This window comes from Taudactylus pleione, unplaced genomic scaffold (assembly GCF_031769625.1).
Source record: "Taudactylus pleione unplaced genomic scaffold, aTauple2 ptg000439l, whole genome shotgun sequence".
Taxonomy (NCBI): Eukaryota; Metazoa; Chordata; class Amphibia; order Anura; family Myobatrachidae; genus Taudactylus; species Taudactylus pleione.
The window spans coordinates 881,719-1,170,076 of NW_028284841.1; the positions used below are offsets into that span (position 1 = coordinate 881,719).

Here is a 288,358-nt window from a genome sequence, read left to right on the forward strand (position 1 = left end):
TTTTCATCCCACGGACAACAACTGTCTCCCCCGGAGCCTGATTTAAACAAACCACATCACCATCAGAATCCTCCTCGCCAACTTCCTCCTCAGCGCCAGCTACACCAGTATCCTCATCCTGTTGTACTTCAACAGTGACATCTTCAATTTGCATATCAGCAAGTGGACTGTGGGTGCTCCTTTCAGCACTTGCAGGGGGCGTGCAAATGGTGGAAAGAGCCACCTCTTCCCGTCCAGTGCTGGGAAGGTCAGGCATCGCAACCACCACCACACTTGGACTCTCCTTGGGGATTTGTGATATCTTCTTAGAAAGCACAGTTCTTCGCTGTGCTTTTGCCAGCTTAACTCTTTTGATTTTTTTAGTGGGAGGAGGGCTTCCATCGTCATGTGAAGCTGAACCACTAGTCATGAACATACTAGGGATCGACCTTAGCCGTTCCTTGCCACTCCGTGTCGTAAATGGCATATTGGCAAGTTTACGTTTCTCTTCAGCTGATTTAAATGTCTTTTTCAAGGTCATTTTCCTGAACTTTGCCATTTGGGATTGTATGTGCCCTCTACTATGACATTGGGCATCGGCCTTGGCAGACGACGTTGATGGCATGTTATCGTCTATGTCATGACTAGTGGCAGCAGCTTCAGCACTAGGAGGAAGTGGTTCTTGATCTTTCTCTATTTTATTTTTATCGGAGAAAGTTTGGTCCTCCATTTATGTTATATCGATTTGATATATACGTGCGGCTAAACACAGAAAATAATTTTTTTTTTGGTTTGGACTGGAGTGTACTTTGTGGGTTACAGCACCCTTTAACGGTCAAGCCAGCCGGCCCTTTACTTATGACACAGGCGCACGCTTGGCACTACTTTGTTGATGCACGTGCGGCTACTGCGCACACAATTCACAAACACAGAAAATAATTTTTTTTTGGTTTGGACTGGAGTGTACTTTCGGGGGTTACAGCACCCTTTAACGGTCAAGCCAGCCGGCCCTTTACTTATGACACAGGCGCACGCTTGGCACTACTTTGTTGATGCACGTGCGGCTACTGCGCACACAATTCACAAACAGAAAATAATTTTTTTTTGGTTTGGACTGGAGTGTACTTTCGGGGGTTACAGCACCCTTAACGGTCAAGCCAGCCGGCCCTTTACTTATGACACAGGCGCACGCTTGGCACTACTTTGTTGATGCACGTGCGGCTACTGCGCACACAATTCACAAACACAGAAAATAATTTTTTTTTGGTTTGGACTGGAGTGTACTTTCGGGGGTTACAGCACCCTTTAACGGTCAAGCCAGCCGGCCCTTTACTTAGGACACAGGCGCACGCTTGGCACTACTTTGTTGATGCACGTGCGGCTACTGCGCACACAATTCACAAACACAGAAAATAATTTTTTTTTGGTTTGGACTGGAGTGTACTTTCGGGGGTTACAGCACCCTTTAACGGTCAAGCCAGCCGGCCCTTTACTTATGACACAGGCGCACGCTTGGCACTACTTTGTTGATGCACGTGCGGCTACTGCGCACACAATTCACAAACACAGAAAATAATTTTTTTTTGGTTTGGACTGGAGTGTACTTTCGGGGGTTACAGCACCCTTAACGGTCAAGCCAGCCGGCCCTTTACTTATGACACAGGCGCACGCTTGGCACTACTTTGTTGATGCACGTGCGGCTACTGCGCACACAATTCACAAACACAGAAAATAATTTTTTTTTGGTTTGGACTGGAGTGTACTTTCGGGGGTTACAGCACCCTTTAACGGTCAAGCCAGCCGGCCCTTTACTTATGACACAGGCGCACGCTTGGCACTACTTTGTTGATGCACGTGCGGCTACTGCGCACACAATTCACAAACACAGAAAATAATTTTTTTTTGGTTTGGACTGGAGTGTACTTTGGGGGTTACAGCACCCTTTAACGGTCAAGCCAGCCGGCCCTTTACTTATGACACAGGCGCACGCTTGGCACTACTTTGTTGATGCACGTGCGGCTACTGCGCACACAATTCACAAACACAGAAAATAATTTTTTTTTTGGTTTGGACTGGAGTGTACTTTCGGGGGTTACAGCACCCTTAACGGTCAAGCCAGCCGGCCCTTTACTTATGACACAGGTGCACGCTTGGCACTACTTTGTTGATGCACGTGCGGCTACTGCGCACACAATTCACAAACACAGAAAATAATTTTTTTTTTGGTTTGGACTGGAGTGTACTTTCGGGGGTTACAGCACCCTTAACGGTCAAGCCAGCCGGCCCTTTACTTATGACACAGGCGCACGCTTGGCACTACTTTGTTGATGCACGTGCGGCTACTGCGCACACAATTCACAAACACAGAAAATAATTTTTTTTTTGGTTTGGACTGGAGTGTACTTTCGGGGGTTACAGCACCCTTAACGGTCAAGCCAGCCGGCCCTTTACTTATGACACAGGTGCACGCTTGGCACTACTTTGTTGATGCACGTGCGGCTACTGCGCACACAATTCACAAACACAGAAAATAATTTTTTTTGGTTTGGACTGGAGTGTACTTTCGGGGGTTACAGCACCCTTTAACGGTCAAGCCAGCCGGCCCTTTACTTATGACACAGGCGCACGCTTGGCACTACTTTGTTGATGCACGTGCGGCTACTGCGCACACAATTCACAAACACAGAAAATAATTTTTTTTTTGGTTTGGACTGGAGTGTACTTTGGGGGTTACAGCACCCTTTAACGGTCAAGCCAGCCGGCCCTTTACTTATGACACAGGCGCATGCTTGGCACTACTTTGTTGATGCACGTGCGGCTACTGCGCACACAATTCACAAACACAGAAAATAATTTTTTTTTTGGTTTGGACTGGAGTGTACTTTCGGGGGTTACAGCACCCTTAACGGTCAAGCCAGCCGGCCCTTTACTTATGACACAGGTGCACGCTTGGCACTACTTTGTTGATGCACGTGCGGCTACTGCGCACACAATTCACAAACACAGAAAATAATTTTTTTTTTGGTTTGGACTGGAGTGTACTTTCGGGGGTTACAGCACCCTTAACGGTCAAGCCAGCCGGCCCTTTACTTATGACACAGGCGCACGCTTGGCACTACTTTGTTGATGCACGTGCGGCTACTGCGCACACAATTCACAAACACAGAAAATAATTTTTTTTTTGGTTTGGACTGGAGTGTACTTTCGGGGGTTACAGCACCCTTAACGGTCAAGCCAGCCGGCCCTTTACTTATGACACAGGCGCACGCTTGGCACTACTTTGTTGATGCACGTGCGGCTACTGCGCACACAATTCACAAACACAGAAAATAATTTTTTTTTGGTTTGGACTGGAGTGTACTTTGGGGGTTACAGCACCCTTTAACGGTCAAGCCAGCCGGCCCTTTACTTATGACACAGGCGCACGCTTGGCACTACTTTGTTGATGCACGTGCGGCTACTGCGCACACAATTCACAAACACAGAAAATATATTATTTTTTTAGCACTTGGGGGGAGCACCCCTGATGGACAGAGCACCCCCTGGACAACACTACAGCACTCCTTTAGGACTGGGACACTGCACAGGACTTTGGAGTGGACACAGCCCCTATGGAGAACTGACTGCACAACACAGTCCAGCCAGCCCCTATGGACTTTGAAGTAGTGGACACAGCCCCTATTAACAACAGCAGCACAGCACAACACAGCCAGCCCCTATGGACTTTGAAGTAGTGGACAACAGCAGCACTACACTACACTACACTACACTACACTACACAGCCCTAACTCCCACCCTCCCTCTTCACTGTCCACAGCCGAGTGAGAAAATGGCGCCGACGCGGGTACCTTATATAGGATCCAAAACCCGCGAGACTCGGAAGGCGGGATGATGACGTTTTGCCTCGATTTCAGATCCGAGTCAGGCGGGAAAAGTCGAGCCTGACTCGGATCGGACTCGGATCGGGGGGGCTCGGGGGGGTTCGGATTTCAGAAATCCGAACCCGCTCACCCCTAATTTAAACCTGCGCAAATCATGGCAATTTACAGCGAGGGGGCGGTGTTTAATGACACAGACCTTGCCACCCAGCTGTTTCTCCTCCCCAGAGTTCTCCCGGGGAGGAGAAAAAAATTGTCGGCAAGTATGACCAAAATGGCTGCTATGCAAATGATATTATAATTACCCAGAAGCCTGTTTCCTTAAGGCGCATATCCACTGCACGATATAAATGATAGATTGAAGGACATCTTTATCGTTCATTAATCGAGCAGTGAATATGCCGGCAACGACCAGCGATGCGCGCTCCCGCTGGTTGCTGTCGGCAATTGTCACCACCTGTACCTGCAGGCCATACGGTATCGTCAGGTTGTGCAGGTTCGGGAATGAGGGAGGGCACATTATCCACTGCACAATATAAGGAACGATTGAATGATAACAATGTCGTTATTGTTCAATAGTCGTGTAGTGGATATGCGGCGTTAGATTGGAGGGGCTTATTTACATATTGCTCATAGGTAGCATCTTACATTGCTCACTGCCTTTGCTTATACCGGAGATATAACAGAGATCACCACATGGAATAAAGAGATGCTGACGTTTATAACCTCGCGCCTTCCTGCCACTAGAAGACACTGCGACATTAACCTGCCGCAGGTCACCTGATCCATAGGACGGTATAAATTATCTGCGAGCCCTGAGCTGGCGGGCCTGACACCCGGCCCCCTCTCCCTGATTAAGATGCCAGTCGTGAGTTAAAGCGAGCATTAACATTTGATGAGGAATTGATCGGGGGCATGAAGCAGGATCTGCAGCTGGACACGGTGCTCAGATCGGCTCCTAAAGTGTCCCTAACCGTATCCGTAGTAACCGTCCCATGTAACCCCTCACTCACTGGCAAGTAGGATTTTTTTTTTCTTTCTGTGCGAATTAATTTGTATTGATAAAACATTTTCTGTGTATAAAGAGTCTATACCCTGTCATGCAGGCGATGACCGGGTAACGTAGGTGCACTCACGGCATGCTCGCTGACTATCTGAATGTAGGGGGGGGATCCTGGAGGGGACGTCCAGGACCAAACTCACCACAAGTAGTTGGAGCAGCAAGCCCTGGATCTTCATGGATCAAATAGACTCAAGATGTATGTATTGTATTGTACATACTTCATTCACTGTCGCTCTGGCTCTCATCCTTAGTGCTTCAGCCCAGCGGCCTGTTCCCACAGAGCGCTTCTCATCGTGGATCGCTACCTGCTCTCCCGGAATTTTCGGGAGACTCCTGAACTTTGGGCCTGATTCAGACCCGGTCGCAAGCGCTGAGCGCTCGCAACCGGGTCGATGGTGGCCCAGAGCGCATGCGCATGATGGAGCTGGTTCCGTCGTGGGTATGCGCGAGACCCGGATAGCGTACCTCCCAACATGATCCTCTCCAGGAGGGACACAGTGCTCTGGTCCTGGACTTCCCTGGTAAGAGGTGGGGCTGTAGCGCAGTTCAAAATCCAAATAGGGGAGTCACACCAACTGTCATTTCACACACTGCCCAACATCACTGGCTGGGACTCACTGGCAGTTGGTGTGACTCCCCTATGTGAATTTTGTACTGTGCTGCAGCCCCACCTCTGGAGCCACCACCAATCATACATTACCAGGGAAGTCCAGGACCAGAGCACTGTGTCCCTCCTGGAGAGGGTCATGTTGGGAGGTATGGGATAGCGACGGGCAATCCGTCGCTCCGGGTCTCGCACCAAAGGGGGCGTGCTGTCGATGTTGAGTGACAGCACGCCCCCTTTGGTGGGCGGGCCGGGGGGGGGGGGTGGCAGCCCAGACGGAGGCGTTCCCATGAGACTTTGCCCTTCTGCTCCACGGGAGGTTTCTGTCCTCCCTGAGCTCACAAGTGATGTCAGTGGAGAGATTCCGGCTCTGTTTGAGCCGAAAGCTCTCTGGGGCTTGCAGCCACGAGACCCTACCACAAGGGTCTCGTCGCAAGCCCGATGGTCGCGATGGTCTTGACCATCGCGACCATCATTCTGGCCGCTCGCATTAGCTGTGGGTTGCCAGGAGGCCGCTCCATAAAAAAAAAAAAAGACGCCCTGATTCAGAGCGAGCGCTCTGTCATAGCGTCCGGCTCTGAATCAGGGCCTTTGTGTGTTTCCCCTTTACTCCCGAGAGCAAGAAGGGTTATTTACATAGGGGCCTATTCATCATAAGGGAGGACGGACGCCCCCCCAGTACTTAAGTATTCACTCGACGATACTTAAGTACCAGAGCAATTCAAAATTGCTCCAGTGCGGGAACAGCTGCTCCAAAAAGCGTCTGTCCCCATAATAAGAAACACTGCTACAGAAGTAAGTCACGCACGGACACTGCCATTGGTCGCGCAGTGAGGAGGTGGTGGAAGGATCAGCTCGGATGCCTCTGCGCAACACATAGGAAGGTGCGGGGATCCGGTAACAAATGCCATCAGTCCCTAATAATGAACAGGCCGTTACATAAATATGTGGAAACTAGTGTATCCAGTGATGATGAATAGGCCCCTTAGTGAGCCTGGTGCATTGTGAAGCTCTAGTTCTACTGTAAATAAATACAATTTTACAATTTTTACAAGATGACATCAGTATCTGGATAGCGATAGCAGTGGCTGGTAATAAAAAAATTATTTAATTAAATTTTTTAAAAATTCCATTTAAAATTATTTTGAAATAATTATTTAACTTTTTTTGAGCGCGACATGTGAGGGAGCTCAGGCGCAGACCTGGCGCTTGATTTGTGCCCACGTGGGACCCCACTGAATCAATGTTTACAAGAATGAGACCCGGGCCCCTCTCGGCCCTGTGCGGGGCAGATGTTAAATCAAAGCAGCCCACTTTTAGCGCTTTATCAAACCTTTATAAGATCAGTAAATGAGATTACGCCTGGCAGTACAAAAGGTCAAAACAAATCAATTTGCTAATTAATTGAAACTAAGCTCGAAACATCTTCATCTAAGGAAGAATTGAACAGACTTCCTGCACTTGTAAGATAAAGACGACAGCATCACTAACTGCACTAAATAATGGCTCCCTGTCGCCCATATCAATCAGTGTAATACGTATTATTATTACATACTCACAGAGATAAACCACATGCTCAATACATTAACAGCTCATGGTTAACTGGATATTCCATGTACTGTAAATAAATCCACAAATGACATTGTACAGGAGAATAGCACAGAATATGTATTATTTTATATGTATTATTTTATGACATATAACCGGAAGCCCTTATACTCTCTGTATTGGACTGCGCCTAATAATAATTAGAATTATTATCTCCGTAATCTATATACATAGTGGGAACAACATTATATATAGAATCAGACAATGAAACGCAATTCCGCTCTGCAGGTGGATCTCGCGTTATTTTTAGCAGCCGAGGTCCGTCTGATTTCAGGCAGGTCTCATGCAACAAGGTAAGGGCTGACGCAAATGCGCTGTTAATGGCTGCAATGATGCGCTTTCACACGGGGATGAAGCGGACTCTGAGTACAGGCGAATATTCGCATTTCAGAGCGTGGAAAGTTAGGGCCGGTGCTAGGTGTCTTGGTACTTAGCGACGTCCCGTGCTCCCCCTCTGATCCTTCCCTCACTGCGCCCTCCCCCTGTGCATAAAATAATGATGGTAGCCGATGGGTGGAGGGCGGGGAACTTCTCCAGCCGGACCTTGGCGCCCCTGTGCGGCCGCACACAAGGAACGTGCCTGGAGCCGGCCCTGCGGAAAGTGGAGGAAATTATGGATGATTTGCTTGCGATTGCACTAAATGACGGCTCTCTGTCACTCGTATCAATCAGTGTAACACCCTTGAAAATGTGATGAATACTGGTGTTTCGTCCCGGTGAAGATGGCGTTACCCAATAGAAGCCTTCTTTTCGAGATGTTTCCCCTGAGAGGGATCCAACATGGTGCACGTCCTTCTACACAAGGGCAGAAGGATGCCAGAGGGACTTCTAGCTGTAAAACCCGTTAGTCCCTCTATCCGGAGGCATAGTACAGCACTTATCGGGAGAGATGTCCTTTGCAATGTAAATCATATTTCTAAGTTCTTACCGCGGGAATAAACCGGGGTATGTACCCGATTAGAGGCGGGATGTACTGCATCACAGATGCGATGCTCTGTACATCCCGCCCTCACAGAGATAAACTACATACTCTGGCCCTGATTCAGAGCCGGACGCTCTGACAGAGCTCTCGCTCTGAATCAGGGCCGTCCCTCCTCCTTTTTGGAGCGGCCTCCTGGCCGCTCGCATTGCTGTGGGTGACCACCCACAGTTATAGCGAGCGGCCAAAATGATGGTCGCAATAGTCAAGACCATCGTGACCATCGGGCTTGCGACAAGACCCTTGCGTTAGGGTCTCGCTGCCGCAAGCCCTGGAGTGCTTTTGGCTCTATCAGAGCCAAAAGCACTCCCACTGACATCACTAGTGATGTCAGTGGAGCCGGCCCCAGACGGTAGGCGTTCCCATGGGAACGCCTCCGCCTGGGCAGCCACGCCCCCGGCACGCCCACCAAAGGGGGCGTGCTGTCAATCACCATCGACAGCACGCCCCCTTTGGTGCGAGTCCCATAATGACGGTTTGGCCATCGTTATTCGGGTCTCACACATGCGCACGACAGAGCCGCCTCCATGCGCACTTGGGCAACATCGACCTGCTTGCGAGCGTTCAGCGCTCGTGAGCGGGTCTGAATTAGGCCCTCTGTACATTAACAGCTGGATATTGCACATACACCAAGGTAATAGCAGGATCCCTCTCCGGCAAGGCAGTCGCATTGCGGGTCATCTCAAGATGAAGTTATCCCACGCAGGCTGACTTGTTAAATACCGGAGGTTAACTTGCTAAATAACGTACGCCCATGCAGGATCTTGTTAAATACCGTACCGATCCGGCGGACAGTAAGCGGGCGATATCTTCGATACTGTATGTCCTGCTTTCCTAATTGGTACATCTAAGGGATACTTAATTCTGCCCGTAAACATGCAGAATCAGCAGTTTCCGCATATTTTAAGGAAAGAATAGATTAATTAACAGGCTCCATAGAGAGAAGGACCTGTTCACTAGAGCTTGCAATCTAAAGGCTGTCGGGGGGATTGAAACACAAGGCTAAGACAAGTACGATTTTATTTTCACCAGCGAGTCATGGTTTCCTGAACTCACATAAAGGGACAGGAGCTCAGGGATGCTGGGTATGTATCATACACTGAGTTTCGGAGCATTAGGCAGGAGATATTGCAGGACAATGTAACAGGAGCAGAGGGAGCGGTAGCAGTGACAGTGAGAGGCAGATAGTTGGATTTCCTATTACTCCAGGGGAACTAAAACTCTTTACGGAAGATAAATATTTTTCAGACACAAAATGCATCGGGACTAATCAGAAGAAGCCTGCCAGGCGCGCATCATTAGCATATGTGCCAGGTTTACACCAGGAGTACGTCATGTGCACTCACAGCTCATAGTTTTTTAACATTTGTTATAATAGGGAAATAATAATCCGCATTCAAAAATATTTTATGAAAGAAAACATATTAAAAAGTCTTCTTATGTGCACTTTAAAAAAGAAATCTTGGTAATAAAGCACGCATAATCATATAATATATGCCCGGTCAATGAAGAGAGCCCCTATTGGCTTCAGTGGTGCGCCTGCAATCAGCCAATCAGAAGCAGCGTGCATTTGTACCAGCCCTCAGCCACCCCCAAATGATATGGACAGGTGTAAAAGTATCTCCCCTTACTTTACCCTACTTGGTCTATGGAAAGGGGGGAGGGTAATGGATACAGATTACCTTGGCCTCTATGGGGGAATGCGTATGGGATGCCGGCACTTGGTATCCTTGTGGTCAGAATCCCAATGCCGGCATCCGAAGAGGGTTAGGATGCCGACACCTGTCGGTTTGTATCATAACCCACCCCCTCTCCCTAACCTAATCCTCTATCCCCGATGCCTGAACTTCAAATCCCCACCTAGTGCCTAACCCTCCCCCTAGTGCCTAACCCTAACCCTTCCTTAGTGCCTAACCCTCCCCTAGTGCCTAACCCTAAACCTCCCCTAGTGCCTAACCCTAACCCTCCCCTAGTGCCTAACCCTCCCCCTAGTACCTAACCTTCCCCTTAGTGCCTAACCCTAACCCTGCCCTAGTGCCTAACCATAAACCTCCCCTAGTTCCTAACCCTCCCCCTAGTGCCTAACCCTAACCCTCCCCTAGTGCCTAACCCTAACTCTCCCCTAGTGCCTAACCCTAACCTTCCCCCTAGTACCTAACCCTAACCCTCTCCCTAGTGCCTAACCCTAACCCTCCCCTAGTGCCTAACCCTCCCCTAGTGCCTAACCCTCCCCCTAGTGCCTAACCCTCCCCCTAGTGCCTACCCTAACCCTAGTGCCTAACCCTAACCCTCCCCTAGTGCCTAACCCTCCCCCTAGTGCCTAACCCTCCCCTAGTGCCTAACCCTCCCCCTAGTGCCTAACCCTAACTCTCCCCTAGTGCCTAACCCTAACCCTCCCTCTAGTACCTAACCTTAACTCTCCCCTAGTGCCTAACCCTAACCCTCCCCCTAGCGTCTAACTCTAACTCTCCCCTAGTGCCTAACCCTAACTCTCCCCTAGTGCCTAACCTTCCCCCTAGTGCCTAACCCTAACTCTCCCCTAGTGCCTAACCCTTCCCCTAGTGCCTAACGTTAACCCTCCCCCTAACCCCACTACTTACCTTCGGTCAGGATATTGACCACACATGGGTCCCGATGTAGCGGCACGCACCGTAGTAATATATACAACCAATAGGCTTATAGGCGTTGAAGGCATGTGCAAAACCAATGTGCCTATTTTACACTATGTCAAGAAGTATAAGCCCAAAACCGCATCAGTCTCACTGTACTGCGGCCCGACTTGTATGAATGCAACTCAACGGGTTCCGCATTACTCAATAAAGCCAAACTACTGCAATCTCCATGTACCGCTAAACTGACTGCGTTTTAGGCTACTTTAAAGATATTTTTTCTTTAAAATATTGTTATTGACACCAGTGAGATACGCTACATATTCTGTTTCTAGTTATTTGCAATTGTAACTCAGCTGCTGTGAGGTCTTTTGAGAGAGAACAAATTTTTAAAAAACGGTAACAGGGGCCCACATTAAGCTGAATGCAGAGGAGAGGCCAGATACTGGCGGAGAGAGGGCCACATATGACCGCCAAAACAGCTCTGTCACATGTCAGTGCCCAGACTACAATTCCCATCATCCGCTGATGTCCTCGGTGCTTCTCCTCAGGATAGATCTCTTCATCCATTCTTCAGCTGCAAGTTCAGCTCCTCCAACGACCCTACTGTACAGACATGAGATCTGGGGAGTAATTGTTATGAAGACAAGAATGTAATCGCTGTGTTCGCACCTCTCTTCACGTTAATTAGACCCCCCTCGGCGATACTCTTATTAACCCATGGTGTGGAGAGATCAGCAATAAATCACAGAGGTGAGGTAACAGCTTCCTCTGACACCAGCCCAGGAGTTAGAGGACTGCTTTGGATCCAGGTATTGTTAGCGTGTCATGGATGGAGATAAATGTGTCATCGCTCCGGGCGGCTCCGCGCTGGAGAATGCATCGGTATCGCTGTGTTCCCGACAATGGCGGCCCGCTCTATGGTGGTGCGTTCTCCGTTCCAAAGATCTCTTCCAGGTTCACGTTTTGTCTTTAGAAGTTTCAAACATGTTTATTAAAGTTTTAACATTTTCAGTTATTACATGAAAAGATAGAAATATATATATATAGGTATAGATATATATATAATGTATGCAGTACTGCTGCAGGAGGATTAGCCGATTAATGGCTTATAATGCTCCTGCAACAGATGGAGTCGGGAAGTCGCATCTTATGTGCTATTTAATATTTCTTGCTCCGACCACAGATCCCATAGAAGCATGTGTACACTGAGCTTTGTGGTGCCAGCGTGTACGGGGCTACAGGCAGCTAACAGGGGATCACACTGGGGACACACTGCTTGACTGATAGGGTGCATTTAGCCTGATGAGCTGCAGATCGAAAAGGTGTGGATAGAAAAGCTTAACACCAGCCGCTGATTGAAAAAGCTAAATACCAAAGCTTCAGCAGATAAAGTCAGTAAACCAGGGATAAACACCAACCAGTCGCATGTCCATCACTGGAGTTACAATGGTAGGTGATTGTAAAGAAGTATAGACTACTGTACATACAGTATATTTTCATGTGATGCACAATGTACCTGTACTGCACTGTACTTTATGGATGATGGTTTCCTGTGCACTGATAAATTCTCAGTTTGGTAGTTAGCTGGAAATATCAAATCAAGAGCTCCAAGGATAATCAAATATCTACACAGACAGAGATATGTTCTTGTTTTTATGGGCTTTAAAAAGGAAAGAACAGATTTTTTTCCCTGTTTTTTCTGGCAAGAAGCTGAAATGAATCTCCAGGTTCTCCAAACTGTAAGGATACAATCTTCATTCTTTGAACCATGTACAACATTAGTAAAATAAGAATGAATCCTGGTAAAAACCAAGGGCCATTGATTGGTGATCATTAACTTTGCATACTACCTTCCAGGTTTATATGATCAGTAAACTTGCTTTGTGTCCCCTTTAGTAAGTGTTGTCAGTTTTTGAGAGCCAATTTTAAAGCTAATAGCTGCCTGTCTTCAATGACGTAATTCGTCTGTAATGATATATCTTGGTTCTCTTGATAAAATGCCCAATGAATCATTATCATCTTTATTCTCTTTCTTTTGCACAGAATGGCCCCTACCTGAGGCATCTGCCTCTATGGTGAATGGGTTGTAGATTTGGGATGTGCCAAGAACAAGCCATAAGTAATGGAATATTTCATAGACTGGAAATTCTGTTGGGAGAAATAGAAGACCAATAGGTTGGAACCTCTTTGCAAGTGAGAATTGTGGGCCTGATTCATTACAGATCACAACTGCGAATGCAATAGCAATTACGCACGCAGTTACACTGCGATAGAATGCTAATCCATTGCGATTGCTATGCCGCCGCAGCACTACATAAGGACGCCCACTTTACCTTACACACATCTGTAGCAAGACTGCGAAACCATGGGTAACATCGAGTCCCATCGCAGCCTCATGCACACTTGCACAAGGTCTGACCTTACTCAGAAATTGCTAACTTCAGCACATGCTATGAGTACTCAAGCTGCATACGGCATCGCAGTGGATAATTTCTGCACGTCCATGCAACGGTGTTCAAACAAACTGACACCCCTGCGTTTCCCCGACCCCCCCTCGTCTCCAACCACAAACGTCACTTCCTGTCAATCACTCTGCGATGGGTCTGCGTAGTCACTGTGATCACAGCCCCATTTGCAGCGCCCGGTTTGTGCATGCGCACTGCAATGAATACGCATTGGCAGAACGCAACAATTGGCCGATTGCGTGTGTATTAGCAGATGCGATCCTTGCTGAATCAGGCCATGTGAGAGAAGTAATCATTTATTTGACAATCCTCAAATAACACAATAATAATAATGAACCACACAAAATGTTGAGCTCCCTTGACATCCTGCAATGGAGTACAATTGTCTATGTCTTCAGTCGTAGTTGAATCCATCTGTAAGCATGTGCCCCAGAAACGAAGAAATTGTAACTTCAAAGATTCACTTCTCAGACTGGCAAACTAGTTGTAGTGTCTTCAGAGCTGGATTTAGACCTTATATGGCCCTAGTCAAGATACCGGTTTTGGGCCTCTCCCTCAAAAGAGCCATAGCACTATATTTTCATCCCTGATTCATGTCCCTATACAGCACCCTAAAGAAAAGGTCCACCGCGGCCTTGCACACTGACCTCCATCCCAGCTCACATATTGCATCTCCATAGCACACGAGACCCCCACAGCACACACACTAACCTATTTACTGCCCACCTTATAGCACCACATACTGCCCCTTCACTGTCCCCTCACAGCACCACATACTGCCCCCTTCAATGCCTGTCTCACAGCACCACATACTGCCCCCTTCAATATCTGTCTCACAGCACAGAACACAACTCCTCTCACAGCACAGAACCCTTCTCTCCTCACAGCACAGCCCCCCCCTCCCCTCACAACACAGACTCCCCTCCCATCTCCTCACAGCACCTTTCTCCCCTTACACCTACTGGCATTAGCAGCACATAGCTAGGCAGCATAAGTAGAGGAATGCAAGTGAGAAAGGATAATTGCTCCCAGATACACTGACATCATTCTCAGGGGCGGATTGGGATGGTAAACCAGCCTTGAAATTTTTTGAAAGCAGCCCTAATTGGGGAGAGTTTGTTGAGGGGGCGGGATATTCCCTCCACATAGGGCCTAATTCTGAGTTGGAGGCAGCAGCGACCTTCCTTGCGTCTTTTGCTGCAGTTGCATCTGACTTTATGCTAATGCAGCTGCAAAACTGGCATAATAGGATATTAGGGAATAGGTTCTAAACATGCATAAGCGTTCCACCATCGGTGGCTTGTGTAGATCTCTGAATGACCCCCAAGTACTTTGCTATTCTCTAGATATCTCCTAACTTTCCAACCCACAGTACAAAGGGACAGGAGTGTGGGAAAAAAGACAGTACAGTAGGGACAGGACAGAGGTGACAGGATCAGGACAGGAGTGACAAGGACATGACAGTGGGAACAGGACCGAGGTGACAGGATCAAAACAGAGGTTGCAGGGACAGGACAGTGGGAACAGGGCAGTAAAGAGGTGACAGGAAAGAGAGCAGGGCGGGACAAAGGTGACAGGACAAAGGTGACAGTGACAGGAAAGAGGCCAATCACATGGCGAGGACAGAGGTGACAATGGGGGCAGGGGAGACAGGACCAGGACAGACCAGAGGGACAGGAGAGAGGGGTGCAGGAACAGGACAGAGGTGACAAGCCCAGGACAGAGGTGACAGGTCAAGGACAGCAATGACAGGGATAGGATAGAGGTGACAGGGACAAGACAGTGGGGTATGACAGAGGTGACAGGACAAAGGTGACAAGGATTGGGCCAGGACAGAGGTGACAGAAATAGGACAGAGGGGACATGGAAAGGATGGGGGTGTTAGGGCCAGATCAGAACAGAAGGGACAGGAGATAGGGGTGACAGGGCGAGGAAAGAGGTAACAGAGCCAGGACAGAAATGACAGGGCCACGACAGAGGGGACAGTGAAAGGACAGGGGTGACAGAGCCATGACAGAACAGATAGTAAAACTGCTAGCCCACTGACCTTACTCCTATCCTTGCTGTCGTGGGTCACATGGTTGTGACATCAGAAGTCCTTCAAAACAGCTAGTGCACTTCAATATCTTTGACATCTCCTAGCCTCTAGGGAACTAAATATATGCCACCCACTCTCCTCTTAATCTGGCCCAGCAATTACCATGGTAAATAGATACAACAGTAATAGAGTACTGGATATAGTACTCTGTTATTGTATGTGATTCCTGTACAGAGGGCATGCATGAGCCTTTGAGACTTCCCCAGAAGGTGCACACACCTTCCGTGCCAGCCCAGCAGCACCCTGTGCAGCAGCAGCCTCACTTACCATGCTCAGGATCTCCCCGATGGAAGCAGCTAGATTACTCACCTTGATGCTCCTCTTCCGCAGCTCCTCTCCGACAGTCTCTGTATGGCGCGTGCCATCATGATGTCACATGCGCTGTACCAACATACCAAAAAAAACCTTTATTGCAGCGAGCGGCTAATGGATGACACAGAGGGCTCCTCCAAACACCGAACAATTGTGGTACCTGGCCCGGTAGTGTGAGCCAAATCTACTCATACCCTGCCCTGGCCTGTAAATCTGCCTCCTCCTCCCCGCCTCCTCCCTCCTCCTCGCCTGTGCTGCTGCTACTATACTCTGCCTGCGGCTTGTGTGTGCAGTGTGAAACACAGTACAGCAGGGCCAGGTTTTCTCCAGGGCCGGTTTTCAGGGAGGGCCCAGCTACAGGCCCCTTGGGACCTGCTGGACCCTAGGAAGCCGCTTAGGTTGCCTAGCGGTAAATCCGCCCCTGAGTGTATTATATAACTTAGTGGTCTATGTACTAAGGGAAGAAAAGGGGCAAAACGGTAAAGGCAGAGAAAATCCCTGTACATACCTCTTCTCAGTATGTACTGAAGGAACTTTCTCTGTTTGCAGCCTGCCAGCAGTAAGTGCAGGCTACAAAATTGTGCTGCACCTGCAGCGCCAAGTGTCCCAGCTGTTAAGAGGAGAGATCACTTAACTTTGGGTGTTTTCTCCTGTGCTGGTATCGCCAGCTGTAGCTGTTATTATCCTACCCTCCAACATGATCCCTTACATCAGGTACAAAATGTTCTGCTCCTGGACTTCCCACAAAATGCTCTGCTCCTGGACTTCCCACAAAATGCTCTGCTCCTGGACTTCCCACATTATCATAGCTCATCTACCTCTACATTGTTTTTCCTGCTTCTGTTTTATCTCATTGTCATATTTTAATGCCTTTGTTTGTCACACCTCTTCATAACACTTCTCTCCCCTTCCCACTCCCCCCTAAACTTAATACAACATCCCAAATCTCCCTGTCAATCGCCTCACTGTTCCATCGGATACCACTGCCTACTACCAGACCTGATACTGCTACTACCCCCACCTACTTCACTCCAACTTCTCATCATAATCTTTCCTGTACCTTTTGTTTCTTCACTTCCGAGGCTTTATCTTCCATTGTTCTGTTCCCTGCACCATAATCCCGGCTTTGCCTTCCATTATCTTTTCTGCTCCCCCTCCCACACATTCCTGACCATCTCTTCCAAACCCTCCTTCACATGGCTGCTGATGTTATCAGTCCAAACCTTAAGCACAGGTCCATCTCCATTATCTGCTGTCGCTCATTCTTCTGTCAATGAACATCCCACCCAACATTCACCTCCAATCCCTCTAACCACACCCACTGCTCTTACCAACACTTCTCCTGAGCATTATGGAATACCAGAGTCATCTGCAACAAGCTTACTCTCTCATCCATGACCCGTTCCTCTCTTACTCCTGCAGTCCTCAGTCCCTACTGTCATCTGAACCTCTCCCTCAGACAGTGCTTCTTCTTTACCTTCTAAGTCATCACTGGTAACTAGGATGCAAACTGTGATCTTGATTGTGACAGCTGCTCAAATGAGAGCTAGCATGTGACACTCATTGTAGCTCTGTAGTAGGTATACTCTTTCACAAAGTGATACCACAAGTAAGAAACATAATTAGAGAAGTCAGACAGCATTTTAAGGGCTAAGACAATATTTATGAGAATGTAGCTTGTAAATATACTACAAAACAAAGACATCACAGAGAATGAATGAAGATTCATGGGAATGCAACCTTTCCATCAGTAAGCTGCATTTGTCAGTGATTAACTTGCTCTAGGCACCAGAGTAAAGTGGGCAGAAGAAGGCCAGTTACTGAGTGCCCATGACAGGATAGTCATCTGTGTCAAGACTATTCAGATGTGTCCTCACTCCTCATACACCGCTACTTATTGTGCCATACGCATGCTCAACTTAGATGCTCTACCACTGGTAGCAATTCCAGGACTTTTGTAGTTATCTCTCAATTTAACATCTTTGGGTCTGATTCTGAGACACTACATGTGCAAGTTGAAAAATGACAGTTAGGAGCTGATTGGTTGGTACTTTATCTCTCTCCACATTAACTCTCTCTTAAGGCTTCGTACATATACCCCTTAGTGATTAGTGCTACTCTTATGGAAGACTCTTTGTCATATCCAAACTAGGGATGTGCAGGCTCGGATAGGTTCGAGTTTGCACGTGGAGTTCGGATTTTTCCCTCCAAAAAAACGGAACTCAGAACGAGGCAAAACGTCATCTTACATGGACGAACATCATCATTCCTGGTCTTTTGTCCAGGAATGATGATGTTCGTCCATGTAAGATGACGTTTTGCCTCGTTCTGAGTTCCGTTTTTTTGGAGGGAAAAATCCGAACTCCACGTGCAAACTCGAACCTATCCGAGCCTGCACATCCCTAATCCAAACAGAAAAAGAAAGAGATTTCCTGATGTACTGAAGATGCCTATGGATTTTAAAAATAATTGTGGAGGAGTTTACTGTTCCCTCCTTAAGAAAAGACTTCTAGAAGAAGAGTACTCAGGACATACTGTAAAAGTTAGTCTCCATTTGCCTGGAACATTAATTGGCCCAGCATGGAAGGTAGCACTTCTGAGGTGTCACTACACAACCCAAAACCTCAAAAAAAGAGTGTCAGGCTATGGAGACCCAGAAGACCCAGCTCTCTTCAGCCTCTTGGAATCAAAATATGATGGTTACTGGGCTCATTAGATGACTGGGGTCAATATTTAATTTCAGGGTACGTACTGTAGTTATTATGTCAATATTCAGGATTTTGACATACTGAATGTTGACACCAAAATGTTGACATGGTCTCAATGTCGATATGGTTGAAATGTGAAATGTCGACAGTCACAATGTTGACAGTACATATCAGTGTTAGGTTTAGGATTAGGGATTAATACTGTAACAACGTGTGAAAATGACGACTGTTGACATAATAACCATGTTGACATGATGACCATCTCGTCTTTAGGACCATGTCGCATGTCAACATAATGTCCATGTCAACATTCTGAATGTCAACATTTCATACCAACCCCTCTTTGAGACTGCTAATTTTTATTTTACTGATTTTAATTTGAAAATCTGTGAGAATGACGACATATATCTTGTCTAAGAGAATCAACAATCACTTTAGAAAGAATATGTTGAGAGCTTCTGTCAAGTCACTGTGTCAAAAACGTAGGAACTCTTGATTGTTCTTGCTTTGAATAAAATGATTGGTCCCCTATGACTGTGGCATATTATTGTCAGGAGAAAAGCCTCTGCATGGAACCCCTCTTATATTGCACATCAGGTCAGTGAGGTGTCATACTGTTATAACACTCTTAGAAATATACACAACCTGGAATGTTTCGTATGAGTGATGGTATGTGCTAATACTTTGTTGCAATCGAGATATTCATTGACCCCTAAGTTGATGGGTTTAGCGTTCAGCAGGGGAGATCTGTGCTCAGACAGACATATACCCAGGAAGCCTATTCAGTCATGAGACATATTGACTTTACAGTCACTAAATATTCTGCAGGAGAACATCTGAAGAAGCCAACTTCCTATTTTCAAGGACAACATTTTATTAGCATACAGAATATGTTCTTCAAGCTTTTTTGTGGTGTTAGATACAGTGTCACAATAATATCTAGGATAGCGAGGATAGCTCCAGGGAAGTCACAGAGTTTAATTTTTTGGAGTTTGATAAATATGTGATGCCCATATTGGGCTCCTAATAATTAATTGGCCAGTTACTTAAGTTAAAACATGCGAAAATTTGTATTTTTGCATATGTAATGGGCACCTAAGTGATGATGAATAAGCCCCTATATCATTCACTCGCACAGGAATTACCTCACACCAAGCAATGATAAACAGTTGTTATGGAGCTCCTTTGTTCTTTTCTTCTTTAGATATGAAACAGGTGTAAGTGGTGCAAGTGAGTCTTTACATCAACATAAATGGTAAAAAGGAGAGCAGGACGAACTCGCAAAAGTCTCATTGGTTAGAAACCTCACTTGTGAATCACAGTGAAATTTTATAGGATAACATAGCTACTCCTCACACACTGCAGGTCAGACTCCCACTCCTGCTCCTCAGAAACAGTGATATAGAACCTGAAGACTTATTGTTTAGCCCTCAGAGCTAACCTCCCTCTATCCTTAACTATAAACCCTAATTTTTTATTTTTTATATGGCCAGTGTTACTTACCTACTTTTATCTCCACTGCAAAACACTTTGCTGGTTGTCCTATCCAGGGAATATTGTAGTTGCAGCCCAATACATCCCAAATGGTAACTTCTGACTCCAGCTCCTGTTGGGATGGGTACTGATTTCCATGGGACCTTGTCTCTCTCTGATGAAGTTCCTCCAGGAAAAAACTCTCTCTTCCCCTCCCTCTCTCTCCCCCTCTCTCTCTCTGTCTCCCTCCCTCCCTCCTCTCTATCTCTTTCCCTTCCTGGGCTTGCTCTAGTTCTGCCCCCTCATTATATTCCACTCATTTTTCCCTTCAGCCAGTTGTTGCATGATCTGTGGTGCTGCACCTGCATCACATCAGTAATATGAATAGATTTGATATTATATAATATAGCTGCTATGCAAATACTTAATCATTAACTAATGAGGAACTACTCAGCTGAAGGGGTCAATATGCAATCAGCCAATCGAAAGCAGTTAGATAGCGGTACTTTCAGTCATCCCCATTATTGCATATGGTTGCACCAGTACACAAGAGATGTGCCTAATGAAAGATATATCAACATCCACATCTAATTGTGGAGTCTATGTACTAAGCCTTGGATATAGATAAAGTGGATGGAGATAAAGTGCCAACCAATCAGCTCCTAACTGTCATTTTTCAAATAGTTATGTGAATGCACCATTTGGTATTCAGCCTAGACTTACTCATCTTGGACCACCCCTATGCAGTGTAAACCAACGAGATGCAATAATCTCTGTGTATGTTGGTGGGTGGTATTCTCAGTATGGGAAAAGTCATCTTACACAAAACAAATGACATTGTCAACTCTAAATGAGATCCATTGTGTGTAAGTGACAGATACACCTTAGAGTGGTCAAGCCCTCAATAAACATTGTAGTGATGAAAGGAGTTTTAAGACATGAGGGGGCCCATGTCCAAATTTTTGTGGAACCCCGCTTCCCACTGAAAATATAGGCCCTCATTCAGACCCACTCGCAAGCGGGCGCACGTACGTTAGGCGTACGTACAAAAATATTTAAATTCAATGGCTCGCTCGTCTTTTCGTTCGCATCTAAAATTCCTCCCTAAACTCTGACGACCCCTCCTCTAACTAACGAGCGTACGAAATAGCGAGCGTACATCCCCGAAATGGCTTGAAAGGAACGCACGCACAAGTATAAACAGGAAGTGGCCTTGTCAGATGTCGATTACCTGCTACTTTATTCTGCCTACCTCCATCAATCGTATCATGCAATCAATGTATCAATTAGCTTAATTGTTTGTTTTTTTTCAACACAATGCAAGAAACTTTACTCTTGTCCGTGTTTGTGTTTACCCGCAGAATACGTACGGATGAAACATTCGCTTTTATTGTTCAAAAAACATGTGAACCACAATTAAACAATTGTTCTATTGCTGTGGATCCCCGCATATTTCTCTGGGTTCATTTCTTTATTTAAATTTGCTTACGCATGTCACTGCATCAAGCCTATCATAACTCTCCAGAGATTTCTGGCCCTGTCGAACACATGACTCATACACTAACCAATAAAATTGCTCCTGTTAATTTCCAAAATACATTAGCCAATCAGTAAATTTTTACACACTTTATCAAAAATGTTTTTTAAGAAAAACACCATTGCCATCATGAGAGCCTCCGCATTCACCAGGCGCGAGCTGCTGGTGCTTACGGAGGTCATGGATCGCCGGATCACCAGCCAACCTCAACCCATGACCAACCGGCAGAAGCGCTCCGCGTATGCGGAGGCACGGTCCCGCCTGCGGTCCTTCGGCTCACGCCGCAACATCGGGCAGCTGGAGCGCAGGTGGTCCGACCTGCAACGGCGAACGCCCCGCTTGCTGGCATGCTTTCGCATGCAGATCCTGGAAAGTAAGTGTTATGTATTGTGGTTTTAATGTTTGTGTTTGTGGGGCAAACTGCGTGTGCATGTTTTCCTGTCTGTCCTATTTCTTATTTGTACTCATATCTGCGTGTGCATGTTTTCCTGTCTGTCCTATTTCTTATTTGTACTCATATCTGCGTGTGCATGTTTTCCTGTCTGTCCTATTTCTTATTTGTACTCATATCTGCGTGTGCATGTTTTCCTGTCTGTCCTATTTCTTATTTGTACTCATATCTGCGTGTGCATGTTTTCCTGTCTGTCCTATTTCTTATTTGTACTCATATCTGCGTGTGCATGTTTTCCTGTCTGTCCTATTTATTATTTGTACTCATATCTGCGTGTGCATGTTTTCCTGTCTGTCCTATTTCTTATTTGTACTCATATCTGCGTGTGCATGTTTTCCTGTCTGTCCTATTTCTTATTTGTACTCATATCTGCGTGTGCATGTTTTCCCTCTCTTTCTGATTTATTAATTCTACTCCTATTTGGCTTATTTTTTGGTTTTTTTTTTTTTTTAGTTTTGGTCCCCGGATTTGTCCATAAACTAACCGCAATTTCGTTGACATATTTTAGGGGGACAGCCAAGACTCCGCCGTCACCGTCCGTCCAGACGGCGTTCCCGGCCACTATCCCCAACCCCCAGCCAACACTCCACCCCAAATCTTTCCCCTATTCCCCACTCCTCCCCATCCTTCCCAGACCCTCTCCCGGAAATGTCGGGCCTCCTTCCCCTCCGTCCCACTTCCCCCTCTCCTCCACCCACCCCTCTTCCAATTACCCCCTCCCCGGAGTCCATCATAACTCCTCCCCATTCTTTGGGGAATGACGGATCCTCCGAGGAGGATCATGGAGGCATTTCCGGAGCTCCCGTTTTGGCTCCCGGTATGTTTTTATTTTGTTTTTTTTTAAAGCACAAACTGTTTGTATGTAATCATGTGTCGTGCCTTTCTTCGTGTTTTTGTGGCTTGACTTTTGGTGATTTTGCAGTTTGCCTTTACCTCTTCCTGGTGATTTCAACATACACATATCACACCTGTGGGAATTTGTACATAGGCCTTGTATTTTTGGCAGCCCCCCTTTTTTTTTTTGTTTTTTTTAGGTTTAGGAGTGATTTTTTTTTTTTTTTTTTTTTTTAATGTGGATTCCCTATTGTTGTATTAACCCACACACTTTTCTCACCCACAGAGGAACAGAGGCGTCGGCAAGAGGTGGCGGATTGTGTGGGCCAGATGCGCCAACATGTAATTGGCATTCTGGTGGGCCTCGACCGGCTGTCTGGCCTCCTTCGGCAGTAGTTTTTTTATTTTTGTTAACGTTTCCAAATAAATTTTTTCAGACAAATATACGTTCTGGCTCATTTTTTACATCCAAAACCAAGATAGTTTAGCATGACATAAGTAGACTGTTCCTGCAAGGATTTCCCTTTTTTAAAAGTTAGATTGTGTTTTGTCTTTGTATGTCAAACAGACACAAGAAACACATAACAGTAACAATGTCATTTCCCTATTTGGGTGTAGTGTCAATTACATATTTCTACATTTTACAGGTTCCTAGTTGGTGCGCAAGCTGCTTAGGCCAATCTTACAAATCCCAAGGTTGGGCCAGGCTTCCTTTTGGTGTGGGTTGGTAAGCTGAAAACATATTTCAGTTTAGCTCAACTGGCGTCAGTACTGGATTACCCCTTAGTCAAATGTAACTTGTGTTAACCTGGTTACACTTGCTGTTAACGTCCCAAAAAAGGAAGACCATTTCACTCTCCAAACATTTATTCACAACATAACAGAGAAAACAAAGTGGTCACTCCCAAAAAAATAACACAGTGATAAATTCAAATACAACACATACCAAGAAATAATTAAATAAAAACTAAAAATCAAGAACTGGTTGATGAAGGACCATGGCAACATGATTCCACAAACATGGCGTTGCGATATGGGTTCCAGAATATATGCCCAAAAGGACCAGATCCAGGTTTGGTAAGGGTAGCAGGAAGTAGTGAGCGTTGGAGTGCCAAAGATTATGTGAACAAACAGAAGATGGTGAGAAAAAAAACACAAAATTAGATGTTCGCAAACAAACACAAACACATTAGGTATAAACACTGTAGTTTTGTTACAACTTACCTAAAAAATCGGGCCACCACATCATCGCGTATGGCCCCCCCACATACTGACCTCCGACCAACCTCGGGGGGGCCATCCTCAGGTAAGGCATCCTCTGGCTGCATTGGGACACCACTCCTTATGGCGATGTTGTGAAATATCCCACACAGGACCACAATTTTAGACACCATATCCGGCACATACATGAGCTCGCCACCAGAGCGGTGGAGGCATCTGAATCGGCCTTTTAAAAGCCCGATACAGCGCTCCACCACTTGCCTGGTGGCTGTAAGTGCGGAATTATATGCACTTTGTGGCCCTGGTGTGGGAGCCAAATAAGGAGTGAGCAGCCAGGACATGCAAGGGTATCCACTGTCTCCTGTGAAAAAAAATAGACAACATCAGGAACACTGTGTATCAAGCTTAACATTGTTATGTACTAAAGGTCTCCACTTACCCAGAAGCCACGCATCACCAGCTTGTAGGTTGGTTAATTTCTGCCATATCCCTGATTGCCGGATGACGAAGGAGTCATGAGCACTTCCTGGTAATTTAGCATTCAGGGACAGGATCTGGAGGGAGGCATCACATACCACCATTACATTCAGGGAGTGATAGTGTTTCCTGTTTCTAAATATTGCCTCCAGCCGTGCTGGAGGCTGAAGTGGTATGTGAGTACCATCCACAACCCCTATGATGTGTGGGAAGCCAGCTATTTGGTAAAAATTGGCCTTGGCCACACTAAGGGCACCCATATCCAAAGGCATTTTAATAAAATGATGGAGGTGCTTGAAAAGTGCCTCCATCACTGCCCTCAGGATCCGGGAAAAGGAGGATTGGGAGATGCCCGCCACTATTCCCACCGTTGTTTGAAACGATCCTGAGGCACAGAAATGTAACACCGCCATAAATTGCGTCAGTGGTGGTATTGCTGTTGGACTGTCAATTTGCCACTCCAGATCACTTTCTATTAATGAGAGAGTGTCTATGATGATTTTGGGAGGTAGACGGTAGCGTCTTAAAACCTCATCATCGGGCATTCCAAAAAGGGTGACACGTGTTCGAAATATCTGGGGCCTTGCATGCCTACGATGCCTACGCCTGGGACGAGTTTGAGGTTGGTCGTCTTCCGGGAGCAGGGCCAGAACAATTCGCCCCAGATCTACCTGAAATTCAAAGTTTACAATGTAAGGCTTTTGAGCCACCCCAAAAGTAACATAAAACAACTTAGCTTTATGATACCATCCATAGCTGCTTACATGCCGGGGTATTGTCATGATACGTATAGACTGTAAAAAAGCCAAAAATGAGACATCAAAAATTTAGAGGGTGATTTTATGTTTGTCAAATTGGTGCAAGCCAACACATAAAATAGGCGAAACACACATTTGGCCATCGATGAAAACGACATTGCACACCGTACGTCAAATAGGGGTCAAATGGACCCCAAAAATGGAAAAGGGAAAAGCAAAACTGGTTTACATGATGAATAAGCCTCGAAAAATGCGTTAATTAGTTCGCAAATGCAAGTCACTACACCAACAGTCAAAAATGCGTTAATTAGTTCGCAAATGCAAGTCACTACACCAACAGTCAAAAATGCGTTAATTAGTTCGCAAATGCAAGTCACTACACCAACAGTCAAAAATGCGTTAATTAGTTCGCAAATGCAAGTCACTACACCAACAGTCAAAAATGCGTTAATTAGTTCGCAAATGCAAGTCACTACACCAACAGTCAAAAATGCGTTAATTAGTTCGCAAATGCAAGTCACTACACCAACAGTCAAAAATGCGTTAATTAGTTCGCAAATGCAAGTCACTACACCAACAGTCAAAAATGCGTTAATTAGTTCGCAAATGCAAGAAAAATAATGGACTTACCAAACTCGAATATATAAGATTTCCAACAAAAAGGTCTTTGGGTCCGAAAGCCAAAACAAACTAAAATAGATGAAATTAGTGTAAAAAAAAATATATAAAACCAAAAACCAGAAGTAGACACCAATTGGCCACAAATTAGACTGCACAAAACTTACCAAATCAGGAAACGATGGAAAAAAAAAACCCAAAAAAATGCGAACGGAAAACCAAAACAACTGTAGCAAAACAAAAAAAAAACGAACTCCGCCAAATCCTCCAACCGCAAACAACCAAATCCAACCAACTTAACCGCCAACAATCCAACAACGCAACCTCGACTCCACACACACCAAGCCATAAATAGTGTTTATTTTCCCGCACAAATTAAGGATGAATCATAGGGACGCACAATCAATGATGCGGCCGCAAACTAAGGACGCATGTATAAATACGTCACGAAATCACATTTAATTTCTGGTTGATTTCATTCTGGAAGCAGAGACATGGCTTCAGACCAGGGAAACAATGGCCAAAAATCCGGCGGTAAGGCCTTCATGCATTTTGTCTCAATGATTCTTTTAAAACATAATATTGTGCAAGTTGTGAAGTGCCTAAATCTGCATATTTACCCAAATAGGTGAGGAGGATGACATGGAACAGACTGCTGGCCCCAGTCAACCCGCCAAAGCTGCCCCCAAAAAAAGGCAGCCACATTTCACAAGCAAGGAGATGGAGGTTTTGATCCAGAAGTGCGTTGACATCCTGCCCCAGGCAGCCAGGAATATGAGCCAAAGCCAGAAGTGGAGAATGTGGGAGGAGGTCGCCGTTGCTGTCAATAGGGTGGGTGATTATGTCCGTCTAGCCCGGGATGTCAAACGGCGGTAAGTAAACACTTTCCCATCCTATAAACAAACCCCATTGTAAAAAAAAGGATAATGGTTCCAATTTCATTCCACAGATGGGCAGACTTCAAATATCGTCTCAAGCAAAAACTTGCCGACAGGGCTAGGCATGCAAGGGGGACAGGTGGGGGTCCCACCCCTGTGTCATTGGAGTTGACAGACTTAGAAGAGCTGGCACAGGGGTGTGTGCAGGCTGTGGAGGTGTTTGGCGTGTCCAACATGGATACGGACATGCCAGACTTTGCGGCTCCTCATGTTGGCCAAGGTAAGTCTTGTGATGTCACCAACTCTGAAATGCTATTGTGCCAATATGTAGATTCTAATGTGAGTCTTTGCGCATTTTTCCTAACAGAGACAGAGGCGGATGAGTCTGCTCCAGAGGGGAGCCTTGGCCGCAGAATTTCTGCTGGCTCTGCAGGGGAGGAACCAGTACATCCGGCTGAGGACCCTGCAGAAGCCAGTCCAGGGCGTGCCCCCTCGCAGGCAGTGGGCCTCCTCACAGAACTCAATTTTAAATCGGATTTCCATACGGAGATTCTGCAGAGGATGGACGCCAGTCTGATACGGGTGGCTGAGGCCCTGGAGCAAAATGCTGCGGCCAACGTGACCATTGCTCAGGCCCTGGCGGAAAATACCAGGGCCAACATCCGCATCGCCGATGCCCTGGAGCAGCTCGTTCGCCAGCACATGGTGGAGCCGACCTCCCTTCCTGCCGGAACATCCGGATCCTCCACCTCTGGCACAACATCAGCCAATCCTCCAAATGTGCCTAGCCCTGTGCCTAGTCCAGAGGCCACAACATCTGCCTCTGGACAGGCCAGCCCGATGGCATCCCGGACCCGGTCTGGCGCCCACCCTCACCCAGCCAAACGGGCGAGAAAACGGTGACAGCAATGGCGACTTTTACCACACTCCTTCTGTGCTTGGCTCATATTCCTTTCTGGTCAAAACTTCCCTCTCCTTTCTTGTGAAATTTTTTAAAATTTGGTATTTACGTTTATGTTACCAGTTATGGCTTTTTTTATTTTTTTAACAAATATCTTTGCCACAAAAAAAAGGCCAAAAAATATTAGGCCAATTTGTTTGTGTTTAAACAATAAATTTAAAACCAAAAACTGAGATTGTATTGTGACATTATTGTACAAATGGGTTACATTTAATCCTGGCCCTAAAGGCAAAAACTGACCCTCTTAAAAAAAAAAAAAGGCCTCTTTAAGGAACGTTTAAAAAATCACATAGCGATGCAAATTCCACAGTAAACCAAAAAAAAGGGGAGCTAATTAAAACATGATGACATTATTGTTACAATAGGCCATAACCAACAAATTGTGGCCAAAATAAAACACCAAAAATGTACGCTAATTGATTGTGTAATCATGACATTAGCAGCTCTGATTTCCACCTGCGTACGCTTTTGTGCTATCCCAATAAACTGCTTTCCAAACACATACCAAGCCGGTTTTCAATCCAACACTAATTACTTTACTGACCAGCCGCGATTAATCGCAGCACCATCGTTGAGTCCCGGGACGGAGGAGAAGGCCATCGCCAATGTGGTCGAGTAATCCTGACCCTAAGCTGTGCGAGCATTTTGAAGGGAAAGCGGATGTTCCAGTGACGTATGAGACGGTCCGAACACATTTGACGTTCGCATCTGCTAATGTATGTACGCCCCAAAAACGCCTCGCCACGCCTGCGTTTTTTCATCTCCACCCCCGTCAACACCCAAAAACGCCCTGTTCTGTCAATCACATTTGACATGTCACTTCCTGTACGCTATTTTAGGAACGAGAGAAAAAAAAAACGCAATCTGCCGTACGCACATGCGCAGTGTAACACCGACGCATGCGCGGTTAGTCAACATCGGAACGCAACGAGCGTACTGTTGTTAACGTGCGGCTCTGAATGAGGGCCATAGTGCGGCCATATATGCATAAGATAACAAAGACTCTGGCATAATGTAATACCTTTGGATATATGGCACCAAATTTCAGAGGAAATCATCAGAAAAAGGTGTAATTGGAGCAGGGTCTGCAGTGCGGGCCCCTCTCCTCTCAGGGGCCCATGTGCACCCATTATAGATATGATGCTGATTCTGCAAACTTGGATTATATAATGTTCTTTACTTCATTGAAGAATATGTTTTTTTGTATGTATACAGCTACTATTTGAAGTTTGACCCTATAAACCTTTCCTAAAAAAAGCTGATTTGTTCTGACAAAGGTATAGCTCTCACTGACATCTGGCTAGAGTACATCGTCTGGAAAAATATCATTTACGTTTCTAAAAAAAAGCATCACAAACTGATTCGGGCTGTGATTTCAATGTTACAGCCAAATGCGCCAGAGCATAATAATAAAAACCCTGTAATGATTAACGGTTGCTGTATCACATAGCATTGCACTTCAGCTCAATTTCATGTCGGAAAAGATAAAATGCACCTTCTTGAACAATAGATAAATGTTCTGTTACCCCTTATAAATTCACCTTTTGTCATTTTTTTAGATACTAGATGCTACTTCAGTACGCCTTGTACTTCAGTTACTCATCTGTTTCTTATTTGTTGCTTTAGCCTATTCCATCACTTTGTTGTGATGTAATAAAAGTTCTCTAACACGTATTGGTTTACATACAGTAATATTTGCATTGGTTTTTCAAGTTATAAATTTATAACAATATAACACATGCATTTTAAGAAATGAGGGGGCCGGAATGCAAATGTATTGTGAATGCCCCCTTCCCATTGACAATATGTAACTGATGTCTGCACAGAAGATATTAAAGGCTCTGCATAGTGCCAGTGGCGTATCTATAATGGGTGCAGGGTGTGCGGTGCACAAGGGGATCCACGTCGACACATCCTGCACCCATTTCTTCAATACTTACCTTTCCCGGAGTACCTTTTCCGGTTTTCTCCCAGCATATTGCACTTGCGCAGTAGGGAAGTCGCCAGGAAAATGGTTGTCGTGCCACTTCCCCAGAGACCTGCGCATGCGCAGTAGACACTGGCACAGCGCTAGTCTACTATTCCCTAGAGTCTACTGCTGCACTCAGGGCCTGATTCAGACCTGGTCACAAGCGCTGAGCGCTCGCAACCGGGTCGATGGTGGCCCAGAGCGCATGTGCATGACGGAGCCGGCCCCGTCGTGTGCATGCGCGAGACCCGGATAGCGACGGCCAAGCCATCGCTCCTGGTCTCGTACCAAAGGGGGTGTGCTGTCGATGTTGAGTGACAGCATGCCCCCTTTGGTGGACGCCTCCGTTTGGGGCCTGCCCCACTGACATCATGAGTGATGCCAGTGGGAGAGATTTCGGCTCTGTTAGAGCCGAAATCTCTCTGGGGTTTGCGGCAACGAGACCCTACCACAAGGGTCTCATTGCAAGCCCGATGGTCATGATGGTCTTGACCATCGCGGCCATCATCATGGCCGCTCGCTGTAGCTGTGGGTGGTCACCCACAGCTATGCGAGCGGCGAGGAGGTCGATCTAAAAAAAAAAAAGACCGGCCCTGATTCAGAGCGAGCACTCTGTCAGAGCGTCCGGCTCTGAATCAGGGCTTCAGTGCGCTGCGGCCGCCAGGTACAGATGAAGGGGGGCCCAGGATGGAGACTGCATATGGGCCCCCTCCTCTCTTAATATGCCCCTGCATAGTGCAAGTGTCTTTGCTATCTTGCCTGCTCCATATTCCAGGTGATGTCTTCTGAAGTATGGCACAAGCACCATACTACCTGCCAATTCTTTGGAAATATTGAACTGATACCATGTTTCCGAAGTCAACAAAAAATGTCTTTGTTTCAGGAACAGGGATTGTAGCACAGATGCCCCTTGGATCTGGGTCATATGTACAGCACACACCCTGCACCGATTATAGATTCGCCACTGGGTCATATTGTGAATTTGGGTAATTATTTATGGGAAATGTTTAAGTTTTTTTTTTCAGATACACTACAAATTATCAAGAAAGTAGGTAGCGATATTTGTTTATAAATATGTTGATGACCAGTTATAATTGCCAAACAAGACTCCAGTGGATAAGTGGAGTTGTTTAACTATACCACAGTGGGTAATCAGTGTCTTATATATTTCTTTCTTTAACGCAAAATTTATGTAATAATTTTATTATGTACAAAAGGAACTTTGTAACACTGTAATTCTTTGAATTTGTATCAATAAATAAAAAAACTTTATACCAAAAAAAAAAAAAGTGTTTAGCTTAGTAGTAGTAGTAATCTTTTTTATTATTATTTGCATTAAAGTCTATTTTAATATTGTACAGTACATGTGTCTATTTTTTACTCTGTTGGTATAAAGGGCTGGAGTCCAATATATTTGGACAAAAGGTGTAGCAAAACTGCCACTCCAGATATCCCGATCTTGTTAATTACCATCACCCTTCATCTCTTGGTGGGAGATCCAGCACTTGTGTTTGGTAACCTCTGCTTACGCCCCTAACCACCCTCTCTCACTTATTTTCATTATTGGAGAGAGAATCCCCACCTTCATGGTTGTCCTGTTTTAATGGAAACCAGTTAAGGCTTACTATCACTGAAGATGGTTGAGAATTTGGGAGGGGGTGCATTTTTTCAATTATTTATTTTTATTTCACAAAGTGCACTGTACCTGGACACAGCTATATTACATATGGTAATTTTGTTTGATGAATAACACAACAATCACCTGAATACCAATGACACCCAAATGTATTTCTCTTCCCCTGAAACTTCTGTCCTCTCCCATGTTACCTGTCATATATCTTTCTGGATGACCCAGCTTTCCTTAAACTCAAAAACATGGGGGCAGATTCAATTAGCCACGTGGGTTGTCCCCGTGACCAATTTGCGTCCAAAATCCCCACGGCGCGGGGAAAAGCTATTCAATTAAATAGCCTTTTCCCCGCGCCATAAAATCGGGCCTCATGCACGTAAAAACATTGATTCCATGTAAACTGCAGAATAAATGTGTTTTTCCCCGCGCGCGAGGCCGAATAACGTGGTTTTTACCTTGCACCACCAGGTGCGGCGAGGTAATGTCCGACTGCGGGGAATTACGCGCCGGATCTTGGGGACACCTGCGTGAGGAACCCCTGGCAATTGAATAGGACCGCCGCGGGGACAACCCCGCTGCTAATTGAATCTGCCCCATATTGTCTTTGCCCCCATCAAGTACACCACTTTTCCCCCTTTCTGTTGACTCTTTTGACTTTCTGTTGTCCCTCTCTCCTCTGGTTACAAAGTCTGCTGTGTGGATGTCATCCTCAATTTTGTGTCCTCATTTTCCTCCCACTTTCAGTCCCTCTCCCAATCCTGGCACTTCTCTTGCATTAGATCTAGAGGATCAGGTGCTTCATTTCCCTGAAATATACTAAAATTTTTATTCCTATCATTTATCACCTAAACTACAGTAATCTACTCCACATTGGCCTTCTGTACTACCGCCTCACCCTTCTCCAAGCTATCCATAACACCGCTGACTAATTTTCTTCTCTTATAGCTCCACCTCTGATGCCCACCACTGCCAGTAGCTCCACAGGCTCTCTGTCCGATACAGAATCAAGTTCAACACCGCTCGCTCACCGCACTCTGCAAATGACTTCTGCTTCACCTCTTCCCTGATCACCTCCTCTCATTCCCATCTCCAAGATTTCTTTGAGGCCCTGGAACGCCCTTCCTAATTTTTACTTCAATATACTGTGTGATTCCTTATGCTGGGTGTAGGGGTTATCTCTCCATAGGTTTCTCTCAGCGTTACCTACGTTTTTGAATTCTAGCTCCCACACCTGATGGAAAAGCTGAACCTAAAGCTCTCTTCTTCCCAGAGTCGGTGCATGTTCTCTGTTCTCTATTACATTCCTCTATATTTCTACCCTCCCTCTTGAACAATAGAGAACACAAGAACTTGATTAAACTTAACTTAAACTTACATAGTATTTTCTTTCAATATGTGCAGAAAAGTACTGCATATTGAAGAGATTATCATGGGTGTTCCCAATTAGAAAATACTTACATTGTACAACTGTTCTACATTATATCAGTGTATAGTGATCTACATATATATAAATATGTGCAAACCTTGAGACGTCCACTTTCAATGCACGTGGACTGTATAACTCCACGAAAAGGTTTGAACACTCCACCCTTGGCGCATCACCGCGTCCACCATCGACACTTGCAACAACCTATAGAAACATAGAATTTGACGGCAGATAAGAACCACTTGGCCCATCTAGTCTGCTCCATTTTTAAACATATTGTTACCTCAAGCCTTATTGATCCTTACATTTTCTGAAGGATATCCTTATGTCTATCCCATGCATGTTTAAATTGCTCTACTGTCTTAGCCTCTACCACCTCTGGTGGGAGGCTATTCCACTTGTCCATTACCCTTTCTGTGAAGTAATTTGTCCTCAAATTTCCCCTGAACCTACCACCCTCCAGTTTCAGAACATGTCCTCTTGTTCTAATACTTCTTTTTCTTTGAAGAATGTCTCTTTCCTTTACCTTGTTAAAACGCTTTATATATTTGAACGTTTCTATCATGTCCCCCCTTTCCCTTCTCTGCTCCAAACTATACATATTAAGATCTTTTAGTCTTTCCTGGTACGTTTTGTGGTGTAGACCTTGCACCATTTTAGTTGCCCTTTTTTGTACAGTCTCTAATGTATTAATATCCTTCTGGAGATATGGCCTCCAGAACTGAACACAATATTCGAGATGAGGACGTACCAATGACCTATATGTGGTATTATCACTTCTTTCTTTCTGCTACTGATTCCTCTCCCTATGCAACCAAGCATCTGAGTGGCCTTCCTCATTGCTTTATTACAATGTTTGCTTGCCTTTAAGTCACCTGAAATAGTGACTCCTAGATCCCTTTCCTCTTCAGTAGTTTCCAGTATAGAGCCATTAATACTATATTTAGCCTTTGGATTTTTGAGACCCAAGTGCATGATCTTGCATTTTTTGGCATTAAACTGTAGTTACCACGTTCTTGACCTTTCCTCTAGTCTACCTAGATCATCAATCATTTGCTTTACCCCTCCTGGTGTGTCTACCCTGTTGCAAACCTTTGTGTCATCTGCAAAAAGGCCTACTTTCCCTTCAATACCATTTGCGATGTCACAAATAAAGATATTAAAAAGCACTGCTCCAAGTATAGATCCCTGAGGTACTCCACTGGTAACATTTCCCTCTTGAGACTGCACTCTGTTTACTACAACTCTCTCCTTCTGAACTTCGGCTAAACATGGCCTTTGTGGCTGCGGCTCAGTGTAACTTTCCTACAACATGCCCATGGGTCTGTCGTTGTTTGTGCTAATTTTTTAATGTCTTTTTGCAGATTTTGGAGGTCTCCCAGACCACAAAAGAAGCACTGCTAACCATGATCCTCCTGTCCCCTTATCCTCGTAAGGAAGAGCAGCACAACAACCAATTGAGCCAATGCTAAAATATAGAAGGTCCATTGTTACATGTCACACTTCCCGGACATGCCCCTAAGAGCCACCATATAGAGAGTGTATGCAACCAAACAGACTAGTGGGTGGGTGATCCCATTACCAGAAAAGTACCAGAATTTAACCCTACTCTTTTCATATGTATCAGACCCTCCAACATCACCCCTTCCATCAGGTACAAAATGTTTTGCTCCTGGACTTTCCATTTAATTTATGATTGTAGTCATCTGTGTTGGAAAAAATTAATTGATGAGAAGAGTGTTCAAACACAGACTACTGCAATCGTAAATTAGGTGGGAAGTCTAGGGGCAGTGCATTTTGTGCCTGGTGGAAGGGGTTATGTTGGCAGGTATGACATATATGTGAAAACAGTATACATACATTTAAACAGTTACGATTTTAATATGTCTTGTGCATATTTTTAAGTAATGACTTTAGTCACAACATAAAGATGGAATCCTATTAGATTTTAGACTTGTGATTTAAACAGTGCAGTTTAGAAAAATAAGACTGAGATGAAGAAAATGGATAGGATGGTGACTAACTTCAACGTCTTGGCTCTGTCTGTAACTTGTAGTGGAACTTATATTCTCACAAGCTGTTATTATTGGCTAACATTTCATGACACTGATGTGCCCAGCCAATAACAGCAGAGCCTTGTGAGTTGTAAGACTGGTAGTGCCTGAGACATTGCAGATAGGAACGGCTGCTTGTTTCAGTTCAGTGAGTCTGAGTGTAAAAATCAGGGTAGAGGCACTATCCTGACAACAAACAAGTAGGCAACACCCTTGGCTAAAGACAGTGCCCCCTTCAGACAGGAACCCTACCATCATAACATACCTGAAAAAGACCCAGGAGTGGTCCCTAAAGTACTCCACTGATAAGTACTCATACATCTGAACTTACACATCGATTACAACACTCCCTTTGGCCATTTAGCCAAACCTTTATCTATTCCACTATCTTTGAGTCATATCCAAAGTTTCTGAATTGATTTACTGTGGAATGTCATATCAAATGTCTTCCTGATATCTAAATAAGTATATGCACTGATCCACCCTCACGTATTACTGTAGTCACTGAGACATAATATGCCTAGGATTGTATTACTGGTCTCTCTGCAGTAAACCCATGCTGCCATGGAGATTATCAATTGTTTGTCTCTAAATATTCAACAATTATTTAATTTTTTATCATTTAAGTGAATGCATTGATTTCCCTGCTATTGCTATGAAACGCCCATGTCTACAGTTATCATATTCTACCCAACTGCCTTTTTAGTATTACGGAGCAACCTGGCTATTCCTATAAAGGTTTTTATAGTTATCTACTCTTAGTTCTTTTATTACAGCTGGACTCATTGGGGTATATTTACTAAAGTGTGTGTTTTTAGATGTGGAGATTTTGCCCATAGCAACCAATCAAATTCTACTTAACATTTATTTAGCACCTTCTAGAAGATAATAGCCAGAATCTGATTGGTTGCTATGGGCAACATCTCCACTTCTAAAAATCCGCACTTTAGTAAATAGACCCCATTGGCTTAACTACTTTATTTTTAAGAGTCCAAGTAACTTCTCTTCTGTAGTAAGTTATTGCCTGTAGAACAATATGGTATACATTTACCTGCTAGTATAGATGATACCTTTGAATTTTCAACATTAATCCAAAGTAAAAATATTTATTTAGACAGTTTGAAAATTCTTTGCTTTCTTAAACATACTACATTGGACCTTATGTAATAGCCAGCGAGATGCAGGCACAAGTGTGAATCCGGTGAGTCTGCCCATGGTTTTAAAGCAGCAATAATTTGAAAGGCAAAACCAGATTGATTTGACCTTTTAAATGATTGCCACTTTAAAAATATGGATACATTTGCCGAAGTTGCACTTGTGCCTGCGTCTCACAAGCTATTACATAAGGCCCCTGGTCCCCTTCAGTTTTCTCTCTATCCCTAGAGTATTTAAAGAACATTTTGTCTCTTTGTTTTTACTGACTGTACAATCATTTCTTCTGTTTTTTGCTTTATCACATTTTATTGTGTGTTCTGTGTCATTAGACTAACTTTATATGGTCTTTTTATCCTCCTCTGCTATCACCAGCTGTTTTATTTTATATGGCTTTTTAAGTGAAGTGTCAGGATTGTTGCACTGTACATTTAATCTTTACAATGTAAGTACTTTGAGTCTGTGTAAGGGCATGCCAAGCAGATGCTGCAACATGATGATCAGCAATGTTCTCTAGCACAGAGTACCTCACACAGCTGTGCCATACTAAAGAGCTGCTAAATGTGCACATTATTTCTATTATAAAGACATTTGCCTTTTTGTGTCATGAAATTTAAAGGAGCCCTAACCTCTAAAGCACATACTGTACAATGTGTTGTAATAAATAGACCCTTATGTCCCTATTGCACAATCCAGACACATTTTGACTTCTGAATATCAGGAAAAATGGATGCTATGTAGTTGGCCATGATGTTTTATATTTTACCTTGATGACTGGTGTGGCAATTCCCATTATTTTAAAAATATACTGTAGTAAATACCTCTTGGCATTTAGAAAAGTAAAGTCAGGACAAATTAAAATGTAACCCTGAATTGCCCATTGGTTCTCAAACTTTTTTGAATCATGGTGCCCTAGAGTCTCAGCATTTTTTTTTTACCTCTAGTACAAAAGTTTCTTTTTGAGAAATTCAGAAGAAAATATTAAATTAAGTAAATGATGCTTATATGTCATCCTTAGGTTCGGTTATGTGGTGGAGGGCAGGGTTGCACTTTTGTTTGTCCACATGGGATGTAGCTATGGTCACAATCCTGACTGCAGAATGCCGGCAAAGGATTTATGATAGGCGACGGAATCCAGGACAAGGCATGCCCAAATGAGGTAAGCCCGGGGTGCCCATCCTGTTAGCTACGGGGGGGGGGGGGAGTTAGGTTTAGGGCAGTTAGTGGGGTTAACAGTAGGTTTTGGGGGGTGGGAGGTTATTGTTAGGTACCCCCCCCGGGAGGGGTAGGTTTAGGGAGTGCTAAGGGAGGGTTAGGCATCCCGGGGGGAGGTTAGGGTTAGGCACCACCCCAGGAGTTTACTGTTAGGAACCCCTTAGAGAGGGATAGGGGGGGGAGGGGGAGGGTTAGATCACTTACCGGCCGCTGTCGGGATTTCCTGCTGTCGGGCTCACGCTGTTGGGATTTGAACCAGCAGCTAAACAGCCGCCGGCATTTCAATCCCATTCCGTCCAAATATGTTTTGATTGGTAGCCACTAGCACTGGTTTTGCCTATCATATGGACCATACATAATCTAATTTTCTCCTGGGCCACCAACCTATGGAACCCCTGCAAGCACCCCGCAGTAGCCAATTTGGGAACCACTGGCTTATATAAATATAAATTCTGTATGTAACAAAAATTGCAATGCTATGTTTGCAGCATTTCTTACACCCATATATTTTCTTCCTCTTTAATGATACTGGCTGTTGTGGATTGGTAAATAGGTGCAGATAGCATGAGTAATGGTTTTCGGCATTGTGTGAAAACTGTGGCCATCCAGCTGTTTCCCATAATGTATACGGTTAGCAAGCAGATTGCTATAAAATGGCTTTCAGATGTGAATCACTGTTTTTTATATATAGACTAAAATGAAAGAGGGGCACTATATTGTACTCATTATTTTATATCTAAATATATGCTGTCTGTCACTAGCTCGGCACATGTAAAAACAAACAACAAAGTAAACTGATGTAAAAGCTATTATTCGAAACTGTAAAAAAAAATACAACACAATTTTTTTCAATAATATATTGCTATGCTGTTTTCTGTGACCCTTTCGTGAACTCGTCTTTATTAATATCCGCTAAGTACTTCGATATGGATCACGATGATCAATCGATAGAACAGCAGGAGCAACAACTAAGTACTAGCGCTGCAGCTGCTGTCACTCAGGGCATCGAAATAAAAACAATATTTTACATTGCTGAAAAAAACATCACGCCTGCAGAAAAACATAAAATTGCCAACACGCCATACACCACACGCAGTGGCAAGGAAAAGCTCAGGCAGTGACTTTTATTTGAGAGTGGTGGTTCTGCAACTGCTGTCAGTCAGGCATCTTCTTGTGCCTCACATGACAATGCAAAACCTTTTCACTCAGAGTCTAGAAGAGGTGTCAAAAATTGAAACAGGAAAATCAGTGCTGAAAAACACTATGGCAGAAGTACAAACTGTGTGTTCAGAAATGTCACAAATCCTGAGAAGAGTCTAAGGGTGTCCATGAGCGCTATGTGATAGCGTGACCTTTCTAAACAGGATACAAGTAAAGATGCCGACACAGAAATTGAGGATGCTACTGAGGAAGTGTAACAGGATGGGGAGATATTTGTGTAGCTGATGCCGTTAATGATTGTGAATGTTGATGATGAGGATGTTGTTTGTGTAAGTCAGGCAGCAGTGGAAGCAATTTTTGACTGTGATAAGAAGAAGGCCATTTTAATGCCTGAGTATAAGACCAAAAAATCCACCTCTTATGTGTGGAATTATTTTTTCTCAAATCCTGACAACAGTAATAACAACGCAGTCCAGCATCAGTTAGCTCCCATCTCTCAGCTAGATCCCAAAAACTGTAATCTCCACCACCAACACCTTCATCTTCAATCTCCTCATTAATGGTCGGAGATAGTCCTGCATCCAATTTGCCAAGGCTAACTGTGTCCTTCCCTATTCAGGATTCCTCTAAAGAATCCTTGAGTGCTAGGCCGCTGCGACTGCTGGGGTTGGATCTTCACCCCAGAAGGGGACCTAGAATACTAGTAGTAGTTTCAAAAAACAATTGACTGTTAAACAATCCTTTGATAGAGGAAGGAAGTATGACAGTGGTCACCTAGTTGCACAGCAGACCACTGAAGCCATGACAGCTATAAGATCGGCATCCAATATCTGCCATTAATGCATCTGGTTTTAGACAGTTCATTGAGGTCCTGAGCCCCTGCTACCAAGTTGCATCTCGGTTCTGAAAATGTGGAAAAGATGATGTTCATTAAAATTAACTATAAATTCCATGAGTAAGGTTTTTACCGCCAATTACGTCAAAGTACAGAGACTTCTGTAATGGTGGATTCCAGCGAGGATTAATTAACATTATGTGAAGATGATGTCAACTGATGAGGATGATAATGATAATGTTAGGATCTGCAGTTAAGCAGATCATATTGTTTGCAGTTTTCAGCCTTAGTTGCTACTGAGACACTGCACAAATTACTGCCTGTCTGTGTACAGTATCCGGTGCACACTAATTGATTCTCCTGTCTGTGCACAGCCCAGCTGCACACTAGTCTGTCATTAAGGGAGTCTTGCTCTGGTTGGGCCCTGTTTATGTTAAATTCCAGCATGCCTTTCACTCCATGCCAGTGATAGAGTTACTCGTGCTTCCAGTTGTGTCAGTCTCCTGTTCTACAGTCGAGTTCCAGAGCTCAGTCTGTTGTGTTATTGCTGTGCCGTTTGCTCCATCCAGGCGGCACGCTTTGCATTTCATCTGCCGTGTGCAGCTTGTGTCATCGAGGCAGCATGGTGTGCACTCCAGCCACATCTGCGTGTTTTATCTCAGTGGTTAGGAGTGCACTACCATCCCGGGTGCAGGTCAGTGTCAGGCGGCTTGTGTCAACCCGGTGACACTGGTCGCATCCCTGTGTCTCTACTGCACAATCCAGTGCATCAACACCAGTGTCAGTCCGGCCGCGCTGGTAGCAACTCAGCATCCAAAGTGCATCACGCTGCACACCACCGCCAGTGTCTACCCGGCGACACTGGTAAATCTTGTCAAGTCAGTGTGCACACTCCATCGGGAACTAACCAACCCTCAAGGCTGCTTCACCAACCCAAAGGCTGCATCTCACATTTGGCCCCCACGCCACAACTAGTAAAGGCCAATCAGCTCTCAAGGCTGCTTCACCAGCCCAAAGGCTGCATCTTATCTTTGGACCCAGGCCACTAGCCAAGGCCAATTATCCCTCAAGGCTGCTTCACCAGCCCAAAGGCTGCATCTCATCTTTGGCCCCAGGTCACAACTAGCCAAGGCCAATCAGCCCTCAAGGCTGCTTCACCAACCCAAAGCCTACATCTCTTCCTCGGCCCTCAGGCCTCAGCTAACCAGCCCTCAAGGCTGCCACAGAGCGCAAAGGCTGCAACTCACCCTCAGACCTCAGGACGCAGCTGGCCAAGGCATTCCAGGTTGCTACACAGCCCAAAGGCTACATCTAAAACTTTCCCCACAGGCCACCACTAGTCCAGGCGAATCAGCCCTCAAGGTCATCACCAGACTCTTTCCAGACTTAATTACCCTCACTTTCCTAACAGATAATGACATCTTGCCACTGTAGAGATCATTGACAGCACTGATAGCTTAGCTGCTTTAAGCCCTTCAATAACAACAACACTGTGAGCTGCCTTAAGCCCATAATTAACAACATTGTTAGCTTTCCATTAGTAGCTTGTTTTGTGGGGCCCAACAAAGCAATCACTTCAGCCACAACAGTGGCAGTCCCTGTCGCTGAAGTGATTGGTTTGTTAAACTGTGCATGTCCTTTTTAACATTCAACATAAGGGTGGCTGGGAGGGCCCCAGGACAATTCCATCTTGCACCTCTTTTCTTTGTATTATGCGCTGCTTGGGGCATTGGTGATTGTCTTTTTGCATAGACGACAAACATTATAGTTTATTAAACTGCCATCTTGTCTGCCACTGCTGTGTGGCAATGTTTCACAGATGTCCTATATTCTTTTAAGCATTTGTGCTGCTGCTCTGTTATTTCGTTTAGCCAGGCACATCACTGCAGTGTTTGGCCAAATTGGTGAAAAGTGAAATAAAATATTTTGACCTGTCAGGTGGTCAAAATTGACTGGAAATGAATGATATTGAGGTAAATATTACTGTAGGAACAAAAACAGGCCAACATTATATGAATTTAGCTGTATTTATAAATTTTGGAAAAAAACACAGATCCAAAACCAAAAGCAAAACTAAAACACAGAACCAAAGCACGAGGGTCGGTGCACATCTTTATTATTTGTATTAGAATTGTTATTTAGTTTTGCTTACTAGAGTTGCTTTTGCCAACGCTCAAGTAACTTTGGGCCTGATTCAGCAAGGATCGCACGGATGCAGACGCACGCTATTGGTCGATGGTTTTGTTCTGCGCATGCATATGCATCGCAGTGCGCATGCGCTAACCGGTCAGTGCGATGGAGTATGCGTATGCAGGGAGTCTGCAGCCCCAGAGACAAGTGATTGACAGGAAGTGCCATATGTGGGTGGTGACAGGGGAGTGGTCAGGCAAATGCAGACGTGCCTTTGCATTTGGACAGCATTTCAGGGGCTATCATAATTAAGCCCTTGCGACGGCGGACGCAGCCTGAGGTCTAGTTGCATACAGAAAGCCTCGCTATGTCTGCGGGAGGGTCAAGTAAACCACTCTTGTGCATATGGGTCCGATGGTTCTCGATGTTACAGCTGTCTTGCCAGGTATAGAGGACGCAATTAAAGGGAAGTGGGTGGTATTTTGTAATGCTGGGTGTCTGCTTATTCTGCTGCGATTGCTGTGCGTATGCATTCATTAGCATATTCACGCAGTGGCCGGGTGCGAGCGTCTGCATCCGTGCGTTCCTTGCTGAATCAGGCCCTTTGTCAAATGTTCACAGTACATCAGGGGTATACTGTAACGAGGTATTTGAAGGTCCCAGAGCAAAAGTTTATAAGGGCCCCTTTGTACCACCCAATAGTGAAATATTTATATAACACATTGAACTTTAACAAGGAAGATGGGCCCCCCTCAGCTCTGGGCCCCATAGCAGCTGCACCTTTTGCACCTATGGTAGTTACGCCCATGGGTTAGACATCAAAGTAGCTGTTAGTACAGTATGCTGCCGAGACCAGTACAAAAATGGTAAACCCAGGAAACATAGCAGTTGGGGTGAGAGAGACACCCCATCTGGTCATCTGCGTTTGAAAGATCGGCGGGTGCAGTCCCTTGCTCCTCTTCACAGGGGTGCCTCTGCCTCTTATATGTAGTGAAGCATTGAAGGGGACTTTATGGTGCATATGCTGCCTGCAGGCAAGGATCCCAGCACCAGTCCTGAACCCTGTGGTGGAGTCATCAGCCACTGGCAGATACCAGTGGAAATTATATACAGGTAACTTTATATCTGCTTCTTAATAAATGGATCTATATATTTACACAGCAAATCAAATTGGTGGCCTGGTGTGACACTTACTTATAAGGCAACAAATGCATCCATATGTAAGAAAGAGATGATAGCTGTCACGTTGTGTAGAGCCCTGTCAGAGCAATGCCTGCAGCCAGGGCCGGATTAAGGCCCACATGGGCCTGGAGCTGAAAATGTTCAAGGGCCTATACTGAGAAGGGGAAGAACTGTAATTGGTGCTGTGTGGGTGTGGCCAAAGTCACCTTGGTGTGTACACCCCCTACACTATGAGACACAATGTCTCCCTAATTACATCGAAATAGAAAAATTGTATAATTTTTTTGGGGGGGGAAAACTAGAAAAACTATTTAAGGCCAGTTAGGCAGCTGGTAATCATGATGTCATGTTGATGGGCCTATTTTTATGTGGAGGCCTGGAGCTGGAGCTCCATCCGCCCCATTGTTAATCTGGCCCTGCCTGCAGCTCATCACTGCACTTTTCTAATGTACAATTTTTTTTATCATCTGATGATTTTATACCCTGAGGAACGGAGTGGTTATTGTTATTTTAAAAGCTTACTAATTTCCCATAACCACAGACCTGCTTTCTCTAATTCTCCAAGGATAAACATTAAAATAAGAACAAGAAACATTAGGGTAAAAAACTACTGTACAGCCATGGCCAAAAGTTTTGAGAATGACACTAGTATTGTTTTTCACAAAGTTTGCTGCTTCAGTGTTTTTAGACCTTTTTGTCAGATGTTACTATGGTATACTGAAGTAACATTACATGCATTTCATAAGTGTCAGGTTTTTATGACAATTACATTAAGCAAAGAGTCAATATTTGCTATGTTGCCTCTTCTTTTTCAAGACCTCTGCAATTCGCCCTGGCATGCTGCCAATTAACTTCTGGGCTACATACTGACTGATGGCCGCCCATTCTTGCCTAATCAATGCTTGGAGCCACTTCTCCTCGGGAACGCCTCCGTTTGAGCAGCCACACCCCCGGCCCGCCCACCAAACGGGGCGAGCTGTCACTCAACATCGACAGCTCGCCCCCTTTGGTGCGAGACCCGGAACGACGGATTGGTCTTCGCTAGCCGGGTCTTGCGCAGCGCACGATGGAGCCGGCTCTGTCGTGCGCATGCGTTCGGGGCCACCATCGACCCTGTTGCGAGCGCTCAGCGCTTGCGACCGGGTCTGGATCAGGCCCTCTGTGCGACAGAATTGTGAACGCCCAAATGTTACATTCCTGCGTGTTCTCGTTTTGATAATCTAACAAAACAGAAGCTGGGAATATATTTTGCTGCAGGAAGTCAAGCGCAGGTCAGACACTTAAGTCTCAAGTCTTCTGTTACTGTTCTGGAACAAAACAAAATCTCTTAGGGGTAAGTTTACTATGCATTTGTTTTGTTGGGGTTTTGAAACCAATGCACATCACTGGCAAAAAGAAGCAGCAAACCTTAGGATTTGTATCAGCAGTTTTCATAGGGTCTTGTAAACCATGGTCGATGTCCACCTGCTTTACAGCGATATTGTGGTGGTTTTTATAATGGGAATTATTTGCCTCTTTACTCAATAAATAATACAGTAATAGCCCTCATTATAAATGTATTGTGATTTCTCAGCGTTGGATCGGCCATCATGCTTTTTCAGATCATTATTTTGTGTGGTTTCTAAAGTCGCTTCTTACATAAAATGAAGAATACCTGAATATAGAGGGCAAAACTGTGCTTTTTTCTCTGTAGAGCAGCAGCAGAAGAAATGCTCCTTAACCATTTACCTGGCTGATATTTTCTCCAAAAAACGCTCAGAATTTTTTTTTTTTTTTTATGATTGAATTAGGTCCAGAACATCTATTTATAACAATACAATTTTATTAAATAAACATTTTTCTGTCATTGATATATCACACTATTGATGATCGGACTATTGTGACATTACAACCTTGCATTTCTCTCTGCAGCCGCTGGGTATACACTGGGGGGCTGAGGCTGCTGGATTTACATTTCCCCACTGGCTGCTTTTCTCTGCAGCCGCTGGGTAGGGGGAACTGTTGTGCTGCCTGATCAGCAGTGATCCGCAGCACTGCAGACATTGGGGGAGGGTGCAGGGATGCAGAGGGGCCAAGAGGTCCCATTGCCATTGGCGGCCGCTGGAAGAATACCTTCTGGCGGCCGCCCAGAGAGCGTTTATGACTGGTCGCATTGCTTGCTACCATGTCAGGTAAGACACTGCCTGGCATGATTGTAAATGATGCAGCCACGCCAGACAAGTGGTTAAGCATCAGGTTTGCATTTGAAATAAATTGCATATTGCTGACATGGGTCGTGCTGGCAGCCATAATATTGGCGGTTGGCTGTCTGTGTACAAGTTAGAGCTCAGGGCCTGAATCAGACCCGCTCGCGAGCGCTGAGCGCTCGCAAGCGGGTCGATGTTGGCCCAGTGCACAAGCCGTCGCTCTGGGTCTCGCACCAAAGGGGGCGTGCTGTCGATGGTGAGTGACAGCATGCCCCCTTTGGTGGTGGGCGTGCCGGGGGCGTGGCTGCCCAGAGGAGGGTATGGGAATGCCTACCATCTGGGGCCGGCCCCACTGACACCACAAGTGATGTCAGTGGGAGTGTTTTCAGCTCTGATAGAGCCAAAAGCACTCCACGGCTTGCGGCCACGAGACCGCGACCATCTTCCTGGCCGCTCGCTATAGCTGTGGGTGGTTACCCACAGCTATACGAGCGGCCAGGAGGCCGCTCTAAAAATTAAAGAGGACGGCCCTGATTGAGAGCGAGCGCTCTGTCAGAGCGTCCAGCTCTGAATCAGGGCCTCAGATCCTACTGTGACAAAAGATTACTTTGATTTCTGCAGCCTTTATTACTTTCACTTGCATTCCGCTCATATCTTGGAAAGTTTATGTTCTGTCTATGGATCTATGAAGACAGTGTGCACATCAGCATGTTATAAGAGTGGATGAGAAAAATAGCTTTAATTTCAAACCAACTGAAGAGATTTTGCTTTTAACCCTCCTAGTTTGCTTTCCACGTGGGGATTGAACTTTCCTTGTGACCATTTTGCCATAGAAATATCTCTAATTAACAAGTGTACAGCCATTAGTGAGCCTGCAGTATGTAGTATGTGCACCTTCACCAGCCCTTGAACTAAATCACCATGACTGGACTGAGCCATTGCCAATACTATGGTATATATGGATGGGGTGCTGATGGAATTATCAAATACAATAAGGGGCGGATTCTGAGCCTCAGGCTGCTGTGGCCACTTTAGCGTCTATTGCCGCAATCGTGTCTGCGACTTTATGCTAATGGTAGTATCAGCCTTTCCGCTGGTGTACAAGCATCTGGATGTGCAAGGACTGGGACGTCCTTTTCCAGTGTCTTTAGACATGAAGTATCGCTTGGTGTGTCCATTGCTTGCACCATTGAAATTTGCACCATGCTCCATGCAAGGTGCAGATTCTCCATTAGCATGCCCTCCAATGTGAGAGATTAAGTGTTTGAGTTCGCAACCAGTTCAGTAACACGCCTGCAACACTCGCATAACAAGCCCATAAGACAGACCATCTTCATGCATCTGAATCGTCACCTCCCAAGAACATCCAGCACATTTCTAATACACATCAGATAATGTGCATTTCAGTCGCAACTGTACCTCCACAGTCTCTGGAAACATTTAAAAGAGTTTAGCAAACAATCTGGAACAGTTCATCCAAAAATCAACTATATTTAAGCAAACGGGTGCAAAGGTTAGGACTGGGGGAAAAAGAGAAATTGCCAGTGATAGAGATGGAATGGTAGGTAGCATTAGTCAGCAAAAAAGATTAAAGGCAGTGCTGATATCAATAAAAAAAAATTTCAGTGGCACCAGTATCTGCTCAACTAATCAAAGCCAATCATCAACTTTGATACAATACTGGCATTGAACAAAGAAAAAAGAGAGTACTGAAGATCCCTATTGGATTCATGTCACATTTTTTTTTATTGATATCAAGACTACGACCCTGATTCAGAGCCGGACGCTCTGACCAGAGCGCTCGCTCTGAATCAGGGCCCACCTCCATAATTATGGAGCGTCCTCCTGGACGCTCGTATAGCTGTGGGTCACCACCCACAGCATATACGAGCGTGCAGGATGATGGTTGCGATGGTCTTGACCATCGTGACCATCGCCACTGCGAGCAGAAGCCTGCGGTTGAGTTTCTCAACCGCAGGGCCAGGAGTGATTTTGGCTCTATCAGAACCAAAATCACTCCCACTGACATCACTAGTGATGTCAGTGGGGCCGGCTTCTGACGGTAGGCGTTCCCTTGGGAACGCCTCCGTCTCACAGGCACGCCCCCGGCACACCCACCAAAGGGGGCGTGCTGTCAATCAACATCGACAGCACGCCCCCTTTGATCAGACACTACGAGCGAAGGAAAGTCCTTCGCTCGTCGCGTCTCGTGCATGCGCACGACGGAGCTCCCTCCATCGTGCGCATGCGCAGTGCAGACCATCGACCCACTTGCGAGCAGACAGCCGCTCACGAGTGGGTCTGAATCAGGCCCTACATCGGCTACTGATCGTGATCTGGCTACCCTACAGGACCCCAGGCAAAGCAGCTACAGAATGGAGGAGACTTCTTTCTTCTGAAAGGAGACTTGGGCAATATTTTAGGAGCATTTGACCGCCTGCAGTTCTGCCGACCTCCTGCCGGACCCTGAGGGTGCTCTGTAGTCCCGAAGCGACCGAGGCCTACACCACTTCCAGAAGCCCCGGTCTCGATCTTGGAGCTTCGCGGACCAGAGCAGTCGCGGTAATCATGGCTACTGCTGGACGGAGCCGCAGCCCCTCTGTACCCTCTGGACCCTCGCAGTCTGCTGGGACTCAGGGTGAGGCCACTCATATCCCCAAGGCACCCCCACACACACCCGCAAATGGACTAGCGAATCGCGGTAGGCTGCCATCTTGCAGCAATCTCCCCGGCCTTGTCACCCTCACTGCAGCTACCTCCCTCCACAGCGCTGACAGAGGACCCAGAAGCCAGCAAGGCATACTTAGATAATTATTAGCCTTGTGTAAAGGCCAGCCTACGCTCCAGGATACACTGGCCTTCTATTACCTGTGCTGGCTGCCTCCCTCCTGCTGGATTTGGTCCTCCGCTGATGGGCTACTCTCTCTGCTGTGGCTGAAACTTTGTTGCTGCTCACAAAGAGGATTCTATAACTTACCAGCAATTGGGCCCCTTGACGCCCCTGCAAATTTCCCTGCATGGGACATCCCTCATGTCATCTAAGCGGCACCCATCACACCAGCTGTTGTTCTTTCTCTCGATGCTGAAAAAGCATTCGATAGGATCTCCTGGACCTTTATGTCCCAAACCCTACAATCATTTGGGATATCGGGAGACTTCCTGACTGGTGTCATGGCCCTCTATTCCACTCCCTCTGCTACTGTTTCCATCAACGGAATCCCCTCCAACCGTTTCAGTATTAATAAACACATATTCTGAGGTAATATGTGTACATACTACATGGGTTGACAAATTTTACATATGACATAAATGTATAGTTGTATATTGAGGTAAAACATGACTAATGTATTCAATCTTTAAGAAATAGCCTTTAGTGAAGGATATGTATATACAGTTTATGAAAAGAGCATTTATGTTTCATGTATTTATATGAGTTTTTGTGGTACTCTTTTCTCTGAGGTAAAAGTATGCCCCAGTGTATGGGATACATATGCATTGTAGAAGAAGGGGTGGAGTGATGTGGTTGACAGTGATTTGGTTCCTGTCAGGAAAAGAGGGTCCAGTTGGAGAGAGGTATATAGCAGCTGGCAGTTAGTCTTGTGTTCCCTTCCTTGGGTGCTCAATCCCCCTGTGCCTGTCAGGCACAAGGGGGTGGAACCGGAGCGGGAGCTGTGTGACAGCAACTGCAGCTGACAAGCGGTCAGCATCTCTCAGGGAAGAAGTTAGCAGCAGTGGCTTCTAGAAGCTTTCCCTGGGGCGAGTGAGCGGCAGCTGGCAGTAAGCATCAGCATGCGCTGATTGGTCAGCACTAGAAGGCAGGAAATGAATTGGAGACAGTGGCGCTGAACAGTATAAGTGTGACGAGCCTTCAAACAATTATCTAGCTGCACAACACATATCTATCCCAGTATAGAGACCTTATTATGCAGCATACGGCTGCACATACAGTATATCTATATGAAGTAAGGAGTCACAGAGGCAGATCCCCTCCTATGTTTAGAACAGCATCACTTATTTTTAAGAGGTCTGAAAGGAGGAAATTGATCCGTAGATTAGGACAGGCACTACACTACTATATTGGGATTTGCAGTGGCATTTATACAGACATTATTTAAGCCTTCGCACTAAGCTGCCCGGAGACTATAGTGCTACCATTGAAACCCTCTAACTATATGCCAGTCCTACAAAGTACTGAGCTCTGGTGGATACAGTATCACTAAAGAAAGGACAGTATCTGTGCATATTGCAGTTTATCCAATATTTGTAGCGGAAAGGAGAAAAGAAATATATCTAATGGATACAAATCATCTCTCTGGTGGAGCAGGATTAAGAAAACTAAGCTAAGCTAAGGATGTTCTAATCTTACAGCAATATACTCTACAGATGGCACTATAGATGTACTGATAACCACCTTTTTAATAAAGGTTACAATATACCTTCTATACATATACTTCTGCATGCCATACAACAAAATAAGTATAATATGGAGAAACAACTAACCCTGTAACATTGGCCCTCATTCAGAGCCGTACGCTCTGAGCAGAGCGCACGCTCTGCATGAGGGCCGGGCTCCTTTTTCATGGAGCGTCCTCCTGGACGCTCGTATAGCTGTGGGTCACCACCCACAGGCTATACGAGCGTGCATTTTGATGGCCGCGATGGTCGTGACCATCGCGACCATCGAAATTGCGAGCCGGAGCCTGCGGTTGAGGTTTTCAACCGCAAGCTCCGGAGTGATTTTGGCTCTATCAGAGCCAAAATCACTCCCACTGACATCACTAGTGATGTCAGTGGGCCGGCTTCTGACGGGAGGCGTTCCCGTGGGCACGCCCCCGTCAGGGAGGCACGCCCCCGGCACGCCCACCAAAGGGGGCGTGCTGTCAATCAACATTGACAGCACGCCCCCTTTGATCGGACACAACGAGCGAAGGAAAGTCCTTCGCTCGTCGTGTCTGGCGCATGCGCACGACGGAGCTCCCTCCGTCGTGCGCATGCTCAGTGCAGACCATCGACCCACTTGCGAGCGTACAGCCGCTCGCGAGTGGGTCTGAATCAGGCCCCTTGGTCCCTTAAAAACACTGCAGTATGTTGGTTCAGGCTGGGGCCCTTATAGCTGATCAATTGTAAAAGACTTTGAATTGGCTAGTTGACTTTGGGGTCTATTTACTAAGCAGTGTTAAGAGACAGAGTGAAAAGTGATAAGGTGCCAGCCAATCAGCTCCTAACTGTCAAACACAGCCTGTGAGATGGCAGTTAGGAGCTGATTGGCTGGCACCTTATCATTTTTCACTCTGTCTCCTAACACTGCTTAGTAAATAGACCCCAAAGTCAACTAGCCAATTCAAAGTCTTTTACAATTGATCAGCTATAAGGGCCCCAGCCTGCACCAACATACTGCAGTGTTTATAAGGGACCAATAATACCTAAGTGTTACAGGGTTAGTTGTTTCTCCATATTATACTTATTTTGTTGTATGGCATGCAGAAGTATATGTATAGAAGGTATATTGATATATTCTAGGTTGTGGGGCATATTGTATTGTAAAATAATTGCTATGTTTCTTAATTGGAATAAATGAGCAATTACATGTGTATGTTCCACCGGTTCACCATTATTGAAAGGACCTGGACGTTAACGAGGAGAGAAGAAAGGTATTTTATTTTTAAAAGTGTAATTATTATACTGCATATATAATACCATCAGGTTACATAATTACATTGCTTGGCTTACCCAAGCAAGCCTGAATAACATAGCTATGGGTTTTCCCAAGTGGGCCCATCCATACACCCAATACTTGGGTGGAGGCACTGATATAACTAAAGGATTTTCAATATTTAATGGAGGAAATAAGTGGGTACGCTAAACCACAAGGAAGATAGTAATCTGGTGTTTCTGTTAGGGAGTAAAGGGGGGGTTACAATGATTTTGTGATTCATAGCAAATCATGGCATCAAACCTCACCCTCTTCCCTAGTTAGGTCTCTTGCTCTTATGGGAGTCAGAGAGAACATTCTGGCAAGGTAAGCACAGGGCTGTAGCTAGGGTAGTGCGGCTGGTGCCATCGCAGGGCACCACAGGTCAGGGGGCGCTGTTTGGGCCTGTCAAATTTATGTTTATTATCATTCTTGCTTGAAGCTTTCTCTTATTTCATCCCCAGCATCTCCTGGCCTCTCCTATCTCTTCCCTGGCCCTTCCCCATGAAGCCATGGCCCTTATTTGGGTGCATTATGGGCTTCATTCAGAGGCGGCCGTACGGTCTACGACCACACGGCCGCCTCGATGTTTGCCGGCTCCTTCGTGTGCATGCGTGAGACCCGCTACGACCGACAGCGCCAGTTGTAGCAGGTCTCTTTCCAAAGGGGGCGAGCTGTCGATGTTGATTGATAGCTTGCCCCGTTTGGAAGGCGGGCCGGGGGGGTTGTCAGCCCAAACGGAGGTGTTCCCATGGGAACGCCTGCCGTTTGGGGGAAGCCCCACTGACATCACTAGTGATGTCAGTGGAGAGCTTCCGGCTCTGACAGAGCCAGAAGCTCTCCGGGGCTTACGACAAGTGAGACCCTACCCTAGCGTCTCGACGTAAGCCCCGATGGTCGCGATGGTCTATGACCATCGCGACCATCACCCTAGCGGTCGTTAGAGCTGTGGGTGTAAACCCACAGCCTAACGACCGAAACAGAGGCGGCCGGTCAGGATGCAAGCGGCCGCCCAGTTTCTGAGCAACCGCTTGCATCCTCCGACCGCCTCTGAATGAGGGCCTATGTCCCTTTGAAAAATGAGGGGGGCGCCAATGCTCTTTCTGACACAGGGCACCAAAAAGTCTAGTTACGGCTCTGGGTAAGCAAGTATGCTCCATTCCCCTCCTCACATCATGACATAGCTCCTGTCACATGCAGTCCTGTCCTCACACTATCAAATGTGGGGACAGGTCAATACTGCCCTCAAGATTTGTGACAGACAGGCAGCAGTAGTCTGCCTGTCATTGATTGCAGAGTAGTGCACAGGGCTACTTGCAACTCCCCATCAGGCCCATAATGAGTAGGTGACAATCAGATGTATGTAACTGTGCAAAACTTTTAAACTTCTGTTTTAAAGGCATCATTACATGGAGAATGGGATTTTAGGAGTCTGGTGTCACTAGACTATTTACCATTATTTTCAAAGATAGAACCAGCACCATTTTCCTGGTCAGTTGGAAGTAGCACTATGGATCTCATTCAGAGTCGGTTGTAAATGGCCGCTCGGTTGTACGCATCCGATGTTTCCAAACCACGCATGCGCACGGATACTTGTGCGCATGTGTGTACGAGGCTTTGCGATCCAAAATGCTGTCGATCGTACGGCTTACGAGCAGGAAGTGACTTCCGAGAGTTGATTGACATGAAAGACCGTTTGTGGGTGTTGACGGGGGTGGTAGTCTGAAAACGCAGGCGTGCCTCAACGTTTTGAGGGCGTTTTAGGGGCGTACATAAATTATCTGCTACGGCCAACATAGAAGGCCGGAAGTAGTAAAACGTCACTCTGCGAGCAGGTACGAGGCTTGGCTGATCGTCCAGCTTGAGATTGGGTACGTGCTCTCGCAAGCCCCAGAGTATAATCAATACTATCGAATGTGACTGATGTTATGTTTGACGTTTCTATTTTGAGCCACACAATGCAAGCAGCTAATAATCGTTTGTTGAAGCTAATAACACTGCTAATTGGCTTGTAATTGATTCAGCTGCATTTGCATTAGCGAATAATAAGAATAAATATATTTCATGGGGATGGCTTATTCTATGCGTTTTTTTGTTAATTTTTGGTGTAATTTGCACACAACACAAGCGGCCGCAACCATCAGAAGAAAATTAACATACAGCGACTGACAACGACTGACAACGATTGACTCGATCGCTAGCTGCTATCACTTGCTAGCTAGAGGAGGTGCATTGTTCACGTATGGGCGTCACTTTGGTTGCGACTGATCAGCCGTGTGATTGCATCCTTTTTCAGTTTCTCAGTCGTTAGGCGTACGACCGAGCGGCCGCTTATGACCGACTCTGAATGAGGTCCTATGTTTTTAAAAAATTACCAGTGCAGAAGCTCGATCCCCAGGACGTTTTTTGAGGAGAAAACATCTGTACGACTCTTCCACAAAGCAGGGAACAGTCTTGTAAATGCACCTTCTACACAACTTTATCTAACTTAAGCAAATTTGTCCTACAAAATAAACCTCAGATTTGCATGTCCATGCAAAAGTACAGTAGGCGCCCGCATGTGCCAAAACCATGGTCAACAAGAAAAGTCTGCAATCTATCCAACCCCTATGCACACACCAATGCCATCATCTCCATGTCCTTCTCCATAAAACCAGGTGCAATTGCATGAAAGTAGGCACATGACATTTTTCACAGTGGTTTTGCACTTTGGCTGCTCTACGATGGGAATCCACTTGGCCTATTTTGGTATTCTGTGTTCTATTTCGATTGCGAATCAAAACTTAGTCAAGCTCTAGTTAGAAACAAGCCTTATTGTGGATACTATTAAATATTAGGCCCTGTAGCAAATTTGTCAAATGGCCATTGAGGTGTAATATATCCCCAAATATACCTTACAATGTGCTAAAGGCGTAGCTGGCAATCTGAAACAGCTGCCTACACTGCGTATCCAATCCTTTGGAGACGCCAAATGTAATCACAGCCTGCAAAATCAATATTTGGGGGAGTTAGGTCTACATTTTAATTGGGGTTCTGGTACCTTTTACACTGCTGATCGCTTTGGCTACAGATAAGCCTTGGAGTCACCTTAAGAAGACATAACACAAGATTAATGTGTAAAAATGCTTTTGAGAATATTTATTTTCCAGGAAACAAAAATATATATATATTTTTTAGGAGAAACAAGAAGCTATTATACAAAGAATGAAATTATAGACCAAATGCCTGTAGTTCAGAGGAGGAATGTGGCCTTTTTATTTACTTAAAGGTGATTTCTTATAATCTCAGTAATTGTCTGGCCAAGACAGAATTCTTGTGAAGTCAAAGTCGATCAATGCAAAGAGCCTTTAACTGTATTGGACAGAAACTGTGAATCCAAAATTGTTTAGAAATGTGTTACAGTTTAGCATACCTACTTGGCTCCTATCTGACTCCAGAGATTTACCTTGAATACTTTCCACGACCATAATGTCAGAACCTTTTTCTGATACCATGCTTTGCTTCTTCACATCAATGGCATTCTTTCATTTTTCTTGACAATTGCTGAAATCACTCAATTTACCCATCTGTTATGTTTGGAAAACATAATTTATTGTCACAAAATACTTTATACCAGAATAACTTATCATAGTACAAACAACTGTGAAGTATTCACTTTGAGATGCAGACTCACAATTTTTTAAAGGTGAAAAAACTCAAGTTGATACAAGTAGAAAATTCCAGGAGTGCACCATATTGCTGTCCTACACCTGAGTGCCCCATATTGCTGTCCTACACCTGAGTGCCCCATATTGCTGTCCTACACCTGAGTGCCCCATATTACTGTCCTACAACTGAGTGCCCCATATTGCTGTCCTACACCTGAGTGCACCATATTGCTGTCCTACAACTGAATGCACCATATTGCTGTCCTACAACTGAGTTCCCCATATTGCTGTCTTACAACTGAGTGCCCCATATTGCTTTCCTACAACTGAGCGCCCCATATTGCTGTCGTACAACTGAGTGCCCCATATTGCTGTCCTACAACTGAGTGCCCCACATTGCTGTCCTACACCTGAGTGCACCATATTGCTGTCCTACAACTGAGTGCACCATATTGCTGTCCTACAACTGAGTACCCCATATTACTGTCCTACAACTGAGTGCAACATATTACTGTTCTACAACTGAGTGTGCCCTATTGCTGTTCTACACCTGAGTGTGCTACAACTGAGTTCACCATATTACTGTCCTACACCTGAATGCACCATATTGCTGCCCTACACCTGAGTGCAACATATTACTGTCCTACACCTGAGTGCACCATATTGCTGTCCTACACCTGAGTGCACCATATTGCTGTGCTACACCTGAGTGCACCATATTACTGTCCTACACCTGAGTGCACCATATTGCTGTTCTACACCTGAGTGCACCATATTACTGTCCTACACCTGAGTGCACCATATTGCTGTTCTACACGTTGAGTGCACCACATTGCTGTCCTACAACTGAGTGCACTGTATTACTGTCCTACACCTGAGTGCACCCTATTGCTGTCCTACACCTGAGTGCACCATCCTGTTGCCCTACAACTGAGTGCGCCATACTGCTGGTCCACAACTGAGTGCACCCTATTGCTGTCCTATACCTGAGTGCACCCTATTGCTGTCCTACACTTGAGTGTGCCATACTGCTGTTCTACAACTGAGTGCACCATATTATTGTCCTACAACGGAGTGCGCCATACTGTTGTCCTACAACTGAGTGCACCATTTTATTGTTTAACCACTGAGTGCACCATACTGCTGTACTACAACTGAGTGCGCCCTTTTGCTGTCCTACAACCCAGTGGAACAATGGTTTCAAGTGTGTTGACATGAGAGAATAATAAAGAGAATGAACTGAAAGGACACTTCACCAGTTTATACAGTCATTACATACATTGCATATCTAGCTTGGCACTTTTACAGTCATTGGAAACTGTAATTAGGGAAAAAATAATAATTGTAAAAAAAATATATATTTACACAATAATATTTTCAAAATGAAATTATCTTTCAAATGCATATAAAGACACAATATAGCTTTCCTACATGAACCGCTGTATGGCAAATCAAGAGAAACAGGACTTGGCTGGCTAATACTATAAACAGGGCTGCACTTAGGGCTCGTTCACATACATTTGCTGGCAAAATGGATAAAACACCTGAAACCGTGAGTATTCTTTAGATTTCTATTAGTCGCATTTTTTTACCGTATGTTTTAAACAGCTTTTACCGCTTCAATATATTTTATTGGTATCATTTGTCAACACATGAGAAATAGGTCATACCACATACTAAAACTTTAAATGTGGCATTAAAATTTTAGACGGTAATGGTAGGAGTGAGCCCATGAGAAACAATTTATCATACTTCTATTACACTTATAGTTGTTATTTAGGGGCTGAAAACCTTAGTATACTTGTAGGTGTAAATTACATTCGTGTTGCTCTGGGTATTATGAATGATTAATACTGTACTCATAATCGGCAATTTTATACCCTATATATCATGTTCATTTATCCAACATCCTCTTCTTCATTTTATTTGACTTTGACAAACAGGTTAATGGTAAAGACCAATTAATTGAAGGAAAAGTAATACAATTTTACTAGCACTAACATAAAGATAAAAATATGCTACTCCCTATATTGTCGGGCATGTTTTTAGTTGGCCTATGGTGAAAATAGATTGATTGCAAGTCTTTGATAATTTCAAGAAATTTTTAGTGGAGAACATTTGCATTTTTTACGGGAGTATATTTTGCATGTCTTGAGGTTCTGCTAATAATATGATATATTTGCATTAATTGTAGAAGTACAGTAGTAGATTGAATATAGAATAACAAAGAGGTGCAAATAAAACAATTAATTTCCACACAATGGCATGGGTGTCCCATTTATTTTCCAATTGCAATAACTAAGGCCAAATGAACTGGTTTTAAAAGTATTTTTCTGCAGCATTATCACAATGTATAGATGAGTAACAGTGACAGGTCATTCCTTAGGCTACTGTGTCAAACATAGCCAACAATCACAATATAAGAACGTTATAGATAAAAGGTTTCACACCAAAGGCCAGGGCTACACGTGTGATTTATCTTGCAAGACAAAATTATATGCACCAAATGTCACACAAAAATCACATGCAGCTACTGCATATCCTGGTAAAATACATAAGATACACTTGGACCTGCCTTATGGGGAGATGTATCAAACCTTGGAGAGAGATTAAGTGGAGAGAGGTAAAGTACCAATCAATCAGCTTCTAACTGCCATTTTACAGGCTGTGTTTGAAAAATGACAGAAGCTGATTGGTTGGTACTTTATCTCCCTCCACTTTCTCTCTCTCCAAGGTTTGATACATCTACCCCTAAGGCAGATCCAAGTGTTATTTGGAAATCTCTTCTTCATCTCCCAGCTCAACACTCCATGGCAGCCAGAACCATGCAGATAGTTTGGTGACAGACTCTTCCTCTCATATTTGTCTATCCTGTAATTCTTAGACAGTCCATCTCAGAACATTGATGGGAGAGTAACACCCAAGACCATTTGAATGGTGAATGCTGAATAGAAAACAGAGGCACTTGCAGAAGACTTAATAGAGATTCACAGTGCTCTGTTCTATGAAAAAAGGTGCCTGCACTCACCTAAAGTTACAAATTCATCCAAAATGTATACTAGCTCCCACACTCTGGCTAAATGTGCAGATACTTATATTTATTTATTATTTCACTGATGTCTTACTCTTTCTGAAACTAGTATAAAGGCCTCCATACATCAGAGATTGATTGCAGCAATCGTGCAATTTGCAATCGATTGTGTATAAAATTTTTTCCCTTTTTCAATCGATTGTGGCATCTCTGCAATCTGCAATCGATTGAAAAAGGGAAAGATTTTTATACACAATCGATTGCAAATTGCACGATTGCTGCAATCAATCTCTGATGTATGGGGGCCTTAAGAGATTGATCCAATTAGGTGCAAATTACTCGCACCTGTACGCGCGGCTGTATGCCACACTTATGGTACCTCTGGATTTGCCCATTTTTGTTTGCAGCCCCATAGGGCCAGGGTGAGATCGGGCCCCGTTGCGACTGATTGGAGCAAGCCCTAAAGCTGCATACACACGTAAAGATTTTCTGTCCAACCATCCAACTAGTTGATTGGTTGGAATGAAAATCTGGTAACGTATGAAAGCAAATGTCAATCAGCAATTTGCTCCCAAATGCCTTAATATGGACAAAAACTGTTGTTTGAACAAATTGTTTAGATCAAACATTTAACAAAATTGTCTGACGACCATTTTCATCTGTTTTCTGGCATTTAGGAGCAAATTGATGATCATTATTTACTCCCATACGGTACCAGATTTTCATTCCAACCAATCAACTAGTTGGATGGTTGGATAGAAAATCTTTACGTGTGTATGCAGCTTAAGAGTTAAAAAATTAGACCCACATAAAAAGGTGCCAAAACCTCCTACCCAAGTACTACCCTAATAAAGCACTGCTGATTCGGAGTTAGAACTAGATCTACTAAACAGTAGTTTTTAACAATTTTCTATTTGCATTTTGTTGGTGAAGGGATCATGGTAACATTTCTAAGTCTGTAAATCCCCTTTAAATATACAGAAATGTGAAAATAAAAAGTTAATTCTATCAAACCTGAAAGAACCAATTACAGTCATCATAGCTGCTGCAAAGCTAAATCTGGCAGCTATAAAGGCTTCATAAAACATATTCAGGATCATGTACAACGGGTCACATCCTGATCCAGCTCAGTAAACAACTTGTTATATGTTTGAAAAGATTTTGTCCTGTGCCAAAATGTTTCGATTCTTTTCAGATAAGGAAAATAAACAGCATTGATATTTATTTCAACCAGCACTTTGTAGCAAATGTGAATTTTCCTGGCTAAGATTTTTTGATTTTGACCGGATTGCTCATTGCAAAGACGCCCGACTAATAAAGATTTATATCTTGACAATATCTGCACAGTAAGGGGGTATATTTACTAAAGTGCTGGTTTTTTGAAGTGGAGATGTTGCCCATAACCATCAAACTTAACATTTGTCTAGCACCTACTAGAAGATAATAGCTAGAATCTGATTGGTTGCTATGTGCAACATCTCCACTTCTAAAAACCTGCACTTTAGTAAATATACCCCTAAGTATGTGGGGATCTGGACATATACATGACATGTATGTAAAGATTTGCATATACAACCAGTCAAAAGTTTTAGAACACCTCCATTTTTCTAGTTTTTATTTGAGTGTAAGCAACTATAGTCCAGTGTGCAACCTGAAATAATACAAAGATAAGCTGTAACCTGCTAGAAGTTAAAATTAATAAGTTAAGGTTGACAAAAACTAAAAATGTATGAAATTTTGCTAGCTATAAAAAAAGTCCTTTTTCAGAGAACAAGAAAAAGGTTAAGAACTTACAGCTTATATATCGCAATGACAAAGAGGCTTGCCAGGGCCATGAACACTGCCAGTGCACTACTGAAAATCTTATAGCCCAATTAATCAAAATTCGTCATCTTTGATTCATCACGCAGAGTTTTCATACACCATTTATTATGTGAAAAGATTGTTCCTCAATAAAAGGGTTTATTTACTAAGCCATAGCTTATAAAAACATCGCCTTTTTACATTCTGGGCTTAAACATGGTGGGAGGCGGCAGCTTTCTTAGTAAATAACCTCCTGTGACACCAACTGTCAAACATGAAGGAGGAATTGTGATGGTCTGAGGCTCTTTTGCTGAATCCTGAGTTGGGGACTTGCACAGAGTGATTGGCACCATGAACCAAAAGGGCTCTACTGCATTTACCTCTGGCCTATGCTTAGTTGGTCAAGGGTTCATCCTACAGCAAAATAGTGAATCAAAACATACCTCCAGTCTAGGTCGGAACTACCTTCAAGAAAAAGATAGGCTTTAAACCATGGAATGGCCAGCACAGTCTCCAGACCTTAAACCCCATCAAGCTGATTTGGGATGAAGTGGACAGTAGGGTGGAAGCAAATCAACCTAAAAGTGTAACACATATGTGGGAACTTCTTTAACAGTGTTTCGAAGGACTTATAACATTTGATTTAATTGTAGAAAGAAGGCCACAAGTGTGTTCGGTGGATATGTATCTGCAAAAGGTGGCTACTTTCATTAGTCAAAATTTTTTTATTACATTTTGTTAAACAAAATATATTATTTCTTTTAATTTTTTTTATTTCCAATTATTTGGTCTATGCTTTAATTCCAGAACACATTGAGAAATAAAACTGCATAAATTTCAATGAAAACTGGAAAAATGGTGTTTTAAAAATTTTGACCGGTAGTGTATAGTTTACTAAATTTTAAGCTTTTTATTAATTTACTTGTTTTGTATTATGATAACTGAGTAGTAGAAGGTTGTTGAGCTTTGGTATGATTCATATTAAGCCAATAAACAACACACTCCTTGAACGTACCCGCTTATTTAGTGGTCCTAAAGCCTGATGGGAACATTTTCAATTTAGGAGACAAAATTCGAAATATATCTAAGACTCATCTGTAGGTATAATAGTATTAATAGCCCTTAAACATACACTTTGTGCAGTTAGTCTTATCAAACCTGGCAAAGAGATTCCTTCCTAATAAGTTATTGCTTTGTACTCAAAAGGAATCCTAGTATTGTTGTGATAAGTATGACCGTACAAAGTTCACCTTGTCCTTCCCTTATACAGTACCTCCATGCAATTGCTGTTAAATCAGTGACTGGAATCATCGCCTTTTAGGTTGGTGGAAAGTTTTTCTTTAGATAACAATCAATGACAAAAAGGCTCAACAAAACATAAAATAACCATTCTAGGTCTGTTCTTCAGATTAGTGGTAACTGACTGTTATCGAAGGTTCAACCAAATCGTAATAAATAGACGCATATTTCTTGCCACCTTTGTCAGGTCAGAATTGGGGTGGTTAATGTTAGCGTAAGGCTTATAATGAAAAATACTGAGTGACATTAAAATACAGTGAGTTAGCAGAAAACAATAAAATGAGGCACCTATACATGATGTATACATCCATAGACAATGGCCAAGGGTGCTAATATTGCATCTGTCACCTCCACAAAGAAGAGGCAGCCTATCAATTAATTAGGAACTATTGATCTCACCAAGATGTACTAAGCTCTGGAAAGTGATAAATTGGAAAGTGATAAACTACTAGCCACTCCTAACTGTCACGTTACAGGTTGTGTTTGAAATATTACAGTTAGGAGCTTATTGGTTGGTAGTTTATCACTCTCCAATGTATCACTTTCCAGAGCTTAGTACATCTGCCCCAAAGGCACAAAAATTAGGTACAATATAATAAATTCAATGATGGGAGTAATCTTACAGAAACATTTCCGATTCATAAAATATATTTGTGATTTTGTCACCAGCGGGACTTCCTGTGACACGCTAATAAAGATCTGATAGTTTGAATGTGCTTTTTGCGTGACTTGCTATCGCAATTATGACTAGTTTGAACCACAGTTACTCCTGAACAATTCTTATCATTCTTAAGATGGCAAACTGTCGTAAACCTATACTGGTGGCCACTGATAAACCTCAGCAATGATTGTATATTTTCTACTTTTTTACAACAAGTTAAGATAAATTCATTTTAGTGCAGGTAGGTTTTACTTTGACCTGACTACAAACAAGAAGTCCAGGATTAAATACAAGACAAAGCAGTATGTCATTCATAATTTAAGGCATTAATATCTTATATCATGCCCACGTTCTAGCTTATTTCTGTAAGTAAAGGCACATATGGGAAAAGCAAGGCAAACAGTTTTACTTATAAGCAGAATATTTATGCTCTGTAAAATAAAATAAGTTAGTATTTTGGTTAAAAAAAAGTAAGACATTTACATTGCCCTGTAAAACCTGGTCGACAGAGTAGCGAATGAATGTAAGTCCAAGTCTTGTAGGGCTGCTTATAAAAAAAACAGTCTCTTCATTGTTCTAAGGCAAAAACATGCTTGTGGTTGCATACACCAGTCCCAGGTTCCCCATAGTTGGGAGAAAAGTGAGCTTCAGTCATTGAAATTGATGAATTAGTGGCACTTTGACAGTTTTCACTTCTGATATATGTGATGATTTCTGGATGATGCAACTGGTGGTCCCCTGCAGTTTGTCTTTTCCTTGTGCAAGGTTCGTTAAAGCCATCGCTGCATTAATCTCCCGCCAGTAGGTCTCATCCTTGCTGGCCCCTTTATTAACTGCACTAGATTAAGTGAAAAGAAAACACAATTGCATCAGCTTGCTTATTGAGAAACAGTTGCAGATGCATAAATTAAATGGTCATATTCATTACTATATAAATTAAGGATTGTACAGGACATTAAGAATTCTACCATTTTTAAGCTGGCCATACAGCCATGGCCAAAAGTTTTGAGAAAGTATTGGTTTCCACACAGTTTGCTGCTTACAAATTTTGTCATATGTTACTATGGTATACTGAAGTAAAATTACAAGCATTTCATAAGTGTCAAAGGTTTTTATTGACAATTACATTAAGTTTATGCAAAGAGTCAATATGCTAGGAACTGTATTAAATACAGATCCAGCTGTGATTTAACAAACCACCTATTAAACATCCAGTAGAGTTACTGTACCTATTTGTATACCTTTTGATTAATGTAAGTTATAGTATCCCTGTACTTTCTGCACAGATTATCTCATTACCTACCAGTATGTTTATGCAGTGGCGTAACTAGGGTATTTGGAGGCCAGGGCAAATTTGAAAACGGTGCCCCCCCCTATGTGCGCGCGATGTAGGCGTGTGCAGCAAAAATGGGCGTGGTCACCAGGGGCGGGGTCTCTTAAAAATGGGGCGTGTCAACACACATGCCCCTTTCTCGTCACTCTGAACATTCCTTTCCATTCCATATGCACCTTAACCCCAGTAGTGCCCCTTATACAGTTCCCCCCTATGCAGTGCCCCCAGTAGTGGTCCCTCTAATGCAGGCCCCCAGTAATGCCCCTTATACAGTACCCCCAGTATGCAATGTCCCCAGTAGTGGTCCCTCTTATGCAGGCCCTCAGTAGTGCCCCTTATACAGTACCCCCAGTATGCAATGTCCCCAGTAGTGGTGGCTCTTATGCAGGCACCCAGTAGTGCCCCTTGTACAGTACCTGCAGTAGTGGCCCCCCTTATGCAGCTCCCCATTAGTTCCCCTTATACAGTATCCCCAGTAGTGGTTCCCCTTATGCAGGCCCCCAGTAGTGCCCCTTATACAGTGCCCCCAGTAGTAATCCCCCTTAAGCAGCCCCCAGTAGTGGTCCCCACTATCCAGTGTCCCCTGTAGTGGTCCTTCCTATTCAGTGCCCTCAGTGCAGTGTCCCTTGTGCCTCCAGTAGTAAGCCCCTTATATAGTAAGCCCCCATTGTAGACCCCTCCATGCAGAGCCCCCAGTAGCAGTCCCCCCATGCAGTGCCCCCAGTAATGGTCCCCCTATACTGTGCCCTTTATATAGTGCCCCCAGAAGTAGTCCCCCCTAAGCAGTGTCCTTTATATAGTGCCCCCAGAAGTAGTCCCCCCTAAGCAGTGTCCTTTATATAGTGCCCCCAGTAGTAGCCCCCCCTATGCAGTGCCCTCAGTAGTGGTCCTCAATGGAGTGCCCCCAGTAGTGGTCCCCCCAGTGGTGCCCCCAGTAAAGGTCCCCCTGATTAGTGCCCCCAATAGAGGTGCCCACAATAGTGGTTCCCCCATTAATAGTTCCCCCGATTAGTGCGCCCAATTGAGGTGTCCCCAGTTGTAGATCCCCCCCAATGGTGCCCCCAGTAGTAATCCCCCCCCCGACAAATACAAACACACATATACAGCGAAAATAAAACAGTAAATAAAAGAAGAAAAATAAACTCACCTGAATCCATGCTCCGGCTACAACTCCCGCCGCCGTCCGCACGTCAGCCCTCCCGGGCTGGCACGCTCTGCATTATGGGAGAGACGTCATGACGTCTCCTCCATTACCCACTGCAAGAGCCGGAAGGCGGAGCTCATGAGTGAGCTCCAGCTCGGCTCTTGCAGTGGGCGCTGCAGCAGTCAATGAGAGTGTGTCTGACTCTCATTGGCTGCTGTTTAACACACACATCAACGCCGTGCGCGGCATCGATGTGTGTACAGCAGCAGCAGCCAATGAAAGTCTGTCTGACTCTCATTTGCTGCTGGCTAACACACACATTGCCGCCACGTTTGCGGCGATGTGTGTGTAAAAATGCACAGCCTGAGCCCGCCTCCCACCCTCCACCTGGCACTATTGGGCAAGCACTCAGGGGGAGGGAAGGGGCTCGGCTGTGCAGCACAGGACTGGCGCTGAGAAGCCTAGCGCCGGTCCTGTGTAAATGTGTAGTGCTGACCGCACTCACTGCAGTTGGCACTACACTGGGTAACTAGGCCGGCGGCACATCCACACATACACACCCCCCGCACCGCCGGACCCACGGTGCCCAGGGCATGTGCCCCGCTCGCCCTGCCCTAGTTACACCACTGTGTTTATGCATTGTACTTTTCATTTCATATATATATATATATATATATATATATTGTCTGTGTTTATGAATTAAATATACTGAAATTAATGAGCACATTTGCATGGTTCATATTTTCTGTATACTATTTATAGCACCACTAGAACTGAGTTCAGTACCTAGCATTAGCCTTTGCATACCGAGTAGGGTTATTAAGAAAAAGAGATCATTACTAGTCGTCACTCTCATACCGACCATTTACACAAATTATAGGGGTTGAGCGCAGTACTTTATACTCAGGGGCGTTTAAAGAGAGGAGTGTGTGCAGCCTCTGTTTGGGCCCCCTCCTCTCTGTCAATGTACTGAGCACTGTAGATTCTGGTTTCATGCCAGAATCTACTACGCATGGGCGGGGCTCCGGGAAAATGGCACCGCCGCCATTTTCCCAGTGAGTCTTTGCTGCTCTGCACATCGGAATCTGCTGAGAGGTAAGTATATTATTAACTATGGGTGCAGGGTGTGCTGTGTGGGCCCCCCTGGATGCAGGAGCCTGTGTGCACCGCACACCTTGCACCCATTATAAAGATGCCTATGTTTAAACTACATACCGAACAGTTTAGAGTTTTCATAATATACTGTATACGTGAGTCCAGAGTTTCTATGATATATAGGGTGGGACTTTATGCAATGCCATCCCTCCTGCAACAATTACAATAATAAGTATTCTACTTGTTCATTCTGACAGGATGGTATTTGTAATTGATCAATACATGCATTCATTTTTTTGAAATCGCAACTACCGTTTTTCCGGTCTCTATTCATGGCCCCTGGTTAAGTTGAAAAGGCTGTTCTCTCTCCCTCTCTCTCTGTATATATATATATGGAAAAGGACAGGCCATGGCAGACAGCGGAGATATTTTCTGCGTTCCCTCCATTATACATTCGTGTGATACTATTTGCGAGTATCACTTAATACTTGATATTTACAGGAAACACCCTATTACAGGGATATACTGCAAATATTGAATGATAAACAGGTCCCAAAGCACAAAGTTTTAATTTGTTTGGTACATACAGATGTAATACAGCGGACTCACCTTTGGCACTTATTTGGTCCAGATTCCAGAGTGTCTAAAATGAAACAAAATTGCATGTGAGTTAATTTTGTAAAATTGTTAAATTTTTTAGAAATATGAAATGTATGTTGAAAACAATTTATACATTTACCTTACTTTAGTAACACTAGGGGTTATTTACTAAAGTACAGGTTTATAGAAGAGGAGATGTTGCCCATAGCAATCAATCAGAATCTATCTATTATCTTCTAGAAGGTGCTAAATAAATAAGTAGAATCTGATTGGTTGCTATGGACAACATCTCCACTTCTATAAACCTGCACTTTAGTAAATATACCCCTAGGAGTGGTGTAAAATTCCAGGGCATAAATTGGCAACATGTATGGGATTATTTAATGATCCCTTTGCAGAGAGTAATGATGTGGGAAACCTTCAGCAATTAGCATCTACTGTATGTTTAGGTCATTTGGCTTTGCACTGTTATGCCTGGCTTTGTTAGTCTGTGGCCATGTCTCTGTGCATACATGCACACTATTCATTGTATGATTCGTACTACCACTGTGCTTTGTGTGCTGTGCAGTATTGCTAAGGTGGAAAAGTCATCTTTACTCTTCTTTACAGTGTACCACCAAAGCCATAAGCATCTCCGCAACTTGGTTGGCATAGTGATTAGCATTACTGTCTCACGGTCATGAGTTCAATTCCTGAGTAAGGGCACTATCTGTGTGTGGTTTGTATGTTCTCCCCATGTTTGAATGGGTTTGCTCCGGTTCTTTACAAAACTCCGAAAACATAATTGTAGGCTAAATGGATTCTGACCAAAAATATTAATGTGTGCAGAATGTGATAGGGAATGTACATTGTAAGCTCCAACGGTGCAGAAGAACTGTCGAGGAGCCTACCAGCAAAGAAGTGGAATCTTATTCACACAATGATAACTGGGAACATTTTAGCATCTGTATCAATACCCAAGGTGATAACAGAATGTGCAGGGATTCTACTCAGCAAATGCCTCCTCAGCTTTTTCAAAATGGTTACACGACCAAGGCAGACTGCTAATGGCAGAGTAAGTAGCAGGGAACCTAGGTATCTCAGGATAGATAGGAGCACATGCCCAGAAAGAAAGTCAATGCTAATAGGCAAGTTTTTGTTCAGATGCAAACTACTCAATCATAAAACTGGCAAGCTATGTACTGTACTTCAATTGGCCTCAGAGAGCACACATGTCAAACCTTGGTCCATTTATTATATCAACCTCGCAGCAGCCAATGCCCAGGTGTCTCCCCACTCTGGCAGCCTAACCCCGGCAAAGAAGACCTCAACTAGACACTGCTTGTGATTATTGCCCAGGAAACTGTCTCATCCAAATGGTGTCTTTAATCCCCTTGCTCCAACGGAAATTGTGCAGAATATAAAATACAATGGACCTAGACTTTTTGGTGCCCTGTGCCAAAGAGAGCATTGGTGCCCCACCCATTTTTTAAATAGGGACATAAGATAGTGCACTTGAAAAAGGTGCCATGGCCTCATGGGGAAAGGCCAGGGAAGAGATAGGAGAGGCCAGGAGATGCTGGGGATAAAAGAAGAGGAAGCTACAAGTGAGAATGATAATAAACAGAAAAATTGACAGGCCCAAACAGCGCCCGCTGCCCTGTAGTGGCCTGTGCCATGGCACATGTCGCACCACCCTAGTTCATAAACCTAGTACAGCAATGATAAATAAGTGATAATGATAAACCAAACTTAGAAATAGGTATGTTTTTCCTTCAGTCCTTTTAAGAGATGAGAATGTTTTTTTTTACACTTTCATGTGGCTTTCATGTTGGGTCATGATGTACGAGATTCAATATTTTGTATTTTGTGTTCAAGGCCCTTTAACTGGTAGAAGAAACACTTCAGCCATAAGAAAATGTCCACATTCTTTCTTATATGCACTGGCTGCATGAGATCAGCCTTAGGCGCAATCTGATGTATTTGATGCTGATGAAGTTCATGCACATGTGTTCACCGCAAATAGCATCTGAGCCAGTGCAAGTCCTTTAAAATATTTGTTGCGCCAAGGAAAGCCCAATTTTTAATGCAACACGGATATTTCATTTTCTGTGTTAAAAATGATCATATTTTCACAGCATGCCTCCTATAAAACAAACTGAAATAGTAATTGATTCATGAAAACCACACATAAGTCTGTTTTTGATAAAATGGAATGTAATAGGGGAATAAAATAAGGCCGTACGTTTAATATTATCACAGTATGCACGCTGGCGTTGCTTTTCAGAGGTCAGAAAGTGCTTTATGAGTCCTGGACATGGAGTTACTTGAATAAACTTTTAGAATCCCCCACACTTTGTGTTATGCACAGAAATTCCCGTAAACTTTTATGATTAAGTCACATAGACGCTTGCCACGTGCCAGGTACTGCAATGTTTACAAATTCTTCTCTGTGATATATTATATGTGATATTTTCTGCTGACACATGGCCGCTACATAATAATGTGTTTTCCACACATTAGGATATTTTTTTTATTTGTGCTTTAAAGCACTAACACCTTTTGTCTCAAGCACTGTTATAATGCTGAAGATAAAAGGCAGATGCAAGAAACAAGCTAAAATATCAGTGTCAAGGACCCAGTTCCAGGATACTCCAATCTATAACCACTGTCAGTAACTTTGTCAAGATCAGCACTTACTTCAGCCTGTGTGATATGGGTCTGACATAGAGTTAATTAAAAAAAAACAGTCACCTGCTGTTTACAGAAATTATTACACTACCCAGTATATCTCCCACTCCCTATTAATTCATCTGTCACCACTTAAGAATTTTTCAGGAACTACTTACACCAAATAGGAATCTTTAAGACCTCTCTGCAACTACTAGTAAGTCCCAGTTATCTGTACCCAAATAATAACCTATAGTACAGATATGTAGCATGGATTGGCCAAATTCAAAATGGATCTGATAAAAATCACAGAATCCAATCTTATTAAATGAAGTTTAATATGAGAAAGATACAATGCTTAAAGTATATACAAAAACAATAATAAGAAAAGTGGAATAGCCTCCCATCAGAGGTGGTTGGAGCTAAAACAGTGTAACAATTTAAACACGCTTGGGATAGGCATAAGAATATCCTTGAGAGACATAAGGAGAAAATAGGGTCGAAGTTGCCTAAAGGATACATGAAAAGGGGCAGACTAGATGGGCCAAGTGGTTCTTATCTGCCGTCAAATTCTATGTTTCTATAAGAATGACATATAATATATTGGGGCTTTTGAAAAGTTTTGAAGAAATATCAGGGTTTGCAGTGAACATCAGTAAGTCAGAGGCACTTTATTTGGGCTCGCGCAATTCATTGCCACGTCTGCCTAGCGATGTTTCACTCAATTGGGCCAGGGACAGGATTGCATATTTAGGTATTGTAATTCCTAGCAATTTGGCTAACTTGTATCCTTTTAATTATAGGCCCATTATAAAAAAAATTTCGGATGAGTTGGAAGGCTGGAGGAATATCACTCTGTCATATATGGGACGCGCGAGCTTAGTCAAAATGATTTCATTTCCAAGGTTAATGTACACGCTTCAAATTTTACCTTTGTTCATTACAGTTAAAGATCTGCGACTTTTAAATAAGTTATTTAGATCCTTTATATGGAATGGTAAACGGCCCAAGATTAGCTTGATAAAATTGCAACAAACCAAATTGAATGGGGGAATAAGCTTTCCAGACATCAGATTATACAACAAGGCAGCTATGGTCCGCTATTTGTCGGATTGGATAAATGGAACAGAAAATTATGCTAATACTTCACTTGAACTAGAGTTTTTAGATCAGGGCGATTTGATTACGTTTCTTCACTCCTATGATCAGGAATCACCCACCACAATTAAAACTAATCCATTATTGTGGAATACAAAACGAGTATGGCATTTAATAAGACATGAGGCGGGCCTTAACTCACACAAGTCATTATTTCTCCCTCTTGTAAGAAATCCGCATTTCCAATCTGGACAGGCGACATATCCGTTCACAATATGGAGAGTGGGTGGCATTCAGAGAATAGGTTGTTTAGTAGATAAAGGAACATGTCGGGCTTTGTCTTTTAGCGAAGCAGCAGAAAAGTATGATACTCTGTTGGGGTTCCCCATGGCCTTCCTGCAGGCAAAACATTATATCAATTTAGTAATCCAGGAGTTTGCGGCGAAAGATTGGGATAATCCAGTAGATTACCTTCTTTCCAAACCCCCAATGCTTAAGAAAGCTATTTCTAATTATTACCAATATTTTAAAGTATCTTTGGATCACATGTCCAATGCTAGGGGTCTTTCGAAGTGGGTTCATAAATTTCCCTTGTATACAGTTGACGAGCTATTGACTGCCCTTAATTATTCTTGTAAATCTTTAACATCAACAATATATGTAGAGATGTTTCTAAACATCTTTCATGGAGCATATTTGTCTCCGCATAGGAGTTTTTTAATGGGACGTTCGGTTTCTCATTCCTGTTATAGGTGCGGAGAAGATAATGCAGACTTATACCATTGCTTTTGGTCGTGCCCAATAGTCCGAGGATTTTGGTTACGGATTAAACGATATGCGGAGTCAGCTTTACTCAATTATATCCCTTTCATTCCAGAGTGGGCTATTTTTGGCATTATACCTACAGATATGAGAACTAGCAAAGGAAGCAGAAGATTGTTATTGGCAATAAGTGCGGCTGCTCGTAAAACAATACTGCAGGAATGGATTTCGACCTCCTCCCCATCTTTTGCGTTATTTAAGGCAAAGTTATATAACATATTTCGAATGGATTGGGTAGAGGTAGTCTTAGAGAAAGATAAGAAAGTAGAGAAATTTTTTGATATGTGGGAATCATATATATCCACATTATCCCTAGACATGCGGCGCCAAATATATTATAGTGTGAAGGATACATCTTGGTTTCTACTCCAGACTATTGGAAATAATCCACCGATAGACATCAACTCTACCACGACCTAATGTGTCTACATCGGATGCAGATGATTGGGATTCCTTTGGGAGCGGGGGGGGGGGGATTGGGAGAGAGCCCTTTTTGTTTTTGTTTTTGTTTTTGTTCTTGTATTATTTATATTTGTTTTTGGTTGTATTTGTCAGATGTTGGAAGTTTCAAACATTATCTGATATACAATATGATCTGATAATTAGGATATATACAGTGTTTATATCAAGGAGCACTACTATCATAAGCTACGTATATATATATATGGTTTTTTGATTTGTTACTTTATAATGTCCGTAACAACTATGATCTATATGTCTAATGTACTCTATGTATATTTGTATTTTCTGTGATTGTTATTTTGATGTATTTGATTGTGCTTACGTGCAGTGTCTCAATAAAAGAAATTGTTAAAAAAAAAAAGAATGACATATAAAGATAGTCACGGGCAAATAAATTTCTTATAAACAAAGAGGAAAACTTAATGAACAGTCTTACTTACATGAATCTATTTGCAGGGAGATGCAAGAAGAAGGTGCTATTTCAAATGTCTGATTGGCTCCCAAGAATTTTACAAAGTTTCAGAGTTCTTTTTGGTATTTTATGCTTCCCTTGGCTGTCACAAAATGCCCCATCTGCTGGGTCACTGGCTTCTGCAAATTCTAATTAGGTTGTATGGCCCTTTGGCCAGAACATGCTGTCAAGCAGTTGTGGAGGGATGAAACTAACTCATGCTGGTGAGTAGGGCAAAACCTCATCAATTTAACATTATCTGTCTGTTGGATAATTTGCTGGCAGTCCTATTTGGCGATACATAAATCTGCCAGCCTCCACCTCACCTGACATCTTCACAGACAAATAATTAATCCTGCAGCTGGACAGTACAAATTAAGGATCCTTCGCAGGTCACTATGCTGGTAATTAAAATAAATACACTTAATAAACACACAGAGTTACATTCTGCCTAATATCTTGTTATCCATAACATTATCACAATAATCAGTACCTGTGTTTTTGTGTTAAAAAATTAGTAAGATGCAGTCACCATCAAATCGAATTTACTGGTGTGGAAGTAATCCTAGATAGTCACCTTAATGAGGTAAAGAGATTACTGGAAATGTGATTATGACACAGTACTTGTTTCTGAAAAAATATGTTGTTGCCTAAAGGTTTATGCTTAATCACTAATGTTATATTATGTGTAGTGTAGACAATAGAGAACAGGCCTGATATTTATTGATATATATGTTGAACTCCTAATATATGCGACTTGTGTAATACTAATTACCAATCAAAAAAGTAACTTACACGGGGTAGCAGTCGGGAAGCCAACGGACGTAATCCCGACCGCCGGCTTCCCGACTGTCTAATTCCAGCAGGGGTCTAATGACAGGTGTCGAAATCCCGATGCCTGTCATTAGACCTATGCCAGGAGCCCGACACCCGGCTTACTGATCGAAGGTAAGCCGGGCACCAGGCGCGGACAGCTGCGCTGGGGGGAGGGTTAGAAGCTCCCGGGGAGGAGGGGGAATTAGGGTTAGGCACCCCCTGGGAGGTTAGGGTTAGGCTAGGGGAAGGAGGGGTTAGGGTTAGGCACCCCCGGGGGGAGGTTAGAGTTAGACACCCTCCCGGGGGACATAGGTTTAGGCGACAGGGAAGGGGGGGATTAGGTTTAGGAACTTAGAGGGGGGATTAGGGTTAGGCACTTGGGTAGAGGTTAGGGTTAGGTACCCCTAAGGGAGGGTTAAGGTTTGCGGGTAGAATAGGGTTAGTAAATACTTACCTTTGGACGATCCGGATTTTCACCCCTGCCGGGCTGCCGCTGTCAGGACTTGAACCGCCGGCCATCATACTGATTCCTTTACACGGATATACACTATTCTTAGTTAAACCTTATTCTTGGAGGTTTTTTCTATTTAGCTTTGTGCTATAAATATATATATATATATATATATATATATATATATATATAACTGTATCGGGCAACAAGAGTATCCTGTGACTTGCCTGGAGGGTGAATATATGACGTGGTGTGTACCCAATTCCTAATTAATGCGACTCTAGTCATTCTAACTTTACAGCTTCTGTATCTTGATTGACAATCTCTTTGGGTCCATATACATGCATTTTGTGGCTAACTAATTACTAGACTACATAGCAATATATTTGGGTACCGTAATGCTGGGTACACACTGGCCAATATATTGGCCGATCTATTGATCAGCCAATATATCGTGCCACCGTCGACCAGTGTGTACAGACGATACAACGTCGTTCACAGACATATCACATTGGCTGTGCTGCACAGCCAATGAACAGATATGTCTGCAGAAATATCTGTCCATCGGCAAGTGTGTACGGGCAATCAGCTGGTCGCCCGTACACAGGGGCGCCGAGAGGGGGGGGATCAGTGAGCGGGTACTAATTACCCGGGTCCGGCACCGCTCCCCATCCCTCTTAGGTCACAGCAGCCCAGCACATGCTGCTGTGTGCTGGGCTGCACTGGGAGACTGTCCAAGGCTGCTAAAGTAGCAGCCGGAGAGTCTCCTATGCCAAAGGGGGAGAGCGATCACGCTGATCGTGTCCCCCTTTGGCTGTGCGCCAAGCTGAGGGGCACACAGCACCCCTCTCCCCAGCATGCGACGCAAATGTTTGTTGTTTTCTTTTTTTGAAGGGGATGTGGTCATGAGGGCCACTATTAGGCCACGCCCCATACCCCTTCCCAAGCCGGCCCAACCCACTGCAGCATGCAGATGATGGTCGTCCAGTGTGTATGAGCGACTATCATCTGCAGATATATCTGTAGATCTCTCGATCTGCAGAGATATCGCTATAGTGTGTCCCCACCTTAAGTCTGTAAGTCAGTGGCAGAACTATTCCCACTTCAAGGGGTGCAGTCGCTATAGGGCCCAGAGATAAGGGTTGTCCAGCAATGCTGGTATAACCTCCTTGTAGTTCTGAGCATGCAGTGGGTGTGGCGAATACACAGTAAAGTGCAAAACGGGCTGCATTATGCCTGAATATGGAGGAGCAGTAGTTTGTACAGAGAGGATGCATTGAGTATAGTAAGGCATTCACAGTGAAGTAGGGAGTGGAGATTTTATTGTGCAATACTGTAACTAAGCAATATTTAAGGAAATAAAATGAAGATTATTAATAAGTATCAGTAAATTGGTAGGAGTTTGGACATTGCTGTGAAGTTTATAACACTGTACAGAGTACTTCTAAAGATTGTTATGGAGTTACACAAATCAAGGCCCACTTATGGTATGTGGAGGCATTTCAGAGAGTGATGAGTAGATTTGTAGTGGATAAGCCAAGCAACCAGCATGGAAAACCCCTTCATTTAGGAGGAGATGTAACAAACCATCTAAAGAGGACAGGTGGAGAAGTTATCCATTGCAACCAATCAGCTTCTAGCTATCGTTTTATAGAACGTACTTGATAAATGCTAACTAGAAGCTGATTGGTTGCTATGAGTAACCTCTATTAGTCCACTGTACAAGGATTGATGCATATCCCTCAGTGGGAAATGTATCAGGTCTCTAAAAAGAGAAGAGGAGGACAAATGGAGAAGTTGACTATAGCAATCAATCAGCTCTTAGTTATCATTGTATGGAATGCATCTGATAAATGCTACATCAAAGGTCAACTTCTCCAGTTGCCCACTTCTCCACTCTTTAGAAGGCTTGATACATCTCCCCATTTAGCGACATCTATAGGTGTTTGGGTGTTTTTTTTTTTTTATGGGAATCATTAGTGTTTTTTACATTTAGACCACAACAAATCAGAAAAGAAGATTTTATTTTCTATTGAAGTGGTGACTGATTGTTTTAGGTTATTGTATTAAGGACCCCTGTTTGTATATTGGGACCATTCCAGGGGTTTAAATGTTGTAGATTACCCCAGCACCCAATGCCTAGGATTTGGAACTGAATCGGTATGTTATACCCCCGGACGTCAGCCCGGCGGATGAAATACCGACGCCGGAAGGCTGGCATATGGAGATCCTAACCCTCTCCTCCCCCTAAACCTCCCTTAGGGGTACCTAACCCTAACCTCCCCCCTAGTGCCTAACCCTAACCTCCCCCCAGGGATGCCTAAACATAACCCCCCTCCGCGCACCCTAATCCTAACCCTCCCGGGAGGGTGCCTAGCCCGAACCCCCCCTGGGGGTGCCTGACCCTAACCCCTCCTTTCCCTAGCCTAACCCTCCCGGGGGGGTGCCTGACCCTTAGTCCTCCTGGGAGGCCCTAAACCTAACCAACCCCTCCCCCGGGGCTATCCGCTCCCGACGCTCGGCTTACCTACGATCGGTATGCCGGGTGTCGGGATTTCGGCGTGGAGCTAATGATAGGCATTGGTATTTAGACACCTATCATTAGTCCCATGCTAGGATTTCACTGTCGGGAAGCCGGCAGTCGGTATTTTAACTGCCGGCTTCCTGACTACATACCGTTTGGAACAGGTGGAAGAACAACCCTGGTGCTTTTCAGCATTGGGCTGGTAGGTATTTTAAGTGAGTACATGCTGATAATTTGAAAGAGTCTCTGTTATATGTCCTATTTTCCCTCTGCTTTTCATCCATATTACCGGACATTTCTGCCCATACAGTGTACTCCTCAATCTGTTGCAGCAGATGCCAATAATATTCTAAAGAGTAGAAGTAGAGGTGTTACCCATAACAACCAGTCAGATTCTAGCTGTCATTTATCTAGTACATTCTATAAAATGATAGCATTAATCTGATTGGCTGCTGTGGGTAATACATTCCATTTGTCCTGGTTTGATAAATCTCCGCCTATATTATTTTCTGACTAATCAATTCAAGATCCTCCGGATTTTGGAGATGTGATGGTGACAGGTAACAAAGGACACCTAAGATTAGCGTAAAGGACAAAACACATGGAGTCAACTAGACGCAATTAAAAAAAATAGAGGATTTATTTTATTTATATAAAATCAACACATAATTCTCCTTTCCTGCTGCCATTTAGTTCCTTCCGCCTGAAGCAAGATGCTCAGCTCATCTCCTGGCAGATACAATCCCGCTTACACTGTTTTATTAACTTAGCCCTAGTGCCGTCAATATAAGAAAAGATTGACAGAACCACAATCACATCACATCATATGAACCACAAATCTGTCTCAACACAGATTTGCATAAGTCATGCATTTGGCATAGCACACGTCTGTACTATACAGCCTAATAAAAAGCACATGTAGTAACAACATAACAACCAATGAAAAGGTGACTAGGGCACCAAATGATGCATTTCTAAAACAATTTTTGCCTGTAGCCTAATTACCGGATACAATATAATGTACTGTGTTGACCACATACCTGGCATATCACTATAAAATCATGGCACAGGTGCAATATTTGAATTAATAGATTTAGACAGCTCCAAAACATTTTTTTTTACTGGAGAGAATATAGTCATAGTAATACAAAAGCACCATAATATTTGGTCAGTGGTGACTGTGAACATCTCAGCTGCTAAACAAACCCTTATCCAGGAATCCCATTTAGTTTTCTGGATCAAAACTTACCTTACAGTAGAAAGCATTGGAAACTAAATATAGCTAAGAAAACTTCCATCATTGAGGAAGGGAACATTGAAGCATTTTCCTTGTGAAAGGTTATATATTTATAGGTTACGCTTGTGGGTGCTGTTGTTTGAGAACCCGACTACAGTAAGTAATTTGTTGTTACTGCCATTTAAGGTTTGTTTTCATTTTATTTACCTACACTAAGGCAAGTAATACTGATGGTATAATGCATACTGTTCCCTGTCTGCTTATGGAAGCACCAAATATATATGCATTAATTCTAAAGTAATAGTTGATTTGGTTAATGTTATAAATGTCAGAATGCAGATCTAAGGCGCCCCTGTGCAGCATTAGAGATTGGATAAGGTTATGGGGCCTATTCATCATACGAAAAAGGCCCATTATCCATGGGGAAACGCTAGCTTCTGCTTATTTAGGATACCGGGCGATTCATCATCAGGGGTCTGAATATGATCAGCTGATAATCAGCAGACTCCAAAAGCTGAAAGTTTTCGGAGTTTGTCTGCAAGAACATACTCCATCTTCAGATGGCGCTTGTTCTCATAGCCCCGCTGCTTCCTATGGGAAGGAGTTCCGGGAGTGTGGAGGGATCCAAGCAGACCCCTCCGCCACCTGCTCACTGACTCCCCGGCGGCTTTGCGCATGTGTGGAAGCGGCGACGGGGGACAGGTAAGTAACGCAGCTATTTCTGTAGCTGCACTACTAATTACAAGGACAGCTGCTGCTCTGGAGCAATGATGAAATGCTCCATTTTTATTTATTTATTACCAGTTATTTATATAGCGCACACATATTCCGCAGCGCTTTACAGAGAATATTTGGCATTCGCATCAGTCCCTGCCCCAGTGGAGCTTACACGCTATATTCCCTATCACATGCGCACACACACTAGGGTTAATTTGTATTTTTGGAGTTTGGGAGGAAACCGGAGTACCCGGAGGAAACCCACGAAAGCACAGGGAGAATATACAAACTCCACACAGGTAGGGCATTGGTGGGAATGGAACCCATGACCTCAGTGCTGTGAGGCAGTAACGCTAACCATCTGCGAGGTGGATACTTAATCATTGGGTGCTATTTAGTGAGCAAGAAGGCTAGATGTATGTGGACATATCTGTATATTGACCAGGATTTATTAATTTATTACATTTAAAAGAGTCCTACTCTGCACAATGGTGCTTCAGCAGTCACCTTAACTTTTCTTTCACGGCTGTTTTTGAGTCTTGGAACGTCTATCAGCCTATAATTAGCTGATAGTTCTCCATTTTCTGTTATACACTTTAAATTTAACATACTGCGGACTGGAGTTTAGAGCAGGACACTTAGTCATAACCCCCAATAATACCATAGGCTGACAGCAGCTACTGGAGAAACATGAGCACACTAGCCACCAGAAAGAGTCTGTATTGTACACTAGCCACCAGAAAGAGAGTCTGTATTGTACACTAGCCACCAGAAAGAGTCAGTATTGTACACTAGAAACCAGAAATAGTCTGTATTGTACACTAGCCACCAGAAAGAGTCTGTATTGTACAAAAGCCACCAGAAATAGTCTGTATTGTACACTAGCCACCAGAAAGTCTGTATTGTACATTAGCCACCAGAGTCTGTATTGTACACTAGCCACCAGGAAGAGTCTGTATTGTACACTAGTCACCAGAAAGAGTCTGTATTGTACACTAGCCACCAGATAAAGCATACTATACTTGCCACAAGGTAGCTGTTTTGTAATTTAGCCACTAGGTAAAAGGTCTGTTGAGCACACCACAAGAAGGCTTTTGTTAACAAGGCAACTCTAAATTGAACAAAATTATTACATCCAACTTGTTTTATTTTTAACAGATTTATTTCATCTTATTTCTTGTTTTTTTTGCCACTTTTCAACTGGCAGATGCTCTGAATATAGAATGAAATACAGGCATGTTTAATAGTAACAGATGCACCATGAAGTAAAATGTGTGTATACAGCTCATTAGAAATTGCTGTCACACAGCAAGAGCTAGGAATCCATACAGTACACTACATTTGTCCCAGGATCCTATTGTTCCATACCTCAGTATTTCTATTGTTGCTGCATTGCAAACAAATGAAAATGCTTAGAGAACAGCAAATGAGGAAAATATGTCCCTAACACATTTGCTGCATCGTTCAAGTAACTAAACACGTTTGTCAGCAATACCAAGGTATTGAACTTTCCCTCTCATTAGAAGCAGACATTGGAGAGAGCCATTCCAAGGTCAGCGGGTGTTGGCACAGATAGATGACAACGCTCCAGTCCTGCTTGCTTATGTTGAGCTGTGTTTACGTAGACACAACTTGACAAAATCTGCCTTTGATTATGCATTGCACTCATTTGTGAAGTGATAGTACTCAAGCTGCTAACGAGCTTGTTGTAAATGAAAAATTATATCTAAAACACATCATTCCCATGTAAGAGATCATTTCACAACATTCTAGAAATTAAATATAAAAACAAATCACTGTGATGTAATATAACATTTTAATTGTGATTTTTAAATGTGACATACGTTTAATAGGTAATCTGAAAAATCACGTGACACAGATTGCCAAAGGCAGATAACAGTAGAAGTAGTAACAAATAAAAAATAACATCTGTCACACTGTGCACTTGCTGTTTTGATTCTTATTATACTAAAGTGCATACTATTAGCAGAGTATCGCGGAGTGCGTCTGGGTACATGGCCTATTGGCAGAGTGACCAGGGAAGGACACTGGGGTCCGTAACTTGATAGGTGGTATGAAGTAAATATATGTATATAACCACAGACCGTACACTGGGAGTACACTGGGCCCTGGGTGTATAGGACGTTAAGTGAGTCACGACGGTTAGTACACACATGGTACAGATTAACCAGGTTTCAGGCTTATTTGACCAACAGGGTGCGCATATGCGGTAGCGCATGTCGGAAATTAGGTCTCCTGCTAAACCACAATGTGGGCCCTAGAGCCAGCCTGATCTGCTGCTATTTGGATATGAGGCAGCGCAGACCGCTCCTCCTCCAACATAGGGCCGTATTCAATTGCAGGCGAAAAGCCGCTCTTGGTGAAAAGTTTTTCGCCGATGACGTCATTTCACCTATCAAAACCTTTCCGCCAATTCAATTGCAATGATTTTTCGCCTAAGCAGAAAGTCAATGCATTCATATAGGCGGAAAAGATTCGCCACTGAAAGGAGGCGGAAAAAAGTGCAGAATTGGGGTTTTGGGTGCAAAGTTGCGGGAACCGTGCAGTTTTAGGACATTCCCCCAAAGGTAAACTGCGTCAAAAAAAGTTTAAAAATCCATTAGAACACCCCTAAAAAGTACTTTCATTCTGTGGCAAAAAAGTGCAAAGTTGGGGGACAAACATAAAAACTAGCGAAATAGAATCCAGGGGAGTCCCCAAGTATACCTCAGATGTTTTTTTCTTTGCAGGTGTTTGCGGCAGGTGGTTTTTCCGTGATTTTTAACACTTCACTTTAGCAACTTTTAAATATGCTAGGCCCCATTTTCAGGTACCCAAATTTGCAGGGACTAGTTATTTTGATGAAAAAATATTGCTAAATGCTATCCTTCACCCCATATGCAAATATGCTAAAAAGAACCATCTGGCCATCGACCTTTCTGCCATTTGCCAGAACTGCCAGATGGGCAGTCCTGGCCCTGCACAAATCAGTGTGATTTGTGCATGTTTCTGCCTGTAATTAGACAAAAAAGGGTTACAGTTAAAAAAAACAACAACATGGTCCCCGGGCTCCTGAGCCAGTCCCGGATCTAAAAATATGGGGTACAAAACGTTTAGAGTTAACCAGTGTTCTATGAACCAGCACTGGGCTCTGTGAGCCAGTCCTGGTTTAAAAAACACTGATAAAAAATGGTGTTGTGGTCCCCACATATTTAAAACCAGCACTGGACTCAAACCAATGCAAAAGTATTAACACCCCTAAACTAGTTAGTCCAGGCCAGGAATCTCAGGGGTGGTCGAGACCCCTCCAATAAAGGTCCATCCTCTCCTGAGCACCCCAGCCCTAGGCTGAAGCCTGGGGCTCTTCCCTGGGCAGGTGGGTACAGGGGCAATAGAGTTAATAATAGTTGGGTACTATTGTTTTTAACAGTGGCACTACGAGTGCCAGCGTGCCTGCCCTTTGGCACTTGTGGATCTGCAAGTTCCAGCAGGCAGTCGGCACCTGTACCCCCACTGCACTGTAAAAAAATAGTAAAAAAAACCACAGGACACACGCATCATAAAAAGTATAATTTTATTATCCCTTGTCCAGTAGAAATCCATTGTTATCCCTAAAAAAAAATTAAATACTCACCTACCTCCTGGCGCAGGTCGGTCTTCTTTTCCAGTAGAGTAAGCGGACGCTGATTGGCTGTGACCCCATGTGGCTGTTGATTGTAGGGGTGCAGGGAAGAGCCCCGGCTTCAGCCTAGACCTGGGGTGCTCAGGAGAGGGGGAACCCCTTTATTGGGTTGTATAGGAAAGATTTAGGAGTGTCCTGTGCTCTGGATTTGTATGTTAGGGACCTACCCTACAGAGGTTACCTGGATATGGTGGGTAAGCCCATAACCTTGGCCATGATTATGCTAAAAACCTCAATTGATTGCAAAATTTTATTGCATAATGTATATATATTTATATATAATCAGTAATTTGTTATGCACTCGTGATTTGTCTGTTTTTGTGCCCTTTATTGGGGTGTCCCCACCTCCCCGAGATCCCTGGCCTGGGCTGACTAGTTTGGGGTGTTAGTCTTTTGGCCAGGGTTACCTGGTGGCTGTGGCATTACACACTGGCTAGTATGAGTCTGGTGCTGGTGTTATAAATACTGGGACTGGACCACAGAGCCCAGTGCAGGTTCATAAAATATGGGGGGAACCCTAAACGTTTTGTCCCCTGGATTTTTAGAACCAGGACTGGCTCAGGAGCCCGGAGCTGGTTATGCTTTCTATTTAAAAAAAAAAAAAAATGTGATACAAAGTACACACATGCAGCCTGCACGTATCTCACTGATATGTGCAGGCTACATGTTCGGGTGAGTTTGGCTGCGGTCAGACACAGGGAACTCGGGGAGAACATGATCACATACAGTACACCATCGATAAATATGATTCAGCAAAACACGACTCTTGGTAAATTTGAGAGTTTGCTCTGGAAAAACTCATGTGTGAGAAACTGATCCAGTTTAATCCACCCCAAACTTGATTCTTAGTAAATTTACTCCCTAGATTGGGTTACCAATTTATGGAAGAAATCTGTAGTGAAATTGCACTAACATCACCGAATTTCCATAGCAACTCTTATGTAGACTTCACTTCAACACTAGGGACACAGCACTCTTGCTTAGCATCAGGGGAGTTTCTACAGAGGAGGGGACCCGTATGCAGTCTCCGACACGGCCCCCTCCTTTCCCCCCGGCGGCCAGCAGTGCAGTGAACTGTGCGCCGCGAGTGCCACATTTATAGACTCTGAGCACTAGAGTGTGCCCGAAGTCTAAAGCACATGCGCGAGTCACTGAAAAATGGATGCGGTGGCCATTTTCCCTGTACTGCGCATGTGCAATCGATGGGAACATGGCCGCGGAGACCATTTTCCAGTAATTTTTTTACAGCGCCGGCCCCCCGCGCCGACGTGGGACTTCAGAGAGGTAAGTATACTATGGGTGCAGGGTGTGCGGTGCGGGGGCCCCCCTGGACTCTGGCCCATGTGTTCTGCACACCCTGTACCCATTATAGATATGCCCCTGCTTAGCATTATATTCTACTGATTCTCTGCCCAGGAGCCAAGTTAAATGGCCTTAAAAAAGGTAAAAATATGACCAAAATAGACATTACAAACATTTAATACATTTAAAGATATGGAATATTGGGCCTGATTCAGAGCCGCTCGTAAGCGGCTGCTCGTTCGCTCGAAGCGATGTTTGCCCAACTGCGCATGCGTACGGATCGTTATACGCATGCGCGAACCAGTCAGTGCGGCCGAAATTCATGTGCTCGCAAAATAGCGAATGCCTGATAATTTCAGTGACAGGCTGAGGCGTATGTGGGTGGTAACAGGGGAAGGTGCTTGAAAACGGGGAGTGGAGATCCGATCGCAGGCGTGCTTAAAGGTCAAAACGGGCGTTTTATGGGTGTGCATAATTAAAACAGCAGCGTCATTGACCACGTCACTGGGTTATTTTATAGCCAGAACTACTCGCAAAATTGTGGTAGCAAAAACCAACCACAAGAATAGCGAGCAGCTCATATCCTGTTCGATGTACTCGATTAATCAAATAAATAGCGGACATGACGTAGGATGCGAGCGGCCAGGGGGCGTAGTTTCCCAAAAAATGACCGCAAGTTTTGTTCGCTCGTTCAGACCTAGAGGCGTGAACAGACCGCAAACAGCGAACGGTTCATTTGAATAGCCACCCCTATTTTCAGGACGAGCGAGTGCAAATAGTGACCGGCTCTGAATCAGGCCCATTGTGTGCTATATGGGGGTATAACTTAATTTAAAGATTGAATTAAAGATTAATGTGAAAGATTATTTGAAACATCAAAGGAGTAAAAATATAAATACAATGTGACCCCCCCCCCATTGTAGAGCTTCATTGAGACCCTGCACAAAGCTATTTTGTAACTAACTCAGATTTTAACCCTATAGTTTTTAGCTTGGACAGGAGGGAAAAAAGGGGGGTGGGGGGTTTGGATCAATTCAGAAATGTAGTCAACCCAAATTACACAGTCCCTAGATTAAGCATAAAGTACTATGTCTATGCATATCTAGTACAAATAATTGAGATTTATGGAATACGAATGCTTAGCAGCCGCTATTAATTACAGCATGTCTGTCACAGTACAATTCTACACACATCCATCACTCAGTCAACCCAGATGTTACTGTGCAGCAATTAGTTATTTTAGCTTATACCTGATTTAGTTACTTTGCTATTTAGTAAAGTGCATTTTAAAACTAAAATAAAAAATCAGTTCATAAATTCCAATCTACGGTATGGGTCATGACCCTAGACTGTAGTCTTGCTTCAAAATTAAAAAGTTAACAGACTTTTACTGACTGTGCGCCAGCCAAGTCAAATGGCTGATTTCCATAGAGCCTATTTTCATAACCTAGAGTATTAATCACTACGATCAACAATTATCAGCACTAGTCTTCAAAGGGTAGCTTTACATGATGAGTGGATGTATGAAGGGGACTGATCAACAAGGAAGGCATAAGTTATGTTCTTCATCTTTGACCTCCAGCTTCTTTTGGGTTTTGCCGCATTTAGGAGAGCCTGGTCCTCATTGTTTGGGAGCCATCGGACGCTGCTGTCATAGTTGGTTTGCTGGGCTTCTGGTTTCTTGTTGTATTTTACCGATACTCGCTGCTGCCCCCATGACCCTTCCCCTTCATATATTTTTATTTTTGTGCCCAAATCCTCTCACCTCTCTTTTTACGTTTAAAAATCATCAATACATTTTGTTTACAAAAAACAAAGATTTTACCAATAGTAACCACAAACTAAAGCTGTTATTTTATATTACCAAAAACTTAAATGCTAGGTTCCAGAAAATTGATAATAAAGAACTGATTTTTTTTAATACTTGCACATAAAATAGCATACTATAGAAACTGTGTTTGTATCAATCAAATCACTGTACATAGCATTTAAAAGAAAATATGTTTCTTTTTCCTTAATTCTGCGCAATACAAGAGTGTTTAAAGTGTAGGAGAGCCATAGTCCTCACATGAACCTAAATAAACTACTTTATGCTTCTGACCCTCACATTCCCCAATGTTAGCACATATAACTCAGATCTCATGGTGTCAAATTATACTGACAGTGTTCCTACCATGGACAATTGATATGATATATTGGTCCAGAGTGCATAACCTATGAGCCATGGTCCAAAAAAGATGACATCCATATTGTTAAAGAAGATGTCCAGCCTGACTCACACATTTTTTGGTACATGTTTTTTATTTCAATGAATGGATCGATATGGTGTCATATCTTTCCGTACATTTGATACTCAGATACTGACAGTCTTCTATAGTCCTACACCTTATGGAAAAAGCCAAAGGTTTACTATGATAAATTACCTTATTACTATGTTCTTGCTGTTTTATAATGTATAAAATTACCTTGGCAAGTCTAAAACATTTTTATAAATGTAATCAAAGTTATCAGTGTACATAGGACATTATGCATTTGCTGGTGCTCCCTTCTTTTGGGCAATAACATTAGCATCTTTTTCCCATCATGCGTAGGGGAGAATGATTTCGGTTATGTTTTGCATAAAGACACAATTCGCCATGGAACATTTATGGAAATGGATGTGTAAAATGTGGTTAGATTCAGATTACTGCTGATATTGCGACTCTTTAGCTCTGCATCTAGTTCATACAATGCAAAATTAACTACAGACAGGAATCATTACGAGAGACCATGGAGCTACAGAAAAAGTGTATTGGATTGCATGAAAACACCCAATGTTACACTGAGCCCCTAAAAGCATAACAAAATATTATTGAGCTTTTCCTACAACGAGTCTGAACATTTGTAATAATTGCAGGTAACTTAATCGTTCACTTTTCATTGAGGGAATATACTCTATGTTTTATAATCAACATAAACATACAGTTGCACCAAAAATTATAGAGTGATGGGGATTTTTCCACAAGGTGAGTAATTAATGTTGCTATTACATGTCCCAGCCACTCCTTAAAAAGCACAAAGATATTTAAATAGAGAATTTTAAAAAAGTCTCTGAGCTAAAAACTACTCAAATAAATATAAACTGCCTAAAACAACACCTTGTAGAACACAGATAAAAAGTTGTAAAAAAAAAAAAGATAAATCTCTGGATACCTAAATCATTGTTACTTATTTGATATTAGCCTATTTAATTCTGAGTCAAAAATATTGGTGCATGATTAAGTTAATATTTAAACATTATGATAATTAATCTAAAGACCACCTTATTATTAAATATAAATGATGATGAACAGTATTGACCCATAATATATACAGTAGTAAGCATATAGTAAAATACTACTACTTGTAGTACTACTACTACTACTAATAATATATAGTAATATATAGTAAGTGTTTAGGAACATACTACTACTACTATTACTAATAATAATAATGCATAGTAAGTATTTAGTAAGATATAATCCAGAAATATAGAAATCGATTATGCTAAATTTTGTAGAAGTCTATTTCATCATTTGCATAAATATCATAAGACGTCAATTCCTTTATATATAATAATTTCAGATATATAATAAGTAGATAAAAGTATCCCAAAAGGCTTCATTCATTGGTAAATAATCTTGTGAAAAATGACTTTATTAATAAACAAAAAATGTGTCTAGAGTACGTGTAACTCTTATTCACAACAATAATCCACAAAAAAATACATAATGTATTTAAAAAATAATTCACTCTGCCTAATAGTGCTTTTTAAACGGGTAGAATAATGATTCAAAGTGTCAGCGAGTGCTTACCTACTGAGTGTAGTGGAACTCTTTTAAGGTGGTGTTACACAGACACTATTAAGGCTATTGCTTTACCAGCTATAGAAGTAGTCATGACTAATCTTGATAGCCTTTTTATTGTAGCTGGAAAAGCTCAGTGTTTTTTTCATCTCACAGTTTATTATGAGCGCTTAAAATGCTCTGTGTGACATGTTCAGCTCAAATATAATGTATTTCAATTAGAGAGTGGTTTTATAGACATTTGATTATGACGCTGGTGTCAGCATTTTATAAACTGCTCGAGTGACTAAAGCACCCATGTGACATCATATCTGTTTTACTCAGAGAAATTAATTACATCAATTTGGTTCTATAAGATGTCACGCTTTAAATGTGGAATGAAAATGTGACACACATTGTCGCATAACACATGTCAAAAACAGACAATTCTGTCATCTTGGAATTTATTGCAATTAATATATAAAGGAGACTGTAACACTGACAGTTTAGTCCTTGGAAGTATGATACCTTATATAATAGGTTGGCATGACAATTATCTTTGTACTTCCCGCGGGTATAACAACAGGACCAAATTAACATTCATAAGTGCCATCTAAAAGCTGTTACAATAACATACAACACTTTCTGTAAAAATTAAGAAAAACAAAACATTGCAGGGAAAAGTTATTAAAGTCATCAGTCAGGTTTAGAAGAACTTTAGGTTACTTGCAACAAAATATGCATGTATTTTCTTATATGTCTTAAACCATAGGGAAAAGTGGAAAGGGAATTAATAAATCCAAATTAATATTATAAGGCGGCGGTGCTGCCACAGACAATATGATACTCCCATTCTCTTTGATATATTAGGGGACTAAATATTGGTTCACTACTGTGTGGATCACATACAAAGTGTACCAACCTAACATCATATATATAAGGAGGAATGATTAATGTATACAAGTAACAATTACACTGTGTTAGGACTATAAGGTATTCCTACACTAATGTCTACTAATTGCAATTTCAAAAATGCCCAGGTGCCATCAGAAGTAAATGAATACTTATGTAATGTAGGGAAAAGTTGCTGCGGCACTCACGGGTCTTGCATAGAAAGAATGACTCCAACTCAGGGGACGTTCGTTCAACGTTTCAGTCTATAGACTTTTATCAAGAACTTCAGTGAACAAAGTGAAAAACCACATACCTTTATACAGACATCGCGCTTGCTGCAGACCAATCCTACTTCCACCTCTCGGCTGGTGCCTCCCCGCAGATGACGTCATCCATGTGCACCACAGGCATCCCGGCGCGCGCGATGACGTCACACGTTGCCGGAGCCTGGTGCTCCTTTGTTGACATCACCTGATCGGGTGACTGACACTCCCACCAGAGGGGAAAATAAGAGATCATAGGCAAAGAATAACGTAGGCATATTAAGTTATTCTTTGCCGGGATGCCTGTGGTGCACATGGATGACGTCATCTGCGGGGAGGCACCAGCCGAGAGGTGGAAGTAGGATTGGTCTGCAGCAAGCGCGATGTCTGTATAAAGGTATGTGGTTGTCACTTTGTTCACTGAAGTTCTTGATAAAAGTCGATAGACTGAAACGTTGAACGAACGTCCCCTGAGTTGGAGTCATTCTTTCTATGCAAGACCCGTGAGTGCCGCAGCAACTTTTCCCTATATATATATATATATATTTGAATTTAATCACAGATAGATTAGTATTGAGGGTCATAGATACTCATAATATAGTAAATTATTTAAAATATAATGTAGCTTACAGTCTGCCGGCATAATATTTTAATATATCACATTTCCTACTTGGATTCACTTTCTCTCATTCTTTATATACGGTTTTCATATTTCACTGAACAAGGTTTTTAAATTTGTAAATAAAAGTACATTTTTATTGTACTCTATACTATTTTTGTCTGCCAATATATGACAATCCTTTCCCCTCTTCTGATCTTTATAATGTGCATTTTCTTATAGTAGTAGACTAATTATTCTCTGTAAGTGCTGCGTAATATGTATGCACTGTATAAATAACTTTTAATAAATAAAATAAATACTACAACTGATCACTCGCTGTATATTTTTTTTTAAATATAATATACTTTTATGACAGGTCTGTCTTCAATCCACCACTGGTTTGTTGCTGAAATAAGATACTTAAGGAATTATATAATGTACAAGATTCAAAGCCTTAGACCTATTCCCAGTGAACCTATTCCCACTGCAGTACAAATGGTAGATGTTTAGTACCTTTGTCATTTCCTGGCTTCTGTTAAATAAGTCCCTGGATTTGTTAAAATAACTGGAACTGATGCAGAATTCTTTAAGTCTTATAAAGGACTATGATGTTACTTTCTAAATGTTCCAGAACATTTTCCATTCACCTTTCTGCATGTACAAAACAGTCTTACACTTTTTTCTCTGTCTATCTTGCCATCACTTTAGACGACTTGGTTGCCAACACATAACTGGCTTAAATTCGCCTTAAATCTGTTGGCCAAGAAAGAGGTCTCAGACATCTTACTATACGCCTTGTAAGTTGACTTCATGTTAATTACATTTGGTTTGAGAATTTTTATTCATGAAGTGTCTGAAACCTACATTTACCAATGTGTGAACTGCAAAACCAGTGTTTATTTTTTCTATGTTTCATACTACTTTTATGAATTTATAGCAATTTATGTGGTTAATATATATTGTAGCTAAGGGCTGTGGGGTATTTTGCATTCTGGACTTAGTACAGTAAGTATAAAAGAAAAAGGTGTTAATGTTTAGTTATCATTAAATAAATTACTGAACCGTGTTATTTGTTCTGGAAACTGTAATTAAAATGTAATGTAATGTATAATGTAAAACTTAATGTAGGCTACAATGTAATTAAACTTGGAAACGGATTACTTTAAAAATAATATGTCGTTGGAATATATAGAACATTAATGTACATAAAGTCCTAGTGCTCAGTAGTCAGCTATGGAATGGAGCAGTGCTGACCTCAGAGGCGACAGAGGATTTCAGAGCTGGGTGACTGAGAAGGAGCAGAGAAGCAGACTGCATGGTAGTGATTATTTATTACTAGTTATTTATATAGTGCACAGCACACATATTCCGCAGCGCTTTAGAGTGCACAGCTGCGGCGGTGAGGTGCCCAACATCCCGACCACACGCGGGACAATTCTTCCTGCGGGTGGAACAGCGGGACCATGCCTGAAAAACGTGACTGTCCCTGCTGAAATCGGGAATCGCTGGTAGGGGGTGCCCTCTATGGGGTGACGCCCCCTGGTCGACCGCACTGGTCGAACATGCCTCGAGCCGGCCCTGATTATACACATTATCAATAAAAGTGGGGTAAAGCTCACAGTAATTTTTTAAAGGAGTGAATAGTATTTGGGTACATTTTATTTCTATTTTACTTTTACTCTTTGTTCACCTGGAAATGGCACAGTTATATACTAAACTAATTAAAAGAGTTCACTGTACAGGGATGCCCAGAACAGCAGATAATTATCATTAGGCTGAAATATTAACTTTTTCACATTCACTCCTAGTTGTACACTCTGGAAATTAAAGTTGAAAGTTTCATCGAATAAGAACTCCACACCGAATTGTTGAATTTGCCTGAAACCCTGCAAAGCAAAAATACTAGAGGGAACAGTGCTCTGATTTAAGATATTATTAAACATTGTTATCAAGTCACATTTTTATTATGGTGTCACCATATGCAACAGTGATGGGCAACCAGGTATACTTTATGTGGCCCTGTTACCTCCAAACGGGCTACACACTTCCCTTAATCTCTGTAATAAATAAACTGTATTTATTTAGCAAAAGAGACACTAATCTGTAATAATATGTGATAAAATCTCAGCAGGCATTTTAAAGATAAAAAAAAAATCTGACAAGCCAATGTGACTTCTGGGTGGCCAGATTTCCCCCCAAATTTTGAAAGTTAGATGTGGTGCAAGCTGAAGGTTCCTTTTCCTATGATGTGTGATGTGCTATATGACCTCCCAGCATTGTGCAGAGATGGTCGCTTGATATGGCGGAGATCACTTGATGTGGACAATACCTGATCAGCTATTAGGCTGATTAGGCTGCTGCCTAGGGCTCCAGGATTTGAAAGGGTGGCAGCAGGGGAATGAAATTAAGACCTAGGGCCTGATTCACTACACATCGCAATACTGCGTACGCACGTAGTTAAACTGCGATAACAAGCTAATCAACTGCTGTCGCAATGCAAACTCAGCACTGCATAACGACGCCCACTCTACCATATGTACATCTGTAATACTTAACAGAATAGCGAAACCACAGGTAAAATCAAGTACCATTGGGCCCATACACACACTTGCACAAGCCCTGACCTTACTCAGAATTGCTAACAGCCACGCACGCTACGAGAACGCAGGCTGCGTATGGCTTTTCCTACCTTGAACTGCCAGCAAAAGAATTGCACCGCTTGCAGATGGTACAAAACGCAGATGCCACGTTATTAACCATCCAACCCCATTCCAGCCACATAACACCCACTCTCTACTCCCTTCACTGGCTGCCTGTCAGATGGCGAATTGTTTTCAAGATTGGCTTACCAACTTACACAGCCCTACATGACCATGGCCCAAGGTACCTGAAGCAGCTTCTGATTCCTTACCGTCCCACTCGATTACTGCGATCCGTTGACGAAGGACTATTAACAGTACCTAGAATCTCCCGGAATTCGTCTGGGGGTCGAGCTTTCAGATTTGGGGCTCCAATATTATGGAACTCACTTCCCCGCACAGTTCAAGAGGCCTCCACTCTAGAATCCTTCAAAAATAGACTCAAGACTCACCTATTCCCCCAAGCACTTCTGTAATGTCCCTTGTTTAAGCTTATTTTGTATTTTGTACTGTGAAGGCAAATGTAAAGCACTTTTAGTCCTTTAGGAGAAAAGTGCTATACAAATAAAATTATTATTAATATTATTATTATTTGCAGTGGCTAATTTATGCACGCCCCTGAAAGCAACTGCGATCCAAGCTGAATCACGCCCCTAGTTCATTCCATGTTGGTGGCAGCAGCACAGCTTAATTAAAAAATGCTTGTTAGTTAGCCAGCTATCCCATGGTGGTGTTGAGGGGAAAATTCTTAAAGTGACTAAAAGATGGCTGTGCCTATGTGACCATGGGCTCTATTTACTACAATCTGCATTGGTAATGCTGCAAGATGGGAGGATTAGGGTTAGGCTGTAGGATGGGAGGGTTAGGCTGCGGGATGGGAGGGTTAGGTTGTAGGATGGGAGGGTTAGGGTTAGACTGCAGGATGGGAGGGTTAGTGTTAGACTGTAGGATGGGAGGTTTAGGTTAGGTCTTTATTATGGGAGGGTTAGGGTTAGGCTGCAGGATGGGAGGGTTAGGCTGCGGGATGGGAGGGTTAGGGTTAGGCTGTAGGACGGGAGGGTTAGGGTTAGGCTGCGGGATGGGAGGGTTAGGTTGTAGGATGGGAGAGTTAGGTTGTAGGATGGGAGGGTTAAACTGCAGGCTGGGAGGTTTAGGTTAGGTCTTTATTATGGGAGGGTTAGGGTTAGGCTGCAGGATGGGAGGGTTAAGCTGCAGGATGGGAGGGTTAGGCTGCGGGATGGGAGGGTTAGGTTTAGGCTGCGGGACGAGAGGGTTATATTGCAGAAGCCGTTGGTTAGGGTAAAGGTGGGTATACATTAGACGATATGTCGTCCCGATCGGGCAAATGAAGGGCCGACAAAATGACCCAGTTGCCAATGCCAGGCCGGTTGAATGGAGCCGATGCCCGACATATCGGGTGGTTGTGCGCCGGATTGTATAATGTTTACCGCCGCCCGATGTGTCGTCACATCGCTGGGTACACACATCGGTAAGTGTGTAGCCAGCTTTAGGGTAAGGGTTATAATACTTACACAAATCTGTCAGGATTCTGACGGTCAGGATGCCCCTGTTGGTATTCTACCGTCGGCATCCAGACCATCAGGATCCTGTACCCAACCCATCTGACCATAATCAGAGTGTCAGCAGTCATTTCAATATATGTTTAGCCTGATTTGCTCCAGTGCCGCACCCGCACAGTATGATTACGGCTTCGGGGTACAATGACTAGAATACGTAAGTCCTGTCCACAAACAGATTGTTGATAAGCAGTATGTGGACCCTGTAACACAGGCAATTCATCATGTTTACAATTGTACTGCCAGTGCAAGTGAAATTCATTAAGTAGCACTTCACACATGTCATAGTCATGGTGCCTGCGATACAGGGTGCACATAGTGCCTGCCGAAATTCTGATTGTCTACAAGACAACTACATGCCCAGTGACTGACAATCTATGAAATTTACAATGTATGAGAGGAATGAGATTTCTATGCTGATGTGTAAAATCATCTAGTGATAGATGTGCCCTTTCTAGGCATGATTGATGAAAGTCAGTCATCTCCTTCCAGTTGTCAAATTTGTCCCACTCAGTAAAAAAAAATAGGACACGCTTTGATGGAAGTAAATTTCACATAGTATTCACAACACCAATTGCTTTATGGTAGTATTCACAACACCAATTGCATAGTATTCCAACACCAATTGCTTTATGGTAGTATTCACAACACCAATTGCTTTATGCTGAAAAGGGTTATGTATGACTGACAACATCAATTATTACTTTGGCAGAATACCATTTTCAAAGTTGGAGAACTGTATTTCAATATACAAATGTGTGTCCATGTTTGACATGACTACAAGCAGTTTGCCATATTTGCCATATAGTTTCACATTGTTATTATCCTTTATATTTCTTGGCAGTGATACACAGTATTGTACACTGTTTTTTTACACTGCAAATAAATTTAAATGCATCTCCCATCTACACAAAGTGGCATTTTGTAGGTTGAACAAACATACAGCCTATCATTTCACTAGGAGCTAGGATCGTCACTAAGTACCTCGTGCCTCCGTGAAATCCCTATTAAAGTGATAGGCTGTATTCTCAACAAACACATTTGCTGCCTCCATGTGCAGATGATGTAGAATTGATGACACCTGAATAATGGGCCCCATTCATCTGCGACGGATTGCCGCGATCCTGCGATGCTGCAACCCGGCATCGCAGGATCGCAGAAATCCAACATGTTGGATTTTGGCGTTTTGACAATCACGATCAAAAAATGATCGCAATCGTCAAATCGGGGACATTTAACATTTGAAAAGGTCAGCGATCCGGCGACGGATCGCTGAACATCGATGGTGGGCGATCAGAAATTTCCTTTGGGCTATCGGAAATTTCCGATCGCATCCCTGCATCGCGACGATCCGTCAGCAAATGTATGGGCACCTTTAGAAACACTGACAAGGTTGTCTTTGGCTGTGGGATTTTTCTGCTACTGTGCATGAGATTATGTTATATGGTTTATTTAGCAGTCATTGTCAGATAGCCCTGTAGTCTTCTGCACCTGCTTTGCAGCTATGTAACTAACACACATGACTCCTAAAGAATATCTGTCAAGACATCTGCTTTAAGAAACAGGACACATCAAAGTAAAAACAAAAGCCAAAGTTCTTGTGCAAGCTACTGATGTATCTTCCTGCCAAAAAGATAAGATAGCGGCTGGAAAACATCATCCCCAGCATGATACTCAATGGAATTATGATTGTCATCCAAATAAGACTGGGTGTTCTAATGTTACAGAGTACAAAGAAACCCATCAGTGACCCTGTAGTTAATCACAACTACTATAGTTGATTTCATAGAAGAACTTCAGCCCCATGGACCACTCGCTAATATCGAGTAGCTTTGGCATATGCATGGTTCCCAACAGTTTATCAGCATTTTAAGAGATCCTCATTTTATACAAGATGCCATTGCTATATGAAGGATTGTTTGCAGGTACCTTAGTATAGACGTGCGTATGGCTTTACTGTCTTTACTATGAAAGATTGAGCATATGTACAAAATACTATTTCCTTTTAGACTTCCTCTATTGGGCTCAAATCACATTGTCCCCCTTTATTTCTAAGATGTCCCTCTTTGATGTGATGTCCAATATAACACTTTTTGAATGAACTCCAACATGTGCCTGATCTAAATGTAACATAATAGCATCCACACTTTACTGCGATCATTTTACCGCTTTTTTTTTACATTATTCCCATAAGAAAGCACTAATTTGTGAGAAAGGGGAGACGAGCGCAGTGCTTACTAACTAAAGGAGCACAGTGCTTGCTAACTAAGGGAGCCCAGTGCTTGCTAACTAAGGGAGCACAGAGCTTACTAACTAAGGGAGCGCAGGGCTTGCTAACTAAGGGAGCCCAGTGCTTGCTAACTAAGGGAGCACAGAGCTTACTAACTAAGGGAGCGCAGGGCTTGCTAACTAAGGGAGCCCAGTGCTTGCTAACTAAGGGAGCACAGAGCTTACTAACTAAGGGAGCGCAGGGCTTGCTAACTAAGGGAGCCCAGTGCTTGCTAACTAAGGGAGCACAGTGCTTACTAACAAAGGGAGCGTAGTGCTTACAACCAAGAGAGTGCAGTGCTTATTGACCAAGGGAGCACAGTGCTTATTAACCAAGGGAGCGTGGTGCTAACTTACCAAGGGTGCGCAGTGCTTACTAAGGGTGCGCAGTGCTTACTAAGGGTGCGCAGTGCTTAGTAACTAAGGAAGTGCAGTGCTTACTAAGGGAGAGCAGTGCATACTAACTAAGAGAGAGCAGTGCATACTAACTAAGGGAGAGCAGTGCATACTAACTAAGGGAGCGCAGTGCTTACTAAGGGTGCGCAGTGCTTAGTACCTAAGGAAGTGCAGTGCTTACTAAGGGAGAGCAGTGCATACTAAGGGAGAGCAGTGCATACTAACTAAGGGAGAGCAGGGCATACTAACTAAGGGAGAACAGTGCTTACTAAGGGAGAGCAGTGCTTACTAAGGGAGAGCAGTGCACACTAACTAAGGGAGCGCAGTGCTTACTAAGGGAGAGCAGTGCATACTAAGGGAGAGCAGTGCATACTAACTAAGGGAGAACAGGGCATACTAACTAAGGGAGAGCAGTGCATACTAACTAAGGGAGCGCAGTGCTTACTAAGGGTGCGCAGTGCTTAGTAACTAAGGAAGTGCAGTGCTTACTAACTAAGGGAGGGCAGCGCTTAATAAATAAGGGAGCGCAGCGCCTACTAACTAAGGGAGCGCAGTGCTTACTAACTAAGGGAGGGCAGTGCATACTAACCAAGGGAGCGCAGTGCTTACTAACTAAGGGAGCGCAGTGCTTACTAACTAAGGGAGCGCACTGCTTACTAACTAAGGAAGGGCAGCGCTTAATAAATAAGGGAGTGCAGTGTTTTATACCTAAGGGAGCGCAGTGCTTACTAACTAAGGGAATTTTGTGTAGAAAATGAGGTGCAGAGAGAGAAATATTGACGGTTTCTGTGACTTGATCTAGCAAGTTGCAAACCGCATGATGTGTCAAATAACTGAGAATGCTCTATTGTCTAACAGGACTAGCTACAACTGGCTGTCTTGCTATTAAGTATTCTGAATAAAAAATGATCGGAAGTAATAAATGGCGAGTTTACAAATCAGCAAAACATGGCTAAATAAAAAACAAATAACAGAATGCTGGTGAAATTCCTCAAACAGCATGCAGTGTGAGGTATGTGCCCGTCCAGAATCTAATAAGGGGATGCACTGTGAGAGCTGCAGCAGGACAGACAACATGGCTCCTGCACTTCATCCTGGATATCCTCTCAGGCTGGTCCTCAGTGACCTGGCCATATCTGTTCACCTACCCTAACCCTCACCCTGGACCATACCCTTAACTCTGACCCTACTACCCTAACACTAATACCCAAACCCTAATACCCTAAACCTCACCCTGAACTGTAACCACAAAACCGGACCCTAATACCATAACACTATTACCCAAACAACCCTAACCCCCTCCCTACACAACCTTAACCCCTGACCAAACCCCAAACCCAATCCTAGCCCCTAACCGTGACTCTAATACCCTCATCCCGAACTCCTAACCCTAATACCCTACCACTAATACCCAAATACTCCTAACCCCCTAACAACTTATACCCTCAACCCTAACCAAACCCCTAACCCAATCCCCTAACCCAAACCTAACCCCTAGCCCTAATAGCCAAAACCCTAAAGGGGCAGACTAGATGGGCCAAGTGGTTCTTATCTGCCATCAAATTCTATGTTTCTATGTAATAAGAAAACATATAAAACATATCTACCTAAATTTCTGGAAAGTTTGGTTTTTCATAACTGCTGCAAATTGCCGCACATCACCAGTGATTTGCATTTTAAGCAGCTGAATACAACAACTGGCGATTTGGAGGATAAAATTGCTGGCAATTTGAGACAAACTGAGCTCGCAGCCACAGTGTGGTGCTTGCATGTGATGAAAACAAAGAGGGCTTTAAATCAATGTGGCAGATGAAACAAACAACCATCACAGGCAAAAGTGTCACACCTTGGCATACACAAAAATCATTTAAATCACATGACTGAAGTAAAAATAATCCCCAACAAAATGTACAACTATTTTTGACTGACAGCTCAATTCGTACCTGTTTGCAGATCATCCTCTTAGACATATAGACAACACAATTACCATAGCTATCACAGTATAACATATAGAATATAAGTACAACAAAGCCTACACCACACAGACATATGATTATTTTGTATTACAGCGTATTTTGCTGAATTGGTCTAGTATAGAAAACAGACAACAGACCAACATTATTTTTTAATGTCCACCTTCTGAAAATTAGTGTCCAGGAATTATCAGGAATTGTGCATTGAGGAGTTAATTGCCGGTTTTGTGCGGCAGTAAAACCAATGGACAGCATTTTCTGGTATCCTTCCTAACAGCAGAAGTCTACTAATACTGCTTTTATACCTAAATTCCGGGTCTGATCCGGAGGTTGGAACAGGGTTCCAAACTGGATCAGTCCCGGAATTTAGCCGGTGCCGACTCAGGATATTCCCGAGTCGGCGCCGTTCACACCATAGCCGGGTCTGCAGTGACCCGGCTTTTCCGACTTTTAAGTGGACGCTTGGAGATGGCATCATCTCCGAGCCCCACTGAAGCCGGCCAATCGACAGGCATGCGGCACGATCCAGGTCATCATGACCCGGATCGCACAGTTTACACTGTAGGGTTTCACGGGTTATACCCGTGTTAAACCCTGCAAGTTACCTGGGTTGGATTGCCGGGTCATTCCACCCGGGAATCCAACCCAGTCCCCTTTTACACCAGGGAGCTACCCGGGTTTACCCTGCAATAACCCGAGTTTTAGCTCTGGTGTAAAAGGGGCATTAGTGGCAACAGCCTCCTAGGACCCACCGCTAGGAATCCTTGTTCGATGTGAAGACATAAATTACCATTAAGCAGTTCCTTTTCTACCTTACTGCAAATCTGCTTTTGTTATAGCTGCAAATGTCGAATCCAGAGAGTATTTATCCCCCAACTTAGGAAGTAATTGGGACTTTTGGAGTAACATTTTATAAATATTCTGGAAAGATTTCTCGAGCCGTTATTAAGTCACTGTTTTATTAAATATTTGGCTGTTTAAACAGATGCAATGAATAAATGGTGAATGCATGCAATTCATGCAATTAAAGACGAACTGCCACAATATTGTTGAATGCGATGATTAGCGGATCCAGCAAATACTATAGGGTTAATAGAATTAGCTGCGAGGGGGGTGAGTTCCCTTTGTAACAGCGTGGAAATGCTGGCAACTGCATCTCAACTCACCCCCTTGTGGCACAATCTCAGCCCAGACTCGTGAAAGTTTTTACGTAGCTCTTTGGGGCTGCGAACAAAAATCTGGGAGTCTGGAGGTATCATAAGTGCAGCATTTAAATGCACTTATTTGTGCCACTAGGGAACTCATGGCTAATTGAATTAACTCCTATATGTTTATTATTATTTAGACCTCGGGGGGTATAGTCACTACAGTGCAGGTTTTAAGAAGTGGAGTTGTTGCCCACAGCAACCAATCAGATACTAGCTATTCTCTTCTAGAAGGTGCTAGAAAATGATAAGTAGAATCTCATTGGTTGCTATAGACAACACCTCCACTTCTATAAACCAGCACTTTAGTAAATATACCCCCCGGGAGTCTGTAGTATAGTTGTTTATTGTTATATGTCTTTTACTATTGAGTAAATAGTTGTATTAATATATTGTGTAAGGTGGTTTATTATGACAGCACTGAGCAATCCACACGAGTGCTCCTATTTTTTTTTTTAATTCCCACACAAATTATATGTTATCTTTTTCAGAAGACTTTCCATTTTCAGGAAAAAAAGCATTAATTTGCTTATTACTCCTTATAAGACAAATACAATATACCCACAATGGTTTCTTTATTGAAATAGCAAGACAGTGAACAATAAAGAAAGTTATTTTTTTAATATAAACACCACCAAGAAATACTCTGTGTTTTGTTTCGCCTTTCCAAAATAGCAAAAATAATGTATTCTATGCAGAGGTTTTCATAATAACATCTGCACACGAAAAAGATTGTGTATTTTGTTTTTACTAGTTTGAATGAAACACATAGGGGCATATTCAATTGAGCACGAGGTTTAGCGAGGAAAAAACTTTGCGCCTCTCGCGCCCAATTTTGGATTACCACAGGTATGCGTGCTCCCGATACCTGCGGTATCCAATTAAAAAAAAGTGGTTGCGTGGTATCCAGAGCTGAACACCCCGCGCCGCGTGAAAAAAATCTCCGTGGCTCCCGATGGCCTCCCCTCCATCTTCTCAATGGAGATGGGGCTGCTGGGAGTCCCGGGAGCTGCTGGTAGGCTTCAGGGGCTGGTAGGAGGAGCAAGGGCTGCTGGGAGATGTAGTTCTCCCAGTGCCCATTATGGGGGCACATAGACACTGGGGGGCACTCATACCGGGGGTCACACACATACACAACACTCATACACACACACACACTCACTCATACACACTTACAAACACTAACAAACACACACACACACACTGACATACTCACCCTGCTGCAGAAGACCCGGCTTCCGAAGCTGGATGCAGAAGACAGCACTACAAAAGGTAAGTAATTATGGACTAAGCTAATTGGAAACTTCCAATTGCTTAATTAGACCTCAGGGGGGAGCCGCCGGGGTCCCAGAGCAAGCACTGCTAATTTTTCCTAAAATTAACGATTTTAGGAAAAATCTAACTTGCTCTGGAGGTGTGAGAATAAAAACCTCCCGGCGCTCAAAAAAAGGAAAAAATTTGCACGTAATTGAATAGCAAAAATCCTGCACCTGCAGGGAAAACTTCACAGGTGCGGGATTTTTGTTTTTCTCGCCCCCAGTCGAATATGCCCCATAAAATGTGTAAGAATAATATGTTAGCCCGGGATGCGGTCGTAATACCATCCGAGGGGCTTCTGCCGGAATCCCAACACCTGTCAGAAACCCAGCACCGGCATCCCGGACGCCAGCATCTCGAAGGTAAGTAGCGGGGTTAGGGGGAGGGTTAGGCACTAGGGTGAGGGTTAGGCACTAATGGGGGAGGGAAGGTTTAGTGTACGGGGAGGGGGAGGTTAGGTTTAGGCACTAGGGGGGAGGTTAGGTTTAGGCACCGTGGAGGGAAAGTAACGGGTAAGGGTAGGGAGGGGGAGGGTTAGGATCAGTGGCGGCTCCAGGGGTGGGGCTGCAGCACAGTTAAAAATTCAAATAGGGGAGCCACACCAACTGCCAGTGAGTCCCAGCCATCTATGTTTGGCAGCGTTTGAAATGGCAGTTGGTGTGGTTCCCCTATTTGAAATTTGGACTGCGCTGCAGCCCCACCTCTGGAACCACAACTGGTAGGATACAGAGCAAAAGGTGTCGGTATCCTATCCCTGTTGAGATGCCGGAATCAGGATTCTGACCACCAGGATACCAAGCGCCGGCTTGTCGTACAAAAACCCGTTAGCCCAACAAGGAAAACTATTTTGAAAAGGAGACAAATTACCTCAATAAAATAAAAGCACCCCTGAGTTTTTTGGAGCCAGGATGGGGGAGATCTGGACATTAGAACCTCCCATCAATGGAATATGCTTTCAGACAAGTGCAAATTGTTTGAAAGAGGAGACTCCCCTCTTCAAATGAGAGTAACCCTGAGAGTATAATAGGTAGGGTTATTGCGTAGGGGGTTATTGTCTGCTGGTCACAGTGATCACTAGACAAGTACTATAGGATTACAAAGATTGAAAGAGGGTAATCACCTCTTTTAAACAAAAGAGTAACCCAAAGTTTCTACCATCCAGGATGGAGGAGATATGGCACTTCAACTGTTTTATCCTCATTCCATAGTGCTGTACTTTCTGTGATGCAGTGGCCTATGTCCCGACCTTCAGTGACATCAACGTCACTGGTCCAATGACATGTTCCACCTTTTCCCCGGCCCACCCCCCCAGTAATAACTGTCTGTGTGGGACAGTATGTTCTTCCCCCATTTAGTTCCTGAGTTGCCTAGGAAAATTGCGACTTTTGAGGTATATGCTGAGGACAAATCAATAAAGGACAGAACCTCTGGCGCTTCTCATGTCAACTCTATATTATATATATAATATAGAGTTGACATGAGAAGCGCCAGAAGTTCTGTCCTTTATTGATTTATCTGTTTAGGGAAGGTGAGCCCCTAACTGTTTTTCCTCACAGGCAGCATCCCATTTGACTCTGAGACACTAGCACTACCTTCATTTCTTTTCTTGTTATATGCTGAGGACAAGTCTGAAGGGCTTAAGGGAAATATATCTAATTTTAACAAAAGTTTTTTCTTTATGTAAATCATTAGCAAAACATATGACTCTAAGTAAGTCCTTGAATACATCACCTGGCTGTGACCCTTTAAGCCAGGGTAATTTCCAAGAAATCTGAGGATATAAATCTATGTTTGGTCTTTTTATATGCACAAGAAAAGTATGCACTAATGTATGAGATTAATATACTTCACAATGTCCACCAAGTCCTTGAAGACATCACCTGGCTGTGACCCTTTAAGAGAGGGTAATTTCCAAGAAATCAGAGGATATAAATCTATGTTTGGTCTTTTTATATGCACAAGAAAAGTATGCACTAATGTATGAGATTAATATACTTCACAATGTCCACCAACAATTGATATTATTGAAAAAATGTGTTGAGTACAATCACCTCTTCTGTCACCAGCCCGTGTGTGGCTATAAAGGATCCATGTGCAGAGATAAAGGATAGTGCTATGCCATGCACTTTAGTGAGAGAATTTTGACAAAGGCTGTTGTCCGAAACGCGTTGGTGATCTGTGGGAGCTGCCAGCATCTACCATCTGAAGGGAACCTGTCATTCTGCAGGGAAGGTGAACTGCTTTGGGGTAGCATTATCACCCCTAATGCCTAACACTGTGCCTTTCTGAAAAGGCTGTTTCTGATTCCATATTGTGATTCTTTGAGGTGCTGTCTGACACTGAAGGAGTGTTTTTTGGAGTGTGCTGAAACAAAGAAATTACCTATATATAGTTTGGAAGAAGCCTCAGGAGACTGTTTCCGTTGGAGGTAGTCTGATTGCTGTTAAGAAGAACAAACGTCTGTTTTAAGTGACTATTCTATATACCTCAGAGGAGCGCTTATTGTTCTATTACTTATCTGTATAGTAGTGTGTGACGTGTGTGGGTCACAAAGATTTCTTTAAGCTGCACCTCATTATATTTGGATCACGGGGGAAAATATATTTGCTTTATAGAGAGAATGTTTCTCCCAGTGACTTCTCTGAGGTTAGAAGTTTCTTTCTGGAGCAGGAGTCAGAGGACAGTGCCCCTTATGGCCACAAACATCCATGAATGGTCACCTTTCAGCACACTGGCCGTTACTGGACTACATTTCCCATCACGCTTATCCAATGACTGAAACATTGGATCCAGACCATTCTTGGACTGAGCACTCTCACACTTGATGAATAGAAACAGCACTGATGCATTATGCATTCCAAGTATTAATTCATACAAAAAATAGCCCATCCAAATTTTCAATAAAAACATCCATCGCACACTTCTTTTTTTAACGCAGTCCTGGCACCATATTGTTTTTTAACACTGTGATTGCTTTGTTTTAAGCACAAGTAATTTGCCCCTCTAGATTTATAAAACCAGGCAATAAATCAGCATTCTCAATTTTCCAGTAGAAGGTTTCTCACTGTCTGAAAATTGCTGGCAGGGCCGACACCTCGCACGGTCAGCATGTGCAATCCACTGACTCTATATATAGAAGGGGAAGTGAAGACAAATTCCACAGACAGAACCAGAGAAATTCTTCAGGGAGACCAAAGGAAAAAATGTCAGCTACATCACAATTACTCCCTTTTCTAGAACAGCGTTTAGCCCGCCAAATAATCCCACATCCATTAGACTTTATGTTGTAACGTAATTTCCTTTTAATGAGTGTGGAATTCCAGGCAGAATCTTAATATCCTTCCCTTTACAAATGTTGCCGGCAGCAGGTGTATTCCTCTTTGTAATTACAAAGTAGCCAAATAATTTTAACTTTCTTTAGATCTGCTCTGTCTAAGCACATTCCTACTGTAATATGAGATTTATGCCTCCGTCATAAGCTCTCTCTGTAAATTCAGAAGGTGTGTGGCACAGGAATCTATTGTAATAAAATAAAAAAATGTTTATATCATATTGGGACAATATTCTTGGTGCAAAAAAGTGTCCTATTATATTTTAAATCTGTTGGATAAATGTCTAAACAAATGCTGCCAGATGTTTGTCATTTTATTTTATTCAGAGAACTATTGTATGAATATAATTTGTTAGATGAATAAAGGAGAATGTACTGTACTTTAAATGGACCAGAAAATAAGGGAATAACAATACAATATGCATTGGGTTGGGTATGAAATCCCGGTGGCTCAATAGCCGCTAGGACGAAATGCCGACGCTGGAAGCCCGACAGAGAAAAGTCCCCTAACACTACCCTTCTCCTCCCACTAACCCTCCCTTAATGGTGCCTAACCCTAAAACTCCCGGTATGGAGCCTAACTCTAAGTCCCCCCTGGGGGTGCCTAAACCTAACCCTGCCCCCCGCACCCTAAACCTAAGCCTCCCAGTTGCCTAACCCTAACCTCCCCCCAGTGGCACCTAACCCTAACCCCCCCTTCCCCTAGCCTAACCCCAACCCTTCCCGGGAGGGAGCCTAACACTAAGTCCCCCCAGGAGTGCTTAAACTAAAATCCCCACCCCAGCAGCTAAGTGCTAAGGACGACCAGACTTACCTCGATCGGGCTTTTGCTGTCGGTATATAGACCAGTAGCATTTAGTCCGCCGGCAGGGCCACCAAGAGCTGCGCCGGGCCCAGGTGAAATGGGGCATGGCCTAATCGCGGGAGGCTTGGCCACACCCCCTTAGGGGAAAAAACAGAAATGAAAAATATTTTAGCAGGGCTGCTCGCTCGGGGAAAGTGGGGGGCTGTGAGCCCCTCAGCCCAGTGCACAGCCAATGGGGGGCGCGATCAGCATAATCGCTCCCCCCATAGGTATAGGAGACTGCTCCAGCTGCTGCTTAGCAGCTGTGAGCCGTCTCCCACTGCAGCCCAGTACACAGCAGCGTGTGCTGGGCTGCTGTGATGTAGAAGGGAGGGTGGGGGGCGGTGCCGGACCCGGGCCCCCGCCGGGCCCATCCAGCAAGCCTGGGCCAGGGTAATTTGTACCTGCTCCCCCCCCCCACTCGGCGCCCCTGTCCGCCGGACTATAAACTACATCCCTATGTATTTAATTAATTCTTGAGAGGTTTATGGATATTTTCAGGTAAATAATTTATCATGTATCTCTTTCAATAAGGTAATTTTTAATATTGTATTTGGTGCTGTTACTGACATTATTTAACGCTTTCCTGACCCTTCATGTTTTTTTTTCTCATTGGTAATTTGTTTATATCGTGACAAAGAAATGCTGTTGATAATAGTGCAAGCTCCACTGCTACTATACATATCCTGTATTTCATATAGTGAACGCAGTTCATATAAAAACTTTTAAAATAAAATATTATATAATTACTTAAAAACACAAATTTTAACATGAATGTAAACTTCAAAAGTTAGTCTCGAGCCACAAGTTAACAAACTACAAGTGTAAATCTAGGTCTTTAGAAGATTTTACTGTGAACATATATGAGTCCATCAAACCTGTTAAAGTAAATGAATTTCATTACAATTTAAAAACTATGAGTGTTCCTATTTGTCAATCACTGAGGAATAAATATGCTCAAATGAATCATGACAGTTTGAAATTTGAACTATCTATTCACCAACCTTGAAAATAGCAATATTACTTTTTAGTTTCATCACCATGGTGTGTATTTTATACCTATTAAGCATTTAACTCACATTCATTTCAAAGTTTATATTAAAACACATTAGAACAATCTATAAAATGTTGGCTTTTCTGCCTGTTTGAGAGGTAAGGTGCGTACCCAGTAGACAGCATTTTAAAAGATTTTACCGATAACGACACATCGTTACGACAAATTAGTTTTATCATCCAGTGTGTACGCACTAGATTGTTCGCAATGCGCACTCCCGCGGGTCACTAACGACATCCCCAGTCGTCTGGAGATGTTGTTAGTGATGCCATGCTGCTGAATGACGAGGTTGCTGGGTACACACATTGTTTAGTGTGTACCTACCTTAAATGGTGTAGGATAGTTTTAACACTTTTTGGTAATGCTGGCAGATATGTATTGTCAACCAGATACTGTAGCTTAGATCTACTCAGCCACCTTTAACTAGCTCTATCACTGGTGCTGCTTCAAGTGCCTCTCAATTTGGCTGATGAACAAACTCAGCTGCTTGTTGTGACCTCATTTATGTTTTAAATTATAGTCATGAGAGTGACTGTATCTCAGCAATGTCTTGTTTGTTTTGCTTTGATGTATGTTTGAATATTTTTATTACATGGGTATTTTTGCACATATAAATGCAGTCTTCAGCATTTAATGTGCCAGGATGGTTGTGTAACCAACAGTAAACCAGGAACCATCCCTATAAATGTGTCATTACCTGCTGAATGTCATTTATATGACTTTTGTCGGATAACAAAATCTTGCTTCTGTATGTAAATGCAATTCAAGGTTGCAATCATGTACTCAGTCTGTGTTTAGCTGAGAACAAGATCCACACAACTGCTTCAAATAAGAGGATTTCCAGAGGCCAACATTGTGACTGGTGACCTCATCACTGTAGACGTCCAGTATCCAGGGCCATAGGGAGCGGTGTCGGGACCATGGCCACTACAACAAAAGTATGAAAATGTATTCATTTCAGCTCTGTGCGACACACAGGGAGGCAACATACACCCCTCAGCCAGCAGCATATTCAGGGCAGGGGCGCGATCACACATCAGACGCAGGAAGAGGAGAATGTTGTGGAAGCAGCCTTCCTGGACCCACCGCAAAACATGTGCTGGGCTGGGGAAAGAGGCTGCTTCTGATAGGTAAGAAGGGGTGGGGGGTGGACTAGGGTCACCGTCGGGCCCCTCCAACAAGCCCATGCCTGGGTAATAAGTGCTCGCTCTCCTCCCTCTTGGTGCCCCTGCCTGTACCCTCCCATAAGCAGAGAGGGATTTTGTGTACAATAATATTTACACAAAAATAGGCAGTAAATAGACACAAACGGGTATATATTTTGCCTTTAAGTGCACAATAAACCTTTTAGATCAGCCATAACATTAAAACCACCTGTCAAATATTCTGTAGGTCCCCCTCATGCTGCTAAACCAGCTCTGACCCATTGAGACATGGACTTTACAAGACCTCTGAATGTGTCCTGTGATATGTGGCATCAAGACATTAGCTGCAGATCCTTTAAGTCCTGGGAGGTGGGTCCACCATGACTCCATGGCTTGTTTTTCCATCACATCTCACAGATCCTCGATTGGGATGAGATTTGGGGAATGTGGATGCTAAGTCAACACCTTGAGCTCTTTGTCATGTTCCTCAAACCATTCCTGAACAATTTTTGCAGTGTGGCAGGGCGCATTGTCCTGCTGAAAGAGGCCACTACCATCAGCAGTTTTCCCCCTAGTCTGTTTTAGTGGGCTGTCACACACTGCCAGATTTCAAAAGGGCAAAATGTACCCTGCCCTTATGATGGCGCCCTGTCAGCGCCCCACTAAAACAACCTGTTGAGTGCTGTCTCCACCTGGGGGCAGCAGTGTCCCACGGGAGGGGGAAAATCGTGGTGCAGCGCTCACCGCAATAGATGGCGCATGAGCATGGCATCTATACATCTATTCACAGTGAGAGCTGTGAGAACTCTACATCAGGGAATACTGTTGCCATGAAGGGGTGTTTAGGTACATTTTTCATATATTTGTGCTTCAGTAACTCTTCAGCGGGATAGGGCCAGACAAGCTGGCCTTTGCTCCCCACATACATCATCAATGAGCTTTAGAAGCCCATGACCTTTACGCGGCTTCACCGGATGTCCTACCGTACCTTGAAATCACCACATGTTGTTCATGGTTATACTCCACTCACTGAGGTGCTTGGGATCACATCTCTCATTTTCCCAGGAGTTGGGACAAGGTGACTACGGGCAGGAAACAGAACGGTTCTCTAAACTCATAGATCAGCACAGTTGGGAAATATACATATACTTATAAACGGTTGGTGGTCCGTTTAGGAATGTTCAAGAGGTAAAAGTATTTAATGACAGTGGTGAGTATATGCATGGTAATATAATGAAGACTGAATGAGTTTGACGTTTTCAGGGAGACAAGGAAATTACTAACAACAGTTGAATGTTTCTGTCATTACTTTTCAGTTTCTAGTTTTCCCATCCAATAATTTTTCATTTTCATGTTTTGATGTATGTTACACAACATAGTTTTTGTGTTAATAATCTGACAGCGGCATATTAATTACATATAAAAATCAGCACGTTTTGTAACCGACACATTTCCAGCCTTTGCTCGATGTACAATTTAAAACTAGTCTTCCAAAGAAATTTGGCAAATAAATTTGACTTCTTGGAATGATTGTTTCTGCCACGTTTCACCAAGATCTGTTCAGAAGACTTGAAAAAACAACCGACAAACGTGATTATATTACACATTTCAACGCAGATTCTAATGCCAGATTTCAAGTTAAAGGGGAAATGCACCAAAAAAAACAGGTTCACATTTTTTAATGAGCTACTTCATTGTACCGCTAAAAAACCTCAATGGCGATAGTCTGTATATATGACCATAATTAGTATTACTTAACTGTATAACAAGAGTTATATATACAAAAGTAAACTAATTAAAATATGTACTGAAAGTAATGCTATCTCGAAAGAAACGAAAAAGTTAAAATTATTATAATAATTTTGTTTATAACACATTAACAAAGTTAATAAAGCAGGTAAATTACTAGCCTCACTTAGAGTTGGATATATGCTGGGGAGGTCTAAGAGAGGAGGGGGGCCGTGTGCAGCCTCCGTGTGGGACCCTCCTCTCCGGCAGCGCAGTAGACTCTGGCAGTGCATGTGTAGGTCTACGGGAACAAGATGCTCGCACTATGTTCCTGCGGACATTCGTAGTGCATATGCGCAAATAACCGGGAAAATGACCGCCGCGCCATTTTCACAATAATTTCAGTGTGCAGCACCGGCCAAAGCGGGACTCCGTAGAGGTAAGCTTAGTAATTCAAAGGGTGCTGGGTGAGCGGTGTGGGCGCCCCTAGACTCAGGGGCCCGTGTACACAGGTACACAAATGGATATATGTGTATTTGTGGGTCATAAATGCCCTGTATTAAGATTTGAGCATCTTAAACTTGCTGCCCATTACTCCTGCAGAGGAAGAACAGGGACTGGCAGGCATAAGTATAGCAAGATGTGTATAAGTAAATGTAATGTGCCCCTGGTGGTTTGCATGCATCCCCATACAGGTGTCTAAAGGCGGTACACACGGTACAATTTTTTGCACGATTTGGCCGTTTTCGATTCAATTGAATGACCAATCGTTTAAAAAGTGCCATGTGTGGGGATGATCACAATGCCGATGCGCGCTCCCGCTGTCGCTGATCATGGTCGCTGATCTCTTGAACCTGCAGAGAGATATCAACCTATTTTTCACGAGCACACATCGTTTTGTGTATATGCACGATGAACGATGCGATGGACGATGGACAATATGTTGTCACTTTTCCTGCCCACTCCCTTCCTCCATTTTGTACCATCCGATGGAGACACAGAAGATGTATCGTGCGGATGTTTGCTGCCAAACGATATATCGTTAATGATTTGCAGTCATTAACAACCCATCTATATCGTTTGGTTGTTTGTACAATTGTTCCATGTGCAGGCACAATATTGTTTGTTCAAAAGTTCAAAAGTTGTTCAAGGGAAATCGCAAACGAGATTGGATCGTTTGCAAATCGTACCGTGTGTAGGCCCCTTTAATATGTAAACTGGAGGCCTTGTGTAAAGTAAGATACGCACAGATGATGATGCTACCAACAGCACTGTCTGCCCATTTCTGAGTATGGGGTCTATTTATCAAGTAGTGAAAAGTGTGGAGAAGTGGACCAGTGGAGAAGTTGCCAATAGCAACCAATCAGCTCCTACCTTTTATTTTATGGACTGTACTTGATAAATGCTACTTCAAAGCTGATTGGTTGCTACGGGCAACTTCTCCACTGGTTTACTTCTCCACACTTTTCACTGATTGATATATACACCCCTATATGTTCAAGAACGGATAGACCCTATGACAGCTGGTAAGCATCACAATGCGTTAGCGGTTCTCATACATTGATGTGCTTTGCACGGGTCAGGGTTGGAGGTAAAATGGAGGCAGAGCACCGGTATCCTTCTTCCTGCATGCTGGGGCATGGGTTATAGACGGGTGACTCTGTACAGGGAGTATTTGTCTTGCTCCGCATATATGTCGGGCAGACCCCATGTATGCTTGTATATGTGCTGCTCATGTTGATAGAACTTCAATTATTAGCATCACAGATATATTATTTAAAGTTTCAGCCATTTAATCAAATTTGTGATTTAAAATTTCCATTTACATGCTGCTGGTAAAAGGGATTTATAAAGTGGCGGATGTGGGGTTGTTTGTATTTCATTACATTTTACATGGATAAGACACAGGGCCTGATTCAGAGCCGGACGCTCTGACAGAGCGCTCGCTCTAAATCAGGGCCGTCCTTCTTGATTTTTAGAGTGGCCTCCTGGCCGCTCGTATAGCTGTGGGTGACCACCCACAGCTATAGCGAGCGGCCAGGAAGATGGTCGCGATGGTCAAGACCATCGCGACCATCGGGCTTGCGACGAGACCCTTGTGGTAGGGTCTCGTGGCCGCAAGCTCTGGAGTGCTTTCGGCTCAAACAGAGCCGAAAGCACTCCCACTGACAACACTCGTGATATCAGTGGGGCCGCCCCCAAACGAACATATTCACACCTTTCAACATAAAACCATAAATGTCAAAACATACAGGGCCTGATTCAGATAACAACTTGCTCGTGGCTGCGTCTTTTGCCGCTGCGATATGTAAATTATAGCTTAGGTTTTCCCCTGGGGTGGCAGCCAGTGTCTGAGGGAGCAAGCACAGAAACACCCACTTTCTGCATCTCTGCACGCTGTGACACAGCAGTGATTCTTCACACACCACCATCGGCGCACAATCGCCACTTGCACCAGCCCTATAACAGGTGCAGTTTCTCCATCGGAACATGGTCTCTGCGGCTGCGGCTCTGCGTCTAAGTACACAACTGCTTTCACCGCACGCCAGCAACACTCCCATAACACGCCCATGAGACAGACTTTTTGCATTCACTTCAGGCCACCTCCCAGTCATTATCCAGGAATGCCCATCACTTTGCCGCCCCATTTTTGATACCGTCTATCCTGGCACAGACACCGTAGGGGTTTTCGGAACTTTTTTAATGCATGCGCAGTTGCAAAAGATCATTCAACTATGTGAATATCGGCATTGCATGCAGTTAGCATGCCCACAGTGATATGCAGGTAAACACAATTATAGAAAAATAGTCACATATATAGTATTATAATAAATACTAATATTCAAGTATGTCATATGGTCCAGCTACAGCAATTCAGTCTAGTCATCTCTTCTTCAATTTAAATGTGAACTTTAAAAGTCTTAAACATTTTAAAGTGACCTCCGTTAGTTTTTAGAGATCATCTCATCTAGATTATGTTACTTTATGTTTGAAATAAAGTAATTAATCTGAATGATTAGTAATGGCTGGCTCCCTGAAAAACTAAAGTGGGGCATAAACGGTGCAATGGCACCGTGCGATAGTGGATATGAAGCCCGTTATATTGGGTGGTCCCCACACACGCTGTGATCGGGTGGCCAACCGCCCGATATGCCGGCTCCCCCTTCCCCTACCTGCATAGCGCTGCATGGGATCGCACATCGCATTCCCCTGATCAACTGATCCTGCAGTAAGATCAGGGGGTGCTATTGTACGACCCCACAGGTACGCGCTCGGTCCGACATCATGCCCATACAGCCAAATCGTACCACTTAGCCGGATCGGCTGCTTTATCACACCGCGTATGGCCCGCATAAAGCTAGCAAGATGGAGGAAGGCTCAGGGAGCAGGGACTAGTTGATTTTAAAATTATTGTGATCAAATACTAGACAGGTCCTACTACAAACTTAAGCACATTAAAATAAAAAATACTTTCACAAAAGCTTTATTTCATCAATAAGGTAATGGAAAAGGTTAAGACAATAATTTAAAAGTCATCTTATTATCATTTGGAGGTTGTGAATTAAGATTAAAATGGATGACATTCTAGAGGGCAGGAGTTAAAAATGTCATTATTTGGTGTAGTATCATGACACAGCTGTTATTCATCCACTGTACTCCTGGCTCCAGCCGATAATTATTGATATAACCTCTGACTGGAGTGTAGAAAAACACTTTTACTGCAGTTGCTGTGAGATGCCCCATTAATCGATAATTTGGTTTGCAAGGAAGTAAAAAAGAAGGCGAAAAATATTCTTGGCACACAAAATGGAATTATTTCACTCTTTTTACTTCAAAAAATTCCCACAAGGGCTCAGTTAACAAAAAACGTTAGTTTTCCACTGGAAAAGACAAAGAAAGGTCTAGCATGCTCAGCCACATGCTAAAGCACACAGAAAAAGAGTCTATACTTTCCAGTCACGTTTGTGGAGTGGGCTATTTATTAGCTGTTTGGCTGCCAAGTTCCACTATTATCATAACTATAGAACATTTTTACTAAAACCAAATTATATTTAGCTTTGCAGTCTGAGAACTGCCGCTTTCAACCATAAAAAAAAATATATGTTCAATGGAGTGTCTTAATAAGTTAAATGTCCATGGCGGACCGTATATCACAGAGAAGTGCTTCCTACACTTTTAAATCTCGCGTTTTGCTGTGTTCTGCTCTTTATGCAAAATGAAAGATCTTTTTGTACACGAATACAGCGTATAATGAGGTGGCAGAGATCAAATATTTTACTAGTAGAATTTGAGGATCACAGTATACAGTATTTGGAACTGAATAAAGTTTAGCACATTAAATGGACCATATAATAAAGGGACATTCAGAAACAAAAAGGAATGTATGAAAGAAATTATGTAGGGGCATTATCCATTTGAGTGTTGTGTATAACAGTTCTCTTTCTGTTTTTTTAAGTGTATATACTAATAAAATGTATGTTTTAAATCTATTACACAACTGATGTTACCAGCCAGCTTCCATAATATAAGTTGTAAATGTTGTTCTGTTGTGCATTGAAGAAATCCAGAGCCAGACCTAGCCAAATAGCTTTCTAGGCAAGATTTTGTGTGGTGCCCCCCCCTGGGATCTTGAAAAGGGGTGTTTCCTCATGGAAGGGGCCTGGTCTCACTGTGCTGTGGCTCCTTCCCCTGTTGTGCTATCATCCTGGCACCCCTCTACCAGCACAGATCACAATACAGCACCTATCACCCAGCACAGCACCCCTCAACTCTCTCCCAGCACAAATCACAGCACCCCTCTCCCATCACAGCACAGATCACAGCACAGCACCCCTCAACACTCTCCCAGCACAAATCACAGCACCCAGCACCCCTCTCGCATCACAGCACAGCACCCATCACCCAGCACAGGACCCCTCAATCCTCTCCCAGCACAAATCACAGCACCCAGCACCCTTCTCCCATCACAGCACAGATCCTAGCACCCCTCTCCCAGCACAGCACAGATCACAGCACCCCTTCCTCAGCACAGCACCCCTCTCCCAGCACAGCACAGATCACAACACCCTTCACCCAGCACAGCACTCTTCACCCCTCTCCCAGCACACATCACAGCACCCCTCTCCCAGCACAAATCACAGCACCCAGCACCCCTCTCCCATCACAGCACAAATCACAGCACAGCACCCATCACCCAGCACAGGACCCCTCAACCCTCTCCCAGCACAAATCACAGCACCCAGCACCTTTCTCCCATCACAGCACAGATCCCAGCACCCCTCTCCCAGCACAGCACCCCTCTCCCATCACAGCACAGATCACAGCACAACTTTCTCAGCACAGCACCCCTCTCCCAGCACAGATCACAACACCCTTCACCCAGCACAGCACCCTTCACCCCTCTCCCAGCACACATCACAGCACCCCTCTCCCAGCACAGCACAGATCACAGCACTCATCACCCAACACAGCACGCCACCCAGCACCCGTCTCCCAGCACAGCACAGATCACCCCAGTACTCACCCAGCACAGCATGGTGTCAGCAACCCTCACCTGATCCAGTACCCCTGGCCCTATCCCAGCACAGCACCCCCGTCACTCAGCACAACACCCCTCACCCAACACCCCGGCCCTCACACAGCCTAGCACCCCTCTCCCAGCACAGCACACAGCATCCATCACCCCTCTACCAGCACAGCACCCTGGCCCACACCCAGCACAGCAACCCTCTCTCTCAGCACAGCACGGTGGCACCCCTCACCTCACTCAGCACCCGTATCCCAGCACAGCACCCCCCCTCACCCTGAACAACACCCTTCACCCAGCACACTGGCCTTCCCCCAGCACCCACCCTTTCATGGTGTCAGCACCCACCCTCATCCAGCACTCCCAGCCCAGCAGAGCACCTCTCTACCAGAAGTGAGCACCACAGCACCCTGACCCTCTCTCAGTTACAGACTTACTTTACTTGAGCGCAGCAAGCAGAGCTGCCCAACTCGAGGTACAGCGACGGATCCACTTTTCCCAGCTCAGGCTGGCAGGCCAGGCCCTGATGCAGGCCACCCAAGAGTTGGCCCGGCACTAACCACTAGCCACCGTCCAGGAGCTCTGCCCCGGAAAACCATGACCAGCTGTTCCGCCACTGCCTGATCACTGTTTGCTGCTGCTGACCCCGATCAGAGCTCAGCTGACAGCTCTGTTTGTGGAAGCAGTGCAGCGGCAGTAGCAGCTGCCAGAGTCTCTACCCCGGCAGTGCCTGCCCCAAACCTCCGCAGGTCCTAGGTGAGCTTGGATACTCCCTAGGCATCCCAAATGCCCTAGACATTTGCTTAGTTTGCCAATGCCTAGGGCCGGCTCTGCAGAAAGCCATACTATATGGCAGCTCTGTATTTGCATATGCCACTGGTGACACTGACAGTGGTAAGTGCATTATTATTATTAGCATTTATTTATAGGGCATCACAAAGTTCCACAGAGCTGTATAGAACAAAGATACAAAACAGGGGATACAAAGTAACAAAATTACACATATACATAAATACATGTGTAGGTATAGTTACAGATTATCAGATTAGTTAGCGAATCTTAAGGGAGGGATGAAAAAAGAGGATGGAGGGCCCTGCTGGCAAGAGCTTACATGCTAAAGGGAAGGGGAACTAGTGGGGTTATTGGGGAAAATTGTAAATGAGATAAGTGTTAATGTGACAACTAGAAATAGATAATAAAAACGTCTTAGACTCATGAAGATTAATATATTAGAATGTTCAAACTACTAAGATGTCTGTTATTGTCAGTAACTAGACTGAAATGCTAAATATTTGCTATCAATGTGATGTAACTAAGACGCACCAGAAGACTGTGCTGATTAATTTGATATGCGACACTTCTATATCTGTGTGTGACTGAGTCTGTAAATGAAGCACAGTGGAACTTGGTGTGGAAAAAAGCTGCAGTCGCTACATTGTATCACTTTGTTGTATACAGATTCAGACTCAGTCACACACAGATATACAAGTGTCGCATATCAAATTAATCAGTGCAGTCTGGTTTGTCTTAGTCACATCACATTGTGACTAAGAGGTCTATTATTTATCCTTTATTTTTACAAAAGAGGGTGAAAATTTAAAGTTTCCCCTACTTTTGTAAAAATTAAGGCTCACGGCTAATCATTAAGCATGTAACACAGGAGATATCACTGATATCTCCTGGTTATAATTCTGCCCCGCTAATTTCCACAGTCCCCAGTAGAAATTATGTACTTCATCTTGACGGTGATACTGTACGCCACCCTGAGATGGCATACAGCATATGATACCACACACGTGGCAGCTTATGCAGCAGAGGGATCTTTTCAGATCCCTCCAGCTGTGTTTACTTACCTCCGGTGCCTGTGGCTGTCACTGGCTCCCTCCTCTGCTCTTCTGCATGGGTGCCGGGGGAAGCTTGTGGTGCAGGGGTGCCGGGGAAAGCTTGTGAGGTGACGGAGGCGAGGGGAAGGGGATGGAATGAGGCACCACCTGCGGCGACCACGGGGGGAATGGGGGACGGACACTGGCGGCCGCAGAGGGAAGGGGGGAAGGACACCAGCAGCTGCGGAGGGAAGCTGGCCTGGGATGGACACCAGTGGTAATGGGGGGCCGTAAAGAACACCAGCAGCCGCAGGGGGAAGGGGGCCTGGAAGGACACCGGTGGCAGCGGGGGGAAGGGGGGCCAGGAAGGACACCAGAGGCCATGGAGGAAAGGAAGGCCGTGAAGGACATCAGCAGCCACGGAGGCAAGGGGGGGCGGGAAGGACACCAGCGGCCGCAGGGGGAGGGGAGCGTGAAGGACTACGGTGGCAGTGGGGAGGTTACATTTATGAAGGGGGGGCCAGACGGACACCAGTGTACATGGGGAGGATGGGGGTCGGGATGGACAGTGGCGACGGGAGGGGGGGGATGAGAGGAAGAGAAACGCAGTGATGAAATCCTTATGGATACCTTGATGGTAAGGGGGAAAAATATCAGTTTTCCGAAACGCTGACTCCGCAAAAAGATTTTTTTAAACCCGCAGCGAGTTTAAAACATAATTATCACTTGTGTTAATTATGTAATGATGAATAGGCCCCTTAGACATCAATAAGATCTCGATGCTAGAAAAACTTGCGCGGGACCTGGCACGTCGAGATGGGCTGTTTGGCATGACTGCAATAGTGTATGAGGACACATCTGTATATATATCCCTGTTACCTTGTAGTTATGTAACAATGCTTACCTTTTGTATTATAGTTCTGCATGGTGTTGCTGTACATTTTTGTGCCCTATAAACAAGTGATGATGATGGTAATTATAATAATTTTATTCTGGTAGAATTGTATACATCATTGCTACAATGGGTCACTTTTTCTGATTAATCACTACAAAAACTCAAACACATTGCACTATTGTACCAAGATAGATAATGATCTTCCTAATACATATATTGTCCAGAAATTATAGCCTCACCTGTAAGAATACATACCTTGGAATGTCCACAAAACTATCACCATAGGGCTCATTTTATTATTATTGCATTAAGGTGCAAAATATGTACTGAACTACAGCAACCAAGTAGGAAATCTATTGTCTTTAGGCAGGGGCATAACTAGGTATTTGAAGGACCCATATCAAATGTTTGTAAGGGCTCCTATGTACTACACCCAGTAGTGAAAAATGTATATAGCACATGTAACTTAGACAAGGAAGATGGGCCCCCCTAAGCTCTGGGCCCCATAGCAGCTGCACTCCTTCCACCTATGGTAGTTTACATGGAGCTGTGGTGTAATTGTAGTGCCAGTGTACAGAACATCATCAATTTTCAGCCTGTGAGTGTCTGGATCAGGGTGCTGTCCGGAACCCCTGTCTATACATCCTAACCATCAGGACATTTATATCTATACTTTTTCGTTGAACTGGAATCCCATGATTCAGTGTTTTTATTTATGGATATACCAGTATTGCTGCTACAATAGATTCACCCAAGTCATCCACTCTTTATTGAATCGTTATGCACTTCAATTTTTACTTCTCTACTTCTATGCAATTTAAATCTGTTTTTTAGATTGTATTGAATTTGTATATTTTATTTTGCCTTCCCAAAGTTTGTGGGAAATTTTGTTGAATATTCATGTTATCAATTAAACCATTTTTTAACCATTATTTATACTTCTAATACTGGGGAAAGGGATTACCCCATTTTTAAAGTGTCTAAGCTGCTGAAGTTTCTGCGCTAAGAGACCCAACATCCTATTTTATTATCTTTCCTAGTCACTTGTTTAGAGAAGCTATACAGAAGTACTCAGGCACATGACACAGCCATTCTTGTCTGTCATACATAACTCCCGTCTATAAATGACACTCTTTTCTTCCATTAAGAATCCATAGGCAGTTATACAATAATTTGTGTCTATTTCCAAGCAACTTTCTACTCAGATGCACTTTGGGTGTGAATTATTATTATTATTATTATTATCATTTATTTATATGGCGCCACAAGTGTTCCGCAGCGCCTTACAAAGTACAAAAACAAATTGTATACAAGTGACTTACAGAACAATACAATACAGGACATGGATAATATATATTGCTACATTAGCGACCATATCACCCAGATAAGCAACAGAGCATAAGCAACCAAGTGTTAGGTGCCCTAGTGGTGAGTAAGAAGTAAATGACACTATAGTAAGGAGAAGCACAAGAGGGTAGATGGCCCTGCTCGTGAGAGCTTACATTCTAAAAAGGTGGGGGAAGACAAACTGGGTTGACACAGATGGGGACGAAGGAGCATGTAGCAAGGAGTTAGAATGATAGCTGGAAGGCTTTGATGAAGTAGTGGGTCTTGAGAGCCCGTTTGAAGGATTGCAAACAGGTGGAGAGTCTGATGGGGAGTGGGAGAGAGTTCCAGAGGTGGGGAGCAGTGCGGGCAAAATCTTGGAGGCGGGAGTGGGAGGAAGTAATCAGCTGGCATGAAAGGCGGCGTGCATTAGTTGAGCGAAGAGGGCGGAGAGGAGCGTGAAGGGAGATGAGATCACAGATGTATATGGGAGAAGATTGGGTGAGAGCTTTGTGAGCGAGCGTGAGAACCTTAAATTGGGTTCTAAAAGGGAAGGGGAGCCAGTGGAGAGCTTGTAGGAGAGGGAAGGCAGATGTAGAGCGCTTGGAGAGGAAGATAAGCCATGTAGCAGCATTAAGGATACACTGGAGAGGAGAGAGATGGGATTTGGGGAGGCCAGATAGGAGGAGGTTACAATAGTCCAATCTGCAGATGACCAGTGAGTGTATGATGGTTTTAGTAGCATCCTGGGTGAGATAGGGTCTGATCTTAGAAATATTTTTGAGATGGAAACGACAGGACTGTGAAAGGTTCAGGATATGTGGTTTGAAGGAGAGGGATGAGTCCAGGATAACTCCAAGACAGCGCACCTTGGGACTAGATGAGATAGTTATTCCATCAATTGATAAAGAAATAGTGGGAAGTGAGGTGATGTGGGAGGGTGGGAAGATGATCAGCTCTGTCTTAGACATATTAAGTTTAAGAAATCGCTGGGACATCCAGGAAGAGACAGCAGAGAGACAGTTGGAGATACGAGTCAGAAGAGAGGCGGAGAGATCAGGGGAGGAAAGGTAAATTTGAGTATCATCAGCGTAGAGATGATAACGGAGGTCAAAAGAGCTGATGAGTTCACCTAGAGAGGAAGTATAGAGGGAGAATAGGAGAGGACCAAGAACAGAACCTTGGGGAACACCTACTGTAAGAGGCTGTGGGGGGGAAGAGGAGTCGTGAGAGGAAACTGAGAAAGATCGGTCAGAGAGATAGGATGACAGCCAGGAGAGGGCAGTTTCACGTAGACCAAGGGAGTGAAGGATATTCAGCAGGAGAGGGTGGTCCACAGTGTCAAAAGCAGCAGAGAGATCAAGGAGAATGAGAAGAGAGTAGTGGCCTTGGGATTTGGCAGCAAGGAGGTCATTGCTGACTTTTGTGAGGGCAGTTTCAGTGGAGTGGAGAGAACGGAAGCCAGACTGAAAAGGGTCAAGGAGGGAGTGGGAGGAAAGAAAAGTGGTAAGGCAGTTGTAGACAATCCGCTCAAAGAGTTTGGAGGCAAAGGGAAGGAGAGAGATGGGTCGGTAGTTAGAAAGAAGGTTAGGATCAAGGGTAGGTTTTTTAAGAATGAGGGAGACAAGGGCATGTTTGAATGCAGAAGGAACAGTGCCTGATGAGAGGGAGAGGTTAATGAGGTGGGCAAGATGGGAGCAGGCAGAGAGAGAGAGGAAGCGGAGGAGGCGGGAGGGGATGGGATCAAGAGGGGAGGTGGAGGGGGGGGAGGACCGGATGAGGGCCATGACTTCCTCTCCAGATACAAGGGAGAAGGATGTTAGAGTTGGTAAAGTTGATGGGGAGGGGTGATTTGGGAAAGGAGGAGGTGGAGAGCTGGGGGACTGGTTGGATATGATGTCCTGACGTATGGAATCAATTTTAGATGTAAAGTAGGTAGCAAAGTCAAGGGCAGTGAGCAAGGAGGGGAGACGAGGAGGGGGTGGGCGAAGGAGGGAGTTGAAAGTAGTGAAGAGACGCTGGGGATTAGAGGACTGAGAGGAGATGAGGTTCTTAAAGTATGACTGTTTAGAGAGGGAGAGTGCAGCACTATAGGATGAGACCATAAATTTGAAATGGAAAAAATCTGCCTTAGAGCGTGATCTTCTCCACTGTCGCTCGGCAGTTCGAGAACACTTTTGCAGGTATCTGGTGCATTTGGAATGCCAGGGTTGAGGAGTAGATCTGCGAGTGTGAATAGTGATCGCTGGGGCAACAGAGTCCAGAGCAGAAGTAAGGGAGGCATTGTATAGGGAAGTGGCTTGTTCAGGGCAGGAGAGAGAGAGGATAGGGGAGAGAAGTGAGTCAAGCAGGGAAGAAAAGGAACCTGTGTCGATAGCGTCAATGTTACGCTTAGTAATGGAGGCTTTTGGAGGTAGAGGAGGGGAAGGAGAGAGGGACAGGTTAAAAGAGAGAAGGTGATGGTCAGAAAGAGGGAATGGGGAATTGAGGTGGTCAGAAATATCACAATGGTGTGTGAAGACCAGATCAAGCACATGGCCACTCACATGGGTGGGTGAGGAGGTCCATTGGGAGAGACCAAGTGACGATGTGAGGGAGAGGAGTTTGGAGGCAGAGGATTCTGTGGGGATATCAATTGGAATATTGAAGTCACCTAGGATAATGGAGGGAAGGTCTGAGGAGAGAAAGTGAGGGAGCCAGGTAGCAAAGTTGTCAAGGAACTTGGAGGGAGGGCCAGGGGGATGGTAAATGACAGCTACTTGGAGGTGTACTGGGTGGAAGAGGCGTATAGCATGGACTTCAAATGAAGAGAATGTGAGGGATGGTTCAGAGGGAATGGGTTGGTATGAGTAACCAGGGGATAGAAGGACCCCAACACCACCACCATGGCGACCCCCAGGTCGTGGGGTGTGGGAAAAGGTGAGGCCCCCAGAGGAGAGAGCTGCAGGAGAAGTGGTGTCAGAGGGTAGAATCCAGGTTTCAGTAATAGCAAGGAAATTCAGGGAGTTGGAGATGAAAAGGTCATGGGTCGGGACCAGTTTATTACAGACTGACCTGGCATTCCAGAGGGCACAGGATAGAGGGACAGAGTTTGTTGGAGAGATTTGAATGAGATTATCAGGGTTGCTGTAGCGTGGGGGCGAGATTAATTTGGGGGACCGAGCTGAATAGAGTGTAGCAATGGTGCGGACTCCAGTGCTAGAAGGGGAGCCAGTAGGTGGGCAGGAAGGGAAATTAATAATGTGTGGATGGATGTGGGGTAAAGTGACATGGAGAGGGGAGTGGAGGGAGGGATTAGCAGTGAGGTTGTAGGACCCCTGTGGAGTATAAGAGAATGAAAGTGGAGTAATGGGAGAAGATGGGGAGGAAGGTAAACAGGAGAGGAGATAAGGGGAAGAGGAAATGGAAGAGACAAGGGGGAAAGGATAAAGGTGGAAGCAAGGGGCAGAACAAAAGATTAGGTAGACACTGAGTGAAGGTGGGAGTTGAAGAAAACATGGTAATAGTAAGGATGATGTAAATAGGGGAAGAAAAAGTTAAAAGTAGGAATGAAGACAGAATGTAGGAGAGAGCAGATTTCCAGAAACGCAAGTAATAGTACAGTGTGGGAAAAGTGTCTGTCAGCAAAAGTTTATTATTGAGTATAAAAAAGTGGAGATTTGGTGGAAGCAGAAATTAAATAGTAAAATATAAAGTGGTAGTAGCTAGATGATATAAGACTTAGAAAAAGAGCTAAGGTAAAAGTGCATTATTATATAGGTAAACTGACATAACACAGATAAGTATACATTAGGATTATATGTAAAGCACAGAGCCAGCAGCAATAGTAGGAAGGGAAGCACCTGGTTTATGCAGCCACCAGACAGGGAGTTCAATAATGAAAGTCCTGGTTATGTATCCACAGGAGCTAGTAGTATAGAGACTGTGACCTCACAATTGTTCATTCCACTTTGTCCAATTAATGGTGATGTTGTTGTTTGTTTGTAGTTTGGTGGGTTTCCTTCTGTTTCACTGCTGTTTAACGCTGATATAACGCCAATTAATCGATTTAAAAGAAGTTGACACTTTTAAAATAGGACACTTCTAAAGATAGGGCACCCAGCCAAGGCTAGTCCAGCCTTCTAATGAACCTTACATTATTACCTTATTATACCTTAATTATTGGAAAAGAATAACAGTTTGGTCTTTTCCACTCAAGTAATATTTTTACTTACAAGACTAACTTACAGGGAGGGGGCTCAACGTGATCCGGTCATTTTGTCTGCTCTCAAATGCCCTTTAAAGTCTGATTTGAGCCTTCATGTATGTAATGCGATGTAGATGGCATCCCGCGACAGAATGCCAGCGCTCAGAATACAAGAGCCGGAATCCCGACAGTAGTCAGAATCCTGGCTCCACAATCCCGCCAGCTGTAAAATGTATCTTAGATCAAGTGCTTTTTTTAGGCTTAAGCCCTCATGAACTGAAATTGTGTCAGTAAAAAAAGGCTACAGGGCTGCATAGGCAGTCATTACAGCCCAGCCAAATGTGTGTGTTTTTAGAGGCAATTCTAATTCTTCCATTTCCAGTGTGTGTACTTTAACTAAACCAAGGTTACAACACCGTCAGTATGGGACACAACGACCTGCTAAAGTGTCTCGTTATAAGGCTAAGTGTCTTGGGTTTACAGTAATGAGACCATTTAAATGACATATTGAAAGCAGGCCATATGAAAAGATTTATTGCTGTCGTAAGATCATAATTAATACCGTTACCTGAAATGCAGAAATAAAGAAAACATGGAGAAAGAGGAAATCTAACACTGTGCTGAGTTTTCATAACCCCCTAACAAAGGTTACAACAATAATTACGGGTTGGTACCGTAATACAGTCCATGAACCACAGCTGTCTTTGTATGAGCTGGCACTCAACCAAATTGTTTAGATTATTAACTGGTTACTGCTCAGTACTGACAGGCAGCAGATGTTTACTGACATGTACTTAACACACAAACAGTTTGTAACACGTTTTCTGCTCTGGAACGCTTACTCAATGTCTACAGTGCAGACTGCATAGCTAATTAAGAAATATACATAGCACTTTATCAGCTGGGTTCAACACAGCTGTTAGTTACCCATATTTCTAGCTGCAAGACCATTGCAAACTTTAGTGCTAGTTTATGAATCGGGCTGGCTGGTAAAAATTGGGTCTTTGGGGCAACACAAGTGAATGGCCAATACCCTGTGAGTAGTGGCCTGGTATACACATGGACACGATTAAGGCTTACCTACACTTTATTGAAAGGACAAGGTGTAATGTGAATACCTTCGTCAGGGGACACGTGCTGACAGGTTTGTTTACATGGAGCTGTGGTGTAATAGGTTAGACGTGTGGTCTGGATGTAGCATCTCTACCACCGACCATGTGAGTTTATATTATTCTTACATTAACAGGACGCTGACTTATTCAATTTTTTATGCCATTATTAGGAGAATTGGTGAATATTTTGCCACTCCTGATGTTTGTCTTTACAATCCGTGATGCTAAGCCTTGATGTTTGATTTTGAATTTGTTATATATGTTTAATCAGTGCAATCGTGCTGGCCATTTAATTATTTAATTACTCTCTTGTTGATAATTTGGTGAAGGCAGACAGTTTTTTTTTATTAATATGGTACTTTTACATGTGATTACAGCTGATGCATTATTTTTACTACTGTTATAAGTTTTTGATGTATATTTTTATTGCTGAGTGACTTTTTGTTTGTTTGTTTTTATCTGTGTTTTGAGTATGCTTTTTGGGTTTGTCCTCCACATGTCAGGTGAGCCCAGTTCTAGGCTACTTTATCTTTAGGGGGTATAAAAAAAAGTTGCACACTTACTAGAAATTAAATTAATGACACAGCAAATTTAAGAGAATACAAGGGAAGATGCATCAAGCACCCCCCTTTTTTTTCTATTGCAGTTACCAAAATATGAAAAACCCAAGAGATCATATGTATGACTGTTCTAAAAGTCAGTAACTAGGAGAGTTTGCTGCAACAACACTGGATTAAATAACTGTGAATTTACTTATAAATAGAATTGTTCTTTATAGAAGATCACAGTTTATGATTTAAGTGGAACAAGGTATGTCCTCCAGGGATGACACCTAAAGCAATAGCTGTAATGTGAAGGGACGTCTTGAGAAGTACTAGTAGAATACAATGATTTTCATCCAGGGCTTACTCACAGAAGTTACCAGTAGCACCTAAATCCAAGAAGGGCAGTAAAGAATATTAAGAATATGAAAGACTCATCTAAGAATTGAATGTATGTACTGGAGAGCTATCCCCACTGCCTAGAATAACCTCTCTGTAACCACCAAGGTTTTGGGTTTTCATGGCATCATGGAACACAGGATGACATTAGTTGTTGCCAATGCGCATGGAAAAAAATACACGAGATCTCCTCTGAAAGTGTTCTTCTTCAGTGAGGTGCAACCACTCTACCTGTATAGGTTCCTTAGTATGAATAACCAAAGAACTGTGGAAGTTTTCTCTTTTGAGTGCATTAAATTTCTTGTGACGATTCCCTCAAACACATATACATATTATTATCAATAGGGGAGGTGTATCATGCCTAGCAGGCATAGCAGCCAGTCAGCTTCTAACTGCCATCTATCCAGCACAGTCTTTGAAAGGACAGTCAAAAGCTGACTGGTTGTTTAGGTCAACTTCTCCACTTTATCTCTCTCTCCAAGACTTGATACATCTCCCCGAAAGAGAGATAAGGTCATTAAGGGATGTTCAAATATCCCAACTTGCAAAACCTTTCTTGACTGTGTGTGAGACAACATGCCAGGAGGTAGCTGTAAATGTATCATTATTCCAGCCGAGCTCTGAAGTGCAAAACCGAGTGGAATACTGCCTAACACAAGCCTCCTTTAACAATGAGTTTTATTATTGACAACGAGTGATAAAACTTGTTGCGTATGATAAATAGTGCTCCAGCCAATTAGCTCTCAACTGTCATTTTTCAAACAGATGACAGTTGGGAGCTGATTGGCTAGAGCACCATTATCATACGCAACAAGTTTTATCACTCGCTGTGACTGATAAACCTTATTGATAGGTGAGGCCCATGGTGCGCTGCCATAAGCCTAACAGAATTGCAGAAGATACTGGAATTGGTTCTGCTAAGCCTTTGTGAAACACTGCGGTGAAGGCAGATGTATAGTATAGAAGTGAATGATATCTTTCCAATCAATATGATTCCCAGGCAACAGCTTTGCCAAAAAGGCTGCATATAACAGTTTAGCAGATGCTGGGATGAAGATCCCAGGCTACAGCTCAAACTGGAGTGAACATCGGCTAAGGAAACTTCTAGAGGAACATTTTGCCTTAAGTCATTCAATGCAGGTAGACAAACTAAAGGTCAAGATGGATAGCAGAGATTCAATGTCAAGAAATGTGCCAACATTTTGTGTAATGGGATGGTGCCCAACACAAACAACATTAGAAACAGTAGATCAAAGCAACAAATGACAAAATAGCCAAAACCTGTTTCTCAGTCACTCCAGCAAGCATAACCTCATCGTTTAGACAACTATCAGGATCTATAGCAGGACAGAGGCCTGAGGCATGGGCCTAGCATATTGGGTGCTTTCCTATTAGGGAATGAGTACCGCTGGGGACAGCAATATGTGACAATTGATAATGTGATTAGTCCGGATAGAGGGTGATACGTAATTAAATTCAAACTTGGAAAATACAATTTGTCATTTTTGTTGAGTAAAAATTCATCAATCTCCTAGGGTTCATTTTACAGAACAATTTATGGTACTGGGCTCAGATTTCAAGTTTCAGTTAGTCAATTCATAAATTAAATGTTTCACACAACAATTTGATTAAAAATACTTTTTAAGGGTATAAAAGAGCAATGTGAGTTACAGTTTGTGTTATATTTCTGTTATAGCATGTACTGTACAATGTAATGTCAGAAGAGCAAGTCATTCAATTCTATATATCTCCAAATATTTAGCAAGGCAAAATGAGTACAAAATAAGGCCACTTAGCAATCAGCACAACCCATGCCCACAAACCTTGCTGCACCTACTTCTGTGTAAATCCTGCCCCTTTCAGGGTCCACAATTTGGGACTACAGTTATAATTCAGGTTACTTTTGAAAGAGCCAAGGAAGACGCACATTTATTGACAGCAAAGACTAAAAAAAAATTATGAATTTTAAGGCATATTTGTTAACTGGCTCTGGGATATATATCCAGCATGGGCATATAGTATATACTGCATACCGTATAGCCTTATTATCACCAACCAATGACATTTGAACTAAACATTTCTCATAAACAAGGACTACCATTTTTCAGCAAGGACAGGTCAAGTTTCTAGTTAAATAGAGTTGCTCTCGCAGTATTTTGAACATGTATCTGGCCCCTGATATTAGAAAGACAGACTGCATTGTTGCATGGAACAGAGCCTTCAGAACTCTGAAAGCTCTATTAGTTACATAAAGACCACATGTGTAATCCCCATGTACATTAGTAAATTATTCCCAGCATGAAGGCATATAATTGGATTTAAAATAAAATAAATCATTGTAATAAGCCATTTTTACCAGTGTAACTAAATAAAAATCCTAAACATGCCAAACAGCAAAGCACCTATGGCAGCGCCTAGGGGTTAATGTGTATCCATCTAGGATTTCACAATAGCTAGCGCTAGTGAAATGTATAAGTATTCTATTGAAGAAAGGGCAAGTAAGGGATAGCAGACAGAAAGCAGGAACATCCAACCACAATAATGAGAGCTCGGAATTCCACCCTCACTGAGATTTTTATATTCTATATTTGAAACAGATTTCAAAGACATTCAAAAACAGGATATATAATTTTGTATTTATACAGCCTATTATATGCAATTATTGAGTAGTACCCTCTGTGTTTTCTGCATGCAACTACTTACACAACTCCAAATATGTCAGATGTCTGCTCAAATCATTATTGTTAGTTGAGCTGATGATCTAAGAGGTGTAGTATATGTCGACAGTCGTAGCGGTATATTTACTAAAGTACGGGTTTTTAGAAGTTGAGTTGTTGCCCATAGCAACCAATCAGATTCTACTTATAATTTATCTAGCACCTTCTAGAATATAATAGCTAGAATCTGATTGGTTGCTATAGGCAACAACTCCACTTCTAAAAATCTGCACTTTAGTGAATATACCCCATAATATCAACATTGATCATGTCTACATTCATCATGTAGACACTGATGAAATGTCGACTTGCTAGAATATTGACATATCGTCCCTGGTGGACCAACAATGACTAACCTATGCCCAACGGCGCGGCGTCTTCAGAGCCTCGGCAGTAATGTGAGTGTGACTTCTGGTGAGTATACCTGCCCTGTCCCAAACCCCTACCCATAACCCTACCTCTAGTGCCTAACCCTAACCATTCCCTCCCCTTCCCTTAGCCTTACCTATCTAAAAGACCCTATTAATCTGTCAGTAATCGGGCGATGTATACATAAGAAATAGGACAGAAGGCTCCTTTCTTTGTATTTCTTTGTATATATTTAGAAGGCAAAAAAACCCATATAAAATATTCCCTAAAAGTGCTCTTATTAACATCATATAAATATATGACAGTTATATTTTCTACTGCGCTGTTGGGGGACAATTAAAACTAATCATATCCGGGTACTGATGCAAAAGAATGAGAGGTCCCATTTTACAGTATGTCTGTATTTCCAACATGAATGAAATAAAGTGCACACAGATGCCGTACACTGATGTTACATCTACAGCAAGTGCTTGTGTGTACAGAGAGTGTGGGCCTGATTCAGAGACAAGCGCTAAAGCAATGGCAGCTGCATTCTCTCATGGACCGCAAGTTGCTAAAATATACTAATACCTTCCAAAGCATAACCAATCAAGGGGACACCCACTGCTGCCTTCTCATATCCATAACATCCATGCAGATCGGGCAGCAATGCAGCATATGCAGCAAGTCTGACCTGTCTCACACACTGCAGCTCCCATTATACGCAGAGAGCTCTCATGCTGCGAAGGAGATCACAATGGCCAATTTATGCACACCCATGAAACGACATTTAAACGGTCAGATACGCCTGCGTTTGCCTAGCCACCTCCCATTACCTTCCCCAAACGCTGACCACCTGTCACTCACTTTGAGAACGGATCCTTTGTGCGGGGATAACCGCAAAACAAACGCTGCGTGTGCACAGTGCAGCTAACATGCATTCGCAATGGCAAACAATCGCTCGGTCTGCATAAAAATCTGTATTGCATTCATCTCTGAGGGGGGGATGTACTAAGTACCCCTGTCTTCGGGTTCATACTGCGGTTTATTACCGCGGTATGTACCAAGAATATCACAAAGGACAGCTCTCCCGGAAAGAGCTGTCCTTTGCGATGGCTCCGGACAGAGGGACATCCGGGCTTCTGCATGAGCAGAAGGACGTGGGCCACAGGGGGTGATGGGAGGGATCCGAAGGGGGAGCGTCTCAATAAGAAGCCCATAGGGACGAAGCACCGAATGCGGTAAAGTCGCATTTCGGGGGTTTTACTGCATTTTCGCCTTTAGTACATCCCGCCATGAGTCAGGCCCAGGGTTCACAACAGAGATGATTGAATCCTAATTTTCTCTCAGCGCGCCTCTAGGTGTGTATCACACGCTGCAATTAAAAACTTAGTGTGGTAAAAAAAAACACTTTAGGTGTTGTTTATATAATGTGTGCGTGGCTTAAATAGGAAATGAGATACAAGAAAAAAATGTTATGTCAAAGAGCTATAAACAAATATAACACCTATGAGTCTCATCAGACAAAGAAGTGACCATTTAGTGACCACTATTAAAAACCGAGCATTCCTTGTACTCTAAACAATACAGAAAGGATTCTAGTTGCCGATATACAGCACAGGGAGCATCATAAAGAACTCAATAAAATACAGGTGGTACGGAGACAGGAATAAAAGGACTGCCCATTACAAGTGACATCATCCTTGAAAAAGTACACACTGTACGAAACGCGTTGGGACGGAGACGGAGCTGTGTGCTGCCAGACCCACTCTCCCCAAGAAAAAGCAGGTCGCCACTGACCACTGAAAGGACAGGTACAGAGCGCTCAAGCCGAAAGGACACCACGCAGACTAGCGCAGCACCACGAGACTATTCGTCCGAACAACTGATTACAGACACCGGAGGGATGGCTTTTAGGGTAAGACTAGGGATAGCTTTTGCTGTGGTTCCCGCAATCACCCGGCTACCCACGGACATTTCTACTCCACACCCCTTGTTCAAAAAATCTGCTGTGGTGAGCTTTCACACTAATAACCATTAAAGGGGATTCATTTAAAGATTCCTGGAGTATAAACATAAGAGACGTTATATTTTTTTTTTGTCTTAATGTTTTTTTTATATCATTTTATTGTGATTTTTTATAGGAATAAACATTGATATAATAGCAACCATCTGCAACCTTTTTACTGTTACATTGTACAATAAATAACTTTATATAAGTATTTTAGAGTATTTGAGTGTTTAATTCACATGCCGGACCTCTTTAATAATTAGCGCAAAAACTAATATACTGTATATTTATTGTTGTATAGTGTATTTTTGGATACAAATTTGTGTGTAGTCATAAACCATAATAGTTTCTGCAGCTGTGTGACATGCGTATTTTGCACCTGGGGTCTAGCACCCACAATATATATACCTCCTGACAGGCACCTATGTGTCTATCATAAGAGGTAACAGAAGGCTCCAAACATAATGCATTAAATGCTGTAAAAGGACAAATGATTACAAATTAATAATATAAGTGCATATGTAAGTACAGCAAATCTAGATAGAAAGTGCTCATTTACAATGATCCAGCTTCCTCTAATCTTCTTATTCAAGTAGAATATACCTCCAAATAAAGTAAGAGTTATATAGGACCTCATTCAGAGTTGTACGGTATTGAACAGCCTCAGGGAAACTCTGGTGAACAGGTGGAAAGGTTCCAGCTTATGATACTATGCAGCACTGCTGTAGATGGAGAGGTTCCAGCTTCTGATACTCAGTAGCACTGCTGTAGATGGAGAGGTTCCAGCTTATGATACTCAGTAGCACTGCTGTAGATGGAGAGGTTCCAGCTTATGATACTCAGTAGCACTGCTATAGATGGAAAGGTTCCAGCTTATGATGCTATGCAGCACTGCTGTAGATGGAGAAGTTCCAGCTTATGATGCTGATTAGCACATCTGCAAAGATTGAGATGCTGAGTAGCACTGGTGCACAGGTGGAAAGGTTCCAGCTTAAGATACTCAATAGAACTGGTGCAGATGAAGTGGATACAGCTTATGGTGCTGAGAAGCACTGGTGCACAGGTGGACAGGTAGTAGTTTATGATAGTAAGTAGCACTGTGTAGAGGTTCCAGTTTATTATGCTGAGTAGCACTGGTACACAGGTGGAGAGGTTGCAGCTTATTATGGTGAGTAGCGCTGGGGCACAGGTGGAGAGGTTCCAGCTTATGATACTCAGAAGCACTGATGCAGATGGAGAGGTTCCAGCTTATGATGCTGAGTAGCACTGGTGCACAGATGGAGAGGTTCCAGCTTATGATGCTGAGTAGCACTGGTACACAGGTGGAAAGGTTGCAGCTTATTATGGTGAGTAGCGCTGGGGCACAGGTGTAGAGGTTCCAGCTTATGATACTCAGAAGAACTGGTACAGATGGAGAGGTTCCAGCTTATGATGCTGAGTAGCACTGGTGCACAGATGGAGAGGTTCCAGCTTTTGAGGCTGAGTAGCACTGGTGCACAGATGGAGAGGTTCCATATTATGATACTCAGTAGCACTGGTGCAGATGGAGAGGTTCCAGCTTATGATACTCAGTAGCACTGGTGTAGATGAAGTGGATCCAGCAGCTTATGATAATAGCACAGGTGGAGAGGTTCAAGCTTATGATACTGAGTAGGACTGGGCAGTTGCAAAATGGAAGTGGTAACAGATATTTTACATCTAGCTTTACAATGCAGTTTCAGCCTGAGCTGCAATACATCAGATATGGTTTAAATTGTCAGACTTCAAACTGACTCTGAAAGCTGCAACTCACATATTAAACTTCTATTTAATAAATCATCCCTATAACTTAATTGTGATCATTTTGTCTAAAGTCTGTGAAGGTGATTATGAATCCGGATGGATGGGTACTGCGGAATGCCTCGGTTTTCCACTACTCCGATTTGATGGTTTGGCCATTGCACTGCAAACATACCTCCCAACAGTCCCAATTTCAGTGGGAAAGTCCTGATCTGAGGCGACTGCTTTGCCATCCCGCGGTCGGCATGTTTGTCCTGACTCGCAGAAGATCGGGAGGCATAGTGACTGGGGGCTGCATGCAGTGGCATCACGCAATAACATTCTATACATTTAAACATCAACATTTCCTTGGAATACTAATTTCTGATAAACATACACTGTAAGAATATAGCTAAATGCCCTTTATGTAATCATTATGTTTCACATAACCCAAGTACATGTTGCCTTGAAGAAAGGCACATGCACTTTACCTTCTATAGCTATATTTATTTTAGCTGACCTCATTCCAGCGTCTGTTCTGTCTCCACCCGTTGCTGGATCCATTTGCTCCTTTCTTTGTTTTAGTCACACTCACAAATCCAAATACAGCATATCCACTTCTGCACCCACTTCCAAACCACACCATCCATTCCACCCTCCAGGCTGAGCCAAAGACAATCTCAGTCTGGAACACTGAACCTTCCCAGAACTGCCTGGGATCTATGTTTTCATTTAGCCATTCTTAACTAATTTAACCGAACTCCATCCAATGGTTTGGAACAGGTGCAGAAGCATTTGTTTTATGTGCTTCTGTCAGGAGCATTGTTGTAACATTTGAACTTTCTTGTGATGTTCCTCTGACATTGCACACATCCTTTTTATTGTTTTCAAAACGCCCTTAGTCAAAACTGTCAAGTACAACTGATGGTTGCATATAAAGAAGTCTTTGCAGCAGGTCTACAAGCCAGACTTTGCGGTAACACATCCGATACAACAAATCTCATGTACTAGGCTGCAATGTGCTCTCAGCTACACAGACAGCATTGCTATGTGACCCAAAGACCACCAACTGCACACATGGTATGTAAACTTACAAGTAACATTAAGAGGTCAATCCTATTAGGTGCGAATTGCAAGTAGCGAGTTTGTTTCTTGAAACTTGCAGACTTCGCACTAATGCGCGCTCCCGAGAACTCTCCAATCCAATTAAAAATGCCCATTCGCGGTACTCGCAGCGGAGGGGTGAGAATTGACTGCCAAATGAGATGTCAGAGAAGTGCATAAAAAAGTGGGGAGACCATCCTGGGCCCTCCAAAATGGATAATATCGTTAGCTGGACCGTATAGAAGGCTGTTTGTGGGCATTTTGAAGGTACTGTAGGTTTTTAAATGGTGTCAAATTGATGATTTGTGCTTTTTTTTTTAAAATGCAAAAACATGATAAAAAGCTAAAAAAAAGTAGGAAAAAAGGTGATTTTGGGGTACTTTGAGGGCACCTTGGAAAATTGTATAAAAAAAATGATAATAAAAAACAAACAATTATTTTCCAATCAAGACAATATTGTAATTAAATTTGGAGGATTTTCTGTGGACCCGCTGGGATAAGCTACATACCCACTCACCTTATTGCACTTGACGAGGAGAAACTGAGAAATTTGCTGCAGTTCTTGGGGGTAGAGGCCGGGATCAAGACGCGGCTGGAGCTCCATTCATCTGCCGCTTGCATCCATTGCATCGGATCTCTCCCAGTAGTGCGCCTCTCCTCTTCTGCTAGTCCATCTACATTTGTGTGGGCTTCTAAGCCCTCTGGGGAGATCATCGTTTACATCTACCTGATGGTATGAAGCTCCATGGAGCTTAATACAATTAACTTTGATATTTATTGTTTCCATTGAGCGCTCGGACACAATTGACTATATTACCATCTGCAAGTGTGGACAAGATTTGTATCCCTATTCCCAACAGGCTGGGTACTTATATGACTGTATAAATCAGATCCACCTCTTTAAGTGTGCATATATTCACACAATAGACAGTCAGCTTTTTATTAGATTTATTGATTTTATGTATTTGTTTTTTATATATGTCATGACAGGTCATTTACGTTTTTTTTATATGTATTTATATTAAATGTGTTTATTATCACATATTCAGTGCATGATTCATTCCATACTGCTCTTGGCAGATCATAGCGCAAAGATACACCCTCTAATTAAATTTGGGGTGCCTAAACTAACGAAAAAGTTGATCTGGGGGTAATTTGAGGATTTTTTTTTACCCCCACAAATGACATGTAATTATTGGACTAAGGGGGTCATTCAGACCTGCTTGCGAGCGGCAGGACGCTCGCAAGCCGGTCGATGTTCCCCACTGCGCATGCGCACGATGGAGGGAGCTCCGACGTGCGCATGCGCGAGACCCGGCGAGCGACGGGCTCACCATCGCTCCGGGTCTCGCACCAAAGGGGGCGTGCTGTCGATGTTGATTGACAGCACGCCCCCTTTGGTGGGCGTGCCGGGGGCGTGCCTGCCAGATGGAGGCATTCCCATGGGAACGCCTACCGTCTCAAGCCGGCCCCACTAACATCACTAGTGATGTCAGTGGGAGTGATTTTGGCTCTGATAGAGCCAAAATCACTCCAGGGCTTGCGGCACCGAGACCCTACCGCAGGGTCTCTGTCGCAAGCCCGATGGTCGCGATGGTCAAGACCATTGCTACCATCATCATGGACGCTCGCTATAGCTGTGGGTGGTAACCCACAGCTATGCGAGCGTCCATGAGGACGCTCCAAAAAAAGGTAGGAGGGCCCTGATTCAGAGCGAGTGCTCTGGTCAGAGCGTTCAGCTCTTAATCAGGCCCTAACTTAGCTAATTGGAAACTTCCAATTGCCTAATTAGTCATTCGGGGGGGGGGGGTAGTCCAAGGGGTTCAGCACAGTGTCCCGACATTTTAACCTTAAATAAAGATTTTCCTTTCCATCTCTCACCCTCAGGGATTTGCAAATGGAAAATGCAAATTCAGTCTGACCGGTTCACGGCTCGATTCAGACCCGGTCGTAAGGCTCCGTTTGCTCGCTAGCCGCCAATGTTATTGTTCTGCGCATGTGCATAAGATGAACTGCACGTGCACGAACCAGTCACTGCGTTCGTGACGCATGAGTGACAGGAAGTGCCGTTTGTGGGCAGTGATGGGGGGTGGCTGGGCGAACGCAGGCATGTCTGTGCGTCTGAACGCCGTTTCATGGGCGTGCATAATTAAGACGCATCATCAGCTTACGTAGCAGTAGGTGTCATTACACACAGAGGCACTCGCAGTGCCTGCAGCAGCGTCAGGTCAATCACAAGAGGTGTGTATGGGTCTGATGTCAGCCGATGTTACCTATTATTAAGTGATCTTTCTATATATGACGGATGTGACAAACGAAAAGTGGACGTCTTATTTCAGGCTGGTGGGCATCTAATTTTTTTACCGCGATCGCACGGCAAAGCATAGTGGGCGTACTAATGTTTTGCTCGTGATTGCCGGATTCGCATAATTTCACTGCGGACGGCTGCGTGCGTCCTTGTATTAGCGAGCGGGTCTGAATCAGGCCCTCAGTGCGATTTGCTAATTGGATTGCAAAATGAATTCGCTGTGCAAATTCGTAGAGAAAATATCAACTTGCACCTTGCAATTCGCACCTAATAGGATTGACCCCCAACACTGGACATTAGGTTTATTAAATATATACTAAATCATGCAACATTTAAAGTATATTTAAATTATATTTAATTTGTTGCTATAAATCAATTAGAAATAATGCTTAAAAATATAAATTTATAATCTTTAAAATGAGCTGGGTCGTTGGTGCACGGTTCCTGGTGAAGGCAAATGCATATAACTTTGCAAAGGACGCAAATTCATCTAATTCTATATCAAACTGGATGTGGCAAGGCTTTCTCATCGACTCCACTAAAAGTTATGTAGTATCCTGCCAGCACAAAGACGTCCAATTAGTCCTGTCTTAATCAGAACGTTCATATGAAAATATTTGCTCTTTTGTTTGGAGACTACAGTAACTATAGTTTTGTTTTAAAAGAAAATTAAGTTTCATAAATTGACATTTGTAGTTAATCAACATGTCTGCTCTGTACAGCATTCCAGAAAAATGCACATTATAAAACGAATGGAAATACAATTAATCCTAGTTAAAGAATAAGTAAATTCATAGTAAAAAAAAAGTTAATGCAACTCTGCAAATCCCCAACCCCCAGCTTCCAAGGGATAATTAGGTTTGTGTATATCTTATATATATAACTTGCTTAGGGACCTATTCATCATAGCTAAAAATATTGATGGAGGTAATTAGGTTTATAACTCGCATGGAGTTCTACCTAATTACCGGAGGAATTCATCATTCCTCCTCTCCATCAGTATCTATTCCGAAAAGCTGTCATTTTTGTGATGACAGCTTTTCAGGAAATAGATACTTTTCCCCATCTACTCTAACTTACCGCAGTTGTAATCAGTGCTGCACATGCGCTGTCACATCCGTAAAAGCAGCGTATGCGCAGCACTGCCTACAGCTGCGGTAATTCTGTCCCCCCCCCCAATCCCCTTTGTTCTCACAGCCGAACACAGTAAAGTTTAAAAAAAAAAAAGTTTTTTTTTTTCTAAACTTTACTGTGTTCTGCCGGGAGAACACAGTGTCAGAACAGCAGACGGAGCCTGAGAAGAGACCAGAGTGTCGGAGGGAGGAAGTGTAACCCGCTATACGCCACCTGACAGTGGCGTATAGTAGCACTTTACCAGGAGATATCAGTGATATCTCCTGTGTTAAGTGTCTTCATGAATACTAAAATAACGATAATTAAGGAAAATGTCCTTAAAAACGTTATTTTAGTGTTGATGAATAGGCCCCTTAGTCCATTGTCCGGAACGCTCTTTGAATTTGAATATCTCAAAGACTAATTAAGAAATTAATGTGATTCTTTTACGATGGATTTCAATCAGCAATAAATTACAGAATTTGGAATAAAACTGTATAAAATTTGATGGAAAAAAAAAAATCAACAAAAACCATAATAAATGCTTTGGTATAGCTAACCTGAAAATGTCAAGAAAACTACCAGAACACAGAGGTGGCACAGTGACCCGGGGGAATCAGGATAGGGGTCACCGTGGCCAGCTGCTGTTCTCTTGCATTACTGGTGGACTGTGCTCTCACATGGACCCAGCGCCCTAGCCATTTGGAATAAAACTGTATAAAATTTGATGGAAAAAAAAAAATCAACAAAAACCATAATAAATGCTTTGGTATAGCTAACCTGAAAATGTCAAGAAAACTACCAGAACACAGAGGTGGCACAGTGACCCGGGGGAATCAGGATAGGGGTCACCGTGGCCAGCTGCTGTTCTCTTGCATTACTGGTGGACTGTGCTCTCACATGGACCCGGTGCCCTAGCCATGTGTGGACACTGTTTAAATTCTGCGCAGTTCGGCTCCTGATTGGCCGCCTGACGTAGCTATTACATAATGAGGGAGAGCGCGGGTGGCACAACACGTGAGGCTGCTGCCGTAGGGGGCGCTCTTCCCTCACCTAGTTTCACCAACACGTTGATTTCAGACTCGCAACTCTCAGCCAATCAGCACCAGGTTTGCACCTCGAAATCAATGCCTCATCTCTCTGCTTTCCACGAGAGCTGCCGGCAGCCGCTGATTGGCGGGAGGCTGGGAAACGGTGAGGCAGAGTGAGACGCGCACGCAGGGGGGTTTCTGAGTATACCTGGAAACCCCCCTGGCCCAATGGTGGGCTGGGCCGGGGGGCAGGGTGCCTTGTGACAGGGTCTCTTACCTCAGACAGGTAAGGGACCCTGGGCTGCAGATTCCATGCGGACTAGCTGTCCGCATGGATCTGCTGAAAATGCCCTCCAAAAATGGCCACCACCTAGGAGGAAACAGACGCTAGAGGTGGTACTTGACCTCTAGTGTCTGTCAGGGAACAGAGTGCATAGCATTACCCGGAGTGTCGGGAACGCTGGCGTCGCAGGGAGAAAATGAAGAAAGCTGCATCTTCTCCCATATAACCCCTGACAATGAGCATGAAACCCCTGATAACAAGCGTGAGACCCCTGGCAACGAGCATGTAAACCCATAGCATAAAACCCCTGGCAACGAGCATGAAACCCCTGGCAACAAGCATGAAACCCCTGGCAACAAGCATGAGACCCCTGGCAACAAGCATGAAACCCCTGGCAACGAGCATGAAACCCCTGGCAACAAACATGAGACCCCTGGCAACAAACATGAGACCCCTGGCAACGAGCAGGCAATTGAAAAGTAATTTAAAGCCTTACTATGGGGCATAAAATGGTGTTGGGGCATAACTGTATGTGGCATAATGTGTAATGGGCATTACAATGTGTAGCATAATGTGTAATGGGCAATGCTATAAAGACGAAAAATTCTAATGTAAACTGTCTATGGGGGGTGAAGGCGCATTTTTAACTGTTCGTACTGAGAGCCAAATTGCCTAGAAATGGCCCTGCACTAGTATTAGCAAAATGCCATGGGTGAGAGGGCGCCAAAAAATTTTTTGGGCAGGTGGTGAGCAAAATGTATAGTTACGCCACTGGGCGGCTGCGTTCCGACTTTGACTAGTTAGGCGCAGTTTCTCCATCTAAAAATGACCTCTGTAGCTGCAGCTCTGAATCTGAGAACACAGCAGCTTTCACTGATGACCCCACAACACTCCCATAACATGCCCATGAGACACTCTTTTTGCGTTCACTTCAGGTCACCGCCCAGGAACTGCCATCACTCTGCCACTCCATTTTCAATACCATCTGATCGATCGCAACAGCATCATTTTGTATACACTCAGAGTAACACATTTACCGTACTGGCTTTCTTAAGTTCTCGCACATCGACAGTTGCTAAAAATCACATTGTGCAAGTTTTATGCCCAGATGCCTTGTTATTTATAGTATTTATTGTTATTTATATTAAAACACTTGAAGTACACAATAAAGTGCATGTTGCATGCTTATTCTGGTTATACTTTTTTGTCATTGGCTCGGTAACCAATTATTTGGAAACCTCCCCCTTTTTCAAAATCCTGCGTTTGCCACTGGGAGTAACAGTGCATTATCATTTGCATCTATAGGGGCTCAGCTGCAATACCCCCTGGAAACAATCCATTTTGCTTCAGAGTCCATGGCCAAATATCTCATCGCACTTACAATTTGGTGAAATGTTACAATAAAAAGATCCCCCAAAACAATAAGATACATACATACACATACACAAACCTAATTACTCAATGATGTTTGTGGAGGCTTCCGTGGGGAGGGGCATTTGCCCCACCCCATCTTCTTATACACGCGATTCACACCTAGTGATGCAAATAGTTCAGCCCGGCTCCCAATCAGCTGCCACCTTCTGGCTTCTCCCGGAGAGAAATTTAAATCTCAAAAATATAAAATTATTCCACTTTGACTTGAATCAACGATATGGGTTTGTGAAATCTCTGACCTACTAGTTTAATGCAGTTTATCCATTCATATATAGTGTGTGAGTTGGTTTTATTTTATCTTGGAATTCAACTTTCATTGGAATAATAGTAAGCTTTAATCAGAAAATATATAGGTTAGCCTGGATTGAATGTTGACATTAAAAATAAAAGATATAGGCCCTGATTCAGAGCCGGACGCTCTGATCAGAGCGCTTGCTCTGAATCAGGGCCCACCTCCATTAATATGGAGCGTCCTCCTGGACGCTCGTATAGCTGTGGGTCACCACCCACAGCATATACGAGCGTGCAGGATGATGGTCGCGATGGTCTTGACCATCGCGACCATCGCCACTGCGAGCAACAGCCTGCGGTTGAGGTTTTCAACCGCAAGGCCAGGAGTGATTTTGGCTCTATCAGAGCCAAAATCACTCCCACTGACATCACTAGTGATGTCAGTGAGGCCGGCTTCAGACGGTAGGCGTTCCCTTGGGAACGCCTACGTCTGGCAGGCACCCCCCCGGCACGCCCACCAAAGGGGGCGTGCTGTCAGACAACATCGACAGCACAACCCCTTTGATGAGACACTCCGAACGAAGGAAAGTCCTTCGCTCGGCACGTCTCGCGCATGCGCACGACAGAGCTCCCTCCGTCGTGCGCATGCGCAGTGCAGACCATCGACCCACTTGCGAGCGGACAGCCGCTCGCGAGTGGGTCTGAATGAGGGCCATAGGGCAGTATTCAATTTGAAGCGAAAACTCGTTATCGGCGATAATTTATCAGTTTTGCCTGTTTGCATTATCCCCGTATTCAATTAGAGGTGCAGGCTTAAAAAAAACAGCCTGCACCCCTAGGAGTGTCCCCTAAAAAAGTTTAAAAAAATAAATAAATCGGGACACCCCAAAAAATTTACTTGAATTTTGGGGTTAAAAAAAAAAAATATGGGGGACAAAATCCTAAAGTAGTTAAATAGATTACAGAGGGGTTCCCAAGTATGCGGCAGGTGTTTTCTTCACTGCAGGTAGTAGCGGCAGGTGCATTTTTGAAGAATTTTAAAAATGCACTTTAGGGACTTAAAAATATGCTTGCACCCACTTTCATGTACCCAAATTTGATATACCCCAAATTTGATGGCCATAGTTATTTTTTAGAAAAAAAAACCTAAGTGATATTCTGCATCACTTCTTCACAGGCACCTGCCTATTTAAAACCCCTAATTAGCTTCAACAGGGAAAAACGGGGTACCCATAGTGATCCCCCATGACAGGACATCTTTAGGGGGTCCTAGGAAAAATTCACGAAAATTCACGAATTTTTGCGATACTTACCTTTCCGCTGGGTCCCGGCTTCGCTGGATCCTAATTGAATGTGGGGATAAAGCGGACCCGTGCCCGATACTTTATTCCTGCAAAACCTCTGATGTGGAGCGAAAAGTCCAGCACGGACTTTTCGCTCCCAAACTGAATATGACCCATAGTCACATTTATAGAGAAAAATCCACAGACTGCCCAGAGAAAACATTTCTCAGAAGCCGAGGTACATTCCGCAAGGTCAATGAATTGCATTTTCTGATGGCGAAGCTAATGGAAAAGAAAATGGAGCAATATTTCATAATCATGTTTCATGTGTCCAGTTGTAAAGCTATTGACTGAATACGTTATTAATAGCAAAGTTTAAATGACAAGTTTCAAACATTAAAGCTGCACACGATAAAGCCAAAACAAGTGAAGGCTGGTAAGTACAGGACTGTGGAAATGGACCACTCGGTCCACACCTGGAAATTACTATCTCTATCCAAGACCATTTACACAGATCTGGACAAGAGGTAAGGTGTGATGCTTCATGGTTTTGTTGTGAAAGCATCAAGTTTAATAGCATTTGGCTTGTGAACATATATAGTCGTAGACACATGCAGTTTTCTACGATAAACTTGGACATCATATTTGCTAAAAGTCCCAGTTTTCCTAAGATGATCACAATTTTTAGAGACTGACACAGAGGGGGGGTGGGGAAGTGGAGGTCATATCAGGACATGCTTTGGGCAGGTTGGGCCTTTGGCCTATAATTTTCAATGCGGAATGTCAGCAGAGATGCTACCTTAGAATAATATAATGCTTATTTTGTTGCGATCAATCAGCAAAGAAAGCTTAATAAATAACAATGGTCAGTGAATTTAAAATTTGGGTCTGTTCATAATATGAGAGCAGGAAATGTCACTGACTTTATATAATACATTTTATACTGAATCCTAGAAAAAAACAAATGAAAAAATCCCAAACATTATAAGCATTTGCCATTAGTCCACATCTGGGACTGAAAACCTACTGTATGTCTAGTCTATATACTATGCTGAATTTGGTATATACAGTGCCTTGCAAAAGTATTTACCCCTTCCTTGGCTTTTTACCTTTTTTGTTACATTACAACCTGTAATTTATTTTTTTAATCTAAATTTTATGTGATGGATCTGCACAAAATAGTCTAATTTGGCAACGTGAAAAGAGAGAAATATATATAGAAAAGAATCTTTATAAATAAAATTCTGAAAATTGCTATGAAGGCCCTCAAAAGTTCTGGTGCAACCAACTACCTTCAGAAGTCACATACTTAGTGAAATGAAGTCCACCTGTGAGAAATCTAAGTGTCACATGATCTGTCAGTATAAACACACCTTTTCTGAAAGGCCCCAGAGGCTGCAACACCACTAAGCAAGAGGCATCACACCATGAAGACCAAAGAGCTCTCCAAACAAGTCAGGGACAAAGTTGTTGAGAAGTACAATTCTGGGTTGGGTTATAAAAAAATATCCAAATCTTTGATGATCCCCCGGAGCACCATCAAATCCATCATCATCAAATGAACATGGTACCACAACAAACCTGCCAAGAGAGGGTAGCCCACCAAAACTCACAGACCGGACAAGGAGGGCATTAATCAGAGAGGCAGCACAGAGACCAAAGGTAACCCTGAAGGAGCTGCAGAGTTCCACAGCAGAGACTGGTGTATCTGTGCATGTGACCACAATAAGCCGTACACTCCATAGAGCTGGGCTCTATGGAAGAGTGGCCAAAAAAAAGCCATTACTTTGTGATAAAAATAAGAAAACACGATTAGAGTTTGCCAAAAGGCATGTGGGCGACTCCATAAATGTATGGAAGAAGGTGCTCTGGTCAGATAAGACTAAAATTGAACTTTTCGCCCACCAAGGAAAACGCTATGTCTGGCGCAAACCCAACACATCCTATCACCCCAAGAACACCATCCCCACAGTGATACATGGTGGTGGCAGCATCATGCTGTGGGGATGTTTTTCAGCAGCAGGGACTGGGAAACTGATTTGAGTCGAGGGAAAGATGGATGGTGCTAAATACAGGGATATTCTTGAGCAAAACCTGTTTCAGTCTGCCTGTGATTTTGAGACTGGGATGGAGGTTGGCCTTCCAGCAGGACAATGACCCAAAGTATACTGCTAAAGCAACACTCGAGTGGTTTAAGGGGAAACATATAAATGTGTTGGAATGGCCTAGTCAAAGCCCAGATCTCAATCCAATTGAAAATTTGTGGTCAGACTTGGAGATTGCTGTTCACAAGCGGAAACCATCCAACATGAAGGAGCTGGAGCAGTTTTGCCTTGAGGAATGGGCAAAAATCCCAGGGGCAAGATGTGGCAAGCTCATAGAGACTTATCCAAAGCGACTTGCAGCTGTAATTATCGCAAAAGGAAGCTGGACAAAGTACTGACTTTACGGAGGTGAATAGTTACGCACGCTGAAGATTTCTGTTATGTTGTCCTAAATGTTGTTTGATTCACAATATAAAAAAACACAACTTCACAGTTGTAGGCATGTTCTGTGAATGAAATGATGCACACCTTCAAACAATCCATTTTAATTCCAGGTTGTTAGGCAACAAAACATGAAAAATGCAAAGAGGGTGAATATTTTTGCAAGGCACTGTATGCAACACTTAACCCTTGTGAAAGCTTTAGTATAAGAGTAAACAGATGACTGACAAGACAATGTCTGGCAATAGCACACTGACAATAATGACCTATATGTCGGGGCTGCTATGGCCCTGTCTATGTATGTAATTATGTATCTGGGCCTCCTGCTTCTGTCCAACCGGGTTCTAGGAGGAAGAGTCCAGTCTATTCGAACATTAGTTAATTTGCCTTAATGTGAATGAAACCAAAATGAATGATATCCAGTGTAGAGCCTGGTACCAGGTTGGGGCAGTGAGGAGAAGATTACAGGACCCTGGGGGTGCCAGTACACACAAAATCTCACACTGAATAACTTTGGTCAAGGCCAGTACTAACTATCTTAGCTAAAAAAAAGCTCTAACCTAGTAAAAACTCAGAGGGATACAGGACCTCATTCAGAGTCGGTCGAAGCGGCCGCACGGTCGTAAGGAAAAAGGGGCCGGATATTCAAATGATTCCATCGCAAGTTGCGTCCCTAAGTTCGGATAGGTAGTTGGCCGACCAAGGAGAGGAAGCGGTCGGAAGACAAAAAAATACGCCCCCTTCTCGTACGCATTGCACGTCATCTCCGGCCATATAAGGATTCATCGAGACCATCGGGAACCATCGGCACTGGTCGTAGAGCTTAAGGTTGACCATACCCTCTCTTAAGCTCTACGATCAAGTCAGTGTAAAAACCTCCCATGTCACATGTGCCATGACGCTACTTTGTTATTTATGCACTCCCATAATCCGTATGCACTCCCATAAAACGCCGTTCGCATAATGAGGCACGCCTGCGTTCGGATCTCCACTCCCCCGTTTTCAAGCACCTTCCCCTGTTACCACCCACAAACGCCTCCATCTGTCACTCAAACTACCGACCTGGCTGTGTTCAAGGAGAGACAAATTTCTGATCGTAGCGGCTAGTATGCGCACGCGCATTGCGAACTTTACGCATCCGCAGTATAGCGAACATCGGTGGCGTACAACCGTGCGGCCGCTTCGACCGACTCTGAATGAGGTCCACAGTCCCTATAGTGAAAAGCTGTAGCCAGGCATCATTTTTACTTAATATATGACAAGTAATATACTGTATAGACCAAAATCCCACATTTGTTCTAAATCATAAAACCAGTAAGTGCAGGTTGGATACATGGATCAGTAGGTCATACATGCCCAAATAATATATCACCTAAAAAAAAAAAAAGTCTTTGTTATAGAAAGACAAGTACCCTAATCTGGTCATAACTAAGAGAGAAACGCGGAGCAGTTACATCCAGGCTGAGTGATGTCACAAATAATTCTAGAAGACAGTGGCTGTTTTATTACCAAGAATTTTCTGGGCAATGAAAACTAAAGGACTGTCCCAAATATCAGAATTGTACTTCATGCCTTTTATTTGCTGGATATTATTATTTTACACATACCATTCTAGGCATAATTAACTATTTCTTTTTCCTTGAGGGATAAACAAAAAACTTTTATCGGCTTTATATTGTGAAGCTGATACTGCCAGATGGAAGCTCATTGCTACACTGAAATTATTTTTCTCCCAAATAAAAATCAAACTCTCCAGCTCTCCAGCTATTTGCAGCAAAACGTCAAAGCTCACTTTCTGTCAGTACTTAGGCTTCAGTACACGTTCGTGGTGGATACTCGCCATATTTAGCCATCCTTGGTCGTCAGGCAGTAGCAGCACTCCACAGAGATCAGGCTTTCAGGTATATTTGCACAGACAAAAGGCAACACTTTGGGCCACACAGACACTTTTGTATGTATGTGTGAGTTAATGTTACCTGGTATCTATGTGCTGCTATTGCTCTTAATACTACTGCACACAGCGGTGATACAAATTGAACATGACACTACGGAAATTAATAGAAGTGCAGTATTTGTTTGTAACATAGACTTATATTGTACCAGAGCTGTAGCTAGACTTTTTGGTGCCCTGTGCTAGAGAGAGCATTGAAGTCCCCCCCATCCCCCAATTTTTTAAATAGGGACATAAGATAGTGCACCTGAAAAAGGGTCATGGCCTCATAGGGAAGGGCCAGGGAAGAGATAGGGGAGGCCAGGAGATGCTGGGGATATAAGAAGAGGAAGCTACAAGTGAGAAAGATAAACAGGAAAATTGACAGGCCCAAACAGCGCCCCCTGCCCTGCGGTACCCTGTGCCATGGCACTGGTTGCACTACCCTAGTTACAGCCCTGTATTGTACAATGAGGGGTGGAAGATGTATCAAACCCATAGCACATACTGTGTTTCCCCGATAATAAGACACTGTCTTATTTTTTTTTTTGGTAAAAAAAAACACCATAGGGCTTATTTTCGGGGTAGGGCTTATTTTAATTAACATTGACAGCATCATGCCCTCAGTCCCGCTTTTATCCCCATCATGCCCTCAGTCCTGCTTTTATCCCCATCATGGCCACAGCCCTGCTTTACAATTATTTACCTACCATTATTTTTTTTAATTTTTATTTTGTTAGGGCTTATTTTCGGGGTAGGGCTTATTTTGGACCGTTTTTCAAAAGTAAGGGTAGGGCTTATTTTCGGGGTAGGTCTTATTATCGGGGAAACACGGTAGCAACCAATTTAGATATTAACTATCAATTACTGTATCTAGTACATTCTATATAATGATAACTTGAATCCAACTGTCCTTCTTAAATGGTCTTATAGATCTCTCCCAGGGGGAATGTATCAAGTTTTCAAAAAACATAAGTTGCTATAGCAGCCAATAAGCTTCTTACGTTGCCGGTGATAAGCTGGCAGTTGCAAACATTAGCATATTTTTGTAGCAGGACTGCGTGCATAATCGTAGCTGCGATTGCAATAGCATCCTTAATGAATCAGGCCCAGTGTTAGGGTAGGGTTAGAGTTATGGTTAGGTTGGGTAGGTGTTAGGGTAGGGTTAGAGTTAGGCTTAGGCTGCGGTTAGTGTTAGGGTAGGGATAGAGTTAGGCTTAGACTGCGGTTAGTGTTAGGGTAGGGTTAGAGTTAGGGTTAGGTTGGATAGGTGTTAGGGTAGGGTTAGAGTTAGGCTTAGACTGCGGTTAGTGTTAGGGTAGGGATAGAGTTAGGCTTAGATTGGGGTTAGTGTAAGGGTAGGGATAGAGTTAGGCTTAGACTGCATTTAGTGTTAGGGTAGGGTTAGAGTTAGGCTTAGACTGCGGTTAGTGTTAGGGTTAGGTTGGGTAGGTGTTAGGGTAGGGTTAGAGTTATGCTTAGGCTGCGCTTAGTGTTAGGGTTAGAGTTAGGGTTAGGCTGGGTTAGTGTTAGGGTAGGGTTAGAGTTAGGCTTAGGCTGCGGTTAGTGTTAGAGTAGGGTTAGAGTTATGGTAAGGCTTGGTTAGTGTTAGAATTGAGTTAGAGTGTTAGGGTAAGGTTAAAGTTAGGCTGGGTTAGTGTAGAGTTAGAGTTAGGGTTAGGCTGGGTTAGTGTTAGTGTGGGGTTAGAGTTAGGCTTAGGTTGTTGTTAGTGTCAGGGTAGGCTTAGAGTTAGGCTTAGGATGGGATTAGTGTTAGGGTAGGGGTAGAGTTAGGGGTACATTGTGAATGTCAACATAACGTTAATGCCAACATTTGGAACATGTCAACATTATGGTGGTGACATTCTGAATGTTGACATTTTGTACTACACCCATTTCATTACCATTCAACATCACCACAGCAATGTTCTACTACTAATGCCTACAAGAAGTGTTTTACAGATATTTCCAGCAGAAATAATATGATGAAAAAATAAGAGCAAAGATTCAGGGATGAGCTGCAGTAATCATTGGTAAGTAAAGAACACAACTTAGAAACTGTACTATTGATATCACAGCAGGGCAGAAACAGAAATGAATTGAGGCTTGAAGTGTAGTGACCCGTGGCTTGTTACATACATATTATAATCATTTCCTAACAAAGATATGGGTCTGTTATGGAATATCACTTTGGCAATTCTGATTCTGCTTTGTTATACATGAGCAAAGCCATGTCTGATATCACCTCTATATGTAAGTTTGCCATAACATCCCTTTAATTAGGGACTCATAAGAATTACATAGATTCTATGGCTGGCTGACTTCAAGTCTCAATTTCACCTGGATTTAATCAGCCACAAAACCTGTGTAATTCATGTTTCCCATATTAAGATAGTAAGCTATGCCTATCAATATCTCCTATTTATCCACATCCGTCCACAAATATACATTAGCACTGCATAGAATCTAATATTATTTTGTTCACAAAATGCATGTAATGCATTTATGACACATCTACATTTATGTAACACTAGGTAGAAGCTACAGTCACTAAACTAGTCAGCTCTGTGGATGATTCCTACTGCGCATGCTAAGGAGCCAAGCATATGCATCTACAGTGGATGCAAAGTTGTACACCACTCAGTCACATCTCTACTTGCAGTGAAAGAGATGTAAATAGGCTGTAACAGGGCATTCTCACATATACAGTTCAGTCAGGGCCGTGACGATAGAACTACATGTTGTGCATACACATATGCCTTATCTATTGCACCAAACATAGTGCTGGTGCCAGTGTGCACTCATATTGATGGCAGGAATGAAACCAAGCGTATGTGCAGTGGATGCAGAGATGAATACAGATCATCATATAGATAAATAAACACATTTAGTTCCCTACATGTGATGCGGGAGCAATTACAATCGACTTGCGTCCAACTCTAAATTTGCGAACATGAGCATTGAGCACAAAGACTTTCTCCTAAGGTGTAGAACTACAACCAAGTGATAACAATAACCCAAGTGCCAGAATCTACCTTGTCACACTCCTTCTTCATTTAAATGTGACGTGTGCACTGTGTATAGCTAATAAAATGGTTACTGATGAAGCGGCATTTATTGCAGCCAATGACAAGCTGTGATACAGAATGTTTCCTGTAACATTATTTGGTACTACAATATATCATAATTCTCCATTTTATTTTCAGACATTGTGATTCATGGAGACTCCCGAGTTTGTGGTAAAGTGGACATGTCTCCCACATCCCGATGCTTTCCGGGTAAAGTGAGCAGGGTAAGGGACCTTGTGACACAATTTGCTGCCACCACACCTACAACCAGGCCTCCTGGACCTCTCTCTCCCAGAGAGGAACTTGCCAATAGGCCTGCATCACTGCTGCATCTTGGGACACAGCAGCATAGCAAAAATATGCTAATCTCGCAGGAGGTGTCTGAGGAAAAAAGACAATTCCTGCCGGCATCACAGATCCAAGTGCTGTGTCCGAAGATGAAGCAACGGATCACAATTGCGACCATCGGTCGCTATGGTCGAAGACATCAGTCATCTGAGTAAGCCAAAGCTTACCTGGGGCCAGGTAATCTGCGTTGGAAGATGCAGACCCTGGCCATGACACCCCTACAAATTGGGGATGTCACGCCTCCGTTTTGTAAAAACGGTCAGCATCACCGCCCCCACATGGCCGCAGCATTTTATTGCGGCTTAGAGGGCACTGCGAGCAATCTTGCAGGACCCGTTCTGCGCTTGCGCAGCCCACCCTCCCGCCATCAGAAATTGTACACAAACCAGCGGGCTTGCGTACAAATCTGAACCAGGCCCATGTCTGCAAGTATGCCCTGGTGCACCATTTGCTGCAATAAACACTGCGCATTATGTGTAACTAGTGGTCCTCCTAAAATGTCCATCTTCCTTCTTCTAAGCCATCAGTAACTATGATAACCAATTAATCATGCCACTGACACACTGCAATATGTAACTGACACTGAGTATGTTATTTTTATTACTGGAGACAGACGCCCTCTGTATGAGTTTAACAATTATTTTCTTACCCTCAAATGGAGATACAGTAAAACTTGCTGTAAAGAAATGATGGCAGGGACGGCTCTTCTTTCCAGGAAAACACCGTGCTTATAGCAATTCCACACATTAAAAAGTGTAAAATTTGTCGCCTTTTTCTACAAGTTTATTTCCAACTCCACATTACTTACTTTCTTTCTGTGTGATTAAACCTGGTTTCAACAGCTCGTAAAACCATTTATGCAAGGCCGGGAAGAGGCGACAGGCGTAAGTTTCCGCTGGGTGATAATCATCTTAGAAATTAGGACTGCAATAATGCAGAACAGTTTGCAAATGAAAAGTGTTTCTAAATATAATAGTATTTTTGTACATCGTTGCTGTGATCTCAGTGTCCAGACTCCAGACCTTAGTAACAAGTCCCAGATGGATTAGAATTTAATGCTGGACTCACTCTGTGCCTTAGGAGCCACACCTATGTAGTGTTATGTACAAGCTCAGAAACAGCAGCAATAAAGATTTAATGATTCACCCCTGACTGGCATCATCCTGGCAGAACCAGGCATTGTCAGAGTGATGGCATTCTATATGTGGATCTGCAATTCAGAGACCTTGTGGTATATGTCCAGTGTGTAGGGCTTCCAAGTGTCCCATACTTCCCGGGAGACTCCGATTTTTGGGAGATTCTCCCCAGATCCTGGGAGAATAATTAACCTTCCTGGATCACTACCAGAACTGTGGACAGGGATGTCATGATGCAATTTGCTATGAATCCCCCCATGGCATAGTGCTGTAACGCACTTCTTTATGTTACAGGGATGGGCCCATGACGATGTGGTTATCAGCTGCTGTGCAAAAATATGCAAATGTTGCAGACGCATAGGAATGTATTGAGACGCGCACCTGCGGCTTTGCAAATCCAAGCATCTGCTTACAAAGACGCAGCTATGGTCGCAGATCATTTGATTATCGGTCAACTGTGTAGCCCTTACGGGATCGCAGATGCAGGCTGAGACTCTCTCCGAAAACGGTTGTGACACACCTGCGTTCTTTGCCACCATTCCCGTTACCTCCCACAAACTCTCCATGACTGTCAATCACGCTGCAAGTAGAAAGTCGCTGCGAGCGACTATGGTAACTTCATTGATGCATGCGCAGTGCGACTCAGACGCATGGGCGGTTTACAGATAATCTCGAACTGCGTAAATATCAGCATTGCATAGATCTCTGAATCAGCGCCTTTATCTCTGTCCACTTTATCTCTAACTAAACCCAGAGGATATAATCATAATCACAAAGTTGCTCTATCAAAGTATGTTGACTTGAAACATGCTGTGAGTCAATGATAATGATTAAATATTCAGTCTGAGTATGAAATCATTTTCTTAATATTAAATCAATTCCCTTTGAGAAATGGAAATGAAAAAGATGCACAAACGGAAATGATCACACTATCACTTAAGACCAGTAGATGGCACTGCAGGGCTCCTTTCTACACCACACCACACTTTCTAGGTTATTTAATAGTATGATTAATATACATACCATCAAGTCCCACTCCAGACAGCACACAATTCTCTGCTTCTTTATCCCAGTTATTTTCCACTTGCTTTAATTTGTAAATGTAAATTGCACCTCCTGTCACCTACACATAATGGTGGTAAGTATTCTGTGAGCTGAACCAATATTCATGGGAATACAGCATATCATATTACTAAAACCATTGACATCACTTAGAAATGAAGTGGCTGCCTACACTATGTATACGCTGGTTCCATTTTATTAGTTAGTGTGTAGCAGAGCTCAGCACGGTAATGCACTTTTACAAGGGGTAAAACCAGGGGTATAAATAGTTATTTGAAGGCCCCATAGCAAAAGTTTGTAAGGGCCCCTATGTACCACCCAGTGGTGAAAAATGTATATAACACATGTAACTTTGACAAGGAAGATGCCAGCCCCCCCTCCCCCCCTTCAGCTCTGGGCCCCATAGCCAGGGCTGTAACTACGGCAGTGTGACCTGGCACAGGGCACCGCAGGGCAGGGGGCGCTGTTTGGGCCTGTCAATCTCCTGTTTATTATCATTCTCACTTGTAACTTCCGCTTCTTTATCCCCAGCGTCTCCTGGCCTCCCCTATCTCTTCCCTGGAGCTTCCCCATGAGGCCATGGCCCTTTTTCAGGTTCACTATCTAATGTCCATATTTAAAAAATGCGGGGGGGGGGGGGGGCAAGGCTCTCTCTGGCACAGGGCACCAAAAAGTCTAGTTATGGCTCTGCCCATAGCAGCTGCACCCCTTACACCTATGGTAGTTACGCCCATGGGTAAAACATTTAGAAGTTGAGTCTTCAAGCTATTCTCACAGCAAATTGCATTTGCAATCCAATTATATTCGTATTGCATTTTTCAAGGAAATTTGAGGGTTTTTTAGCGCACCCCTCCGAGCAGATGGAAATGTAGAGAAAATCTTTATCTTTATATCACGCGGCTGCGTTTCCAATCGCAAATCCACAGCCAATGTTTAGTTGGATCTGGGGAGAGTACCTAGAGTAAACCCTAAGCTAGCGCAAATGTCCATGGTGCAACTGATGCTGTGTCGCTGTTTGAGTCTGTACAAACTCCATGGTAAATGCACAGACCATACAGCCTAAAGTGGGCATCTCACCGTTCGTAAGCTCCATCCCACCTTCCCGCACAAAGGGAAGGCAGAGACTAGCATTTACATATCCCCACAACTGCTAGAGCCAGGGGCGTATCTATAATGGGTGCAGTGTGTGCGGGGAACACAGGCCCCTGGGTCCAGGGGGGCCCCGCACCGCACACCCTGCACCCATAATAATAATAATACCTCTCCGGAGTCCCACGTCGGCGCGAGGGTACAGCGCTGCAAAATGACTGGAAAATGGCCACGGCGGCCATTTTCCCGTCGTTTACGCATGCGCAATACAGGGAAAATAGCCGTCGCGGCCATTTTCCCGGTGACCTGTGCATACATTATAGACTCTGGGCACACTCTAGTGCCCAGAGTCTATAACTCTGGCGCTGGCCGCGCACAGTTCAGTGCGCTGCCGGCCGCCGGGGCGGAGAGGAGAGGGCCCGTGTCGAAGACTGCACACGGGCCCCCTCCTCTCTAGAAACGCTCCTGGCTACAGCGGCATCCCGATGGTTCCAATCCCGACAGGGGAATGGTGAGTACTGTTCCCTTGTCCTATTTACCCCCTAACCCTCCTTTTTTGTACCCTCATACTAACCCTCCCTACCCCGCACCCTAACCCTCCCAGTGAATGCCTAAACCTAACCCTCCCCCCTTAGTGCCTAACCCTAACCTAACCCCCCTGTCTGGAGCCTAAACCTAGCCTCCCCCCTCCCGCAGCCTAACCTTAAGTCCCCCTGGGATGCCTAAACCTAACCCACCCCCCCACGGCTGATACATAACTTTCTCCGGTCTCCTTACGATCGGGATGCTGTCTGCCGGGATCCCGACGTCAGCATCCCCAGTCATGTCGATATCAACCATCTGTTTCTCATAAAGACAATGAATGACTAAATGGGTGCTGACAGGTGGAGCAATTTAATTTCAAATTTTTTCCCTTCAACAGGCCCGGGCCCAGGTAAAGAGCAACCTCGACACCCCTGATTGCACTGCGCACTGGTCACTGATCTTTCTTCCAAACTACTTGTTGTAGGAGCACAGGATAACACAGGAGATAGATATTAATTATCCTCCTGCCACTATACAGCTTGCTGTGCTTACTCCTGCAGTGAGTAGCCAGTGACATAACAGAAGAGGAGGGGTTATGTACCTACTTTTAAACCAAGCACATTCATGGTGCACACCCAGGTTTGAAATCTCAACCGGAGAAAAGGGGATGTACCTATGGGCTTGCAGATGCTCTTAAATAAACCCAAAGAGTAAAAGCATCCAGTCTTAAGTTCTCCTTCCTTCATTTATTGTTTACTACATTTTTATTCTAAACTTACTGCTTGGCTTAGCCTCATAGATCTCTTACTTTAATAATAAAAGTAATGTTTTAATGTTTTAACATTGCTGAAACTGTTCCTAGAAATTCTAGGAATGGGTGACATGCATATCACTATCAGCCGGCATTTTCCCTAGTCTTATCCTGGGTGCATTAGATCCATCTGCAATCGCTGCATCTCTGCATGCACTCAGCTCTGAATAGCCGGCAATTCCATCTACACGCTAAGACATGTCAACGTCAAACTTATACTAAGGGGTCTATTTACTAAGCAGTGTTAGGAGACAGAGTGAAAAGTTATAAGGTGCCAGCCAATCAGCTCCCAACTGTCATTTTTCAAACATAGCCTGTGAGATGACAGTTGGGAGCTGATTGGCTGGCACCTTATCACTTTTCACTCTGGGCCTGATTCAGAGCCGGACGCTATTTGCGCTCGCTCGTTCAGAAAAAGGGGCCGGCTATTTAAATTGAGCGCTCACTCTTTGCGGTGTGTTGACGCCTCTATGTCTGAGCGAGCGAACGAAACATGCGCTCGCTATTTTGTAAAGACGCCCCCTGGCCGCTCGCATCCTACGTCATCTCCGCTGTTTATTAGATTAATCGAGTACATCGAAAGGCGTCTGAACTGCTCGCAGTGCTTGTGGTTGGATTTTCCTACTGCAATGATGCGAGCAGTTCAGGCTAAGAGACAACCAAGTGACGTGGCCGATGACGCTGCTTTGTTAATTATGCACACCCTTAAAATGCCCGTTTTGACCGTTTGGCACGCCTGCGTTCGGATCACCACTCCCCGTTTTCAAGCACCTTCCCCTGTTACCACCCACAAACGCCTCATTCTGTCACTCAAATTAGCAGGCACTCGCTATTTTGTGAGCGCTCGATTTCCGACCGCACTGACTGGTTTGCGCATGCGCTTATGACCCATACGCATGCGAAGCTGTGCGAACATCGCTCGGAGCGAACAAGCGGCCGCTTACGAGCGGCTCTGAATCAGGCCCTCTGTCTCCTAACACTGCTTAGTAAATAGACCCCTAAGTGTGAATACCCCATTGCCGCAGAGTACACAGTACACCCAATATAACCACAAGTGGAGATACGGATGACTTCTGTGCTCCTTGGAATCACTCCGCAAATCTGCAGAGATGGGTAAGTACTCCTCGTTCTGCCTCATGAGCAAAATCACAGATGTGACTGCTTTGGCCTAAATCAGGCCCAATGTGGGTAAATCTTAGCATCTGCTCCTATGTTGTATGATTAGACACCTGCTTCCCTTGTTGTGTATGCTGCGCAGTTCCTGGCACTATATGGTAACATAACCATAGAACACCACCTCTAGCATGTTCCTGTATGCTGAGCACAATTCCTGGTACTATATGGTAACATAACCGTAGAGCACCACCTCTAGCCTGTTCCTGTATGCTGAGCACAATTCCTGGTACTATATGGTAACATAACCGTAGAGCACCACCTCTAGCCTGTTCCTGTATGCTGAGCACAATTCCTGGTACTATATGGTAACATAACCGTAGAGCACCACCTCTAGCCTGTTCCTGTATGCTGAGCACAATTCCTTGTGCACATTCTTTTTCTCACAGCTGCTCAATAATCATTCTTGTTACATTCTGAGCAACAGTAATAGGAAATGCCCTTATATGGTATACTGTACTTTGAGTGTGTGTGTGTATATATATATATATATATATATATATATAACTGCTTGAGTATATGCGAGCATTCATGACACATCATAGGTGGTGTACCACCCACCATGACTACAGTCAAGGCTGCATAGTCAAACCAGACACAAACCTATTGTACTTGCCAGGGGCAGCATAGAAGTCTGCTTATCTAAATGTTACTTTTTTTACAGTTTTATTGTGGTTGTTTGGTACTTGGTCGATATCAACCATCTGTTTCTCATAAAGACAATGAATGACTTAATGAGTGCCAACAGGTTTACTAATGAGTCTCAGTTACAGTACCTGCAGCTACACAGGCTCCTACCTGTTCGGTAGACGAAGTTGCCTTCAGTTTCCGATGATGAAGGGGACACAAGCTCTTCCTCAAACTCATTGGAGCTAAATGACCCCGAGTGGTTCCTCTGCCTCGTCTTTTCCCTCATAACCGCATTAGTGGCCATGACATGGCGTAAGGAGTCATTGAGATAGCGGTGCAATAAGCTGCTTTTGTATTTCGGAGGGGACACATAATCTTCATTGTTACTAGCTTCCGCCCTGATCCCTGACTTGATGACTGAGCTCTGGTTATTAATCACAGTATGATGGATGGGCTTGTTGTATCCTTCCTCATTAGCGTGACTCCTTGGATCATTTTCTCCATCTGAAATATAAAGAGGCATAAGATTTGCAGTGTCCCTTCATACCACAATTATGTGTCTTCACTGCAAATCCATCCATATAGTGTAGTAACCTATGGGAACCACCAATAGACATTTGTTTTCATTGTTCAACTTAATTGTTTATCAGTTAAATCTAATTGCTGAAGAGAATCAATATATAGAGAGGCAGCTTGTGAATCAGGGGATGAATACAAATGACATTCAATTTATACTTGGTTCGTATCTAAAACAAGTTATTTATTTACTAAAATGCACAGTGAAATAACACATAATCAATCTCGATTTAAAAGACACATATGTCATAAAATGTATACAGTGTAACACATTTACATAATAATCCTCCTCTAGCTGCAGTGTAATGACCTGCACAACTGATTTTAACAGACAGCGGTCTGATTATTTTAATATGCCCGGTATTAATACCTTTAATGTTCGGTTAATACTTGCCACCAAGATAAGGAGCTTCTGATGGATATTTCTCCTCGTGATATTGGCTTTTGGAATGTTAATAATGAGCCCAGGTAGCCGGCATTGATGGTATGTGGCCAGGTACACGGTGGTCATGATGTGAGAGCTCTACCCACTGTGTGGGGAGCTTGGATCTCCGTGTAGCAGCTTACTCTGACAGCAACAGATTTCACACAACTCCAGACAGCATTCTCCCTTGAAAGTATGGCTTTCACAATGCCATGATGGTTCCACTTAATCAGTGACCTTTTAGTAATACTCCTCGCTGAACAGACACCTGCTACACCACTTGGACGCCAATTGCTCTAAGACCCACCATCTAAGTTACTCAAAGCTACTCTTCTTCTCTGTTTGGCAATAAGCAGGCACCGATTGTCGGAAGCCATACTTTCAAGGGAGAGCGCTGTCTGGAGCTGTGTGAAATCTGTCGCTGTCAGAGTAGAAACAAGCTTGGTAAACATTTATAGGAATAACAAGATGTCTGGTACGAAAATTGAACTATAGAATGTGGAATGTATCAGTAATAGGGGCCTACGATGAAGTAATGATCTTGTAATGATCTTGCTGCGAGGGATATGTAAGTATCCAACTCGCAGCGGGGGATAGTTTACACTGGAGCAATTCATTACTGCTCCATTGTGGGGACAGCTGCTCCAAAAAGCAGCTGTCCCCTCGGTTAGTAACGCAGCTACAGAGGTAGCCGGGGAGTCCGTGAGAAGGCGGCGGAGGGATCCACTTGGATCCCTCTTTGCATCCCCGGAACTCCTTCCCATAGGAAGCAGTGGGGTTATGAGAGCAAGCGCCATCAGTGAGCACACTCCGAAAACTGTCAGTTTCGGAATTTGCTGAATATCAGGGCGTCCTATCAGACCGCTGATGATGAATGGCCCAGTAACTAAAATATGCGCATGGTTTCCGCATGGTTACCAGGCCATTTATCGATGATGAATAGTGTAGATATGTATCCTGGGCCCCCTAGTGTTAGAACATACACTGAAATAAACATAATGGGCCGGATTCAGAGATTCAAGTAATTCGGCAGGAAATGCAAAGTCGAATAGTACCAAAACTGACTCAACACAGAGATGAAAAGGATAAAAATGTTGGCTATCGGTCAACTGGTCGACAAAAAAAAGGTTGACACATTATGAATGTCGATAGTCAAAAGGTCGACATAGTCATTAGGTTGACCATCTTTTTGTGGACATGTATTTAGTTTGACACATTCAAAAGGTTAATATTTAACCTGTCTACACAAAAATGTCGACAGATTGCTTTTTCATGTTTTCAGGGTCAGGTTTAGGGTTAGGGGTTAGGCTCAAACAACAACAAAAATTTGCTGACATGTTAAATGATCTTTCAATGTGTTGACCATTTAACCCTGTTGTAAGGGTATGGGTATCCAGCACTTTTGGTCTTATTTCAAGGTCATCCCTAGCTGCTCCACTTGTAGAGGTATCCCAACCTCTAATTAATACAATGAGTAGAGATAGTTGTGGTGCGCTTTGGGGCAATCTTAGTGTGTGCTGACTAAGGGATGTGACCATATATTTATGAAAAACCTATATGTTCCTAATGTTCCAAATGGGTAAAAAACGTCCGGACTTTGAATCTGTAGGTTGGGTGTTCTTATATGTCCAATGTCCACAAACGCATAAGTTTCTTGTATGTAAAGAATCGTGTTAATGGTCCCAAGGTTTTCAATAGTCTTAATGGGTTAACCCCATATTATCTGTAGGACGGGTGTTCTTTATGGTGTTACTTGACCGTAATACGCACCTCCTTGCTCTCCTCTCCACCTCAAATACAACACATTATCAGGGACTTGGTGAACACTATGTTGCAAGTAGGTAAGGAAAACTGTTACTTACCCCATGCGGTGTGCAGATCCTGCTGGTTCTCCTGGTCCCGGTCCTTGTACAGATGGTGAGAAAGGTTTGGTAATGAGTGTGTGGCAAGGTGGTGCTGCGGTGTCATAAATTGAATATACTCCAACTGTAGTCTAATAAGCTTTTATTGCTGCAATGCACTGAACACTATAACTCAAAATACTCTGGGTATTTAAAACAACATCCTATTACAGGATATAGATAGTCTAAAAAAGTTCCAAATTGTGCTGCTAGCACATATAATCTCCTGCTGGTTTCTATCACTGAGGGGGCGTGGCCCAACGCGTTTGTAGCTGGAGTTTGTCAAGGGTGCCCACCCTTTGCAGTGTGTCCTTTATATAGGGTGTCTCATTGTGCTGTCTTGGGCGCCGGTGTGATCGCTGTCCGCACATTTCAGGGTTGCACATGTGACCGCATATCAGCCAGTCGTTGCTCTGTGTGCTGCTGACACTAGAGTGTCTATTGTTGTCCCTTCTTGTGCATAGCGTGTACATGGTCTCCGGCGGCCATTTTGCTGGGGATGTTCTATGGGATCCCGATAAGCTGTATTAGTGCCTGCTAATGTGGCGCTGTAGCAAGCTAAGGGGTCTCTCTATTACATTAAGGTGTTACCTTCACACACTCAGGTGGCCACTAAATCTGCAATTAGTTTAATATGTATAAAGACATATCAAACGCGGCCATCTTTTTGGTTGATTCCATTATGTCTATTTAGAAATGTGTCTCTTAGTCGGCGGTCTCCATTTTATTGGTTGTAAATAGTGCTCAACTTAAAACTAAAACATTAAAATACCCCTAGTTATCCCTTATAACACTCAAAGAGTATACAGGGTTATGCTCTTTAATATATGTTTCAAAAACTGCCTTTTATTAATAATAATCAGTCATCTCACTTGTGATTCATCTTTATACTTTATCATGTTTATATTTATACCCACTGATTGGACTTAGGGATTGTAATAGACTGATTTCTAACAAGAATAAAACGTGATACCTCACTATAATATGTCGTCAGTCTTAATCTTATATATCATATTTATTATTTAATAGCCTCTGAGGTCTGCGTGCAGGTATTCTCAAATGGTGTTCCTTATCTTATAGAGTTGCCAGATATTATTGTCTCTTAATGGAACAAATAGTGTATGGTTTATGGATCTATATTTAATCCCTCTGGAGTAAGGGTGTGTAAATTGAAAATCCATTTACTTTCTGTTTTGTCAATCCTCAGGTTGTGATCCCCACCTCTCCAATTTGGTGTAACCTGGTCTATTGCCAGAAAGTGTAAACCCTTAGGGTTCATCTGATGTTTCAACTTAAAATGTGCTGACACACTGTGCTTTTCAAAGCCTTTCTTGATATTACGAATGTGCTCGCCCATCCTGGTCTTCAAGCTCCTAGTGGTGCATCCTACATACTGCAGGTGACAGGGACATTCAAGAATGTATATTACATTTGTACTGTTGCAACTCAATGTATATCTGATTTTATACTCTTGTTGGGTAACATTGCTTGTTATGTTAGTAATTTTAGTGGTACTGTGGTAACCCTGACTTTTACACTGCTGGCAATAACTGCAATAGTAGAAACCCATCTTCGTGGTTTGCCCATCTAATGTAGATTGTTTTTTAGTTAGTTTTCAAATGATTCCGGACTAGTTTCTGTTTAAGATCAGGGGCCTTCCTGTATACTATATCGGGTTTATCAGGTAAGATTGTAGTGAGTTTAGTGTCCAAATGTAAAATAGACCAGTGTTTTTTGAGAATATTCTTAACTCTGGAAGCTGATTTACTGTACGAAGAAATTGTACAGATATTAAGGAATATGAGATACCGGGACAAAAGTTGAAAGAACAATTTAAAGAGAAACACTATAATGAAGCACAAGTAGAACAAGCTTATGAAAATATGAAAACCAGACCCAGAGAGCAATTGTTGAAGTACAAAGACAAAGAGAAACAAAATGATACAGAAAATAGTACAATATATTTTGTTACCAACTACAGTAAATCAGCTATGCACAAGAAGGGACAACAATAGGCACTCTAGTGTCAGCAGCACACAGAGCAACGACTGGCTGATATGCGGTCACATGTGCAACCCTGAAATGTGCGGACAGCGCTCACACTGGCGCCCAAGACAGCACAATGAGACACCCTATATAAAGGACACACTGCAAAGGGTGGGCACCCTTGACAAACTCCAGCTATTGGATGAAACGCGTTGGGCCACGTCCCCTCAGTGATAGGAACCAGCAGGAGATTATGGCCCTCATTCAGAGCCACTCGCTATCGGCAGTACGCTCGTTCCGAGCGATGTTCGCACATCTGCACATGCGTACGGTTTTTAGTACGCATGCGCGAACCAGTCAGTGCGGCCGAAAATCATTTGTACGCAATATAGCGAGTGCCTGCTATTTTGAGTGACAGAATGAGGCGTATGTGGGTGGTAACAGGGGAAGGTGCTTGAAAACGGGGAGTGGAGATCCGAACGCAGGCGTGCTTAAAGGTCAAAATGGGCGTTTTATGGGTGTGCATAATTAATATAGCAGCGTCAATGACCACGTCACTGGGTTATTTTATAGCCAGAACTGCTCGCAAAATTGTGGTAGCAAAAACCAACCACAAGAACAGCGAGCAGTTCATACCCTGGTCGATGTACTCGATTAATCTAATAAATAGCGGACATGACGTAGGATGCGAGCGGCCAGGGGGCGTATTTTTCAAAAAAACGAATGCAAGTTTTGTTCGCTCGTTCAGACCTAGAGGCATGATCAGACCGCAAACAGCGAACAGTTCATTTGAATAGCCACCCCTTGTTTTTGAACGAACGAACGCAAATAGCGAATGGCTCTGAATGAGGGCCTATATGTGCTAGCAGCACAATTTTGAACTTTTTTGGACTATCTATATCCTGTAATAGGATGTTGTTTTAAATACCCAGACTCTTTTGAGTTACAGTGTTCAGTGCATTGCAGCAATAAAAGCTTATTAGACTACAGTTGGAGTATATTCAATTTATGACACCGCAGCATCACCTTGCCACACACACATCACCAAACCTTTCTCACCATCTGTACAAGCACCGGGACCAGGAGAACCAGCAGGATCTGCACACCGCATGGGGTAAGTAACAGTTTTCCTTACCTACCTGCAACATAGTGTTCACCAAGTCCCTGATACTGTGCCCATGTGTTGTATTTGAGGTGGAGAGTGGAGAGGAGAGCAAGGAGGTGCGTATTACGGTCAAGTAACGCCATAAAGAACACCCATCCTACAGATAATACGGGGTTAACCCATTAAGACTATTAAAACCCTTGGGACCATTAACACGATTCTTTACATACAAGAAACTTATGCGTTTGTGGACATTGGACATTTAAGAACACCCAACCTACAGATTCAAAGTCGGGACGTTTTTTACCCATTTGGAATATTAGGAACATATAGGTTTTTCATAAATATATGGTCACATCCCTTAGTCACTAAGATTGCCCCAAAGCGCACCACTACTATCTCTACTCATTTAACCTTGTTGACCTAAATATATGTCTACAGAATGACGGTCGACCTAATGACCTTTTCACTGTCGACATTCAGAACAAGTTGACCTTGTGAATGTTGACTTTTCTACTGTCGACCTTCTATACCACACCCCTTGGAGAAGCTTCCGGTGTCTGTAATAGATGTGGAGGAAGCAGACAGGCAATAATGAGTAATGTATTTCATCTGCTTGCAGCTACTGAAAATGTCATTTTTGAAATTTAATGATTCTTTAAGCAAGTTTTTTGTTTTTGTTTTTTTTTCTGCATTTCAAATACACAAATACACAAATACACAATGGTTTTCAAATACTGAAAACATGTAAAATGTGCAAAAAGTTACTTTAGTGGAACTCCCTTTTAATAAAATCCCTTTTTGTTTATTATTCCTCAGCTCTATGTATAATGACCGACTACAAAGTAGTGAAGGTAGAATGAATCTGCCAAAATGTATTTGTCTAAGGCTAATGAAACAGGGAAGCCCAGGGGTCGCACATTTAGGAAGAATAGACTAAGTAGTAAACGTGTATTTCAATCACAGGTACGGTCGTGACCTTCTTTATAGTCTGTATTCTTGTATTACAACCTTTACTAACAAACTTCATTTCTGTACCAATAAACATTTCCTGCTGGCTCTGAGTAATTGAGTTTTTAGACTTAATATGTAGCTTTTCTTCACAGAAATAGTCCTCCTTTTCTTAGAAAGTCTGGCTACCCTCCAGTATAAATATAAATACAGTATATAATCTACCTCTGCATAACCCGCATGCAAGGAATCAAATATCATCAATTGTATTTCTCATGTATGACATATTGAGTTATATATATATATATATATATATACACACATACATACACACACACAGTTCTCTAAATCAATTCAATATTTGGTGTGACCAACCTTTGCCTTCAAAACAGTATCAATTCTTCTAGGTACACTTGCACAAAGTCAGGGATTTTGTACGATTATAGTCAGGTGTATGATTAACCAATTATACCAAACAGGTGATAATGATCATCATTTTCATATGTAGGTTGAAATACAGTCATTAACTGAAACAGAAACAGCGGTGTAGGAGGCTTAAAACTGGGTCAGGAACAGCCAAACTCAATGGTGAGGTTGTAGAAGACAGTTTCATGTCACAGGTCATACACCATGGCAAAACTGCGCAACAAGACACAATGTAGTTATACTGCATCAGCAAGGTCTCTCCCAGGCAAAGATTATAAAGCAGACTGGGGTTTCAATATGTGCTGTTCAAGCTCTTTTGAAGAAGCACAAAGGAAAGGGCAACTTTGGAGACCATAGACACAGTGGTCGGCCAAGGAAACTTCATCAGATAAAAGACACATTATGCTTACTTCCCTCCAAAATCGGAAGATGTCCAGCAGTGCTGTCAGCTCAAAACTGGCAGAAACAGTGGAACCCAGGTTCACCCATCTACTGTTCGGAGAAGTCTTGCCAGAAGTGGTCTTCATGGTAGAATTGCGGTCAAAAAGCCATACCTTTGACGTGGAAACAAGGCAAAGTGACTCAACTATGCACGAAAACATAGGGACGGGGGTGTAGAAAAATGGCAGAAGGTGCTCTGAACTGTTGAGTCAAAATGTTAAATATTTGGCTGCAACAGAAGGCAGTTTGTTCGCCAAAGGGCTGGAGAGCAGTACAGTAATGAGTGTCTGCAGGCAACAGTGAAGCATGGTGGAGGTTCCATGAAAGTTTGGGGATGCATTTCAGAAAATGTATTTGGAGATTTGGGTCAGGATTAATGGTGTCCTCAATGCTGGGAAATACAGGCAGGTACTTATCCATCATGCAATAGCATCAGGGAGGCGTTTGATTGGTTCCAAATTTATTCTGCAGCAGGACAATGACTCCAAACATACAGTCGATGTCATTAAGAACTATCTTCAGTGTAAAACATAACAAGGAGTCCTGGAAGTGATGATATGGCCCCCACAGAGCCCTGATCTCAACATCATTGAGTCTGTCTGGGATTACATGAAGAGACAGAAGGATTTGAGCAAGCCTATAGTCACAGAAGATCTGTGTTTAGTTCTCCAAGATGTTTGGAACAACCTCTCTGCCAAGTTGCTTCAAAAACTGTGTGCAAGTGCACCTAGAAGAATTAATGCTGTTTTGGAGGCAAAGGGTGATCACACCAAATAGTTATGTGATTTAGATTTCTCTGCTGTTCATTCACTTAGCATTTTGTTAATTTGTGTGTTTATTGTGTTGAATTCAGCATTAAATTTCCTTTCATTTGATATATGAATCATTGCACTGCGTGACGTGAAACAGTTTTTAAAAGCATTCAAAGTTTAAGAACATTCAAATTTCAATAATGTGTCCGCAAATTTGGCCACCAGTGTGTGTGTATATATATATATATATATATATATATATATATAAAACCTACACAGAATACTCGGCACTCCTGCTTTTCCTTTCTCAAAGTCTCTGGGTGCCCTCCCCAATGGGTAGATGCAAACACATGAAATGGATAGGCAGCATTCTCAGTTTTAGATTAAGCAACAAATAGAGGTCCCCAGTCCTCTCTTCTAGTTCAACGTTTCAAATGTAATACATTTTTTTCATCAGGAACTGTGTATGTATATACATATACAATATATATATATATATATATATACATACATACACTACTGCAGCTCTGTCTCAGGGCCTGATTCGCTCTTGCGAACGCAGCTGTGATTACGCACGCAGTATGCTAATTCATTGCGATAGTATGCTAATTCGTTGCGATCGCTATGCCGCCGCAGCACTACATAAGGACGCCCACTTTACCTTACACACATCTGTAATGTTTAGCAAGTCTGCAAAAACATCGGTACAATCGAGTCCCATCGCAGCCTCACGCACACTGCAGCGCAGGTTTCTCCCATTACGCATGGCACGCAGCTGAGTAGGGCGCCACATAGTGGAGGGCACCTCAGCTGCGTACCATGCGGGCCGCGGGCAGACTGTGGGCCTGATTCAGACTCGCTCACGAGCACTGAGCGCTCGCAAGCGGGTCGATGTTGGCCCAGTGCGCATGTGCACGACGGAGGCGGCTCCGTCGTGCGCAAGCGCGAGACCCGGATAGCGACGGGCAAACCGTTGCTCCGGGTCTCGCTACAAAGGGGGTGTGCTGTCGATGTTGAGTGAACGCCTACCATGGGAACGCCTACCATCTGGGGCCGGCCCCACTGACATCACAAGTGATGTCAGTGGGAGGCCGCTCCAAAAAGTAAGAATCAGGCTCTATGTCTCTGTGACACAGCTGCACCACGTGTGTAGCGCTGACCGGACGGAGTTCGGTCAGCACTACACAGCACAAGCACACAACAACCGGCGCCGGCAGCTGTGTGTTTGCTTTAGCAGCTGATGAGAGTCAGACAGACTCTCATCGGCTGCTGTTCCCATTGCTGGAGCCGGGCATCTTCCGGCTCCCGCAGTGGGTAATGGGAGAGATGTCATGATGTCTCTCCCATAATGCAAAGTGGCCTGGCGCGGGAGGACGGACGGAGGAGCTCATAGCAGCAGCGGGACCAGGATAAGGCGAGGGGGGCTACTACTGGGGGCACTATAAGGGGGGATTACTACTGGGGGCACTACAAGGGGGGACTACTACTGGGGGCACTACAAGGGGGGACTACTACTGGGGGCACTACAAGGGGGGATTACTACTGGGGGCACTACAAGGGGGGCACTACTACTGGGGGAACTACAAGGTGGGCTACTGCAGGGGGCACTACATAGGGGGGGAACCTTCACTGGGTGGACTACTACAAGGGCGGGCTACTACTAGGGGCACTACAAGAGGGGGGACTACTAATAGGGGCACTACAAGGGGGTGGACCACTACTGGGGGCACTATATAAAGGGTAATACTGGGGGTACTGCATGGGGGGGACTACAACTGGGACCACTGTTTAAAGGGCACTGCATAAAGGGTACCACTATTGGGGGGCACTGTATGGGGGGACCACTACTGGGGGCACTATATAGGGGGTACCACTACTGGGGGCACTGCATAGGGGGACTGCTACTGGGGGCACTATATAAGGGGCTTACTACTGGGGGCACAAGGGGCACTGCACAGGGTGGACCACTACCGGGGGCACTGTAAAAGGGGCACTGCATAGGGGAGCGCCAAAAAATCTATTTGCTTACCAAAAAATTTGGGCTAGGGCCGGCCCTGCTTCAGCGTACGCTATGAGGCCTCCCCCCACTGCGTAGGGCATCGCACTGTATAATTTATGCACGCCTATGCAACGACATTCAAACGCACGGGCATGCCTGCATTTCGCTGACCACTCTGAATTATGGGCAAATGTTAATGGTCGTCCGTATGCCAAGTTGTATGCATTTATGCCACCACTCCAACCCATATGTTTGGTTACACAGCCATCGTCATTACAGTGTGCACTTGCATCCATCAAGAAACACTTCATAGACCATAGATCCATCTGCACACCACCTACACACCCTAATATTCCCTCATGTCACCTCCTGCTAGCTGGTTTCACTTCCTATGATCCTGTCTTTGCAAACCGACTATGGGCCCCATTTATCACCGAAGCATAACTCCTTTAGCGCTCACAGTGATACTAAACAAAAATTCCGCTGGTGTTTACCTTCGTTGATAATGGGGTCCTCAATACTGTCAACTAATAAATAATAAGCTCAAAATGTCCTATTCAGTTTTCTCAGTAACAATATGATACCAGGAAGCAGCTGCACAGATATAATACACATATACATGATACACGTACATATATTGTGCACATATTCTGCTGTGGAATAGGACAGTTTAGGGCTTGAAGTTCCATTCCTCTCCATGCATTAATTGACAAATGTTAATTTTGCATAATGTGTGTAATTATGCGGCCAGACATGGAACTGCTGTAAACATTTTGCTTGTCACACAACCATAACAATAACACAACAAGAAGAAACTTAACATATACAACACTCAACTGTACAGCAAATTGCAGTAGGTAACAATGTATCACAAGAAATGATGGTGACCCTGCTTTACTCAGGACACAAATCTTTTGGATCCGGTCACATGGTTGAAAGTACCATGATGACATCCATAATGTCAACACCACAATGTCCACACTAGAAGGTCGACATAGTTGAACGTGTTAACAGGCACTATGGCAACAACGTCAGAATGCCAACATCATCAAAGTGTCGACATCTGCAATGACGCCATATTAAATGCCGACATTATCTGAATGCTGACAGTTAGGGTTTGGCACCGCCGGTATGGTTAGGTTTAGGCTGAGGCGGGAGGTTAGGGTTAGGCACAATAGGGAGGGTTAGGGATTGGGGGAAGATTACCTACCGGAACTGCTCCTCATATAACCAGCAGATGACGAGGGACCAGGGAAGACACTACTAGATAACCAGGAATAGTTTGTCGACAGATTATCATGTAGACATGTCATCCGTGCAGGCATGAAGAATGTCGACAGTCTAATGTTGATCGTATGCAAGTCGACATTATAACTGTTGACCAAACATACCAGACCCCAAGTCTCTATATTTTCATCTCTAATACAAACAACAAAATATTCCCCCCTATTTTCTAAATGAAATGTCCCACGAGAACATAGATAGCACAGATGGAAATAAACAAACCTTCAGAACAGGAATCTTCACTGCTCACACTTAACCGCTCGGCATTTCCTTGTACATATTTATTATATAACTTTATCCGCAAAGCCCAGCTCAGATCTGGTTGTCTCACAGTATTTTTGAGTCGACGTCTTGCATTTGCAAACCAATTTGAAACCTGAAAATAAAGCACACAGCTCAGCAACATCTGTAAACAGCAAACTAAAAATGCAAAACAAAAAATATCACCCAGGGATTAACACATCCATATGCATATAGTAATATTACGACATTTTATATTGAATGTGCTGATATATTGTGCTGATTATTATGGAAGAAACAAAAGTGTATATTTACTAAAGTGGGAGTTTTTAGAAGTGGAGTTGTTGCCCATAGCAACCAATCAGATTATAGCTATTATCTTCTAGAAGCTGCTAGATAAATGATAAGTAGAATCTGATTGGTTGCTATCTATTTTACAGGAACATTAGATGGTGCAGATCCTGTTTTCAAGCTAGAACCAGATTATCCATAAGGCAATTAAGGAGTGACATATAAGCATCAGAGAGAAGCTCAATATAACAGGAGAACTCCAGAGCCTCCAGGAATCTGTACTAAAGTACAGGACAACACACTGCATTGATACTGGCCTCGGAGGGACTCTTTGGTGTACTCAAGTGTGCACTGGATTGGGGTTTTCTATGCAATATGTTTAGCAGCCCAGGTCTGTATAGGCATTGAGAGCCCAACGTCAGTGAGTTACGTATTTATCTTTGAGGGATGGGGCAAGTCAGTGCCAGATTAACAATGGGGTGGATGGGAATACAGGCCAAGGCCTCATCAAAATAATAGGCCTATCATCATGACAGCATGACAATCAACAGCTGCCACATGGTCGGCCATTAATCATAAGTATTAAAATTGTATTTATATTTTCCACACAAAATGAAGCAATTTTTGTACTTTTACGTATATAGTGAGACAGTAGGGCTGATAGTGCAGGGGGTACACACCCACATGTCACTGGCCACTCCCACATAGCCCTGCTCACACCTCCTCAGCTTCTCACAATAGGCTCTTGATCATTTTCAGTGCCAGTCCCATGTATTCCTTACTCCGGCCATGGGACCAGCAATGGACAACTCACTGTTTTGATACAAGGGTACTTGAAATTGAACAGGAAAATGGATGTTTTTATACACTGGTTGGTATGTAGATCTGGTCACTGTGGGTTTTGTGTTAAAAATAGTGATATAGTTGCAAATATGGTGCTGTGTCCTGGAAATGCTGAAATAAGCTTTTATGGACTGCATGGCAAGATTAATGACAAAGGAAGGACCACACAGTAATTGCATTTTTGAAGGTGCTCCCAATTTTGCAGTTTACAATAGAGGTTTCAGTGATGTCCATGACCTTAACACTACCACTGAGCTGGTTTGATATACACCACTACACACCACTTTTCCACTAACTACCACATGGCAAAATAGAACACTAGGCTAATAGAGAGCTTTTCCTGAGTTATAAATGCTTAAAATGATGATTAAGCTGTATATGCATTTGTAGAAAAAAGGAAAAAGAAGAATTAAGGTGGGTATCCAAATATGGTAGCAGGTCAAGCTTCAACCTAGTATCTCTACATGTTCTTGTGATACAAATGGGCCTTGACCAATAAGCAATGGACAGGAGTGATGTCATTGGGGTGTGGAGGACCATTATGGCTGAGGGTCAGGCCTAGAAAAGGATCCAAAATGAAGACAGGGAGCAGGTAAAGCGCAGTGGCGTATCTAGGGGGGGATCGAGCGGGGCATGTGCCCTTGGCGACATGATAGGACCGACAGAGGGGGGCGCCGTCGGCCACTGCTGCTTTACAGGTGGTCATTAATGTGCTGCTCTCTCCTAGTCTCCCACTCAAACGTCAACAGCGAATGATCACCTGCCTCCCGTGTTTTGCATGTAGTGTTATAACTGGAAAAAAATAAATATATATATGTACACAACAGAAAAGAGGAATTGACATTCAAGTAATTGTATGCCAACGTTTCAATCTCTTTATTGAGATTTTTCTCAAGGCTACCATATATATATATATATATATATATATATATATATATGTCTCCCTATTTCTACAGGTGTGTGAATTAAACTACCCCCAGTGTAAGTTTGGTGTATTAAAATTTCCCCCAATGTGGTGAATTGGACATGACCCTTATGGGCTGTTTTAACTCCAATGTGGGGGATTGGTCATGACCCTTATGGGCTGTCTTCACTCTAAACATCATTACAAAAACGTGATGTCAGTGAGTGAGTGATTTGGTATGGTGCAACAATGCTCAAAGATCTCTCCTTCTGGGGAGAGCTGAGGAAAATCTTGACCAACCAAGGGGTTAATAATTTATGTATCCATATAAAAATTATATAGCTCTTTTATAAATAATTTATATTGGAGGGGTGCTGTTTTTTAATTTGCTCTGGGCTCCAAAAACCCTAGTTATGCCTCTGGTAAAGAGGTAGCAGATATAACCCCCACCCACATTTTCCGTTGACTTATGCAGATAACACAAAACTGTATATAGAATATATATTTGCCTCTGTTAGGGAACAAGCAAATTAAATTTTTGAGGTCATAATCTTTTTGAAAACAGCTTTACGAAGGGGAAAATGCTATAAATGTGTAACGACAGCTTCGTTCGTGGTTACATATGCACCTAATAAGTCCTCATCAATGGGAAAATGACAGAAGCAAAATTGTATATAGCCCCCCCCCCCCCTTTAAATTGTCTCTGGATTCCCCAATAATGATCATCTAAAGAGAAAAGCTAAATGAATCAGCATTGCTCAAAGACACTGGTTCCATACATTCCGCCCGGTACATCTGTATCTAGTGCTGGAATTTTACACCATATTGGTCACATTAAATTCAGCTTTTCTAAGTTGGTAAATAGTTTCTTGAAAAAATCACTTAGTAGTAATAACCATCTTAGATCTGTTTCATATTATGCCATGTGATCTACTTAGTGTATACGACCTCACATTGAAACCTGTGGAGTTACAGGACATAACAGCTGGCCGAATGAAATTATGGAAACCTCTTCTAGCTTGAGAAAATCATCATGATCTACATGTCAGTGTTGGATTATGGTCGCTATGGATGTTGGTATCGTGTTGTCTTAGTAAACCTTACAATTTTGCCATATGAATCTCTAACCAGAAAACATTTGATTTAACACATTACAGAGGGTCATGTTGACATCAAGTCCATAGCATTCCTGTACGAATCCGGAAATTCCACTGCCCAGCATAATAGTTAGAAGATTTATGCAGGACAGTTGTATTTTCTTTATACATACTGGGACATGCCGGACTAGAGAATATTTGTTGTAGTCTGTACAAAAAACATGTTAAAGAGTAAGCCATCAGTGTCACTTACAATTTTTCAAGTCAAACCAACCATCCAATACAATTTTTGCTACTTGTGTACTTTACGGACTCATTGCAGAGAGAACCCAAGTGTCCTACACTCATAATTATTATCAATCATGGTAATGTCTAAATAACCTTCACAGAGAGGACCCTGACGTCATCAGCCAGTGGACATAGGGGGGAATATAACCTTGTGGCGAGCGTAGTGAGCCACCGAGCCAGAAGCGTGGCGAGCACAGCGCGCCCGCGAGGGGACAACTTTCAGTACTTGTGTACGTAAAGTACACAAGTACCATTTAAAACATTCATTGGGTTCTCTTTGCAATCAGTCCGTAAAGTACACAAGTACCCAATTTTTTTCTGGAGCAAGGTAACTAACAAGCCCCATTCCCATTATACCAACAGAGTTGAGGTGAAAAGAGACACAATTTTAAATAAAAAATAAATATTTACTCACTCTTTGTTAAATAAAATGAATCTACAACTAATAACTCTTTAATATAAAATAACTGGTATTTTTTTTACTTTTAGTCAAGTGCATTACTCTCAGCTAAGCATGTATTTCTTAAATATATTTCATTATGATATTGCACCAACTTATGGTACCATATGGACAGGCAGTTGCAGAGCCAGCTGCACTGTGGGCCTGATTCGAGATGTACGCTAACCCACCAGTTAGCGCACATCTCCGATATTTTGGGGTCTGCACATTATTATTATCCTTTATTTATATGGCGCCACAAAGGTTCCGCAGCGCCTTACACAGTACATAAATGAGCACACAAGAAAAACAGTTAATAGGAATACAAAACAATGCAGGACAAGGACAAGGTTTATAAACATAGCTGCATAACACAAGCAGCAGGGCCTCAGCAGCCAAATGTTGGGTGCCAATTGGCAAGTTAGGAGTAAATGTTACTATAAGTAGGGGGAGGAGAAGCACGTGAGGGACGAGGGCCTCGCTTTCTGAGAGCTTACATTCTAAAGGGGAGGGGCAGACAGACAGGGGGTCACAGATGTGGTAGATAGTGAAAAAGGAGCATGGAGCAGTGGGTTAGGATACATTCACACACATTCACACGACCCATTTACCGCATGTGCAGAACAGGTCCTGTGATCTCGCTGGCAGACATCCCCGCCCCCAAGCTGGAGCATGATTGACATGCTGCGGTGTTTGGGGGGCTGAGCAGAGGCGTGGTGGCCACCATTCCTAGAAACACGGAAGTGTCGCCCCCGTTTTCAGGGAGGGACGAAGACAGGGTCTGAGTCAGTGGATGCAGGGCCCGGTCAGGCTGCGGTAAGCTGCGGTAAACTTTAGCTTTCGCAGCCTGGCCAAAGGAGCAACCATCACGACGATAGGTAGTAGGCTGAGACCACGGGAGCAGTGCTGGAATCGCAGTTGTATGCCAGCCAGATTTTAGGTAACTGCAGCACGCCACAAGTCTGTAGTACAACAATTGGGGGTAAATTTACTAAGAATCGAGTTTGGGTGAGTTTGCAATCTCACGTGAGTTGAGGCATGTTTTTCATCTCGCAAACAGTACCGGCTCTAATGCTAGGCAGCTTTAGGCAGTTGCCTAGAGCACCGGCACCTGAGGGGGCAGCAATGAGGCTGACAACACAGTAATAAGGATGCCTGAAAGAGACATCATTTTACTTAAAACCGTCGGCGGCCACAGATCCTGTCAGTGGCGGCGGCCGTCCCCACACTTAGCGGCAGCTGTCTGGCCGTGACTGCAGTGCAGACATGTCATAGTCTGACATGCCTGTACAGCGCTGCCAGCAGCAACGGTCCCCAGCCCCGCCCCCTTCCTTGTCTGCAGTGCATGGTGGCTATTCCCTCCCCGGAACCAGCCACCAATGTGATGTATTCAGGGAGTCCCTTCTCCCAGCACTCGCAAAGCTCCGCCCCTTCAGAGGCTCCGCCCATTTATGTTCATTTCATGGATGCCTCCCCAGCCAGTAACATTTAATATGAAGAGACCAGAATCTCCTGCAATGACAGGTAAGTATCTGGGGAATGGGAGCTTTTTAGTGCAAGTATCTGGGTGATGGGTATATATTAATATTATTTGGGGGTCTATTTATGTTAACTTAAGGGGGTTGGTTGTATAATATTGTGTGGGGTTGTATTATCATTATGGGGTTGTGTACGAATTCTGTATTAGGGTATGTTTAAGTTATTTGGGGATAGTGTAAAGTTGTGTGGGTGTTTCTGTAGAAGATAATACAGGGAATATATCAATGTTTAGTTGGGATTTTGAGATTTGTTTTCTATACATATACTATATATATATATATATATATATATATAATATATTCCAGCAAGAGGAGTGGCACTCGTGGTCTGCGGTAAATGATCAACAACACAGATATATGTAATGTAAGGGCACTGGGCTAAGTACTGTATTGTAATTTTACTGTGAGCGCCAGATCTGTTGGACTAAAACGACCAGCACAACCACTTCACTATGGGAAAGAGATCCGGGTTGCAATGAGGGACCCTTTGGGATCTGACCGCCCCTGTCCCGCTCCTTCCGCCGGACATCAGGGTTCTTGTGCGCAGTGAAGCGACTCGCGGGGACAGCTGATATTGCATCAGCAGTCACCGCGCCGGAGCAATGATGAATTGCTCTGGCAGCCGTGGCAAGTCAGAATGTTAATTATCGGGTCCGTTCGGACACCGATAATGAACATCATGAATAGTCCCCCAAGTGATGTGGTAAGTCTCTTCTTACTGCTGCCTGCCTCTATGTCCTAACATGTAGTCTCCCCCCACCTCCACCTAGAAATCTTTCTGCAGCAGTGGCTTATGGACAGCGTTTGGCATCAGACTTCCGAGTGACTGGACCGCAGCCACACCAGCCAGAAGCAGGTAAGATTTTTTTTTTCAAAACTCAGGATGAGGGGAGGTAGGCTAAAAATGTTGCCTCGGGTGCCGTGACACCTTGCACCGGACCTGCTCGCAATTTACTAAAGGCAAACTTGCACATTTACTAAGAATCGAGTTTCCAATCTCGTGTGAGATTGTAGCAAACTCACTGTGAAATTGAAGTTTCAAATAGACCACCTCCTGAGCTGCGAGTTTGGCAGAAACATACACAGATCAGTGTGATTTGTGTATGTTTCTGACTGTATATCTAATATAAAGTGTTTTTATTAAAAAAAAAAAATGACATAGGGTCCCCCCAAAAAATCTAACCAGCCCCGGACTTATGAACCAGTCCTGGCTCCTAAAATTACGGGGAACAAAATTAGTAGGTTTCCACCGTAATTTAGGTAGCAGCACCAGGCTGCAGGACCAGTCCTTGTTTTAATTAGAGGGGGAGAAAAATGCATAGGGGTCCCCCTATAATTAAAACCAGCACTGGACCCAAAACGACTGGGTGTAATGCCACAGCCCGGAGACCCTATTACCGGGTCTCCAGGGCCAAAGCATTCTCACCCCGAGTCGCTCAGGCCAAGCCATGGATCTCAGGGGAGGTGGGGACCCCCCAAAAAAGGGGTCCCCCCCACTCCCGAAACCCCAGGCTTGGTCTGAAGCCTGGGGCTCTTCCCCGCACCCCTGGCCTGTGGGTATGGGAGTAATAAAGTGGAAAATCAAAGTAAACTATTGTATTTTACAGTGGAACTACAGGTACTAGCATGCCTGCCCTTTTGCACTTGTGGAACTACAAGTGCCAGCATGCGGCCGGCACCTGTACCTCCACTGTAAAATAAATAGTTAAATAAAGACAGAACACACACACCATATACAGTAAAAGTTTAATACACACATACCACACTCACACATACTTTCCTGCTGCCAGATGTTCCCATGAAGAAATCCGTGAGGAATGACCTGCACAAAAGATCCTATACTCACCTCGCGCTGGTCTCCGAAGCATCCAGGGGGTTCTTTGCAAAAAAAACCCCAAGTGCCTGATCCATATACTTACCATTAGCGGTGTATGTGTGCGACCACATACACCCCGGTAGTTTTGGGTCTGGTGCTGGTATTAATTATAGGGGGACCCCTATGCATTTTTTTCCCCCTATAATTAAAACCAGGACTGGCCCTGCAGCCTGGTGCTGGTACCTAAATTATGGTGGAACCCTACTGGTTTTGTTCCCCGTAATTTTAGGTACCAGGACTGGCTGACAAGTCCGGGGCTGGTTAGGCTTTTGGAAACTCACTTTCAGCTAAACTCACTTCTTTGTAACTTTGCGAGTTGTTAAAGGGTAAACTCACCCGAGTTTCGGTGAAGCAAAGAGAGTTTAAAAAATAAAAACGCGACCAAACTAGATTTACCCCTTGGAGTCTTGTAGTATTCAGTTTAGATGATGCGAAACTTACTGTAAAACAAATATTGACTTTTAAGATATTAATTTGCATTTGAGTAAATCCATATTTAAAATGCAGAATGTTCCAATAAAAACAAACATCTCACTGTTTATTTAATTGTTCTTCAAATACTGCAAGCCCACGCTGGGTTTGTACCCTATTTCCCATATGGAGCGTCAACATCAGCCACTGGATAGAATAGAATGGGACTATATGGCACAGATATTAGGACACGTGATGCCGGCTGACGCAATGCCCACATGGATCCTTGTCCTCTGTAATAGTTAGACTGCGACGGTAATCATTATGGCCTCTGTGTTCATTTTTCATATACAAAACACAGGTGTGGGAGCGCTAACAATATATCATAGAATGAATCTAATGGAATGTTGTAAATAGATAAATACACATTTAATAATACAAATGCACAAATATAAATCAAAAAGAATTCTGTACATAAATAACGGATAAAAAAAATAAATAAATACACATGTTGTCCTTATGGAAAAAGAATATCATCACAGATAAAAAAACAAATATTGAATAATGAATAAAATAATAAGTCCTCAAGATGGATACAAAAGTGCTGTATGCAGCGGAGATATTGAAGAAAAAATAATCTAAGTAATAGTCTAGAATCCAAATAGCCAAATACTGTTATAAAAATAAAGCCAAGTGAACGTGCTGGATATTTCCAGTGGCTTACCCGTTCGATGCAGTTAATAATGTGGGTATTCGATAGCAAAGGATCTGGGTGAAGTCTCTGCTCATAAGTCTCGGCAAGGAGAGCAGCTGATTGCGGAGTCTCGTAGTGTGGATAAGCGGTGCGGCTCTGTGACACCGAGCGGCTGGTAAGTGTGCCGCTCTTACAGCTAGCGACGTCTCGCTAAGCTGTTATTAGCAGTCTGGGGTCATCTCTTAGTTAGCCGCGGCATGTGGAGCCGAAATCAGTAAGAATTGAACAGGGCATATGTAGTAATATTATTATTATTAGTATTATTATTAATATTATTATCATTATGATTGTTCTTTATTCTTTCTTTTTTTTTTTTTTTTTTTTTCTTTTATTCTCACATTTCTTTATAGAGATTGGGTCTCCCTAAGCGAGTTATATATTGTATAGATTTTATTTTATATTATTCACAGTAAACTTAGCCCATTATTAACAATACCCCATGTCTGTTTTCATCAAGGTTTTTGATATACATATTTTGGAGTAGGAATAATCCGTGTTGCACCACTGCCTGGCCCCTCAAATTGGAGTTTAAATATATCTCATTTCTGGGACCATCCATTGTGGCGGCACGCATGCTTCGCATCCAACTAACACTTTTCACCATTTATGCATATGGTATACAAGGTTTCAGTGAGAAATCTATAGGATAAGTTTAGAGGAGCTTTTAACTTATACCTACAATTTTTTCTTCACATTATATAAGTGATTTTAAAATATTTGCTCAGTTGTCCTTTACATGTACATCCTGGATTGGATGTACTTGCATTCTGGTCATTGGTGCACTGTGACACCAGTTTGACGCAGAATGTAGGTCTTTCTCTGCCATAGTATGTATGTAATCTGTGTTTTTATTTATTTATTATTTTTTTAGTAAAGAATCAATAATTAGTTTTGATACTGTTATTTAAATCTTAATTAATGTTTGATATTATTATCTGTACATAGTATATTCAACGTTCATATATATTTTTGTATACTTATTTTTTATATTATTTCATTAAAATTATGTGTGTATTTTTTATATATTTATACATATATATTTTTTATTTTTATTTTTATTTTTAATCTTTTCCGATTGTGTTTGTATTTTAATACACACATTTTTGTTTTATTGATTTGAGTTAATAGATCCAATTTGTTTTGTTTTATTACTGAGATATGTTTCTTTGATTATATACAAGAAATAAGAAAAAAGTTTTCATCTATATTCAACAAGATAAAGACACTTTGTAATGAAGAGGCTGTTACACAGTGTTGCTAGTAAATTAATGAGTAACAGATGCAATGTCCACCTGCAACAATTTAGCATTTCCACCTGGAGCGATAAATACGGATGTCCTGGTATGGGAGCAATACCTCTGAGGAAATGGCCAGATTACCAGTGCCGAGAAACGCGTTAGGTGCTCCCATCTATACTCACTGCTCGTTTGATCTCCCCACTCCACCAGAAGCAAGACGCTGCTGACCGCCGTGTAAGGAGGCACAGCACGCCAAAGCTGAAAGGGACGGAGGAGACACCGCGCGCCGCATAGCTGAAGGAGTACCGGAGGGATGGCAACTATAGGGTAAGAGTATGGGCAGTGTACTATTCTACAAATACCCATGTTCCCGCATTCACCGGACTACCTTTGAGACATTCTACTCCACACCACTCTGTCACAAAAAGAGCTATAAACAACAAGTGGGTACAGGAGATTTTTATTATTTATTTATTTAATATTTTAAGTAAATCGTGGTTAATTTATTTACTTATATTTACACACAGTACATGTCCAAGCGCTCGTTTTTTACATTAATTTATGACACTAGAATTTAATTGAGCAGCTATTTTTCCGCGCAACACGACAATTACCCTAAATCTATAATATGGTTACAGTTTAGAAAATGTGTGAGTTTATCAGTAAACTCTCACATTTTTTAAACTTGGCCAATGTAATAGAGTCCGAGAACATGGAAACTCGCATGTTTTTAGACTCAAAATACTCTCACGATTAAAACTCTCATTCAGATGTTTTCCCATTTTGAAGATAAAACTCGACCAGTGTGAGAGTCTCCTGCTAAACTCTCACATATACTAAACTCTCACCCTATTACATTTGGTCCCATGGGTTGTTGTTGGGTGCACAAAGTAGCAGCCTTTGCAGATCATAACTGTATTTCTCTTTTTTTGCTTTCATCCTGTTTTCCCTCCCCTGTCTGAAAGTTGAAAAACTCTGAGGCCTTGTACATATATGCTGACTTCCTAATTCAATAGCACGCTAAGCCTGCTTTCTTTCCTTCTGTAGTAAAAACTCATTTGTCCCACATGATAAATCCTAATGGATCTGAGGAACACAGTTAAGTCACACATTTTATTATTGTTTGGCAGAGGGATTATCTTGAAGATGAATGTGCTTCCATGTCCCTTATACTGTATGCTATGTAGGCTTTAAGGACCTCATTCAGAGGCAGTCGTTAGTTGCAAGCGGTCGCCCTGAATCAGGGCAGTCGCTTGCATCCTGAACGACCGCCTCCTTGTCGATCGCTAAGCTGTGGGTTAACACCCACAGCGCTAGCGACTGACATGGGTGATGGTCACGATGGTCAAGACCATCGCGACCATCGGGGCTTACAACCAGACCCTAAGGTTGGGTCTGGGCACTCGTAAGCCCCAGGGAGCATCCTGCCCACTGACATCAGCAATGATGTCAGTGGGGCCGCCCCCAAACGGCAAGCGTTCCGGTAGGAACGCCTCCATTTGGGCAGGCACGCCCCCTGCCCGCCTCCCAAATGGGGCGAGCTGTCACTCACCATCGACAGCTCACCCCCTTTGGTGCGAGACCCCTAGCGACGGAGCGCCAGTCGCTAGCCAGGTCTCGCGCATGCGCACGACGGAGCCGGCTCCGTCGTGTGTATGCCCAGTGGGGCAACATCGAGTCGGTTGCGAGCGCTCAGCGCTTGCAACCGACTCTGAATGACCCCCTAAGTCCCTCCAGTCAGCTTTTACTCATTTCATTTGGACCAGCTAGCGACCCAGCTCTAAAAACAGATCCTGACTTCTCAGAAATATATACAGCGGTGCGCAACTAAAAAACATTTGGCCACATGAATGGTTGAGGAAAACCTGTGTTGGGAAGCAATGAGATGAGGGAAAGATGAGGTAAGAGAGGGGATGAGAGAGAGACGGGGTAAGAGGGGGAGAGAGATGGGAAAGTCAGGCAATGCTGTGTACAACAGCTAGCATCTAGCAAATGACAGGTCCTTAATACTAGTATATATACAGTCACTATATTGGACGCATACCCAGACGGGGAAGGTAACGCTCTATAGGGGGAGCATAATACCCCTATATGTGTTAAAGTGTACCTTTCTCAAAAGGTCATATTTGGTACGCTTCCATTTTTATGTTTCTAATTATATTCCCAATAAAGTGTAAAAGATTTTATGCTATGGTGGCTACCTCTCTTTGTGTTTTTCATGGACATATATTATAAGAAGTTTGCACAAGAGAAGAGCCGCATCTAAAAGAGGAATAGAACAGAAAATTTATTGGAATGGTGAATCTGCAGTGAACTTGTTAAAAATATTTCATATACTTCTTATAGACTGTCTGACACAATTTTGATAAAGAATTGTGTTGTACCCACATATATAGTGGTATATTACAGCCATTTTTTATTGAAGGAACTGAATGGTGAAATCATCACATCACAGAAATTATAAGGATTATCTCAAAAAACAAAGTGTTTCAAATAACTAGAGTGGACTTATGGAGTAGTGGTATCATCATGATCTTCATATAGAATTAGTGTGAATATATTGATTGCAATTGCTTTTGAAGTTTTTTGAAATCCCATTGGGAGCGCACTGAAACTTTTTTTCTTTTGCCTGTGCTAGTGTGATTAGGGTGATTAAGTGATAATCAACATTGTTCTAAGTGCTGCCCTATTTAATGTGGATCGCGTTTGTTTAAATTGCCTTTTTGTACACTACTTAATTTTGTACTTACAAAAGATGTGATGGTCGTTCCAATTTCCCTTCATCCCAGAACACACGATATACAGCATACATACTATGCAATCCTCCAAACAACAGTACAATCTATCATGCCGGAGCATTGTATCCAATTAGTCTTTTCTCCTGTACACACTATGCAGTCATCGTGTAGATCACTGGCAGCTCAGGTGATGTCTTCAGAGGACAGATTGAACCAATATATCTTGTGGTCTTCTGGGTGAGCGTACACAAAGTACCATGTGCATCACATCATTCACAACATCTTCCCATCTGACGTACAGCACATCAGATGTGAAGAAGCGATGAATGATGCACGTGACCGTGCGATTGAGAGTATACACTATGTGACGTGAAAGATATGTTGTTTCAATTTGCCTCAAAACGACATATTGTCCAATATATCACCGAATGTGTACCTAGCCTAAGTCATATCCCTGCAATCTCTACCAGACAACACAACTCTGTTACAACCTCCGAGCAGTGGGAAAAAATTATATTGACCAAATAAATGCTCATTAAGCAACAAAATAAAAAAATCCTTTTGCAGCGGTATCGATCTCCAGTAGCCCCTAAGGTAATGAATGATAAGTGCTTCCCACTTCCAAAAACTCTTTGGTAGAAAGTCTACAGACTAATAACTAAAATTACAGGCTCCCAGATACCTCCAGACCTAGCCGCACAATAACACTATCCCAATAAAAACCTATACTGTCAGTGCTTTTTGTCCTACCACTGCAAATCCACAGAAGCCCCTTTCTGCTATAGACTTTCAAACTGGAGTTACGGAAATTATGGTGCTGGTGTGAATGCACAGGATTAGTGGCAGGCTTTCCGTGTGCATGGTTATCCTGGCTTGTAATCAAGGTGTACCAGAAGTAAAAACTATGCCGAAAGCTCTGGCAGCTCCTACCTGACCAAAAGAGGGTCCTCAGGCATTTAGGACCTCATTCAGAGTCGGTCGAAGCGGCCGCATGGTCGTACGGGAAAAGGGGCCGGATATTCAAATGATTCCCTCGCTAGTTGCGTCCCTAAGTTCGGATCGGTAGCTGGCCGACCAAGGGGAGGAAGCGGTCGGAATTAAAAAAAATACGCCCCCTTCTCGTACGCATTGCACTTCATCTCCGGGCATATAAGGATTAATAGAGACCATCGGGAACCATCGAAGCTGGTCGTAGAGCTTAAGGTTGACCATACCCTCTCTTAAGCTCTACGATCATGTCAGTGTAAAAACCTCCCATGTCACATGTGCCATGACGCTACTTTGTTAATTATGCACTCCCATAAAACGCCGTTCGCATAATTAGGCACGCCTGCGTTCGATCTCCACTCCCCCGTTTTCAAGCACCTTCCCCTGTTACCACCCACAAACACCTCATTCTGCGACTCAAACTACCGACCTGGCTGTGTTCAAGGAGAGAGAAATTTCTGATCGTAGCAGCTAGTTTGTGCACGCGCATTGCGAACTTTACGCATGCGCAGTATAGCGAACATCGGTGGCGTAGGACCGTGCGGCCGCAACGACCGACTCTGAATGAGGTCCTTAATACCCAACATCTTTCATACTGCATATATATACAATCTATCTATCCTCAGTATAGTTAAGGTGCCTACAAACTAGGCGATATTCAACACGATCCACCCGATTCCGACGCATCAGAATGAGAGATCGTGTAAAATATGTCCAAATCGTGAGTGTCCACTCACAATCACAATGCCGATGCGCATACCCACTGGTCGCACATTGCATCTTCAGATTTTGCCTGCTGCAGGCAAGACCTGACAATCTCAGTCACGATGCAATGGAATAGTTAGGATGCACGATAGATCGTGGGTCAATTTGGACAGTTTTTAATATCAAATCATGGCCACGACTGTCGGGGAGCTACCGGGGGAGAAGTCCGACATAATATCGTATCGTGACCACATCGCCTAGTGTGTAGGTACCGTAACCCATAATCCAATTAAAATAATCCATGTTCCATATCCTGCAGTTAGAGTTTGTACACACGGGGGTTGAAATCTTATGTGCAGCGTGTGTTCTGTTATATGCGCTTTACCAGTGACAGTCCAGAATATAATATAACCTACTGGACCTATAAACAAGTACTTCAGACAAGCATTTGTTTTACATCAATGTCAGAGCTGCAATGTTCAGATGCTTTATTGCTTGGTACAAAGAACACTATACTGCAGGGGGCTTTCAGTGCTCTATAAAAAGTGAGGACAAACTGTTGAGTTTTATGTACATTTCTAATTTTCTTCCATCTATCTGTAAAGACCCTTAGTAAAGATAGATACATCTGTGTCCGATTCATGAAGATGTAGCCAGTACTACATAACAATATATACCGTTATATCCATAGTGGCAGAATAGAATATTTGACTCACACAGACTGACTAGCAGGATAACTGTAGGCCCAGTGTGCTGAAACTTAAAGGTCCATGAATTCATTTCTCTATGAGCTTAGAAAATAATTTCTTTTAACAGCCATTTTCTGCTTCCGTATATATTACACCAACAGATCTTAAAAAGTAATTAACATAACCCGAGATTTTAAAAGTGAAACAGGATTCTCATTTGCTTCATATTAATGATGTAAGTACAAGGCACAGGAAATACATCTGCAGGAAAGTGGGGGTGAGAGAAATGAGAGAATAATGCACAATACAGGAGGATATATCACCTGTAGTAATGTATCTGGAACTGGCAATTTTTCCTTTTAATTCTCAGCAACACTGCACTGTTCTGAGAGATATTCAATGTATGTCACTCTGAATGGTCATTATGGTGAATACCCTCCAACTTCTTCATCATTCATGTCATATTTAAAAAAAAGTTGTCCTCAGCTTCATCAAGACCTAGGCCCTGATTCAGACCCACTCGCGAGCGGCTGTCCGCTCGCAAGTGGGTCGATGTTCTGCACTGAGCATGCGCACGACGGAGGAATCTCCGTCGTGCGCATGCGCCAGACGCGACGAGAGAAGGAAAGTTCTTCGCTAGTTGTGTCTGATCAAAGGGGGCGTGCTGTCGATGTTGATTGACAGCACGCCCCCTTTGGTAGGCGTGCCGGGGGCGTGCCTCCCTGACGGGGGCGTTCCCACGGGAACGCCTCCCGTCAGAAGCCGGCCCACTGACATCACTAGTGATGTCAGTGGGAGTGATTTTGGCTCTGATAGAGCCAAAATCACTCCGGAGCTTGCGGTTGAAAACCTCAACCGCAGGCTCCGGCTCGCAGTTTAGATGGTCGCGATGGTCAAGACCATTGCGGCCATCAAACTGCACGCTCTATGTAACAAATAGGGCTGCAATGAGCACCATCCCACCAAGCCTTTCTCAAGCTTTCCTGTTCTATACCTTGTCCCAGTGGCGGGCTGGCCCGGGGGGCAGGGTGCCATGTGCCCCCCGGGCCGCAGCGTCATGCGGGCCGCGGGCAGTCTGTGTCACTGTGACACAGACTGCTCCGCGTGTGTAGCGCTGACCGGACGGAGGGCTTGATTCAGAGCTGGACGCTCTGAAGGAGCGCCCGCTCTGAATCAGGGCATTTTTTTTTTTTTTGGTGCGTCCTCCTGGACGCTCGCATAGCTGTGGGTTACCACCCACAGCTTATGTGAGCGTCCATGATGATGGTCGCGATGGTCAAGACCATCGCGACCATCGGGCTTGCGACGAGACCCTGCGGTAGGGTCTCGCTGCCGCAAACCCTGGAGTGATTTTGGCTCTATCAGAGCCAAAATCATTCCCACTGACATCACTAGTGATGTCAGTGGGGCCGGACCCCATCACCATCACCATCGACAGCACGCCCCCTTTGGGGCAACCTCCGTCGTGCACATGTGCATTTGGGTACCATCGACCCACTTGCGAGCGTCTTGCGCTCGCGAGCGGGTCTGAATGAGACCCGGAGTTCGGTCAGCGCTACACAAGTGACAAACACACAGCCGCCGGCTCCGGCAGCTGTGTGTTTGTTTTGATCAGCAGCCAATGAGAGTCTGTCAGACTCTCATTAGCTGCTGCTGCGCCCACTGCAGGAGCCGCTCCATCTTCCAGCTCCCGCAGTCGGCAATGGGAGAGGCATCATAACGTCATATGACGTCTCTCCCATAATGCAGAGCGGCCCGGCCCAGGAAGGACAGACGGAGGAGCGGATGGCGACGGCGGGAGCGGGGATTCAGGTGTTTTTTTTTTGTTACTATGTGTGTCTACTGGGGGGGGCTGGCATTACTAGGGGGAGACCACTACTGGGGGCACCACAAGGGGGCAACCACTACTGGAGGCACTGCAAGGGGGGACTACTACTAATGGGGGCAATACAAGGGGGGGACTACTACTACTGGGGGCACTACAAGGGGGGGACTACTGGGGCACAACAAAGGGGGAACCACTACTGGGGGCACTACAAGAGGGAGGGACTATTACTGGGGGCACTACAAAGGGGGAACCACTACTGGGGGCACTACAAGAGGGAGGGACTACTACTGGGGGCACAACAAAGGGGGAACCACTACTGGGGGCACCACAAGAGGGAGGGACTACTACTGGGGGCACTACAAGAGGGATGGACTACTACTGGGGGCACTACAAGGGGGAGATCACTACTGGGGGCACTACAAGGGGGGACCACTACTGGGGATTATAACTGGGGGCACTTCAAGGGGGGGGGACTACAACTGGGGAGGACTACTACTGGGGGCACTACAAGGGGGGGGACTACTACTACAAGGGAGGACTGCTACAGGGGCACTACAAGGGGGGGACTACTACTACTATGGGCACTACAAGGGGAGGGGACAACAACTAGGGGCACTGCATAGGGGGAGGGGACTACTACTAGGGGCACTACATAGGGGGGAGGGGACTACCACTGGGGGCACTGCATCGAGGGAGCACTGCTGGGGGCTCTATAAAAAGGGAAATACTGGGGGTACTGCATAGGGAGGAGACTACAACTGGGGCCACTATTTAAGGGGCACTGCATAAGGGTTACCACTATTGGGGGCACTGTATGGGGTGTGGACTGCTACTGGGGGCACTATATAAGGAGCACTGCATAGGGGGTACCACTACTGGGGGCACTATATAAGGGGTTACTACTGGGGGCACAAGGGGCACTGCACAGGGGGGACCACTACTGGTGGCACTGTATAAGGGGCACTGCATAGGAGGGATCACTACTGGGGGCACTACTGGAGGCCTGCATAAGGGGGTCCTCTCCTGGGGCACAGGGGGGCACTGCATATGGGCACCACGACGGGGCTGTCCATAATCTTTATTTTTACTTTACATTAATCCCATATGGACCCGCCTCCTCCCTGGAACACTTGAGGGGGGGGCGCCGTAGCACACACGTTCTTCGGACACCCTGGCTACACGCTACTCTTCTGCCAGGGCCGCCTGCATGCATTTGCCCCCCAGGCTAAAAGTTGCCAGCCAGACCCTGCCCCCCCCCCAATAGCATGAACTAAATCCATCCAAAGCCCTAAAGCAGAGCTTATTCAGTGTTTTAGAAGAAGACCATCCTCCTTTGCCACCAGAAGCTTTCTCTATTTTAAACATGGGAGGGCAGGGTATATTAGGGCATTTATCCAAATGTGGACTACTCTTTTAAGAGATAGAGCAAAACTTTTACATATACCTGCTTTTACATATACAAGCTTTTATATATACCTGTGTTTAGCTCTGTAATAAGGTCTGTGCATATTTGCCTACTTCTAACTTGCTCTCTGGGAGATCTGATGGGGCAGGATGAGGTGGGGGATGTGCAGGCGTGGCACAGAAAATTGGGTCACTGTGGCCCTGACCCCACTGTGGAATTTGTGCAATGGGTAATGGAAAGTGGGTCCAAGATGATGCAATTCATTGCAAATTGTGTCATCAAGCCCTTGACTGCCCATTTCAGTAGACAAATGGGTGGCATATGGAAGCCTGGTCTACTCTACCCCGAGTTGGGGAGAGCTCCTAAAATTTGTGAGTCTCCAAACTTTCTGGGAGAGTAGAAAGGTATGGTTTCTATTTTAAAAAATGGTGTCGGGACTCAGAAGATAGGTGCCAGTGCTCACCTAAAGATACAATTGATACAAGATCTACAGCAGCTTCCACACTCTGGTCAAGCCTTCATACACTTATCGTATTCATTTCTGAAATTATTTTGCCAATTTCTTCCTGTTTCCAGAACTATTAGATATACAATTCCTCCTTCAGACCTGTACTAATACATTACCCTCACTCACACCTGTAATAACTTATTCCTGTCCCTTACCTCTGGAGTAACAAATTACCCCTGCTCACCCCTGTAGTAACAATTTCCCCTTCCTCAACCTGTGTGGTAACACATTCCTTTTGCTCATCCCGTGGTAATACATTTGACATTTCCCTCCCTCACCTGTGTAACACATTCCCCTCCATCACCTGTGTAGTAACACATTCCCCTCCCTCACCTCTATATTAACACATTCCCCTCCTTCATCTGGTAGGAACACATCCCCCTCCCTCACCTATAGTAACGCAGTCCCCTCTCACTGCTGTTGTAACAGATTTTCTTCTCTCACCTCTGTAGTAACACATTCCCTTCCCTCACTATTCAAATAGGGGAACCACACCAACAACCAGCGATGTTTGACAGCACTTGGGACGACAGTTGGTGTTTGAATATTAAACTGTGCTGCAGCCACGATGAGACAGTCAGGCAGGACATTGCACAGGGGGAGGAAACATTTTAGCCCTTTTCATCTCCTTAAGGGGGGCATCCACTACACGATTTTAGCAGGCTATTGAACGATAATGATGTCGTTATCGTTCAATCATTTAAAAATCTTTATAAATCGTGCAGTGTTTGGTCGTTAACGATCAACGATGCGCGCTCCCGCTGGTAGTTTGATCGTCTCGTCAGTCGACTGAACATGCAGGTCAATTTCACTTGATCTATTAAAGATAGTTTGCAAATCGTTTGCAAATCGTTCAGACTGAAAGATAAAATTTCAAGGGAAAAAATCAAGGGAAAATCGTTTAGAGATTGGACAGGGAGTAGATCGTCTAGTGGATGTGCCCCATTAGGAGTCGAGTTTCGAAAAATCCCTTCTGAGTGAGCACCTACGTCACAGTAGGAGTATTCTCCCTGATTTTCACATTTCTAGGTCCATGGGTTTAGGCTGGGCATTGATGAGTCAGTCAGTGAGTCAGGACATTTGATTTTATATATATATATATATATATATATATATATATATATATGTTCGGGTAGGGAAAGAAAGAATGGCATCTGTATCTGCTCAACACTGGCATCATGGACTCTTGTGGATTCGGCGAACAACACATATTTGTATAACTTCTATGCTGAATTTTGTTTTGGCAGAACACAAGTTATGTTACTCATAGCAACCAATCAAATATTAGCCTTACTAGAACACACTAATAATAGCTGATATTTGTTTGGTTTCCATGTTTTAAGCACCCACATGTCATAGTGTTTGGAACACAGCACATACAGACTTCATTTGTAGAAAACAGGGTAAATCTGAATTTATCAGTCTCAAGACGGAATGTACTAAAGCCTGAAATGCGGTCAGAAATCGGAAAACCCCTGACTTCAGAGTTTTTGCCGCATTCCCATATGTACCAAGCTCCGAAATGCGATACATTCCTGGAGCTTGGACCACGCCATCTGCAGCTTTGCCCAATAGAAGCCTATGGGCTTCTTATCACAGTGTGCTGTGAGAGGGATCCAATCGAATCCCTTCCAGCACCCCCACGGTACGTGTCATATGGCGCATGTGCAGAAGGACTTCTTTGCCAAGTTGTTGCATGACTTGTTGTCTTTTATAGCGTTCCTGCTAGGCTGTCTCAGCAGGGCGCCGCGCCCTGCCCTATTTCTGAAGGGCAGAAAGCACCGTGCCCTCCAGCGCGGCACCCCGCTACTAACAGCCTGCGTGTTCTGTCCTCCACCCGCGGGCCGCAGTGTCCCGCGGGTGGGGAAAAACGGCAGAGCAGCGGTCACCACCGGTGAATGGATGCCGGGCGCAACCCTAACCTTAAACTTAACCCTAAAAAATCAACGATAAAACATGTAGATATTGTGAATGTGTCGGCATTTTAACCATATCGAACTAAATGCATGTCTACATATTGATTGTTGACCTAATGACCATGTCGCCATTTAGAACATGTCGATCTTCTGAATGTTGCTAAGTTGACCAGATACCCTTACCATAGTTCACCAGCCCTAAACAGAGCGCACAGAATAGCGTAGGGATCAATATATCCCTAATTGGTGGCATTTACCCACCACTAAACTCATTCAATTTGGAATGCAATGTAAGTATTCTGCTTGTGTGGCCTTACACTACCAGAAAAAAAAGAGTCTGTTTACTATGGTTTTCAACACAAATTTGTTTATTCCACCATATCACTAAATAAACCCCAATGTTGAGCTATAATATACTATAATATAAATTACACATGTTATTTAAACATGAAATTTTCCTTTTTTAATACAACATGTTAGTGAATCTCACTTTATGGTGCATACACAAACAATATCTAATCATGTGTTTGAATGGATACAAATGTTTGCACAGTGTTAGTACATAACTCCTATATTAATAGAGATCCTTTTAATAAATCATGGATTTTGCAACATGAAGCCTACGTGCAATTAAAGACCTTTTTCAATCACGCTGTTTTCCCTCGTATATTATATGTTGCAAAACCATTTGCTGGAAAGGTCACGTATTTGGAATTAGTTATGTGACAGCTCTGGGATTTAATATGTCCACATGTATTGAAGAAGAAAAAATAAAGTATTTTGCCAATGACTTGAGTTATAAGCATCTTGCAAGGAAATGCTGTTAGGTAACACTATACATATAATCCATAAAACCATCCCTCATTTTCCACTGCAATGATTCCCTCAAACAGAGAGGTCTGAATTATACATTTTACTGGATCCTTGCTAATGGAGACTGCAGTTACTCTGTTATTTAAGGGCTGCATCTGGGTAATGCAGAACAGTGTAACTGCAGAAGACACTTATAATTATTAATTAGGGCCACCAATGAAGATCACATGTTAAAATGATGACTGTCAGAAGAGATTATTGGACTATACATCTTCCAAAATATTTAAGGACCACTAAACTTTTAACATGTCATGCTACTTAAATAAGCTACTGATGATATTCACAAATATACAGGTTTCGATAGCTTTAGCACGCAAGCAATCTAATACTGTCCTATACAGGACTTATTGCCCAATCTCATTTTTCTGTCAAAACCAGGAATCAACCGCCGTGTATCTTGCACATTGCACTGTGTAAAATATGTTTAACCAATTTATACCGAAAGCACAATCCCTTTAATGGTGGCTATTCCCATTAGGGGCAATTTATACCTACGCCATCATTGCATTACATGGGAAAGCTTATATCTGGCAAAACTCTGCCAAACTGCTGGTGGTGACCCCTTGATTTACGGGGCAAAGCCATATCACCCATTTTTGCCATTCACAGGGCTTTCTGACATGATATTCCCATAAGATTGTTTCAAAATTTTAACCAAGTTGTAATGATACAGTATCAATAGCATAACATTATTAACTTCCACAATGAAAATATTGTAACTATACATTTTTTATCTTTAACAGTGGCTATTATTATTATTATTATTATTATTATTATCATTATTATTATTATTATTATTAATGTATCATTTATTTGTAAAGTGCCACGGTAATAGACAGCGCCGGACAGTAGCGGGAACGCCATGCCTACAGAACCTGTGGATAACTTGGTTCCCGAGTGATAGCTAACAGAACCGGAGGGCAGCATAAACTGCTGCTGCACAGTGAGCTGACCTTCCGAAATTTCAACGGTGCCAGACATAATATGGTTTCTCTGGGCACAGTAAATGAATCCATATGTGTGCATCTAATGTCATGATGTTATATACACGTTTTCAGAAGCTAAGCATTACACTTCATCAGCCAAGAAGGCAAAAAACCCCACTGAAGTTAAAGATGATTTTTACCAAATGTACAGTATTACACAATGTTATGTGCAGTCAGTGCCTTACAGAGTACCTGGCACTCTCATAGACATATCACTACTTTCTAAAAAATCATATGGGAACATTTTGGGGGAAGTTTTGTGATAAATCTTTCTTTAGAAAGAAAAAAAAAGCAAGAATTTTAAGCTGAGCAGCCATATTAATTTACACTACACAGCCAATCACTTTTCAGGAGGCCCTCCATGTGATTCATCTATAACACCTGCTCCCATAGGTTTGCCAGTAGATGCTATCTGTACTATGAAAGATAATAGATGCTTGCGATCCACAATACACCCGGCTGTTAATAACCTGCGTGATAATCACCAATCACAAACCAATAGATACCTAGAATATAGATGGTTAAAAAGCGCTCTGGTTGGGGTGCAGGTTAAATAGTCTCATATGTCCCATAAGTGTACAAAATATGTCTTATAGTAATAGTCACTGATTTTAGTCCACTTGTTTATATTCCATTTCCAATTCTTCTGTACAGTAAAAAACCTGGTCTCTCCACTGGGTTCTCACACCATTACCCCTCAATGTCAGTAGGCCATAGAAGACAAAAGTGGGGAAAACATATAGTGTAAAACCATTTACATTTATTTCAAACAAAGTATAGATAAAAAGTGGTCGCGTACCATCAGGGACCTTTAGATGAAAGGCACAATATTAAGCATATAGGGGTATATATTGCTCCCCCTATTAAGCAATACCTTTCCACCGTTAACAGGATCTGAATGGCTGCAACCCAGGATACAAGAACGCGTTTCAACCAGTAAGTGGTCTTTCTCAAGGTGTGTTGTATGGTAAAGCTGGCCAGGTTTTATAGTGAGAAGTAACTCCTCCCCTCAAAAGGGGCTTAACTAATCTGTCTGCACTTCTAAATAAAAAGGTCACCGTTCACATCGTAATGTCTTATTTTATACCACTATGTGTGTGGTTCAATTTCCTAATAATGTTATCTTTAACCAAGATGTGTCCGACTGTATATTTAGAAACCGCGATACATTCCACCCGGTCGATCGCATCACGTGTTTGCCATCCCGAGTCACATGGTATTATTGTAGTGACAGCGGGGTTCCGTGTTACCTAGTGGAACGCATCACGTGTTCGCCGTCCCAAGTCACGTGGTATTATTCCAGCACGTGACTTCGGTAGAGCGTTCTAACCGGAGAGTGATGTTTATTAGCATCACGCTCCACTTCTCGGCATGTCACGTGATATATATCACGTGATAAAACACGTATTGGAGTGCAGTGCTCCCCTTTAGGGATTATTGCATTCCAGTTTCAATGATGTGAATTACTGTCACGTGACGCGCGTGAGTGCTAAACTGCTTATTGGGAGAAATTTCTATTTCCAAGCAGTTTATTATATGCTCGCTATAGTGATGCATTTAGTTAACCTTCTACTATAGGGTCAGGGAAAATGGTTGATGTGACGTCACTATGTTATATCCAGCGGGATCACTGATCTATAATTAAGTGGCATCTGTATAGTATATTGCCCTGAAATTAATATTACATGAAGAACATTAATAAATATCACCATGAACATATGTGCCACGCAATATAAATATCAATATAAATATAAAACGATTAAAAACTTATATATGATAAAAGAACATAAAACCTATAAATGAAGATACATGAGTTAAAATGAGAATTAAAGATGTAAAAGTAATAAAAGTATTAAAAGTAATATGAGGGAATGCGTCTTAATTTATAGAGGAAGGTCTAACTTTTTGGGCAATTACATCTCTACTAGTATCACAGGAACCACTTGACCTCAAAGTCTGAATTGAGGCCATCTGATTCTAATGTTTTGGCCTCATATATATATCTCATCTCTGCTTTAGCAAGAAATCTTTCAACTCTTCTTGTTCTCCAATTGCCTTCCACTTTTTTAATACCTTTAATAAGTTTAATTCCATTAACTGAACCCTGGTGCTTCTCCAGAAAATGTTTAGACAATGAATGGTACGTGACACCCCTTCTAATATTTGGTGTTCCACCCACCTTTCTCTCAACTTCCTTGATGTTTTGCCTATGTATTGTAGGCCACAGTTACACTCTATTACATATATACAGTTATTGCTATTGCATGTTATGAACTCATTTATTTTAAATGTTGTTGCATTTGAACTTGATTTGAATGTTTAAATTTTAGTTGTCTGTTTAGTGTGTGTAGTACATACTATACAGGACCCACACCGGTGGAAACCCTTCGTTTTTATCCTTCCTGTTCTCTTATCTGGTCTGGCGCGTTCACTAACCTATTGGTAATATTGGGCGCTCTCCTATATGTGAACATGGGTTTATCCGGAATTATATCTTTTAAAATTGGGTCCTGTTTTAATAGATGCCAATTTCTTCTAAATATGTTTTCAACTGATTTGTATTTGTTATTGTAGGTAGAAACAAATGCAATTCTTGGTTTCTTTGTTGCAGTAGTGATTGTATGACTTTTATATTCAATTAGTTCATTTTGTGGAATATTTCTGAACTCATCAATAGTATGTTCTATTGCTTCCTGATTATATCCCTTCACAATAAATTTTTGTTTTAAATTCTCCACCTGCTCATTAAAAATATTTTCATTTGTGCAATTTCTACGGATTCTGCGTATTTGTCCCTTCGGGATATTTTTAAGCCATCTTGGATGGTGGTGGCTGGTCATGTTAATATATGAATTATATATACTGTCCGTTGGTTTTTCATAGTTTGGTTAAGATTCATAGATGATATATTTTTTATTTGGGGAGGCAATGAACATGATCTTAAACAGTTTTGTGAATATCTTAATAATAACGGTTTTAATATTTTTCTAACTTTTAATATTAATCTTAATGAAGTCAACTTTCTAGATTTAGTTATTTATAAAACAGAAGATAGTTTGTGCACCAGAAACTCTGAAAATTTTTTAATGAGCAGGCGGAGAATTTAAAACAAAAATTTATTGTGAAGGGATATAATCAGGAAGCAATAGAACATACTATTGATGAGTTGAGAAATATTCCACAGATTGAACTAATTGAATATATAAGTCATACAAACACTACCGCAACAAAGAAACCAATAATTGCATTTGTTTCTACCTACAATAACAAATACAAATCAGTTGAAAACTTATTTAGAAGAAATTGGCATCTATTAAAACAGGACCCAATTTTAAAAGATATAATTCCGGATAAACCCATGTTCACATATAGGAGAGCGCCCAATATTACCAATAGGTTAGTGAACGCGCCAGACCAGATAAGAGAACAGGAAGGATAAAAACGAAGGGTTTCCACCGGTGTGGGTCCTGTATAGTATGTACTACACACACTAAGACAACTAAAATTGAAACATTCAAATCAAGTTCAAATGCAACAACGTTTAAAATAAATGAGTTCATAACATGCAATAGCAATAACTGTATATATGTAATAGAGTGTAACTGTGGCCTACAATACATAGGCAAAACATCAAGGAAGTTGAGAGAAAGGTGGACGGAACACCTAAGAAATATTAGAAGGGGTGTCACGAACCATTCATTGTCTAAACATTTTCTGGAGAAGCACCAGGGTTCAGTTAATGGAATTAAACTTATTAAAGGTATTAAAAAAGTGGAAGGTAATTGGAGAACAAGAGGAGTTGAAAGATTTCTTGCTAAAGCAGAGATGAGATATATATATATATGAGGCCAAAACATTAGAACCAGATGGCCTCAATTCAGACTTTGAGCTCAAGTGGTTCATGTGATACCAGTAGAGATGTAATTGCCCAAAAAGTTAGACCTTCCTCTATAAATTAAGACGCTTTCCCTCATATTACTTTTAATACTTTTATTACTTTTACATCTTTAATTCTCATTTTAACTCATGTATCTTCGTTTATAGGTTTTATGTTCTTTTATCACATATAAGTTTTTAATCGTTTAATATTTATATTGATATTTATATTGCGTGGCACATATGTTCATGGTGATATTTATTAATGTTCTTCATGTAATATTAATTTCAGGGCAATATACTATACAGATGCCACTTAATTATAGATCAGTGATCCCGCTGGATATAACATAGTGACGTCACATCAACCATTTTCCCTGACCCTATAGTAGAAGGTTAACTAAATGCATCACTATAGCGAGCATATAATAAACTGCTTGGAAATAGAAATTTCTCCCAATAAGCAGTTTAGCACTCACGCGCGTCACGTGACAGTAATTCACATCATTGAAACTGGAATGCAATAATTCCTAAAGGGAAGCGCTGCACTCCAATACGTGTTTTATCATGTGATATATATCACGTGACATGCCGAGAAGTGGAGCGTGATGCTAATAAACATCACTCTCCGGATAGAACGCTCTACCGAAGTCACGTGCTGGAATAATACCACGTGACTCGGGACGGCGAACTCGTGATGCGTTCCACTAGGTGGAATGCATCGCGATAACACGGAACCCCGCTGTCACTACAATAATACCATGTGACTCGGGATGGCAAACACGTGATGCGTTCCACCGGGTGGACTGTATCGCGGTTACTAAATATACAGTCGGACACATCTTGGTTAAAGGTAACATTATTAGGAAATTGAACCACACACATAGTGGTATAAAATAAGACATTACGATGTGAACGGTGACCTTTTTATTTAGAAGTGCAGACAGATTAGTTAAGCCCCTTTTGAGGGGAGAAGTTACTTCTCACTATAAAACCTGGCCAGCTTTACCATACAACACACCTTGAGAAAGACCACTTACTGGTTGAAAAACGCGTTGGTTTATCCTGGGTTGCAGCCATTCAGATCCTGTTAACGGTGGAAAGGTATTGCTTAATAGGGGGAGCAATATATACCCCTATATGCTTAATATTGTGCCTTTCATCTAAAGGTCCCTGATGGTACGCGACCACTTTTTATCTATACTTTGTTTGAAATAAATGTAAATGGTTTTACACTATATGTTCTCCCCACTTTTGTCTTCTATGGCCTACTGACATTGAGGGGTAATGGTGTGAGAACCCAGTGGAGAGACCAGGTTTTATACTGTACAGAAGAATTGGAAATGGAATATAAACAAGTGGACTAAAATCAGTGACTATTACTATAAGACTTATTTTGCACACTTATGGGACATATGAGACTATTTATCCTGCCCCCCAACCAGAGCGATTTTTAACCATCTATATTCTATCTAGCTATCTGTACTATAGCTAAGTTCCACAAGACCCAATTAATCAAACCAAGATGATTATTAATCTATCTTTTAGACTGTACTGTATACAACTTGTTTAGCAAATGTATACTAAGCAAGAAATTAACTTAAGGCCTGACTAAGATATGGACGCTAATGCCACTACTGCTGTGAATTTGTAAGAAGCGGCTGTGCGATAATATGCAAATGTCGCAGCATATGCAATTTGTATTGCGACTTCGCAAATCCAAAAGATTTACGTACCAAAACGCAGCATCAGTCACATATCAGTCGCTTATCGAAGTTGTGAGTAACCATAGCTGCCGGAACTGAGACGCCGGAGCATTTGCACTTGCGGCACGCCCCCAAAACGGTCCTGAAACCCTGCATTTCACCGCCACTCCCCAGTTACCTCCCACAAACGCCCCCTGACTGTTAATCACACTCCATCCTGCCGACAGTTAAGAAACTTGATACAGATCACTCAACTGTGCAAACATCTACATTATGCTTTACGTCCATTTCTGAATCAGGCCCTTAAACACTTAACTTAGACATATGTTCTTTGCCTATTTATGTCTTCCTTCTAAGCCAACATACAATAGTATATGGTACAAATAAATTACACTAGACAAAGGCAACAGAGAACAAAGACAGAGAACAAAGTGAAAACTCATTGGTCATTACATGAAACTTATTTATATATGGTGATCTATATGGTAATCTATCTTTTAGACTGTACTGTATACAACTTGTTTAGCAAATGTATACTAAGCAAGAAATTAACTTAAGGCCTGACTAAGATATGGACGCTAATGCCACTACTGCTGTGAATTTGTAAGAAGCGGCTGTGCGATAATATGCAAATGTCGCAGCATATGCAATTTGTATTGCGACTTCGCAAATCCAAAAGATTTACGTACCAAAACGCAGCATCAGTCACATATCAGTCGCTTATCGAAGTTGTGAGTAACCATAGCTGCCGGAACTGAGACGCCGGAGCATTTGCACTTGCGGCACGCCCCCAAAACGGTCCTGAAACCCTGCATTTCACCGCCACTCCCCAGTTACCTCCCACAAACGCCCCCTGACTGTTAATCACACTCCATCCTGCCGACAGTTAAGAAACTTGATACAGATCACTCAACTGTGCAAACATCTACATTATGCTTTACGTCCATTTCTGAATCAGGCCCTTAAACACTTAACTTAGACATATGTTCTTTGCCTATTTATGTCTTCCTTCTAAGCCAACATACAATAGTATATGGTACAAATAAATTACACTAGACAAAGGCAACAGAGAACAAAGACAGAGAACAAAGTGAAAACTCATTGGTCATTACATGAAACTTATTTATATATGGTGATCAAATATTTATTGAGCTTATACTTAGTTTACTTAAGCAGACCAACAGTATATATCTTATGGAACCACATGCATCTTTACAAATCCTGTTTTACTGGATACTCTGCATACACCAATCATGCTATATTTACCTGCACCAGAGTCATCTGTGATCCGAGTGCTAAGAGAATTTTCTCCGTCTTGGTTGGGTATGGGTTGTCCCGATGCTTGTATAGCCACTGCTTCAACGGCCGTGCCATGTCCTGCAACGCTTGCCGTTTATGCCTTACTTTACCACTGTTTCCTCTTGAGCTGCTATGAAATGAAAGCAACAATCTCATTAAAGTGGACTTGCTTTATTTTATATAATGGGTGTATATAAAGTGTACATGACCTGTCAGAACTGGACTTCCTTCTTCTCGGATAAACTAGTGACTGCCATGTCACCTGGCTAATGCCAAACATTTATTACAAGGTATTCCCCCTATTACAGAGCTTAAAATGTGACAGGATTGTTGTAGCCCTATTGCACTTCATGTCACCCATGTTTTGAATCCCCTTGATCAGTAGTCTTACTGTGTTGTCCTACTTCATTGCCTTACTAGGACATCTATGTAACTCGACTGAGGAGACATTGACTATTTGTTACCAGTATAGAGAATGTTAGAATGTTAAACCAGAGGTGTCACAATGGGTGGTGACAACCGTTGCGGCACCTACCTGTCCTCTCCAGTTGACGAGTCACCTCCAATGTCATGTTGTGGCAATGTGAGGATGAGGGGAAATTTACATAAACCAAATGGAGGATGTTGTATAAGTGTTGTTTATATTTGTGTGGATATTGACACTTTAGCAAACTTTCAAGTGCCTACTTCATGTTTCAGATGCTACTTGGAAAGAATGTTGGTAATGGGACTTGGTTTAACACAATGGCGTCACTAGCGGGGTGCAGGGCTGCACTGAGTGACACCATCTGGGCGGGTGACACCTAAATAGCAGAGATGCTTTGCTATTTGGTGTCACTCCCTCAGATGATGTCACCGAACAGCGCAGCAGTGGTGATAGATGACGTGCACATGCACGCGTCATCCATACTTTGCTGGCAGAAGTTGAGGGATTCCCAGCAGCTCCCAGAGAATTGGGCAAGCCCCCAACCTAACGACGCCCTCAAAATGGCACAAAACAAGAAGTGGCCTCACTGCCATGAGGCCATGCCCCCTTCAGCGCGCGAATGGGTCGGTAGGTGCCGCAGCAGTTGTCACCACCCATTGTGATGCCTCTGGTTTAACAATCTAAAGAGGACAAGTGGAGGTTTTGCCTACAGCAGCCAATCAGCTTCTAGCTATCATTTATTAAATACATTCTATTAAATGATAGTTAGAATCTGATTAGCTGCTATGGGAAACATCTCCATTTGTGATCTTTAGGCGCTTTGATGAATCTCCACCTTAGCTTCTTAGTGGGAGAGCACTACCTTCCCCAATGTGTTCTATGAATAAGAGACCTTGGACTTGCCACTTCCTCAGCTCTTTATGCAATGAGTAGATAACTGAAAAAAAGATTATAGCCCAAAGTTCTAGGACAATGGCATAACCTAGGCTTGTTCCTCTAGGCTAGATACCATGAACGGCTCAAGGTTGTGTTTCAAATAGACAAAATAAAAGTGCAAGGAAAGATCTATTCATGTCGATGATGTGCCACCTACAGTATACTGTCCACATGGACAAGACTCAGAGAGAATGACAATATAACTGTTCACGCTTTGTCATTTTTCCCTTTTCATTTTCATGGATTAAAAATGGATTTAATCAATAATTCTAACCAACAATCAACACATAATACTCTCTAATATTACATTTATTTAAAAAACTAAAGATTTTCCATTATTAAATCAAATAGCAGATAATAATTGATTACATATAGATGTGTCCTCATATACCTAGCTGCGGCGCAAGATGCCTGGCGCGAGTGAACTGGCAAATCTTGTGCGACTCGCCATGCGCCGACTGTCTTTTATGCATCTTTTTCACACAAAAACATGTAGTCGCTATTGGACAAACAAAATGCTTTACGAGACTACACTGATTAATTTTATATGCAACACTTGTATACCTGTGTGTGTCTGTGCCTGTATATGAAGCACAACAGAACTTGGCGTGAAACAAATCGCAGCCACTACATCGTAGCACTTCGTATACAGATTCAGACTTAGGCCCTGATTCAGACCCACTCGCGAGCGGCTGTCTGCTCGCAAGTGGGTCGATGGGCTGCACTGCGCATGCGCACGACGGAGGGAGCTCCGTCGTGCGCATGCGCGAGACGCGATGAGCGAAGGACTTTCCTTCGCTCGTAGTGTCTGATCAAAGGGGGCGTGCTGTCGATGTTGATTGACAGCACGCCCCCTTTGGTGGGCGTGCTGGGGGCGTGCCTGCCAGACGGAGGCGTTCCCAAGGGTACGCCTACCGTCAGAAGCCGGCCCCACTGACATCACTAGTGATGTCAGTGGGAGTGATTTTGGCTCTGATAGAGCCAAAATCACTCCTGGCCTTGCAGTTGAGAAACTCAACCGCAGGCTTCTGCTCGCAGTGGCGATGGTCGCGATGGTCAAGACCATCGCGACCATCATCCTGCACGCTCGTATATGCTGTGGGTGGTGACCCACAGCTATACGAGCGTCCAGGAGGACGCTCCATATTTATGGAGGTGGGCCCTGATTCAGAGCGAGCGCTCTGGTCAGAGCGTCCGGCTCTGAATCAGGTCCTTAGTGCCGTATTCAATTAGAAGCGAAAAGCCGAGATCAGTGGAAAAGTATCGGGGATCGGGGCTTTTTTGCATGGCGGAAACTTATCTCCGTATTCAATTCCAGCCGGGTTTCGCGTACGCGGAAAGTCAATGCAGTGTAATAGGCGAAAAAGATTTGCCTCTGAATAGCAGGAGAAAATAAGTGCACATTTTTTATTTTGGGGTGCAAAGGTGGGGAAACCACTCAGAACCCTTGGGACAGAACCCCAATGGACAACTGTGTCCAAAAATTTCTGGAAAAAACTGAAGAACACCCCAATAAGGTACTTTCATTTGGGGGGCACAAAGTGGGGGGACAACTTCAAAAACTAGCAAAATTATGTATTATGTTCTGGGGGTGCTCTAAGAAGTGGCCAAGTGTTTTTAGGATTGCAGGTGCTTGTATGACGGTGGAATTTCACTTTTATTAAATGTTCACTTTAGAGACATTAAAATATGTTAGCACCCATTTTCAGGTACCCCAAACTTGACAGGACTTCTTATTTTTACCAAAAAATACTGCTTAATGCCATTCTTCACCACTTGTGCAAAGATGCTAAAAAGAAGCTATTGAAACAACTTAAGTACCCCAAATAGCTGTATTAGGGCTATTCAGGCACATCTACATTGATCCCCAATGTTGGTGCATCTTATTGGGGGGTTCAGGCTGATTTACCCATTTCTGACAGCACTTTTCGCCTGTTCCGACATCGCGGCTTGCCGTTTTCGCGTGGTTTGGAATTGAACAGGGCAAATAGCGGGGGCGCGCACGATAAGTTTCCACGGAATCGGTATGAAATACCGCCGGCCACATGGCTGGCGGTTCGATTCCCGGCAGCGCCTGGCCGAGAAAAGCAGAGTTCCCGGCAACGGAAGCCCGACAGCGCTGGAAATCCCGATCGTCGCTAAGGTAAGTATAAACTAACCTAACCCCCTAACCCTTAGGGGTGCCTAACCCTAACCTCCCCCCCAAGTGCCTAACCCTAATCCCCCCCTCTAAGTGCTTAACCGTAACCCCCCCTTCCCTGCTGCCTAAACCTAAGTCCTCCGGGGGGATGCCTAACCCTAAGTCCCCCTAGCCTAACCCTAACCCTCCCGGTGGGTGCCTGACCCTAAGTCCCCCCCGGGTGCCCTAAACCTAACCCTCCCCCCCACGGCTGTCCACTCGCGGCGCCCGGGATCCCTTTGATCGGGATTCCGGGCGCCGGTCTTCCGGCGTCGGGGAAATGACAGGCGACTAGATATAGATGCTGGTCATTTATCCCACGCCGAGAGTCGGGAAGCCGGCTGTCGGGATTCCGGCAGCCGGCTTCCCGATTGTATACCAGTTTCCGCCTCCAAAACACGCGATGTAGGCAGAAAGTTTCGCTGGCAAAACTTTATTGCGGACGCGAAACTAATTGAATAAGGCCCTTGATTTGAAAGTTGCAGTACACCAACAGTCCAAACCAATGGAGCTTGAGGAATGTGCATAGCTGTTAAGGGCACCCAAACAAACTCACAGCAGTGATTGTGGCTAAAGGTGGCATAGTTTATCTACATTCATCATCTCTACATTCATGTTGTTGACAATGAGGAAATGTCAAAATGATTAGAATGTCAACAAAACGTTCCCTGGTGGTCTAGTGGTGACTTACCGGTACGGCGGATCCAGCGGTGTGTTCTGGATCCAGCGCTAACATCAGGATGACTTCCCGCAGATCCTGTGCCACTTCTGGTGGTGAATATAACTAATCCTAACCTCCTCTAGTGCCTAACCCTTCCCACCCATAATATTTATTTGTTTATTATTTATTACACATATTCCGCAGAGCTTTACAGAGAATATCTTACCATTCACATCAGTCCCTGCCCCAGTGGAGCAAACAATCTACATTTCCAACCGCATGCACACATACATATACACTAGGGGGTAAATTTACTAAGTTTCGAGTCTGATCGAGTTTGTTTTTTTTTAAACTCGATTTGCATCGCCGAAACTCGGGTGATTTTCCCGTTTTTAAACTCGTAAATTTACTAAGAAGTGAGTTTAGCTGAAAGTGAGTTTTCCGATGGTGAAGCAGATCGAGATTTCTCCAGCGAGTTGCAAGTTTAGATGAGATTACTCATCAGAGATTGCAGTGTTTTCTCTCTGCAAAACTCTCCTGAGCAAGCAGCCTGCACAGATCAGTGAGATATGTGAAGGCTGCTTGTGTGTTATACCTAATAAAGAAGGGTTAAATATTTGTAAAAAATTACGTAGGGTCCCCCCCCCCCAAAAGCATAACCAGCCCCGGACTGGTCAGCCAGTCCTGGTTACAAATATTATGGGGAACAAAATGAGTAGGGTTCCCCCGTAATTTAGGAACCAGCACCTGGCTGCAGGGCCAGTTCTGGTTTTAAATATAGGGGGGGAAATGTGTAGGGGTCCCCTTATATTTAAAACCAGCACCGGACCCAAACCGACTGGGGTGTAATGCCACAGCCAGGAGACCCTATTACCGGGTCTCCATGGCCAAAGCATTCACATCCCAAGCCAGTCAGGCCAAGCCAGGGATCCCAGGGTAGGTGGGGACCGCCCTAAAAAGGGGTCCCCCCCTCTCCCGAAACCCCAGGTTTGGTCTGAAGCCCGGGGTTCTTCCCCGCACCCCTGGGCTGTGGGTACGGGGGTAATAATGTATAAAATAGCTGAAAACTATTGTATTTTTCAGTGGAACTACAGGTGCCAGCATGCTTGCCCTTTGGCACTTGTAGAACTACAAGTGCCAGCAGGCGGCCGGCACCCGTACCCCCACTGTAAAATAAATAGTTAAAAAACCACAGTACACACACGCCGTATACAGTAAAACTTTAATACATACACCTAACCCACTCACATATACTTACCTGTGCCAGCTGGTCTGTCCCCCTGGGACCCACATGTAACAACCACCCAATGAGCAGCCGCTACATGTAAAGTGGCCACTGATTGGCTAGCAGCCCGTGGGAACTAACAGATGATCGCGGTCATCTGTCATTTTGCGAGGTGCAAGTATTATGTCACAACCAGAGGTGAAACTGGGGGGTGGTCTGGGGGTGCACCGGACCACCCATTAGCAAAGTTTGCCGATCTGTCAGGCCATGAGAGAGAGGGGGGCCTGGGAGGCAGCGGTGCAAATTTGAGACAGGTCTGCTGCATCTGGACATGGTAAAACAACACCGGCGGCGAGTCAAATATGAACAGCAGCCTATCAGGGGCGGCCCCCCACCATGTCTAGCCATCCCTGTGCCCCCAGTAAGTTCAGTCCTCCCTGTCCTGCACTATCCCTTAGTCTAGCCCTCACTGCCCTGTGCCTCCCAGGTGCATCTCTCCCTGTGCTGTATCCTCCCTTGGTCCAGCCCTCAGTGCCCTGCATCCCCCAGGTCCTGTCTTCAATGTTCTGTGGGCCTGATTCAGAGCCGGACGCTCTGGCCAGAGCGCTCGCTCTGAATCAGGGCCCTCCTACCTAAAAATGGAGCGGCCTCCTGGCCGCTCGCATAGCTGTGGGTGACCACCCACAGCTTATGCGAGCGGCCAAAAAGATGGTCGCGATGGTCAAGACCATCGCGACCATCGGGCTTGCGACGAGACCCTGCGGTAGGGTCTCGCTGCCGCAAGCCCAGGAGTGCTTTTGGCTCTATCAGAGCCAAAAGCACTCCCACTGACATCACTAGTGATGTCAGTGGGGCCGGACCCAGACGGTAGGCATTCCCATGGGAACGCCTCCGTCTGGGCAGCAACGCCCCCGGCACGCCCACCAAAGGGGGCGTGCTGTCACTCACCATCGACAGCACGCCCCCTTTGGTGCGAGACCCATAGCGACAGCTTGGCTGTCGCTATGCGGGTCTCACGCATGCGCACGACGGAGCACCCACCTTTCCCCTGTGTCCTTGAAAAACCACTTTTCCTCTTGCCCTGTCCCTCATCCCACCACCCCCTTTCATCTTCCACATCTCCCTTCAACTCTTACCATCCTCCTCCTCTTCTGCTGAAGGTGATGGAGTACTGGCCGACGATTAGAAGTGATGTGGAGAAACCTAGGCATGGCAGGTAAGCACAATCTTCTGACTTAAATAATTTTTTTCCCTCTAACGCTTCTATCGCTGGTGAAAACCCAGATGGCAGTAAAATTCCCAGTTTTCACCAGTGAAGGCTTCACAAGTTTTATGGTGGTACTTTGTCAATCTGACTTTGTTGATTTATTTTTTATGCTCCACTGGGGTAGGGACTAATGTGAATGGCCAAATATTCTCTACAAAGATCTGTGGAATATGAAAAGGGGGCCTGTCTCAAAATCACCCTCCCCCCTCCCCCCTCCCCCCATTTGAGTGGTAACACTCTATTTTTTTACGCACGCAACTCTAGAATATAGAATATAGAGACAGCAACACAATATCTGACACAGGGGGTCATTCAGACCCGCTCGCGAGCAGCAGTATGCTCGCAAACGGGTCGATGTTCCCCACTGCGCATGCGCACGACGGAGGGAGCTCCGTCGTGCGCATGCGCGAGACCCGGGGAGCGACGGGCTTTCCATCGCTCCGGGTCTCGCACCAAAGGGGGCGTGCTGTCGATGTTGATTGACAGCATGCCCCCTTTGGTGGGCGTGCCGGGGGCGTGTCTCCCAGACGGAGGTGTTCCCATGGGAATGCCTACCGTCTGAAGCCGGCCCCACTGACATCACTAGTGATGTCAGTGGGAGTGATTTTGGCTCTGATAGAGCCAAAATCACTCCAGGGCTTGTGGCAGGGAGACCCTACCGCAGGGTCTCCGTCGCAAGTCTGATGGTCGCGATGGTCAAGACCATCGCGACCACCTTTTTGGCTGCTCGCATATGCTGTGGGTGGTCACCCACTGCTATACGAGCGGCCAGGTAGCCGCTCCATTTTCATGGAGGAGGGCCCTGATTCAGAGCAAGTGCTCTGGTCAGAGCGTTCAGCTCTGAATCAGGCCCACAGTGCTAAAACTGGGACCACCCATTACCAGATCTCTAGTTCCGCCTATGGTCACAACATATAATTGCACCTGTCCGCATGGATCGCATAACTAATTTTCTTATTTGCCAAGTATGTGGAGTCCGGGGCTGGTTATGTCTTTTGGGGGTGGACCCTATGTCATTTTTTTTTAAATAAAAACAAATTGCATTACATTAAGTACACATGTAGAAACATACACAAAGCACACTGATCTGTGTATGTTTCTGCAAAACTCGCAGCTCAGGAGGTGGAGTGTTTGAAACTTCAATTTCTCTGCGAGTTTGCTCTAATCTCACCTGAGATTGTAATCTCGAATCTTAGTCAATTTGCAAGCCGCATCTTTTTCATGAAAAGTACTTCCGAGTTTGCCCGATGGTGAGTTGATTCGAGTTTGCGATCTCACCCGAGTTTTACGAGTGAGAAGAGAGAAATCTCTCCCAAACTCACCAGAGTTTGCCTTTAGTAAATTTGCGAGATGAAAAACATACCTAAACTCACCCGAGATTGTCATCTCGACCAAACTTGATTCTTAGTAAATTTACTCCTAGGGTTAAGTTTTTTTCTTTGGAGCCAGTTAACCTACCAGTATATGGAGTGTGGGAGGAAACCGGAGCACCCAGAAGAAACCCACGCAAGCACAGGGAGAATATACAAACTCCACACACTTAGGGCCATAGTGGGAATCAAACCCACAACCTCAGTGCTGTGAGGCAGTAATGCTAACCATTACACCTTCTGTGATAACACTAATACTTCACACGTTGACATTGTGAACATGTCGACATTCTGTATATGCCGACATGTTCAATGTCGACATTATAAATATAGACTTCTGACTACATCCCACTTCTACAAGGTAAATACATTTACATGTTGCAGAAAAATAAATTGTGAAAAATAACAAGGTAACTTGTTGGACTGTATTTGCCTTTGTGCAACTTTACTAAATTAAGTTGCTTTCTTTTCTGGCTTCCTTTAATGTTTTTCACCAAAGCCTTTACATAATCTAGGTAAAAGTTATTATCCTAGGACACAATACTGTTTTGTACTTTGCTCTATTCATTCTGCTGTATACTTATTATATCTACCAATAAAGTTGGTGTTGGTCCCAAAACGTCTAAAATAAGCATTCTGATGATATACAGTAAATGTTTGGATGAAAAGCACAGGATAGGTTAAGAAAGACAAAACAGGGCATGAAGCAAAATATGCAGGAGGGTATGTAAAAAACCGATCACTTTAATGTGTGTGTGTGTTTTATAACTTTAATGGGTGTGTTTTATAACACATTATTATTTTTTGTAAAGTTTTTTTATTTGCCTTTCATCCATGCTCATAGGGGATTAATGTTACAATGTTAAAGCCCTCCCCTGGGAACGGTTTGTTCTAAGAAAATAGAAGGGAAAGGGCAAGAAAAAAAAATAAAATTGTCTACAAAATATAAACAGCAGTGAGCACAATGAAATCTCTTCTCTTTCAGCTCATACATTTGGAATTGATGATCAATGGTATTTTCTCTCTAACATATGTGTTATAAATTACAATTTCAGCGGTCCGACTGACCCAATTTAATGCATTACAGTTCTGGCTGATGCTTGATCATTTATGTAGATATGACAGCCTGTCATGCACCTCATTTAGCTATAATTGGACCTAGTTAAAGCAGTCATTACTTAAACCGCTTACACAGTCAACTACACAAAGTACAGGAGGAGTTGCCTAAACTTAGAAGATGAAAGCAGAAAATGTTGGCACTTGGTCAGCTTGTCATTTCATTCATTTAATTTTTAATGTCTTTGCTGGCCCTGATGATGCCGGGTAAATGACTGCAGAATGCATTGCCAGTAGTCCTGAGTTAATTCTTCTGTGTCATTATTAATTATGTTCTATCATTAATGGAGAAGCAGAAGGACAATGTAAATTAACTCTAATAGAAATCTTTTTAAAACAAAGCTGAACTAAACTTGGTAGTTAAAAATGTTACATGTGACTAAAGTCTTTCAGTTGTTCCATTTAAACAAACAGCATTATATAAAAACAGTTGATATAATATCACATAACATTATATTATACATGCCTTAAATATAAACATTACTTTGTATACTGCCACCCTACATAACAGAGCTAGACAACCTATAATTCTAAAACTCCTGGAGATCTACAAGTTCCACCATGGCCACAGAGCCCCAATGGACAAGTGGACCACATGTGCATGAAAAGTGTCCAGGCATTTGTACCCTAATACCTAGGCACTCAACAGCTCTAATATCGCCTAAAGGACTGCACTGTATACACCATGAGAGAGAGCTGGAGTTACAGCTTTCTGTTCTTAAGGTGGGTACACACTATACAGATATATCTGCAGATGATGGTGGTTCATACACACTGAACGGCCATCATCTGTGTCTGGCTGCGGGTCCCAGAGGCCAGGGGGCGTGTCCTGGTGGGCTGGGGGTGTCCCGCCCCCCTCCCCGCTGCTGTCACTGTGTGTGTACAGGCGGTCTACAGACCGCCTGTACACACTTGCCGATGGACAGATATGTCTGCAGACATATCTGTTCATCGGCTGTGCAGCACAGCCAATGCGATCACCGACATATCGCTGGTACACACTGGCCGACGGGCAGCATATATATTGGCCGATCAATTTATCGATCAATATATCGGTCAGTGTGTACCCAGCATAAGGGTCAATAAAAGTTATGGGTATCCTGTATCAGTGTAGTTTCTTGCAGTTAATTAACTTTACCTGTGTTTTTATATGAGATAATGCAGAGCTGTAACTAGAAATGTTATCGTCTGGGGCAAAGTGACACCCCCTAATATTAGACTAAGGTTTTCCTTGTGAACACTAAAGTGATGAGAACTGTCTATATTATAACATATAACAATTATAGGTTGTTGCATTAAATGTATAATTTATACAGATATTAGTTATAGTTTATACATGTTAGCAATATATGTGTATTACAAATCATATGATTAAGACATTCCTTTTGCATACAGTGCATGGCCATACAATATGTGCCCTCATGAAATATTGGATGTGCTTACTTGTGGTGTCATAATTCTTCATGGGTAGATTTATACATTTAGATGACCACATAACTCTAACTGATAATATCCTTATAATTTACATGAGGAGGTTCTGCCTTTTATATACAGTAATGTTTGTCTGTCATAATGATCTTCATGATCACTTCTCCATAATAGAAATTGTTAATATTGAATGCAGAGTCTAAAAACTCTGCACTGATTAAAGTGTTTCAAAAGGCAATGCCATTAATATTACACAATACACGTTTGCCATTATTACTGTGATAAAATAAATGATCCAAAATAAATGATCCTGGCATGTTTTCTTTTGCATTGTGTTAGTTGACAGAGTGTTGTAGTTTTCTGTTCAAATAAAAGACTCTTTAAAGCACTTTCACTACCTGGAATTTGTTCCTGACATAAACTTTTCCTTGGCAGCTGATGTTCAAAAGCATCTTTTGAAATTCTGGCTGTGTACCAAATACACATACAATGCCCAGATGTGAGTAATAAAACTCAACAGGCTGCAAATGGGATTCCAGTAGATGTCACTGCAAGTCAACATGAGCCCTGCTAAGTGTGTTCAAGAGAAACCTCATTAAACATCATCGTAAATTTTTAGAATTTCTGAGAACATCTGAAGAGAAACTGTGGATAACTCAGCCGCTAATGAAGGCCGGTTGACTAGCAATTACATGGTTATTTATCAAATCTTTTGTCTGCTAAACACATTAACAAGTTGAAAGTATGATTATCATATCTATCAGCAATGAGAGCTTTAAATGCTCTAATGATAGGTTAGATTACATGATATTTCCCATTCCCCTACTCTGATTTCTGTTTGGCGCCACGACGCTAGGTGTTCTTGTCCATGAAAATGATGTCACATCTGTAACTGACAGAGCACCTTATTTTGAATGCAGACAGCAATTACTGCAAACAATAGCGAGCAGCAAAACAGACCCATGCCAGCACATCTAACAAATAAATGACAACAATTACTTATAACAAATATTTAATCCATAAAAATTAGGCAGCAAGTTTTGTGAGGCAGCAAAATAAAAGGAATTAATATAAACAATTCAATTTGTTTATGCATGCCTCAGTTAGTTATATTTACCTTGCTGGTAGATCACATAATGCTTTAAAATATGAAAAAAATGCACACAATGCATATACAAATGCTTACGATAGTGTACAGTATAACTGTGTGCATTGCTGATAGTAAAGTGCAAAATATTCTCAGGCCAGAGGGTTAGTGAATAGGACCTTACAGTGACATTTGTTAAACATTTGGTCAAGCTCGCTCTCTCTCTAATATACATTTCAATGTGTTTCTAATGTTTGAAAGGAAAACCTTGTGCCTTATGACTGATAAGTCTACAGCATAGAATGTATTAATCTATTATACCCAAATGCTAATAAATCACTTCCTCTAAGCACTGACTGGAAATTCCACATCATGAGCAGACACTAAAAAATGCTTTGTATCATTTGATATATTTCTCCCATCGACAGCAATTGCAAAGCCACAAACACAACTTTTCAACAAAGATATATAGATTACACAGATTTTATGACTGATTCATATTTCTCCTCAGTGCATTCTCAGTTCAGTAGTTAATCAAATTTATTCTGCTTCCAGTGACGTTGGAGCTACTATCAATGTATCCTGCTTCCTGGACTAACATACTGTACCGTTCAAAAGTTTGGGGTCACTTAGAAATTTCCTTATTTTTTGAAAGAAAAGCACTGTTTTTTTCACTGAAGATAACATTAAATTAATCAGAAATACACTCTATACATTGTTAATGTGGTAAATGATTATACTAGTTGCAAATGTCTGTTTTTTTTAAAGGAATATCTACATAGGTGTATACTGGCCCATTTCCAGCAACCATCACTCCAGTGTTCTAATGGTACATTGTGTTAGCTAAGCGCGTTAGAAGACTAATGGATGATTAGAAAACCCTTGAAAACCCTTGTGCAATTATGTTAGCGCAGCTGAAAACAGGTTTGCTCATTAGAGAAGCTATAAAACTGGCCTTCGTTTGAGCTAGTTGAGTATCTGGAGCATCATATTTGTGGGTTCGATAATACTCTCCAAATGGCCAGAAAAAGAGAACTTTCATGTGAAACTCGACAGTAGATTCTAGTTCTTAGAAATGAAGGCTATTCCATGCAAGAAATTGCCAAGAAACTGAACATTTCCTACAACGTTGTGTACTACTCCCTTTTTTCATGTAAAACACGAAATTGTCTGGGTGACCCCAAACTTTTGAATGGTAGTGCATAGCTCAACCTTATGGAAAATGTAGCATAATATAAAAATGTAATATATACTAAACTATACTATATGAACTCTTTAGAACCTACAAAAATCTATGTAATAATTGAAATGTTAAAACTAAATATAATGTAGGGATGTAGTTGGCATCTCAGCATGCGGGATGCTCACGGTCTAAATACCGGCGCCAAAATGCCAATGGGTCGGAAGTATCGGGGTGTTAGGGGGAGGTTAGTGTTACGTGTTAGGGGGAGGGTTAGGGTTAGGCACCAGGGAGGGAGTGTTAGGATTAGGGTGCGGGGAGGGGGAGGATAGGTTTAGGCACAAGGGGGGGAGGTTAGGTTTAGGGTGCGGGGAGGTTAGGTTTGGGTAACGGGGAGGGGGTGTTAGGTTTAGGGTGTGGGTAGGGGGAGGTTAGGTTTAGGGTGCTGGGAGGTTAGGTTTGGGCAGTGGGTAGGGGGTGTGAGGTTTAGGGTGCGGGAAGGAGGAGGTTAGGTTTAGGCACTAGGGAGTGGGGGTTAGGTTTAGGCACCGGGGAGGGAGGGTTAGGGTAGGTGCTGGGTTAGGGTAGGGTAAATACTTACTAGCCGTTCTTATGGGTGTCTGGGTTCTGGCTGTGGGGATGCCTCTGTCGGTATTCTGAACAGCGGCATCCCAACAGCCGGGATTTCATACCCAGCCCATACCATATATATATATATATATATATATATATATATATATATGAAAACATTGAATCTGTTTAAAAGCGCCTGCGTGCTAAACAAAGTGCTGTGCGTGCATAAATATTATTAATAAACTTCAATATAGATAATAATGAATAAATATTTATTAATTATTATCTATATTGAAGTTTATTAATAATATTTATGCACGCACAGCACTTTGTTTAGCACGCAGGCGCTTTTAAACAGATTCAATGTCTTCATAAATCTAATAACAGCAGATCACCACTGCTGTACTTCTTCTGTTTGAGCTGACACCCATACTATAGGGGAGTGCTATACACTATACCTTTTATATTTGAAAAGCTATATATAACTTGAATACGACTGGTTTTAAGGAGTAGGACTTCTTTCTATTTTACTGAAATAGGGTGTTTATTATCTTTTGGCGCCGTGTTCTCCCATTGCTACATATATATATATATATATATATAACACAGCGGGTAAAATAAATATTGAAAAACATCAACATCAACATTTTTCTCAGTAAATATATTTGTAATGGGGCTATTGTAAGGAAATTTTCACCAAATGTCAGCAACAACCCCTACAATCCACACATGCAAAGACATCAAACCATAGATGTCCATAAATTAAGTTATGGGAAGTGCACATTCCCTATTTTTCATGTAACAGTTGTAATGTATAAAAGTTTGGTGCTTGTGTCTCTAACATGTCGCGTTCCGACTCCAAGGCATGACTGCCATGTGGTATTCAATAATAGGAGAATGTCCCTCAGTTAGGGGAAGATGTATCAAAGCTTGGAGAGAGAGATAAAGAGGAGAGAGTAAAAGTACCAACCAATCAGCTCCTAACGGTCATGTTACAGTCTGTGTTTGAAAAATGACATATCTCCCCCTTAATCAGAAGATATGAAATCACTATTTTACACCACTATCAACTACAAGTCCTTTGGCTGGCAGGGTATTCTGGGACTTGTAGTTCCCTAGCAACAACTTAACTCAGTTTTGTTATGCAGATGCATTGAGAAACATTATCAATTGTCCCATACCTCTGCTCTTTCCCTTCCTTTCAATCCACAATATTCACCTGTACCCGTCATTAGACTTTAGGGGGTAAATTTACTAAGATGGGAGTTCTATTTAAGAAGTGATGTTGCCCATAGCAACCAATCATATTCTATTTCTCATTTATCTAGCACCTTCTAGAAGATAATATCTGGAATCTGATTGGTTGCTATGGGCAACATCACTTCTTAATAGAATTCCCATCTTAGTAAATTTACCCCTAGGGGTCTGATTCAGACAGGGGAGCAAAAAAAGGAGCAAATATGCACCTTGGTAAAACCATGTTGCACTATAGGTGCGGCACATCTAAAATGTGCAGAGAGATTTACAATTGGGAGGGGTATCCTAGCTGGACTCTGAATTGCAGTGTAAAAATAAAGCTGTCCCGCATTTGTGAGCTACATGCAAAAGCAGCCAGCATTCCTGCATGTAACTAAAAGAAAGTATTTGCACCCCTTGCATTGCAACATGGTTTGTCCAGGTGTAAAGTTACTCCTGTATATTTATTTTACGCCAAGCTCTAAATCAGCGACTAAAAAGTAAATTTCAGTAATTTTGTTGTCTTGCACTGATTATGCATGTACCAATCACACAAAATTGTTGACTGGTACTGTCTAAAGAATTTTAGAACTTTCACATAAATGTAAAACATACCAACCACTAAGCAGTTTTTAGTCATGCAACCATTATGAGTCCAGGACCTAGACCATTACCTAAAAGGCAGACAATAAATAAAAGCATATATTATATAATAGAGCAATTCAAATATATATGGAATAAATAATAACGGAAACGGTATGATTTACCGCCGGACCCATGCCCGGCGGTTCAAATCCTGACAGCGGCAGCCTGACAAGGATGAAAATCCCGATCATCCCCAGGTAAGTATTCACTAACCTATTCTACCCCCTAACCCTCATTTAGGGGTGCCTAACCCTAACCTTCCACCCCGTGCCTAACCCTAATCCCCCCTCTAAGTGCCTAAACCTAACCCCTCCCTTCCCCGCCGCCTAAACCTAAGTCCCCCGGGGGGGTGCCTAACCCTAAGTCCCCCCCGGGGGTGCCTAACCCTAACCCTCCCTCCCCCTAGCCTAACCCTAACCTCCCGGGGGGTGCCTAACCCTAAGTCCCACCCTGGGAACCCTAAACCTAACCCTCCCCCCCTCGGCTGTCCACGCTCGGCGCCCGGCATCCCTTTGATCGGGATGCCGGGCGCCGGTCTCCCGGCGTCGGTAAAATGACAGGCGTCTAGATGTAGACGCCTGTCATTTAACCCTCGCCGGGATTAAGCAGTCGGGAAACCGGCTGTCGGGATTAGGTCCGCCGGCTTCCCGACTGCATACCATAATAACAATGTCAAGGTAGAGCTGCAGTTGCATCTAAAATCATCCATGTAAAGAAATGCACAATAATATAGTAGAAGTTGTATAGAAAGATCAGTAAGGTGGTCCTCAGTAAGGCGCCCCTCAGTCACAGGCTGAAGCTCATGCAGCCGCTTTTCCAGGGCTCCTGCTTTCTCTCAAGCCCATCAGAATACTAGGAAGGGTGTGAGTGGGAGGATCAATCACAAGCCACGGTCAAGAGATTACAGCTTGTGATTGGTCCTCTTTCTCCCTTCCGCTGCCATTAGTTATGAAAAAATTAAACGGTTACGGCTAAAGGGAGAGGTTACCTTAAAAAATAATGTGTCAGAGTACAGCCTTAAAGGTGAATACACATGGGCATTCTGCATGCATCCCACCTCTGTTTGAGCTATGGGCCCGATTCAGACCCACTCGCAAGGCTGCGTTCGCACGCAGCCTGCCGATGTTTGCAAACTGCGCATACATACATACGCATCGCAGTGCGTGTGCGCAAACTAGTCCATGCCATCGGGAAGCGTTCGCTCGCTGCGCATAGCCAGCTCGCTAGCTTGAGTGACAGAATAAGCCATTTGTGGGTGTGACAGGAGATGGTTGGTGAAAACGGAGGTGCGGTGGTGCGAACACAGGCGTGCCTGAGCGTCTTAATGGCATTTCAGCATGCATAATTAAGACGCAGCATCATAGTACACGTCACATGGTTGTTTTACACAGTGAAGCAATCGCAGTGCTTGCGGTAGGGTATGGTCAGCCACAAGTGCTGCGTTCGCTTCCGATGTTACCGATGGTTGCATACACTTCCTGGAGATGACATGCATAAGTGGGCGTTTTAAGACAGGCTGGTGGGCGTCTGCGTACACACCGCGATCGCACGCCAAGACATAGTGGGCGTGCTAAAGGCTTGCCGTGCGATCGCAGTTTTGCATACTGTCGCTGCGTGCGAACGCATCTAGCGAGTGGGTCTGAATCGAGCCCTATGTGCCATGCAACTACACTACACAGACTGCACCATCTGTTTCCATCTATGCATTCACTTTGCACTGCCCTAGGTGGCCGTGTGAATGGACCTCCCAATAATCATAGAAATCAATGATCCCCTTCAAAAGTTCCCTTAGAGCTATATGCTGTTAACTGGTAGTAGAAAACATTTCTAAGCTATATTGAATGCTAAGCTTTGGCTACTGATTTAAAACAGTGGAGTTCAAATAAGTTCAATTTAAAAAAATTCTCCCTGGTTATTGTATAACGCACATTCTGGTTGAATTTGTGGGATATAGAATAATAAGCTAAATGATTAGACAAATCTATAAGGAATACAAGTGTCTGGAATCTGTCCTAGTTAAAAGATTATTGACACTATAACACAGCTAACAGCTGTAGATATAGTATTCATTGTTCCTAGGTAAGGAAGAGGTCTTGTTAAATCTTTTTACTAGATATCATGGTTGGATAATGCTGGCAAACTCCTGATCTGTGGATTCGTTAGAAAGGAAAGAATTTGTACTCTTAATTGTTCTGCAGTCAACCTGAAGAGCTACCTTACAGTGCGTCCTATACAGCGCAGTCAGAGGCACGCCAAATAATAATTTTGGGCTCATCCACAGTGACACCAAACCAGTTCTAACCAAGGGCCTGATTCATATGTGGACGTACATGCCATCACAGCAGCGATTTCTCATGGATTGCAATTGCAAAAATATGCTAATAACTCACTCGCTGTCCACAGCTTAGAGACACCCAATGAAAGCATCTCACATCCGCCGCTCACACACAAGGCATCAGATACATTGAACACAGATCAGGCGGCCATCAGCCTTCTAAGTAAGTCTAAGCTGTCGCAGACACAGCGGGTCTCCGGCACGTGGAGGGCTCTGCTGCTGCGAGCAAGGACGTAGTGGCTAATTTATGGATGCCCATAAAACAGTGTATAAACGTTCCAAGACAATTGCCTGACCTCATTTTCCTATTTAAACTCATCCCCTTATGATGGGTACAAAATCATTGTGCCTTCCACCACAACTCACCACTGTCTGCCAGTGTTGTATCCAGGGGGTCTAGTGGGGCACGTGCCCTGGACGCTGTATGACCAGGGCAGTGCCGTCCGCGGCACTACACACTAAAACAAACACACCGCCACCGTTGGTGGTGTGTTTGTTTTAGCATGGCAGCCAAAAAGAGTCAGACAGACTCTTTTTGGCTGCTGCACCCAGGGCCGGAGCTGACCTGGAGCTCACTCATGAGCTCCACTTTCCGGCTCCCGCAGTAGGTGAAGGAAGAGACGTCATGATGTCTCTCCCATAGTGCCGAGCGGGACCGGAGAAGCGGGTGGCGGCGGGTGCAGTTGCAGGGATTAGGGTAAGTATAATTGAATGGGCACTACAGGGGGGAACTGCATAAGGGGCACTACTGGGGGCACTGCATAAGGGGCACTACTGGGCACTGTATAAAGGGCACTACATAAGGGGCACTGTATAAGGGCACTGCATAAGGGGCACTGTATAAGGGCACTACTGGGGGAACTACATAAGGGGCACTGTATAAGGGGCACTACTGGCAGCACTGCCTAAGGGGCACTACTAGGGGCATTGCATAAGGGGAACTAATAGGGGAATTGCATTAGGGGCACTACTGGAGGCACTGCATAAGGGGCACTACTATGGGCATTGCATAAGTGGCACTGCTACTGGGGGCATTGCATAAGGGGCACTGCTACTGGGGACATTGCATAAGGGATACTACTACAGTGAGCATTGCATGAGGGGCATTACTACTAGGGGTATTGCATAAGGGGTACTACTACTGGGGGAATTGCATAAGGGGCACTACTACTGGGGGCATTAAGGTGCATATGGAATGGAAAGGAATGTTCCCAGAGCGACAAGAAACGGTGGTGAGTCATGTTTATACGCCCCCATTTTTCAGTAGCCATGACCCCATTTTCAGTGGCCACACCCACTTTTTCATCGAGCGCACATAGGACCTCATTCAGGCCCGGTCGCAAGCACTGAGCGCTCGCAACCGGGTCAATGTTTAGGCCCTGCGCACGTGCAGCGGCCGCACTGCGCGTGCGCAAGCCCCGGAGCGAGAGAGAAATTCTCTCGCTCCGGAGCTCATTACAAAAGGGGCGGCTGTCGATGTTGATCGACAGCTCGACCCGTTTTGTAGGCGTGGCGGGGGGGTGGTTTCACAAACTGAGGCGCCTGCAGGCGTTAAGAAACGGCAGGCGTTAAGAAACGCCTGCCGTTTTGTGGGCGGCCGCACTGACATCAGCAGTGATGTCAGTGGGGAGCTTCCTGCTCGATCAGAGCAGGAAGCTCCCTGGGGCTTGCGGTTGCCGAGGCCCAACCTCAGCGTCTCGTCGCAAGCCTTGATGGTCGCGATGGTCTTGACCATCGCAACCATCAACCTGGTTGGTCGCTAAAGCTGTGAGTGGTAACCCACAGCTTAGCTAGCGTCCAGGAGGCCACACTTGAAATGTCAAGCGGCCGCCCTCATTCAGAGCGAGCGCTTGCTTCTTGCGAACGCCTCTGAATGAGGGCCATAGTGGGTGTCTCTGGGGAGTGCTCCATTTTTCATCTTGCCCTGGGCTCCAAATACCCTAATTACGCCACTGCTGCCTGCTGTTTCTAGCTACATCGAGTTGCTGTACCCTTTACCCTCAGGGCCGGTTCTATGGTTACGCATGGTACGCGGCCGCGTAAGGCGCCACATAGTGAAGGGCGCCGCGACCATGCAGATTTCAGTGGCTTACCGCGGTGCAGACTGTGTCTCTGTGACACAGCTGCACCGCGCGTGTAGCGCTGACCGGACGGAGTTCGGTAAGCGCTACACAGTGCCAAACACACAGCCGCCGGTGCCGGCAGCTGTGTGTTTGTTTCAGCAGCTGATGAAAGTCTGTCAGACTCTCATCGGCTGCTGCAGCTCCCACTGCGGGAGCCATCTTCCGGCTCCTGCAGTGGGTAATGGGAGAGATGTCGTCATGACGTCATGACGACGTCTCTCCCATAATGCAAAGCGGCCCTGGAGAATGGTCGGGAGTAGCTGATATCGGCGGCGGGAGCAGGAGAGGGGGGTTCAGGTAAGTGTTTTTTTTTTTTTTTATTACCTGTGTCTCTACTGGGGGGGGCTACAAGGGGGGATTACTACTGGGGGCACTTGAAGGGGGGATTACTACAGGGAGCACTTGAAGGGGGGATTACTACTGGGGGCACTTGAAGGGGGATTACTACTGGGGGTACTTGAAGGGGGGATTACTACTGGGGGCACTAGAAGGGGGATTATTACTGGGGGCACTAGAAGGGGGGACTACTACTGGGAGCACTTGAAGGGGGGATTACTATTGGGGGCACTAGAAGGGGGACTACTACTTGGGGCACTAGAAGGGGGGCTAATACTGGGGGCACTAGAATTGGGGCTACTACTGGGGCACTTGAAGGGGGGCTACTACTAGGGGCACTTGAAGGGAGGATTACTACTGGGGGGGACTACTACTGGGGGCACAACAATGGGGGGACTACTACAAGGGGGGACTACTAGGGGCACTACAAGAGGGGGGATTACTACTAGGGGCATTACAAGGGGGGACCACTACTGGGGGCACTGCATGGGGGGAGGACTACTACTGGGGGCACTGCATAGGGGGACTACTACTGGGGGCACTATATAAGCTTACTAATGGGGGCACAAGGGGCACTGCACAGGGGGGACCACTACCGCGGGCACTGCATAGGGGGGGGCGCCAAAAAACCTACTCACTTACCAAAAAATTTGGGCTAGGGCCATCCCTGTTTACCCTGTACATGTCACTCCCTGTTTATGGATTTACTGCAAAGTTTGTATTTATGCTTTGTACTCATTGTTGTGCAATGCAAATATGCTTTGTTTTTATATATACCTCTTGTACTGTTTTTTTACACCTTATGACACCTAACAAATAAAAGATAATAATAATAATAATAATAATAATAATAATAATAATAATAATAATTGAACAGGCCAACACTCAATCTTATATAGCACTATATGAAAACTCTTACCCAGGGTGCCGATGGCTAAGACTGGCATTGTCCTTCATTGAAACACTATCTTGAAGACCTATGTCAGGATTGGGACTTTCCATTGCCACTACGTATGGCCGAACTCCCCTTTCACGATCACTTGTTGTCTCGTCAAACAGGACTTGACTACTGATCTTATTGAACATAATGGTGTTCATGGTAAAAAGACTTAAACCGTTGTTCTTGATTCCTGAAGAAAATGTGAAGTTCAGCAGTGCAGGAGAAAGTTCCTATGGGAAAAAAGAAGACTTAAAGTCACTGCTAAATTGCATTATCGAAATACAGTGCATATAATGAGTTTTACAGCCTTATTTAGATGCACTGGAGTTCCACTACTATGGACATGGATAATATCAGGGACGGACTGAGACTGTAGATCAGCCCAGGCAGTCCGCCCCCCATAGGCGTGCGCACACTCGCAAAGGGGCGTGGTTTGTATCAAGGGTGTGTGTCCGTCTCCCAGAGCTCATATCATGAATCCAGCAGCGGGGGGTGGGGGGCAGAGACACTTCTGCCCTCCTAGAGGCGGCCCTGGATAATAAAGAAATTAACATACAGCAAATTAATCTACGTTAAAGGAATTTATCCATGTTCAAGTTATACAGCCATCTTCTTCCTATTTCTGGAGAATGCATTTTATTATTATTATTATTATTATTATTATTATTATTATCTTACTAGGGGAGTCATTGCTAAAGAGGGTAGCGAATTTTACTAACTCCAGTCTTGTGTAGCAAATTGTTTTTGAGATACAAGTCCCAGCATGCAGTATTACCCAAAAGCCACAGGAGAGTAATAACTTGCCGCTGCACAATGCACAGAGCCCTGTGGGCGGCACGGCCGCTCACCCACGGCCCCTGCATCTGGCTAGCAGGGTGCCTGGAATGGTCCCTACATCCAGAATCACTGCTGCAGTGCTGCCTGGAGCATCCTTTGGATGCTCCAGACAAGCAGAATGCATCCTGTACAGTCCCCAGCAGCATCCTAAGAACGCTCCAGGCAATGCTGTAATTCCCGGCACTGCTTGCCACGCCCCCTCCCCATGACATCATGCACTTAGGGGGTTTGGCCGGCACAGTGCGCAGAAAACCCTGTTATAGCGCTGTGTAAAGGACAGTGTTGCAAACAAGTAACATGGGGGCAATAAGCGTTCCACAAAAAGCTCTTGAGCAATGATGGTTTTCCCTTCTACATGAATGTGCTGGTTTGGGTTAGCCACACAACATGCTTTCCAATGAGATGGTGGCATCTTCTCACATAAAGGGATATTTATCAAACCTTCTAAAAGGGAAAAGTGGAGATGTTGCCCATATAGCAACCAATCAGATTATAGCTATCATTTAATAGAATGTACTGTACTAGACAAATGATAGAAAGAATCTGACTGGTTGCTATGGGGCGACTTTTCCTTTTTAGAAGGTATGATAAATCTCCCCCTCAGTGACCATTAATAACAGTTAGCCACATATTACATTACTGTTTAGGGTACAGGACCACCTTGCTCTGCTACTGTGATATCATAATGGGCTATAATGGGTTAAAAACGCAACGTGATCAGTGATCAAGGTACTTAAATCTTTTATGCTGCCAGTGACTTCATAGACAGCAGTGCAATTGCCTGAAAGCAGGATGATGGGGAGCGTGCATTATTACTGCCGGGGTGCTTACTGGTGGATTACTATTGTTTGCAAATGCAACAGCATAATCTACAGTCCATTCTCATTGCCTTAATAACACTGATGAAGGGTGATACACTGTAAAACATAAGTCTTTTCTCACCCTGTCTACCTTCCATCTGTCTCTACCACCATTATTGAAAATATCAATGTTGACTGTGGAACATGATTCCTTTTCTTAAACAAAGCAAAACTCAGGAGAGTTAATGGTAATTATAAACGATAAGTCGTGAACAGAAAAGGAAAGCGGTTTTGTTTGTCTGGTGTAATTTTGGATTTGAAGAGATCTGTCTGGTTACTTCATAAATTGGGTCCATGCGTAAATGGAAGGCGTTGCTATGGAAAAACTAGTAAAAAGCAACCATCCATGTTTAGGAATGCGCTATTTATATCACAGCCTGTAACGTGGGAGAGAAAGGACACATAGTACCACAGAGTGAAATAAAGATGTGGACTGTGTAAAACTAAAATAAATGGATGAAAACAATGCCATAATTTGTTCCGCTCAATTTACCTCATCCCAATTCCTCCCTCACGTTACAATTTGCCAGAACCTGAAATTGTTGAGTTCACTCCTTAATGAAATTAAAAAGATGTGCACAGTTTATCCGCTGTTTATGCCCCAAGCATCTAATTCCCTGTAATTAACCACAGACGTGTTCGATCAGTTGTACAGAAAATGATTACAATTGCGCAAAGGCAAAATGAAGGCCTGTATTAAGCATAAATGGCATAAATACATTTTTGTTCCATTCAGACATCAGAATTGGAAGCCAGAAGAAAACCATAAACACCAAATTGTTACAGTAATTGTAAAAAAAATAAAAATAAAGGGGATTTATATATCCTGATGTCAAGAAACATGTATAATCTATTCAAAAATATTGTACAATAAGGCATAGTAATTATAATGAATATGTCTCCAAGAGAGTGATAAATTCAACTCTTGCTCATTAAGTTTAAAGGGACAATGAATTTAATATTAACTTATAAAATAGTGTTAGATTGCAAGCTTTGTAGAACAGTAACCATAACTGAGATACATGTTGCTCACAATTTGTAACGCTTGTTATGGTGTCATACATTTAAATGTTATGTGTCTGTGGAATATGTTTGAAGATCTCAGTGTGTAATGAGTATAAATTGACACATTTGTCGAAACAATTGCTCAATCGAAAGAAATGGGAAAAATGCTCTATAAGTTGTTAAACAATAACGAAATATATTGATATTTTATTGTATTTATATTAAATCTATATGGTTTATAAATCTTAGAACATTGAATTTCAACGATCCATTAACATATGTGGGCAAAGGATTATTTCTTTAATCACAGAGCTGCAAATTCTGATTAATAACTATAGCAGTGTATGAAATATTTACAAAACAAACATGTTTTTAGCGATGAAAGTAAATGCTTTCAGAGTGCCAAAATATATTAAGTTGATGAACAATATCTACAGTATATGCATTTCACATACAGATCATTTACCCCGAGTATGAGATCTGCTTTAAATCTGGTTATCTATTATGGGCATGTAAACTTACCTTATATCTTATATTAATATATTAGGTAAATTTACATGATTTTAAACATATATGTACCCACATTAAATGATTTTCAACACAGACAAAACAAACAATTACTGTTGTGTTCTATTATGAATTGTGAATTGCCTATCCTATCTGTGACCCTAATTCCCTTTACGTTACATTAATATAGGTAATATTTTTCAAGAAATTATATCTGAGAAAGCAGATTCTTATCGTGTATATATATATATATATATATATATATATATATATATGCATAAATATGCAATATTTCATATTTATGCAACACAATAGTAACACAATACCACAATATTAAATTCAATTAATGAATGCACTACTTGCAAATAAAAAAGTAACAAAATACATATTTTAAAAGAGCAAATATTGTATAGACAGACGGTCTAAAAATCCTTATCTTTCCACCTTATACATATTATATTTACTATTTTTTGCACAATGTAGTCTCACATGATAGTTTTCTATGTTTATCTACTGATCATTTTGAAACAACCATATATCAAGTCATGACCTGTATAAGTTGTGATGCCTTTCACCCTACTAACAATGGCTACAGATGACACTGTCCAGTTAGTGACTGCAGTATGGCACTGTCCGGTTAGTGACTGCAGTATGGCACTGTCCGGTTAGTGACTGCAGTATGGCACTGTCCGGTTAGTGACTGCAGTATGGCACTGTCTGGTTAGTGACTGCAGTATGGCACTGTCTGGTTAGTGACTGCAGTATGGCACTGCCTGGTTAGTGACTGCAGTATGGCACTGTCTGGTTAGAGACTGCAGTATGGCACTGTCTGGTTAGTGACTGCAGTATGGCACTGTCTGGTTAGTGACTGCAGTATGGCACTGCCTGGTTAGTGACTGCAGTATGGCACTGTCTGGTTAGAGACTGCAGTATGGCACTGTCTGGTTAGTGACTGCAGCTAACATGCTTATGTCTTTCACTTTCACAATCTACACAATATTTTCCTAGATCTATTACTGTAATACATATAGCAATTCTATTGGCTGCTTGTCATTTTAATATGCGACATGTTCCCTTGTTTTACAGTATAGTAATCACGCTAATACTTTAAAAATATCTATCAGTATTATGAATTGATCTGTAGTGATCCCAAATACAGTGCAGTAGGTCAATATTATTGTTAATTGATTAAAGGACATAGCGCCATAAAATAACATTTTCAAACTAAATATGCCCCTTATTCCATGCCTTGAGGGTAATTTATTGTCTATAAATAGAACTGGGACAACTACAGAGCCAATTCCTTCTGCTCTGTTGTGTGGATGGGCGGATCAGAAATGATTGGGGAATAGTGGGCAGAATGAAAATACTAGTATGAATTCTTAATTCTGAACAACATACTGGAGGCCAAACTCCATTGTAGAAAGAAGAAAAAATCAACAATAAAATGCTGCACAAGGCAAATATTCCACAGAAGAGTTTTGAATTTATTTGCTCATCTCTATTGTGCATATACAGTATTTCATATCTCTATTGTGTATATACAGTATTTCATACCTCTATTGTGTATATACAGTATTTCATATCTCTATTGTGCATATACAGTATTTCATATCTCTATTGGGCATATACAGTATAGCAGATCTCTCTTGGGCATATACAGTATTTCATATATCTATTGTGCATAAACAGTATAGCAGATCTCTATTGTGCATATACAGTATTTCATATCTCTATTGGGCATATACAGTATAGCAGATCTCTATTGGGCATATACAGTATTTCATATCTCTATTGGGCATATACAGTATAGCAGATCTCTATTGGGCATATACAGTATAGCAGATCTCTATTGGGCATATACAGTATTTCATATGTCTATTGGGCATATACAGTATAGCAGATATTGGGCATATACAGTATAGCAGATCTTTATTGGGCATATACAGTATATCATATTTTTCTATTGCGCATATACAATATATCAGATCTCTATTCTGCATATTCAGAATAGAAGATGCAGTGAAGATGCCATAGGAACTTATACAGATGTCTCCTTGCTCATCTAGCGTCAATACACCATGCAGCGTGATATGCCTGGCGTGAGTGAGTCGCCAGGTTCCGTGCAACTCTGCTAGTGTCAGCCATTTTTTTTGCCAAAAATGTGTCTGTCTCTAATTTGTTATGTGACACTTTTATATCTGTGTGCGACTGAGTCAAAAGCTGCGGCTGCTGCATCGTAGCAATATACTGATTGAGAGACAGTCGCACACATATATACAAGTGTGGCATGTCAAATTATTCAGCACAGTCTCATAGTGTGTCCTACTCGTATCGCATTGCGACTAAAAAAAAGGTACAAAAAAGACGCCCGGCACTAGCAGCGTCTCACAGGACCAGGCACGCCGAGAGTGGCTGTTTGGCGTAACTTTAGCAAAGACGACTGAGGACACATCTGTAGCAACAACAATCCGTCTATTTAACATTCATCTAGATGGTGATAACGGACAACTAGATTTTATAAGGAGAGAGAGTGGGAGAGAGGTATGGGGGGGGGGGCTATTTATATGAGTGTAGATAGTTTTAGTAAAATAATAATTATCTGGATGACACACTGTATCCCCATTCTGTACATATATAATTATCCTATGACTCTTGAGTGTTTCCTGCAATCTCCTACACTGATGTTCTGCAATGAAGACACACTGCCCTGTCCTGCAATCCCCTCCATCAGGCAGCTCATGTCTGTGTTAGGAGCTATGGCCTCCTTCCCTCCAGATGAGCCTGCGCTGCCTTTGATCATCCCACCGCCTGGGAAGAGCATAACAGTATCCCCAGTGTAAAAAGAATTGGTGATATATTACAGTGACCTTCCTTCATCCACTACCATCAACAACCTGCTGCAACGTCACCCTCCGGATCTCAGTGTGGTTTTACTGTGTTTAGATTGAAGTGGAGCAACATTAAAGGGTGGCCACTATAAATATTTGCAGGGATGTAATTCAGACGTTATTTGTCTTTTCTACATAAAATATGAGCAGCTGTCTGAATTCCCCAGACTGTTCCACCATATACTACAATAATACAGTATGCACATGACTTATTAGTGTGTCCTTCCTACTGTACAGCAATGTGTGACTTCTATTTATAGACTCCACTAACGTACAGTACAGCAGGCTTCAGTGTCCAAGTATATTACACTTGCAGGGACTTCGGCACACCTCAGTAACTTCACTCTGCTTTCCTGTATTATCTGTATACTGCACCAACTATAATAGTGACTAAAGATCTCATGGGTTGCGGAAGAATAGCAGGAGGTTACATTTGTCAGATGGCATGTGTTTAGTGAGGAATGTTATCCAGAAAAACATGTTTTACATAAACATCAGATTCATTCACAAGTCACTATCCAAGCTATAATCCATATTTTCTTACATCGCAGTATAGATTATGTTTGTATATTTCCCTGTTTATATAATTTGTATATATCCCAGTACAGAACACGTGTGCATATATCCCAGTACAGATCATGCATGTACAGTATATATCCCAGTACAGATCATGCATGTATATATCCCAGTACAGATTGTACATGTACAGTACATATCCCAGTACAGAACACGTGTGCATATATCCCAGTACAGATCATGCATGTACAGTATATAACCCAGTACAGATCATGCATGTATATATCCCAGTACAGAACATATGTGCATATATCCCAATACAGATCATGTATGTTTAAATCCCAGTACAGATCATGCATGTATAAATCCCAGTACAGATCATGCATGTATATATCCAAGAACAGATCATATATTTATATGTCCCAGTACAAATCATGTATGTATATATCCCAATACAGATCATTAATGTATAAATCCAGTACAGATGTTTGAATACATCCCAGCACAGATCATGTATGTATCTATCCCAGTACATATCATGCAAGTATATATCCCAGAACAGATCATATATGTATATGTCCGAGTACAAATCATGTAAGAATATGCCCCAGTACAGATAATGCAAGAATGCATCCCAGTACAGATGTCTGTATAAATCCAAGTACAGATCATGTATGTATACATCCCTGTACAGATCATGTATTTATTACCCATCCCTGGACAGATCGTGCACTGTTGTCAGAGATCTGTAGGTACCAGACTCCTGTGTAAGTGTATATATACAGTATGGCCATTTGTTACGCCCGTGACACTATAAAGATAACATTACTGTGCAGATTTCACTTATACTGTACATACTTCTGTGGGATAGGTTAAATACAAATATATAACTATGATCCAAATTAAATCATTTTGAGATTAATCAATTATTTAAATTCATCAGAGCTTTGGTAGAGCCAGATCTCTCATCCGTTATATATTTCCGATACTGCAATAATTGCCATTAGTAGCTGGCATTAACACATGTAAGTGGTTATTAATTAAAGGTTACTATGGTGCAGCTACTGTACTGAATTCCTGACTCAGTCATGCGTTACACAATACATGTCACACCTGGGTATGATCTGGGTCTCCTGGTACAGGAACGGCTCCCGGTTGTCTAAGTGTTAGCTCTGCGGGTCAGCAGGCAGCCGTAGTCCTGAGGGTCTCTCTCCAGCCCAGGCAGCAGCGGAGAAGCAGCACAATAATCCCGCCCGTCCTCCTATTCCCATCCCCGGTGTCAGAGGCACATGTTTCCTCCGCTGTCTGTCCCCCAGCTCTAACCACACGAACCGCGGCAGCCTCTCCTCTCTTCTATTTACCGAGCCAGGGGCTACGGGCCCCGCAATGTGCATACACCAAGCACCTCATGTTTCCCAGCTGGGAAGCGCAGCCTGCGAACATCGTGTGCTCCCAGAATGCAGGTTCCGGGGCAGGCAGGAGGGAGGTGTGTGGGCTGCTGTAAGGAGGGCTGTGTAATGTTACTCGCTCTTACTCACTGCATACCTCGCTGCTTCTGGGCACAGAGCACAGGTACAGCCCCTGCTACCCTCACAGCAGCACAGAGGACTACAGTGGTGGCTGAATGTTTGCTGCTTATCAGCCATCAGTACAAGGCTACAACACTACATGAGTACTGGTAGCACAATAACAATGTATTATTTATGAGCCATCTCGCCTGCTTGTGGTACATATATGCGCACAACGTAGAGGATGTATGTATAATGCAATATGATGGGGGTATAATACATTGAATTAAAATGCTTTTTTAGTAGATAGAAACAGAAATGGTCACCATACTCGCTACATTGCTCAGCATTATGCATTACATTAAGTCAACAGTGTAGAGGTGTTATCTACTAACATAGGCTAAAGAGCACACATGAAATAACCCATACCACAAATGAGCTTTTACCAATCAAGTGCAATTTGTAGCAGTAAAATACAGTTTCTTATTGTTTTTTTAAGTGTACTGAATCTGTTTATGTTGCCTTTATGTTATTGTATAATCCCAACTCTTATGGCCCCTACACACTACACGATGTGTCGGCCGATTCCGACACATCGGAACGACAAATCGTTAAAAATGTGTAGTGTGTGCTCCTGTGGGGTCATCAGTCTCATCGCCTGACGTTATGTGCAGCATGTAAAGCTGGCCGCACATCTAAAGATTATCTGTCCAACCAGCCAACTAGATGATTGGTTGGAATGAAAATGTGGTAAGGTATGAAAGCAAATGACAATCAGCAATTTGCTTCCAAACGCTGGAAAATGGACAAAAACTGTTGTTTGAACAAATTGTTTAGATCAAACATGTAAAGGCGGGTACCCACTTATAGATATACAAACAAGAGCACGATTACGACATTGCTGTCGCGCTCTTGTTTGTATATCTAGTGATGTGCCTTGACTGAACGTTCACTCGTTCAGTCCAGGCACAGCCCTCATCCCCGCACATGCTGAACTTGACGAGATCGTCAGGTTGACCAGCATGTACGGGCGATGTCGGATGTCGGAAGCGACCAGCAGGCACGCGCATCGCTGGTCGCTTCCGACCAAAACATGCCCGATGCCTGCACGGTGCATGTGCGATTTGCAAGTGATTGCATGATAACGATGTCGTTTTTGTGCAATCGCTCGGTTAAATCGCTAAGTGGATATCCCCCTTAACTTGTCTGAACGACCATTTTCATCTGTTTTCTGGCATTTATGAGCAAATTGCTGATCATCATTTACTCCCATGCGTTACCAGATTTTCATTCCAACCAATCAACTAGTTGGCTGGTTGGACAGATAATCTTTAGATGTGTGGCCAGCTTAAGATCAGGCGATGTGGCTGACGATCCCATGCAGCACTATATCGGGCGGTCGGGCACCAGATCGCCCACTATGTACCTACCATCTGATATGTCGGCCCATCAGTGCTGGGATCATTGTCGACATCGCTGAGTACACACATTATTTAATGTGTACCCAGAGCACTAATGTAATACTATACTCTCCTCTAACAGCACGTCTTTAGATTAACCACAAACAAGGCATATTGTCCTGTTACACACATATTCCCTTCACTGATCCAACTGTCACACAGTCATCATCCTCTAATGCACAGGTTCTCAAACTCGGTCCTCAGGACCCCAAACAGTACATGTTGTCCAGATTTCCTCACAAAATCACAAGTTAAATAATTAGCTCCACCTGTGGATCTGAGTAATGAATACACCTGTGCACCAGCTAGGTGACTTGGAATCTGTGAACCATGTGGGGTCCTGAGGACTGAAGTTGAGAACCTCTGCTCTATTGCACTACCTGTCATACACTCATCATCCTCTTACTGCACTATTTGACACAAACACATCATCCTCTTACTGCACTACTTGTCACACACTCATCATCCTCTTACTGCGCTACCTGTAACACACTCATCATCTTCTTACTGCCCTACCTGTCACACACTCATCGTCCTCTTACTGCCCTACCTGTCACACACTCATCGTCCTCTTACTGCCCTACCTGTCACACACTCATCATCCTCTTACCGCCCTACCTGTCACACACTCATCATCCTCTTACCGCCCAACCTGTCACACACTCATCATCCTTTTACCGCCTTACCTGTCACACACTCATCATCCTCTAATGCACTACCTGTCACACACTCATCATCCTCTTACCGCCCTACCTGTCACACACTCATCATCCTCTTACCGCCCTACCTGTCACACACTCATCGTCCTCTTACTGCCCTACCTGTCATACATTCATCGTCCTCTTACTGCCCTACCTGTCGCACACTCATCGTGCTCTTACTGCCCTACCTGTCGCACACTTATTGTCCTCTTACTGCCCTACCTGTCACACACTCATCGTCCTCGTACCGCACTACCTGTCACACACTCATCGTCCTCTTGCTGCCCTACCTGTCACACACTCATCATCCTCGTACCGCACTACCTGTCACACACTCATCGTCCTTGTACCGCACTACCTGTCACACACTCATCGTCCTCTTACCGCCCTACCTGTCACACACTCATCGTCCTCTTGCTGTCCTACCTGTCACACACTCATCGTCCTCTTACTGCCCTACCTGTCACACACTCATCATCCTCTTACTGCCCTACCTGTCACACACTCATCGTCCTCTTACTGCCCTACCTGTCGCACACTTATTGTCCTCTTGCTGCCCTACCTGTCACACACTCATCATCCTCGTACTGCACTACCTGTCACACACTCATCGTACCCTTACTGCCCTACCTGTCACACACTCATCAGTGTGTGACAGGTAGGGCACCTGTCACACACTCATCATCCTCTTACTGCCCTACCTGTCACACACTCATCGTCCTTGTACCGCACTACCTGTCACACACTTATCGTCCTCTTACCGCCCTACCTGTCACACACTCATCATCCTCTTGCTGCCCTACCTGTCACACACTCATCGTCCTCGTACTGCACTACCTGTCACACACTCATCGTCCTCTCACCGCCCTACCTGTCACACACTCATCGTCCTCTTACCGCCCTACCTGTCACACACTCATCGTCCTCTTACCGCCCTACCTGTCACACACTCATCGTCCTCTTACCTCCCTACCTGTCACACACTCATCGTCCTCTTACCGCCCTACCTGTCACACACTCATCGTCCTCTTACCGCCCTACCTGTCACACACTCATCGTCCTCTTACTGCCCTATCTGTCACACACTCATCATCCTCTTACTGCCTTACCTGTCACACACTCATCGTCCTCTTACTGCCCTATCTGTCACACACTCATCGTCCTCTTACTGCCCTACCTGTCACACACTCATCATCCTCTTACTGCCCTACCTGTCACACACTCATCATCCTCTAATGCACTACCTGTCACACACTCATCGTCCTCTTACTGCACTACCTGTCACACACTCATCATCCTCTTACTGCCCTACCTGTCACACACTCATCCTCTTACTGCCCTACCTGTCACACACTCATTATCCTCTAATGCACTACCTGTCACACACTCATCATCTTCTTAATGCACTACCTGTCACACACTCATCATCCTCTTACTGCCCTACCTGTCACACACTCATCGTCCTCTTACTGCCCTACCTGTCACACACTCATCGTCCTCTTACTGCCCTACCTGTCACACACTCATTGTCCTCTTACTGCCGTACCTGTCACACACTCATCATCCTCTTACTGCCCTACCTGTCACACACTCATCATCCTCTAATGCACTACCTGTCACACACTCATCATCCTCTTACTGCCCTACCTGTCACACACTCATCATCCTCTTACCGCACTACCTGTCACACACTATTTGTCCTCTTACCACACTGTCATACACTCACTATCCTCTACTGTACTACCAGCGACACATGCAAAATCTTCTTCCTACATTACCTGTCACACACTCACCATCTGCACTACCTGTCACACATTCACAGCCTCCTACTGTCCCTACCTGTCCTATACTCACCAGCCTTTTACTGCACTACCTGTCACACAATCACTATTCTGCATACAGTACATTTCTATTTGCTAAAATGCACCCATTTATCTGCTCACTCATAACAGAGAGCATTCCCACTACACCCTTTTATTCCAGAGTTTTGGAAAGCACCACAGAGGGCACTTTGTTTGATCCTTTGCAGGTTTTCAGGCCCAACTGAAAGTGCATATAGTGGAAGGAAATGTCACTTCAAATTCTATCCTATGCCATCCTAGAACAACACTTTCATTCATTTAAACTTTTCCATTTTATCTTAGCAGAATGCATCTTAAATTAATAATGACAATTAAGGGGACATCTGTACCATCAATGCACCCATATGCAAATATGAAATTTTGTTTTGTGGGAGAAGAATGTCCTCTTATTGCACCACTTGTCACACACTCATTGTGCTCTTACTACATCATCACATACTGTACTTATTGTCCTATAATTGCATTACCTGTTACACACTCATTGTGCTCTTACTACATAGTCACCTACTTATTGTCCTATAATTGCACCACTTGTCACACACTCATTGTCCTCTTACTACATAGTCACCTACTTATTGTCCTATAATTGCACCACTTGTCACACACTCATTGTGCTCTTACTACATAGTCAGCTAATCACTGTCCTGTAATTGCACCACTTGTCACACACTCATTGTGCTCTTACTACATAGTCAGCTAATCACTGTCCTGTAATTGCACCACTTGTCACACACTCATTGTGCTCTTACTACATCATCACCTACTCACTTTCCTGTAAACCTGACACTGCCTGTCACACTCTCATTGTGCTCCTACTACATCACATACTTACTATCCTGTAAGTGCACTACTATCTTTTTATTGCACTACCTGTCACACACTACATTCTGATTGCACTACCTGTCACACACTACATTCTGATTACACTACCTGTCACACACACTACATTCTGATTACACTACCTGTCACACACACTACATTCTGATTACACTACCTGTCACACACACTACATTGATTACACTACCTGTCACACACACTACATTCTGATTACACTACCTGTCACACACACTACATTGATTACACTACCTGTCACACACACTACATTCTGATTGCACTACCTGTCACACACTATGTTTCTATTGCACTACCTGTCACACACTACATTCTGAGTGCACTACCTGTCACACACTATGTTTCTATTGCACTACCTGTCACACACTACATTCTCATTGCACTACTGGTAACACACTACATTCTGATTGCACTACCTGTCACACACTACATTCTGAGTGCACTACCTGTCACACACTACATTCTCATTGCACTACTGGTAACACACTACATTCTGATTGCACTACCTGTCACACACTACATTCTGAGTGCACTACCTGTCACACACTACATTCTCATTGCACTACTGGTAACACACTACATTCTGATTGCACTATCTGTCACACACTACATTCTCATTACACTACCTGTCATACACACTACATTCTGATTGCACTACCTGTCACACACTACATTCTCATTGCACTACTGGTAACACACTACATTCTGATTGCACTACCTGTCACACACTACATTCTCATTACACTACCTGTCATACACACTACATTCTGATTGCACTACCTGTCACACACACTACATTCTCATTACACTACCTGTCATACACTACATTCTGATTGCACTACCTGTCACACACTACATTCTGATTGCACTATTTGTCACACACTATGTTTCTATTGCACTACCTGTCACACACTACATTCTGATTGCACTACCTGTCACACACACTACCTGTCACACACTACATTCTGATTGCACTACCTGTCACACACTACATTCTCATTGCACTACTGGTAACAAACTACATTCTGATTGCACTACACACACTACATTCTGATTACACTACAATCACACACACTACATTCTGATTGCACTACCTGTCACACACTACATTCTGATTGCACTACCTGTCACACCACTACCTGTCGCACACTACATTCTGATTGCACTATTTGTCACACACTACATTCTGATTACACTACCTGTCACACACACTACCTCCTGATCGCACTACCTAACATACAGTCACAGTGACTGTACCGTTGAAGCACTGATACATTCACCAATGCACTGCAAAACCTGTAGCAGATGTCAACAATTCTTCGTCCCCATTCACACCACTTTGTATTAATAAAAATTATATTTCCCCGAGTGTCCCACAAGAAGAGGAATACGGAGCAGAGCCAGTCTGACATGTACAGTACAGTGTTTCTCAGTGAACCTGAGATCATTCAGTACTTGACTTAGCTGTACAACATATACTGCATCTCCAACAGCAACTGTACTAGAAACTTACATATAAGTATTGTATTTACAGTACTGCTACACATGGGCCATATGTTATCGACACAAATATATAGTGAAGTCGCAATTACAGATATACTATTGCAATGCAATGAGATTTACATATAGTGATATGATAGTCACTCAATATATACTGTAGGGTATACTTGTACATTAGTACTATGCAGACCCCTTACCTTTATATATATATATATATATATATATATATATATATCGATGGATAGATATTATCATGGTAGGAGAGTACTGGTAAGATATACTCATTCGCTGATTGTATATTCATAATGTTCACAATTTCGCTTTAGTGGGTTTTACATAAAAGGTTATTTAGAAATAAATGGGTTTTTTTTTTTGACACCCTAAAAATATTGCTTGGATGTAACAGATGAAGCCGTGGGTGATGCTAGATATATCATTGTGTACAGACGAATTGAACTGTACTGTATAGTTATATTTCCAATTAATTAAAAGCTAATTAAGATGACAGAATAAAATCATCAGACTCGGTATTGCTTTATTTATTTCGTATTATCTAAATTCTTAAATTAATACTATCGCATGAAACAGCTCCTCTTTGCCCTCTGATCTGTTTGTAGCCCACATTTATTAGTAATTCGTTTCACAACTAATATTCCTCACTGTCTCTACAGTATGTCTAGATTGCTCAGGGCAGTGCATTGTCCTATAATGATAACAATAATATGCATATTCCTATTTAGTGTTTATTGATGAGGATCTGACGGGCCCTGAAATGTATTCGTTTATTTCAATAAATTCAATGAAGCACAAATTTTTCTAGTAAAAAACAGTGAACTCAAATATCTGAATTAATTGTTACATCTTAAAGCAGATCGCACTGATTATGCCCATATCTAGCTATGATAATTCACTTTTCCCAGAATCAGAATTGGCACATTTCGTTCGGATTTATGGAAACGGTGTCACTCTCACACAGAGATTTATGGAAACGGTGTCACTCTCACACAGAGATTTATGGAAACGGTGTCACTCTCACACAGAGATTTATGAAAACGGTGTCACTCTCGCACAAAGATTTATGGAAACGGTGTCACTCACACAGAGATTTATGGAAACGGTGTCACTCTCACACAGAGATTTATGGAAACGGTGTCACTCTCACACAGAGATTTATGGAAACGGTGTCACTCTCACACAGAGATTTATGAAAACGGTGTCACTCTCACACAAAGATTTATGGAAACGGTGTCACCCTGACACAAGTTATGCTCCACTTGCTAGAAATGTGCCGATCGGTATAAGCAATAATCTACCGTTATACACATTCAGCTTTCCAAATGTTGGCAACCATGAAACTAGATATAATGTATTCAATGCAATACTGATAAGTCAAATATCTGTCCAATGTATCAAGATCTACAGCATTGTCTATATATGAAACAAATGCAGTGATAGCATTCCTGTCCCGATATGTTTGAATGGCAATAGCCGAGATTAACGATTTATGTTGCATTAGTAGCAATGAACAAGTGTGCATTATTACTGTAAAAATAAAAGAGAATGAGCTAAAACTGCACCAGTCGAAACTGTTTTTTTCTAGAGTATATATTTATATCGATAAATTATATCTCTATCTATCTATCTATCTATCTATCTATCTATCTATCTATCTATCTATCTATCTATCTATCTATCTATCTATCTCTATTGGGGTAACTATAGTATAAAGACATAGGACGTACCCGGGAGCTGCAGACATCGGGGTATTCCGGGCAAGAGCCGAGTGAGCGCTCCTGGTCTATGCTGCAAGTCTTTTCCAAGCCTCCCCTTAACTCCAGCCCTGCTCTAAAATCCTATATTCTCTAATTAGAGCCAGGCTGAAATTTAAAAGAATCCTGTTCTTGCAGTTCTCGTCTAAGATAAAACTTTACGTAGGGGAGCTGCTGCCGGTTCCTCTTAGGGCTTATTTTAAAGAAAAATAGTGGAAAAAGTTAGATAAACATAGACAGATAATGTATCTCATTTTGCACAGCAATTAAAGACTACATTGTACAGTATAGCAGTAAGGATTAATTTGTTCAGTCAGGAGATTTGATTGCTTTTTGCTTAATTACACTGGAATGTGACCTGAGATCAATCAGTTATTTTTTATTTTCTTATATTATTTTAGAACTGGTTTAAGAACCAATGAAGAGTATAATTCTACATGATTTATATTAATATTTCTTCCTCCTATTTTCATACTGGAATCGTTTTCTACAGTGTAGCTAATTGTATTAATTTTATATGCAGACTAAAAGATACATTGTATGTTATGTACTTCCCAGGACCTCTGTATACTGTATGTCCCTGTACATATCAGGTACAGTACACCTGTATCTGACACAGGTACACTTGTACTTCTCTTGAAGTTTCTATCATTTTGCTAAATAACCATTTCTGCAGAAAAGATGAAACATTGGTGGGTGTGTGTTTAAATGATTATTTTTATGGAAACGTTGTGATGTTGCTATGGTGACTAATGACAATGGGTTTTAAAGATTAAAGTAAAGGCAGTGTTGAGGAGTTAATGTATTACATTTCCCTTTGATATCTTTCACAGGTTTTTCTTTTGTTTATGATTACACTGACATAATGAAACAATTACATTTTAAAGTTAAAGTCATTTATTTCTGTTTATATATATTCAGTATATATAGCATTGTACAAAGGTGATGGAAAAATGCTATAATTATGTATTGAGACACATAGAAGCCTATTTTATAAATATTGTGAGTGCTCTCATTAACCCGCTCCCCCCTCATGACTGTAAATTGTCATGCACAAACATGGCTAGTCATGCACAGACATGGGTAGTCATGTACAGACATGGGTAGTCATGCACAAACATGGGTAGTGCCGACAATAATATTGGGATGCTCAAGACCTCACAGCACCCACAGCGTCTCTCAGGATTAGGGGCCCATTTATCATTGTATATTTGAGGCTATATCCCCGAAAACACCTGTTCTTTAGTCATTTACATCAACTAAGTTACACTCTTGGAACCTGTCCACCTCTAGACAGTGCTTGTTTGATGATTGTCTGAGGCTCTAATGCTCAGACAAAGCACTTTATGGAGTGCAGTCAGTTCTTACTGGTGTTACTTGCATACACTGTGATATATATCCTCTACAGAATTTCTAAATGCAAATGTAATCAAAAGTAGACCGAGGGTATGATGAGGTAGTGTGTATTCCTATGGAACACTAAACTAAACAGCATTATATGAATTTTTGTTAAATCTATAGAGCTCAAAAATTCTCTATAAATACCCCTAGCTGCTCCACAACAAAGAGTTTGACAGCCTCTACAGAGTCATATAAGTTAGTAAACTGTGGTGCGCTCTATGGTATTGTGGTAATAGTATTGAAACTATGTGTATTAGTATAATATATGGTATGTTTAAATACACTGTGATGTCCTGATAGAGTTTCTGCAGTGTATAAATAACTTGGCAATATTTTAGCCCAAGTATCCCCTGTCCATACTTCAATAGTCTTATATGTCCAATAAATAAAGTCCAACAAATTCTGTAGGTAGGGTGTTCTCAAAGTCCCAAAACAAAAGAATGGTCACTCCTGCTGCCATGTCATACTGATAATAAGATGCATAACTGTCACATATTCTGTTGGGTGGGTGTTCTTATAGTTCTTTTTCCTCTTCACCTTCCTCTCCACCTCAAATGTAACATAATGCACAGTATCAGGAACTTATAGGGACACTAGTGATGCAGATTTATGTTAGACCATAATGTACTTACCCGGAAGGTGTAGTGCTAGTCCTGCTGGTCCCATTAGTCCCAGTGCCTTTGGTGGTAGTGAATGAGGTATGTGCTTATATGTATGTATAGGTGTCACTGTGTGTTAACACATATAATGACTTGCAGAAAAGGTGTATAGTACAAAACTTTTATTCTATTAATGTAGATACAAGAATTCAATAAGTCCAATTTAAAATCAATGAGTCCAATCTGAGAGCCTATATGAATAATTCTTAAATAGCATTATATACCTATTACACTATTGGCCTTATGTAATAAAATAGTATAGTAATCTGTAGCTACCAGTTAAACATTACGGGGTCAATCAAATTATGTGCAAGTTGCCTCCTGTGAGACGTCTCACAACGAACTCGCACTGTGAATTTCATTTGCAATTCAATTCCAGACTCACATTAATTTTATCAGAGGAAATTAGCTTTTTTGGGTGCAGCTCCCCTTAAACCACTCGAGTGTTGCTTTAGCAGTATGCTTCGGGTCATTGTCCTGCTGGAAGGTGAACCTCCGTCCCAGTCTCAAATCACGGGCAGACTGAAACAGGTTTTGCTCTTAATATCCCTGTATTTAGCACCATCCATCTTTCCCTCGACTCGAATCAGTTTCCCAGTCCCTGCTGCTGAAAAACATCCCCACAGCATGATGCTGCCACCACCATGTTTCACTGTGGGGATGGTGTTCTTGTGGTGATGGGATGTGTTGGGTTTGCACCAGACATAAAATTTTCCTTGGTGGCCGAAAAATACAATTTTAGTCTCATCTGACCAGAGCACCTTCCTCCATACATTTGGGGAGTCGCCCACATGCCTTTTGGCAAACTCAAATCGTGTCTTCTTATTTTTACCACTAAGTAATGGCTTTTTTCTGGCCACTCTTCTATAAAGCCCAGCTCTATGGAGTGTATGGCTTATTGTGGTTACATGCACAGATACACCAGTCTCTGCTGTGGAATGCTGCAGCTCCTTCAGGGTTACCTTTGGTCTCAGTGCTGCCTCTCTGATTAATGCTCTCCTTGCCCGGTCTGTGAGCTTTGGTGGGCGGCCCTCTTTTGGCAGGTTTGTTGTGGTACCATGTTCTTTCCATTTGATGATGATGGATTTGATGGTGCTCCGGGGGATCATCAAAGATTTGGATATTTTTTATTAACCAAACCCAGAATTGTACTTCTCAACAACTTTGGACCTGATTAAGAGCCGCTCGCTATGCAGATGCCCATTAGCATATGTAGAGACGCCTACTAGCGAACGTCATCTCCAGGAAGTGTATTAAAACATTGGTACATCGAGGACCATCGGAAGGGCTTACAGCGCTTGTGGTTGCCTTACCTTACCGCATGCTCTGCGAGGATTTCTGTGTAAGAAAAAGGCTGGTGATGTGTACTATGACGCTGTCTGTTAATTATGCTCACCTTAGAAACGGCGTTGCAACACTCAGGCACGCCTGCATTCGCAACTCCACTCCCCCGTTAGTAGTGTCCTGCCCCTGTTACCACCCACAAATGGCCTCTCTTGTCACTCATTACACTGGGCTGTCTTTGCTTGGCGAACGATCGGATTCCAATCGCTCTGAGTAGTTTGCGCACATGCAGTATGAAGGGTGCACATGCGCAGTTGCTTAACCTCGGCTGCGTACGAGCGAGCGGCCGCTTGCGACCGGGTCTGAATTAGTTCCTTTGTCCCTAACTTGTTTGGTGAGCTCCTTGGTCTTCATGGTGTGATGCCTCTTGATTAGTGGTGTTGCAGCCTCTGGGGCCTTTCAGAAAAGGTGTGTTTATACTGACAGATAATGTGACACTTAGATTTCACACAGGTGGACTTCATTTCACTAATTATGTGACTTCTGAAGGTAATTGGTTGCACCAGAACTTTTGAGGGGCTTCATAGCAAAGGGGGTGATTAAATATGCACATGCCAATTTTTAGAATTTTATTTATAAAGATTCTTTTTTATATATAGTTTTCTCATTTCACTTCACCAAATTAGATTATTTTGTGCAGATCCATCACATAAAATTCATATAAAAAAATATACAGGTTGTAATATAACAAAAAAGGTAAACAGCCAAGGGGGTGAATACTTTTGCAAGGTACTGTAGATATGTAAATTATGTGGGACAGGTATGTGTAGGTGTAAATGATGTTGGGCAGGTATTGGAGGTGTAAATGATGTTGGACAGGTATGTATAGGTGTAAATGATGTGGGACAGGTATGTGGAGATGTAAACAATGTGGGACAGGTATGTATAGGTGTAAATGATGTGGGACAGGTATGTGGAGGTGTATATTATGTGGGACAGGTTTGTATTGGTGTAAAAGATGTGGGGCAGGTATGTGGGGGTGTAAATTATGTGGGGCAGGCACGGGGAGGTGTAAATGATGTGGGGCAGGTATATGGAGGTGTAAATGATGTGGGACAGGTGTGTGGAGGTGTAAATGATGTGGGACATGTATGTGGAGGTGTAAATGATGTGGGGCAGGTATGTGGAGGTGTAAATTATGTGGGACAGGTGTGTGGAGGTGTAAATGATGTGGGACAGGTGTGTGGAGGTGTAAATGATGTGGGACAACTGATTGGCATTTCTACCCTGTATACAATGTATGCACTGGCTCCAGAGGTGTAGCGAGTGGAGTGTGAGCTCCAAGCACTAGTGGGGAAAGAGCACAGCAAAGGGCTAGCTGCAAATAATGATATTTTATTCAACTGCAGCAATTGACCATCGGGATTGTCCATCTAGTGCCGGCAGCACTGTGATGTTGGTCAGGTGAGTGGGGATGAGGACGGAGGGCACACTGCACAGTGATAAAGATGATGATAATGGTGATGTGGAAATTATCAGACTTCAGCGGAGTGATGGAGCGGGGCTGTACCTGTTAGGGTGAGCAGCACTGTGAACGCCGGGCTGAATACCCAGCACAAGAGGTGGTAGAGGTAAGTAGGAGACCCCCAACATGGTGCCCGCTGTGGGGTGAGAAGTGGTGGCTGCAGCTGGCTGTGGGGTCTCCCACATAGTGACACATACTCAGCTCAGCTCACTCTTCCCAAGCACTGAGCCCGTCTGTATTGGTGGAGATCACAGACACCTGCCGTCACTGATCTATAGCCTGTCACATAGACTAAGCAAACCCGGAGCCACACCACAGCATACACACAGCACAGAGTATATAAATAGACAGATAGATGATAGATAGATATACAGCACATGGAGAATATAGTATACATGGGATGCAGTCAGGAAGCTGATGGTCGCAATGCCGACCGCCGGCTACCCGACTGTCTAATCCCGACAGGGGACTAATGGCAGGCGTCGAAATACAGACGCCTGTCATTATCCCTACGCCGGGAGCCTGACGCCCGGAATACCAAACAAAGGTAAGCCGGGCGCCGGGCGCTGACAGCCATGAGGGGGGGAGGGTTAGGTTTTAAGGCTCCGGTGGGACTTAGGGTTAGGCACCCCCCCGAGAGGTTAGGATTAGGCTAGGGGAAGGGGGTTATAGGGTTGGGCACCCCCGGGGGGGGAGGTTAGAGTTTGGAACCCCCCCGGGAGACTTAGGTTTAGGCTGCAGGAAAGGGGGGTTAGGTTTAGGCACTTACAGGGGGGATTAGGGTTAGGCACTAGGGGGAGGTTAGGTTTAGGCACCCCTAAGGGAGGGTTAAGGATAGGTTAAATTCTTATCTTGTTGAGATCTCCTCCGCCGGGCATCCACTGTCGATATTTGAACCGTCAGGCATAGGTCCGGCGGTCATTCATACCGATTCCGTATAAATACAGGGGCCACACTGTATACACACAGCACAGAAGGAAAGTGTTTCAGCTCTCTTTTAAACAATAACATGTCAATCTTTCCAAACAGGATGGTTATTTAATAAAACATATTCTTATTCACAAATATGGGGGGGGGGGGGGACACTTGTGGCATGAGCCTGCTCCGGCTTCGAACTACATCTCTGACTGGCCCACAGGATTATTGCGGAAATCCCTGGTGGGCCCTACCCCATCTTTAAGGGACAGATTCTAGACTGTGCGCTCGAATTATACATTATTACTCTATATAGATGTAACACGACACGGCACTCTTAATAATAATCAATTATTTTTATTTGCCAAAATATAATTTTTATTGAAATATTAGGTTACAAAGATATAAATCTCCTGTAGACATAAACATAAATAGGTTAAATCCTATGATACCAGTTACATAATTAAGACACAATTTCACGGACAATTTCGTTTCCTCTAAACTGGTCATAGGGTTAGGAAGAAGGAAATATACAGTATGTCAATATCTCTAAACATGTAAAGCTGGCCACACACTAGACCAACTTACGTTCAACCAGCCAACTTGTTGATTGGTTGGAATGAAAATCTGGTAACATATGGGAGTAAATGATGATCAGCAATTTGCTCCTAAATACCATAAAACAGATGAAAATGGTCGTTCAGACAAGTTTGAACAAATTGTTTAGATCAAATATTTAACAAACAATAATTTTTGGTCATTTTACAACATTTGGGAGCAAATTGCTGATTGTCATTTGCTTTCATACCTTACCAGATTTTCATTCCAACCAATCAACTAGTTGGATGGTTGGACAGATAATCTTTAGATGTGTGGCCTGCTTAACTCTACGGCAGTTAAGCTGGGCACACACTGAGATGACCGGCAATCACGTAACACCTTGTCCATTGCATGATTGCCGGAACACACTACAGCGGTTAATGAACAATGTAATGATCATTTATTCCGTCCTTCATTAACATACATTAGATTGCATTCAATAGATATCCTCAGGTTTGTTGTGCAGCACGTCAAACCTGAAGTCGTCGCTAGCGACCGCGGGCACCCGCATATTGGGCATACAGACTGAGCGATACAGGCGATTTGTCGTTACGAAATGGCAAATCAGTCCGACATCGCTCCAGCTTTAAAAATAAAGGTGAAGTCTCTTAGTAATCTCAACTGTCTATTTACTAAGCAGTGTTAGGAGACAGAGTGAAAAGTGATAAGGTGCCAGCCAATCAGCTCCTAACTGTCATTTTCCAAACACAGCCTGTGAGATGGGAGATGGGAGCTGATTTCACTCTGTCTCCTAACACTGCTTAGTAAACAGACCCCTTATATTCAGAAAATATTACTTTTTATGACCTTAATTAGGTGATACTGATTGGTTCAAAGCAACTGGTATATTCTCTACTGCATGTAAGTTTATTTTGAGGATAAGTAGGAATAAGAGTGGAGGTGATGGTACATTTGCCTTTCTGTACCAACAAGTGTTTAAAATTTGCAAAATATACACTATTGATACTGTGTCTCTATGACATGCTATGGAAAAGTATCTGTAATTCCCCTATATGCGCGGTATTACGTCTGACACTGTGCAGCGTGCCACATCGCATGTGGATGCCATAACACAGGCAAACCACAATTCCAGCAGACTCTGCAGCTGTTTGAGAGGTCAGGAGCAGGTCACATGGGCAGCGTCAGGTGGACAGACATGTGACAGCTGGAAGCGAGCAGCGGTTGGTCGGGGAGAGACTGAGGTAAAGGTCAGAGAGCAAGATGGATGCAGTGCAGCTCTGCCTACCTGAGGAAGACGGGACGGTGTGCAGTGGAGCCGCAGTGACCGGAGAGGCAGTGAGATTGGTACAGCCGCAGAGTGAGGAGGCAGTCCTAAGTGCAGGGGCAGGCTGACAGAAGGTGGAGAACCCTAAGGAACACTATAAAACATCGGAGGCAGACCCCAGATGTGGGGAAGAGGGCTGGCCTGTCTGAGGCTGGCGTGACAGGTACCCAGGGAGCTGGCTATAGTGCTGCAGCCCCTGTGTTGTACAGCAAATGGAACATATGTAGAGACTAGTTACACTCACACAGAGCAATATCTAAAGCACACTGAGGAGATCCTACGACTAATACCCCTTTCACACTGCATTCCCGGGTCGCACCTGGGATTTTGTACACAGGTCCATCCTGGGTGTGACTTGGACGAGACCCCTCTCAGACCGGCGGCCCGACCTGGCTTATTGCACTTTCGATGATGTCACCAGTGCTTGGAGATGAGATCGCATCGACCCGGGTTACCCGTTCACCCTGCACCTCAAGCAGGGCTGAACCCGTGTTTAACCCTTCTAGTTACGCGGGTTGAAATGCCAGGTCACTTGTCCAGGGTTATTTCAACTGGACCCTCTCACAATAAGCAGTAACCATGTGAAATAAGGGGTATAAGAAAGATCAGCCTATCAGTCAGTGAGCATAAAAAATAGGGTCATCCTTCCCCATTTTGTTTTAGCTGTTTTGGGGAATACATACAGTAAAAAGCCTGTAACTCCTCAGCCAACCTCAGTTATCAGCTATGGGGGAGCTGTAATAAACCTTTGAGAGAGAGAAAGTGGAGAGAGATAAAGTACCAACCAATCAGCTCCTGACACTTGGCTGTTTTTGAAAAATAACAGTTTACTTTATCTCTCTCCAAGGTTTAATACATATATCCCGCAGACTGATGTTCTAAACTCTCTGAGGTACACCTCATGCACAGACCTCTATGCATATATGGGAGACTCTAGGCCTAATTCAGACCCTCTCACGAGCGCTGAGCGCTCGCAAGCGGGTCGATGTTGTCCAAGTGCGCATGCGCACGACAGAGGCGGCATGCGCGAGACCCAAATAACGACGGCCAAGCCGTCGTTATGGGTCTTGCACCAAAGGGGGCGTGCTGTCGATGGTGATGTGCCGGGGGTGTGGCTGCCCAGACGGAGGCGTTCTCTGATAGAGCCAAAAGCACTCCAGGGCTTGTGGTAGCGAAACCCTACCGCAAGGGTCTCGTCGCAAGCCCGATGGTCGCGATGTCTTGACCATCGCGACCATCATTTTGGCCACTCGCTATAGCTGTGGGTGGTCACCCACAGCTATGCGAGCGGCCAGGAGGCCGCTCCAAAAAGGAGCAGGGACGGCCCTGATTCAGAGCGAGCGCACTGTCAGAGCGTCCGGCTCTGAATCAGGGCCTCAGTTACCACACCTGCCATTTACTTTGACTGAGATCATGGGGTATATTTACTAATGTTTGATTTGGAGTTTTGTTTGATTTGACATTCGATTTGCATTCAGTTTTCATTCGATTTTGCCTTTGGAGATTTACTAAATGCAAAATGTCAAATCGAACATAAAACCGAATCCCAGTCAAATCCCACTCAATATCGAACATCAGCAAAACATCAGTACTTTTACATGGACCAACATACAAATCCCAGATTTACTAATATTCAATCTGAAAAGGGACACCAAATTGAACTCAAATTCAGATGTCAAATTCCCAAATTAATAGACCTGCTTCATGCTGGAATTTTTACTATGAGCAGGTGTAAATTACACAGATGCATGCTACAGTCCGTGCATGCTTCTGTGTGTAAAAAGGTTGTAAAGTGGTAATTTTAAAAAAATTACATGGGGTCTCCCCCTAAAAGCACATCCAGCACCAGGCTTTTCAGAGCAAGCCCTGGTTGTAAAAATATGGGGTACAAAAGACATAGGGGTTCCCCATATTTTGCACAACCAGAACTGGGCTCAGAGAGCCGGACCTTGTTTTGGAAATATGGGGACAAAATATGTAGGGGTCCCCCGTATTTTCCAAAACCAACACTGGACTCTTTCTAGCGGGGGCGTAATGCCACAGCCATGGTACCCTTTCACCGGGTCCCCTGGTTAAAGCATTATACCTGACTGCTAGTCAGCCCAGGCCAGGGATCCCTGGGGAGGTGGGGACCCCCCAATAAAGGGGTCCCCCTCTCCAGGGCACCCCAGGCTTGGGCTGATAGCCCAGGGCTATCCCCTGGACCCCTGGCCGGTGGGTGCTGGGTTGATTGTGTTTAAAAATAGATTAACATTGTCTTTTACAGGAGAACTAGAGATCTCAGCAAGCATCCCCTGCATGCTGGCACTTGGAGAACCACAAGTACCAGCATGCGGGGCATTAAGGACCTGCTGGTACCTCTAGTACACCTGCAAAAGAAATAAAAACAAGACACCATGAAAGTAGAACATTATTACACTCCCACTCACACATACTCGCCTACAATCCCTGTACATGTCCTCTTCTCCATGTAGGCATCCACGTCTTGCTAAAACAAAAAAATGCAAAGTCCTGATTCACGGCCATAAGTACCATCCTCTAAGGATGGTACTTCCCGAATGACAGCTCAGCCATGGCATTTCACTTAGAAATGCATGGGCTGAACATTCAGTGAACAGTTCTCACCATTGACTTCAATGGTGAGAACTGCTACATTACTAAAGGCTACCTAACGGTTCTGGACATGGGCATGCAAAATCAAACAAGAAATTACTATTCAAAATTGAACCAAATCGAATTCAATTTAGAAAAGGCTTCCAAAATCAAATTTTAGTAAATGTGGGATTTTGCCAGGGATTTCTAGATTCGATTGATTCGATTTCAGGTGAGCTAAATCGAACATAAAATCGAATGCAAAATCGAACATTGATAAATATACCCCTCAATCTGATTTCCTTCGCATAGTGGAAGGATCTAATTCCACATCAAGCTAAAGACAGTTTTACAGAAACTGAAGTGAATCCTATGATGTTGGGGTGTGTCAGTTACACTATCCTGCCTAGCTGCAACTATAGTGACTGTTCCCTAAATTCCATCAGCATCACCCACCTCCAGACAATAATAGGGCGGTAGTGACCAAGTTATTATAGACCCGGGTCTGAGAAACAATAAGACAATCATAAGTGTACCAATGAAATAATTATTGGCCAAAGGGTATAAGCTCTCTTAAAGAGAACAATCTAGTGATGTACTTATATTTTAGAGGAGTTATTTTGCGTATATTTTAGCATTACATTATGTGCATTTAGGATGTTTGTAAAAGTATCTGCGCAATTCAATTACATTTGACCAAAAACACATAGAATCCGTTATAAGTCACAGGCCTATTTTTGGGGGGGGCCTGAAATGCAAAAATGGGGTCATTATTTGGGAATTTTTTTCAGGCAGGTGAAAAAAAAATCCAGATGACTGCCGGCTTCAGGGCTAATTGAATAGCCCCCAGAGGATCAATTAGCTGCTGTAAATTATCGTGGCTAATTGAATTCCCCCCATAGTGTTGATATCTGAGTTAAGTACTGTAAAATATTAATCTGTTCTACCCTAATAGCTGGAGCCCAGGAGTTCCTGCAAAATAAATTGTTATTTCTCTTGTGCATTATAATTATAAATGTTTATTTCTGGAAAAGTTATTTATGTGCCTTTTCTTACCTAAACAATATTAGGAAATAGTTTGTTTGAATAAAGAAAGATCAATTGAAAATATCAGGTAAACATTGTTCGGAGTAATCCTACTTACCTCTCTGACCTACTAAGAACTCAAAGAGAACTGAAGCAGTGCAGATGGACCCGTTCATATTCAGCAAGGTACGAGAACACCATAACACATCCTTTGTCCACAAACGACAGCTGGTTGTTAGACAGTATTACATTCAGTATTTCTGTGTTGTAATGTACAGGGTCAGTATCATAATTGAAACACAGAGTAATGAAATGAAACGGGAAGTAGTCAGGATCCCGGCCGAAGCTCAGAATACCGACAGTGGCATGTCAACAGTCACAATCCTGACAGATTCCAACGGTAAATTACAGTACAGTTAGGGCACTAGGGGGAGGGTTAGGCTATGGGAAGGAAAGGTTAGGGAATGGCTGTAGGACGAGATGGTTCGGGTTAGGCTGTGGGAGGGATGGGCTAGGGTTAGGCTGTGGGACGAGTGGATTAGGATTAGGGTAAGGGTTAAGATTTGGGTTAAAATATTTACCAAAATCCATCAGAATTTTGACCGTCGGATTCCCGTACCCCACCCAATGAAACAGTTTATAGAATGTAAATGTGCGTAGTCTCCTTGCTATAGAGGATGAATGAAAAAGTCATCTCAAATTGCAGGTAATTCAAACACTTGTGTAATCACCCAAAAAATCTCATCACAGAGCTTGTAATATAAAGGTATAGTCCAGTGAACAGCATGAGTTAAAGAACTACAATAATAAGATAAACAAACTAGATACACATCCAATAGAGATATTGTATAAATAAGTAGCCAGCGTATTATTACTGGTACTAATAATAATGGGTTAGTTACCCTTGCTTGTTGTTTTAAGAAAGGGGTAACAGTATCTGAGTCATAAGTACACTCATGCTGTTTCTACCGCTCCCTTGTGTGCTAAATGCAGTGAACAGGGGAGCGAGAGTGCAGGGAGGTGTCCGACCCCGATCAGAAGAAAGTATAGTGGTAGGATCTGCTTTTGAGTGTAACCACTGATTAGATTGCCCAGTGAGGGGGTTAGATAACAAGGTGAGACCACCGGAAAGAGTAATAGATATAACAAATATTAACACATAGCTAATGATGCATCCACAGTAGCTAGTGGCGAACGATGCCTACCGTGAAATAGGCGTTTCTGGGCGGTGGCTTTTCACACACACGGAACTGCTTCTTGTGGGTGTGTAATGGTAGTGTCATGTGCATGTACAGTACATCGACTTCCTTTCATTTTTCTTTAAGGCACGCGGACCCAGCTGAGACATCTGTTTCTGATGGATCTGTTGCAAGCAGTATGGGCTGGGTGCAAGTTTCGATACTAATGATGAATCCGCAGTGAATGCATCCAACTCAGAATCAGGCACAATGTATGTACCAGATATACTAGGTTTTAATAGTGTAAACAAAGTCTGCTTCTGTGGCACTACTGCACCCAGCAATGGGCGATGTCGCTGACAACGCGTTGGTGTGCGCATTATCATTGATATTGAAGGTACACACTAGACAATGTGCCCGATATGTCGTCCGTCTAGTGTGTACCCGTCATTAGAAGCTCATTGGTTATTTTGGGCATTTCCACTTTATCCTTCTCAAACTCTTGATACATCTCCCCCAATGCAAAGTAATTTGTTCCCTCCTCTGTGAGACAGAATGACCATAGATGGTAGTGTAGTGTTTCTTAATTCCAGTCCTCACGACCATAACAATTCACATTTTCTAGAGCACGCAGCGGGTGTACAGGTGTGTTACCAACTGTCACATTGTAAAGATCCACAGGTAACCTGAAAAACATAAACAGTTTGTGGTCCTGAAAACGAAGATTGAGAACCCCTGTTAAGGTGCATACACACTAGACGATATGCTGCCTGAGCGATATCGTCTAGTGTGTCCCCGGCAGGCTGTGCTCAATGTCGTTTATGACATTGAGCACAGCCGCTGAATGATATCATTAACGATATCGTTCAGCGCCGGGCTCTCTCCCCCATTCCCTGACATGCAGCAACCTGACGAGATCGTCAGGTTGGCCTGCATGTCAGCCCGATGAACGATGATGACGAACGACCCGCGGGAACGCGCGTCGTCGTCATCGTTCATCTTTTTGGGCTTAAAAATGGACGATAAAGTGGACGACTGAACGATAACGATTTCGTTATCGTTCAGTCGTCCACTTTATCGCCCAGTGTGTACGCACCTTTAGTGTTTTCATCCTCACTGAGACAGAATGGCTATGAGTGAGAAATATCAAATCTTGGATATAGATAAATGTAGATGTTGCCCAAAGCAACAAATCACCTTTAGCATTTATCTAGCACAGTCTATGAAATTACAGTTAGTAGCTGATTGGTTTCTTTGGGCAACTTCTCCATTTTATCTCTCTCGAGGGTACTCCACACAGTGACTTGAATTGAACTTTCAATTACAATTGTTTTTCCTGTTTTACCTTGATTTTTTGTCTTATATATTAATTTATATATCTGACTGTAGATGTGCCCAGAGGAAGCCATCGGTACTCTCCTCCAAAAGCTGAGAAGGTCAATGACCAAAATGCTGATGGTCGTGGTGAAAATGTTCGAGATGATTGTGCACAAACATACAACAAAAACATTCCACAAATATGACAACGTTTTGTACTACATCATCAGATTCATCAACCATCCAGATGAATGTGTTCAGCTAGTCACCATCAGGCTATATAGGAGTTGGTAAAGAAATATTGTATGTTCCCAGACAGCCACATAAAAGTCATCATAAAGGAGCAGCTGCTATCGCTGCTTGTGACACTACATAGCATTAGACACAACAAGAAGTTATCTGATGGCAGCCTGTGACGAGCATCACTACAATGCTGTGAACCAAAACACCAGATAATACCAATGTTGTTGCAGGCCATTAATGGTCTTAAACAATTTATGCAAATCCGAGAAGCTGAGTCGGACTTCATGATACTATAGAGCAGATCTACGCATAGCTGAGACACATCCATGCGCATTCATACAAACATGGGTCAGCAGAGCAAAAGTGGCACTATGCAAGAAGTAGAGGTGCCTGGGGTAATGTGACCAGTGCAAGACTGGCGCACGTCTAATTTCCATCCTGGCAGACGGCAGAGTCAGGAAGGAACTTGTCTCATTGATTTTGCGTGTGAAAACATAGATATATTTTGCAATTACCTCTTTTTTGTAAACAGTGGCCGTCTTATATTTTGCAATTATCTCTTTATTATAAACAGTGGCCGTCTTAAATTCCCTAACAGCAGATGCCCTCTGAGATACCTCGGTCAGCTCTTTAACCCATAACCATGAAACAATAAAAACACATCACAATAATTTGCCTTCTTCATTTATTGATACAGTAAATAAACAAACAAATGGTGGCAGGAAAGAGGTAGTGGGTAGATCGTTATCAGAGTATGGGACCCTACAATCCTGCAGAGGCCTCTGTTATTGCCGTTTTAGGTATTGTAAGCTATGCATGCACCTCTCTAAAGATAATTTGTTGGTTATAATATCGGTTTATTATATTGCAGTTCTGTTGGTAAAGGGAAAAAAAAATCTACTGTAGAGAATATACAGAAAAAAGACTCTGCTTATTGGGTGAAATATAGGAAAATTACATCAAACAGGTTAAACTACTGTCAATACCAAAAATTATTTTATCTTATGTAGCAGTATGAGGCATTGATGTACTCTTTTTGGTATAAAGCATACTTCCCTAAACCTTATTTCTCCTCTCCGGGATAAGCCCAGATATGAAATGCAGCTGACTAATGATGGGTGTGGGACTGGGTTCTTCTCGTCATTAATCATTCTTTTCTCATAGAATTGTGTCCTATTGGCCCCACTCCCCCCATGGACCCGTGAATCTCTGCACTCTTCCCCGATCCTGTCCTTTTCACTAGTAAGTGAGCAGAATTGCAAGAGCTGCTGACTCTAGCAGGAGTCTGGGGGACTCTTCTTAAATTCAGAAGTCTCCCGGATGTTTTGGTAGAATAGGCAAATAATGATATAAAGCTGCAAATATATCAAAGCTCCGATGCAATACCTGTTTTTTCATATTACATGCACCACAGCTACGGCTGCTTAGGACCACAAAAGACCTGCCAGAGTTTTAGCATTCAAACTGTAGCAGGGTATGTTGGGATGTGTAGTTCCACAGAAGCTGGACTGCCATATGTTTCCTACCCCTGAGCTATGCAACCTAGGGAAGTGGAAAAGCAACACTATAACATAGCAAAGAAAATCAATTTTAAAACAAATCCATGGGGGCATATTCAATAATGCGGGTATCGCAATCAATTTTCTATTACCACTGGTATGCGTGCTCCCGATACCTGTGATATCCAATAGAAAAAAAAAATCGTTCACAATTTGTTTTTTGCGCTAAACTCTGCAGGAAATGTAAAAATAAAATGAGGAAAGTCTGTACCCCAAAAAGAAATATTCGGTAACAGTAATAATGGTTATTACTGTCCAAAAAAAAAAGATAATAAAGCAATTATTTTTTGTTTAGTTTAATAAATACGGGTTTATGCACCCCGTATTAAAATAATTCAATACGGGGTGCATAAATTACCGAAAATTAGATTTTTGGGGTACTTTTAATGCCATTATTGGTTTTAATTTTAACAGTCAATAATGACATGTAATTTTGGACTAATTAAGCTACTTGGAAATTGCTTAATTAGTCATTGGGGTAGGGGGTTTCTTAGGGGTTTTGAAGCAAGTCCCAACAATTTTTCCTTAAAATAACGATTTTAGAAAAAATTGGACTTGTGTTATTTCATAAAAATTACGGTGTGTGATTTTCTCTCAGGCAATTGAATAGGGAAAACCTCATGACTATAGGAAAAGAGATGTGGGATAACACACACTTAGGGGCATATTCAATTGGGTGCGAGGTTTAGCAAGGAAAAAACCTTGTGCCCCTCGCACCCAATTTTAGAATACCCACGGTATCCAATAACAAAAAAAGTGGTCGCGAGGTTTTCAGCTCTGAAAACCCTGCGTCGCGTAAATAAAAATGTGCACTTACCTGCCATGGGGTCTCCGGTGGTCTCTGCGGCTCCCGGTGGCCTCCCCTCTATCTTCTCACTGGAGAGAGGGCTGCTGGGAGTTCCGGGGGCTGCTGGGAGGCTCCAGGGGCTGGTGGGAGGGGCAAGGGCTGCTGGGAGATGTGTTCTCCCAGCGCCCATTTCGGGGAGGGCACACTGAACTAGGGGGGGGAACACATACACCAGAGCTAGCACACACACACACTAACTCATACACACTTACATAAACAGTAACAAACACTCACACACACTGATATACTCACCCTGCTGCAGAAGACCCGGCTTCCGACACTGGATGAAGCAGACAGAGCTGCAGAAGGTAAGTAATTAAGGACTAATTAATCTAATTGGAAACCAATTGCTTAATTAGTCCTCAGGGGAGGTACCGCCGGGGTGCCAGAGCAAGTCCCGCTGATTTTTCCTAAAATTAAAGATTTTAGGAAAAATCACACTTGCTCTGGAGGTGCGAAATAAAAACCTCCCGGCGCATAAAAATAGAAACATTCCGCACCTATTTTAAAAGCAAAAAATCCGCACATGCAGGAAAAACCTTGCAGGTGCGGGTTTTTTGCTATTCTCACACACATTTGAATATGCCCCATAGTAGGGGAACCCACACAGGTTCTCAATAATGTGAAACCTCCCTATTTGCTGCTGATGTGCTCCAAACCATTTCTAATCCAAAGTTTTCACTTCATCCAATCAGATGCACAAATAATTAGATTATTAATCTATAGATTTCTAAAGCACCCTAAAGGTGCATACCCACACAACGATTTTGTTACCAACAATTTTATGAACGATTTTATGAACGATTTTCTGTCAGATTATCTGTCAGATTTTTTAAAGTGTAATGAATGATTTTTTTGAACTACAAACAATTTTTGCATATTCCCTTACTGAAAATCGTTGAGTTGGTCAGTCTGACTGAACTACAAACGTGAACACGCATGAACGATAATTGTTCATCGTTTTAACTCAGAAAGTGAACGATTTTTTCAACGATTGAACAATAAACGATATCGTTAGCGATAATCCTTCAAAAAATCGTTGTGTGTGTATGCACCTTTAGCCATACAACATCTAGGATAAGCTATAACATTATACTATGCCCTATTCCATTCAACAGGGTCTGGCTAAATATGGCTCATTATATATTTTTTGGTTTGGATTAATTACATAATTATATTTAATATTTTGACTAGATTCAGATGCTCCCAAGACACACTCCCAACCAAACATTAGCATTTTTACAGACACTTCGTAACAAATATACACAGTGTTTCACACGCTATTGGACCAAAGTTTTTCTTATTATTTTTAATGTAAATGACGTAATTTAGTGACATTTGACACAGACATACCTTTGTCTATGAGAAACATGAAGAAGTCATAGCAAGTGTTGAAAGTGTTTGCCATTAGCATCCAGGCCAGCTGTTCACCACCCTAGGCAGCAGCGCAGTCCAAACTTCAAACAGAGGAGCCACACCCACTGCCACTTAGGATGCCGGTGAGGATGCCAGTGAGGATGGCAGTTGGTGTGGTTCCCCTATTTGAATTTTTGACAGCACTGCAGCACCCACCTCTGGACCCGCCACTGCTAGTCAGTAGGCATTCCTGCTTCTGACAGTGGTGTTGTGTACTGAGGCGCCCACATTCATCCAGTCTGTGTGTTACGTGCCGATATGAACTGGTACACAGCTGAACAACGTCCAGATATACTGCAAAACTGAGTCGATAAAGGCATGCCAAAGACAATTTACTGAATATATTTATATTTTAATTTTTATACTCGTCATTTACTTTAAAAGTTATAAGAAAAACTTTGGGGCCAGTAGCAAGTAAAACAAACTGTATTTGGGAGTAGGTAGATTGTGATTGTGATAGAAGCTTATTTGTGTCTCTGTATTGTGAATTTGAAATGTTGGGGGTATGCTATACAAATAACCCACCATACTCGAATCTACCATATTTACCACCCATCAGACTAAAGGCCTGCTATAAAATAGCCACCATACTGGAGGAATGCTTAACACACTAACCACTAGATTCAAAGTTTTCTTTACTCACTAGCTGCCCACAATAGTCACCAAATTGTCTGTCTTCTTCATATTGTGTTCAGGTATGAGGTGTGCTTTACATACTAGTTACCAGACTTGTCTGCTAAACTACATTAGCTTTATTTAATAGCCACAGTTCTGGACTCCTTTATTTACTAGCCATTACATTGGAGTCAGCTTTATACACTAGCCGTGCTTTCTGTAATACTATTGCCAGAATGCTTTGTATGCTATTCCCCAAAATATTTAATATAGTAGTCACAGGAATGAAGGATTAGTTAAGTGGGGTCTTATTTTTCAGGTTGGAAGGTGCTCTTCTTCAGATAATTGAGTGCTGAGGACGTGAGCACTATCAAATTAAAAAGCAACATAATGTACTATGCACATGGTGAAGGATTCACACTAAAAGTTGGAGTTGGAGTGGGCACAGCCTGAGCAAGCATGGAGTAGGCCACAAGTCTTTGTGTCCTCCACCCTGTAAGTCAGTTCAACCCATCCTGCAACCTCTGTTCATGCCCCTTTGGATGTTGTATGGGCTCCCAAACCCTACCAAACTGTTATGCCCCACTGTCTGGTGCATTTTCACCTGGCTCCTGCTTGCCTGGCCGTGGTGTGTGACATCCTTCTCTATTGGTGCGGACGCCTGCCACCATTACTATTTAGCACAGATAGGTGTTGTGGAACTGTCCGGACCAGGCAGTGTTCTAACTTTACTTTCCTCTATATCTCCTACCTGCCACTCGTGCCTGCTGCTACAGTTCTGTGACTTGGTCGATATGGGGGGTGAGATTTATCAAAGCTATGTGCTGCCATTACCAATTGACTGCTGGTGTGTTGACTTGTCTCAGCTCTCCTGTGGCTGCATACTCCACTGCAAGTGTCCCCTCAGACCTGCTGAATAATTAATGCAAGTGAGTTCCCCATCACCATTTTCTCTATATTGGACTTTCTGCTGAGTATCCTCCCTATATATCTTGGAGTGATTGCGGCAGAGTTATTGGACTTTCCCTAATAGAGTGCTTACAGCTCCTGGTGCCTTTCTGGAATTCCTGCCTCTTCCTGCTGCTGGTGCTTCCATATATAAATCCAGTAAAAGACTCCTTGCCCCCCTCTTCCTACAACACTGTGTGTTTCTTCCTGGTGGTGGTGCACTAGCTGTGCCCCATTGCTATTCCATTGTGGGCAGACACTATCAGGCCTCTGTAGCCATAAATCTGGTTATGTTCACCAGCAATGCCTCTACTAATATATCGTGCTCATCACCCTAAATGCTCTATCATTGCTGGAGCCTCCTGAAGATTCTAACCCTCTCTCTGAAGGCTCTTATATCACTATACAACAATTACTGCAGGCCATTATGACTAATTTCAGAGGTCCAGAGGTCATTAATGTATCAGTATATGCAGAAGATGAGTGAACGCATTGGGGAGACTTAGACTTGTATCTCAACTTTGGAAGATGGTGCTACTCGGGTGAAATGTAGTTTGACTATTCAAAAGTTGCAAATGGCAGCTTGTCAGTAATAGCATACCGACATTGATGGAAATCTTTGTCTAATCAATGTCTGCATTGTGGGCTAGCCTGAGAAGTTGGTAAGCTCCAATTCTGAGGAATTCCTTGAATCATGGTTTATTGAGTGGTCAGGCAATTCACTCACAAGTTATCTGTAGAGCATGCTCACAGGATAACTACTTATGCACACACTTGGGGGCCTTCCAAGGGCCCACTGAAATATAGTGGGCAATACAGGTGGCTAATACCTTTTTCTTTAATGGAGGGGCTGCCTGTGCAGCAGTCCGGCCAGCCATCCGGCCAGCTCCTGTCAGGTGCATTGTGCATGAGCACCGGTTCTAGGGACTGCTAAAAGCCGGAGAGGGTTCACAGCAAGGCAATGAAGTGGCTTCCTATTGGAAACGCTCTCTCTGCTAATCATGGTCCGGACTGACTGTCCCAGGGGGAGAAAAAAACTCTCCTGAGACTGCCTGTCTGGCTTTGATTAGCAGATAGTGCTTCTAATAGGAAGTGGGCAGCTTTTTGCTGCTTCCAGACTTCTCCAATGAGGGTTAAATATCTCAGTCCCTACTTTTTAAAGTTAAAGGTTGCTTTTAGGACACAGGCATTTTATGCCATGCTATACTTGGCCAGGTTGCATGTTGTGTTTTGTGGCAGAACCCACTTCATCGATTCTTCATGAGATGCTACTCCCTTGCTTGACTAATAGATGGACAATGCATCAGGATGTAGATATGTTTCCTGAGTATCTGTGTTGATGTTTCAGAGCTATTTGCTTGACACTGTTCTGTCTCTTCCTCTTTTTATTGTTGTTTGCTCATAATGTTCTGTTTACCCATATCTTCCAACTGTCCCGCATTCAAGTTGGGGGAGCACAAGCCACTGCTCTGCTTAGTAGAGCAGCGGGTAAGCAGAGGTAGAGCAGATGCTGTGCGCATGCATATGTTCACTTGTGTAGGGAGAGCCTGGGGGCTGCCTAGCATCTTCGAGAGTTCTGGGCACGCCCCCACAGTGATGTAAATAGGGAGTGCCGGAAGGCTCCGCCTAATTTTCCCAATGCTCCACCCCTTTTATGTGTAGCCCCAAGCCCTATTTGGCCACGTTCACCGAATTGTCCCTCTTTAGGAAAATTAAAAGTTGGGAGGTATGATTTACCTATTATGGTATTCTTGCTCTTTGATGTTTTGGGGTATTTTTTACCAGTTATTTTTATAGCGCACACATATTCTGCAGCACTTTACAGGGAATATATTACCATTCACATCTGTCCCTGCGCCAGTGGAGCTTACAATCTATATTCCCTATGACATGCACACGCACATACACACTATGGTAAATTTTTTGTGGGGAGCCAATTAACCTACCAGTATATTTTTGGCATGTGGGAGGAAACCAGAGCATCCAGAGGAAACCCATGCAAGCACAGGGAGAATATACAAACTCTGCACAGTTAGGGCCATAGTGGGAATCAAACCCATGACCTCAGTGCTGTGAGGCAGTAACGCTAACCATTCCCCCGTCTGTGCAGCCTGGTAGGGCTGCTGTCTTGTTTGTGTTCTTTTATTTTGGGGGGAGTGACTTCCAGTGGCTCCTGATTGTTTGTATGGAGAGGCTATTACTATCATCAAGGTTGTAGATGTCTCCCCACATATTGCATTTAGTTATATATTTCCTGGGTGTTTGGTTCTAGTTCATAGGGTATAGGTGTAGCATGTTGTAGTTAGGTAAACGCATTTAGCCAAGAGGGAAGGGGGTACTAATTTCCAGGGCCCAGGTAATTACCTGGATCCTTACCTGTCTGCGGCAGCAACCTGTGTCTCCCCAGGCCAGCAAATGCTGCTGTGTGCTGGGCTGTGGTGTGTCCAGGGGGATGGTGCTGCTGATCAGTTGCATTTCCAGCAGTTTCCTCTGGCTGTATGAGGGGGGAGCAATCACACTGATCCCCCCTTGAATTTTCCCTTGGCTGAGGTGCACACTGCACTCTGAGTGTGCAGCAAATACTATTTTTTTTTACATTAGACCATGCCCCCCAAAAATACAAGGGCCCGGCACAGCTTTATTGGCTCTGGGTATACAGGGTGGGGTGAGTTTGTGTTTCTTGTTTTATGTGTGTAGACTTTTTTTTTATTTTCTTTTGAGCTTATTAGATATATGCTATACTGTTATAGCCTTATATTTCTTTCTGTGCACCTATGTGCTCATGTGCTTTTGATTACTCTGTCATTATCTCCCTCATGACATGTTATAAGTTGTCACATGGAATGTGACTCATGAAGACTCATGAACCTGTAACGTGTATCTTGTAGAAATTAACCGGGAATAAGATAATTGGAAAAAAGCTATGGGTTGAGTGGTCTTTTCATTCATCTTTCCAGCCTAATCTCTATGTATTGTTACTAATAAAGTCCAGTGACTGTTTTAGTCGATTTGTTCTTCTTAGTGGGTCTGCTCATGCTTTCCTATCAGTACTCCTAGCCATCTTTGTTTCCCCACCTTATATCTCTGGGATATTTACCAAATGTTGGGTAATTTTGGCAAATTTCCAGGAAATCTGACGGAATCTGATCTGACGGAAGAAGCAGGAGCGAAACGCGCGTCTCAGATCCGTGGACTCCCGCTATGTACAAGCGGGACACTTGTCAGCAGCACACAAGCGGGCTCCATATGCAGTAGATCACTTTCAATCCATGCCGTTCTTATGAGCAATCAGGTACTTTTCACTCTTACCTTTTTCAAAGCACACTAAGTGTCCAATTTACATGGTGAGAGCAGGCAGCTCTGCAATACCTATTGGCAGACAGAGTGCTGCTCACCCAGTAGTGTCACAGTGTAGCTGGAATTTACTTCTTTCTTATCATTGTATACACGGCTGGGCTTCTCACCATTCACCACAGCCCTAGTGGCATGTGGGTGGGAGCAGCACCAGCTCCGATCACATACTATGGTATTTCCACCTTTTAATTCAACACTGATTTACTCTCTTTCTTATGGGTACTCTCATTAGAGTCCGGTCAGAGTAGGCTCCTGCTCTAATTTTTACCAGGTTCTCCCCTTTTCTGACTGGCCCTAAAAGTAGATGCCCAATACACTTATTCCTACCCCTGAGTAATCTAAGAGTACGCTCACATGTCATTCGCTGTCCTAAAAAATATGATGACATGCAGCAGCTGCTGTTTTGATATTTAACAGAAGGGTGTAGTCTATTCTATCTCTTTCCTTTTTCACTATATATTCTCCTAGGGTACCTGATGCTATGCTATTTTATAAACGACCACTTTAGTGATCCACATATATGAGAAGTGATATCTATTTCATAGTTTTTGGGACAATACTCAAATAATATATTATTATGTTCTTCCCGAATGTGGTCAAATGTTATGTGTTTTGACTGAATATGCATGTTTTTTATTGCATGATTAGTAGAAGCTCCACATAAATGTCAAATTAATAAGCCTATCATTAACTGAAGAAAATGCTTAAAGATGTTTTTCAATAATTGTTTTCATTCTTGTGTCTGCTGATGTACTGATTGGTCATGGCACCATGACTATGTTAAGGAAGATTATCGCATGATGACAACTATAATATTCAGAATATTGATTGGTCACTGTACCACAAGATATTGAATATAATTAGAGGATCATGACCTCACACTATTCTCTGTTATCACCCTGAAATATTTTGCTTTGCTTTCCTAATCAATTTTTTTTTATATATATATATGTTTGTATGTTTTGATGTTGTTTGTATATATTGATACAATTGAGACCAAGATTATTATATATTTGTGTCGGGATCCAAACCGCACACATACTACATGGCGGATTTGGTCTAACATTTTTAATGCATATCTAATAAATGTTAAGTATTTAGTCTACCAAATAGCAATATTACAACAGAGTGCCCCCCAAAAAAGAGAGTTTTTCCTTCTCTTGTTTTTCTATAAATTTCCAGGAATGTCAGTCAAATGTGTTGGGAATTTTAACATTGTATTGGATGAGGCTTTAGATAGGTGAAGGGATGGGAATAAGCGGCCCTGTGGGTTCTCCTGGGTGGTCATAGAAATTAGATTGTTTGATGTTCGGAGGTTCTGACACCCTAATATCTATTATTATTCCTGTGATTCCTCCTCTTAATGCACTTTTTCGAGGGTAGACTTTGACATGGTATCCTGAGTCCTGATTCCAGTGGGTGACTTTGCTACCTGTAAATTGTTTGGTAGGAGGTAAGAGGCAGCTAGAGGAAAAGTACTAGGTACTATCAACTACCTAGTGGATGACCATGTTGAATGGCATGTAGTTAACAAAGAATGAACTGATCATTTACTAGATAAGTCAAAACACAGATTGCTCTTTGTTGCACAAGCTCAATATACCCAAGTTGATAGAACAAGCAGTTTCTTAGCTTATATGGCTAGAGCTGACTTTGCTTCCCCTGCTGTTCACAAGATTTATCAGTTCCATTTCCAGGGTCAAAATTAATTGGGACAAATCCACTATTTTTCTAATTGTTTCTAACCTATACATGTCACTTAATTACCATCTTCACTTGTGTTGGACCACTCTATTTAAGTATTTGGGTGTACAGGTTACTGATGCTTCTGTGGATTATGTAACTCCTAATATGCAACCCCAAATTGATTACGTGAGACTTAAATGTCATGCCTGGCAGAAGTTACCCATATCTGTTATGGGCCTGGTCAAAATGATCCTTCAGCCAAAATTGCTTTATGTCCTTCTACGTACATAAATTGACTAGTGGACCTAGGTTTGATCGATGCTCTCCATGATGTGCTAATTGGATACTCCTGGAGCTCAAATCCTTGGCAATGGGATAAATTGGATGCACCATGATGTTATAACCTCCCTCAGTCCATGTTTTTTGTGTGTCTACTATTATGCCACACAATCCATGCACAGTGGACGAACATATCTCTAATATATATATATATATATATATATATATATATATATATGTATATATGTATATATATATATATATATATATATATTAGGGGTGAGCAGGTTCGGATTTCTGAAATCCGAACCCCCCCGAGCCCCCTGATCCGAGTCAGATCAGAGTCAGGCTCGACTTTTCCCGCCTGACTCGGATTTGAAATCGAGGCAAAACGTCATCATCCCGCCTTCCGGGTCTCGCGGGTTTTGGATCCTATATAAGGTACCCGCGTCGGCGCCATTTTCTCACTCGGCTGTGGACAGTGAAGAGGGAGGTTGGGAGTTAGGGCTGGCTGGGCTGTGTAGTGTAGTGTAGTGTAGTGTAGTGCAGAGTAGTGTTGTGCTGTGCTGTGCTGCGCTGTGCTGCTGTTGTCCACTACTTCAAAGTCCATAGGGGCTGGCTGGACTGCGTTGTGCAGTCAGTTCTCCATAGGGGCTGTGTCCACTCCAAAGTCCTGTGCAGTGTCCCAGTCCTAAAGGGGTGCTGTAGTATTGTCCAGGGGGTGCTCTGTCCATCAGGGGTGCTCCCCCCAAGTGCTAAAAAAATAATATTTTTTGTGTGTTTGTGAATTGTGTGCGCAGTAGCCGCACGTGCATCAACAAAGTAGTGCCAAGCGTGCGCCTGTGTCATAAGTAAAGGGCCGGCTGGCTTGACCGTTAAAGGGTGCTGTAAACCCCAAAGTACACTCCAGTCCAAACCAAAAAAAAAATTATTTTCTGTGTTTGTGAATTGTGTGCGCAGTAGCCGCACGTGCATCAACAAAGTAGTGCCAAGCGTGCGCCTGTGTCATAGGTAAAGGGCCGGCTGGCTTGACCGTTAAAGGGTGCTGTAACCCCCAAAGTACACTCCAAACCAAAACAATATATATTTTCTGTGTTTGTGAATTGTGTGCGCAGTAGCCGCACGTGCATCAACAAAGTAGTGCCAAGCGTGCGCCTGTGTCATAAGTAAAGGGCCGGCTGGCTTGACCGTTAAAGGGTGCTGTAACCCCCAAAGTACACTCCAAACCAAAAAAAAAAATATTTTCTGTGTTTGTGAATTGTGTGCGCAGTAGCCGCACGTGCATCAACAAAGGAGCAGCACCAAGCGTGCGCCTGTGTCCCATAAGTAAAGAGCCGGCTGGCTCATTTCTTAAAGGCTGGTGTAACCCACAAAGTGCACTACTCTCCAGCAAAAATAAAAAAATATTTTCTTTGTTTAGCGCACGTATATATCAAATCGATATAACATAAATGGAGGACCAATCTTTCGCCGATAAAAATAAAATAGAGAAAGATCAAGAACTACTTCCTCCTAGTGCTGAAGCTGCTGCCACTAGTCATGACATAGACGATAACATGCCATCAACGTCGTCTGCCAAGGCCGATGCCCAATGTCATAATAGAGGGCACATACAATCCCAAATGACAAAGTTCAGGAAAATGACCTTGAAAAAAACATTTAAATCAGCTGAAGAGAAACGTAAACTTGCCAATATGCCATTTACGACACGGAGTGGCAAGGAACGGCTAAGGTCGATCCCTAGTATGTTCATGACTAGTGGTTCAGCTTCACATGACGATGGAAGCCCTCCTCCCACTAAAAAAATCAAAAGAGTTAAGCTTGCAAAAGCACAGCGAAGAACTGTGCTTTCTAAGAAGATATCACAAATCCCCAAGGAGAGTCCAAGTGTGGTGGTGGTTGCGATGCCTGACCTTCCCAGCACTGGACGGGAAGAGGTGGCTCTTTCCACCATTTGCACGCCCCCTGCAAGTGCTGAAAGGAGCACCCACAGTCCACTTGCTGATATGCAAATTGAAGATGTCACTGTTGAAGTACAACAGGATGAGGATACTGGTGTAGCTGGCGCTGAGGAGGAAGTTGGCGAGGAGGATTCTGATGGTGATGTGGTTTGTTTAAATCAGGCTCCGGGGGAGACAGTTGTTGTCCGTGGGATGAAAAAGCCCATCACGGTCATGCCTGGGCAGAAGACCAAACATTCCACCTCTTTGGTCTGGCAATATTTCTATCCAAATCCGGACAACAACTGTCTTGCCATATGTACCATATGTAAAGGTGAAATAAGTAGGGGTAGGGACGTCAACCACCTAGGAACATCCTCCCTTATACGGCACCTGCAGCGCGTTCATAAAAAGTTACTGTCAAGTTCAGAAACTTTGGCTAAGACCGTAAGCAGTCCAGGGACACCTAAATCCCGTTGTCCTGTTGTATCCAAGCGCCTGCAAACCACACCGTCAACTCCCTCCTCGTCAATTTCCTCCTTACTCAGGATCGGAAGTAGTCCTGCAGGCCATGTCACTGGCATGACTGACTCTCCTATCCGGGATTCCTCCGGAGGATCCTGCATTGCTACGCCTACTGCTGCTGCTGTTGCTGCTGCTGGGAGTCGTTCATCATCCCAGAGAGGAAGTAGGAACACCACTACTTTTACTAAACAATTGACCCTCCAACATTCCTTAGCGAGGAGGATGAAGTACGACAGCAGTCATTCTGAAGCAAAACGTATAACTGAGGCCTTGACTGCTATGTTGGTGTTAGACGTGCGTCCGGTATCCGCCATTAGTGCAGTGGGATTTAGACAATTGATGGAGGTAGTGTGTCCCCGGTTCCAAATCCCGTCTAGATTCCACTTCACTAGGCAGGCGATACCGAGACTGTACAGAAACGTCAGAAAAAGTGTCCTCAGTGTCCTGAAAAATGCCGTTGTACACAATGTCCACTTAACCACGGACATGTGGACAAGTGGAACAGGGCAGACTAAGGACTATATGACTGTGACAGCCCACTGGGTAGATGTATCACCTTACGCAGCAACAGCAGCAGCGTCACCAGTAGCAGCATCTCAGAAACGCCAGCTCGTTCCAAGGCAGGCTACGCTGTGTATCACCGGTTTCAGTAAGAGGCACACCGCCGACAACCTCTTAGAGAAACTGAGGGAAATCATCGCCCAGTGGCTTACCCCACTTAGACTCTCCTGGGGATTTGTGATATCTGACAACGCCACCAATATTGTGCGGGCATTACATCTGGGCAAATTCCAGCACGTCCCATGTTTTGCTCACACAATAAACTTGGTGGTGCAGAATTTTCTGAAAAGCGACAGGGGCGTGCAGGAGACGCTTTGGGTGGCCCGAAAAATTTGTGGCCACTTTCGCCATTCAGCGACTGCGTGCCGAAGACTGGAGCGCCAGCAAACACTCTTGAACCTGCCCTGCCATCACCTGAAGCAAGAGGTTGTGATGCGGTGGAACTCAACCCTCTATATGCTTCAGAGGATGGAGGAGCAGCAAAAGGCCATACAAGCCTATACATCCACCTATGACATAGGCAAAGGAGGGGGTATGCACCTGGCTCAAGCGCAGTGGAGAATGATTTCCGTGTTGTGCAAGGTTCTCCAGCCCTTCGAACTTGCCACACGTGAAGTCAGTTCAGACACTGCCAGCTTGAGTCAGGTCATTCCCCTCATCAGGCTTTTGCAGAAGCAGCTGGAGAAAGTGAAGGAGGAGCTAAGACGGAGCGATTCCGCTCGGCATGTGGGACTTGTGGATGAAGCCCTTCATTCGCTTTGCCAGGATTCCAGGGTGGTCAATCTGTTGAAATCAGACCACTACATTTTGGCCACCGTGCTCGATCCTAGGCTTAAAGCCTATGTGGTGTCTCTCTTTCCGGCCGACACAAGCCTGCAGAGGTGCAAAGACCTGCTGGTGAACACACTGTCAGCTGAAGCGGAACGTGACACGTCAACAGCTCCTTCTTCATTTTCTCCCGCAACTGGGGCTGCCAGGAAAAAACTTAAGGTATCCTAAGCAACCCGCTGGCAGTGATGCAGGGCAGGCAGGACCAAGTTTGGACATCTGGTCCGGACTGAAGGACCTGGCAACAATTTCTGACATGTCTACTGTCACTGCATATGATACTGTCACCATTGACAGAATGGTGGAGGATTACATCGGTGACAGTATCCAAGTAGGCATGTCAGACAGTCCATACCTGTACTGGCAGGAAAAAGAGGCAATTTGGAGGCCCCTGTACAAACTGGCTCTATTTTACCTGAGTTACCCCCCCTCCAGTGTGTACTCCGAAAGAGTGTGTAGTGCAGCCGGGAACCTTGTCAGCGAAAGGCGTAGGAGGTTGCTTCCACAGAATGTGGAGAAGATGATGTTCATCAAAATGAATTTTCAGCTCTTCCAGGGAGACCAGCCTCCAGAACGTACAGAGGGACCTGTGGTGGTGGATTCAAGTGGGGACGAGTTAATACTTTGTGAGGATGTATACACTGAAGAGGGTGAGGAATCGGTGGATGAGGAGGATGAGGATGACATCTTGCCTTCGTAGAGCCAGTTTGTGCAGGGACAGAATAATTGCCAGCTTGTTTTGTGGGGGCCCAAACGAACCAATAATTTCAGCCACAGTTGTGTGGCAGACCCTGGCGCTGAAATGATTGCTTTGTTAAAGTGTGCATGTCCTGTTTATACAACATAAGGGTGGGTGGGAGGGCCCAAGGACAATTCCATCTTGCACCTCTTTTTTTTCTTTGCATTATGTACAGTTTGGGGCCTAGTTTTTCAAACTGCCATCCTGTCTGCCACTGCAGTATCACGCCTAGATGGGTCACGTGTTTGTGCAGCCCACTCGTGTCGCTTAGCATAGTCATCCAGCTACTTCGGTGCAACCTTTTGGACATAATAACACTATTGTGAGGTGTGAGGTGTTCAGAATAGACTGGAAATGAGTGAAAATGAAGGTTATTGAGGTTAATAATAGCATAGGAGCAGAAAAACCTACACATTCTGTGATTTTAGCTGTTTTTATGCTTTTTTTCAAAAAAATACAGATCCAAAACACAAAACCCAGAACCCAAAACACGGAAGGGTGGTTTTGGCAAAACCAATCCAGATCCAAAACACGAAGAAAGATCCAGATCCAAAACCAAAACACAAAACACGAAAAGTGGCCGGTGCACACCCCTAATATATATATATATATATATATATAGTAATTGCAAGATATAAATAGTGGTGTATTGTTGTCCCTAAATGGGAGATGAACTTGAGAACATTGTAGGATGAAGATTGGACATTTGTTTTAAGATGGGTACACACTATACGATATAACAAACGATGCAACAGTCATCCAATTTCACTAAGTCCCAGAACACACGTTATAAAGCATACACACTATGCCACGATATGTTGTGTCAGGGGCATGGGTGTAACTACCATAGGTGTGCAGCTACTACTATGTGGCCCAGAGCTGAGGGGGCCCATCTTCCTTGTCAAAGTTACATTAGGTTATATACATTTTTCACCATTGGCTGGTACATAGGTGCCCTTACAGACCTTTGATATGGGGCCTTCAAATACCTAGTTAGACCCTTGATTGGGGGATTGTATCTATTTTCCCTTGCACACTTTATGCAATCATCATCTAGATCACTGGCAGTTCAGGTGACATTTTCAGAGGAAAGATTGGACCAATATATTGTGTGGTTGTGTGACGTGCAGCATAGCAGATGGGTCAAAGCGATAAACAAGGGATTGGGCATACACATTATATGATGTGTACAATATATCGTTCCAATCCATGTCGGACTATATTGGAAGACAGATCATATAGTGTGTACCTAGCCGAGGGTGTACATGGGTGGCCGCTTTATCTGACCGGTTTTAGCAGGTTCAAATCTATATTTTGCATACAGTGTATTGGGCTGGTATGGCTGTTTAGATTGGGTAGAGTGCATTGAACCTTGTTCCCCAAGGTGGCACTTCTGATGCGGGTTTTGGGTACTTATTATGGCCCTGTCGTTTGAGTTTCCCCTTTTGAGCTCGGGTGGTACACTGTTTGGAAATTCACATCCCTTTGAAGACCTCAGAGATATGTATGTTTGAAATGCCCCTAAGCAGCATTTGCAACTGTATGTTAATAATCTCCTGGATGGTTTCACAGGTTCGATCAATTCTCCAGTTACTCATGAAGGATTCATGTATACCAACAGACATTTCCCACTTAAGTTTATCAGGGTTTGATCTCTATGGCAACATTCTAGCTACACCTTGGAGAAAGAGCTTTCCAGTGCTTAGGTTCTGGTGGTGTCCCACAGGTGCTCATGACCATATCTTGTTGTGTCCCATTGTCACTATGTGCTCCCAATGCTGTTCTGTATGTGTAAAATGAATATGCAATAGTTCAAAAAGTATTTGTATTTCCATTATGCACTTGTGTACATTATACGCTTGGCTTTTTTATTTGAAGATCCTAATCTTGCCAGCTTCTTATCCAATTTTATATGTCTTGTTTGCTCTATTGCCTTTTTCATTTAAAAGTATATATAGATGTGTACGTATATTTACCTTGAAATGAAAATACACAATAAATAAAACAAGAACGGCTCCAGCCAAATGTTTATCAGTAAATCAGGGCATATAGTAACATTTAAAAGAAATTGACACCCTTAACATGAAAAATAATATATACAGTGCATCTGGAAAGTATTCACAATGCTTCACTTTTTCCACTCTTGTTATGTTACAGCATTATTCCAAAATTGAATAAATTCATTTTTGTCCTCAAAATTCTACACACAATACCCCATAATGACAACATGTAAAGAGTTTCTTTGCGATTTTTGCAAATTTAATAAAAAAAAAAAAATCACACGTACATTAGTATTCACAGCCTTTGCTCAATACCTTATTGATGCACCTTTGGCAGCAATTACAGCCTCAAGTCTTTTTAAATATGATGCCACAAGCCTGGCACACCTATCTTTGGGCAGTTTCGCCCATTCCTCTTTGTAGCACCTCTCAAGCTCCATTAGGTTGGATGGGACGCGTCGGTGCACAACCAGTTTCAGATCTCTCCAGAGATGTTCAATTGGATTCAAGTCTTGGGTCTGTCTGGGCCACTCAAGGACATGCACAGAGTTGTCCTGAAGCCACTCCTTTGATATCTTGGCTGTGTGCTTAGGGTCGTTGTCCTGCTGAAAGATGAACCGTCGCCCCAGTCTGAGGTCAAGAGCGCTCTGGAGCAGGTTTTTATCCAGGATGTCTCTGTACATTGCTGCATTCATCTTTCCCTCTATCCTGACTAGTCTCCCAGTTCCTGCCGCTGAAAAACATCCCCACAGTATGATGCTGCCACCACCATGCTTCACTGTAGGGAGTGTATTGGCCTGGTGATGAGCGGTGCCTGGTTTGCTCCAAACATAACGCCTGGCATTCACGCCAAAGAGTTCAATCTTTGTCTCATCAGACCAGAGAGTCGTTCAGGTGCTTTTTGGCAGACTCCAGGTGGGCTGCCATATGCTTTTTACTAAGGAGTGGCTCCCATCTGGCCACTCTAATATACAGGCCTGAATGGTGGATTGCTGCAGAGATGGTTGTCCTTCTGGAAGGTTCTCCTCACTCCACAGAGGAATGCTGTAGCTCTGACAGAGTGACCATCGGTTTCTTGGTCACCTCCCTGACTAGGGCCCTTCTCCCCAGATCGCTCAGGTTAGACGGCCGGCAAACTGTAGGAAGAGTCCTGGTGGTTCCGATCTTCTTCCATTTACGGATGATGGAGGCCACTGTGCTCATTGGGACCTTCAAAGCAGCAGGTATTTTTCTGTACCCTTCCCCAGATTTGTACCTCAAGACAATTCTGTCTCAGAAGTCTACAGACAATTCCTTGGACTTCATGCTTAGTTTGTACTTTGACATGAATTGTTAAGTGTGGGACCTTATATAGACAGGTGTATGCCTTTCAAAATCATGTCCAATCAACTGAATTTACTATAGGTGGACTCCGATTAAGCTGTAGGAACATCTCAAGGATGATCAGTGGAAACAGGATGCACCTGAGCTCAATTTTGAGCTTCATAGCAAAGCCTGTGAATTCTTATCTACATGTGATTTCTTAGTGTTTTTTTTTTAATTAAATTAGCAAAAATGTAAAAAAAAACTTTTTAAACGTTGTCATTATGGGGTATTGTGTGTAAAATTTGAGGACAAAAATTAATTTATTCCTATTTGGAATAAGGCTGTAACATAACAAAATGTGGAGAAAGTGAAGCGTTGTGAATACTTTCCGGATGCACTGTATGTTGTAGATATCTTCCTGTTTATTATTGGAAGGGAGCCCCTTTTGTCTGAAACCTAATTAAAGGACCAGTGGTATTTTAAATTATGTGGATGGTTACAGCTAAGTAAACATTTTCCATTAAATTATCATATGACCACTAGGGACACTGTATACTTTCATTTTAGCTTGGCCAGGCAAACAATATAGCAGCTCACACTCATTATAACAACTTGAAGAATCTGGATAAATAAGGCTCTTTGTGCTAAATACCTTAAGCCGATATATGTTTTACTGAATGTTTATAGAAAACTAAAGTGAATAAGGACTTATTTTCATGTAACAACAATTTCAGCACAGTTCCCTGAAAAGTGGTTGACTGTGACTCAGTTTGAGAAACATACCAAAAATGTTACAAGTAAATAAACAAATTGATGTTGATTTTAAGCACCTTCTATTTTCTATTTATTTTTTTCAAGAAAATCCTTCCTTATTTTATTTTATACATAGAAACTACTTATTCCTACTCTTACTCTTCTTGGATTTGATCCATGTTTTAATGTTTCTGTTACTTCTGGTTAATATGTGGCTCCTGGATTCTTCCTGCACTAGTCATACCTCCGACTTCTAAAAATACAATGTTGTATGAATGTACTTAATGCATTTCTAGACCCTAATTTCCTGTCTCCTCTATATATGGGCATATAGGGCAGGACTTCACACACGGATGTTATGTGTCATAAGTTGTGGTGTATATAGATGGGCAATTCAAGAACTAAACTTCCTTAATGTCTAAGGGGTCAATTAAGTGCGAGTTTAAAAGTGCAAGTTTGTTTCATGAAACTCGTACACTTCGCATGAATACACACTCCCAAAATATGCTGAATCCAATTAGAAATGCCAACTCGCACTACTCGCGAGGAGGGTGTGAAAATTTTCTATAGAATGCGACTTGGGAGAAGGGGAACTATCCTGGATCCCAAAAAAGTGACAATTTCATTAGCAGAATCATATAGAAGTCTGCTAGTGGGCATAAGGTAAATACTGGAGGTTTTTAAATGGTGTCATATTGCTCATTTGTGTTTTAAAAAAAAATACAAAAATTATTTAAAAAAAGCTAACTTTTTTGTTTACTCTCAAACAAATTAAACGAAAAATGCAACAAAAAGTAGAAAAAGGTGATTATGGGGTAATTTGAGGCCACTTTAAATAAAAAAAAAATGCAGACGCATGCACCCATCCGCTGCGAGAATATGCTAATCAATGCATACGCACGGAGACCGCAGGACAAGATGCAGACGCCAAGCCCCATATTAAGCCGCTCATCTCCCTTTACTCACAGCCTGATCAGTACGCAAGATAGCGAAAGACAACGGTAACATCGAGAACCATTGGACTCATACGTACAATAGTGGTTGTCCTGACCTGCCGCAGGATTTTGGTTGCTACATGTGTACATTATGCACGCCCATATAATGGCGTTATAATGCCTGACTACCCCCCGTCACCACCCACAAACAACACTTCCTGTCAATCAATATCAGAAGGGTCTGTGTGCACACTGCGTGTATTCTGTGTACCATAACCCGATCGCACTGGCTAGTTCACGCACGCGCAGTGCGATGTATACAAAAACATCAGCCAAGTGTGTGCGTTCTCTCCTTTGTGTTCCTTGCTGAATCAGACCCTATGTCCCAACATTTTGACCTTAAAATAAAGATTTTCCCTACCATCTCACACCCTCAGGGAAGTGTGTACAAAAAATGTGAGTTTTCTCCTGAAAAAAAAATGTGAGTTTGGAATTGGATTGCAACTGCATTTCGCAGTGCAAGTTTGCCATAAAAATGGTGCGCACAAGCCTACTTGCACCAACTTGCGCCTAATTGGATTAGGGATGAGCGGGTTCAGATTTCCGAAATCCGAACCTCCCCAATCCGAGCCGGGAACCGAGTCCGACTCGGGTTTTCCCGCCAGACTTGGTTCCCGAAACGAGGAAAAACGTCATCATCCCGCTGTCGGATTCTTGCGGGTTTTGGATTCTATAAAGGTCCCTTGATCGCCGTAATTTTTCATTCTGGCTTTGGAGTGTGCAGAGCTAGGGAGCTGGGAGCTACTTATTGAACTGTTATTATAAATAATAAAGTACTGCTGGTTGGCTACTGTGAAGAGGGAGGGAGCTGGGAGCTGTTGCTGACGCTGACCATAGGGGCTGGCTGGCTGCCTGGCTACTGTTGTCCATATACATAGGGGCTGGCTGGCTACTGTTGTCCTTGTCCATATAGGGGCTGGCTGGCTACTGTTGTCCTTGTCCATATAGGGGCTGGCTGGCTACTGTTGTCCTTGTCCATATAGGGGCTGGCTGTTGTCCTGTCCATAGGGGATGGCTGGCTGTAGTACTGTGTTGTCCAGGGGGTGCTCTGTCCTTCAGGGGTGCTCTCTTCACCCACCCCCAGTGTGAAAAGCTGCCCTTCATCAAAGTAATTTTTACAGGTGCTGTCCTGTGGGTTGTACGCTGCCCTTTATCAAAGTAATTTTTACAGGGGCTGTCCTGTGGGTTGTACGCTGCCCTTCATCAAAATAATTTTTACAGGGGCTGTCCTGTTGGTTGTAAGCTGCCCTTCATCAAAATCATTTTTACAGGGGCTGTCCTGTGTGGTGTACGCTGCCCTTCATCAAATCATTTTTACAGGGGCTGCCCTGTGTGGTGTAGGGGTACGCTGCCCTGTGCGCTGCCCACTTGTGTCGCTTAGCATAGTCATCCAGCTACCTCGGTGCAACCTTTTGGCCTAAAAACAATATTTTGAGGTGTGAGGTATTCAGAATAGACTGGAATTTGTGGAAATGAAGGTTATTGAGGTTAATAATAGCGTAGGAACAAAAAAAAACAAATTCTGTGATTTTAGCTGTTTTTATGCCTTTTTCAAAAAAAATACAGATCCAAAACCAAAAACCCAAAACCCAGAAACGTGGTTTTGGCCAAACCAATCCAGATCCAAAACACGAAGAAAGATCCAGATCCAAAACATGAAAAGTGTCCGGTGCATACCCCTAAATTGGATTGACCCCTAAATGTTATGATAAATTTTACTACACATGAAAGCTCTGGGGGTATTTACATGTCTGAAAAATGCAGAGGAGCTGCACAAACTTTTATGTGCATGCCCCCATTCTGCTTTCTGAAGTGAATCTGTGCAATTTGTGCATTGAGGCGCAAGGTACATTTATTAGTCGGCATTCAGTATGGAACATCCAGCATCTCCCATTAGAAAGGTTAATGTTTTGTAGTAGCACCATTTTAATTTTAAAACCTTTGCATACAACTGTAAAACAGTTGCAAATGTGCAAAAATAGCCCCATCACATGAGTTGGTCCCATATTGATATTTGATATTTGGCACTGACACAGAATGATCACTGACAATTACTTGACCTATTTCTGGTAGGGCACCAGCCTACTACACCACCAATAACTTCCATGTGTGCTGTAGCCACTAGATATTATTAGGTTCCCCACCTTTTCGTTGTTGTAGCATGAAGATCTAGCCCACCAGGGATGCCATTTGCAGGAGATGCAAGAGCCCTGCAGAGTCACTGATGCCCCATACTATATTTCCTGTCAAATCCACACAATTTTCACACCAAAATTCAGCACAAATAAATATATATAGCTAGATGAAGGATAGAATAGTTCCTGTTAGGCCCCTGATAGTGGATTGACCACATTCAAACTTCCCTGAGCCCTTGCAAATTGGTTTCCCAACAGTCAGGCCTCATTAAAGGTAACTATTTTTGTTTGCATTTATTTGCTGATTGTGCCAATGCTTTGTTGTGCCTTGTATTTTATTGTATCTGTACTGTTATGGTAGTGTTCAGCCGAGATAGGGTAGTGCATTAAATCTAGCTATATTTTTTGTTGCACAGACGTAAATGATGATGATGATGATGGTGATTAGGCGAGTTTCAAGGTAAGACACTTTTGTTTGTCAGGGGACCCTCTCCTCTCTCTAGCAGTTGCACAGTTTGGTGACCGTGGGGGAACTGTTTCCCGCTATGAACACCTGTAGTGCTTTGCCACAGCTCACAATAAAACTGTGGGAAGAACGCCAAGGGGAAAGCTGCCCTCGTCCAGCTGTTTGCCCTGAACACTCCCACATGGCGAGTGTGCGCAGGTCATCATACTCCTGTTTCTGTTTTCAGGAATGTGTTCCTGGTTGCTGTGGGTGGGTAACACTGGGTTGGTTCTAGGCATTAGGTTGGTTCATCCGGATCAGATAGACAGCCTCTCTACATATGAGAAGTGAAGATAACTTACGCCAAAGAAAAAGGTCCAACAAAGATTAGGAGTATGCAGCTCCAAATTTTGGAACTCAACCAATAAGTTCCTAGAAAATAATAGAATCTAATGGGCTGTGCTCCAGCGCTTCCCCAACCTTTAGCCTCAAGGTGTGTTGGTTATTTTGGCTGAGAAAGCAGACAGAGATCTGCGATATGTGTGGAAGCTATTATAGCCATGCATGGGCTAACTTTTAGAATACCTGGGGATGTGTTTTTTTATTACGTTTGATAAATGGAAATTTTTTTTAACTTGAAACCTATAGAGATCAGTAATACCCTTTTCACATCGCAATTGGCAGGTTGCACCTGGGATTTGTACATGCGTCGATCCCTGGTGCGACCTGCCTGAGACCCCTTTCGGACTGGCGGCCCGACCCGGCAATAATGCCATGTCGATGCTGTCACCGCCATCGCTGCTGAGCCGGTGATTGGAGATGAGATCATCTCCAAGCGCCGGCTCTCCGTATGCAGTTAACGGGTCCTGGGACACCTCGACTCGGGTTACCCTTTTACAGTGCACCAAGAGCTGGGTTGAACTCGCGTTCAACCTTGCTCGTTACCCAGGTTGAAATGCCGGCCCGGGTTATTTCAACTGGGCCCTTTCAGATTGTGCAGTAACCTAGGTTGCTGCACGTTCATGTGCAGTAACCCAGGTTATTTGATGGCAGTTTGAAAGGGGTATAAAAGGTAATGAAATTGTCCTACAATTGTATTGAGGTTAAGCAGGGCCGGTGCTATGTTACTCCACACCAAGCGCTGTCCTGTGCTCCCCCTCCACCTCATCCCTCCCCCTGAGCTTATACTAATAACATAGTTCCTCCGGAGCCAAACCCTCGCACCCTTGTGAGGACACACGCATGGAACGTGCCTCCAGAATGCCCTGAGGTAAAGGTGGCAATATAAATTTTACACAATTTTTTCTACCCACTCACAGAAGTCAGGGAACATATTTAGTAATGTGACATAAGACATCCCTCTATAGTCAGTGAATAAAAGTAAAGAGGAGAGTAGTAATTCCATCGCATAGTTTCACAGCTAAAGGTTTTCAAAGTAACCACATATGTAGGTATCAAGAAGATTTTGATCATTAGAGAGTTTCAGGAAAAGGGTCAATACAATAAATGGAAATAAAAATTGTTAAATCTGTAAAAAACAGAAAATTTAACTTTGGAGCCAGTTAAACGAGTTAAGCTTAAAAATGAAGTCCTACTTGCAGTGAATGTGTCATCTACCAGATTCACAGATGTCTCCAACTGCTACATCATGCCACTTTCATCTTACTACGCCTCTGATGAAGCTGTGTGATCAGGGAAACGCGTTAGCCTGCTGCTGCTCTGAGCTAAAACTTGCACTTCATTTGCTGTGATTCTCTTCCACTGGAATTACTTAGTACATGAGAAAAATATAGTTTTAATATGTTTTATATGTGCATTCATTTTTAATTGTTTTTAGATCCGAATGTTTACTAAATCAAAATATTGTATATCACACATTCTATACAATTTTTATAATATATATATTGCACAAATCTGTGCTCATACTTTTGTTATTTTCATCTGTTATTCTCACCTTACTACGTGGCTTATGATGAGGATGTTAATTTCCCTTCCCCTACATACTTTGTACATGAAGGGGAGGGGCATTGACAACCTTTTGTGGGGATGGATTGGCATTACTTGGACATAGGGACTGGTTTGGACTGGCCCAACTTTTTAGGGCCTGCCTTAGCCATTGCTTGCCATTAGCCATTGCTAGAATCTTGCCTGCTGTGGAGGCTTGCCTATCCTGTGGAGGCTTGTCTATCCTGTGGAGGCTTGCCTATCCTGTGGAGGCTTGTCTATCCTGTGGAGGCTTGCCTATCCTGTGGAGGCTTGCCTATTCTGTGGAATCTGGCATCTTATTGTTTTTTGCCAGTTTATTCCCTCCCCTCCTACATCCTTTCATTCACTGTACACCTAGAGGCACATATCAGCACAATTCTACAGCTGATGGAAAACCGACTAGACTGTTGGCTCCCTTCCAGGCTACCTTCATCCATTCACTAGGCTATAATGTGCACTGAACACAGTATATATTTCAACACATTTATGATTATGCTTCAAATAAAGTTTTTTTTTTTTTAAATTACCTCCCCTCCAAAGACCATCGCGACCATCTTTTTGGCCGCTCGCATATGCTGTGGGTGGTCACCCACAGCTATGCGAGCGGCCAGGAGGCCGCTCCATTTTCAGGTAGGAGGGCACTGATTCAGAGCGAGTGCTCTGGTCAGAGCGTTCAGCTCTGAATCAGGCCCAGAGCTCTTTTGACATTCATGGAAAGCAAGACAGGATTGTTTTTGCTTAATATATTTTATATACACATAGTTACTTCTTTCAAATGGAAAAAAAGGAAACTCTACATGCAGCCTGATTTATGCTCTATTCTGCAGAGATTTGGTAATTATGTTCAGTGAATGCATTATGGTGACCTGAGAACTGGTGTCCCCTTTATGACCTTAGAATAGGAAATAAATTATTACAGCTGTGTTTATTTCCATTTACCAGATGTTAAAAACAATATTTGGCCATCATTTGACCACAATGATGTATTTGTTCATGCACATTATACTCTATAGAAATATATCTTTAGAGGTACATTTAAGTAATGATGGGCACTGTTGTTTATCTCTTTATCAGTATCTATTGCTGCTTGGGAACATACCTAACAAGCCTCAGTGATTTAGGGGGTCATCACCTCAGATAATCTTCCTATTCACTAAGTAACCTCCCAATGAGTTGTGCATAAGTTTTGGTCATGGAGAGCCATGCAATTTTGATGGGCATTTCTGGGCGTTAAACTGGGTAGGTGGCTAACAGACGTGGACGTGGACGTGTTGTGAGCATGCTGGTGTCAGTCAGCAACTGCATTTAAAGATGCAGCTGCACGAACACCTGTGGCCATGGTCAGTTGGACATTCTGTGCCTGCCACATGCATGTACAGCGTCTGATAGTGCGCCAATAATGCATCTCTGTACGCACATTGGCGGAATTGCGCCACAGCCGGTGAGCATCTCAATAGGACGCCTTTCGGCCATGGCATTACTATGAAGATACAGTAGTGGCTGCAGCACAAGACACAGCCGCTTCTGCATTTGCGTCCTCCTCTGAATCACCCCGTGACTGGGCAGGAGATTCGAATTGCATAATATGGGAGGTGTGTACTGACAGTGGCACCTGATTGGACAGGTCCCAAAGGGTTTGGGTATGAAATACTGGCAGTTGGGAACCCTGCTGTCAAAATACCATCAGCGGCATCCCGATGCTCAGTGTCCCGACAGGTGTACGTAACTATGCTAACCCTCACCCCTTATGCCTCTAACCCTAACCCTCCTCTTTTGCACCATAACCCTCCCCACCCCGCACCCTAACCCTCAGCGTTAGTGCCTAAACCTAACCCTACCCCCTTGGCGCCTAAACCTAATCCTCCCCCCTTTGTGCCTAACCCTAAACCACCCAGAGGTCCCTAAACCGAACCCCCCCCCCACTCCGGATCCTAACCCTAAGATCAGTTTACTTGGAGTTCAAAAGATTTATTCGCATAAAGAAATATAAAGAGTACCGTCCAACAATGCGCATGCGCGGTTGGCACCAACACAATGCTTCCATTCTGAACGCACTAACTGCAAGGGTCAGTGTGGTACATTTATAGACAGCAAACCATACACAATAGGAGTAACCTTAGTAACATATATTACAGTTTAGATAAACTGGTCACTACACAATAGATTACAGGTAAAAACAATGCAACTGGTCAAGCTCGTGGTAACCTCTTGTCATCATTGTTGTATCCATGTATGCGGCTGTCAGGATTTTGGCATCGGTATCTAAACTGGCATTGGGATAAGGGCGCCTATGCTTAGTCCCGGGTCGGGATTCCAACGCTGGGATTTCAACAGTCGGCATCCCATCCGTCCTAAAGCCACCCACCATGGTGCCACATTCATTCAATATCTCCTGTCCTAGAAGCTCAGGAAGGTAGAAGGTGACACAGCTCCTCTCCCAGGGGTGTATCTATAATGGGTGCAAGGTGTGCGGTGCACACAGGTCCCTGTGTCCAGTGCGACCCACACCGCACACCCTGCACCCATATAGTTTCATACTTACCCGTCCATAGTCACCAGTGTGCTGCTCCGTGGCACCGGCCGGCGCTGCAGAGCAGCAAAAATCAATTTTCCGGTGACTCTGCGCATGCGCAGTCCTGCTGTCCCCGGGAAAAAGGTGCAGGCGCCGTTTTCCTGTTGACCCGAGCTTGCGCAGTAGATTCTGGCACTAAGCCAGAAACTACTGCTGCACCACCTGCTGCAGCACTGCACGAGAGAGGAGGGGGCCCGCATTGAGTCTGCACACAGGCCCCCTCCTCTCTTAAAAATGCCCCTGTCCTCTGCTGCCCATTAGCAACGTGCCACAGCTGGTATAAGGCAATGGTGGGACCATGGGGGAGGGACCCTAACTAATGTATTAACTGAGGGGTACTTAACAAAGAGGGAAATGACCCAAGGTGGACAGCACTGGCTGCTGGTTGTATTATATTGTATGTATGTATTTAAAAAATTAAATAACCATAATAAAGATAATTAAGAAATAAGATAAATAGCATTCTGAAAAAATAAATACTCTACTGTAATTAGAGGTATGGAGAGTATATAGTATGTGGCAATTCAGCTACTTAGGGCAGTGCCGTAGCACAGTTCAGAGGCTCCCGGTGCCAGCGCAACCCATCATGATTTCACACAAGCGCCAGGGGATCAGGAGGATGGTCAGCGGTCTGTGGCTTTCTATGTAGCTGAGTGCCTCCCAAAGCACCATGCAAGCTGTCAACAGGCACTGTCAGGGAAACGGTGGCATCAGTCATAAACTCATAATTAGGGCCCTGACTTCAGGGGCAATTCAATTACTGGCAATGTGGCGCTGAGTATGGCCATGATGCACACTTATCATATATAGTTACAGTACCCCCGACATTGTGAGTTTTCCTGCACAGCTCTATTGTGTCAGATATAAAACTCAGGGGGTTTTCTATAATGGGTAATGGGTGTGCGGTACATACGGGCCCCCGAGTCCAGGGGGACCCGCACTGTACACCATGCATCCATATTAACTAAAACTTACCTCTCTGAGGTCCCGCGTCGAGTCTCAGCGCTGCTCAAAATGCCGGAAAATGGCCATCGCAGCCATTTTTCCGCCGTTTTGTGCATGCGCTGTGAGGAAATCGCAGTAGACTCTGGGCAACACGTTGAATTAAATCACCCTTGACAGAGCAATATATTAGAAGGTATGTCCGCCATTGAGTGGGCAATGGATACTGCTATTAGTGAGTTTCATACTTTATCTCATCAGACCATAAAGTATCCCTGATAATATTTGCCATTCCTGTATCTTAACTTGGCTTGCTATTGTGAAGACTTCATTATAAGGATATCATTCCAAGGATTTAGGGGTCTATTTACTAAGCAGTGTTAGGAGACAGAGTGAAAAGTGATAAGGTGCCAGCCAATCAACTCCTAACTGCCATCTCACAGGCTGTGTTTGAAAAATTACAGTGGAATTTAATATATGAAAAAGGTAAAATGCTTACAGATTATAAAAACAATTAGTAACAAGATGACATAACGTACAGCAAAAGAAATATAGTCTAAAAGGAGACTGTATCAGAGTATAAACTTACATATGAGTTGTATAATCTGCATCAAGGGAAACTGGCTTGGAAAAATAGACAATTTACTCTATCAATTTGATTGATTTCCCAAAAGTCTGCCAATTTTCTATCTACTGACAATTTTCTATCTAATACACAAAGGGCCTGATTCAGAGGCGCTCGCTGTTTGCGAGCGCTCGCTCTAAATCAGGGCATTCTTTTTTTTTTCCCGGCCTCCAGCCGCTCGCACAGCTGTGGGTGACCACCCACAGCTTGCGCGAGCGGCCTGGCGATGGTCGCGATTATCGCGACTATCAGGCTTGCGTCGTTACCCTGCGGGAGGGTCTGAGCTCCCGCAAGCCCGAGTGGATTTCCTGCTCTAATAGAACAGGAAGTCCACTACTGACATCACGAGTGACGTCAGTAGGGCCGCCCACAAACGCCAGGCATTCCTTAGGGAACACCTGCATTTGTGCAGCCACCCCCCCTCCCCGCCTACAAAACGGGGCCAGCTGTCATTCACCATCAACAGCCGCCCCGTCTTGTAGCGAGCCCCGGAGCGACTGAACTTCAGTCTCTTGCTGAGGCTCGCGCATGCATCTGCCGGAGGCGGCGCATGCGCAGGGGCCAAACATCGACCCGCTTGCGAGTGATATGCGCTTGTGAGCGGGTCTGAATCAGGCCCAAAAGTATTTAATGATTTTCCACTGGGTGGGCACTCAGAGAACAGGGTCTATGCTATAACGATACTAGATCAGAACCTCTATATACCCCTGCCTGTACCTTCTAAAACCCTTCCTATAAACCTCTAAGGATGACGCTAATTTGCGTACGCAGTCATACAATAAATAAAGACCTAGACGTGGAATCTGTGGTTCCAAAGCACAAGTGTTATTCAGGTAAAAGTTCAGATAGTTACACGCAATTGATCAAGACACAATTTAGGCGCAAAAGGAAAATTATACAGACCCAAGTACAGTATACATACGCAGGCGCTTCCGGACCCGGAGATAGGCATCAGCAAGAGACCCCTAGTCATACAGCGTTCAGCACGAAGACTGAGAACCAGTGTTCGTGCACACATATTTATACCCCCCAGAATAAACAGGACAATAGGGAAGTTTGTTGCTGGTGTCATTGGTTCCCAGGGGAGAAGCATCTGTTACAGCACATTTAACAGGCTAGTTCGAATAGACTCTCCCTGCCTCTAACAGCTGGGGATCTTCCTCCCCACCGATAACACCGGAATACTGTAAAAAGAGTATGCATCAGTGCAACTCCAAACACGAATTGTTTAGCATGTATAATACCTTAGTTATCAAATATCTTTATTTCTCAGCATTTAAACTAACTGAACCAACTGAAATCATACACTTTAAAGCGTATTGAACCTTATGTGTGAATATGTAATGTTTGGGTATTCAGGGTTTGATATAAGGACGCTAGTTAACTTGGGGCAGATGCGTGCGCATAAAGCTAATAAAACAGCTGTTTTATACAAAGTCCTTTGCATTCGCTAATATGCGACTAGTTAACAGCACAATTGTGTGTATTAATGTGTGTATGAGAAATAGTGAAAGATGCAAATGCATGGTGCTATTAGTATTATCGCCACATGTACTAAAATGTGAGTTTATCTAAAATGGCGCTTAGGCGGCCATTCGCAAAATGGCGTCTTGCGATCTAATTTTCAAGATGGCGTTTTGCGGCCATTCGCAAGATGCCGTCGCCGCGATTACATTTTAAACTGAACTTGTCTCAGCCAATTATTCAGCTTCGACAGTCCACCCTTTTATAGCAAACAACATGCTATCACAATCTGCTATTAGAATTTAATTTAGGCTTATATTTACATATTATTTGGTGTTATTATGGGATGGCACAAGGTGGTTCTTTATCCATCAATAATGTGTCTCTGGGTGGGGACATAAAACTACTATCATACGCACACCGCAGATCTTGGAAGATCATGTGAAAGGTGTGGGAATGCACAAGTCTTATAATAGATGTCTTGAGACTTTACATTATCTGAGGTGTTCTATGAATAACATTTCAATAATACATTCTATGCATGTCTAAATATAATACATCAAACGATTGTATTTCCTAGTTCAGGGTTGTAATGGAGTTCTATATTCACCTCGGTATACATATTGTCATTACTGACCACCATCAGTTTCATTCTTTCGTTTCACTCTGTTTTTACATTTTCCACACTTCAACACAATAGGAACACACCGGACGCATATGCCAATTATTATGATGACAATCAGTATAAGGATTAAGAATTTGCCTATGCTGGCGATCACTTCCTGGACCCATTCCCCTAGACCTGAGAACCATTTCACTGGGTTCAGCCATGACACCCATCCTTCTATCTTTTCCCCTACTTCAGCCGCTGAAGAGTTATGGTTCTTGCGAAATTCCCACTTTAGCTGCAGAATTTCATCCATCTTCTGGTCTATCACCTCCTTAGGGTCGCTGGTATCATTGGTGACATAGGTGCAACATTTTACTCCAAATTGGGTGGCCAATGTTACGCAATACCCTCCAGTAACAGCAGTTAAATAATTCAACACTAGCCTGTGTTGCACCAGTTCTTTCTTGTACGCTTGCAATTCTCTCCCTGTATACCTGAATGTGTCATCGTACATCTCGGTGATATTATCTATTAATTTACCAAGTTCCTGGATATATATAAAATTTAATGTACCCCGAGCGATCCTGGTGGGGTCCAATGCGACCAGAACTTGAAAGCCAGTTGTCTCACTGATTAACTGAGTGGCTTTATGTATATCACCAGGTACCATATTTCTTTTGCCTCTGTGTTCATATTGTGTGTGAAGATATGGTGACGGTGTGTTTTTATGTATACCCAGCATTTCAACATGTGTGAGAGTCATAACTTCTGGGACTACTCTTCCCAGGTAACACAAACCTTCAGAACTCGGGGAGAGCCATTTATACGCTTTTCTTCCACAGATGAAATATACATTATCAGGGAGAACATAAGGAATGGTATGCATCATTATCATTAAGCACATTTCCCTTGCAAACAATCCTATTTCTGGTTCTTCCATCTGGTACATGCAAGTTTCTGGCTGTATTATTTTAGCACAATAACCATTTGGCACCTTACCAATAATTTCTTTGGTGGAACTCAATGTATACCGATACCTAAAATGTTTCCCACCAGACTTAATGGAGCGCAGCAGATCATGGTTTATGGACTCATTATCAGCTCTTTGTGAGAAGGTCATTGTCTGATTATTCCCCGTCACTTCCCAACTCCCGGGTTTATTGGAGTTGGTTATGTTTAAACACAAAAGTGATCTATCTACTTGGAATTGATAGAGTTTGAAATGAGGTGGTTTGGATGAGAGGAATTTTCCATCCAATGTTTTCCCTTTTTGCAATTCTAAAATTTCCGTGATATTCAGCGGGAATGGCACCAACCCTACGTTATGCTGTCCCTGGGGCACATGTGAACACACCCAGCAATCAGTTTGATTTAACACTTTGCCTACCATGCTATGATAATCCTCTAGAGGATACCCACCCCAGTACGGATTATATTTAGGTTGGCACTGTTGGATACAGTTCTCATCAACTAGGGACCCACAAAGCTCAGAAATACAGGAATCTTCAGACGATAACCCTCCACACCTTCCCCGAGTATCCGGAATGACAGCTCTTTTAACAATAACAGTACTAAGATTGGAAATACACTCCCCTGATTGGCATTGCACTCCTCCTGATTCCACTCCATCAGCACTGCCATCAGCTCCCGTTTCCTCAATCGGTCCCCCATCACAGACACTGGATATCCCCGGACTGACCAGGATGGTGAACACTTTAAAAGAGAATATGAAAATGAAACAGCAGGCCCGTCCATTGTCACAACAAGACTTGCAAATTTCTCTCAGTTCAGGTATCTTACTACGACCTTTTCAATCCCCCTGGAACAAGCTCGCGAGCGACAGGTCCACGCTATCAGCTTTGTCTCCGACTTGTTTCTCCACCGGTTGATTGACCTTTTTGCAGTGAGTGGAATGGACCCAGGTATCTCTCTCGGTCACCTTCAAAGATGTAGTACTCATCAGCAGCACCTGGTATGGACCTTCCCACCGATCAGTCAAACAACCTGAACGCAAGAAATTTCTGATCATTATATATTCTCCTGGTTCAACATCATGACAGTTCATTTCAGGCATATCATTAGACAACAATTTCAGTTTCTGCTGCTGTTGCTTTAACTGCTTACTCATTGATATAGGATACTTCACAGTAACCTCGTTGTTACCCTTTAGATCTTCCTGTGGACTTATAATCAAATGAGGTTGTCTACCGAACAATATTTCCAATGGGGATAGATTCAGAGGAGGTCTAGGAGTGGTCCTTATGCTATGTAGGACCAAAGGTAACGCTTCTGGCCATCCTAATCCAGTCTCTGCCATGATTTTACTTAGCTTATTTTTAATAGTCCCGTTCATCCTCTCTACCTTGGCACTGGCTTGCGGTCAGGAGGGGGTGTGAAGTCGGCTATTAATACCCATCAGCTTACACATATTTTGAAAAACATCACCTGTGAAATGGGTACCCCTATCACTCTCGATGATTTTAGGGATACCGTACCTGCATACAAATTCCTGAACTATTTTCTTGGCAGTAAACGCAGCAATATTAGTGGCTGCTGGGTAAGCCTCAACCCAGTTAGAAAATACGTCTGTGCACACTAATACATACTTAAGGTTCCTGCAGGGTGGTAATTGGATGAAATCAATTTGTATCACCTGGAAAGGTCCATAAGTCGGTGGAATGTGGGACGGTTCCGTAGGGATCGCTTTCCCTATGTTCTTTCTCAAGCAGGTCAGACAGGACATTGCTATCTTCTCTGCTTGTGAAGAAAAACCTGGTGCGCACCAGTATGCCCTTACCAACTTGCACATACCCTGTTTACCCAGATGAGTCAAGCCATGTGCTGCCTCAGCCAGGCTGGGGTGATATGCCTTGGGGACTACTGGCTTACAATGTCCATCCCTCCAGAGCCCAGTGGACTCTTGCCCACATCCCTTGGACTTCCAAATGGATTTTTCCTGAATTGAACACAATTTCAGCATATCAATAGTTTGAAATGACATAATTGTTTCAGTTGGAGGAAACATTTTTAACCCTGCTGCTCATATTGCAGCTTCATCAGCTCTGTTGTTGCCCAGTGACACCGGGTCATCCTCACATGTGTGGGCTTTGCATTTAATTACTGCCACTGCTTTGGGCAGTTGGATTGCTTCTAAAAGATGTTTTATGTGTCGGGAATGTGCAACTGGTGTGCCTGCTGCTGTCATAAAATTTCTCAGACGCCACAGAGCCCCAAAATCGTGCACCACCCCGAATGCGTACCTCGAGTCAGTGTAAATATTAGCAGATTTACCTGCTGCCAGTTCACATGCTCTAGTCAGTGCTACTAACTCTGCCACCTGGGCTGAGTGAGGAGGACCGAGAGGTTTAGCTTCTATGATGTCTGTGTCATTTACAACAGCATAACCTGTACATAATTCACCTGTGTCTGTTTATCTATGACAACTCCCATCCATATAAAAAGTTACATCCACATTCTCTAAAGGTGTGTCATGTATGTCAGGTCTAGCAGTAAAGGTCTGGTTCAGATGTGTCATACAATCGTGCGTATCATTATGTCTGCCGAACTCACCTCCCGCCAGCAGCTCCTCTCCTTCCACCCTTTGTACATCATGTTGTACATATGGTAGGTATGTTGCTGGATTCAGCGTACTGCAACGTTTAACAGTAATATTTGCAGGAGCGATTAGAGCTAGTTACCATTTGGTGAACCTAGCCGAGGAGATGTGTCTGGTTTGAGCTGAGTTCAACAGAGCAGATACAGCATGGGGAGTGTAGACAATCATATCATGGCCCAATACTACGTCCTCACTTTTACTCACCAATAAAGCGGTAGCTGTTACACTTCTCAAACAGGTGGGGAGTGATCTTGCTACCGTGTCCAATTAGGCACTGTAGTATGCTACGGGCCTACTGGTATCACCATGTTTTTGTGTAAGGACACCTGCAGCACAACCATCAGCTTCCGTACAATGCAAATCAAAAGGTTTTTCATAATCGGGTATTCCCAATGCAGGAGCTCTTGTCAGACCATCCTTAAGATTAAGGAAAGCCTGGTCTGATTCCTCTGTGTGTATGACATGATCGGGCTTTGAGGAAGAGACTAATTCCTGTAAAGGTAAGGCCAAAATAGAAAAACCTGGTATCCACATTCTACAGTATCCACACATTCCCAAGAAGGTATGAATTTGCTGTTGATTCTGCGGCAGTGTCATGTTTTGTATGGTCTGGATTCTATCTGTTGTAAGGTGTCGTAACCCCTGGGTTAGGCAGTATCCCAATTATTTTACTCTGGATTGGCACGGCTGTAGTTTGTCCTTAGCCACCTTGTGACCTGTTTGTGAGAGATGAAGTAACAAAAGTTTAGTATCATTCAAACATGACATAAACGAGTCAGAACATAGCAATAAATCGTCCACATAGTGAATTAGAACAGATCCATTGGCAGGTTGAAAAGATTGTAAACAGTTGTGCAATGCCCGGGAGAAGATACTGGGGCTGTCTATCAAACCTTGGGGTAATCGTGTCCATGTGTATTGTAAACCTCTGTATGTAAAGGCGAATAGATACTGACAGTCAGGATGGAGAGGCACAGAGAAGAAAGCTGAACAGAGGTCAATGACAGTGAAATGGGTTGCATTTGGTGGGATTTGCATCAAAATGACAGCTGGATTCGGCACTACGGGGAATTGGCTCTCTACTACCTTATTAACACCTCTAAGGTCTTGTCACAGCCTATAACCCCTCCCACCACTCTTCTTCACTGGAAAGATGGGACTGTTGGCTACACTAGCTGTATGAACTAAAATTCCCTGTTGCAATAATCGCTCAATTATTGGAAAAACCCCTAATTCTACCTCCTGCTTTAGTGGGTACTGGGGAATTTTTGGAGCTTGCCTTCCACTTTTTAAATTTACCATTACTGGGCTTACGTTTGCGATTAATCCAGTGTCCTGTCCATCTTTAGTCCAAAGGGAATCTGGAATTAGGGACAACATTTCATCTACCTGTGATGGGGTTTCATTTAAAACTGTAGAGTGATACATTATCCTTTGAGGAGTGTCTAACATATCCCGCACCTCGTATACCATTCTCTCTGGGATATCTAAAAATACACCATCGGGGGTGCAATATATAACACATCCCATCTTACATAACAAGTCTCTGCCCAGTAGGTTAGTAGGAGCCGCAGCAGCCAGAAGAAAAGAATGCCTGGTATGCAACGGCCCAATAGTAACCTCTGTGGACTTTGTTAAAGGATAATGTTCCACTTTACCTGTTACACCCATTGTTGGTTCTGTCTCGTTGGTCAACTGCAAATTAACGGGAGATTTTATCACCGACCTGGTCGCCCCTGTGTCTACAAGAAAAGGATATTCAGTACCAGCTACATCAACCATCATGACCGGTTCTTCCCTAGTACTTCCCGTTAACCTGACCATCTGTAGACTACAGGTATGACCTGACCCCTAGCGTTGGCTACCATTCTCCAATAAAGCATTTACGGCAACAATTGGAGCTGGTGCTTGCTGAACATTTGCTGGCCTCTGTGCATATCCCTTATGGGGATATCTAGGTGTTCCCTGATGTGGGATCCCTACTCCTTTTACTGTACAGTTTCTACTTAAGTGTCCTGTTTGTTTACAGTTAAAACAGGTTCGTGTTTCGGGTGAAGACATGTGGTATTGTGAGGTCTGCGCAGAGGGTAAAGGTGGTGGATATGGGTAAGGATAGGGAGGGTAAGGGTATTGTGGGGGATAAGAAGTTGGTGGATAGCCTGGGACCTGTGGTTGTATCGGGTTAGTGGGATAGAGTTGTGTTTGTTGTTGAGTGGGGTTAGTGAGAGCACATACTTGTTCAGAAGTGAGTGTGTGTGCAAGTGCAAGTGTGTCTGTTGGCTGTGATGTTACCGTCATTCCCTCCAGAGCTTGTATACTGACAGCCATTAGTTTTTCGCTCTGGGCTTCTCTCTTTTTGGAGATGTTTTTATCATGTTCAATGGTGGTTTCTATGAGGGTATCTATTGTAAGTCCCCGCCAGCCAGGCTGTGAGGTCTGAACCCGAGTTTTTAAACTCTCTTTCAGACTGTCCACAAGTACCGTAACTATCATTCCCCTGTGGTGAGTGCTATCTTTAATATCTTTTATCACAGTGTACTGGGTGATAGCCTGTGGAGCCCGATCGCAGTAATCTTCTGCAGTCTCGCTCTCTTTCTGTTTAATGGTGAAAATTTTGTTCCAGTTAACTACTACTGGAAAATATATACCCAATTGAGTTACAATGTGGGAAATGTTACCTTGGTTTACTTGGTCTGTTAAGGGAACGTCACCATCCAATACACAATCCGTGATAAATTTTGTCACGTCGGTATTGCGTGGCAGACAGGCCCTTAACACCACACGCCAATCTTTATTAGTGGGCTCATGTGAACTACCCAAATTTCTCAAAAATCTTTGACATTTGGCTAATTCCTTTTTGGGATTGGGGAAATCATTTATGATGGAATTTAGTTCTGCTCTTGTCCAAGGACAATGCATTACTACTTCCCTCGTGGGCACTATACCGTTCGCGTCTGCATTTCCATTTGGAACAGTTATTGTCCGAATGGGATGCAAACCGGTAGCGCTGCTACCTTTGACCTGGTTACCTGGCTGGGGGTTTAGTCTGCTGCTGCTGCGTATGGTATGAACAACTTCCTCTACGGGTGCAGAGGGCATTAACACTTCCCTTGCTGTTACCGATGGAGATGGCGGCACCACTCGCGATTGTGGTGATGCAGCATCTATCATCTGCACAGCATGGGAAATGGCAGACATTACAATAGGCTCATCATCTGCATCATGAACATTTTCTTTATAGTTGCTTAAGAGAGGGTACAAGTTGCTTGTTACATTTTTATGGGTATTTTTGGTAACTGTACTTGCACCTCCATCCACATAAGGTGGGGGAGGTGAGTGTGAACTGCTGGCAATACTCTCCACAACGCTACCTTGCCACACATGCGAGCCAATTTGCGGCTCGCCCGTATTGCAATTCAGCGTTGCGGATGCATTTTCTGGCAATGCGCTCGCGACGCTAGTTTGCGTTGCTTGCACATTTTTAAGCCACGCATCCCCCTCATGCTGCCACAGTTTTAAACATTCAAAATATTTAACCTTTTTCTCTCGGGAGCGCATCAAACTGATGTGATCCCGGACATTGTCTAACACACTTTTATCGAAACTACCAATTCTGGGAAACGGTCTAACACTCTTCCTCATCATATTAAACCATAAATCACAATACCTTATTGCATAAGTATCATACTTGGTATGCATGATACGATGGGCCGATCTGATCGGCGCCTCCATTAGCAGCACATCATTGCCTAACATCTCTACTGTTTGCGTGGCTCCCATTCTGAGACAACTCTTACGCTTTTCAATAAAGATTTAAACCGGTGAAAGACAATCAAGACACTTTCACTTACCTGTGGACGATTTAAGTCGGCGGCGCCCACACATCTGGATAAGATTTAGTAAGGCACCTTCCACACCTGGATAAGATTTGAAAAAGGCAACCTCCACACCCGGATAAGATTTAGTAAGGCGACTTCCACACCTATGAGAGTTTATATGTCGGCTACTCTCACGCACCTCTCTACAACAAAGACAACATGTACACCTGCTACTGTGTATAGAACGGTAAAGCTGCTTACTGAGCAGCTAGACTAACCCTTGCACCTAGCCTTTAAGGATCATACGATACCCTTAACTTTGTTCAACAAATATTCACTGTTGCACACTTTTTTCCTGTGCAGAAAAATACACGTTAACCCAGATAATGGTAATAGAAAAAAATGTAAACCTCAATGGCTTTGTTCAAACACGTGGTAGCACAACCGGAAGTACGTATACGCTATTGTGCGACCAGTCGCATACACAATAATGCAACTACCACACAACCGTATAATGGCTTTTTAACTGCGTACGCAAAAGTGCGTCTTTGCTATGCGCAAACCTGCGACTTAGCCGCATACTCAGTACTGCGACACCCCTTTAAACGTAAGGTTCTATCAACAGAGGAAAACAAACTTTTTCCTCTCTTGTCCCTGGATTCTAGTCAGCTTCCTTGATTCACACGGAGACGGATAACGATCTTTCAGCACAAAGCGGTTGCAGGCAAACCCTGCATGTGGCCACTCCACCCTTTGCTGAAATATCGATAGACGTATGTACCGTGTGAGCAGGTAAGTGACTTCACTACGAGCCCCCAACTAACGATAGTGGATCAGAACCTCTATATACCCCTGCCTGTACCTTCTAAAACCCTTCCTATAAACCTCTAAGGATGACGCTAATATACACAATTTAGGAGCAAAAGGAAAATTATACAGACCCAAGTACAGTATACATACGCAGGCGCTTCCGGACCCGGAGATAGGCATCAGCAAGAGACCCCTAGTCATACACCGTTCAGCACGAAGACTGAGAACCAGCGTTCGTGCACACATATTTATACCCCCCAGAATAAACAGGACAATAGGGAAGTTTGTTGCTGGTGTCATTGGTTCCCAGGGGAGAAGCATCTGTTACAGCACATTTAACAGGCTAGTTCAAATAGACTCTCCCTGCCTCTAACAGCTGGGGATCTTCTTCTTCACGCCCCCTGCAACATCCTAACAGTTGTTCCTAAAATATACATTTTGTTGCTTGTAGGCTCTGCGATCCATAACTCGAGAATGCATGATGCGATCTCCCCACCGATAACACCGGAATACTGTAAAAAGAGTATGCATCAGTACAACTCCAAACATGACTTGTTTAGCATGTATAATACCTTAGTTATCAAATATCTTTATTTCTCAGCATTTAAACTAACTGAACCAACTGAAATCATACACTTTAAAGCGTATTGAACCTTATGTGTGAATATGTAATGTGTGGGTATTCAGGGTTTGATATAAGGACACTAGTTAACTTGGGGCAGATGCGTGCGCATAAAGCTAATAAAACAGCGGTTTCATACAAAGTCCTGTGCATTCGCTAATATGTGACTAGTTAACAGCGCAATTGTGTGTATTAATGTGTGTATGAGAAATGGTGAAAGATGCAAACACATGGTGCTATTAGTATTATCGCCACATGTGCTAAAATGTGAGTTTATCTAAAATGGCGCTTAGGCGGCCATTCGCAAAATGGCTTCTTGCGATCTCATTTTTAAGATGGCGTCTTGCGGCCATTCGCAAGATGGCGTCGCCGCGATTAAATTTTAAACTGAACTTGTCTCAGCCAATTATTCAGCTTCGACAGCTAATATGGGGGAGTGAATTTCTCCTAGGTGGAAATTGTAGTTGCATCACAAATATCCCCAAATCTTATACCAGTTATATCTTCTCCTGGACATTACACAGAGATATAACACCTACTTTAATCAGTTGGGTATAACTTCCCTACATTTACATATCAAATATGATATTATTATATCAGTAAGGCCCATTCAGGAAGCTATGCAATTATTGTAGGTTCCCAATGCATCAGTTATTTAAGCTCTGATTTCTGAAATCATGAAATATGAGACTATATAACCAATATATTTGCCCAATATAGAAAGCCACCCTGGGTTTTCAGAGCAAGTCTCTTTGTGTAACCCCCCACCTACCCCTTTAGGATGGTTCCCTTATGTCTCTTTAGCTATCAAAATTCTCTCTAAGGCCAGGACATAGCTCACCCCATGAGGTGTTTAAAACTGTTCTGTTACCCCTAAAGGTGACAATGTTAGATAGAAGCTCCGGGGTCTGCTAGTACCATGCAATGTCAGCTGATAAGGGTGTAGTATTTAAGAGAATGAATATCAAGACCTGCAATCAGGCCTTGGCCTTTCATTGTAATGGCTGCATTCTAAGGGAGTCATTCCAAGGTTACAGAGTAATAACTGTAGTTTAAACTGGATTTGGTCTGGAGTGTGCCCAATTCTCTAATATTAACAATAGCACAATTTCTCAATCATTAGAAACTCTGCATGCTAATTCTCAATTCCACCTCCTGCAACCTCACCTGCTAATTGTACACATTGTTGCTTAGCATTAATTATTATTATTACTGCATTCTGTCTTCACACATTTTGAAATATGGCATCTATGTTATTAATCTATTTGACCATGTTATTCTATATGCTCTATACAGACTGCTTTGTATGTCTCTCCTTAATGCTGCATCATGGACTCCCTACTCTACCATCCCTCCGCTGTCCCCTTCTTCCCAATCCCACTTACCCACTATCTACTCCCACTTAAACCTACTGTACTTTGTTTTCTTTGTAATGACCCACTGCATATTATCTGTGAATTTCTCATTCTGCCCACTGAAACCTATGCAGAGCACCCTAGATGGCTGCTTCACCTGGTACTTTCAAGAACAAAATGAACTACTCATTGTACTATTTATGCAGTGGGTATCATGTTAGTCACTGTTCATTGTATCCTTGTGGGTCTTATTTTCATGTATCGCTAATCGCACATTGTAACCAATGTAGTTCAGCCAACATGGCTGCCTCGTCTGGTACTCTATTTTGTAGAATGAACGCATTGTTCTGATGATTTTGCAAGGATCTCATCCAGTATTTTTTATCTCACCCCCTTATGTTTCATCAATTCCAGGCATTGCCTATTAGGCCCAGTGCAATCCTATTTCTGCCTCACCAGGATCTTTGTGGATAGGATGCATAATCCTTGGAAATGATGATCCAAAATGGCTGCCTCACCTCTGTATGATATTCATGATTTCTGTATTTCATGCAAATCTTAACCTTTGTATTATGTTCATACTATCTTGCAAGCGCCTTGAGTGCTATTGGAGAATAGTGCTATGTAAATAAAATAATAATAATAACAACTTAGGGATTTATTTTATTAGGAAAAAGCATAGTCTTATTGTGCAATCATAAAATGGGCACCAAAGACTAAACCTTATTTAAATGATGAGTTGGTACTTCTGTATCTTTGCGGCCCCCTGGTTACGCTACTTACGTATCTTCACTATTCAGTGAAGATACGTAAGTAGCGTAAACTTGAGGAAATACCATTAGGCCCCTTGCGGGCTCACTTCGCTCGCCACGCTGCAGGCACGGTGGCGCGCTTTGCTTGCCACATGGATTTATTCCCTCTCCATGCCCACTTGGATGGTAGGGAATGATGTTGGATGGTAGGGAATGACGTTGGACATTAGCGTAAAGATGAGCCAGTGTCTAACGTCATTCCCTACCATCCAACGTCATTCCCTACCATCCAAGTGGGTATGGAGGGGGAATAAATCCATGTTGCGAGCGAAGCGAGCCACCGTGCCCGCAAGGGGCCAAATAGTATTTCCTGGTTACGCTACTTACGTAGCGTAACCAGGGGGCCGCAAAGATACGGAAGTACTGATGAGTTTTTCTTAGAGTTGTACAACTTCTTATGTCTAAAAGCAATTTAACTTTAAGTTCCAACCCCTGTTTGTTTGTACTGTAGACTAAAGGACAAATTAATATGTGTGCTGTGGGGTTCTGATACTTTAATCAAGTGTGTAACTATAGTCTGCGTTTTATAATGTGTATATTCCTCTCACACCTGCGTTTTAGTGCTCTCTTGGTAATGGAGGTTTTATGTAAAGGCAGGTCAGACTTACATAATTTCCTATTCAGCTCACATTTGCATATTTCCTAACTGGGAGGTGAATACTTCCCTTTAAGTCATCGGTAACACGTGCACTATAAAGATGTTCTGTAATTTGCCAGTATTTGAAAATGTAGTCTGCTGTGGGGTCTATGTGACAGATTTGTGAGGTCTTCATGTAGTTCTTTAGCTGTTAAATAAAACTTTTTTCATTGGATGAAAACAATATCGACCCAAGGTGGCTATAAACTTGCCAACTCCAGCATAAAAACAGGGTTTCACAATTAATGAGTCAGCAACCTACATACCTACAGCAGTTCTAGACACAAAACACATATTCATACTGTAAATTCATTATTCCAGATATTATGCGTTGTTCATGTGTTGCAACTATTTATTATTCTTCACATTAACAAAGATGATCTAGTAATTTTCTATAGTATGTTTATAGACTGAGTGGATCAGACTGAGTGCAATGACACAAAAAGACAGATTAGCTAAACACGTTGCAGACTGGTTAGACAAATAGATCATTATTGACCAGGTTGGGGACATTTTTATTCGTGGTAATGGAAAAAAATGACATAATTGGTTTCTTCATTTATTTAAAATTATATTTTTATACCGTGTCAAATTCTCAAAATAACATTATTACTTACACATAAAGAGTTGTTTCAAAATGTTTTCTTAACTATAAACTACATTTTTATCTTAAGGATTGTTTTAATAGATAGATAGATAGATAGATAGATAGATAGATAGATAGATAGATCGATCGATCGATAGATAGTGATTGTGTTGTGTTTGGGTAACAGTATATAAGTTAATTATTGTCTCAAAGATAAAAATTAGCTTTAAAATGCTTAAAAAGGCTGATCTGTGCAATTATTTAAAACAAATGCTAAAAAATCGTAAAAAGGAAACTTTTTTGTTTAAATACGAAAAAGTTTTTGAAAAATGAAAAAGTTGTTTTTTTGGGTCATCATTTGAAGCCACTTTTTTCACCCCAAAAATAACATGTAATTATGAAACCAATTAAGCTAAATGAAAACTTCCAATTGCCTAATTAGTCATTAGGGTTGTCCAAGGGGTTCTAAACCAAGTACCAACATTTTTACCATGAAATAGGGATGTTTTCCAGCTTTCCACCTGCTCCTGAGTTGAAAAAAAAACTGCAGTAATTTCCTATTGAAATTACCGTGGATGAAATGCTTGCATGTAATTGAATAGCAAGACCTTGCGCCTGCGAGAAAAAACCCATGGTGCG

At 43.3% G+C, this 288,358-nt stretch overlaps 1 protein-coding gene across 2 annotated transcripts; it reads right to left on the reverse strand.

Annotated features, from left to right (window-relative positions):
* Positions 1–60,937: 60,937 nt before the first annotated feature.
* MKX (mohawk homeobox) lies at positions 60,938–221,823 on the reverse strand. Of its 2 annotated transcripts, XM_088447789.1 has the most exons (7): positions 221,771–221,823; positions 214,021–214,271; positions 192,945–193,107; positions 163,765–163,918; positions 151,866–152,201; positions 64,769–64,802; positions 60,938–61,425 (listed from the first exon to the last, which is right to left on the reverse strand). In XM_088447789.1, the coding sequence occupies exons 2-7, from the start codon at positions 214,197–214,199 to the stop codon at positions 61,239–61,241; spliced, it is 1,053 nt and encodes a 350-aa protein (XP_088303915.1). In that variant the 5' UTR covers positions 214,200–214,271; positions 221,771–221,823; the 3' UTR covers positions 60,938–61,238. The 2 variants fall into 2 exon arrangements, with proteins under 2 accessions (XP_088303915.1, XP_088303914.1); XM_088447788.1 differs by lacking the exon at positions 221,771–221,823 and having other exon boundaries at positions 192,945–193,104; positions 214,021–214,262.
* Positions 221,824–288,358: the final 66,535 nt, after the last annotated feature.

Coding starts and splice junctions, on each gene's coding strand:
- MKX (XM_088447789.1), bottom strand. CDS start 214,199: ATGAACACCATTATGTTCAATAAGATCAGTAGTCAAGTCCTGTTTGAC. Junction 163,919..192,944: donor CACAGATGACTCTGGTGCAG/GTAAATATAGCA, acceptor CTTTATTTTCAG/GTTTCAAATTGGTTTGCAAA. Junction 64,803..151,865: donor CAACTTCGTCTACCGAACAG/GTAGGAGCCTGT, acceptor GTTTCATTTTAG/ACACTCTGGAATCTGGACCA.